This window comes from Pollachius pollachius, assembly GCF_949987615.1.
Source record: "Pollachius pollachius genome assembly, chromosome: 10".
Taxonomy (NCBI): domain Eukaryota; kingdom Metazoa; phylum Chordata; class Actinopteri; order Gadiformes; family Gadidae; genus Pollachius; species Pollachius pollachius.
Genome location: NC_136943.1, coordinates 12,058,763 through 12,344,915, shown reverse-complemented (window position 1 = coordinate 12,344,915; position 286,153 = coordinate 12,058,763). Strand labels below are relative to the sequence as shown.

At 44.0% G+C, this 286,153-nt stretch overlaps 9 protein-coding genes across 10 annotated transcripts in view; 3 read left to right on the top strand and 6 right to left on the bottom strand.

The window, feature by feature from the left end:
• il12ba (interleukin 12Ba) overlaps nucleotides 1–4,836 on the bottom strand; it is a gene marked incomplete at both ends in the record, with an annotated part of 5,388 nt that extends 552 nt beyond the window's left edge. The window contains 6 exons of the mRNA XM_079744908.1: nucleotides 2,699–2,817; nucleotides 3,116–3,282; nucleotides 3,575–3,813; nucleotides 3,995–4,097; nucleotides 4,356–4,616; nucleotides 4,740–4,836. Coding sequence (XP_079601034.1) covers nucleotides 2,699–2,817; nucleotides 3,116–3,282; nucleotides 3,575–3,813; nucleotides 3,995–4,097; nucleotides 4,356–4,616; nucleotides 4,740–4,836 — 986 coding nt within the window. The remainder of the gene's footprint in view (nucleotides 1–2,698; nucleotides 2,818–3,115; nucleotides 3,283–3,574; nucleotides 3,814–3,994; nucleotides 4,098–4,355; nucleotides 4,617–4,739) is intronic.
• Nucleotides 4,837–47,237: 42,401 nt separating this feature from the next.
• Nucleotides 47,238–51,943, top strand: adrb2a (adrenoceptor beta 2, surface a). The gene is made up of 2 exons (XM_079745145.1): nucleotides 47,238–47,362; nucleotides 47,777–51,943. Exon 2 carries the CDS (start codon nucleotides 47,780–47,782, stop codon nucleotides 49,007–49,009), a length of 1,230 nt encoding a protein of 409 aa, XP_079601271.1. The 5' UTR covers nucleotides 47,238–47,362; nucleotides 47,777–47,779; the 3' UTR covers nucleotides 49,010–51,943.
• Nucleotides 51,944–62,152: 10,209 nt separating this feature from the next.
• Nucleotides 62,153–84,037, bottom strand: sh3tc2 (SH3 domain and tetratricopeptide repeats 2). The gene is made up of 22 exons (XM_079744185.1): nucleotides 83,780–84,037; nucleotides 79,188–79,286; nucleotides 78,423–78,566; nucleotides 77,335–77,462; nucleotides 76,881–76,986; nucleotides 76,576–76,719; nucleotides 75,222–75,429; nucleotides 74,987–75,060; nucleotides 73,774–73,969; nucleotides 72,975–73,114; nucleotides 72,276–72,326; nucleotides 71,415–71,770; nucleotides 70,693–70,887; nucleotides 69,260–70,123; nucleotides 68,728–68,948; nucleotides 68,184–68,350; nucleotides 67,520–67,697; nucleotides 66,257–66,407; nucleotides 65,353–65,475; nucleotides 64,806–64,956; nucleotides 64,181–64,380; nucleotides 62,153–63,484 (listed from the first exon to the last, which is right to left on the bottom strand). Exons 1-22 carry the CDS (start codon nucleotides 83,820–83,822, stop codon nucleotides 62,408–62,410), a joined length of 5,016 nt encoding a protein of 1,671 aa, XP_079600311.1. The 5' UTR covers nucleotides 83,823–84,037; the 3' UTR covers nucleotides 62,153–62,407.
• A 7,005-nt stretch (nucleotides 84,038–91,042) lies between these two features.
• Nucleotides 91,043–134,649, top strand: ablim3 (actin binding LIM protein family, member 3; the record flags this gene model as incomplete). The annotated part of the gene is made up of 23 exons (XM_079744907.1): nucleotides 91,043–91,125; nucleotides 96,084–96,115; nucleotides 99,426–99,569; nucleotides 111,037–111,220; nucleotides 114,364–114,479; nucleotides 116,063–116,189; nucleotides 116,819–116,912; nucleotides 121,896–121,983; nucleotides 122,333–122,391; nucleotides 122,584–122,655; nucleotides 124,117–124,278; nucleotides 124,723–124,752; nucleotides 125,107–125,233; nucleotides 125,977–126,072; nucleotides 126,515–126,565; nucleotides 129,147–129,281; nucleotides 130,330–130,400; nucleotides 130,702–130,870; nucleotides 132,262–132,291; nucleotides 132,702–132,757; nucleotides 133,286–133,352; nucleotides 133,658–133,764; nucleotides 134,536–134,649. The coding sequence occupies 23 exons, from the start codon at nucleotides 91,043–91,045 to the stop codon at nucleotides 134,647–134,649; spliced, it is 2,214 nt and encodes a 737-aa protein (XP_079601033.1).
• A 1,832-nt stretch (nucleotides 134,650–136,481) lies between these two features.
• Nucleotides 136,482–165,427, top strand: afap1l1a (actin filament associated protein 1-like 1a). Of its 2 annotated transcripts, none has more exons than XM_079744700.1 (19): nucleotides 136,482–136,622; nucleotides 152,211–152,336; nucleotides 152,859–152,942; nucleotides 153,042–153,130; nucleotides 154,436–154,628; nucleotides 155,117–155,212; nucleotides 155,974–156,191; nucleotides 156,761–156,940; nucleotides 157,172–157,255; nucleotides 157,604–157,676; nucleotides 157,798–157,917; nucleotides 158,297–158,508; nucleotides 158,984–159,129; nucleotides 159,661–159,733; nucleotides 160,660–160,774; nucleotides 162,177–162,344; nucleotides 162,802–162,977; nucleotides 163,798–163,923; nucleotides 164,559–165,427. In XM_079744700.1, exons 1-19 carry the CDS (start codon nucleotides 136,604–136,606, stop codon nucleotides 164,583–164,585), a joined length of 2,325 nt encoding a protein of 774 aa, XP_079600826.1. In that variant the 5' UTR covers nucleotides 136,482–136,603; the 3' UTR covers nucleotides 164,586–165,427. The 2 variants fall into 2 exon arrangements, with proteins under 2 accessions (XP_079600826.1, XP_079600825.1); XM_079744699.1 differs by lacking the exon at nucleotides 136,482–136,622 and adding an exon at nucleotides 147,143–147,269.
• A 484-nt stretch (nucleotides 165,428–165,911) lies between these two features.
• On the bottom strand, nucleotides 165,912–168,880 carry gabrp (gamma-aminobutyric acid type A receptor subunit pi; the record flags this gene model as incomplete). The annotated part of the gene is made up of 8 exons (XM_079744326.1): nucleotides 165,912–166,286; nucleotides 166,542–166,735; nucleotides 166,935–167,087; nucleotides 167,246–167,383; nucleotides 167,707–167,789; nucleotides 168,140–168,363; nucleotides 168,572–168,639; nucleotides 168,775–168,880. The coding sequence occupies 8 exons, from the start codon at nucleotides 168,878–168,880 to the stop codon at nucleotides 165,912–165,914; spliced, it is 1,341 nt and encodes a 446-aa protein (XP_079600452.1).
• A 15,659-nt stretch (nucleotides 168,881–184,539) lies between these two features.
• On the bottom strand, nucleotides 184,540–186,933 carry foxi3b (forkhead box I3b). The gene is made up of 2 exons (XM_079745240.1): nucleotides 186,090–186,933; nucleotides 184,540–185,872 (listed from the first exon to the last, which is right to left on the bottom strand). Exons 1-2 carry the CDS (start codon nucleotides 186,688–186,690, stop codon nucleotides 185,307–185,309), a joined length of 1,167 nt encoding a protein of 388 aa, XP_079601366.1. The 5' UTR covers nucleotides 186,691–186,933; the 3' UTR covers nucleotides 184,540–185,306.
• Nucleotides 186,934–194,258: 7,325 nt separating this feature from the next.
• On the bottom strand, nucleotides 194,259–198,986 carry LOC307081655 (protein Wnt-8a-like; the record flags this gene model as incomplete). The annotated part of the gene is made up of 6 exons (XM_079744906.1): nucleotides 194,259–194,825; nucleotides 194,954–195,096; nucleotides 195,205–195,330; nucleotides 195,554–195,683; nucleotides 198,233–198,266; nucleotides 198,964–198,986. 6 exons carry the CDS (start codon nucleotides 198,984–198,986, stop codon nucleotides 194,259–194,261), a joined length of 1,023 nt encoding a protein of 340 aa, XP_079601032.1.
• Nucleotides 198,987–201,568: 2,582 nt separating this feature from the next.
• On the bottom strand, nucleotides 201,569–202,034 carry tmsb2 (thymosin beta 2; the record flags this gene model as incomplete). Its single annotated transcript, XM_079745212.1, has 2 exons — nucleotides 201,569–201,606; nucleotides 201,935–202,034. 2 exons carry the CDS (start codon nucleotides 202,032–202,034, stop codon nucleotides 201,569–201,571), a joined length of 138 nt encoding a protein of 45 aa, XP_079601338.1.
• Between the last annotated feature and the right edge of the window lie 84,119 nt (nucleotides 202,035–286,153).

Genomic DNA, 286,153 nt, shown 5'->3' with positions numbered 1-286,153 from the left:
GTGTGAGTGTGTGTGTGCTTGCGTGTTCGTGTCATTATATGTGTGTGCGTGTACGTGTGTGCGTGCGTGCGTGTTTGTGTCATTTTGTGTGTTTGTGTGTCCGTGCGTGCGTGCGCGCGCGTTAAGGTGTGTTCGTGTACGTGTGGAACCACCATTAGACAGTTTGGATTAATTGTGATCTGGAAAAGGCTAGTTGTAGGCGGGAAATCTTGGTCCTCTCCATAACCACCAGATGTTCTCGTAAATCAAGAGGTTGGCCTGATGATAATAATTGCCTGATTGAATTGAAGACTCGTAAAAACTGGCATATGCTTATGAGAATGAGCCTTATGTCTAACAATATGCTCTGTACATAAAAGCATAGAATTAAAAGCTGTCTTGGCATAACCGTCAGTGTAGGCCTAAGAGCGAATTTAAACGTGACTTTTTTTAAATTCCCATTATCCTGAATTCACGTTGGAAGAATTATAATTTGATGACTTGGCGTTTATGTGCCTATAGGCTCTATATAACATATTTATATTTTGGGAAAGAGTAGCCTAGGCAAAAAAAAAAACAAAGCCTAAAATGAGAGCATTGTGTAGGCTATGCTTTAAACAAAATAAATACAATTCAAACCAAACTATTCAAACCCTATTTATATTAGATATTTTTTTCATTCTTCGTCGTGAATATTTTACACGGGATGTCTTTTCCAACCATAACCTCGGTCGATGACATTGGAGGAACTGAAAGCGCGCTAATGGATGCAGCGGAACGTCACTCGGTATGATACTGCCCTCTAGTGCAACCTTTCTCCAACTTGTTTTAAGCCAAGACACAAGAGAGCCCCAGCAGAGCATGACCGTCGACGAGGACCTACATAAATAAATCAGAATATATACAAAACATGAATGACAAAATGGACATTAACGTTTATTTGAATAGGGACAAATACAGAAAAGTAGAGAAGAGATAAGATGGTCTTCCGATGTTTGCATCATAGTATTTCTAGCCAAAGCTAATTTACGACACTTGTCCCTAGTAGTCAGTATTTGATCAGTGACTGTGATTACTGTGACATGTAATATGTTCTGTTGATGTTATGTTATTAGTGAGTAATCACTCACGTATGTAAAGCGCTTGTTGAAACATTCAATGATGTATTATAGAAAACCTTTTCCTTTTGGGGTGCCGGCCAGCACCCACTGTTCAGTGGCCCGGACCTGTGTCCCGAGCCGTGGTTGGAGAAACACTGCTCTAATGGCACGAGTACGTTGATATGATCACCACGTTCATATATTAATGACGATCATGAAATCAAATAAATCCCTCAAATTATAAACCTGTATTAATTAGCACATACACTATGCATCATTTCTTGATGAGTCTAAAAAACGGATTATAAAGCTGAAGATTGTAAAGGTGAGGATCAACTAGAACTGTGCGACAGCACACTGTGAAGCTACGTTTAAATGGGACCTTAATGGTTTTAAGTAAATAGCATCAACTGTTCTTAACCCGGCGTAAATGCCAAAGGTCATAGATCACTGAAACAGAAAAATGAAACTTGTCATGTTTGAGAAAATAACTATGGAGGAAAACACATAAATCCTCTTTTTGGATGACAGGGGAAGTGGTGAAAGTGGGAGACAACTCAACAATTGTTTTTTGCACCTTGGAAATTTTTTTACAGACATGATGTCACAATTTGTTTCAAGGGAAACTCTTGTTTCTCTTTCTTGCTGGTCACAAGACGGGTTAATATGTAAACCCTGGTCCGTCAACCTGGAAGTGTCTATCTCACTATTCTTTGCAATTGGTGATTGGACATATAAATGCATCTTAACATTTTATTGCATTTCATCTATTGTCACATTTAGTTAATGATTGTTGTCTCAATGATCATATAATTATTGAAACATTGATTTGTTTGGATAAGAAAATCTTTATGTATTGATTAATTGATGATTATTAATTAATCATCAATACATCTTGGACTGAAAGCATTAAAGCATATGAAATATGATTATAGCTAATGTAGGTATTATAGAGTTGTAAAGGGAGAGCTGAAAAGATCAATATTTTTAAACGAAACAACCAAAATTAGGGTGATTGCTACTCTCTCCGCCAGTGAGAAGAGAATTCAAAGCCATGTGGTTGCCATGCAAGGTGGGATCGCTGAAATGAATGAACCAGGAGCCTTCTAATATGTACATTGACCTATACGGTGGTAGGCACAAGTCAAACCAAAATGGATAATCTCAGAGTGCATTTCAATCACTAATAGCTGACGGATGGCTCTACCATTTTTTTTTTCATTACACTCAAACAATAGCGCCTTAATCTTACCCAAAGCACCTTTAAAAAATTCTAAGTTTTACAGTGGACATTATAAAATGACTATAAAATGACGAATGAATTAAATTACATTTTATTTGCATAGCCCTTAATCCCAGGTACAGTCTCAAAGGGCTTAACAGGCCAAATATTGATGACATCTCCCTGACCCTAGCCCCCAAGAGATAAAGATATCTTACAAGTGTTGAAGTGTTGTTTGAATTCACATCTGAATTAAAAACCTATGATAGGATCCACAGGGTTTTTATTCTTCCTCGCCTTCTTCCCAACTCTGCAATAAAAGAGAAGTGCTTCCCATTATTCTTTGGCAAATGATTGAATTCAAGACCAACTTTTACTCCTTTGCATTGGAACTGACCTGCGACTGCTCCAGTCACTCCACTGAGAGGCATACAAGGGGTCCCGGATGCGCACACACAGGATGTTGGTCTTCCTTATCTCAAACTGAAACATTCCTGGAGCTTGGTTTGTCACAATCTGAACAGAAGGCAGAAGAATCAATGAGTGAACAACACAGACATGAAAGTCAAAGTAGTCAAAGTGCAAGCCATTATCATTTAGAACTGTGGTGTTCAATCAACCTTGATGGTCCCCAATAAGGAAAGTTGTTGAAATGAGCGTCATCACATCAGTGTAAGCAAATAAGAGGTATGAAAAACAAGAGACAAGATAAAAAAAGTTCCGGCCAAAATTCCAAAGAATTTTCCGTGGACCTCATCTTCAGAAAGTTCCAGTAGCAGCTAAGCAGTCTGGGTAAACATACGGGGTTGAGTACCTGTCCATTGTTGAGGTCTATGCAGTTTCCACACTTTTTGCAGTTCTTTCTGACAACCACCTGGGAGACCAGGGGGAAGTACGAGTGGGGGAGACTCCAGGAGCCTGGGTATCTCCACTCTGCCATGGTTGCATTCACCTTCTTGATCTTCACCTTGTCAGGTTTCACTGGAAAATAAATTACCCAAATAAATAATGAAAGTATGGCACAATAGTGCACTTTGTCTTCACACCACGGAAGGGGAAGTGATATTGATATGTCTTTTTCCCTTTTGCCAGATACTGGATTGGGCCATTGACCAAAGAATGAATTATAATTTTTATCAAATACAAAATGAAACATTATTTAGAATTTCGATCAAAGAAAGCACAGAGACATAAAGGAGAGCAGGTGTCTGTGAGTTTCCTATATCTGTCAGGAAAAAGGACAGAGCAGGCCTCCAGCAGGTGTGTGTCTCACCTATATCTGTCAGGTAAAAGTCCACAGAGTATTCCTCCAGCATGTAGTTCTCGGTGTAGATATACACCAAGACGTGCAGTAGCTGGATCTCCTCAGGTTGAGGGCAGGTTTCCCGGCAGGTGATCCCATTTCCACCGGTGTCCAGGTCACAGTGGATTTTGCCCTCACTGGAAAAGCTGGTCCAGCTCTTGCCACTGGCATCCGTAACGCACCGGGTGTCCTCAACACTGGGACGAACACTGGAAAAGCACATGACTTTAACTTATTTTTTAAGTCAAATGTACACTACATATTTTGTATGAGAAGTGTGTATCAGATGATGTAGTGAGACCTTATCCCGCAACAACAACAACAACAACAACATGATTTGAGGTTAGGATGAAATCAACAGAACCGGAAATGAGCAAATAGCAGGCAGACCGTTCAGCCTTAACCAAAGCTACCGTCCATCGGCTTTGTTTGGGATATTTCCAATAGCAATGGAAGCCTCCGTCGTAGTTCTGAGCGGTGCAATTCAGATCTGCTTAGAAGGACAGATGGAATATGAAATATTTAAGAATATGAGTAGTTCGATCGGCCACATGCAGATACAGAATAACACATTTTAGGAAAAATGTAAAGACAGAGATAAAATACATTTCTATTAAGTTTACATAGGTCATTTAGCAGACACTTTTATCCAAAGCGGCTGACAATAAGTACATTTGTCATAGGAAGGTGAAACAATACATCGCTGTCATTACAGTTAGACCTTATGCCTATATAATCTTAAAGAGTGCACCTCTTTTGGATCCCTCCTGTCGAAGCAACAACAGAGTGTGGTTGAGGAGTACTCTTTCCTCGCTGTAACAGGTGTAGTTACCCCCTCCCAAACTCTCCTCCAGTGATACAAGGAATGTGTTCCCCCTTTTGGGCGTGTCTGCTCCGTTCACCATCCAAACGATATTCTGAACCACAATGCCTTTCCTGGTCATCTCTGCCTTCGAATCCAAGCAAGGCAGAGGAAACGTTGCCTGCTGTCCAGTTACGTCCAAAACTAAAACTAGGGGAAAGAAACACACATTTTTTTGGCTCAGTGTAATGTAGTCGGTTTAAAACAATGTATTGTTTTTATTGTTGTTCTTTCTTTACACCAAATGATGGAGATAAATAAATATACAAATACCGTTTGGCAAGAGGGTCCATTGATGTTTTGGATTATTCCCATCAACCAGTAAATAGACTGAGAAGATTACCAATAACCTGACTGCCTTGGAAGACATTTCAAACAATCAAGACGGGCAGACTCCTGGATAGAAGATAAAATGTTGCGTTTAGGCTACAGATAAGGATTTGTACCCACATTCATCCATCAACAAGATTAGTCCTAGTCTGACTTTTATAGTCATAGAGACAGTATCGGCCTCCAAATATGTGACGCCTGGGTCGCTCGGCCAAAATACTTTCCAATGATGTAATCCCCATTTTCCACCTGCTCAGAAACTTACAAAATGCCATGACATTAGCCTACTATCTTCTGCTTTTTTCAGATGCACCATGTCAGGTTATGTGGTTCGAAACCAACTACTACAGAAACAAAAAATAAAACATGGACCTTGCTTCTGCTTTTTTTTTTTTTTTTACAGAAACTATTAGGTTTTGCAGTAAGGTCAGGGTCGAGGGGACTATCCCCTTTTGCCGGGGATAGTCCCAATGTCCCAGGTAAAAACATGATTTAAAAAAACGATTAATATCATTTTAAATGGCGGTTCTAGGTTGGAGAATTTCACCGGTGGAGACATGAATCTTTATTGAAAGTGGGTCATATATGCAGTCGAATATTAACATCAATTTCTAATTTAGTGCCTTCTTGACTGAGAAAAGGCAGACAGTCACTTTTTGGCGCTTGTGGATTGAAGACGAGCACTCCCACAATGCCAATCATCGTTCACTCCTTGAGGAACGTAACAACCTGCAGTCCAGAGGGAACTGCAGCATGGAGGAGAAGTGATTGTTGCCGTTTGCGGACTCCCGGAGCTCTATTTCTAAATAATATAATATAATATAATATAATATAATATATTATATTATAATATAATATAATATAATATAGTATAATATATAATATCACGGCCAAAAGCCCTAACCCTATCTATATAATATAATATAACATAATATAATATATAATATTACGGCCAAAAGCCCCAACCCTATCTATATAATATAATATAATATAATATAATATAATATAATATAATATAATATAATATAATATAATATATAATATCATGGCCAAAAGCTGTGTGCGCCTCAATCAATCCAAATTTGGATTTGGATTAAACGTGTGAAAAATAATGTACTGTGTCGGATACGGGTGCGGGTCGGGTCGGATGGCTGAACAGTCCGGGTCGGTCGCGGGTTTTGCGATTGCGAGCGAGACTTCTCCGGTGCTGGATATGTTATTCAGGAGCGGAGGAGTCAACTAAAACCGTCTACAGTGGATTACGTGCTTTTTTTTTGCACAGCAATCTAGAGCACAATGCCAAACACCAAATAGTGTAATTCCCAAGAGTTCCATCTAATGTGTCTAATTTTCCTTCGGGTGCGGGTCGGACGTCGGTATCAATTTCTAGCGGGTGTGGTCGGGTGCGGAATGTAATTCGCAGGTACGGGCGGGTGCGGGTTTGCAAAATAAGACCTGTGTATTATTCTCGCCATGGTGGAGAAGGAATTGTCTTTGACTCTCTGATGTCCAGATTGAACCGTGACTTCAGATTGATGTGGAAGGACCAGAGACGTCGGAGAACCCGACGCAGTCGTTTATTCATAATGTCATCCAGAGGCACACACAGCTTTTGGTCGTGAAATTTTATATTATATTATAGATGTCTATGTATCAGGGATGGAATTAACACCCGCCACACGCCATTTGCGGGTGGATTTGTATGGTGGCGGGTGAATTGTCACTTCACCCGCCACTGTGTCGGGTAATACTCTCCAGTCAGGTCCGTTCAAATTTGCATATTTAATGCATTCGTCATACGGCGCTGCACAGTTCCATAACCATTACTGTCAACATCCGGCCCCCTTCTTCTTCTACGCCTCTTTTGCTGAACTGCGACTGTCAACATCCGGGATAATATACCGGTAACCATAGAAATAATATGCCGGTATCAACATTCGGTATATTTTTAATAAGAGATTGCGAACATCGGACAGTGGGCAACACCGTGACCGGCTGGTGTTTGACGGGACGAGCCAGACAATGTTCTGTGCTCTCTGACGTAAACATGCTTCGGATGGCCACAGGTCCAATAGTTTTGTGAGTGGGACACAAAACCTTAACTTGGAAGCCGTGAAGGACCACGAGTCCTCAAAAAGTCACCTTCACGTTTTGAAAATTGCCAAGGGAAAATCAGCGCCCGAAACCACGACAGCGATGAGGACGCTCGTTATCCTCAAAACAGCGCAGCTTGTTATGCTACTATTTCGAAATGCACACGCAATTTCTAAAAAGGGAAGGCCATTTCAAGACTTCGAATGGCACTGCACGTAAGTTAATGTTTTATTTTCTATTAGGCCTAATGCAATAGTTTGTTGCTATTGCATTAGCAAGTTGCTGTTTGCCAAGACAGAGAGCAGCTGTTTGGCAAACAGCTGCTTTCTGTCAGTCTGGTCAAAACAGATGTCAAGTGTGTGTGCTACGACGTAGGGCTGTCCCGAATACCATTTTACAGGCTTCGAATACTCGTTGGATATTCCGAGCGGGTATTCCAATACTCGTTCAAAAACAACATTAATAATTGAACAGTAAAAAAAAGTCGGAGTTCCTTACTTTGCTGTTGTTCCGTTCCAAATCAGCTGTCATCTGTGCCATCGTAGCCCTTACAGGAGCTTATCAATTCATCCCGTAACGTGCATATAAATCCATACAAAGATTCAATGTTTAGTCGTTTGTGTCCATATTAAATCCATCATTGATCGGGTATTCCTTTGACAAAAGCCAGTCTGAATGCGCAATAGCAGGGCTGCATAGCGAACGTACTCAAACAGATACGCTAACGAGTTCCTATATATATATGTATAGTTTAATGTATTCTGACGTTTTTCAACGTGTCTTGCACTTATTAAGTCATTGTTTCTTGTTCTTGTTTCTTCATGGTCTGTTTTAAAATGTTTAATTTCGAATGCATAGGCAGAGTATGAGTCTTCCTATACCGAGAGGATACATCTGTTGCATTATAGGGGCAGAGAGGCAGGATCTCTCCCGTCTCAGGGGAAAATGAGGGAATGATGCAAGACCATTCAAAAATATGACTGGGTTTCTAACGATACAAAGCTTAAAAGGGGACATATTATACCACCAGGTGTGAGTGTGATTAGCCTTACAAGCCGTTTTCTGACCACCTAGATCTGTGCTGGATAGATCAGTCTTGTCTGTTTACTTTCGGCTGTTGGCGGTGTCACGCGACTGACAAGCGTAAGGACCAGGTAATGATTATCTTCGACAGGTTGAACTCGGACGCCAGCAGACGATCGACTTTGAACAGTTCTAAAGTGCTCGCTTGTATTCTGCTCTGCAACGATGTTAGCCACAGCTGATATCAAACTCGGTGTAGGATACCCAACTCGTGGGCTGAGTCTGAAACGAATCGAGAGTTAAAACTTTAAATGAAAAGCTTTTTCAAATTTCCCGCTGTAAATGCTGCGGATTTCTGCGCACTGCGTAATCCATCCGAGAGGTCCCTCGGTTAAAGGCTTCTAAATATGTTACATGTCAAATCACCCAAATATACAGCAATAAATTAAAAATGTTCATCTTTAGTACATAGCTCATTCAGTATTTAGTAATATTAAAGTCACCGGTTTCTATTATTTTATCTGGTCTCCATTCACCATTCACCCAACTATTTGTCCCTCTATATTTCAAATTAGGGAGGTTTCAATATCACTATTGAATTACACTGTCCTATGAGGGCTGAATGTACCACGTGTTGGCCTAAAGCCTATAGGCTACGTGAATCCCAGCGTATGGAACATAATAGATGCTAAGATGCAGCCATCAGGAGTTTTTTAATGTGTATGAGTTTGTATCCTGGCCACTTATAGGTAGGCAGCATAGTAAATGTATAAACGTCTTGTTTAGTTCCACTTTGAGAAGAACGCTCCTGGCCGGTGACCAAGCGGCTGGCCCAGACGGCAGCAGGAAGATCCGCCCTGCTGAGTTCCAGCCGTCTGGATTCCTCTTCAACCTGACCAAACGCACCCTGGCAGAGCTCTTTGATGGGTGCGACATCTCCCGAGATGAGGTACGTACGTAGGGGGTATTGCATGGGAAATAGGCCTGCTCACATGCTGAGGCCTTTAATTGAATAGTATTAGTAAACGTCAACAACAACTTTAACTTCTACATCCAACTGGCCATCATGCCCAAGCTATAACTTATAGGCTATTATTTAAAAATGATCAGAGTAGGGATATGTCATAGTATCTCAAATATTCAAAATCTGTGCCAATAGTGGTTCAGTATAGCCGACATTGGATGTGTAGTATTTGCACAAAGTTGTCCTGTATAAATCAATGTTACCTTCAGGACTGTCCTCCTCCTTCTGTCGCCTTAGAACCTCAACTACAAAGAGTTCAAGATGTTCACCATGGGCACAAATTTATACTCACACTGTAATGGATTGACGAGCAACAGGGGAAATAACACTCAATAGTATGACTTGGGAGGCAACAGTTTGGGTAGAAGGAATGGTTTATACTAGAAGATAGGTCAGTACACTAGAAATCAGTTAATAGGGTGAGGTGTGACACATGCTACACCGCAATTCATTATACAAGAGACCGGGATGGGCCTGCAGGATTAATAACTAGGGTAGGCAAACAGACTTTTCTATTGTTGCTAGAGAAACATTTATCTTTCAGTTTGCTACAATTTGTATCAATGTTTGCTCTACCATCATATAGCTACCAAAATCTCAGATATTAAAGTTGACACTAGATACAGTGAAATCCTTTAAAAATGCAATGGAAATATTAAGTTCACATATACAACTAGAGCCAAAGCACACTGTCCAATTAGGACCAGAACACTGTTCAGCTCATTGCCACCTACCCACTCAGTCCTAAAACCCCTTGAAAAAACAGTTAAAGCCGGGTCCACTCATTCTATTGAAGTTCTGTAGGAGTTTTTACCCAAGCACAGACTGGGAGAGCTTCCATGAGTCTGAACCGGAAACTCACCACATCTTAAAGGCCACACAAGGAATCAATTTAGATAGTAAAGGCAAAGCATTTGAACAACTTCTCCATTAGGTTTGATTCACGTGATTTCTATTTAAAACCTGACCCTGTCATTTACACCATAACACTGGATCATTGTGTTCCAAAGATTCACAGAAGTCGAATGACTTTTTATCAACAGGCCCTGACGGTGTCTCAGTTTCATTTTTGAAGATGTGCAGAGAAATGTACACCAGCCTGGTACTCTGTTGTTCCTAAAAAGGAGATGGGAGAGAGAAAGAACAAGGGAGAGGGAGAGGGTGAGAGAACGAGCAAGAGAGAGGGAGAAAAAGGGGGTGGGGGAGGGAGAGTCTGGTGAGTCTGTACAGTTCTATTTCTTTGGAAAACCACAGGGATTACTCTTCCAAAAAACATGTTGTTCAAGAGCCCAATAATTATAACCAGTACCTCATGCCTCTATTCGAATGAAGTCGCTGGAAAAGATGATGGTGTGGAAGGTGTACTCAGTTTGCCATTTCTACTATTGGTCCATAATGCTTGCATTACGCTTTTATTGTGATATTATTAACAAGGATCCAACAGTGTCTAGATCTCTTGTGAAGACTTAGGTATTTTGGGGTTGAACAGAGGGTGTTAATGTTGTTTTATCATGCTTTGATAGAGAGTACTATAAGTTACGGTATCTCAGCTTGGTTTGGTAACATATTTAAGTGATAATCACAAATAATGATTAAAACAATAACAATAGATAACCACAGATACACTGTGAATACCTAATGAATTGACACAGCAATGAAAGTGAAATTCAATGGCACATTACTGCTATCATCTCAAATGTCCTGTATTCAGAATACACACTTTAAAAGTATATAATTAAAAGTTAATAATCTTTCATCCCTCTATGTGTGAATCTCCTAAACTCAGGACATGAGGAGGTTATGAAATGAGGGGCTGTTAGTTAATGCTTGTCGCTGCATTAACTAATGTTAATTAATGCTTCATTATCCCCTTAGCTACCCTGATGTGTCATATGTGACTTCGTCAATTGTTAGTCTTTTTGAGCCAACGTTACACAGGCTAATGTGCATGCTTAACTTGGTCCGTTGTCCATTTAAATTTAATCTGAAATGCGTTTCAGATGCATTTAGGTGCACCTGTTAGATATTTTCAAAACGTGTCATGACGTGTTTTAACCACTAGATGTCACCAGAATGTTGGACAATGGAACAGACTCGCTCAGAATAATTTTGAAAAAAATGAATATTCACCCCCTCATCCTGTGTCTATGCGTATGTGTGCATGAGTGTGTACATGTTTGCGTGCATGTGTTTGTGTGTGTGTATGTATGTGTCTGTGTGTGTCTTTGTCTGTGTCTGTGTGTGTGTGTACGTGTGTATGTTTGTGTGTGTGTATGTCTTTGTCTGTGCATATGTGTGTCTGTGTGTACCTGTCTGTGTGTGTCTCTTTGTCTGTGTGTATGCGTCTGTGTATGTGTGTTTGTCTTTGTGAGTGTGTGTGTTTGTGTCTTTTTTTGTGTCTGTGCGTGTGTGTGTGTGTACGTGTGTGGGTGTGTCTTTGTCTGTGTGTGTGTGTGTGTGTGTGTGTGTGTGTGTGTGTGTGTGTGTGTGTGTGTGTGTGTGTGGAGCCTGTGTCCCCTGGTGATCAAGCGTGATATTTTAGATCCAGGGGATGAGCACGGGGCGTGGAGAAAGACCTCACTAAGTGGATCTGATCTCTGGCTTTGTACCACAATACTTCCCAGATGTCCAAAATCACGGGAACAGCTGGGCTGAAGTCACTGCACTGACCTCACCCTGCTGGGAAAAGACGGAGGAGAATAAAGGAGGTCTAGAAGGAGTGGGCAAACTGGGCATGGAAGAGGGAGAGACAGATATGGAGAAAAAAAATAGGAAAGTTGTGTGAGAACCAGACACAGAGAGAGAGAGAGAGAGAGAGAGAGAGAGAGAGAGAGAGAGAGAGAGAGTCTACAGATAGGATTTATTTTCCCTGATGTGTGTGTGTGTGTGTGTGTGTGTGTGTGTGTGTGTGTGTGTGTGCGTGTGCGAGCAGCTGTCTATGTAGAAACATCCACTCCAAGTGGCATCTCGTCTTCAGTCAAACGGTTTGAGTCAGGCCATTTGTCTCTGATTCCCCCCTTTGCTCTCCTGGTGCAGACTTCATTTCAGCATAAAATAAGAACAACACTTTAATCCCTGGCACATGGGGAAGTATTGTGCCTGTTTTGAATTTGCCATTATTCTTTAGCAGTCGAGTCTCTGTATGTCCATTTTTGCTTGCGGTATTCATTCAGGAGCGCTAGATAGAGGTGCTCTGAGCATATTGGATCACTGTGGTTTTCTAAAGTATTATTATAATCATATGCAAAACATTATGCGGTGGAATTGAAATTGTAAAATGTGATTTGACTGTGCTCAGGAAATGCGCACCTAACTGTCTAGATTAAGGAACGATTGTAGTTCACTCTGCAGGCTTGTCCACGTTTCTCGGCAAAAATAAAATGATTGTCACACATTGGCCTACAATGCTTTTATTATCAGGGCTTCAGTTATATAGCTTTAATCCAGAGCTTCTCATAGAGTTGTCGTTTCGAGCTGATGAGCCATTATGCTAGGGAGTCCTACAGTTAGAGCTTTTTATTTGGGCATCGAACCCAGAACATTTTTCCAGACATAATGTGTAGGCCATATTATACACAAAAAATGGAGCACAATATGCATCACCTTGATCAACTCTTTAAAGGTTTTTCAAGCCCCAATGTAAGTGTTATACCTGCATGGATACCAATCTAGCCCATACCTGTTACTTAATGACTTGTTTCTAAAAATAAAGTTGCTTTGGATAAAAAGTGCCATCAAAATGAGTAAATCTTAGCTATTTTGCTAAATTGTAGTTAGTGGTGAGGCGAAAATAACTCTTACGGCCCTTTGCTTTATTGATGGAAAAGCTAAGTAAGGTAAATAAAAGGATAGTTCCGAGACGTAAAAGTAAGTGCGTAAGAAAAAGAGTTGGAGAGTAACTTTTGGGAGTAGAAATGATCATTCGCTCCAGTGTCTCATGATGCCTCTAATACATTCTCCTGGAAGAGAGACCCACTCCCCCTCTCTCGTTCTCTGTTTATCATCGTCTCCCAGAGGAACCTGATCACTGGAGGGAGGGTGGGGGGGAGTTTGTGTGCATGCATGCTTATCTTAGAGGCTGTGTGTGTGTGTGTGTGTGTGTGTGTGTGTGTGTGTGTGTGTGTGTGTGTGTGTGTGTGTGTGTGTGTGTGTGTGTGTGTCCCTCTGGAGGGGTATCCTATATTAAATTATACAGGGTACATTCTTATATGAGACCAGAAAAGTTGTCTAACAGAAAACCTTGGCATACTATTAACGTTATATTAAATTATCCTAGCCCTTCCGAATGCTTCCAGCCAGTTCTCACTTTTGATTGATGAACATGAGCAATCTGCGACGGGGAGAACAAATGATGATAGCCTGTTATTGATTACAATTCTCAGATACTTGCTTCTATGGTTTTGCCATGGTTATGATGAATGGTTCATTGGAGAGAGGATGTTGACAGAGGGACAGTGATGGAGGGCAGATGTAATGTTTTGTTTGAATGGGTTAGACAGGAGTACTTACACGGGATATGACCCTAACCCTAACCCTAACCCATAGACCGACAGACAGTCATACAGACATAGAGATAGAAAGATGGATGGATCGAGGGACATGCACTTGCAGTGAATATTACCATAAATACCTGGCAGCTCTGTTTGTGTGTGTGTGTGCATTTGTGCGTGCATGGGCATTTAACATCAAACTAATCAACTGAGGCTACGTTTACATGACGGTCTGAACAGAAGATGCGTCTTCACTTTTTATTCTGCGTTTAGACGAGCGCTTTCGGAGGAAATCTGCGTGCATACGGTGAAGCAAAGTATGGATTTTCGATTGGGTATGCATGTCAGGCGGCTAGGTGGTGCTGTGATACACTATCACACAACACCGCCATGTCTGAGCGCATGCATAGAATCTTCCTCCTTCTCTTATCTGCGCCGCGAAAACCAAAACATAATTACAGATCCTTCTCTGTTCAGTAATACTATCATTACATATCCTGTACATTTCGTGGAAAGACTCCTGTAAGTTTATTAGAGCTGCCAGAGCAGCCTGACGTTCCGACGCATGTAATCCAACATTTTGTTTGTTTATTTCCTTGTACTGGGGCATGTATGTGACTTAAACGCGTACGCCATGTGAGCAGATCTGAGCAGAGTTTTGCGATTTGGCAGTGTAGACAGGAACGCTACGGCGGAGCGCATTCAAGTTTTCCACTCTGGAGGGTGGTTTCAGATTTTTGCGTTTTTAAGCCCCAAAACGCTGTCACCGTCTAAATGAAAGGCCCTTCCGATAAAATATTTTGTCGTTTTTACCCACAAGCGTTCTCATCTAAACGGGGCCTGAGACACAAATATCATCTCTCCCTCTAATTGCCCCCCCAGCCCATCCAGCTTCCCCTTCTCCCTGTTTGTAAATTGGATGGCGTCTGAGAAGGTGAAATGGCTACTATTATGACCCTAAATGGGTATCAGACATAGCAAGGAGATAACAAAGCAAAAAGGGATTGAAATGACACTTTTCCATCAAGGACTGTTCAAAACCAAAGGGTTTATCATTGTTTATCAGCTGTATACAAGACAGGAACAAAGAAATGAATGAAGCAATAGCCTCAGGGTAGCCAAGGCCACAAGACCCCCTAACTTTTAAACAAAACCAATGGTCTATGCTTCAACCAAAATACATTTTTATAAACTACCTCTCCAGACAATTACAGTTACCTTATCTAGGCTCTCTGCAAAAAGTTCCACAACCAGATCTCTCGAGAAAAAGCACAGCCCGTAGGCTAGAGAGAGAGAGAGAGAGAGAGAGAGAGAGAGAGAGAGAGAGAGAGAGAGCAAACAGAAGAGAGTGAGACAACAGACTCTTGTGCTGGCGTTCTTCTACCCCAACCCTTGGCCTAATTGCCGATCATGTACAGGTGGGCACCAATAGAAAGTTCCCCATCAACAGCCAGCCCCTGGCTGTAACAGCTACCTATAACACCGCCTCACTCTCCTGCACATACACTGGAGGCCATAGTGTACACGGGGGGGTCCTCTGTGAACTCTCTCTCTACCTCTCTGTGTTTTTTTTCCCTTTTCCTTTCTATTAATGAGTCTCTTCCTGTTGTGATATCCTCCCAGCGACACGGGGTCGGGTCTGGGTCCCTCCCTCTCCAACAGGCCTGGCAGCCCGCCAACAGGCCCACTTCACTGGAAACCAATGGGGGGGACGGGGACGGGGACGGGGGGGTGAGGGGTGAGCAACTGAGAGCTGTGATCCGGCGACCCACTGGCAGCCAAGTGGCCCACACCTTACAGCACAGATGACATCGGCAACCCCTGAACGCGAGTGTGATTGTGTTGCATTGAGTCGATTAAAGTGAGGGATTATTTTTCGCAGAGGCCTGTAGAGGGGTTAAGTATATTGTTTTGTTGTGGACGAAAGAGGTTATCTCAACTTGAGAATCGCTGGACCCAAGAATTGTCCCACACACACACACACACACAAACACACACACACACAAACACACACATGCACGGACACATACAAGCACTCATGCACCCATGCACGCACGCACACACACACACACACACACACACACACACACACACACACACACACACACACACACACACACACACACACACACACACACACACACACACAACACACAGCGATAAACATATGAGAAGGAGGAAAATAAGAAAGAAAAGGCCACAATTAGCCCAGTGTCTGCATTTTCCAGATGCCTTGATTAAAGTTAGCACTTCATATCTAAGCTGCATCAGGCGTCATTTCGGATCAAAGAGGGAGTTGTGTAGTTGGGCGCAGTGACGTGCAAACAGACAAACAAAAAAAAGGAAAAGAAAACCGGGCTAATGGACTATTCCAGTCCGGTTGCTTTGTATTATCTGTGTTGGGGAGATAGTGGACGGGTTATATACCTATGATGTCGTGCCAGAGGAATGGAAAATATACACCGAGGCACACATTGGGACATACTCAGCCGTGCCACAGGCATTGTTTGTTCCCTCCTGCTTGATGGATGGACGGAGCGAGTGTGTGGCAAAGAATGGCTGGTCACGAGAGGCGTCGGGGGAGAGCGACGTTCCAGGGGAGAGGGTTTGGAGAGAGGAAGTCAGAGCTTCAGAGTCAGGAGTGAGGTGGCTGTAGGTCTGCGTTTATATACAGTGGCATTGCTATTGTCGGTTGAAAATGGATGCATAGTTATCTTTTATTATTATTTATTATTACAAATAAAGTATTTTGCTGAACATACTCTGAGTGAAAACCATACATTTTTTCTCGGTATCCGTTCATGATTTTCTTTGTACTTAGTATGATTCATACCTTCTAACAGTACCTCCCCTCCTCTGGGCACGTGGAGCACTATAATTACCATTCCTCTGTGTTCTTCTAGCACAAGATGCTCTTTGTGTCTGGGTGTATTGTGGGTGTGTCAAAGGGACACATTCTCCAAAGGATCACCACTCTGCAGTCTGCACCCACAAACGGAGGCCAAATGAGGCTACAGGGGTGATAAACAGAAAAAATAGCTCACATCCTGATCTTGGCACGCTTAAGCAGAGATCGGCAGAGTTTCTGTAATTAAAAGGAAGTGTAGTAAAACAGTAGTAAAAACATGACATGTAAACACATAGGCTAACAGCATGCTCCTATATTCTAGTCAGAAACACAGCAATACTTACATTAATTACACTTTATCAGACTGTCTTTGCTTCTTTGGTAATATGTAGATGAGGCCTGGTTTGCTTGTAGTGACCTTTGAAGTTCACTTTATTTTCAAGGGTTATAAAATTGGACTTAACCTTGTTTTGACATGCCCTTGGAAGCCGTCCCTGTTGCCATAGCAATGGCTTACAGGAAGCAACAGTGCACAGATTAGAATTTAGGAAGAGAGAGAGAGAGAGTGAGAGAGAGAGAGAGTTTACATCTGAGATAGGGATGTAACGGTATGGAAATTTAACCTCACGGTTATTGTGAACAAAATTATCCCGGTTTTCGGTATTATCACAGTATTTTTAACTACCCAAAATGTGCCCATACTTCAGACTTAGTTCTCTTAGAAGTAAGGGATGGGCAACGATCGTCGAATAGTCGGAGTCACGTAGTATATCGAATAATGAATGTGACTATCGTTATTTATTACACGGCTCTTCTCAATGCTGTTGAACACTCCGTTCACTTGCATGGGCCTTCACAACTTCCGGTGGTGAATAATATTTTGATAACTCAAAATAATGACCGCTGTCAAGAAAAGTTGATTTTTTTTTTATATCGGATCACTCCGCAAGAAGTCTGGTAACTTTTCAACCCCACAATCTCGGTTGCTAAGTGACGTCAGCGTCTTTGGCGGACTATTTCTCTGCTGATCAACACTACGAATGCTGGTAACAAATACATTTTTAAAAAAATATTTTTTGACGTCTAGTTCATCGTCATGCAGGCTGTGTTCAGTAAAATAAATAAATAAATAGCGATCTGTTTTCGGCGCATGTAGGCCTATCTGCCTAAGCCCACGTTGAAATAATTTTGATGTTGAACGTTGATGGCACAGTTGGTGAAATGAACAGATTGATTTCAGATAAATCATAAAAGCCTCTCCCTGTGTCATTGTGTGTGTGTGCATCCGAGGTGCGTGCGTGTGTGCTCGGGGGGTTCTTGATTGACCGATTATCGCATATTATTTGAATACTTCTCAGCGAATATTAAATAGTATTTTTGCCAGAAATGCACATGCCTATTAGAAGGCTGATGGATGTCTTGAGCGCTGTCGTCTCCTCCTTCTGCCATGATTCCAACTTCAAGAAACTTAAAAACATTATGTTGTAGGCTAGGGCTGGGCGATATATCGAATATATGCGATGCATCGCGAGATGTTCTCCAGGCGATGTATAAAATGCCCCTGTCGCAAGAATCGAATACAAATTGGCACGTAATGTTTCTTTTTGCCGCCGCCGGCATACTCGTTGCGTTCCCTTCTCTCGCTCTTTCCTGTGGCTCTCTGCCTCACAGACTCATATGCATTAAACACACTCCTTCCCCCCGCGAGATTCTAGGATTCTACGCGCGTGTGTGACGGTCGCGTGTGTGACGTCACACACGTGACCGGTGAGTGAGAACAGCGACCGGTCACTCATCTCCTACCGTTGACTGAGAACAGCGAGAGAGGGAGAAAAGATGATGGAAACGGAGGATTTGGTTTCAAAAAAGAATAGTACAGGATCCGTCGTCTGGCAGTGGTTTGGCTACCGAAAGGAAGATGTGGAACAAAAAACGGCTTTGAGCTCTGTTTTTGCTCGAAAATAATTAACGGTTTGAATGAATGCTGTGTTGGTAAATCTAACTTGCTGTGATTTTCCTTTTCTTATGTGCAAGTTCTAAATTCTTCCAATAGAAAGCACTAATGAGTTTAAACAATATGTTGTTTCATGTAATCTACATGTAGACTTATGTTTCAGGAATACTCGAATTATTATAACATGTAGTAACATTATGCCAGACATGGTTGAATCGAGCATTTATGATGTGCTCTAGAGGAGATTCAAAATATATCGAGATATATATCGTGTATCGAGATATAGTAAAAAAATATCAAGATATTAATTTTGGCCCATATCGCCCATCCCTATTGTAGGCTACACAATGCGCCTGCGCGGCAAATTCAGAAGACTCGGATGAAGCGCTGGGAAGGATTTAAGCACACGGTTTCCACACCGCGGGCGCGGTTATCCACCGCGATAATAATTGAATTTGAAATGAAAACGGTAATTGTTATTAAAAACATTTTTATCGCGGTTTACCGTTACATCAGTAACCGTTACATCCCTAATCTGAGATCAACGGTTAGATACTGTTTTTTATTTATTTGCATGAAATAAATAAACAGATCCAATCAAAAACGTTTAATGAATTTATTTGAAGCCATAAGATTGATTGTATGACAGACAATATTAATAAAGCTGATCTAATAAATGATCAAAATGTTTAATTTAAACTGCATTATCATTTGCCAGTTACTTTATATGAAGAGATTACAGTGGGGCTAACACTTCATCAAAGATGTGGTCTATCTATTTTTACTTATTAAGAAGTTTAAGCAATTCACCTGAATTATACTGTGAAACAAACACACCTGCTGGATCAGGTTAGAAGTTGATCTAGTTAAAATTATTTGTTGCAATTTTTATCATGAATCTTAACTAACCACCAGACACCCTAATGGGAAGTTTGGGAAGTTTTAGGGAGCTCAAAAAAAAAAGATTAATGGCAGGTAAATGCCCTTAAATGATAGAACATTCCTCATACAGAGCCGCTTGGGGCAGTTCCACTCACACTAGTTTTCTGGGTTGTGCCAGGGGCCCTTAATAAATTTCACCATTTATATTCAAGTGATAAAACTGGCAGATGTGAATGATTAATTTCATTCATTTTTCATAAACAACACGTCACATTTGAAGTGAGCCTGGATAAGAATCAGCAAATTTGATTAAATCAGATGTCTTCCGGAACATTGCGGGAAGTAATTGCAGGGTCTTGCTAATGCATCTGCCTCCCTACTAGCCCAATTCAAGAATTAAAAAGCTGCATTATTTAAAAGCTAGGATCTCGGGGAAGAAGTGGATTTGGAAGTGAGGAGACATATGATTTGCTTCTCAATAGGACCCGTGAGAAACGACATGAGAGGGCTTCTTAAAATACTGACTCGCAATCTCAGCCCTCTTGGGTTTTTATTCTGTTCGTATTAACATTTCATTCACTCCTAATGACTCCAGCAGGTGAATCATACAGTGCAAGGAGGATGTGAGGAGCTTGAGATTATCTCTTGGCTGGACTCCACATAGTTCTAGTAAAAGTAACTAACTATGTGGCTTATGTTACACTCTTGTAAGCTAGATTTTATATCAGTGTAAAACCAGGCTGCTTCCCGTGTCACACGCTCTATGCATCTTCATATACATGTGTCTTGTATTGTCTTCTTTAAACCAAAGATATGACCAAAACAATTTGATGAGTGAAGATGTTTCCTTCCCACTTGATCAAAAAGACCATTTCAATTCTTGCTGATAAGCAATAATAGTAATATGTAATAAACTAACCAAAATGTTATGTTATTAGCCATAATACATGAAGGTTGCATACATTTATGTCATATATGTCACTCTTTATGTTGTAAAACTGCTCTATACAGTTATAATATTTGTAGTGGTTTTCGTAGTGGTAGTATTATAATTTTGATTACGTTGTGATTATAATATATGATATATGAATACCAGAAAATTATCAAACCATTCTTACAGAAAGGTGAACAGGTGTTTGTTGTTATATTTTTAATTTTAATGAATTGAAGTTACTGTTTTTTCGTCCTAAGTGAGTGTAGGAATGAACGTGGTGACCAAACCTGCATTCTTCCTTTTATGTCACCTCAACAATGGTCCCAATATTCGGACGTCATACTAAGTCACATGACTAAAGAGACAGACAGCACGCCATAAGAGACTACCAGGAACCCCATCAGATAGCAGCTGTTCAGCCGAAGGCCCCTCCTTCACATCCATCACTTAAAGTGTGAGGTACCAAAAAGGAGAGAGCGCTCCATTATCACCTTCTCCATCTCCTTCATGGACTACTCTCAATATCCCCTCTTTCAAAAATGTTGGGTGGTTTGGTGTCTCAGAGCTCACTCCAGCTGTGTTTATTCTCCTAATTCTTCCCCCCCCCGACCATTCTGTCTAGCTGAGATAATCTACGGCCCTACAGTCTTTATTAACATTGCTGTTTAAGATGAGGTGTTGGGGCTCCCTATGGCCACATATGGGAGGTTTTCCTCCCTGGTTATTTGTTTCTCTGCGAGTGGACCGAGCTGAAACATGGGACACTGTACGAGCCTAGTACCACCATGGGACTCATACACTTGTTCTTGGCATAATTGTGTGCCCTGGCATAAACCAGTGATGACCACCATTATAAGTTGTGTCTTTTTGTAAAAAGAAACAAGCCACACTATAAAGTAAAGCCTGCCTTGTTAAAGGCTTAGTTTTATGAACCATTTTCATAACCTAGGCACAGATCTGTTGAAAGGATATCTACTCTGCATCAGGGCATTGTACACTGTTTTTTTAAGCAGCATTCACATGCGGCCTCTTAAGGCATTGACGTGTTTATGTAAATGTATCAACTTGACCTTGCTATAGCTTATTTTCAACCAATTTAGCCTCCCCTCAAATTATATCTGATTTACTGTCTGTTTCTACTGTGTGTTGTGACACGTGCACACTTTCACACATATTAAGTTAGTTACTAAAACATACATGTATGCCTACTTCTAATAAATTTGAATTGAATTTGAATTGAACCAATCAGGAAGCAATCAGGCGGTTAATTTATGTGGTTTGCCTGGAAGTGTAACACGTGGCGTTTTAGGAGGTACCTGGAAAGGAAGTACGTCGTATTGCTGGCTCATCAATTTGTGCCAGAGCAAAGGATCCCTGCATGTCTCCATATCTCCAGTTAAGATCGCTCTATACAAAGGAGATACTCCAGAGAATGGTTAAAGGTTCAGAGAATGGTAGGAGACAAACATTTTTGCCAGAAAAGGTTTGGAGTTTGTGTTCTCAGGTCCATTCTGAAGGAATGAAATAGAGTCGTCCTGTAAATCTCCGGATTGGGATCTTTGTCTACCTTCCTAACCGTAACACTTCTCCTTTTACTGATGAGCTGGTTGATAAAGAATGCTTCCTTTGTTTCCGGCAAGGTGAAGCTAGACCGAAGCCTTGCACGCCGTTCTTGACAACTTTGGCTCACCATTTAATTTGAAGTAATTAAATCCATGCAGAAACAACGGTAGTGAGCTATTATAGAAGGCGTGTGTGTGGGTGTGGATGTGTGCACATTACCTTTGATGCCTGAGGTGATAAATCAAGTTCACATCTTGAAAGTCAACACAATATTTTAGCACATTGAAAAGGTGTCATTTTCTGAATGCAAAAATAAAAAGATTGAAATGTGCCCTTCTATGAATCTAAAATGTGAAACTAGCAAGTTTGAAGCTAAATAATTATAATTAAACAACCTTTTATGGAGTATTCTACACATTACATAGTCGTTTATCAATCAATTTCATGAAATTTACCAAGAAAGGGAAAACTATCACCACATTTGAGTGTATAGACTATGGCAGAGATGGATGGAAATTTGTGTTTATCTGTCATTGGATTACAACAAAAAGGGGTTTCTTCAATATATTGTGTGACTTCCACAATAAATTGCATCCATATTCTAGTCAAAAAATCCCAATGCCTTGAGGGAGTTACATAATTTGGCTACTAACCTGACTTTAAATACTATATTTTACGAGAAGGCCTTTTACTGTAAAAGTGCTTTTTTCATCCCACAGTAACAAGGAATTTGATGAGACAGACTTTCTTCAACGTGTAGATCTCAATCGTCAGCGCAACAAGGTCATTAAAAGAGGTGTGCGCAATGTTATGTGTTGACTTTTAAAGGTTCCATGTACGCAGAGGCAGGACATCTGTTGCGTATAGGGCCACGGCATGAAGTCCCTGGGAAGTGGGTGGAGAAGATTCCTCAATTCCTATCAGGTGACTCTATGAGGGCCAATAGGATATAAATAGCCTGACAGACTGTATGTGGGACAGTCTGTCCAAGATCTGAATTGTCCGGCTATCAGGAACACCACTGTATCATTTCAAGCTCAGTGCTAAACTTCTACTACCCCGTAAGGCACCTTTAAAGGTGTCACACGAGTGCATACTAACTAACAAATACATTGACAAACAAACTGTTCACATGGGTCTGTGCCACCTGTTTGCATTCATTGAAGAATAAAGCTGAAACCATGCAGTCCAAGCTTAATGGTAGCCTATGTTTGAACTTTGGCTCCGCCTTTATCTCGTAAAGCACTGTGTATTTTATCTCATCTGTTTGTTCAAAAGAAACATTTGAAATGGTGAGGCAGGGGGAATGGGTTGTGAGTCCACTTCCACAGCTTTTATCTGTTTGTGATACTGTCAATGCACACACACACACGCACTCACCTACAAGCAAACACACACACACAAACGCCCACAGACACAAACACACACAGACACACACACATAATCGCACACACACACACAAACACACTCACCTACATGTACACACAGACAAACACACACACACAAACACACACAAACGCACAAACACACACAAACGCACAAACACACACACACACACACACACACACACACACACACACCTGTTTTACGTTTCAGGCAATCAACATACTTATGTTTCCAGACCAAACAATCTATAATTAGATGCATGTTCGTTGACATTCCTGAGTTATTAAGTGGTAATGCACCCGGTTAAGCAGCAATCTCAAGCTGTTCTGCTTTTCTGTACAAACTATTATAATTACAATATTATCAGAAGAATCTGATGCATTTCATGAACCTGTTTTATTTTTAAGTCGCTATATCAAAGGGAGCGGGGATGATTTGTTTTGTAAGAGAGAACTATAGCTTTAAGAATCTATAGTAAAGGAACGCAACGGCTTCAGCCGGTACCAGTACAAAATCAATCAATTCTGACGCGGGAATATAATTATTTGTACATGGAAAACGATTTGGGGGCCACCAAATAGATTTTACAGACCACTTATTGAAACATCATCCTTCAGCAAAGGTCTAATTTGGAAAGAAGGCAATTCCATTACAAAGACATTTCTTCAACATCACCAGTCTCCAGCCAGCTGACATCTGTACCCGTTGGCTGCTCGTCCCTCCTCTTTAAATCTTTTTACTTTTACTGTGATGGCCAAATTCAACATACTGTTAGGTTTCGATAGCTGCTGGAACCAAGAGCAGAACACAGGGACAGAACTGGAGTCGGAGTATGAAAGGGTTTATTTGGTGTTGAGGTGATCCACAAAAATAGAGTCAAACGGAAACAAAGATTTTTACAGGAGAGTAACGACATAGTAAGTGTTTAGAAAATACTGGAGCCAGGTACAAATATCTACCACTGAAGTTCGATGGACGACTTCAGGGAAACCAGGTGTCCTTGAAGGGGAGTTGATGAGCTGATGCAGGCCAGGTGTGCCCACTTGAGGTGTGGCAGGCACAGCACAGAGATAGACAGGGGGTGTGGTAGACACAGTGGGAGAGCACACAGCATCACAGTTTTCGATTGGAAAGTACATACACTGTCCAAACTATCAATATATGAATCACTTAACCCTCGCTTTTGATTTTACTATTCATTTTATATTTTTTCTGTTAGGGTTTGTGTAATTGTGCTGTCAATGTACTCAAATAACTGTTAGATTGCATGTTTCTTTCCTTGAAATAATGTACCGAAAACAGAAATAGTAGCGTGTTGAATGAATACGTTAATGTCAATTCATTCTTATTTTGCAATCATGGCATAGATGTTGAATCATTGTCATTCAAATGAAAATATTAAGATTTTTTTCATTATTATTTATTTATCCTTTCCTACAAAGAAGTTGACACATGATCAACCAGGCACGATGTGCAACTGGTGGTGCGGAACACTGGTTAAACTATACAATGAAGTCGGCGTCATGTGAAGATGACCTGATCCTCTCCCTCCTGGGTATAGTGACATGCGTGCGGACGGAGCGATCAATTCAGTGGTGGGTCTGCCATTATCAACAGCAGCCTGTTCATGAAAGCGCTGTTGAATTGTTGCTTTTTCTCCCAAACCAGATGGTTTCACGCTGTAGTCAGTCAATGCTAGATATAGAAATTGATTTCTCCTGAAATTGATTTTAGCTTAAATCTTTCAAAGCTGCACGGTAGTTCCTCGGGGACAAGAGTTAGCACACCCACTGACCTGTGCTTTAAGGGAAACATTATTATGTAAGCATGTGAGTGCATGGACTCTCTGTGGTAACCTGTTTTACCCTAAAGAGTCCAACAACTGTGTTTTTCTTTGTCCATGTACGAAGTTCTCTTCATCCTTTGTCAAGGGTTTGAATAAGGATGATGGGGGGGGGGGCACTTTCACCCACATCCAGAGAAGTTACAAAAACAACAACTGTTGAAATGGTTATACGGGCTCTGTGTGTTTGTGTTTGTTAGGGAGATAGAGAGATAGTTAGATAGGAAGATAGTACGAGTGAGAGTGAGAGAGAGTGGATAAGAGAGAGAGATTCTAAGTGCAGGGAGTGACACGCTGTGCCGGAGATAAGCCCCAACTATTTTCTCATCTTTGATCACCCTACACCGAGTGCCAGTTGAATGATTTATGTTTTGATCGCTGTAGTTGAAGGGATGGAAAAAATCGCTATTAGGAGCATGGTGGGAGCATCATCCATGCACTGTAGGAACGTACAGATCTGTAGGGACTATAAGGAATGAAGGTGGGCTATTTGTGTGAGAAAAGGTTTTTCTCAAAAGATATTTGATCGGAAAAATATGTATAATGTTAGACTCAGACAGACCATTTGTTCCTGCTGGTGAATCTCCTGACATTCCGAGTGTGATCGTTGGAAAGGTTAATGATCTAGCAGAGAGAGAACAGAAAGACGAGGAGACGCCACTTGTCTTTTGACCCGTCAAAATCATCTGGTAACACTCCAACCAATCACGATGATAAATGGTTGTTAAGAAGGACACAGTGTGAACACATACATGCAGGCATACATTCATTCATACATACATGCATAACTATTGTCACTACATACATGCTGTACACATGCTCATACACACACACACACACACACACACACGCACGTGTATGCATAGGTGCATGGATTATATGTGTGTATGTTTTTTAAACATGAAGTAAGGACCCGCTTCCCCTTCACATGGCCGGGGCCAGTCAGGAAGTATACTGCCCCAGCCTGGGGTGTGTGTGTGTGTGAGGACATTGCAGCCCAGCCTAGGGGTGCGGAGGAAGGCCAGACGACCAGAGAAAGGGGAGGTCGAGGTCTGGGCCCAGCCTAAAGGAAGCATGTTGGTGAGCACTTGATGAGACCATCATGGGGTTGATATCCGCCCACGCACCCTGTCTCCTCCTAACAAACTGAACACTCTCTGATGTGTAGGGACCAGAGGATTGCTTTACACCGGTTTCTCATCTGCAAAGCATTGGGAGAAGATAGTAACCAAACATGGTCTAATTTATGGTACCGTGTTGTTTCATAGAGCAAATTTGCACACACGCCATTGACAGATAGATACAGGTAGACAGACAATGGGTGGACAGACCAGCAGAGAGACATGTCAGACACATACATACATAAATACAGACAGACTTTGTTGTTGGCGCTTTCTTCATGTCATCTTTGAGGTGAACCCAGGTCAAGTTCAATGTGCAAACCTTAAGAAACGCTGCTTTATGGGAAGAAACATTGTCCTGAAGTCAGTCTCTCTCTCTCTCATATGATGCACATGGTGGTCAGGGAGGACCGCGCTTCTACCCAAGGCCCATTCACTTCTCATCTGTAGTTGAGTGGGAGTATTATGCCCCCTTGTCACCGAATATAGCAGAGTAGTAAAAGTCTCCCTCAAATGTAACCGAGAAGACCAGCCTCTGTGATAGTCTAGTGATCAGGGTGTTTGAGTCGATCTGTGTCCCCAGTTGACCTGTAAGCCTTTGGGAAATGACATCTTTTAAAAAGTTAAAGCCTATCTAAGTCTCTTTTACGGTCTCCTTGAAAGCTTACCGCTCTACGACTTAACAAAACACATGTAAATCGACGAAACTATAATGTCATGCGTCACAAACCATCGCAACAACAACCCAGTCCAGACTTTTAAGTGACTTTATAGCCTGTTAGGAGTCAATTATATTTGAATAATGCGATCACAATGTTATCGTGAATCAGAAACACTGATTCATGAACATGTAAATTGATTTCAACACCAATAATGTCATGGGTCATCAACGACTAGCATGTCTTGACGTGTTCATTACTTTGAAGTGCTCCGTGGAAACTATTTTGTTATCGTTCAGTGTCATTGCCCCATGTTTCTCTAATGTGTTTTTATTTCATTGTGTGGTCATGTCTGAACTTGCAGCATGTTTTCCAAGTGCTGTCCATGTGTAGTCAAATATATGACAGTGATGGTGTATTCCACATTTGCATGTGTTTCCTTAAGGTGCAGTCTGTTCAGGGTTAGGGCCTTGGCTCATGACCCCCGTACTCTCGCTTTCGGATAAAAGCTGAAGCTTTCCGCTAAATTGCTAGATAATAGTATTTCTACTAGAGCACCTATTATGCTTATTCGACTTTTATGACCTATAAACGTTGTTATAATGATTTATAGTCATGTTTAACCATACTAAAGTGTCAAATAATGATGTACATGCATTTAGACGTCTTCCCTGCTGACCGTCCGGGGTGGCTGTGCGGAGCGCTAAACACTAGGGACGCCGGTCGCCATTCACTTGTTCAAATTTCCAGGATATATCTACGTAGAACAATCCGGATTTTCCATGCATGGTAATGCTGCAACATGCTCTTCCGGAAGGTAACCAATCCCAACGGAGTGGGGTTGGCAGGAGGGGGGCGAGAGGGCAGAGAAGGACGAAGCCGAGTGTTGACAGAGAATGCTGAAAGCGCCCAGATGAGAGGAAGAGTTTCCTGAAAATCGACATAGTTTTTTGTGCTGTGATTTGTGTCAGGATGCTCTATAGGAGTCATTAATAAGAAATTAAGACCAGAAAAGTAGTATAATAGGAGATCTTTAAGAAATATCTGTTATATGTTTTACTCTTCATCCACTCTACGGGTATCTGTAATAATAGCACGTAAACAACGATATGTAAAGTAAACAACAAAATGGTCCAGCCTATCACTGCCAGCCGAAAAAAGTAATCTGTTCTGAGCAGGGTCTATCAAATCCGATCGATGACAGGTCCAAACCGATCATAGGCAAGCTGAAAATGAAGCCAGATGAGTTGTGTAGTGCAGACAGGGCAGGGAGAAGGTCAGCTGTGTGCTTGGTTAGTACCTGGATTCATTAATTATCTTGTCTCTAATAAAGCAATATTGGCCGCGTTCCGATAGGCATCAGTGTTAGTATGAACCGAAAGTAGTTTGCTCTGTATCCAGGTTTGGGTTTTGGCTGATCATCTTTAGGGTCTTGTTTTTAGGTACTCATATATCCATGATACTCCTATATTATTTGTTATTCACAAGGGAAGATGGTCAAGTAGTCGGTGGGCAATCCTTGAGCAAGATGCCTAACTCCTACCTGATCATTACTGACATGTAAGAAATCACTGGCTCACTTGAGATTAAAGTATGTGTTAAATGACTCAAAAGCAATTAAACTACAATTAATTTGTAGGCATTTTATGCACAGTACTTGAGTAGACACTTTTGTATTGTGGTTAATCTGGTATTGTGGTACTGTTAGTACTATGGTAGTGTTAGTATTAGTGTAGCATGCTAGTAGTACTGTGGTACTCATAGTATGTGACAGTGTACTCTGGATGTCCTCTCATATCCTTGGTTCTTGAAGCAGTGCGTTGAAGTGCCCTTCAGCAGGAAACTAGCAAACTGATGATGGACACTACCGTGGTTTTGCATGTATGTGTGGGTGTGTGCATGTTTGTGTTTGTGTGTGTGTGCGTATGTGTGTGTGTGCTTTGCATGTTTGTGTGTGTGTGTACATGTGCGCGTGTTTGTGTGGGTGCTGGAGTCACGCCATGGGGAAGTGCTATAGAAATTGTCAGTTTAGAATGCACACATGCTGAAATCCTGTTTCCCTCTCAGACGGTCTTGAACAAGATGAGCCTGCACACACGCTTCCTGCCTGTCTTTGGGACATAGTGTCTACAGGCTGCCTGCCTTGGTAGTGTCATGTTGGACAGCCGCTCCAGCCACAGCCAGACCACTGCATCATTCAGAGAGATACAGGAAGTTACCGCACTTCATTTCATTCACACATTCAATTCATTTGTTTATTCATAGAGGAGACACTTCTATACATATCCACAGTGTTTTTTTCTTTTAAGTTATTATAGATTGAGGCATCTTGCTAAGGGGTCTTTGTAGATGGCCGACAGAAGGGTTGGAACCCAGCACCGCTGTGAATGACACACACACACTCTCCTGAATGGTTTAGTGGGATACCCATTGTCACTCTCTATTAGTTACGCAACATAACTCAACACTATAAATTAAGATCTGTAGGGGTCAAAACAATGCCATTCCCACAGTGCTGTGTTTTCTCCAAATGTATATTCTGTGTTCTCCCTGAGGTGAGCGGAAGGAAAGAACAGGCAAAATGCAAATGAGTGACCACTAGTCAAAATAGGTAACAAGGTCACATGAAAATGCTGTTGCAAATATGTGCGCATGTGTATACGACTTGAGGAGGGAGCTGTTTCATAGCAACCCACTACCCTGGATTAAGGGCCATGTGAGTCATCCCAATCAGGACTTGATATCTCAGAGTGAGCCCCCTTGCACTAAGCGTGTCTGGATAGCAATGGTTAGAATGCTGCTTCATGTCCTGAATTTCTTAAGCTTTCGTTTTGGTTTGAGGTTTTTTAAATACTTCTAATGGAGAAGATAAGGACAGCTGTCCACTATATAGAGTCCTATGTCCTATGTATATATACAGTATATTGTAATGGAAATATCCATGAGAAATGTTATTTGCAAGACACTAAAATTGTGACCCATTAGTTATAAACTATAGCAGACATTCACTGTTTATACCACCCTTGTCACCCTTGTGGGAAAGTGAGACAGCTTCAGCCAACTCAGACGCAGCAATATCACAACTTACATCCTGAGATGGCCGAAAGGAGTAGTGTTATCCCTACCTGCAGCTGTGCCCTCAAGGTTCCCTGCTTGAACACTGGAGTGTGTTCTCTCGGAGGATTGACAAACACAGTTTCCTGTATTCACCTCACTGTCCCGTCACTTTGATGGGACGAAACTTAACGTGTTGATTCGGTATCTGTCTGGTATCAACACATGATGGATTAATCATCCAACGATACTTGATCGTTGGATGTACTTGATCGGCCAAAACACTAGCCTGGCTATTGCTAGACCAAGCTCAGTCGTAGATTGCACATTGGTCTGGGGAATCTGCTGTCATTTTCTTCAGCACAAGAGGCGTGATCAACGGGCCTACTTCAACTGACTCTGTATGCAATTGGCTGCTTGCCATCGCTTCCCTGTCGTCATTGTGTTGATCCAGCCAATAGCGGGCCAGGGGGAAAAGCCAGCTCGGCTCCCGCAAAAATGCATTGTAACTAGGAAGAAATGTATTGCTCTCCTCCAGACCCTTCTGCAGGGCGAATTCAAATCTCCGGCAGAATGGGGGGGCTACCCACCCGTCTACCAAAACACCATACTATGGTGAAACAAGGCCCCGGCACACCACTGTATATTTATCAATGGAACCTTGTCGCAACCACTGGCCCCTCAATCAACCAAACCTAAGTTGAAAAAGTATGCAAGCGCACTAAAGGTTCAGGCAATAACTACTTGTTAGAAACAGATTCATATTGCACACCACACACACACAAAGGGTCAGATGAGGAAATTCTAAAACGAGATAGTTTGAGAAGGAAGAATTTAATGAAAAACGTATGTTTGATAAGATGTATTGGACAGAGCAAAGGCATGCACTCTCTGTCCCGTTACAGGGACGGAGGGCGAGCATGGGTGCGCTGCATGGGTTGAACAGACAAGACCTTTGCTTTAGGGGGAGTATCCCAGGCCTTTCCCCTTCCATATCCCAAGTTTCATTCCCCACTTGTCACTCACCAAAGTTCACTGGGTTCAGTGGCTGGATCTCGGACCGTGGGTAAAGGAGTGCCAGAGGCACGTGAGCTGGGAAAGGAGGCCCACTCCAGGGGTAGAGGTACACCACTCACTGCATTGGCCCTATTTATAGACAATGTTATATGTAAGAGCAGGCCAACTAACGTACCAAACACGTACACTATCTTATCGTGTATTCCACCATCACGTAAACGGTTGTCAGTGGTAGATCTCAGCAGTGCCTTTTTAAGTGTGCCAGTGTACAAAGACAGTCAGTATTGCTTTGCATTCTCGTTCAACGGTAAACAGTTCATGCGGTTGTGCTGAGTCACCCAACATCAATCAATCAGGGCCTCCAGGTAAACAGTGATAAATTGACACTTTCGGATGGCTGTACAATATGTTGATGATCTAATGATCTCATATAATGAGGGTAAGAGGGTAAGACTCTTTGACAAGAGGGTAGAGGCCATAAGGACCATTCCCAAACCCATTACAAGCAAGCAGTTAAAGTCATTTTAAGGGGTCCACATCTTACTGCAGAACGTTCATCCATAATTACTCGGTAATCGAAGGAGCCCTGAGAGCAATCGCTCACGGGTCCCCTAGCTACAAGTTGGTTTGGACTCCAGAAGCAGAAGAAGCATTCTGTGGGCTGATAAGGTTCTTACAGCAGGCCTTAAATCTTGGTCTACCAGACCCCACCCAAACTTTTACATTTAGACTGTGACAAACTTAACTGCTACATGACATCAGCACTGCTCCAGGAGCATGGGGGCAAACAACAAACAGTAGTGTATGTCTCTACAAAATTAGATCCAGTGGCAGAAGGCTTACCTATGTGCTTTCGCACAGTGGCAGCTGCAGAGAAGGCAGTTCACTGCTCCAGGGAGCAGTCCTCGTTCCCCATGCTGTGTCCCTATTACAAATAGATCAGAAAACCAGTCACCTCTCTGCTTTGAACACGTATCCTCACTGCAACAACACTTTGCAAGGTGCTAAACCCTGCTACAATGCTTCTCCATCCCAGAAGGAGATGGTGAATAACACCTTGACTTTCCAACCTGGATGTGGAACTGTTCCTGGCAGCAAGGAACAGGTCTTAACCATGTTGGGTTTACCGTAATGACTCCCGTTGAGACACTAGCCTCTGACTTATTGCCATCTAATCTCTCAGTTCAGGCTGGCCGAGCTGGTAGCCGCTTGGGGCGGCAAACCACATGCATTGTCCGTGACCCAGATACTCCCACAGTGCCACTGGCAGACCTCCAACAACGCGCCTCGGACAAGGAGAGGGCGCAATGGAAGAAGGCTGAGTGTATCAAAATAGATGGTTTATAAGTGGGGACAGGCGTTAAGCCGTGCCTCCCCCGCTGGCTGCATCCCAATTATGAAAAGTTGGCCCACGGGAGGGACCGTGTGTCAAAAGGGGCAATGCAGGCAGCAATCGATCAACATTGGTCCACAAAGGGCTTGCCAATTATTCCAGTTTGTAAAACTCATGTTTTAACCACAGCTTTGGTCGCGGGATTTGAAACACGTCCAGACAGGTACCAGCACCGTCTCCAGGAACCATGACATCATCCAGTAACCGATACACCGGTCGGTGCAAGCCTAGCGCTGCCGAACATGGTTCCCCATAGAGGACAGCTGCCAGGACCATGCCATCCCTTCCCCATCGGCCTGAGGATCACCGTCCCCATCTACTTCCATCAGACAACTATTGTATCAGCTCTGAAAATGAGTACAGCAGCATAGAGAACAGGCATTCAACTCCTCTTCCAATCTTTGGTTACAACACTTCAGATACACAGCTATTACTTACATATTAGTATTATTAATTTTACTATTCAGTTTTTATTTTCCCTTTGCCTTTACAGTATATGATAATGTTTCTTAAACCATGAAGGAGTGAAGTGTCTGATGTTCTGACAGTAATGATTACATTACTTTTTAAGCATAATTTTGTATAGATTATATATATATATATATATATATATATATATATATATATATATATATATATATATATATATGTATAAATGACATCAATATATTTCTTCTGTTGTAATGCTTTAATATGTTAGTGATATTTCTATCTTCAGATGATTCAAATTGAAACAAGCTTGACATTACTTGTTTAGACTCAAAGTGTTAGTCTTTCACAAAGATAACTCATTATCTAATCTTTATTTGTTTACAGTTATTTACTCTTCAGTCAAAGATTCATCATATTTTAATCAGTGCGTTATATTAGGCTGTTTGTCTGATATGTGGCATAGTGAACTAGGATTATTTTTGATAGAAACACAAAATAATCCTATAATCAGTTTTTTCTATAAAAAACATTTTCTTTTTGGTTTTTCTTGCAATTTCTCGCCATTGGATGTATATCTTTGCTTCCGTTTCTCTCTTTCACACCGGATTTCTGCTTGAAATGTCTAAACAGTTGCATCTCCAATCTGTGGGTCTTCTGGGGAAATCTGAATTATTCTCTAGATTAATGGTGGATCCTTCCAGGGATTAGTAGAATAGCCAATTCATCAAACATATATAATAACTCATATAGATACTCTGAGGATAAGGGAGCTAGCCTTATCCTCCAACCAAATCTAAGTTATTTCCCTTTGCATTGTTTTCCTACTTTCACATTAACTTAGTTACATGTTTAATCCCTGCATCCATATCTGTAAATATTGAAAACAGGCCGACTCTACTGCAAGGAGAGTGGTCCTTCCTTAAGGGAAAAATACCCTCTCAGCTGATCAGCTCATGCATGAAAGGACAGAGAGACATTTATATTCAAGCCTCCTGAGAAGAGAAGGCATTGACTAATCAATTTGCAAAAACAATAGCTAGCTAGCTTGCTAGCTTGTAGCGGTGAGCGAGCGAATGTAATTCTACTCACTTGCTGTTGAGTGCGTGATGAGTAGTAATGAAAATCATAAAAAAATGTACAAATGGTGGCATTATGTGATGATTTACAAACCTGTGTGCCCTGGCAGATGTGTTCGACTTCTGTGAGTCTGTTTTCCCTCTGCAACACAAGTTTGTGGCAGTGCAAGTAACATCCCAACGCTATTACAGCCCTCGGTGGGATTTATGGTTACCAAGGGATGCTAGCACTAATCTGGTAAATGGGGCTTTAAAGGAAAACCAAACCTGAAAACAACTTATCTTCGATGAATAATGATTTAATGGGGTCCATAGCTGTGCTATGAATTGATCCTGAGGCGGATCTCGACTTAAATGCTTAATAAAGTTAACAAAACCTCAAGACTCAAATTGCCCTTCAGGGGTTCGATGAACGCACTCTCGGATTCTGATTGTAGTGAGGGGGAGTGGCATGTGCAAGAGAGCAAATGCCTGACAAGAAATAGCCCCTTTGGTGGGAACACATTATCATTAATGTGATAGTGGGTGAGGACTAACTTGAACCGGTTGGTTTGTTTCCCTTCAAAGAGAGTTTCTAGTGGCTCCTGCCAAACAGGTGTAGGGGGAGTGTGCACAGTTTACCTGTCGATAATATTAACATTTACATTGTACATTTTACTTGACATTTTTAATACTCATATTTTTGTATGAATATACGTTTCATATGTCTTTGCATATATTCTTATTTTAAATTATATTTTCTTCTTTTTAAATGTTACTGTCCTGTGCTTCTACCGTGACACCCTTCCCAAGCACATCTGTACTCATGAGGGAACATGTCTTTCTTAAGCCTACCAACGATAGGATTTCCCAAATATATTCTCAGGGACTTTTGTGTACTTTTTGGTGGGATCAAGTTTCATAGCGGAGTACGGAGTGTCCGTACCATTCAGTAACCAATCACAGGGCGTTCTGATGTTGTTTTTACTTGTCGCAAAATGTTAAGTGTTAAAAAAAGTGATATATTTGATAACGTAACAAAGTGCTTGGCTTAGCAGCTTTAACCTTAAATGGTGTTGAGGAGCACAATGTGATCCATCAAAGTCTCTTTCTCACAGTGTATTTGTGTTTGTTGCTCCTGTCATTTCTCTGTCTATTTTTTCCTTTTGTCATGTTTTCCTCTCCTTGTATCTGTTTTATATCACTCTGTCCATCTGTCTATTTCACACACACACGCGCACACACATATCATAACAATAAGTACAACCCACCCTAGGTCCTATTTTACTGTTAAATGTAGCAATTGACTTTGCCGCAGCTAAACTCTGTAAAAGGGTACACACATTTTCGGCGGGCTTGCAGCCTCGCAGATCCAGAACGCACTTTTGCTTTCCACGTTAGGGGCGTGGCCATGATCTCCATACAGCTGCTGAGTATTGGCCTTGTTAGAAGGGGAAACAGCATCTTAGTCACTGTTATCCCGGTAGATTTACTCTGTTGTGGCAGCGGGGAGACTAAATATGGCAGATGCATCTAGGTTTCGACATGCAGTCCTGAACCAGTCGGGCAGAAATTGATTGGATGGAGCATGAACTTACTAGCGTCAACGATAGCTGCATAACGAAAGGTACACCCAAGGCTTGGCTACCCCTCTCTGAAAGGTTTATCTTTTTCGGTTTGGATTTTTTTTTTTTCCCGACAGCGAGGGGTACATGAGTGAAATCCAGCACTGATAAAACTTCCATTCAGTGTTTTATATTGCCCCACTGGCAAAGCTTGAGTTTAGTCATGCTAGGCCCAACCATGACTCGCGTAAGAGATGCCAAGCTGGCTCTCCCAGTAACCAGTTCTCGATTTCCACGGGCGTTGTCACAAAGGGACCGGTTTCAATTTGATCTGTCGTGAGGCATAGCATATTGAACATGTCTAGCTAGCTCTCACAATTAATAATAAAGCCTGTTATGAATATCTTTATGATACATTTGATTTCAATTATTCAATTGGTAACGGCACAATTTAAAGATAGCTGCCTCCTGGTTTTGAGAGGAGGTTGCAAAGTAATTCTGGGCAATGTAGGAAATTGGCTCACGTCAGCCACTGACGAATTGCAAATAGTTATAAGCACAATATTAAACATATCGGAAAAATAAATACTAGAATGAACAGTAAAGGAATGTTAGACATTTTACGTCAAAGTGTTTTCTATTATTCCTTTAAGGCCCGAATGAATGTGTATCTCTAGCTGGCATCCATATAAATAATTTCTCTCAAGTATCCCATGACGCATTGTGACCATGATTTCAGTTTCACGTTTTATTGTAAATGGTTTATATAATATCGAGCCAAAAGTTACCCATTACGTCGTTTGCTTGGGTCACCATGTCGATTCGTAACACAGGCAAAGCAAACAGAGAAAACCGACGCTCTGTCAGGGCTTTGCAACATTCAGTGCACTTCCTCGTCTGGGCGGCTGCTGGCGCAACTTCTGGTCTCTCATAGAAACAAAGATGGAGCCTTATCATGACTTTTAGAGGAACCAAAAGTGGCAGTAAGCTGATCAAATACAACGCAACCCCACCCCCCCTCCACCAACGACTTATTTTAGGAAACTTAGCATACCACTTCCCTTATGAACTTCTTCTTCACAAGGCTGGTATATTTGTGTTTGTGTGTATAATCATAGGGACAGCAAAAATATCACATTGTTGTCATAAATTTTCAACAATAGAATAGCGTGTTTTATTCGGAAACTAGGCTGGACCTCACAAAACGCAACAGAGACTGCTCAAGTTCCTCCACTAATAGCCTCTTACTTAAAGTAAACACAAAAGAGGATACTGGCTAGTGTAATCGCAGTTTGAGGGGGAAATAAGAGCAGCAGATTTCTTTGTGTATCACAACAGCCAGCTATAACCGATGAGTAGTTGAGGGAACAGTTGAGCCAACAGTTTTCATACCATTACCATCTGAGTAAACTGAAGGAAATCGATTAGGAAGAAACACATCGCGCCACGGGCTGGGCTTCCTCTCTGTTGATGAACACTGCATGAATAAACCGTCTTTGTATCAGAGTCTACCCTGCTGCATTAAAAAGGGCCTCAAATTTGCGTTTTCAGATTCCCCAAAATGGGGGACAGGACTTAGACAGTGCAGATAGCAAGAAGAAAGACAATGGGCCCTATCTTGCATCCGGCGCAATTGACTGATTCACTAGCGCATGTGTCGTTGCTAGTTTGCAACTGGCGCAGAGCGTTCTTTTCCCTCCTGCGCCACGCGTTGGTAAATTAGGGAATGATCTTGCGCCCCAAGGGGCGGTTCGGCAAAAGGAGGAGGCGTGTTCTGGCGCAAACGTTCCCTGGTGCTATTTTGCAGTTTCAGAAACCACTTGCGCCACAAACCAGGAAATACCTGGTTTAAAGTCAGTGGTGCGTTGTTCGGATGCTATTTTAAGGGCGCATGCATAATGTTGCTTGTGCACCTCGCGCATACACTTTCCTTCTCTCATCTACCTAGCCACACATTCTTGGTAAATTATTTGGGAAAGAACAGCTGATACAGCGGTAATAAGTTGTACTTTTGAATCAATGCATCTGCAAACACCGTACAGCAAACACATATTTTCTTGACACAGACATCGTGTACATGCCCATAACTTTTAGGATTGATGAGTAGCCTATTTGATCGTGAGAAAACATTGTTTTACCGCGAGTGAGTGTTAAAAAGAATGATTGAATGCGGGCGCACGTGTGTGTGTGTCCATCTGTTTAAACACACGTAAACTAAACACGTAACGCATAATACAGTCCATGGCAATGTATATTAACGGGGGGAGACATGCATATTAGCAACACAAGTCGATAACGATAATGCATGCAATACTGATAAGAAACAATGTTTATAATGTATTGCGTATATCATTAAATAGAACCACAGTTACCGCATATCATATGTTATATCATATAAGTTTTCTTTGCCGAAATTTCTTTGAGGACTCAGTATTTCTGAAGTTGTGGAAGAAAACCTTATTCCATGTGCGAATTAGGCCATATCATTTGGCCATAAACTGAGCCATTAGAAGTTTGAAATTCATGTGCATCTGTCTCATCGGAGACTGCAGACGCGCTGTCAAAGTATCAACTCGTCAGATTCAAATGCACTCATAGTGTTAGTGTGTGAGTGTTCTGACCTGCCCAGTACAAGTGTGTTTTCCCCCACTTCCCTCATCCAGGGATAACGCTAGGTTTAGCTAATCTGACGTTTGCAATGGTCTCTTCAGACGGTTGACGGTGTTGTTTGACAGCTTGGTGATGTCATACTGTGTGTTGAGCTGTGTCTTAAGCATACAAAGTTTGACACCATTGTGTTTTCCACAGATGTCTGGATACATCACCCTACAGAGGAGGAACCACACACAAAGACACTGACAAGCAGACACACACATACAGACACACTCACACAAACACACAGCAGATGGGTTGTGATGACGTGAGGTTGCCTTGCTTGCATCCCAATTCAATTCAAATAACTTTATTTTTCCGTTAGGAACTTCAGATGTGGAGGAGCAGCAGGTTGTGTCCATACCCATCAGTACATACAATAAACCAGTACCTCCAGAAAAACGTGATTATGCGATCGCATAATACAACGCATAATCAGCACGCATAATAAGTCCGCATGTTCATGCAGGAGCCGCATATTTCAAATATGCCGCACTTTCACCGCATAAATTGCTGATTTCCGCGCAAAATATGCGGGGCTTGCATGATTTCATAATCCCCGCATTTTCGTAGCAAAAAAGTCACACATATCTTAGCAGAAAGTTGAAAAATGTTGCGTTTACTTCACACAAGAGCAGCCATTTCCCCCTGTTGCCATGGGAACGTTATGAAGTGACGCAATTACGCGACGTGAACGTCATCGAAAAGCTGCATTTTTCGCAAGTTCCCGCAATTTCACCGCATAAAATTGCATAAATATGCCGTATATTTCATCACATTTTTTAAGAAAACATGCCGCGTAATCAAGGATTTATGGCCGCAACAATCACAAAAAAACGCCACATTTTTCTGGAGGGACTGATAAACAAAAATGCGCACACACACCGTCAGCCCCGCAAAAAATAAGAAATCCTTGCCTAAGCCTAATGATTAAATAGTATTACCTCCATAGTGGAGGAGAAATAAATACATTTCCAACCCTGAAATGCATGCTAATATCGTGATCAGAGAGTTTGTGATTACAAGGATTTCAGTAGACACTTGCTCTCACCGCAGACAGCTCTCACCGTCTTACCGTGTGGGTGTCGGTAGAGGCTTGTGGGGCTGACTAGCTGACAGCCCTAGGCAGTTTGTGTTAACAGCTCTCAACCTGTAAAAAATGTAGAGCTGACAATTCATGCAAATCATGCTTCAGGATGCTATTTGTAGTATAAAGTAGGCTGTTCGGGATACAACCCAGTACCTGCTGTCACCTTCAAGGACAATGAGCATTTTGACCTTGAAGCACCCCAATTTCATGGACTACCCCTTGTCTGTCTGACCGTGTGTATGAATGCATTCTTCTACCCTTTAGCTGTCAACACAATAGGTTCAGGTTTCTGAGGATTTCATTGGAATGTATGTTCACAACTTTCCACTTTCACTCTGCACTGATTGTGTACTGTGTGTGTGTGTGTGTGTGTGTGTGTATGTATAGATGTGGGTGTTTGTGTTTTTATGTGTGTGTGTGCGCGTGTGTGTGTGTATGTATAGATGTGTGTGTTTGTTTAAAGGTGTGTGTGTGTATAGATGTGTGAGTGTGTTTGTATGTATAGATGTGTGTGTATGTATAGATGTGTGTGTATGTGTGTGTGTGTTTGTGAATGTAAAGATGTGTGATTGTGTCTTTATATGTATAGATGTGTCTGTGTGTATGTATAGATGTGTGTGTGTGTGTGAGTGTGTGTGTGTGTGTGTGTGTGAGTGAGAAGGAGGGTAGATGAAGTGTTATCACAATGTAATCCTTTTGAAAGAAGAACCTGTCTATGTTACACACACGTACATAAACATCCCCCATGTCTTCTGTAACTTTAGAATGACTAATGGGGCTTTTTTCTCCTGTTTTCTGTCTTCTTGCTAACAAACCCTGCCCCCCCCCCCCCCCCCCCCCCATGATTAAAAGGCGAGTCGTTATCTCGGGAACAGATCCCAGGCCATTTCCATTTACTCGGGCCTCCTCCACGTCATCAATACTTGTCACAGACAACCGTGTATTGTACAAGGTGCCTCCAAATACCGCCAGGCATTTATCCATCCGAGCTAAGCCACATCTGTGATTTCTTATCTTAGATAGAAGTCAGATAGGAACCAGACAGCATGTGTGGGAGCCTCCTGTTAAGTCGATGCATCTGTCTGGTCATATAAGGTAGGTGGTGGGTACAACCAAGGGCGTAAGAACCGGGGGGGATGGAGGGGACGTGTCCCCTCCAATATTGGAGACAGGCGCATTTGTCCCACCTAAAAATTATACTGGGGGAGAAAAATATTTTATTTTATTTTGAAAGCGCAACACAGCGTCTTGTCACCGCTTCTTATTCTAAAAAACTGGATGATTGAGCGTGCAATTAAATAATTGATTTGATATTTATCAGTTCATTACTGCCATTCAAAATGTGTTTTCCTTTACATTTACAAATGTATCTTTTTAGTAGAATAAAATATATTTGTGAATTTTTTCAGTGTAGTTAATTTATGACATATTTCTGTTCAAACCATTAACGGATCTGTCAGGTTTCAAATATGTGTCCCCCCCAATGTTAAACTCATTCCTACGCCCCTGGGTACAACTGTCTCTCTCGAATAGCAAGACACAAGTTAAGAAGATGTATGAATAAACACATTTATTTCCCAGTGTTAATCAAAGGTTGTTCGGAATGTGCCTTATAGTTTTATGCTTTTTCGTGTTTGCAGCCATCACTTTTTGTCAAATATTATTAGGAATGATATATCCTTCCAAAGCTTAATCCAATAAATAAATGCATCTCAACAACTACAGAGTCATGGCAGGAGAATCTTGAAACAGAAACTTTGTCTCAGAAAGAGTAAAAGTGGACGCAACCTGATGTGTAGACCAAGAACATTCATAATAAGAAAACTTGATTTTAAATTAACTAATTTCTAATAACTGAGAATCTGTGCCTTGAATTGGTTTCTATATTTGTATATTTAATCAAATTCAAGGTTGCAATGTTCATCCGACAACATTAAAAAACAATATTGGCCTTATCTGACTCCAGCAATTGCAAAACGGAGCTAAATGTGTAATGATTCCATGTTCACGAGCCGTAACTTCAACAATGAAGTCTTTAAAGCTAGGGTAGGCAATATATCTTTGCCATATTTGTCGAAATTCTCTTAACACCCCGATAGCAATCAATAAAAAAAATACTCAAAACTAACTAACTAACAAATAGGAATGGGGTGTCTGTGGCTGTCTAAGGCCTGCAATAAGCCTGTGCCATCATTTCATTCAAAGGCGGTCTAAAGGGAGGTGGGTGATTTTTACTTTTATATCCTACCTTATTCTGGGAGGTTTCTCACAAATAGCCTACCCTAGCTTTAAGGATAACAATACTGGTTTCCCATAAAGATAGCCATCTCCCTCGGCAGCGACAGGGTTATAGTTTCATATTCAGCCAGCGCAGTGGAGTGAATCAAGGCATTCATATTTGCCATGTTTAGATAGTTGCCATGAAACAAAATGACTGGTCGTAACGCTGTGAATGTTAAGAAGCAGGTTGTTCGAGTATTTTCCTAAACAAAATAAGTTAGGATCCTTTCTCAGCTCCATCGGGTGGGCTGTAAGCCTTTTCGTCAAAATAAAAACTCACTGTTGATGTTTTAATGGTGGCTGGTAGATTCACTCATCTGTCTGGAATCGTGTTGGCTTTGGCCTGCGCCCTGTATGTGTGTCATGAAGAGACATGGGTACAAACACACGTGCTTACACACACACACACACACACACACACACACACACACACACACACACATACATACACAAGCACACACACACACATACACAAGCACACACATTTACAAAAATATAGGAGGAATGCAGTGTAGCAGCTGTTGTCATTGTAAGACAAATCTGCTAAGGTGCATTACGATGGTACATTTTTCGGATGAGAATAACTAAGGCAAGCTATAGTCTACACGTTGCTTTGAAGTACAGTAACAACTAATTAGCATAAATGTATCCCATATCTAAAATAAAATAATTCCACTATTATTATTATTATCTCAAAGAAAACAACCATCAATTAAACACTCTCAATCTGTGGAATGTGAAAATATGTTTGGGTTCAATATTGCTGTATGACATATTTCATGTACTTTGATGTTGCTGATCCCTATGTTGAGTTGAATATAAGATAAGATAAATAACACTTTATCAATTCCGGAATCTCGGAAAGTATTAAACAATTTTGGGAGGTCTAGATAGATAGAAAGATAGATAGATAATTTATTGTCCCCTTGGGGAAATTGTTCTCAGTGAATAGACAGATACACATGACCGTCAACCACAACAACAACAACATAAAAACAAAACAACAAAAAATTCAATGACAGTCCAAGCTTTGGTAGACATTCCCAGAAAGGATCTTATGATCATTTCTGGGTGGTAACTTACATGGTTTGTGTTACCGATTGCGTATTATTTTGGTAGCATATCGGATATATCCGTGAACCTGTTTTTTTTGCCATTGCACATCAGTGACCGTAAACTATATTTAACTGTTTATGCAGTTATTTATAATTTTAACTGGGTGGCTGCCAAAGTTCACAAAGCAAAATCACACAGTGAGAGTTCGTCGGATTTCCCTGTTTCGTTCAGAGTGTTCGAGAGGAACAGGTCGAAAGTTGACTCGTATTGTGGTCAATTGGTTGTAGAAGATCATTCTGGAAGGTAATTTGGCAACGGTTGTAAATACAGGACTGAGTGAGGGCAGAACATATTATCTTTAAGACCACACACATTTAACGCAGACATGCATTGTCACTGTGACGAAAACAGACAAAGAAAATACTAAAGTAATGGAAACTGTTTCAAGGAAACTCTCCTCTTTTAATGAATTCAAGAGGACAGGAATAATTCCTATTGTTTCCTCACACCCCTGCAGTCTCACTTCCCGGAGTGATCCCAGACTGAAAAACATTCATGAAAGAAAGAACAATACATTAGAGAGTGAAATAGCAAGAGAGTGTTATTTTTACCGGGGGTTAAAAACTATAGTATCGTGGTCACAAAATCAGTTGGTATCAGGAAGATACAGGGCAGGCATTTGCATGACTGATGTATAGGAATGAATTAATCTATGAATGAATTAGTTGGAAGCTGTTGGAGGAACCACTCTCATGAATACAAAGCACAATTAATGTTATAGAAAAAAAGTGCATTTTATTCATGATCAACAGTCTGGATTGTGCTGCAAATGCAACCGGTCCAATTTGAGAGACGTGTAGTCAGCTCTGAATTTATTTATGTATTCATTCCTCAGGATTTGATCCTCATCCATCTCTCTCACACTTCAACCTGTTCTCCACATCAAATATCAATGGCACAAGTCACACTGGTCTTGGCACTCAGGAAATCTGGGTGACACCAGAGCTGGACCTACAACTGTAGACCTCTCACACACATATCGCTCCAACTATCGGAACACACTGTAAGGAGATCTATCCACACACGTGGACTGTTCTTCTTCAGCATGGTGGACATGACAGAGTTGCAGACCTTCAGATAGGTCACGTTCTGCTCTGAGTAATAGGGTCCAGTCAAACTGCATAACATCAAATTTTCTTGGATAAAGGTTTCATGAGGGGTTTCCTATGAAAGGTTTTGAATCCAAAGTTGTTGGGGTTGTTTTTACTTAGTAAATGGCACTGGCACTCATTCTAGTACCATGACAATCTAATTTACTTGAAGCATTGTTTCTGCTTTTGTTTTATGCAACCATTATATGTCCTCCCATTGCGCAGATGTTGCACTCCTAACCCTGGAAGGAGGGACCTCTCCTCTGTGTCCCTTATCAAGGTTTCTTCCCTCTGGATTCAGGATAGTTTTATAGTTTCCTTAAGCCCGTCAGGGGGCTTAGGGTGAGGGGGATTTCAAAAAGGGTGGGCCTCTCTCCCCTCTGTGATCTAAGGCTCTACAAATACAATTGACCTGACTCACCTTTAGCCCGATGTTCTTTGACCTCTGAGCAAACTCTGCTGCAACCCCACGCGTGCAAGCCTTGTGCTTCTACCTGAGGGTCAATAAAGCATCACATTATTACCCTATGTTTATGATTACAGGATAGACATTCACATTACAGCAGCACATTGGCTGTCGCCTTCAGCCAGACCTATGGCGATGCCAGTCCTTGTATAGAGAGTCCTTGAGTATGTCTAGGAGCGAGCAGCGCACACCGTCTTGCTCTGAGTCTGGAGCTGTGGTCGTGTAGACTCTGCCGCTGAGATACCAGAGAAAGACACAAGCCAGACTCACTAAACTGATTGCAATGTCGTGTTGACTCGCCGCTTTTACGACCGCTTCTTCAAGCTTGGCCTGGACTTTGGGGATGTTGTCTCCAGTTGTTTAGTCTTTCTGTATCTCTGTCTCCCCGGGATGTTTGGGTGAAGCCTGGCTGGGGCTCCCGGTAGGCCTTTAATTCCAGCGAGGCAATTAAAGGATTAAGACTTGGGACTGATCCTGAGGGGAATGTGTTCTGTTCAAGAGACATTAGATGGGGACGAGCGTTGATTGGGCACGAAAGTCATTCTTTGAATCAGTTGGAGCATGAAGGAATCAGACAGGATAGTACAGCCAGAGTTTGGAACAACATTCTTTTGACCTTTTCACGTTCGATGGCTGAAATAGTTTCTGATCGTTTCTTTCATCCTTAGTCCGTCTTGCGAGTTAAAGAGAGTTCAAGTAATAATTTTAAGAGGAAGACATTAATGAACTCTAAATACCTTAATCCAGGTGTCACTACTAGACTTGCAAACTGGCAGTTTAGTAGTATGGAGTGGATTCGCCCTTTGAAGGATCCAGTGCTGTTTAGCTCCAGCTCTTCAATATATATTCAAGATTGGGAGAGAGAGACAGAGAGAGAGGGAGACTTGCATTGGTTTCCTCTTCCACAACTGGTAAAGCAATATCCCCACCCCCACATCCACACATCCACACACATCCACACACACACACACAAACACAACACACACACACACACACACACACACACACACACACACACACACACACACACACACACACACACACAGCAAAAGCATCCCGGTATTGTTCAGACTGAGCCGAAATATAAGAGAGGGCTGCATGTGTCTGTGTGTGTGTTGGTGTGTGTGTGTGTGTGTGTGTGTGTGTATGAGAAGGTGTTTGTTGGATTGGACACATTGAATCTGTAGTAAGACTGAATAGTTGCATCGATCGCACTTGCTTGCTGCTTAAAGAAATAACAGCTGGGCGGACACAAGCCGCTGAGTTCCAAGTCCTCTGTTCTAATGTTGTGTTCATGGCAGGCATCTGGGCAGCAACTGAGAATGTGGACTAGAGCCAGGTTTTTCTGCAGGACTTTGAAAAATTTGGGATGGTCCTCCAGGATACAGGAAGAAAGATGTCACACTGAGGAAACACAAGTCCTGATAAATCGAGAACCCACACATGACTGCAAAACAGGACAACAAGTCGGGATTATCAATCGAACTTGCGTGTTCCACATTTCGCAAAGGCTAACAAGGACAACTGCAAAGCAGTAGAAGTTAGCTATTCTTTGTTTTCTGTGTACTATGCAAGGGGTGGACAGGGCAGGACATTCAAGCAATCAGATGGAGCCAATCGAGCCCGAGCCCTTAGGCGCCCACACAAAGCTTGATGAAAGGTAATATTTAATCATCAGGGATACCTGCTTGTGCCTGCGATGAGTCTTGATGTGTTAAGGGTGGGGTGTGTGCCTCGCCTGATGCAGCCATATTGCTTTAACACATAGCAAGCTGTTTTGTTGAGGTTAGATACACAAGGAAAGGGGAAAAGTGCCTTGTGCTTCTTAAGTCAATGGAAGACCAGAGCTTTGCAACACTCCAGGGATTATGCTATGATATAATATAATGGTTAATATAGCATGCCTCACTCCCCAGCCACACAAACCTGCACGGAATTGCGTACATGCACACAGAATCACACACACACACACAGGTATGAACACACACACAAACACGTACCCTTGAACACACACACACTGCCACACACACACATACACACACACACACACACACAGATTTCTTATTGTCCTTAGGCCTTAGTTGTGATCTTTTCACAAAGAATACATTATTCAATCTTTCTACTGCGGTTAACGTCATATGAGCATAATGTCCATGCCTATAATGAACTATGAAGAGGTTATACAACCGAAAAAATAGTTAAAACCCTTTTGTGTGGCTTTCTTCATTTAGTCTCTGATCTAGTGCGCACAATGAATTAAGCAACACAGCGGGACCACTGTTAGCTTCCACAGGGAATCATAGGTTTACAAAAACAACCAGCCCACCCACAAACACTCATGTGACAGACATACAGACGTACAGATGACTAACGGATCGAGAGACAGAGAGACAAATGGGCGAAAGGAGAGGCAGATAAACAGAATGACTACTAGAGGAGGGAAGGACATGCAGGATGGCGGATGGATGGACAGACGGACAGACAGGAACACAGACGGAAGGAGGATGGACACACGGACAGTCCAACAAACAAAGAGGCTGACAGACCGAAATATAGACAGATGTATACGGACGGACAAACAGGGAGACAGAGAAACAGACACAAATAAACCATGCACACACAAGTTTATATGTTATATTAGCAGTGAATAAGCGGCTAAACAACATATCTAAACAACTGCTACCAAATCACAATATGGCTATATCTCCATAAATTAATTTAATGGAAATGTCAATTCAATAAAGTCGATCGTGTTCTTTGCAGTCACCCTCATTCTTGTGTTAACCCCACCTGAACCACAAGCATGCTGCAAAATGTAACCCTCAAATCTGCCATAACCTTAAGGAAATGTTTGCATATTTTTGCATATGATAAGCACACTCGTCATAATTTTAGGTGTTGTTTAAAGTGTGTTAATGTTTTAGCTGAATAGGAAATCTATGCTTTCATTTTCTTAATCTCACAAAAAGTGGTAAGAAATAATGCAAACTGTGTAAGTTGGCACAATAAATCCATTTTAAGTATAAAAAAAATCTTTAACAATAATAATAATTTCAATCTAGTGCTTGTTCAAAACACCCCAAATGACATAAATAATAACTTTTGTCAAATATTATATTCTATTTATGCATCCCACTGCACCAGTGGAGACTTTCTGTTCAAACTTTCAGCAGTTACTCTGCTCGTTCCAAAGTCTGGTCATCTGATTGGCTGAGCCATGGCAATGATGTCACCACTGAATGTTATAAGGGCTTTGACAAATAGCCTGGCAGCCGCATAAGAAGGAACGGCTCAAGCGAAGCACTGACTGAGTGAGTGAGTGAGCGAGAGACAGAAAGAGAAAGAGAGAGGTTGTGGGAGTGTGTGTGGGAGAGAGAGACAGAGAGCGAGAGAGAGAGAGAGAGAGGGGGGGGGGGGCACAGCGAGGTGAGGGAAAGGAGAAAGTAATGTTAGAAGCGATGGCAGACGGAGCTGGCTGCTTTTAGACATTTCTGCTTTGTGTAGGAGCTTTGGAAGGGACAACTACCTGTGGAGGTTTGTACTTTTATTTCTGCTGAGGTTTGGTTTCTTAAACTCGCCAATGAGTTTTGCTTTTATGCTTATAATTACGAAACTGGTCAATGTATAGTTATATATGTAGCAGACATTCACTTAATGAAGCTTTGCTAATGTGTGTGTGTATGTGTGTGTACAACTGCCTTTGTGTTTGTCTCTGTATCTGCGTGTGTGTCTTTGGCTGTTTATATGTCTGTGTGTGCGTCATTGTGTGTGTCTGTGTGTGTGCGTGTGAATGTGTGTGTGTGTATGTATCTATGTGTGCATGTGTGTCTGTGCGTGTGTCTGTGTGTACGTGTACGTGTACATGTGCATGTGTTTTTGTGTGTGTGTGTTCATGTGTTTGTGTGTGTGCCGGGCGACTCCATGTGTTGTCCACATGTCTGTGCACAGATCATGGGAAGCGAGATCATGGGAGTCCTGGAGCGCCGCAACGCCTCGTCCAACGGGACGGGCGAGGAGGGCGGCTACACCGAGGTTCAGATGGTCCTGCTGGGCATCTTCATGTCCCTGCTGGTCCTGGCCATTGTCTTTGGCAACATCCTGGTGATCACGGCCATCGCCCGCTTCCAGCGCCTGCAGAACGTCACCAACTGCTTCATCACGTCGCTGGCGTGCGCCGACCTCATCATGGGCCTCGTCGTGGTGCCGTTCGGCGCCTGCTACATTATCTTCAACACGTGGCACTTTGGAAGCTTCTGGTGTGAGTTCTGGACGGCCACCGATGTACTCTGCGTGACCGCCAGCATCGAGACTCTGTGCGTCATAGCCCTTGACCGCTACTTGGCCATCACCTCCCCCTTCCGCTACCAGTCCATGCTGACCAAGTGCAAGGCCCGTATCGTGGTGCTGCTCGTGTGGGTGATAGCCGCCCTCATCTCCTATCTGCCCATTCACATGAAGTGGTGGGTTGAGAACAGCGACGTGGCCCGGGACTGCATGAACAAAAGCAGCTGCTGCGACTTCAACACCAACGCGGGCTACGCCATCACCTCGTCCATCGTCTCCTTCTACATCCCCCTCTTCATCATGGTGTTCGTGTACAGCCGCGTCTTCCAGGAGGCCAAGCGGCAACTGAGGAAGATCGACCAGAGCATGGGCCGCTTCCAGAACATGAGGAACAGCGACGCGGCCTCACTGGAGATCAACGTGGGCCGTGGCGGCAAGAAGACCAAGTTCTGCCTGAGGGACCATAAGGCTTTGAAGACTCTGGGCATCATCATGGGGATCTTCACGCTGAGCTGGCTGCCCTTCTTCCTCCTCAACGTGGTGGGGGCCATCTGGAAGGTGGACAACATCGACCAAACGTTCAAGGTGCTCAACTGGATCGGCTACGCAAACTCAGCGTTCAACCCGCTCATATATTGCCGCAGCCCCGAGTTCCGGTACGCCTTCCAGGAGCTCCTTTGCATGAAGAGCCGTTTCGCCCAACTGTCGAACAAAGGTGGATATATCTACACCGGACACAGCTGGCAGAGCGAGCAGCCACCCCGGAACAAGGGTAGCTCAGAGGAAAACAGCGATCCCGGGGACAGGAGCTCGGAGAAGGCAGAGGTCTGCGATGACACTGGGAAAGGGACGGACCCCAACGGGAATTGTGAGACAAACTCCCCCTCTGTCTTTTAAACCCCGTGATCTCACGAGGACCTCACACAGAAGTTTACACTTTAGCCATATTTTATTATTATTCTTTCAAATTGTCTGATGAAGGTAAGACCGGTCAACTTGGTTGATGTGTAGTGTTATCCCCTGGAGACTGGTCCAAGGAAATGGTTGTTTGAGATATTTCCAGACTTATGGGTTGAGTGTCATTGGTTTAGGACACCAAAGAATACAATTGAGATAGCTGAGATAGGGTTTTTTGAAAAACAATGTTGATTTTCCATCTACCTCACTTTTCCTTTCTTTTCTCTTGCATTATTTTTTTGCACAGCCATACTTTACATGGTCTCTAGCGTGGTGTTAGACTTGCGCAGTACCGTGGCAGTTTATTGACATTAAGTTGTTTTATGCATTCTATAAATCCTGAAAAAGCTGGCTCAATTGGGATCTGTAGACATTCCTTTTATCTCCCTTGGTGTTCGTGGCCAAACACACGTTAGAGGTGCAGTTTGTAGGATTTAGTGGCATCTAGCAGAAAGGATTTTGGCCACAATGGAAAATAATGTTCAAAAGTAAGATTTAATAAGTGTAGAATCCAATGAAATTAAGAATTGTGTTTTCATTACCTTAAAAGTAGACCTTTTTATCTACATTGGGAGCAGGTTCAACAGCTACCCAGAACAACATTCACAAAGCATTCACCTGTTTTTGATGAACAATCCCAATTGCCATCTTCCTTGTAAGCTATGACCTGTAATTTTACAGACGAAATAACACAATAACACAACTTATTTACTTATTTATTTATGATCCAGGGACCTTGTCACTTGACACTCGGCTAACTCAATGCTGTAGTCGACGATTTTATCATTTTGGAGGTACCTACTGGCACCTTACAGGCCATCGTAGCTTCTCATATATATCCCCTCACAAAGGGAGGGCTGGTGGAAAATTCCCTGCGTGGCAATCTGCAACCTCACTGCTAGAAGTCCCTAATTCCTATACACTGTACCTTTAACATGTGAACTGTTTCCTTTCTAGGAACAACAAATACCATCATGAATCAATCAATAATAATTGAGTTAGCCATTTAGCATTAGCACCACATTGTGGAGTAATTCCGTGTGAGGTCTCACTGGCGTTTCTGTTTTTTTCTCTTACTTGTAGATATACATTCCACAACTTATTTCAATTCAAAAATTTCCATATGCATGAAGAGCAATGTCTGGCCTAGAGCCAGACCTGCTCTTTTCCCCCCACCTTATTACAAGCATGCATGCCCAGAGACACACACATACATTCACACATGGCAAAGGCCTCAGAAATGGCCAGAGTGCTGGCTGTGTATGCTAATGTTTAACAGCATGTTGCAGAAGGGAGGTTTCTGAGACCAACAGATAGCACCGACGATTGGGGCATTCTCCAAAGCCTTATCAGTGTCTGCATGCTAAACACACACACACGCACACACACACACACACTGAGCATGAGCAACAAGTATGCCATCCGCACCACTTTTTGACAGGAGTTTTAATAATATAATCACAATGATCATTATGAATCTAATAGATTCAACTCCTGTCCTAGTAGGAACTGAGTGTGAGTGTGGTGTGCTGGGTCGTTTCTCTTTGCCACTTAAAGTGTGTGGCTTTTTATAGATGCGTATACAGCAATGCTCCACTTTCGTATCGTACAGTCCCATCTATCACATCTGCACTTAAACAGTCCCAGTTGGTAGGGGAAGGGGTATTTAATAGTAATTTATTTTACACTGATATTGTTGTGCCTTGGAGAAACCCATGAGTACAATTTAGTACTTTAAGTGCTTACCAACTTCATATTTTTATTTTACTACTACTGCTACTTTTTCTTGGGTTATCTACTGGGAGATACATAAAAAAGGCAACCTTTTTCCCCCTAAGCCTAAGCCTGGTTGTGTTACGTAAGTGTTTGTTGATTGGAGGATCTGGTTGCTGTGCTGTACCGTCCACTCTGTTTACAGAAACCAGAAGCCATTTCCTTAGTCATGGTACAATCTCCCGCACACACAACAATAATAAACAGCGCATAGAAATAGCTGAGGCTGATAGCGGGTAGATCTGCGGGTTCCAGAGGGGTGGAGGTGGCGAATGGTCTGCCCTGCAGGCCCCCGGTTGAGATGCGAGGACGGCTTGGCAGTGTCTTTACCCCGAAGTGCTCCCAACTGCTCGCTCACTGATGTTTCCCAGAGTCCCCTCCCCCCCATTTCCCCCCCGTCCCGTCCCTCATCCCCCCATCCGCAACACCACCACCACCACTCCCACTCCCGTCCCCCAAATGTAAACGGATATCCAGAACTTTGGGAAGTGTACCTTGCACCGGGTCTCGGAGGGAACTGCGAGACCGCTCCCGTGCTTTTCCAGCTGTGTCTGTCAGTTTCCCTTCCTCTGCTGAAAAAAACTGAAACCCCTCCCTTCCCATTCTCTCTCTCTCCCCCCCCCCCTCTCTCTCTCTCTCTCTTTCTCTCTCTCTCTCTCTCTCTCTCTCTATATATATATATATCTTTATCTCTCTCTCTCTCTCTCTCTCTCTCGCTCTTGCTCTCTCTCTTGTTTCTGTCTATGCTCTCTCGCTCCTTTCCCCTGTGTCATCTGAAGTCCCCATGAACTGCCTTGAGCCAGCCGAGCCCTTAGCCCAGTCAGCACCAGCCAACCCGTGATGATCTCCTCACGTCAGTGGAAGACTCGGATGACAACAATCTGTTGCCCTCCATGCATTGCAATCCGTGATCTTGCCACAGACAGAAGGCACGCACGCACACACACACACACAAACACACACACATATGCATGCACACATATGCACGCACACACACATGCACGCACACATTTATCACATGTTGTGATAAAGCACGCAGCATGCTAAATGCTGTGAACCTGGGGGGGGGGGGATCCAGGGGGCCACCACACAGTCTCAATCCCCTTTAGTGACCTTTGATATGTATATATCTAAATATCTTCAGGCTGTTTTTATAGAGATATATGTTGCATGTGGCATTGCCTGGTACCCTCAGATGACAGGGGGAAATGCTGTGAACTTTGTTCCTGTGAGGCGCTCTCTCTCTCTTCCTCTCTCCCTGTACTGTATCCCGGGCTCTACTTGGCACCGTGGCCACAGACCCGGGCAATAGACGCAAGCACAGCGTCATCCTGCGTCAGCCACGGCCGCTCGGAAAATAGGGAAAAAGAAAAACACAAGCGCCTCCATACGTTTGTGTATTCGTTTTTAGTTTTTAGTTCTTTTCACTTTTCACTCAAAGCAAAGTTAATGTTGTTGTTGTTGTTGTTGTTGTGCTGTACGGCCAAATTGAATGTTATAACTTATTTTTCGTTCCTGTCTGTATTTTCCAATGTGCAGAAAATTAGCACAAAACTAGTCCTGTCGAACCAGAAAAAATAACTCATGATTACTGTTGAAGTCATACTTTACTGTTGCAATATCATCAGATAATGGTGTAGCTAAATATTTCTAGATGTTATCACTGATGTTTTGCTCTCTTTGTGTATTGGTGGTGTGTTTCCGGGCCTTCTGTTGTACTATTCCTCACAAAAAAGTTTAAAAATATTAATTGAACTCCAAAGCCAAACCGGTTTGGGGCTAATTCCACACCTTTCCCTCCTGGCTGTGGCCCCTACTTGCACCTTGTACATGTCATGCGGCGGTTACCATCCATATGATGACTGCTCAATGGCCCGGAGGCACACAATGGATTTTCCCCCTACGATGAAGCTCTTCATGAAGTTATAACCAAGTGGGCACGGCCCCAGACACATTCCAAGACCCAGCTCTAGCTGTTGAAGGACTAGCCGGTACTAATGAGCCTGGCATCTCCACTGATTACTCCAGAGAACGTCACATACATGGGGACGTTATGAGCTGCAGAACCAACTCATTCACCTGTTTGCATTGGCTTTACTTGGATTGTGCCAATATAAATGTATAGATATGGTGTATTTATTGCCAGGGTATATTTGTTCCCAAATGGATGATTAGTTGTTATAAATTTAAGTTGGAGGTGTGGAGATGGAAAGTCATCATAATGTTCATGAATGCAGTGTTTTTGGAAAATATGTTCTGATCATTGTATGCAATTAAAAATTGTTGATGACCATTATTTGAAAAGTTACACTGCATGTAAATGGACATGCTATGAAAGTGAACTAATGCTCCAGTAGATTTGTTTTAAAAAAATAACCTACCAGTGTGTGAACACGCTTATTAGGACTAGTCATAGGTAAAACGCTGTCAAACTAATTGTTTACTAACTTTTCAAGCTCTGTACGCACAAGTTTCGTCATTGTTGTCGCCAAGCCGATGATGTGTGTTACAGTGTGTGTGGTGTCATGTGGTATTTATACAACGCAAATGTTCGGCATTTGTCGTGGAATAATAAATTATTTTCTTGCTGCATGGAATCTTAATATTTCTGGGGATTGTTTTGGAAGACAAATGTATTGTTTTAGCAAGGACAAAGTTCAAACTCAGATTTGGTTACACATTGTCATATATATTTCATTCACATTTTATACTCAAATTCAAATTTTAACAAAGCAAGTGTACAAGTGCTGCACGACAAAAAAAACAACAACTGCTGGACATCTATATTTAATATTCAGGGTTTTTTCCTTTTTATTATATGACATTTTTATTTTGATGCATAGCTTGTCGGTTAAATCTCAGATAAAGTTTAAAAGTGTGTTCAAGCTTCAATATCAAATAAAATTCCCCTACAACTAGCTAAAAACAAAAATCCTCTTCTTGATGATATATACGCCAACGTACCAAATTGATAAATGCTCAAACAACCACATATGTTGTTGAAACATATGTGGTTGCACTCTCAGGGTTGCGACCTGATTCGGTTGAGTCACTTCCTTCTTGTTTGTTTCTCATATTGCTCATGTTCAGAAAGCTAGAAACCAGAAACGGCCTCTGGTGGTTATTCTGATGTGTGCGTGCTAATCACTTTTGCTAATTTAACTGCACTGTGAAGATTAAACAAACACTTGAACATGTTTGAGTGTTGAGCCTCCAGTTATTTACGAATAGTGTAGAGAATGTTTAAACATTTAGACCGCCAACAATTTAACAATTTGCCCTCAACCGATGTTAGGGCCTACCATTTAGGCAACTTCTGAGTTTGGGATTTATATTTTTATAGTGTTTCATTTTATTGAATCAATTTTAATGTCAAAAGTGCATAAGGAGCATCTGCATGTGGACAGATAAAATAAATCAAACGTGTCTATACATATTCAGGGCGATTATTTGAATGCAGAATGCAGTCTGAATCCTACACAGTGCCCCTTCAAAGAAAACATTTATGATCCTGTCAGCTCTTCCACTAACACGCGTCAGATGTCGGCGGTGGTGATTGGTGGTAGGAACCAACCACAGGGCCATTCACTGGAGTGTCTGGCAATAGGTTTTCTCTCATTTAAATAAACACAGACGCCAACCACTTCTTCAAATCATTAGTCATGTCCAGTGCTGTTTCTAGTAATGAGCCACATGAGCGACGGCTTAGGGGCCCCAGGAGTTCAGGAACGGCCCTGGCTGTGCCTCTCCCTGGATTGGCGGACAATCCAGGTATGTAGCGCTGGGCTGAGCTGCGGTTTTAACTGCCTAATTTGGCAGGTTTACTGGCGCTGTGAAATGTGTGTGTCTAAGGTTAGCACACTGACTAAGACTTAGGGAGGTTTCTTTTGAGCTCTTTCCCTCTGAAGAGGGTCACAGTCTAAAATCTGATATATGACGTAAACCATTATGTCAAAACTCAAGAGGAAGGGATGTGGTTTCATCTTGTTCAAAGTTTTGTTTAGCCTATGAGATAGTGTACACAATTGGAAATATTTTGGCATCATTGAAATGTCAATCTTATCAGAAAATACTACACCCCAAAAAAAACATGTTGGTGAACAACAGTGCACTACTTCTTAATTAACCTAGTGACAACCACAGTTCATTGTGTCTTTACAGAAATAATGAAAAATGTCCATTTCTACAAATTTATTTGCAAACGGTCACTGGATCCCACACTGCGTTAGATCTGTTCAGTGGAGCTTACAAAGAGCAAAATGGATCAACTGTATGTACTTTAAATTCCACTGGTATGGAAACAGTTGGTGACGGCCGTCTGGACTGAGTCAGCTGTTTGCAGGATGATGAGAGACACCAGCCCCTTGTGTGTGTGTGTGTTTCTGCCCCCCCCCCCCCCCCCCCCCCACACACACACACACACACACTGTGTGTGTATAAAACATGGCTTTTGGTGTAACAGTGATCATATTAATAGCATGTGAAAAGCTTGATATTGCGCTCATACACGAGATTTAATGTTCCCCAGACTGCACCAGGACTATGCAGAGCTGGGCCCCTCGGAGTCTGGGGCCAAATGTACTCCAGGGAACCCATCTGTGTGTGTGTGTGTGGGTGTGCGTGTGCATGTGTGTGCATTCATGTGTGCGTGTACGCATGCGTGTGTGTGTGTGGCCGTGCGTGTGTGCATGCATATCCGTGTGTGTGTCTATGTACATGTATGGGGAATACCTCCTACTAGCCCTGCTGGGTGCATCCTAAAAAACAGTCTAGATCAGACCCGAAGGTTATGAACTGTGAACTATGATCCATGAACCTGAAAAAAAAAACGTCAAGTTGCCAAGAAAAATGCAATAAAACATAAAATGAACATGTAGGAAAACACACTGAAAAGAAGATAGTGTATTCCACAGTAACTTCTTCCTCACTAACCCAGTCCTGTTAATCCATGGTGCGGTTAAATCAATATCATTATTCTGTAGGGCTCATTCTTCATGGTGTCACACACTAATGAATTGTGTCCTTCCTTTACAGCCAGCCGAATATATAAAGTATAACGTTTTCCACCACTTTCGTTATGATTCATGCCTCCAGCTGAGCGCGAGTGGATACATCATTGAAGAGAGCAGTAAATAATTAAAATCATTTGTTGTTTTTTTTGGTAATGAGGAAAAGTACCAGCGTACCAAGAAACAAAACAAATGAATAACAACAACGTCAGTGAACGAGACCGAAACCATGAGAATAAGAAATGAAACTTGGGGATCAGCAAAGTTTCTATTCAAAGTTTTTCATAGTGAATCATATACCGTATGTGGATTCAAAAGGTGAAAAGGTTTATCAAATAATCATTCATGAAGGTGTCTCTATAGTAAACATTATAAACAGAAGTTTGTGCCTTGTTACACCATTCAATTATCTTTCTCGGATGAATATAGATGAACAAATTGTAAATCTGAACTTGATCTGTGTGTGTGTGTGTGTGAGTGTGTGTGTGTGTGTGTGTGTGTGTGTGTGTGTGTGCGTGTGTGTGTGAATGTGTGTGCATGGGCGTGTGTGTTCTAGCACAATTACTACAGGATACATAGAGTGTGTGTGCAACCTCAGGGCAGCCTGTGTCCGTCTGCAGGTGTAGCTGTCTGTCAGAAATTCCCCTGCCATTATGACACCTAAGCATTTTTTTGGCCTGTTAGCAAACGCTGTGGCCTTCGACTACAAGACTCAAGAAGACGTTTGTTTTCAACTTTTGGCTCGAGTTACACGGTCCTCTGAAACATCATGTGACTGTCAATGGAGTGGGTTGTTAGGGTTTTGGCCACGCAATAACATGCGGAGGGATATGAGCAATGGAGAGTAAACCCTTACTTACTACTTACACTTGCTAATTATTGTTGTTCCTGGGGTCGTGTCTCACTCCAATGGGGGAGCAAGGCATTAACGTTTGATTCCCAATGTGGCCGCCATTCTAAGAATGTATGCGCAGAAATATGTGTGGGCATGTATTTGCCAAACTATTTAGTGCTCGCTCGCTCTCTCGCTCTCTTTCTCTCTCGCTCTCTCTCTCTCTCTCGCTCTCTCTCTCTCTCTCTCCCTCTCTCTCTCTCTCTCTCTCTCTCTCTCTCTCTTTCTCTCTCTCTCTCTCTCCCTCTCTCTCTCTCTCTCTCGCTCTCTCTCTCTCCCTCTCTCTCTCGCTCTCTCTCTCTCTCCCTCTCTCTCCCTCTCTTTCTTCTCAGTGTCTATATTCTCACACTCTAGTCCCCCTCTTTCAGTCCATCCTAATGGCTCATTTATCTGACCACCCAAGAGCAACCATTTGCTGCCAGCAATCCATTTCTCCCCAACCGGCAGTGATGCCGCCCTGGGCCTAATATTGACTGGATTGTATTCTTAATAACTTTACTAAGCACTGCAATTTCATCCTCTGCTCACAGCCACCTCTTGTGTCAAATCGGCTGAGCCAGCACCAGGCCTGTTTGGATGGATTAAAAGGTACCATTCTGGGTGGTGCAGAGTTTGAGTTGGCACCAACTATTATCAATCCCAACCACTCTGGAACGTGTTCTCAGCACCCAGCCTATAAACACTCACAAAACCAGTTTTGGATTTTTTTATAGTCTCTAGCCCTTGTTGCCTTCTATGACTCAGCCAGTCACAACGCAGACAGTTTGGGAAGTTCTATTAAAGATGGTTACAGACTGTGTGGGCAGTGCCTGGAGCACAGTTCTCTTCTCTCTTTGGGATGACACCTGCGACTGCTGCTGTTGTACTCCAACGGAGGTTTATATAAAAGGAGTTTCAGGACTAATGGAGGCCATTTTGCCAGTCGGAAAGAGTTGCTGCAATACCTGTCATCCGGAGAACTTCAAATAAAAAAATATTCAGTCGCCCTCTATTTCCTCCTGTGCATCTGCGTTGCTATGGTAACTCAGAAGTTCCCCTCCACCGGAGTCCCTATAATATTTGGGAGGTGTTTGACGAAGATCAGGCCTACAGCCGCTATTTGAGCTGTGCAGCGTCAGTCTGTTGGGAAGGTGTTATTAAAGTTAGTTTTTAAAGGTTGGAGTTTCATCAGGGACACATAAGAGGATGTAAAAATAATAAAAAGGATACATTAAAATAGTGAAGGAGTGCTCTCGTCCCTGGCTTGTCACAGAACGGGACGGTGCAGCCCGGCCACCTCACTCCTAATCCACCCTTAAGCTCCCCTCAATCCTTCACATCGGACTGACCGTATCCACCCAGCCATCCTCCCCCTCAAACCCTAGCATTCCTTGACATGCTTACAAAGCTCAGCAGATGCAAGTCAGAGATCCCTGTCAGGCGAGTAAACACTGGCCTAATATGGTGGTGTGGTTTGACACATGTAGTGTAGTGAGAGAACCACCATCCCGGGACAACATCACAGCCACAGTCTTATACGTGCATTTTTTCCCGTGTGTGCATTTGTGTGTGTGTGTGTGTGCGTCTGTGTGTGACGATGGGTGTACATACATTTGTGTGTGCGTGCGTGTGCTTGGCTGGATGCTAATGTGAGTTTTAGGTGTCATAGTGTCTGTGCACGTGCATGTGGGAGTGTTAATGCTAGCTTGTTCGTATGCGGGCATGTGTGTGTGTGTGTCGGGATGGATGTATGCATTTCTGTGTGTGTATTTGGTTGTGCCGTTGTGTGTGCATACACTTGTGCACGTGTGGTTTGGCGTGGAGCATATGTCAGTAAGCGGCCCCACGCATATGCGTGGTAGAGACAGAGCATGAGGTGTGTGTGTGTGTGTGTCTTGAAGGGGGTGGGATAGGAGGGGGGGGGGGCTGGTTATGGATAATATCCAATGCAATAGATGCCGTCGAGTAAACTATGGCTGGCTGGTGGATATGGGGGGGGGGGGGGGGGGGGGTTATGTTGAATATCTAATGCAAGAGATGCCCTCCAGCAAACCATGGCTGGTGGTCAGGGGTTGGGGGGGGGGTGTGTTTTAACACACGACACTGAACGCCTATCGCATGCATTTCCTGTCACCATTTCGTCAAGCGGACACACACCCGGTCTGGTTACACACCGCGGCTTCCTCTGAGGTGAAGAGAGAATCATCTCGCCCATGCACACTTTAAGCTGACAAGCAACGTCTCTAAAATGCTGTGTGTGTCTGTATGTGTGTGTAAGTACGATCGAGGTGGCATGTCCAGGCTGCTGGCCAGTAGACGGTCTGTGTGTGTCTGGCATCGCCAAACACAGATGTCATAGAGTGACGCCGTGTGTGTGACGACCCCTCACACTGGCTGTGAATCACCCCTTCTTGGCTGTGAATGAGGATTATAGAAAAACCTTATTGGGAAAGTGGCATATGTGAGCTAGTTTTCTAATTAGTCATTTGGCAGATTCTATTATCCGCAGTGACAATGACAGGGCTGGGAGACAAACCGCCACAAAACAATCCTGACTATTCAGCCCCTGTTTTTGAATTCATCCCTGCCACATACAACCTCAGTGGCTTTGTTGGGTTCCTCTGACGACCAGGACACAGATAGATGTTGTTAAACCGGTTTATGGAACACTGGCAAGATGTTACAGTCAGAGCAGGAGGTAACTCCCCACCTGTCAGTGCTCTCCTGAGCGTGTTCCATCATGGCTGGTTTGACTGCTCAGTGCGCCACAGTTATGCATCTTCACCCAGCCACACGTCTGATCAGTCTGACTAAGATGAGGTGAGGCGAGGCTGCTCAAACCAGCCGTCAACCACAAACCCTCCCCGGAGAAAAATGCCATGAGAACGCGTGTGAGAGACGTACCTTTCGATATTACTGTTAGGGTACAGTTCAGATCATGATAGCCAAAACAAGAGATCTGTGCTGCCACGGCTGCCTTCGAAGCTGCTCAGGGCTCAGTGTGCCTTTTTACCATACTATCCCCCTTGTAAACAAAGTGTATGAGGTGGTCTTACAGCACATATTTGGGTAGGATATCCGTTGTTGTGTGATCATCTGAGTGGGAGCCGGTTTTGTCTGGCAGCCGGGACATGAATAGATTTTTGCCTGGGGATCAAACCTCAGCAATAACCTATGATGGAGTTCACTTGAAATATATGGTGTACGTGTGTGTCTGCTTGAATGTGTGTGTGTTTATATGTATAACTGTGTGTTTATGTGTGTGCCGTGATGAGAGTGTGTGTCTGTGATTGGTCTATGTATCTGTGCACTTGCATATAAATAAGTGTCTGGGTTTATATGTATGTAAGTATTTGCAAGTGTATCAAAGAGTGTGTGTCTGAGCGGATGCGCGTGTGTGCTTGTGGTGCGCGTGTGTGCTCGCGTTTCAGTCAGCTGATGTGTGCGTGCATTCGTTTTGCCGTGCATGTGTGCTTGTGTTTCAGTGTGTTGATGTGTGTGTTGCCGTGTGTAAGCGTAAATGTGTGTATGTGCAGTGTGTGGGCGGGAAAGTTCAAAGAAGATAGCAGAAGAACAGCCTACAGTCTCAGCGGAACGGAGAACCGAGAGGTGAAACAGAGAAGGACAGCCCAGAAGGGTAACCAGACTTGGCCCCCTAGTTGGCCAGTGGGCCCTTCCACTTACCAAAACATATGCTTGGCATCGGAATGTCCACAGTATGTTGGACTGTTGGTCTGTTTCCAGATGGTTTACACTTGTTCTCATGGCATGTTAAATTAGGTATGTACCTCATGTATGTTTTTCCACACACTACGCTTCTGCATAAGATAACTCAATACATAGGGTTACCTTATGAATATATACAATTATCCCAAAAATGTGTGAATAAACTCATTTTGTTGAGGGTTCACGGAAACCGGGTGTGTATGTGGTGGGGTATAACTTTGGGAAAATGATATGCACACCATAGCCTAATGTAATGTAAAGCGCACTAGCGCCCTAATGCGCTAGCGCTAAAACCATCCAATGTCTAGTTCAGGGCACAATAAGCCCATAGATTTAGCATCTACTGCACATTGCAGAAAAATGGGTATTTGGCAATCTACTTCAATACTTCAATACTTGAAACGGCAGGTCATGTAAAGAAAGCAACAGACAATGATGTCAATGGTAATAATTCGACGGGCATTAATAAGTATATTTGACTCAAAGGGGAAGTGTTCAGGGTTTGAAGAGCAAATGTCCTCTGCCTTACCTAAAGTCATCCTTGAGTGAGACGTCATATATTATCTCTGCTCATTATTTATATCTTGCTTTGGATAAAGCAAACCATAAATAATGAGCAGCGCCTAAGAGATTGTCATGCACATTATAACAAGCTCTTTCACCCGTATCGCAGATGACATCAAAGTTATGGCTTTAATATTTGACATTTTGCCCCGCAGACTGTATTGATTCATGAGGCGTTTGTGGTTCAGGGTTGTTAACCCACGAACACGGAACCTGCCCTCTGCCGCTCCTGCTGATAATGAGCCCTGGTGTGCGGTTAGTATTCATACGGTTGCCAGGCAGTAAACCTGCAAAGCCAAGATTCCATTTCCTACCAATGCTCGGTTGAACTTGTCAAACTCATTCCAAGTAAGCACTGCAAATCGAGGGCTGCATGCCAATTCTTTATCTATTGTCACTCAATGACTCACAATGTTTCGGGAGCCCTGTGGGTGGCGTACGGAAGAGGATTGGCCACACAAAACTTAGAACTCAGAGTTATGATTTTATTCTCAGAACTCCGACATTAACGTCAGAATTCTGAGATTAAAGCCAGAATTCTGATATTATTCTTAGAATTCCATAGTTAATAATTCTGTGAATAAAGTCAAAACATTTTTTTTTTCTTATGAGTGGCCCTAATCTTCTTTAAGAGTTGCGTGTATTGTAGGCCAACCGGTCTAGGAAAAATATTGCTATGATTTCGCTATTGCATTGCTCTGATGACACAAATGTTTCATCAGACCAATGACAAATCAACCGGTTATCTTAGTGTTAGTTAGACAACTAGTTGATTTGTCATTGGTCTGAACCACGGCTGACTGGTGGAGTGCCACAAACAACCTTGCAGTTTGGAAATGGAATGCGCTTCACAGATGGATACCATTATTCGACTCCTGGTTAAATTAAATGGATTTTATGTTTGAGTTCAATATGAAGTCAATACCATTGAATGCCAAATATGCTTAAATCCCGCTCTCTCTCTCTCTCCTCGTCCCTAAGTTTATCATCCACTTGTTGCCAGTGAACGTTATAACCGTAGTCTTCACGTCAGCAGCTGCACTCTGCTGCCCTCTCCCGGCTGACCTAGGAACAACATTGGCTGGCCTTTATTTTTTTAGTAGAAACACAGCTTGATGCGGAGCGATGTCATTCATACCTTAAGGCATTTTTTTACTGAGTTGAAAAATGTATTTACAAAAAACATACAACAGGCTTATGCTTTCTTCAACGGCCGGGTGGATATAAAGGGATCTCGGAAAATTCTACATTTACACAAGCATACATAATATCGTTTGTATTTGTGCAAAAGGGCAAATGTTTTGGATCATTACAAACGGACAAATCACAAACAGTTTTCTGTCAATCAACCACTTAGGAACCAGGCATAAAGCGTTTGACGTGCCACCTTACAGGCTATGTGTACACGTGGTCTAAGTCCACGTGTTTGTTCACATCATCCACGGCCTCGCTCACAGTCTCCATTGTGCGGATGCCAGCTGCTGCATTGCTGGCTGGGCTACTGCCGTTGTCCAAACTCTGTTTTTGGTCAACATTAGACGGACTGTCTCCAACACCACCGCCACCACTACCACCAACACCCTTTACAATCCCATTGACGTCGTCATCGGTCACTCGATGGCAGACATCCGCATCTTGATCCCAGCCGCTTCCTGTATCGTCCACATCCCGGCCCCTTCCGGCTCCATCCGGGGTTTCGGTGAAGGCCGGAAGGTCGACCGGTATGGAATCGATTTCCCCCGACGCTCCGTGGCTGATATTCCCGGTGTCCGCATCGCTGTGGGGGTTCGGATCGCTCCGACTCTCGGGGTCCGGTGGATTGTGCGTGTTGCTGCTCATCTCCTGGCCGTCGTCCGTGTGGTCCGGGTCGGCCTGGGGGCTCGAGCGGGCCGAGTCCGTCATGTGCTCCCTGGCCGTGGCGAAGGACTCGGTGTGCGTGCTGTCAGAGGCGGACTGCTGGAGGCGGAAGGCCGGGCACACAGTGCGGCCTTCGGAAAGTCCCTCCCTCCTCCTCCTCCTCTTCCTCCTCTCCTCCTCCTCCACGTCCTCCTCTCCGGTCACACAGTCGGCCCACTCCGTCTCCGTGTGAGTCCTCACCGAGTCTCCCCCCGTCTCTGACTCGCTGTTGCCGAAAACCTCGTCTTCCTTGGCGCACTCTGACTCTTGGTTCTCCGCCGCACAGCAGCAGGCGGTTTGGCGGGCAACGTCACCTTGCGTCCCCCCCGTCCCGCCCGACTCCTCCCCGGTGGTCCCTTCCCCTCTCCCACAACGGGGGGACTCCTCTCCCGCCAGCACCCGCCTCAGGCTGTGGGCCCTGTCTCTGTAGGTGTGGCACAGCTGGGGGTCCGGCAAGTGGTGGGCGTGGATCTCGGCCAACTTCATGTAGACCACGTACAGCGCCCGTGGCTGGGTCTGGTCCTCCAGGGCCGCGGCCAGGGCCAGGTGGAAGTAGCCTACCGCGTCGAAGGCGTCCTGGGGAAGGGAGGGGGGTAGAAGGAGGAGACAGGGATGAAGATGCAGTGGGAGGACATTGGGCTGTGCATCGCTTCATCGGGGGGAGATGGCATCAAGCAGTTTAGCTTAATAAATTTTTTGGGGAGTATACGTTACTACAGGAAAAAACGACAAGAGATATTCGCAGATTTCATCATGAATGGACAATAATGAAATCGAGAGCAACTTTCATTGAGAGCAACTTTCATTGAGAACAACGACAATCGATCAGTTAGAAGTATTGCCTTTTGACAAGGAACATATCGCAACCCTTTACACTCAGCCATTTTGCAGCCGCGTTTATTCAAAAGCAAATTTGTCAAAGGTACTTCCTAGGAAATATACTGGGTCATGTCACAGGGTCAGGTCACTGGATGGTGGTTTCAGTTGCTGGGGCTCAGTTTTGTTGGGGGGAAACGAGGGGGGGGGGGGGGTGGGGGGGTTGGTTGTGATCGGCTTACGCACGCAACAACAGATGCACATACAGCGGACACAAAGTAAGAAGTCTTAACTTAGCATTTACAAACCTCGCTGATGTTCTTAACCGCTGATTTGGTACACAGTTGTATTATTGTTATTATTATTTATCTGTCTGGACCTCTGTGATCTCTTGGCTGGCTATGGGGCATGGGTCAGGTATACCCGAGTGAAGGTGCACCCTCTCGGGGAGTATACCTCGAGCTGGTAGAGCGTGAGGTCCCCAAGGCGTGTGTACACCCGGGTGAAGTAGCGGGCCTGGATGGGGTGCGTCACCTCCGGGGAGGGGCAGAGCGACAGGGACTTGAGGTAGTAGTTCTCGGCCAGCTCGTACTGCTGCAGGCGGTAGTACACCGTAGCCAGGCGGTGGTAGGCAGTACGCTCGTTCACATTCACCCCTGGGGAGGAAAAGGATCAACCCAGGGTCATCACGACGGTAGGAAGACGGAAAAACGGTTGTAGTCTCATGTCGTGGCCGTGATCCAAAGCCTTGCTGTGTGTTGTCACAGTCCATACAGGCAGTATGAGACACAGTTATGTTAACACAAAAAGACCACAACCAGGGTGCACAATGTAGAGTCTGGCTAGTGACTCAAAGATCACGTTACATTAAGAATCTGCAGACATTTGGGATCAGACACAGTAACTTTTCATGGGAAACACGTAAAAGTACAGAGACAAGGAGCAAACGGCTGGTATTTATTATCATCAATAATAAAGTAATTGTGGTGGAGAGCCTCACAGATTAGGGTTTATTTCATTATCTCAATATTTAACCTTTATTTTAGGGTCGTGTGCTTTTGGAACAGATGTCGGCACAGACCTGTTTTGCTGGCGATCTGAACGGCCAGTGTGGCGTACTGCAGCGCCTCCTCCTGGTCGCCTTGGGTCATCAGCAGCTCGGTCAGCTTACTCAGCAGGCGGAACTCCGAGTGAACGTCCCGGATGCTGCGGGCGAACGGAAGGCTGCCGTCCTGCCGTGTCATCCAGAAAGGAAAATATAACGTAAGTAAATGGATAAAAAAAAAGACTGAACAATGATTCATGAATTATTGAACATATTTTAGATAAATAAATAATAACGTAAACATTGGATTGTTACGGTAAAACTTGTTAGATAGAAGCAAGCAAAGTCAGCTGCTTTCCATGAGCTCACAGTCTATAAAGGTATTGCTAAAATTGGTTATTCAAATCCTAAAAAAGGGCAGCGCAAAGCAATTCTCTGCCAGTATTATTATTAATCATCTAACCTGAAATGTTCTGTATTCTTAACCAGAGAAAGCTCCATGTTATCATCACTATATTGAGATCAAGTGTGCAGCACTAGAGGCCTGTAACATGAATCAAACGACAGTCAAACATCTCCTCACCCTGAAGAAGGGCAGTGAAGCCATGCGGCTCCTATGGCCCTTGAAGAACACGTCCCCAGCCTCCTCATAGATACTCATGGCAAAATGAGGGTCATTCATCCTAAGTGCAGTCTTCACCGCAGCCTGTGTTGGTGAAACAGGATTAGCATCATGGTGATTGGTGAAACGACGACACTCAATCAGGTTTAAACATCAAGAGACCATTATAGGATGTATTAGTGTAATTGTTTGATCACCATGCTGCTTTCCCGGAATTGAGTTTGCGTTTTTCTGAAGAAGCGCAACATGGGTGTAATTTGGTTTAAAGTGATAAAAGCAATGTAACTTGGTCACTGGCAGAATGCGGAGCATGTGATACGTCCCTGCCTTGTTTACCAGTGCAGGCCGCTGAGCTAAGATGTTTGGCAGTGTTTTGGGCTGTAAACACAGTTCACACAAGGAACTCAAAGGAATGGTGGCTGCAGCCAAAGCATGTTTACTGCCTCTCATTGTGTATACCTCATTAACTTCTAGACTTATCTTTATTAATACACTGCTTTATCCGCCAACAAAATCTATTTAGATCCCCATGTTTCCTTCACCGGGGCGTTTTTGCTCCAGGTTATTAACTCCCTATCCCAAACATGCCCCCATCACCCCCACCTACAACGACCCTTTTGAGTCATATTTCCTTCTGCTGTTCCTTGACTACACTCAACTTCACCATTCGGTTCGTGAACTACTTACCAATACCTTCCAGCTATACTTTTTTTCTGTTACCTGGAGGTAGACTAATTTGTCATACTCCCCGAAAAAAAGCATTTTTCGTCACAGTTCCTCCAGCTGTTCCTTAGTCTACCACTAGATGTCGCCCTTGCGTCCTGCCGAAGTTCATTATTTAGTCAATAGTTGTCTTCTCTCTCACCTGGAGGTACATGTCCGCCAGCTCGTCCTCGTGGATGAGGTAGTAGATGCGGCCCACCTGGAGCCAGGTCTCGGACTCCTCCTCTCTCTTGCCGAGGTCGATGGAGATCCTCAGGCTCTGCTTGGTGTAGTCTAGAGATTTACGAGATGACCTGCGCCACACAACGCACAGCTCAGTCAAGTGAGTGACAGATTAAATGTGTCGTCAAGTTTGACATGTTCAACACAACCAAATGGGTCAGTAATGTGATTATCCCTCCAATAGCTTAAAAGGAAAATGTCGCTCCCCGGCAACTTACCAAACACTTTTCGCAATGTGAGGATTGTGTATCGACAAAGTAAATCAAACACAAAAGACGCTTGCACAATGGCACCATCATGAAGCCCAAAACCAAGGTTATGATGGACACAGTCGGTCAGTGTTTGTCCTTTGCTGACAGCTCTTAAGAAATAGACTATAGAGCAAATGCCTAAGAAAATGGTTATGGGCAAGGTACGCTCACAAATCCCACTTTACCATGGCTGCCCTGGTAAGAGCTGGATACTAAGATACTTCCGGGTCATTTCAAACAGGAGTTAGGAACTCTCCTTAGTGTAAGAAAGACTGCTGGACTGCTGCCCGGGATTAGAAAGCCACACGACCATAACAGTAAATAACTGAGAATGTTAGACAAAGATAATGGACCAAAGGAGAATGAGGGATATAAAGATAGCATATAAGCATGACCCGTGCCCAACAACACATAGCACAGCTGTGAAAGATTAGATTGTATCGCATGGGCGCATTGCAGTTGAGTAACTTTTAGACAAAACAAACATTAGTGAGTAATTGAGGTTGTTGGGGAAGAACACAGTAAAAATAGATAATCTACCAAAGGAAATACAGGTTTTAAAGGTTAAGCAAACTCTAATTTTAGCAGCCTAACACCCGCCTACATTCGCATGTTGTGACGGTCATAAATGTTGTGGAAGAAACAGACACATTGGGTTCCATAGGATCAAGTGTGAGGGGTGTTCTCAAACGTTTTAAGAACTTATGTCACATTCACTTGAGCTACGGTGCGCAGGAAATAGAGAGAGGTTGGAGGGGAGGGAGCAAAAGAGTGAGAGAGAGTGAGAGAGAGTTTGGGAAAGAGGGGAGAGAGAGAGAGGAGATGGGAAAGGAGAGGAAGGGGGGGAGAGAGAGATAGTTGGGGCAAGGGGGGAGAGAGGGAGAGAGGGAGGGAGGAGAGGGGAAGAGTGAGGGAGGGGGGATGAGACTCACTTCTCTGTGTTTAATGAGAGGTAGAGGCTACTCAGGATCTCAAGATATTCCCCCTCCAGCCGCTTGTCCTTCAGCTGGCGCGACACGGACACACAGTGTTCGTAGTAGATGATGCTCTGGCCGTATAGCAGCATGTCTGCATAGAGACGGCTCAGCACCTTGGCAACTACCATCTGGCCTTTGGCAGAGAGAGGACAGGGATTCACAACTGTCACTCAACTGGGACCAACTGATAATTCTGTTATCAGTTAAGACAGTTAAGATGGTTGAACTTCGGGTCACCTGATCAGAGTATGAGGAGGATTAAATAGATATATAATAATAATAATAATAATAATAAAAATAATAATAATAATAATGATGATTTTACACTTTGATTTCATTTTTTACTCTATGATTTGGATTTGAGCCCTGAACCTTTCATCTAGGTTTAAAACACCCTAATTACTTCTTTATCCTGTTTAGAGTACTAGGAAATACCACAGTATCATTGAGATGACAGGACATCTACTTTAAGAACTGAATGCAAACATAAAGTTACCTGATCAGATTCTTCAAATCGCAAATTGGGTTACCTTACATCACTTCAAAAGAATGTTCCAATGAACAAAGGATCGGGAAAATCATTCTGCGTCACTAATGGAAAGTAAGCAATGCAACTCACCATGCAGGTTTTTGGCGTGTAAGGCGATCAGCAGCCCTAGCTCATAACAGGCCCTGGCATCTCGACTCCTCCCAGTGTCCTTGTAGCTCCGCCCCAACCACATGTACGTCTGCACATGCTCCTCCTCTGAAGGGCTCTCCGCAAGGTCCCAGAATAGACGTAAGGATCTGCAAAAAACAAACATGTTATGGTCCCAAAACTGAACTTGTGTGGGTGAAATTATCATCAGTCATGACAATAAAAACACATTTATGTACTATGAAATAATGAGATATATTGCATTAATCCATCCAAGTACAAAATAACAATTAGAAAGAGATAACATTTTAAAAGATTCAATAACAATTATATATATATCTATACACAATTCGATTTTCATCTTGGCAAAACATACTGAGAAAAAAATAAAAAAATGTCAAGATACATAATATCGCACAATATATTCTATATTATATTATACAATATATATAAAATATAGTTAATAACAGCAGTACAATGACAATTCAAAGACACACTAGGAGTAAAGCAGAGGCGTGGATCTAACCTGATCAGGTAGCGCTCAGCCAGGCAGGAGGCCCCTGTGTCGATGGCCAGGCAGCCCAGGTTGGCCAGCGCCAGGGCCTGGTTCCTATCGTTCCCGCTCTCCCGAGCAATGGCCAGGGCCGAGTGGAGGTGGCGGCCGGCCTCTGGGACCCCGGCCTGGCGCCTGAGACACAGGGCCAGCAGGTTGTGGATCACCCCTCGCTGCGTGGGACTGTCGGTCCCCTGGAAATGCCCGTGATTCAGAATGTCAACTTGAGGATGATGACGGTGAAGAATAATATAGTTCTATAGAAATAATATGTTAATTTATTTGTCATGATTTTTATTGTTTTATGAGTAAGACTATCATGACTACAATAATTAGTATTGGCAGTAGCTGTCATTTACTACTCTTATCAAGTAAACAATTTGATCTACACCACTACACTACCCTTGCCTGCAGTAGCATAATGAGCTAAATGATTGGCCGATGGCTTGAAATGTGAATAACAACAAACTCCCCCCGCCCGGATGGAAGTGGAAGGTGAGTCCACCTGTAGAGACGTGAGCAGCGGCTGCAGAGTGTCCCGGGCCCGGTCCGTCTGGCCCGTCAACACCAGCAGCCAGCCCAGCTGCACGGACGCCTGGAACCCCTCCTCCTCGTTGATAGACCCCCCCGTCTCCACCGCCTGCTGGGCGCAGCCCACCGCCTTCTCCAGCATGCCGTGCTGCTGGTAGACCGACGCCAGCCCCAGGCACAGGTCCCTTTGGGTCTTCCAGTCCCTCCCCTGCTCGGCCACGGCCAGAGCCTGCTGGAGGTACACCACGACGTGGGCGGGGAGCGGGGCCCTGCCCTCCCTCCAGCGGGGGTTCAGGCGGCCCGAGTTCCTGACGAAGAGGTCCACCCTGTGGAAGGCGTCCGGGAGGGAGTGGTCCTGCCTGGAGTCAAGGCTCAGCGCGGCCAGTGCCAGGAAGGGCACGTACTTGCGGTGGTAGAGCTGGCTGAGCAGCCAGTTCAGGTCCAAGGGAGCGATGGTGGGCCGGCCCTCGACGTCCGACAGGGTCAGCATGAGGAACTGCAGGCGCTCGATGAAGGGCAGCGCGTCGTCCGCCTTCCCCAGGTGCAGGAAGAGGCTGGAGGCCAGGTAGCAGACGCGGGCCTCCAGGTGTTTGTCGCCCTGCACCACGGACCTCCGCAGCAGCAGGTTGAGGAGCTCCACCTCGTCCAGGGAGGAGAAGGCGTGGCAGGGGGAACACAGGAGCATGGCGCAGGCCTTCTCCAGGGTCTGGGGCAGCTTGTCGGTCATGCGCTGCTTCAGGTACACGGCGGTGAGGTTGATGTAGAGAGCGTGGAGGAGCGGCGTGTCGGAGAAGCCGTCCACGCCGACGCTCATGGCCTCCTCGTAGTAGACGCGCGCCTGCACGGAATTTAATCTGTCGTAAGAACTAAATATATGACCTACTGGAGATAGAGGTTTCAGGGAGAAACATTCCACTTCTTTATATGGAAGAGAATTGGTATGCATGAACTCTGCTCCTGTTTGACTCAATTAGTAGAGCATGGTGTGAACATTGCTGGGGTTCCATTAAAATTCAAATGACAAAGGGCAAATGAACACGTAAAGACATAGCACGTTCAAAATGCACCCATAAGATACCTGATCCCTCAACGTAATGTAGCCATTATGGTGGAACATAGCCAGCTCAATTGGTACAGTGTAACACTGCCAGGGATGGGATTTATATCCCCTCCGAGGCCACTGATGTTACCAACATATACGCTCACAGTATTGTACGATTGGATAAAAGCGTTGCTCAAATGGCATCTCAAACTATATACATTTCTATAGGACTGTAGGTATAGCCATGGCCGCACATGCAAAGAAAGCAACTTCTTGCGGCCTCTCCTTCATTACAGGAAGTCCTGTCTTAGCATTATTGGCCTTGGCAGTAAACCGTCAGGCACGGGCAGAACGTCAGCACAAACCTGGGAGTATTTGTTCCTCCTGGCACAGAGCCTCCCCAGGAGGAAGCATGCTCTCCTGTGTGCCCAGTGCCTCCCGGTCCGCTTGGCCGCCTCACGGACGCTCTCCAGGTGGCTCAGAAGGTCCTCCTCGCTCCTCCCGCTGAAGGTCATCTCCAGGAAGGAATGCTGCAGGTCGTAAAGGGGAGTGAAGTCCTCCTATCCGGGGGAAGACAACGTGCGGAGGAACTCATTAACAAAGTGATTCAAATCACCCGCCAACCAATCAGTGTAGAGGTCGACTTATCAAACACTTACCTGGATCAGTGAATCAAATCACAAATTGAATCATCATATAAATCAAGGCACTAATCATGATGTAGTCATTTATATATTGTGTGTTACTTGTGTCGTTGTGCTTCGACATGACCCCTGAAACATTCCACCATCCTGAGGGTCGAGACAATGCTCTGCTACGCACACTGACATTCATGTCTTTGGATACCAGAGCATCCGATGACTAAACGCACGTGGACTCACACGGAAGCAGGCACAATCTGTGTGTTTGTTTATCTACCCTTCAGGCCATGCTGTGAGTCAGCAGTGCTGCAGAACCCTGCCGCCGTCAGGCTACTAAAACCATCCCTTTTCCACCAGACCAAAATACTCTTTGTGAATACACTTTTGTGTTAAGTGTGCGTGCACTTTTGACGCTGTCAGCCCCGGGCATCGCGGGCCAGCTGTACCTGGAACTCGTGGTGGTCCAGCAGGTTGAGGGTGGGGTCGCTGAGCTCAGCGGCCGCCTCCTCCCCCTCCCAGCTGTAGTCCTCCAGGTAGAGCGCCGGGTCCTCCTGGAGCTCGTCCAGCTCCCTGAAGGTGTCCTCCGGGGCGAAGGACAGCGGCTCGGCGGCGTCGGCGTGCCCGGGCCGCAGGGAGCTGAAGGCGGGGTGGTAGGAGGCGGGCCGTGGGGAGCGGGACAAGGGGGAGACGGGCGCCCGCGGGGAGGGCAGGGAGAAGGTGGAGCGGTGGTGGTGGAAGGACGGCGTTCCGGCGCTCCGCTCCGAGATGACGCTCTGCCGGGCGCTGGCGAGGGCTTTGTGGTCTGAGGGGAGGGGGGGGGGGGGGGGGAGACAGAGAGAGGGGGGGAGAGACAGAGACCAGGCGGAGGGCAGAGGGTGAGACAGAGAGACAGGGACCAGGTGGAGGGCAGAGGGTGAGACAGAGTAGCAGGGACCAGGTGGAGGGCAGAGGGTGAGACAGAGAGACAGGGACCAGGTGGAGGGCAGAGGGTGAGACAGAGAGACAGGGACCAGGTGGAGGGCAGAGGGTGAGACAGAGTAGCAGGGACCAGGTGGAGGGCAGAGGGTGAGACAGAGAGACAGGGACCAGGTGGAGGGCAGAGGGTGAGACAGAGAGCGCGAAAGGGGGGGAGAGGGAGAAAGAGTGAGGAAGGGAGAGAGAGAGTTAGAGAGAGAGAGATACAGACAGTCATGGGTTTGTCAGCAGTATATTATGTGTAATGGAATACATCATAAAACACAAAACAACTGAGAAGATTATGAACTCTAAAACAAATTTACTCTAAACAACAAGTCATGTAATGGTACCTTGTTTGGGTCGGTTTCTAATGTACATAAAGTCACAATCATCCAATCTGTCTGGAAGAGTAGACAAAAGAAAGGAAGAAGTAAATCATTTAGTAGAGATGAAATGCTTTGTTCTACATACAATGTTATGGTACTTTGCAGACTGCATCAATTTACATTTATTGAATTACAAAACACCCCCCAAGTTCTTTCTGCTAAACTACATTTCTTGGTTCATTTACAGTGCACTATTGTTGCATGTTGACACACTTGTTTTGACATTTGAGTCCATAAAGGTAAACAAAGTATTCCTACAGCCATCTTTGACTTGTATCAAATTTCCTTTGCAATCTAGGTGGTGCTGAGCTGCATTTCTTTCTCCGAAATTGAGTACTTTGCTTGCTCTCAGATAAGCTTATGAGTCACTTGGGATCTTGAGGATCAGCCAAATGTAAAACTAGACTGCAGCCCGATCTTGTTGACATTTTTCGCATTCAGTTTTGTTGGACGGAACATAACCGTTCTCACACACACACACACACACACACACACACACACACACACACACACACACACACCACACACACGGGCACACACACACACACACACACACACAGGCACACACAAACACACACACACACAGACACACACACACACACACACGGGCACACACACACACACACACAGGCACACACACACACGGACACACACATCCTTTACCTAGCCTGTAAACAGAGCTGATGTCGGAGGAGAACAGGCTCTCCAGCAGGCTGCTGGGTTCGCTGGGCTCCGAGCTGCAGGGGTTAACCTGGGCCAGGGCGGCCCTCTCCTCCTCCGTCAGAAAGACCAATTGTCCGTCTCTGTGAGGAGAAAGGAAAGACAAAGCAAGCATTGTCACATCTGCTCGCCCACTTCTCTGGCCCTGTCCTACAAGGCCTAACCTCCCTGATGCACGCACAGACACAAGATACTAAATGACTAACTGGGATCTGCTCAGGCTGATATTTGCATGTATTAGGTATGGGACTTTGTGAGCCTTTATGGGTGGTGAGGACAGACTGGAAAGTGGGTTGAAAGAGAGAGGGAATTACATGTAGTATAGGACCACAAGCTTGAATTGAACCCCGATCACTAATGGTGGATTGCCAACATAGTTGGCGTGCTGATTGAGCAACTGAGCCACGAGCTTAAGGTGATTTTACATTTGATACCTCGTCCCCTCAGACATTCAATTATCGCCTGTGCATGGGGACAGTCGACCACTCTGGGAGAAAAGCTAAGTGCCCTACTCAAGGACTTCAGGATACTTAAGACAAGAGGAGCCGATCTGGTCCAACTCCCGACCTAATGCAGTCCCGTATATATATATATGTATATATATATATGCATGTGAGTGCTTGCAGCACTCACATGTTAAAACAACAATGAAGCACCTGCATCTGACCCATGCTGTCAAACAATATCATGAATTAGAAAGTGAAATTAAAAGTGAAGGCAGCAGCCTTCAGTAGTATCTCACAGTGGGACAATGTCCAGAGGCCTAATGTGGGCCTTGCGTACGAAGCCAGTTTGTCCCGTGGATGTGTGTGTGCCGATGAACATGTCCAGGCCTCGGACCAGCAAGCCCTGGACCTCCACCACATCTCCTTTATTCAGCTGGAGCTCGTCCCGCCCCAGCGGACTGTGGTCCTCCATGGCCACACATGTACCGCTCACTAGAAGTTAACGATTCATGGATTAGTCAACAATATAAATATAGAGTTAAAACACTCTCATGACCTATTCTCCTGTAATTTGTTGAACCTCATAGGTTGATAGGTCTACCTGACCTAACTTGGGAGGTTCAGTAAGCAGCAGGTTTCCTTTTGCACAAACACATTGCTATCTATGCTTATGTTCAACATGTGAACCCAGCAAGAATATCTACCCAACTGAATTACGGAAGTCTCTCTTCTACAATTAATTTCCATAAACCTTGAGCCTGCAGTCTTTTCCCAGATCTCGGCATTACCTCTTCCAGAACAACCTTATGGCTCATCTGCGCAGCCGGTATTCAACCTTCCCAAGTGCTCCGACACTACAGATCTCCTCGGCACCCTGCGCTGACTACTGGTTGCTGTCGAATGTGATTCACTGGTACTTGTGTATCGTGTGTATGGAGTATGGCTCCGGTTGATCCTACAACCAGGGCGTAGTCAAACCATGCACCTAATCCCGTCCACTACGGTCCAAGAACGCCAAACGGCTTGCTACTCCCTCACTACTCGGGGACCCCATCTGCCTGCTGCTCAACAGAATCTTGATTGTTTGCTGTCCTGACTCTGCAATGGTGGAACGAGCCCCCCAGGACTGCTGGAACCCTACCCATCTTCCGCCGCAGACTGAAAACTCATCTGTTCCGACTGCATCTTGGCCGATAAATGGAAAAATAATCTGTTTTTTATAATGTAGCCGTAAGCGCAGTTGATTTGAGGAATTGTATGTACTACTTTTTTCAACGCTAAATGCTCTTATTGAAAGTTGCTTTGGACATTAGAATCAGCTAAATAAATGTACTATCATCTTATTTGCATTATGTATAGAGTGAGGGAGATGAACAGGTAAAAGCAACGCATTAGGACAGACTGTAAAACATGAACTATCTAAGTAAGACTGGGTAACATAGTAGAAATAGATGTTGGTTACAGCCTGTATGATGACAGTGTGAGCGGTAATATGTTTAAGAGCCTCACCAATAGGGTATTCAAAGTGTTCCTTGTCAGCCGGCGAGCATCCAGCCATCCCTGGGTACTTCCTCAGGAACCACCTGACCAAACAGGAAGCAGCGTGTACAAAGGGGTTGGCAACGGCACAAAAAGCCACCATCTTTTGAAGCGTTGTTTCAAAACAACTGAAGAAGAAGGCACATTCTTGATGCAGGTCAGAATGAAAAAGTGTTGAGAAGGCAAACTGGATGCAATGACTCACTGGTAGAAGGGGTACGGCAGGGGCTGCATGGATTCGACGGGCACCAGGCCGTGGAGCCCGGTGGAGAGCAGTGTTCCCTCCCACATTCCCTCCTGCCCAGTGTCCCTCACCATCAGCAGGTCATTCCTCTCGAAGGACAGCTCCTCTTCCACCTCATACTCCTCATCCTGATTACTGCTCCTGCACAGGGCCTTGGCGAAGAAGGAGCCTGGGAAGAGCGGAAAGATCGAAAAAAGTGATTCAGACAAGAAAGAAACAAATGTGTGCAAGTCAGCATACAACACAACAACTTATTTATTCTATAGTGGCTCATGTCACATTGGATTTCTTTATACAGGGATCCTAAATGCAGTATGAGCAAATCCTGCCCGAGCGTGCTTATTCAGCAGCTGGCCAAGGATGGATATTTCATTTACCGCTATTAGGTTAATGCAATACTTAGTGCTATTTGCCAGCAACGCACTCCAATAATGTTTTTCCCAGACGCCTTGCTGCCCAGCGAGAAACATTCAAGGTCCATACAGGAAAAAATATATAAATCAATAAAAGAGGCGTAGCAATATTGCCTCTGTGAAAATATGTTGTTATTTTGATGAACATGGAAAGAATCATATCCAGTAAATAGTGAGAGGTTGGAGCCTATTCCTGCCGATTCCTTTAGAACATAATCCAATTATAGGAATTCCAGGGAATACACTGGGGTTTTGTCATGGTAAACCGATATGGTCTGACGGAGCGGGAATGAGAACTGGAGGTGTATTGTAGCGTGTCTGTGTGCTGAATGCAACCGAGGACATGTGGTGGTATGTGCATGACCTACTGTTAATTGTCAGTAAAAAGAAAAAGGGACAATTAACTAACTATCCACCATCGTAGATAGTATTTACCCGAATAGAAGCAAAATCAAATGAGACAGGGGATATGCTGTTTTCTTCGCTCTTTTTTTTTTTTTACTGTTGGAGGTTTAGATCTAAGATGGTATTATTTTACAATCTTTAAGTAATTTGAAACAATTTTCGCCAGGATTAATTCAGGAATATGAATCTGGATTAATAGTAGCCTGATTTCAGATGACTGCATTGTTGAATTGGAAACATACATCTGGCAATAAACCACAGATCTAAATCTAATGAAAATGCATAACCCTCTTCAAAATATATGAATGTTTTACCACAAACAATTACTTAGTAGTAACAATGAATTACTTATCACTTATCAACCCACTGTTAGAATCTCATTGTCTGAACACAAAATGTGTGACCCAGTCAAGTTCGATTTTGGAGAGAGCGAGAGAAGGAAGCTTTGGGTCGGTTCATCTGAATATCAAAACACTGACGGTGGTGCCGTTGCTCACCTTCTTGGACCACCAGGCCAAGGTAGAGGGTGGCCAGGTGCTCCTCATCCACCGACACATTGATCTCCAGGTCACTGAGCAGCTCTGGGTCCAGCCAGAAGGTCTGGTCGAACAGGAAGTTCTCCAAACACCGTGCTACGTAACCTGGAACCAAACACACATAGATCCATAGACATTAATGAATGTGCATGCACATAAATGGCATACAGTGATAATATCATTAACATAATATTAACATGACAACAGCAGAAATATAACATGCTCTTTTAAGCCTCCCATGAAATGACTCTGATCAATCATCCTACCAAGTGCTAGGTAGGTTGAAAACTTCCAGACCTCTTCCACGGTCTTGAAGGTAAGCAGAAAGCTGTCTTTCTCAGCATGGACAGACACCAGACGGGCAGATAAGTCCTGAAGGTAAACATAATCATGTTCCACACCAATCAAATCTAACCTTATAATTTCCTGTTAGAAAACAAATAATGAATTATTATATATATATATATATATATATATATATACATATATATGATAGAATCCAAACATATTGATCATTTTTATTTCTTTGTTAAAAAAAAAGTTGTTAAACATTGTATATGCCATAACGTTATAGTGTATCATGGATTAAATACAATGTGTAGGTATAGATCTAATCCAATCTGCATCATAATTTTAGAGAAAATATAAGAGTTATTAATCATTAATATTTGACTAAGCTGTTGGCCATTAAAGGAGCATCGCCTCAGCAGTACAGCCAACCTTAAAGAGCTGGATAACATCCTGGCTGTTGCTCTCCACCACTCTGAGTCTAGTCCGAAGCGCTTCCTGGAGGGACGAGTCAGGAACCTCCGTGGACCGCCGCCGCCCGCTGAACACCAGCACGATTTCTGAGCAATAGAGTGTAATGAATCACCCAACCATCGGTAATTTTTCTTACTCTTTTTTTATACCTAGTTTGAAAGATCCAGAAAAGTTATTTGGGATGATACATGTTGCATGAAAAAGGTAGTAAATAATTTACAAGGGCTCCATTTTGCTTAATTATTTCCCATCGCATCGGTGGTTGCGAGATTTGATTTGTCGTGATAAATTTGTAGTGCATCATTTAGTTACAATTTATCCCCATAAGTTCAAAGTAAACATAATAAAAAATTTAAATAAACAGAATGAACAAACCAAAATGAAGCTTATCATCTAGTAAGGAGACAACGATCCAGAGATCGCTAGTTCGCTAGCTCATGTTTCACGGAGATGATCTCGGAGGCGCGACCATCACTCCCAGGAGAGGAAGCGGAAGAGCTTTTAGGGCCCTGAGTGGCCCATCTCTCTAAGTGGTAATTTACTATCTATTTAAGAGGAAGGCACTTAACCCTGGTCCAGACTAAGGGATGCAGCAGACGTGCTGAGTATGGAATAACCTTGATGTATAATCATCTCACACGCAACTGTCATACATTTAAAAAGAGTCCAGTTGGAAGGGCAGGATAGTCCTTACTATCCTAGTCTACTCTTGGGCATAGGCTGTTTTGACTGATGTACTGAATGTTGCATTGGCTACTACTGACTAATCTGTAACCAACCTTGTACTGTTCCCTTAGACTCGTTGGCTAAATGTGTCCCCTGTGTTCCTTGTTATGTTACCCAGTTATGCGCCCATGTTCCGGTTCCTTTGTGTGTATCTGTATCTCTGTATGCTCTGTTGTACCAAAGTTAGCAGAAGTTCATTTCTGTTGTGTTTTTACATTTGGTTTCACCACCTGCTCCTTTCCTAACATGCAGTTTTTACTTAACAACAGTAAATAGAGTCAGTATAAGAATGTCCACTGATTAAGTCTGAAAACAGTTACCTGAGAAGAATTTCTCCCCCACGCCCAGTGATACAGTACTGCTCCGGAGCAGGGCTTCCTTCCGCTTCCAGTAGCTGGCCGGCTCTAAGCCCCCTTCCTCTGAGTCACCCCCCGGACTCTCCTCACCGTCCCCCTCCTCTAACCCTGGGAGGGGAGGAAACACAGGTTTCAAAAGATGTCAGGTTCAACATAGTTCAGGTCAGGTTCTGACCACCTATCAGTCTAGGAATACACAGCTTGATCTTGTTAAACCGTTATGGGGTAAACAAACCATGGCTCCGCAGCGTTTGCTAGTCTAAGCGGATGTATTCAAAACAAAATCTGTTCTGGGTGAGGTGATGCTTTGTGTGATGTTGTTGGTTCACCGGGTTCTGATTGACAATGAGGAAGTGCATGATGAATATCAATTATAAATCATGCAATACTATAATAAACTTAGATGAAATACATTAAACACTTATTGGATGTACATTATATTAAATTAAGCACTTAGAAACCTCTCTTCAGAGGTTTCTAAGTAAGAGAATATTGACTAATCATATAACTACTTAGTGTACAAACATTGTAAAAAGTGTATTTAAAAAAGTATCTAATAGTAGTATTTAGTAGTATGTTACTGCCAGAGCATGAACGGTGTCTCCATCCTTTTCACAAATCAATACAGGTATACAGACATTGCACATCCTGAAGTCAATATCTAGTCAATCAATCAATCAATTCTCAACCAGCTCTCCTTCCACATTCACCCTCTTTCACTGCTCATACCTTTAGTCATGATGTAATTTCCTGGGAAGTGATCGTTGCTTCCTCCAAGGGCGTACGGTTGTTCCCTCCATAGAGCATCCAGCTCTGCCGGGGAGATGTCTGCAAAAGGGTCAGGGAGGAGTCAGTGGGACACACTGCTAGATCCATCAAACCATGCCATGGAAATTATCATGGAATGGTTCTTCGTACAATCATGAATCACCAATACAGCTTTGCAAATAAATATATAATGAGAGACAACATTTTCATGCATCGCAGGTGGTCCCATGCCAATATACTATAAACAATGACACAATACGAGTTTATAGGTGAAAATAGCTACAGGTTAGTCGGCCAATGACAGGGAATTTGGGCAATGGACAGGGGGTGCTGGTGGTGTTTAGGGGTACAATGGAACAACACATCAAACACACACACACACACGCACACACAGCCACAAAGACCAAACACAGAAACATAGTGGTGACATCAGCCATTCCATCACTGTCTGCCATATCATTTTGGGTGGGAGTAGCATAGCCAGACTAAGCAGAGCATTGATAAAGTACCACAAACAAACTTCAGACTCTGGAGGCTAGAAACCTTACATTGCTAATCTTTGCAGGTATAAGAACACGGCAGTTGGACAAAAAAACAACAACAGAAGACAACTTTGCAGCTAGGACGAGACGACACAAGGGGATCACATCACAGCTCTTCAACAGGACACCACACAACCAAATACTCTGTTAGGACAAAGGCCTATTCTCTCCCATTCCAGCAGAGCACAAACACAGAATGGTTAGCAACAAAACAAACAGCGCTAGGGTACGGATCTGACAGCCACGCGAGCTCCGTCAGCCCCGGCGTGTTGTTGTTAGCACAGCACTCCATGCCCCTTCTTTTACCTTCACGGCCCACGCCGTTACCCATGTTTCCTATGCACCTACAGTGCTGCCTATCTGAGTGTGTCAGTCCGTCTCACCACCGGGGGGCCGGTGGCGGGAGCTGGATGCCGGCTTTGGGGGACCGACCTGTGAAGGAGGAGAGGCAGGCCTGGATGAAGGCTCCGCAGCATGGAGAGAGCAGCAGCAGCGGTCGGCAGCAGCAGCAGCAGCAGTAGGACGCCATGCGGGCTGCCAGCCGGCTGCAGCTCCCAGGGATCAATGCCATTCGGTCTGCCCTTCGCCGGCCCCTTTAATGTCCCACGCTACCTCTGGCTCTCTCTGGCTCTCTTCTCTATCTCTCTCTCTCTCCCTCCCAAACCCACTATCCTCTCTCTTCTCCCTGTATCTCTTCGCTCTCCTTTACTCCCCGTTCCTCACGCCCTCTGTCGTCCAATCTCTCCCCCTCTCTCCTCCTGTGTCCCTCTTTATCTGTCTCCTTCTTTATCTATTTTGCTCCCTCTCTATCTCCCTTCTCTATACCACTCTCTTTTTTCTTTCCCTCTCCTTCTCTCCCTTCTCTCTCCCTCTCTTTTCCCCTCTGTCCTACTCGCTGGCATTGAGCCTCTGTGAACTTGCTTCTATATCAGACCCACTATATCATTCCTTCTTCCACCTGCGTATGCTAAGTGTGTGTCTCGCTTCCTGGTCTGCGTGCCTTACCTCTGTTTCTCTCTCACTCTCTCTCCCTCTCGCTGTCTGTCTCGGTCTCGTTCTCTCTTCATAATCCCTCTGTCTCTTGCATTCTCCATCACCCCCTCCCACCAGCCTCACTCTCTCTCCCTCTCCCTCCCCATCTCTCCCCTCTCACTCTCCCTCTCCCTATAACTCTCTCTCTTTCTCTCTCGGTCTTTTGCGCTATCTCTCTATCTCTCTAGCACTTTCTCTCTCTCTCTCTCTCTCCTCAGTAGCTGCCCAGTCTCTGAATGCACAAAGCACTCTCTGCTATTGGAGAGTGTGGGGGGCAGTTTTCTTAAGTATTCTTTGTTTGTGTGTGCGGGTGTGTATGTGTGTGTGTTTGTGCGCGTACATGTGCATGTATTTGTGTGTGTATGGGTTGGTTCAAATATTTCAAGTATGTATGTCACAAGCATAATGAGTTTGTGTTTGTTTGGCTGCCTTTGTTGTTTTTTTGTTTGTGTGTGTGTGTTTGCGTGTCTGCGTGTGTGTATGCATGTGTGTTTGTGTGTGTGTGTGTGTATGTGTGTGTCTCCATGAGGATGTAAATTAATTTTGATGAGTGTCAGTGTGTGTGTGTGTGTGTGTGTGTGTGTGTGTGTGTGTGTGTGTGTGTGTGTGAGTGTGTGAGTGTGCCTGCCTGCCACCCCAGGTTGTTGTGTTGCTGAGGTGATGTACTGCTGAGCCACTGTAAGGCAATGCCACATGGAGAGTGCTACATTGGCTGCAAGGTCGAGTCCCTTGCAGGACAGAGTGTAGTGTAGCCTATAGCATTAAGCATGAGCTCCTCCAGGAGCAACCAATACCACCTTGCCATCGATGAGGCTGCAGCCAGACCAAATGGGATTAGTGCACTCAGACAACTTGATCATGATCCATCAGGGCACTGTGGACATCGCCAAACAGCGGAGGTCGTGGACATTAGGGGTCTCTAGGGTCGTACAATGGGCTAGAATGCATTTTTCTATTGAATAAAAAAAGAAACACTTATATTGTCTGGGGGAAAATCCACAGCAGACTTACTGGTGGTATACTTTTTTACACTCATTATGCTGCTACAGTAAGTTTATTAATTGTCTGGAACGCCCAGTCAGGCACTTCCTCACCAGGTATATTATTGGCTCAAGCAATTTCAGTTAGACTGAGAGAAATAGCTTTTGCTTCTATCAATGGGTTACTCACCAAAAAACAAATCTATTGGGGCAGAACTAACTACAACTAACTGCTGTTTTGTTATAAACAATGTAGGCCTATAATCAGGGACTTTGTTAATCACTGACAAAGTACACTATGACACAGATTACAGCCTTGTAAACAACAATACACTCAAATAAAAGTGTGGGATTGGCATTCAAGAAACCGATATTCAGGAAGCTAGATAAGCCATTGGCAAGATTTCTCAAAGGAATTGCCAAGGCAGTGAAGCTATCTATTCAGCGATAACTGATAACAACATGTATGGGGTGACATCATGGAAAGGAATTATTTTGACTTTACAATGGGCAGGTATCTCACACTGAGCAATAACAAATAATTCAATCCTCATCAGAAGTTAACTCAATTTAGCTTGTTGTCAGTTTATTGTTTCATATGATGGGATATTGGCGGTATTGTCGTGAGTCAGAACGCTGTAAACAGCTGGGGGGAGTGTGCTGCGTGTTAGGGCAAAGATCCCTCTGACACAGTTTGCCCTCTTGCTGTTCAACAGATTTAACTCTAATCTAATAAACACAAACACACAGCTAGGGGCAGGCCTGTCGCCGGTCACAAGCTACATCTGTGATAGCATTCAATGCCGTGCTTAAGATAACAATGGCCTTCAAATTCCTCCAGACAAAGATTTAGAAACAAACAACTATTCTTTCACTGTCACTGGGAAACACTTAAAAACCTCAACACATTACTGTATCATTGTAAAAAGACGTGGTCATGAAAATATGTGAATGGTCTTGAAAGTCTACAGTTAAACCGCCCAGAAACCACCCAAAAACAGGGAAGTGCTATTGCTCCAAAGGACTCCCGCAGCACAGCAGAGAAATGTCCAGACTCCAACTGTGGCACTCAGCAGTTTGTGACAGCAACTGCCTAGAAAACAAGGTCGATCATGGGAAACATACAATGTTTGTTCCACACAATCCGTGTTGTGATGATTGATTGGACCGGGACTAGCGGCACAGCTGCATGACGGATGGTGTCTGTTTGTTTGTGTATGTGTGTGTGTGTGTGTGTGTGTGTGTGTGTGTGTGTGTGTGTGTGTGTGTGTGTGTGTGTGTGTGTGTGTGTGTGTCTGGTGTGTGTGTTGGCGGGGGGGGGCACTCATGACATGCGCTAAGGGGCATAAGAGCAGGAAGAAGATTGTAATATGAGACAGGGGTTAGGGGCTCTAAGTTTAGACTAACAGCCCCACCACCACCACCACCACCATTGGCTCACATAGAAGCCTGTGGTTTGTGTGGGACAGACAGTGCTGCAGGGACATTTCCACTGGATTGCATTCAGACATACAGCGAAACTGCTTAGGAAGCATAGGAAACATACTGGCTTCCAATGTTTTCTGGAACGGTCTACCCCCTTACAACCTCAGAGTCTTGTCATGTGATATTATCATTTGACAGAGACAGAAACACACAGTCTTGGTTCAGCCCAGTAAAGTACCACAATACTACAATGGAACAACAATAAGAGAAGAATAAACACCAAATGCCATGGCATCGTAACTTTAGACCCAGTGCAAGTCAAACAATATCATAGTATGTACATAATTACTTCTATACATGTGACAGCATGACCCGCGAGGTTCCCTATGGTGATGAAATGTATGCCCACAAAGTCACAGGGTTGTAAGGTTGACAACCAAAGACAGGTCTGTTGTAGAGAAAGAAGGTGATACAGACAGAGAGACATTGAGAGGGACTATAGGGAACAAAGACAGAGAGAGAGGGACAGGGATATAGTCAGAGAAGAAAGAAGAAAAGAAAAACTCACTCTTACCTCGCTTTTGCTGCCGACTCCCCCGTCCTTCTTCATTCCTCATGTGAGAGGCAGAGTGTGTGTGTTTAACCGTGTCTGTTTGTGTATGTATGTAGGTGTGTGAGTTACGGTTTAGTGGCTGAAGAGTGCCACACTATTGCCACTGTGGAGACCAACCACATTCTGCTACATCCCTCAAGAGCTTGTCATAAAACAATCATAATCATCTGAGGTGTGTTTGTGTGTGCATGAGTCCTGCGTGGCTGTGTTGGTGGTGTGTGTGAGGGTGAGGGAGTCTGTCCCTTGTCGGCATGTCTGTGACTGAGGAAGTATACTGTGACTCCTCCCCTTGCTTCTTACAGGACTGGAACTCTAATGTCTATTACTGTCCCCCCCTTTCCAGTATCTCTCTCACACACTCTCTCTCTTTCCCGCTCTCTCTCCTTCTCTCTCCCTCTCCCTTTCTCTCTCTCTTCCCCAACATGCTCGATCCATTGCTCACTCAAATTCCTTTCCAGATTTGAAAGGTAAATTGAGACAAATGGGACACAAGCAACAGAAGAAGATTGATCAAAGAAATACTTTTCTTGAATCCATGTCCATGTTCTGTGAAAAAGGAAATAGTTCATTAAAAGACGTCCATCTCTAATTAGCATCTGGAGAGTGGAACCATAGCAACCCAGGGCTGCTATTTCCTCATTCTTCTACACCAGTCCCACCAGTTTGGTGGGTCACTTCAGACAGGTCTAAATAAATCAAGACCAGTGACATTGCTAATACCTGTTCCAGTGTTAAGAGCTTCTTATGACAATGGGTCATAACCCACATTCACCCAATGCGCTGTTTAAGCATTGGGACCAAAGTGAAAACTTTAACTGAATCCATCCAGCTATTCATCTCTATTCTCTCTCTCTCTATCTCTCTCTCTCTCTCTCTCTCTCTCTCTCTCTCTCTCTCTCTCTCTCTCTCTCTCTCTCTCTCTCTCTCGCTCTCTCTCTCTCTCTGTCTATCTTTCTCTATAGCTCTCTCTCTTTTTATCAATATATCTATCTATCTCCCTATTTTTTTTCAATTCTATTCAAAAAAAGCTTTATTGGCATGAAATATATACCTTTGCATTGCGAAAGCAGTTGAACAATAAAATAAACAGCGTTATAAAAATAAAAAGTAAAAAGGTAAGGTATATATAATAATAATAATAATAATAATAATAATAATAATAATAATAGTAATAATAAGTATCTATACATATCAAATGTTAAACTATAAAAGTACTTTAAAAAGCAAAATGTGCGATATTATAAAAATTACAAAAATTACAGTATCTCTTATAAATAGATAAGATAAAGATACACTCTAAATACACAGTATTTACATTACGGAGGATTAGTGCAATTATTGTGTGCAGAGTGAGTCCAGGGGGATGAGTCTATGGGGAGTTTGAGATCCTTCTCTCATCACAACAGGTGACGAATCTTGCTGCTGCGTTCGCACATTGTTGTATTTCTCCCAACAAGTATGGCAGTTTGTGAGCATCTGGAGTGTCTTTGAAGTCCTTGCATGCCTTTGTAATCCGTGGGAAGTGTGTGTTCCTGATGTCTTCGTATGACTGGCAGGAAGTCAGGAAGTGCAGTTCTGTATCTAGTTGGTTGTGTGTGCAGTGGGAGCACAGTCTGTCTTCTCTTGGAAGCCAGGTCTGTCTGTGGCATCCCTTCTCGATGGCCAGGCTGTGTTCGCTGAGTCTGTATCTGGTCAAGGATTTCCTCAGTTTTCACAACGTCACGGTGGTCAGGTATTCTGCCACGGTGTAGTCTCTGTTAAAGGACAAATAGAATGCCAATTTACTTACTTACTTTTTGGTGGACTCTTTCCAATGTGCCAAATAGTTTTCCTTTCGTTTTCTTATAATTTGGTTATGCCTGATGTGTTGGTTGTTGTGTGTTGGACAGGTTCCCAGGACTAGTTGCCTAAGGGGACACGTTCCGGGTGTAACTCTCTGTAGGTAAGAGCCTTGTTGTGGAGTGTGTTGCTGTCGCTTTCCTTAAGGTGGCTATACAATTTTAGGGCTCTCTTCTGAATTTTAATAACGATTGGATATGTCCTAATTCAGCTCTACTATCTATCTCCCTATCTCTCTATATCTATATCTCTATCTCTCTGTCTGTCCGTTCTTTCGTCGGTTCGCTCTTAGTCTCTCTCTCTACCTGTTCATGGCTTCGTCTGCTGATCTGTCCGTCTTTCGTGCTGTCAGTCTATCATTACATAACATACAACTCAACATGTACACCACTTTCTACAACTATCTTGAGCTTACGTCAACCATCTGCCAATACTCCTGCTTATATGCTCTCCACTTCCAGGTAACCTTTGGATACCATTTGATCCCTCTTTCTTGGTCAGATGACCATCTATCACCAAACCAGATAGTAAGCCAAAGGCCCTGCGTGTTTCACTTTCTTGTGCTATTTCCCCCGCTGCTTGGTTAACCATAAACCCAGTAGCTGATTGTGTAGGATTCCATGCTTCCCCCGCACCACAACAAAGTCACCCTGACCATGCAATATTGGGCCTGCACATGTGATCGTAGATTGGCAATGGAGGACTGCATTAATTACTTGTGTGCATGTGAGTGTGTGTGTCGTCGTGTGTTAGTGTTTGTGCGTGTGTGTGTGTATGTATGTGTATGGGTTTGTGTGCATGTGTGCGATCAGCATGTGAGTTAGTTTGTGTGCGTGTGTGGCCTTAAGCATGTTGTGTGTGCCAACAGATATGTTGCAGGACAATGCGTAGGGACTGTGAGGCTCAGAGTGAAAGAATGCGAAAAAGTTGTGATCAGCTGTCATGATAATGGAGCAACGCCTAGTGTGACTGTCAGAGACAACAGACACACTCGCCTTTTTTAACAACAGGAACAGCGGATGACTACCAAACACATGGGGGTTATTTAGTAGAAAGTGAAAAAGTCTATTTGTAACCGTATTGTCGATATTTACATGACTCTAGGTCTGCCTCTCTTCCACACCATCATGAGTTGTGAACAAGTTTAAAGACAATGGTTAGCATTATGGTCTTTCGTGTGGCACTTAAAGGGTGGCAAGGAATGATGTCACTGCATTCTGCACCGCCCAACAAAAGCAGAGATCAGAGGATGTTTTTCTCCAGTGATGTTCAGGGGGCACGCAGGCTAGATTGAGGGGCCCACATTGGCAAACGAGAACGCATTCTCAGTTCCCCACTCCCACCCACTGTCCCCTCCCCCCATACCCTGGCCCAATAGGCCTTCAGTGTTCAGGAAGGACTGTTTCCTGTTTTTCTGCGCTGTCAGTCTGTCAGACAAAGCACAACGCCTGACTGAAGCATGTTCAGAATCCACGCACACACCAACCCGCCCTAACCCACACACACATGCGCACACACTAACACAACCTTCATAACACATAGACACACACAAACGCCCAAACCTCCACACAACCACGATAATTTATTCCAGTCCTGGAATTCCAAAGGCATTTGTTTTTCCATATACCTTCATTGATTTTAAAACCGATGTGTTTAACAACATTACATGACGTAATATGATTTGAAGTACCCTTTCCGGTTAAGCTTCATTTTGTAAGCTACTCACACACATTTTCATCCACTTTCCTGTCTATTTTTATTCTTCCCTATAAACTTTCCTCCATCCCGTCCCAGGGTAGGAAATGAACTTCTTTAAGAGGGCTTACTTGGCCCCCTTGTAATTTGTCTCGGGGCATTTTGGATCATTTCCAGGGCGATTTGATCGAATGTTGGGAAATGCTGTCTTTTTCTATACTGCCTGGCAATATTCAATGACTCTAATGTAAAAATATTTATTGTAAATAGAGAGGAGAATTTCTTTGCTCGATTATGTGGGCAATTATTAAGGTGCAAAATGTCCCAAGGCCACGTTTATTTCTGACCCTGTCTCCCCTATTGAGGAAAAAACCATCGTGTGATGGAACCTATGCTTTACCTATGCTTGGTAAAAGGAGAATGTCCTGCTGTGCCCACTGTGATTCTTTAATTGACCTCCATCATGGAGAGGTGGGCCACACTGTGGAGCTCCATCATGGGGGAGTGGGCCACACTGTGGAGCTCAATCATTGGGAAATGGGCCATGCGGTTGAGCTCTGCATGGAGAGCCCACAATGGAGCACAATCCGGGGGAGGGTGGGGCTCACTGTAGCGCTTCAACAAGATGCTATAGGGCCTACTGTGGAGCTCCATCGTGGAGAGGCGGAGATAATTGTGGAGCTCCATCTTGGAGAGGTGGGGCTCACTCTAGAGCTCCTTCAAGAAGCTGTTGGGCTCACTGTGGAGCTCCATCGTAGAGAGGTGGGGCTAACTGTGGAGCTCCATCAAGATGTTGTAGGGATGTTGATTTCCAGCGTGGAGAGGTGGGGCTCACTGTGGAGCTTCACCAGGTGGTGCAAACTGTGGAGCTCCATCAATAAGCTGTAGGGCTCACTGTGGAGCTCCCTCATGGAGATGCGGAGCTCACTGTGGAGCTCCATCGTGGAGAGGTAGGGCTCACTGTGGAGCTCCATCGTGGAGCGGTGGGGCTCACTGTGGAGCTCCATCGTGGAGAGGCAGAGCTCACTGTGGAGCTCCATCGTGGAGAGGTGGGGCTCACTGTGGAGCTCCATCAATAGGAGGTGGGCTTGTGGTTCTGTCATGGAGAGAAAGGGGAGGGAGGGGGGGGCTTGCAGTTTGCAGGGAGACCACTTGACCCTCAGATATCCCTCTATTGTCCAGCTTCCTCAACTCATAACCAGGGTTTCCTCTTATGACGGAACCACATCCTTAAATCACATAAATACATAAAGCACAAGTATATATTCTTAAAGGGGACATATTATGAAAACAACACTATTACTGGGATTTGGGGCGTTGTTTTGGGTCTCTGGTGCTCCCACACGCACACAAACTGTACATGATTTTTTGAGTGCGATATGCACTCATATCGCTCATTCTGAAAGTACCCCGCCTAAAGTTACCAAACGAGCGAGTCAGTTTCGGCGCCCCCTCCTACGTAGGAAGGGGGCACATTTGAATATTACCTCCCACTTCCCCACTCCCCTCCAATCAGAGCATAGCTAAGATTTTGTGGACCAGCGGACGAGCAGCTCCGGCGGGGGGAGCTCGGCAGCAGCTCAGCTCCGGGAGTACAATCCCTTTCTCTGCCGGAAGCTTTGGCGGCCCTCCGTAGGAGAAGACATGGAGGGATTGTACTCCTGGAGCTGAGCTGCGGGACTGCAGGCGGGCTCCCCCCGCCTGCAGCTCCGGCGGTGTACTCCGGGAGCTCCGGCACGGGGAGCTCGGCGGCAGTCTGGCAGCTCCCGGAGAACAATCCCTTTCTCCTCCATGTCGTGGCTCATGGCCGAGATAACCTAGCCTCGTGAGTCCATCCTGATCTTGCGAGCTCCATTGTATTTACTCGCAGATCAGTCTGGTAACCTTTGATTGAGAAAATTTGGAGCCGATTGCTAAATGACCGGCCAATCAGCGTGGTTTTGAGGCGGGTTTAGGTGTGACGCAACGAGAAGCGACTGTTCAGTCTAAAACAACACGGCGGCTTCCGTTGATCTGATTGGTTGATTTGGCCCGTCTATCACCAACAAACTTGGTGATAGACAGATGGTTTATCTAATCAGCTAACCAGTATTTTCGCCCCTTCCCAAAAGTACTCCAACGGAAGGTTCCCAGATGGATATGCTGAGCAAATGCGTATCAATCCATCTGGCGGAGTCAGGTTAGAGATAACCCCCACTACGAGTCTTTACTTGTTGTTGAAGTACCAGAGACGTCAGACGCAGTCTTCATGATTCATAATATCATTCGAGGCCCACATAGCTTTTGGCCGTGATATTAGATATAATATTATATAAATACCTATATATTATATTATATTATATTATATTATTATAATTATATTATATTATATTATATTATATTATATTATATTATATTATATTATATTATATTATATTGTGGCGACTCCTCCGGGGTCGCGCAAGGGATCCTGGGAATTGGGGTTGTCAGTTGACAAAAGGGGCTTTCATCAACTTGTTCTGTTGTTCGGTTAAGTGGGGTTAACGGGTTTGGGGTTTTTATTGGTTGTGTGTTAATTGTGTGTTGTTCCATTGTTGTACGGTGTGTAGTGTGATCGGGACCATTAGTGAGAGTGTTGGGTGTGTTGGAGAGGTGTGCCGTGTTTCTATTGCGTTCGGGGTTGTTCAATAAAGGCAACTATCGGAGTCGTGCGGTGTATGGGGCACGGGAGTTGCGTAACCTGTTAACCTGGGCTCCCGTCTTGTCCTCCCCGTGGTGCTCGCCATTATATTATATAGATATAGAGCTCCAGGAGTCCGCAAACTTCTCCTCCATGCTGTGGTCCAGTCTGACAGCTCATTGGTCAATGGGCAGCAGCTCATTTGCAGTAAAGCTACAAACACCAGAAACAGCGCATTCTGAAGGGACTGAAACAGAGGGGAACAGCGGTAGGTGAGAATTATTTTCCTAAAAGCTATTTCCAGCAAACAGCTTCAAAACATATGCTATGTCACTTGTTGGAAAAACACCATGATATGTCTCCTTTAACTAAAAATAACATTCTTCATTTAATATCTTTGAGGAAAATCAATTAAAAGCAAATACTAACTGATATGGTATGCCATATACTCAATAATTTATTAATTTACATAAAGAAAATAAATAAGTGAATGAATGCATACATCAATAATTACATACGTATACACAACAACATTAATTGTTATTAGCGTCTTGTAATGTGGTCGCTAGATGGCATCTCTTGTTATCATCTAAAACATGCAGTCATTGGGACAGCGTTCAGCTCATTTATGCATTTAGAAGTGAAGGAAAGTCCGAGGGTGGAGAGGAAATCACACACATTTACGATTATATGTAATTCATGAACATTTTAACACACTGTTTCCTTAACGTGTTGCTTGTTTCACAAACAAAAGCGCATTAAGCTCCGCTGTCTATACACAATCTCTAGTGGATAATCCAATTAACTAATTTGCTTATACATCAACTTTCCAGGAGAGGGCGACGTCATAACAGTTTTAGTCGTTGATGGAATTAAGGGGGGGAAAGAGCCCAACCCCAATTCAAGCCCATGCGCCTTGACACTTGTGTTAATCCACGCTCGGAACAATCGTCCGCTCCGTTATTTTCTGTCTCGTTTTGCACCGACCCTCGCGCGCCCACACTGGGAGTGACGTCGCCTATAAAGCCGGGATGGAAACCGGGAGTTTGATGAGAGCGCGCGAGCCCCCGTCGTCCGGCAGCAGCAGCAGCAGCAGCAGCAGCAAGAGCGCACAGTGACAGCACACCGCTAGGGAGAGAAGAACCAGTGGAGATCTAGAAACAGCCAGTAGCTAACGTGGAAGGTGGAATGCGACTGAACAGCATTGTATGGTCGTTTGCTGTCAGTTTCCTCTGACTAACATTGTTGGCTCGACCAGAACCGGTGGAAACTGTGGCTGGAAATTCATGAACATCGGGAACATTCTCGTTTGTCCAGAACACTATTTACCACCTGGCTTTTATTTTTCTTCTCCTTGTGTTGGCTCCTCGTGACAACATTGTATTTGGAAGCCTTGACTCAGTCCGGAGCATCATCTACGTTTCAGCGGAATTTTAATAAGCCTATCCATAACACGGAACAAAGTGTAAAGTGAAGCTTTTCCTTTGTGCTTTATGGGATTATTCCGGAGGAAGCGGCTTTGTTTTGGATAAGAACCGTTTGGCATCATGAGTTCCAGTGGTAAGTCCGTTGTGCGCGCACTACTTTCACAGCGCGAGCCCACTATTTAGTTTGGAATACAAAAACACACACCAACCATGTATATTATGTAGGGCTTTGTAAAAAAAAAAATACATCACAATAACAAAGTATCTACTCAATATTTGATGACACTAGCCTATTTATAGTTGCATATCTCACAACTGTAATCGTGTTAGCCTTTAATTGAATAACTGATAGGGACTGATGCAGAACGGTTCTTTTTAAGTTGTTGGCTCTGGTTTTAGAGGAATCTGAGAATTGTATCAGGTTAGAGAAGATAACTAAGTATATTTGGAGGTCAAAGCAGTGTTTACTGAAGTGATTTCAAGGGGCTTTTTGTGGAGTCTTTGTCCACCTACAATAGCTCTCAGCTGCTGTCCTTTTATGCTTCTACTTCTACTAATTTCTCTGCTGCTTTCTCTCACACATAAATCAATCGAGTCATTCTCCCCGACACCAGGTCCTAGGGTTGACCTACGACCTCTAGCACCGGTCAAGGGCTCATCTGTTGCACTTTCTCAAAGGACCACGTCTATTTTTAGATTTCTTCAAGAAGTGTCTGTTCAACTGATTGTGGAGGCATCTCTAGCCTGACAATAGGGCTTCTGTCTGTACTCATGCGCTCAGAGAGCTGTGATTTAGCACATGGGGACCAGAGCACAGCCCAAAGGGATGGCGCACATGCTCATCCCTGAACCAGCTGATTGAGTTGGATCCCAGCAGAGCCCTGAAGGGGGGCCTCTCTCCTTCTGAATGGACCCCAGATCAGCTGACTCTGACACTGATTCCTTGTCAGCTGAATCAGGCGGCTTTGCTGGTTAAGCGGGGGACCAGCTGTGTGTGTGTGTGTGTGTGTGTGTGTGTGTGTGGGAGTTTATGCGTGTGAGAGTTTGTGTGGTATATGTTTGTCTGTGTGTGGAGTGTGTGTGTACTTTTTTGTGTGTGTCTGTGTTTGTGTGTTGTAAGAGAGAGTTCATGTACCTATGACTGTCCCAACTCTGACGGTATCTTCATTGCTCTGTGTCTTTTGTCTTCTGCGCTGTGAGATGTGCCATCCCTCCGCATGTACTCAAAGGAACAGCATGGGTCATGAGATGGACGGCATGCCCCCCTCATGCAAGACAAGGCACAAGAGCACTTTGTATTCACTTCATGACCCTCAGCGCTTTCACACCATGCCCATGGAAACTGGCTCCAAACACAGTCAAACATTTCAGACAGGTTAGGGGTATTCACTGGGGTTTCTGTTGTCCACTAAATCGTACAGTTTGTTTGTTTGTGTGTTTCCTGCAAACCACGCCGCAGTATATATAACCTCATGCCTGGCAGGGGAACTTTGTAGATTCCCTCTCATCTCTTCTGCCTGAGGCTGACTCTCAGGCCAGTTCAGAAGATGTTTGCCACGCTCCTTCCAGCCTCCATGTGACACACACACACACACACACACACACACACACACACACACACACACACACACACACACACACACACACACACACACACACACACACACACACACACACACTGGAGTTCACCTTTCCCTCTCTACAAGAGGAACTGCATCTTTCATCATGTGGCATGTCATTATGTGGGGTCAGGAGGTGAATGCATAATTCAGTACCCTTAGTCCTCCAGCGCCACGTCTTGGCTTGCTATGTTTTGCTTCTTCTTCTGGCCCTGCACTATTTGCTTCTCCCATGCACTTGCTACGGAATAATTTTGAGAATCCCTTTGTTGAGCACTGAGAGTGTCTTCTCAGCTGTCACAGTGTGAGTGTGTAGTTGTGTCACACAAGCCTGTTGAGTGTCGGTTACCTGAGCGCAGGCACATGTACATACACACTCTCACACGTGCAAAAAACAGATGCACATGGATGATATCATACAATTGCTATGTCAGGATTATGAGTGGGTGTGTGTGTGGGTGTCTGTCTGTGTGTGTGTGTGTGTGTGACGTTGCAGACAGATGGTGGTGTGACAGGTGTCAGTACATCAGCTTCAGGCAAAAAACAAGTGCAAAAGTTAAAGAACATCTGTCAACTCTCCCCTCCTCCCATTTTCCTTAACGCCTTCTCTTACCTTACTCTACTTCTGCCTTTGTTATCACTCTATTCTTTCTCTTCTGCTCTCCCCTTTCGTCTCTTCTGCTCTCGTCCCCTCTCCTCACCATCAGTACCTCTACATTCTTATCAACTGTCCCCCCACCGCTCTTATTCTCCCCTCCCTCCCTTCCACTCCGCTCCTCTCCTTTCCGCTCCTTGGCTTGCCTCTCCTTGCAACTCCTCTCCCCTCATCCCCTCTCCTGTCCTCTCTGCTCCTTGCTTTGCCTCTCCTCTTCTTCCTCTCCTCTCAACTCCTTGCCTCTCCTGTCCTCTCTTAGCCTCTTCTCTCCTCTCCTTTCCTCTCCTCTTTGTTCCTTGCCTCTACTGTCCTCTTCTCTCCTTTCCTCTTCTCTGCCCTCCTTGCCTTGCCTTTCCTTTTTTCTCCTCGCCTCTCCTCTCCCGGCCTGTCTGATACTCTCCTCTCCTCTTGTCTGGTCTCCTCTCCTCGCATCACCTTGCCTCTCCTCACCGCTCCTTACCTCTCCTCTCTTCTGCTCTCCTTTACTCTACTCCCGTCTCCACTCATCTCACATGTCACCTCACCTTTCAACTGTCTATTTTCCTCTCTACCGCTCTTTTTCTCCACTTCTCTCCACCTCTCCTCTCATCTGTCCTCATTTGTTATCTCATCTCCTTACATTTCCTCTCCTCTCTACGCCAATCTACTCTCTTCCCTCCTCTCCTCTCCTGAAGCATATATTCATAGCATGGACATGAATATGCTAGTTTAGACTGAGCTGTGGGCTGTTTCCCACTACATTCACTGTGATCACACACAGACAGACAGACGGACGGACGGACGGACGGACGGACGGACGGACGGACGGACGGACAGACAGACAGACTAGATACAAATGGCATTTGATCTTTCTGGCGAGCGTCTCTCGTGGTCACTGAGGGTAGTTAGAAGAGTACTGTGTGTGTAGTATAAATATAGGTCATAAATAAAATATTTGAACATCTGGCCGCGACAATTATTTTTTCACATGTCACATCTCACATGACATACACTGAGACATGCATAAATACACCCAGCCACACACACAGCCATATTTTGCAAAACATTGCAAAAACGAAAAGGTAGAGGTTCTTCATGTGAGCACATTTCATAAAGTTTACTCACAGTTTCTGCTCTCCTCCAGCTTTGTTCTTCGTGTGTGTGTGTGTGTGTGTGTGTGTGTGTGTGTGTGTGTGTGTGTGTGTGTGTGTGCATGGGTGTTTGTGTGGTTGTTTCTGGGGACTGGTAAAACTTGTGTTGATCAATATACCGATCATTGTGCTCAGGGAATTGTGGGAACCTGCAGAGCCATTCATCACTGACAGTGCTGACTCCCTATTAGCCTCTCCCTCTCTGGCCTTCTCTCTCTCACCCCCCATCTCTCTGTCTTTCTTTTTCTCTGTGTAGCTCTCTCTGTCGCGCTCTCTCTTTGCCACTCTATTTTTCGATGTCCTTTGCCCATGTTTTCTATTTCTCATTCCCTCTTTCTCCTACTCTCTCACCCTCCCTCTTCCTCTATTTTATTCTATCTCTTTCTGTCCTGCTCTCTCTTGCTCTTACTCTATCTACCTCCCATTCTCTCTATCTTTCTTCCAGCAGTAAAATTGAAAATGTCAATAAAAAACATCTGGAGCTTAGGTATAAATATTGCATATTAGGATCAAAAATCAATGTTCCCTAGCTGGTGCTGTTACGTTTTAAAGCTTGACGCGCTGAACCTAAATGGTAAACAATCAATCTTCGCCAGTGACAGGTTTGATGTAAGCCATGAATCATTCGGATTCTTGGAACAAAGAAGGAATCTAAACCGGTGGCAGATACGATCGCTGTCCTCCCTCCTAATCTGTGGAGCGGCAAAACTGGAGCCAATCGAATGATCATGCAGATATAATAGACATTTAATAGACCTTTAACCCATGCAACCCATAGGGTGTGAGGGACATTTTACATTGAGAAAAATGAGTGCGAATGACCATGGCTAAATTTCAAAATCATGCCAATCATTCACGCTCCACATGATAATGAATGAATGAAGAGCACCGACATTTGAGAAATGGCGATGCTCACCGGTTGCCTCCTCCGTCCTCCACTTCTTCTGTGCGTGACCTTGGCTCTGGTGGGATCGCACATTCAGACCGTGGCCCCTCCCTTTCTCCGTAGACTGACAGAATACTATATGGGTGTTTGATGTCACTGGGATTAATTGGGATGATTAATTTTACTTCAATCCCAAAAAAATAATCTGAATGATTATGGTTCTCTACAATTCTGGTTCTCTATCATTTAATTCCGTACTATGGTTTCCCGCTCGTAGAGAGATTGGGAGGGGCTGGGGGAGGGCGGGGCCTGTCACGACCCATCTTCTCACACCCCCATGTGAATAATCTCCCAGCATGCTCTCCTCATCTCTTCAGGGGCCCTCAGGTCAGGGAAAGGGTGTGTGGGTGTGTGTGTGTGTGTGTGTGTGTGTGTGTTTGGAGGGCAGGGGGAATAGCAGGAGCAGCCGCTCTATGCATGAGGACATACTGTTATCAACCCACCAACACTCTCACACACACACATACTTTAGTGCCACAGGGGAGGGCCACCCACAGGTCTAGAGTCAGTGCTTAACACCTGTGGACCGGTCGGCTGACATTAGAACAGGGTGAGTCAACACCCTGACCGCAGGGGGGGTGGGGGGTGAGGCAGGATGCTAGTTTTAAGGGCTCGCTAATGGGCTCATACAGGGAAGAGCTTGGCGAGGTTTAGCGTGTTTTGAACACGCTGGCGCAATTAGGCGGTCACGTATTGCCTTCAGCGTCGTGCAATGTGGAGAATGGGGGTCTGTCGTTATTTGTGTGCGTCCCTGTCTGTTCTGTATTGAAGTTGTTGCAGAGAATGACTTGTTCTAATTCCTATATACGATTCTTTTGTGTGTAGGCTTATACCCCAATTACCAGATTTTGATCAATCAAATCTAAGGATTGCAAAAAAAATACTGCAAAGGCTGTGGCAGAGGGGGCAGGGTTAAAGGAAGTGGAGGAACAACGCTCCATCGCGTCCTAGGACCACTACAGGACTGTTGCCTTCTAATGGGGTTTTTCTTTACACGCAAGATACACACACACACTACACACATACCACACACACAAATGCTAAATATGCCACGCATTCACCACACACTACACAGTACACACAGCACACACGCCAAAGCCTGTGTTGTTACCCAGTGGCCACGTCAGTAAATGAGCAGATTACAGACCCTCATTAGATGAAATCCTCCTGGGCTGCCCTGCTCCAAATACAAGGCATTCAAAATAATTGGCTTTGTTTTTTGCTGCTGTAGTAACTGTGCATATATAACAAGGTCAGTGTGGTTAATATAGCATTGGACGACCAAGGGGATGTGTACCATGGGAAAGGTTTGAAAAGCGTTGTTTCGAGAAGGACTGTACCATTGTCTGGGTTGTGCTGTGTGTCTGCATAGGTGTTGACAGTCCACAAAGAGCTCTGCTGCTTCTCACCATTATTTTCGATTATCTTTCCTTCACACCTGATTGGTTCGTTGCTGCTCATTATTTACCTGACCTCACAGTTCAACACTGGGTCCCCTTCTTGTTGACTTTTATACACATGGACACGTCACTCACACATGCACAAACACACACACACACAGGCAAAGACCCACACATACACAAAGTTCTGTTATATGTGTATGTAAGGATGATGTGTGTGTGTGTGTGTTTACGAGCGAGGTATGTTTGAGTTGTGTTTATGTTTGTGTGTATGACAGTGAGGTGTGTGTGTGTGTGTGTGTGTGTTTGTTTATGCGTATAGCTGACCGTATATGAGTGTATGTGTGTGTGCTGCTGGGTTATGGCGACCCAGTGGCGCTGCCAGTGCCAGCATGTGTGTAAAACAGTGTGCTAATAGAAACCTGTGTGTGGGATGTTGGGAGTGTTGAAGCGAAGCAGGCGCACGCATCTCCCAGGGCCCACCACCATGCACTGGCGAGGACAATAACAGCTGGAGTCATGTGCACATTCTCTCCTGTGCCCACGGTGGATGGACGCACTGGTGCCCATGATGCACAATTGACGTTTTGTTTCAGCCCTCATGGGCACAGTGCAGCTAGATCATTCGAAAAACATGTCAGTTGTCCCTGATCTCGCCCGGGGCATGGAGAAGCTTCTAACTACGGACTCCATTATGAGTCAGTGGTTTTCAAGCTGTGGGTCAGGAACAATAAATGATTGCCGCACTTGGGATGGCAACAATTAACCCCTTTGTTGAGTGAAACAAATGTAAAATGTATGTATTTGCCACATCCATATTATCTGTATAGAAAATGAGATTATGGAAAATTGAGGATTATCTCCCTTTCTGTCACGGTAATGATTATGGCATAGCTTATTTTACTGCACAAAATATTGGGTGGGGGCAAAGCCACAGGTGGATCCTGGCATGGAAGGTTAGATCAAGCTAAGCAGGCTGGCTGCCCTCTGGCTGTATCTCCTTCAGCGGTGGGGGGAGCACTCTTGTGGGACGATGGAGCTCAATATTAAGAGGATGTGAATACAGCTGCTTCCATTATATTGGAAGGATGGCACTAATCTTCTGTAGTAGTTAATGGCTGTTAAATCAATCTATACAGTATTAAGCAGAGTATTAAGCTCATTTATCGAAATTAATATTTTATTTTCCATGAATGAATTACACTGAAAAACCTTTCAGATGGGAATCAAACACCTTAACGACGAGATTACCGTTACCCTCCTCTGTCCAAATCTTACAGAGGCTCCGATCCTCTTGTCTTGATGAAGTTCGCGATGTGAGCAATGATAATGTAACCGATATAGCAGACTATATTTTGTATCGTCAAACGACTACTCTATGTGGTGCTCCTGAATCCCTGTTAGGCAGAGCGATGTGTGTTCCCGACTGGCTGAGATTGCATTTCACGCCCGCGGGACGAGTCTGACAAGTTAGCTAATGTGTACAGAGAGAGTAGAGGAGACCCATCCTAACCTGACACAGCACTGTTGACTCGCATGAGTGGGCGCGTGAGTGCGAGAGAAAATAAAGTGAGCGGGCGAGCACACCGAAGGTTTATAGAGGTGTAAAGACTCACGCCTTGAGCGCCGCAGTTGACAGAGCTACAAGCATTTATCATATTGCCTCAAATCCAGAGAGAATATATCGTTTAATACACTTTTTACCTGCAAAATACCAGGGTGCGGCAGCACGCACAATGGCTGGTATTTCAAATATACACACTGTGTGTAAACACAATATACACACATCCGATAATTTGATGTTCGGTGCATGGTGTAAGTGACAGTTATGCGCACCTCTCTATGTCTCTATCGAGGCCGACAGATATTCAGATTAGTACTGAGGAGAGGAGCTGTGGAAGGTTGAAAGCTCTAAGAATATGATTATGTTCATTCCATGAGTTTCATCATGCTCAGGTGAAACAATAATAATGAAACTATTTGACAAAGTGATAATGTGATCTGAATAGTATCTTCTCTTAAGAAGTGAGCCATCTTGTGTCTATGTTATTGGAAATGGTTAACGAACAATCTAACAACATGGGAAATAAGTGCACAGATTCTCCGTTGCTTACTCCATTACGTTAAACGTAAGATGCTCAATGTCGCTCGGACGCAAACATTTCTCAATGGTCACTCTTTGAACATAGATTGCAATAATTACATGCACTTAATTGCATGCCTTCTCTCCTCTGCAGGAACCCATCAGCAAGGCACCGCTGCCGGGGGGCGCGGTGGCAGCTCTGGACCAATCAGGTGCCAGCGTTGCCGGGAGGTGTGCAAGGGGGAGGTGGTGCGAGTTCAGGACACCCACTTCCACGTCAAGTGCTTCACCTGCACAGGTAAGACAGGAGTACAAGGAATTGTTGGGAAACATGAAAGAGGATGCACGGTGCTATCTTGGGGGATGGTTGGTTGTTGTGTAAAGGTGCCCCAGGGCTGGGGTGGTCTTAGCTGAGCTGCCCAGTGTTTTTGTTCTGGGGGGGAAATAAAATGAATGGTAGCCAATGTCTTTCTGACGTCATTTTGCTCCAGTTTCACATGCTCTCTCTTTCTCTCACTTATTCTCTCTCCCTCACCATCTATCTCTTTGTTTCTCTATTCCTCTATGCTTGTTACACACACCGGCACACACACCGGCACACACACCAACACACACACACACACACACACACACACACACACACACACTTGTGAATGCGCAAAAACACACTCACACGCGGGAACACACAATCACGGTCCCCTTACACAAGCACACTAACAAACAAACGCACTCACTTAAAAACCCACTGGTTGAGGGAGCCAACACAGTATTGTGCCAGTGTTGGGGGGATTGTAGTGGATCAGAGGAGCTGTGCAGGGGGTCTCTGAACCACCAGCTGAGAGGATTGTGTCTCTCTTGTACTCTGTGGCCTAATGAGTCCATCAGGGCCAGCAGAGGACTGCTATAGCTGAGACAACCTGCAGAAACACACACACATCGCTGTGGCAATAGGTGCAATTATTGTAATGCATACATTATTTAATAAATACAGTCTGTTATCAGGCAAAGCGTAAATATGAACTTCAAAGGTTGCAGTTATTAAATATTTAATGAGTGCATGAGTGCAGTATAGAGCAGAGTAGAGGAAATCTATAATGCAGAGTGGCAGTTTTTTTTTAACAACTGTTTAATTCCAATGAATGCATTTTCATTTCAGTCCTATAGATATTTACAGTGCTACAATCTCTGCAGGGAGAACTTCTTTCAATGCTTACCTGTCTTGGAAATGTATTGATATTTCTATTTCTGTTTTTACCATTTGAAAACAAACAAATGTGTTCTTGCTGCCAGTCAATGCTGTTCAGTGCACAGCTGGTCCAAAATCCATGACATCATCCAAAGCCTGCTCATCAGAGACATATTACATGCTCTGTTAGCACATAACTGTAAGCACACACATGTTAAACATCGGTAAACAAACAATCACAAGCACATATGCAAAAGGAGAACAATGTACACACGTACACACACACATGCATGCACATGCACATACACATGCACATACACATGCACATACACTTGCACATACATGCACATACAAAGTGGTTATGAGAGGTTGCTGTGGCAACGGTGTGAAGGGGCACATGCCCTGGTTGGTGGTTATTCTCAGCATCACTATAGTTCCGCTAGCCAATAGGAAGGCTATATTCTGTGTCACAGAGGAAAAAGAGGGAGAGAACATGAAAAGAGAGAGAGGAATAGAGAGAGAAAGAGAAGAGGAAGGGAGGCGGCTGTTTGTATACCCTTACATTAAATTACGTGTTTAATTTGGTCCATGTAGCAAGGCTGCGTTTGCTTCCCCTGTCCATTCAAATATGAGTTTTGTCAAATCCCCACATCATCATCATCATCATCTAATCCATCCCTTACAGAGACAAAAGAAAATGAAGGTCTCTATAGTGCCCTCTTATTCCTCACCCTTTTGATTTGCAAGAGCACTGGTCCACCCTGACTCAAGCCATGGGACCAGCAACCTCCAGTATCTTGTTTCCGATGATGCCCTCTGGTTATATTGGCACTTACATGTAGTATATTTCACATGCTGGAAGCAGACACACAAACGATTAGCAGAGACCATGAGTTAAATCGTATGTGTTGCGCTATTGTTATTGTTGATTTACTATTGTAAGTGGTGAATCCTCTCTCACGGGGATGTGGGGAAATAGTGGTAATGTCTGTTTGAGGAATTACAGTATTTTCTGTTCTGGGGATTTGGCCAGGGCTAACTGCTAACATCCAGTTTACTGACCTTGACAGCTAATATTGTTTCTGAATCCTTCCTCCTTCGCTGTGAGGTATTCTATCAGTATTCTTTGTTCTTGTTTTTCTTGTTTGTTTCTTTCTTTATTTCACTCTTTTTTTCAAATGTGCCAGTTTATTTACATTTTACTTTGATAGGTCAGACTCTCCAAATGTTTGAGTCCAGTATTTAATACTAGTATTCATATGGCTGTAAGATATTGACAAGCAAGGCACAAATTTCACTTCCCGGCCAGCTGAAGCATCTACTGGCCTAAATTTATTTTTTGTGACCCTGGTAGCTGACAATAGTTCTACAATCAAAATAACTGATCACACACACACACACACACACACACACACACACACACACACACACACACACACACACACACACACACACACACACACACACACACACACACACACAGACACGCGCACACGCGCACTCACACAAGCACACCCATATCTGATCATGCTCCTCTCATTTTGTCCCTACTATTTATCAACTCCAAGTAGCTTCCTATTGTAGAAACGTTAGCCATTAGCATCACTTGTTTCCAATGCGTTGGTTTGAGGAATAACAGCATGCTAATCACTGGTCATTAACCTCTCATTTAAGACCATTATACAGCAGCAGCAGTGGCCAATTACAGCCTGTGGAAATAAGGGAGAGCTCATGAAGTCAGCCCTGGTTGGAAACAACAGAGAACCCAGCAGCCATCATTGACAGATTTCCATATCAAGTGGCGGGGGCACTGTTCAGAGTCCCCTGATGTAGCAGCTACAGTGCATGGTAGCAGCTCTGCTAACATGTGGTATATGTATGATATGGGGTGTTGTATTACACCAGAGGGGCTGAATCAGGCATATCTGGCTCCTGACACACTGACCACATTTCTGCTCCCCGCCGCAATAGCCTAAATTGCCCCCTTTACACTCCAACAGTAATAGTATAGCAGTCGACCCACATATACAGAAACGTATCCCTGTCATTTATCAAACCACCAATCTGCTCGCTGGGCTTGTTAATTATTGAAGAGTGAAAGCAGATTTTTTCATTGGGAAAAAAAAACGACACAAAGCAGAAATAGAAAGACAAATACGCTTCGCTTGCTTTGGTAAACTAATGGAGTCTGCTTTGGGGATGGAGTTGTGACCGGTTCTGACCAGAAAATTCAGTCTTTCGCTGCCGTTTCTGGCACTGATGACCTCCGTCTGCACAGCCATCAGCTCCCATCACTCTTGCAGTGAGTTGATGACCTCACCACTCCATTACACTTACACAAGTGAGAGATCAAGATAGAGTGATAGAGAGAGAGCAGGAAAGAAGGATATAGAGAGATGTAGAGATAAAGAGTGAAAGAGAGAGAGAGAGATATAGAGAGGTATAGAGATAGATAGAGACAGAGCGAGAGGGGGATAGAGAGAGTGAGATAGAGAGAGAGCAAAGACAAACAAAGGAAAGGAGAGGGAAAGTGACCTATCTAGGATGGAGAGAGAGGGAGAGCGGAAGAAAGAGGAAAGATAAAGAGAGAGGGACAAAGAGGGAAAGGTAGCATGGAAAAAAGGAAGGGGGTGGCAGGGAGGATAAGGAAGGGGGGGGGTTCAATGAAGCCGGGCTTCCTGTAGCTATGGCAACCACTGCCACGCTCGTCCAATCACCACGCCAAGAGCCCGGTTGCTAGGGAGACATTCCGGTGGAGGAAAGGGCTCCGGCGGGAGGCCCTCAGCAGCACTTTTCTCCCCCCGCGACACTCCCGGATGTGTGGGGTGGGACCCCCCTCCCCCCACACCCTGTTTGTCTGGATCCTGGATCCAGCATCCACATCCTTGGGGACTGGTACACATCAGCACTCTGCTTGTTATCTGGGAGCATGATTTTATGTTGGATTTGATGATGTGTGAGTATGAGAGTGTGTGTGTGTGTGTGTGTGTGTGTGTGTGTGTGTGTGTGTGTGTGTGTGTGTGTATGTGTTCAGGAGTTTAAGACATTAGCTCTGAGGTGATTACAAAAGAAGTGTGTGTGGCACTGGTATATACACACCCACCCGACCCCACAAACACACCAGCACTCTAGGTGAGCAGGATAATTAGTGGGGATATGCATTTCTGGCAAAAATACTGTTCAATATTCGCTGATGAGTATTCAAATAATATTCGAAAATCAGTCAATCAGGAAACCCCTACGCACGCACGCACGCACACACACACCTCGTATGCATGCACACACAATGACACAGGGAAAGGCTTTTATGATTTGTATGAAATCAATCTGTTTATTTCAACAACTGCGCCATCAACATTCAACATCAAAATGATTTCAACGTGGGCTTAGGCAGATAGGCCTACATGCGCCGAAAACAAATCGCTATTTATTTTACTGAACACAGCCTGCATGACGGTGAACTAGACACGTTTTCAGCGTGTGGTTGTGTGTGTATGCGTGTGTGTGCGTGTTTGTATGTGTGTGTGGTTGGTGGGTACACCCAGCCTGTCTGGCCCTGAGTGGACCTTGGCATCTGGTGTCCTCAGCCAGCCAGAGGGGCCCTACCAGGCCACCATATGTCCCACAGCAACCACCTACACACTGACTCACAGCTCCTACTTAAAGGGCCCCTTCCGTACCACCAGGTGTGATATTTATTGGCCATTAAAAGCCATTCCAAAACCCTTCCCTATAGTGACATCCCACGAGGGAGTGTCCACCAAGACTTATGATGGATAGCTCAGCCTGCCAGTTGGTGCCATCCACTGGGTAGGCTGGGAGGTTCATCTATCATACATCTGGTTAATAGACATCACACCTGCAGGAAAAATAGGAGCTCTTTGAAGAGCCACATACAGATTCATTTGGTTGATTCATTCAGAATTGTGTGCCCATAGACCCTTAAAGGCACTGGTACTCTTTGTTCTGTTTACAATTTGCTCCATACTTTCCACACACACAAATAAACTTTTTAATCTTATAGATACCCGTATCAATGTTCCATGTATCTCGGTGCGTATCAAAATGGGTTTTTATCTGTATGAACTGTGTCTGAAGACCCAGCTACTGTACTTTGGGCCGGTGGAGGAAGCTCTTTATTTTCTCTGACAGGTCCTCGCTGAGTGATGAAGTAGAAGGAGATCCATCCTACCTGGTTTTTTAGGCTCATGGAGCGCGAAAGTAACAAAAGTTATATTCTGGGACAAATTGTATACAACCGTGATATACCATTCTATCCGAAAAACGCAGATCACGACTGGGAATATACACAGTATAGCTTGGTTTTTAGTCTCGGTGTGTGCGAGTGTGTGTGTGTGTGTGTGTGTGTGTTTCCCGGCAACATACACATAGCTTCTGAGCTAACGAGATTGGCATTAGCAGCATAGTGTTGACAGCGGCATAGAAAGGATTACAGGGGACAGGCAGGCTCCTGCGCCCGGCTGTACAGAGACGGCTAATTCACCTAATTGCTCGTTATGATGAGCTAACAGCTATATAATAGGCAGTGTGGTGGGGGAGGAACATGTGACAGTGAAGGAATGACTGATGTTAATCAGATTAATATGTCAAATTTAACCTGTTGTGACTCATTTTGTTCTATTTTCTTAGTGTTGCGATAGAAAGTCCTCAATCCGAAAAATCAACACTTTATTGTTGTCACAATGTGATACATACGCTTATAAAGTCTCCTGCTGTTTTTCGGTCTTCCGCGCTGAAGAAATTTTTGGATAATGATTAAGTTTCGCTGGAAACCAAGCCACCTGCAAAGTAAAAACAAACTAAGGCACATCCAATTATCCAATCCAATCCACTTTAATAACAAAGCCTGTGTACGAATTATTTTCTAGGTTTCAGGAGAGGAGAAGATGAACAGAGGAGAGGAAGAAGCCAACAGAAAAAAAGGGCGTGGCTTGAGATCAAGTCGGATGCAGGGTGGATGAATTTACGGCGGGACAGCGAATGAAAGAATATTATTTATGATTTATGTTTTATTTAATAGGGACAGATACAGTGTACATAGACAAACTGAGAATACTGAGAACACTGAGAATAGTGCTTATAGCGGAGGCTGATTTGCAACACCCAACCCTAGAATGGCTTTTGTGAAAAAAAAAAACAGCGAGATGCAATGAAGCACAAGGAAAAAAGAAAATAAGTACCACAATATACAATAAAACACATTAGTAGTAACATAGCTACAGACAACTAGACATTAGTACATGGCCCGATTGTAGAGCCACTCTATGGATTTAATTACTTACTGCTTGTCCTGGGACCAGGTGGTTAAACCATAGGACTGATGTGAAAGCATCATGGAATTTAAGTACAGCAAGGCACATTCAAATGTCAAGCAATTTCTTATCATCTTGAAACAGCTGAGGTTAGCCTTAATCATTTTTAAAATCTTTTAGCATGACTTTTTCAAAATATAACTGAATATCTAAAATCATCCCTCAATACTTCACCTCTGTTACTTGTTCATGGGATCATCGGGGTACTGGTATTTTAGGGACGCAAGCCCTGGCCGGCACTGAGCAGAGAATTTTAATTGCATCTGCTTGCTGAAGATAAATACCAAATCATTCAGCACCCCCTGTGGAGGGCTAATCAGTACATTTATAATGACCACAGCTGCACAGATGCCAGCCTACATGCTAACCTCTAATCAGCAAAAAGAAACTCATGCAGCAAAGGAGGGACAGGAACGTCATCTTCCCACCGACTCCTAATTAGTCTCCAACACTGGAAGTGATTCAAATAAAGATAAAGATCCCTCAATTAGCAGATATGATGTTTAGTCCAGTTCAGCAAACGTAAGTGGATGAATCCATCAGCAGGGTTCGAATCATGTGATCTGAAGTCCAATCAAATAAGCTGTCCCTGGTTCTTCTCGACTAAATATTCTAGAATAACCAAGCAACCAGTCATTACTGTTTGAATGAGTGAGTGTGGTGGCATTGAATTTTCGTTACATCATGTGAAACCCTCCCAATAGGTGACATTTACATTAAAGTTGGCGTTTGAGAATTTTGCCTTGCTGGAAGTTTTTTCCAGCAAGAAGCTGAAGTAAGCGACTTAGAAGTGAATGGACTGTTTATGCACAGGGTTATAGAACAGGCTTGACTAGTCCTGCAGGAGTAGCATGGGTTCATTCCCACACCATATGTTACCGGTTGTGTGTTGGCAATCTGTGCCAAGCCAAGTCATGTCTCTCACATGTACCCGCAGTCTGAGCGTCTGTCCCCGCCCAAACCCTTGCTGTGCAGGTGACTGCAGTGCTAAAGGGTGGAGCAGCTGAGAACGGATTCATGGTTAGCTTACCAAGGAAAACGTTGATGTTGTTTGTTGTGCTAACAAACCAGCAGGATTTCTTTTAAATAAATATTTCAGGAGATGTTTTTTCGATATTGTACAAATGTACTCTAACCCTAACCCTAACCCTGAGTCTAACATCCAGCAATACAAACTTAAAATGGCAAAATTGTGGTTGCTAATTTAGTATATCACAGTTTCAGTTTAAATTGATCTACATATTCTTGTGTGAAACTTCTGGGTTGCGATGTGTACTGGTAGGAATTTAAGGGTTGGCATCAATGATTTCACTTGTTGAGTTTTTCTGAATTACAGAAAACAGTTTTCAGCATCTTTCCCGACCCATGTGATTCATCCAATGTTGTTCATCTCATCTTATTCATCCCGTGTTATTCAAGAGCACACATTCAACTCACCTCTGGCATTATTACAGAGGAAGAGAGAATTAAACTAACTAAGTAACACCAGAAGCTGCTCACCAGCGAGATTTGGGGGCTCTGCTGTCTCTAGGGCAACTGGGGAAGGTTTAAATCGCCTGGCAACCGGGAAAAGGGGGCCGTCCTTCAAAATGGAGTCAGCCAATCATCCGGTCCGAACACACACAATGTGATTAGCTGGAACAGGTGAAACATTCCGACTGCCCATCCAATCCGGCCGCACGATACCACTTGGCTGGCTGTGCTCTGGCCTTATGCTAATGAGATGCATTAGGATAATTGAGCTTATTCCAGATATCTGCCAATCAACCTGGGTAGAGCTTGAAAGCAAGTCATTTCGGGAGCGAAAACGAGTGCAGACCGGAGACATCGATCGGAAAAAAACAAAGGAAGGAAGGACAAAAAATGAAAGAACAACACAAAGCAGTAAGAACTAAGAAATGAAAGAAAGATAACAAATGCATTCAGTTTTTAAGAGACTTTATAAACAGAATGTTTTCCACTCTTCAGAGACGGAAGGTTTTCTGCTTGGTAAATCTCTTTATAGACTTGTGCCTATTTCCTTGCCCTTGGCCTGCTCCTCAGTGACAGCGTCAGATAGCATGTGATTTGAGGGTTCCGGCTCCTGCGCTCCCTCCTCCCAGTCGCTCAGAACTGGCTCATTTTGAAGTCAGCGCCATTGTTCCTTTGCTTAGAAAATGTGTTTATTCCTCAAATACGAGCACACACACACACACACACACACACACACACACACACACACACACACACACACACACACACACACACACACAAGCCCAAATACAAACCAACCCCGGACACACATCTGCACAATTTCTACATCCCCACTAAAATCACAACCAAAATTCACGAGGCTTTTTTGCTTCCTCTGCACCCAACAGCCATTAACCCCCCACTGCCCGAACACACCCCTCCAATCAGACCTCTCACATCCCCCTCCCACTTCCCTGTTCTGTTGGTTTGCCAATGGCCCGTCACTGTGATAAAGATCCGTCATTACCCGGCACCACACACCCTGTCACATTTCATCATCCTATCCCTCCACACACACACACACACACACACACACACACACACACACACACACACACACACACATACTGGACACACACATAGGGACCGGACACACACACACAGAATGGACACACGCACGCACGCACGCACGCACGCACGCACGCGCGCGCACACACGCACGCGCGCACCAGGCACACGCAGCAGCAGTGTCCAACACTCACCAAGCGGAGTGATGCTGCCCTCCCCCTCCCTTTCCTTTTTGTGCAGCTGAGATCGTTTAGTTTGTTTAGTTAGTTGGTTTGTTTTTTTAAAACCATTGATCTTTTATTACACCATTAAATCCATACGCTTTGGCTCATAAACACACAGCCATTAAATTAGCCTTTTTTGAAGGCTGGCCCGTTTGTGTGTGTGTGTGTGTGTGTGTGTGTGTGTGTGTGTGTGTGTGGTCAGTGTGTGACTTGGTCTGTGTCAGGGAGTTGAATTATGTTTAATTGTGGAAAGTTAGAAAACTAAGTGTAGTCTGGTACAGTTCTTCTCCATAAATGCTGTTATGGGTCTATTTTTTACACAAAACACATTGGGTTTAATAGGTGTTATACTGAATAAAAGAAAGAAAGTCTTATATCAAAATACATATATCAATGGGTTTCTTAATGAAATAAACCTACCTTACCCAGCATTTGAGGCATGAATGACAACTTATTAACTGGGTTAGAAGCTACATCATGATATTTCTGTTTTTATCACTTGCCGGTGTTTGGCATTGTCGTTACTCAATCTGATTTAGTAGAGGATTGGGTCTTGTTTTGTATCTACTGCAACCATTAGAGTCCTGATGCCCAGCTTCCGGATTTGCCCCTGTCGTCATAAAGTCTTAATTGCAGCGATAAAGACAATTTTCAAATAATAAATGCATGCAGCAAATTGACAGACATTTATTGCTTTTCCGGTTATGACAGGAATGCAGGATCAATGCAGGGCTACATGTCTACCTGCATACCTACTCTGAAGAAGACAGAGTCCTCACCTTCCAGCCAGTTTGATTTTGATGTGCAGACATCATATACCCGACACTGATCTGTCTCCATGGTAGAGCTCCCCCTGGCTGTGCATGATGGTTTAACAGCTGGAGGGATTAATGTGGTCAGTGTAGTCGGTCTGGATGACAAAAATAAAGGAGCAGTGGGAGTCAGCAGACGTAGGTAATCAATGAATGTCTTTAAATTAGACTGCCAGACAACACAGCTTACTCATTCTCTAAATGCCTCCCCTGCTCCCACTCCTCCTCCTCCTTACCTTCCACCTCCTCCTCCCCCACTTGCTCTGCTAAAAGTGTGTTTTATCTGTCTATCAGCCCCCCAGTGTTTCTCTCTTTCCTTATTCCTTCTTCCTCCCACGCTTATGGTCTGCTGGTCTGGTGTGTGTGTGGCTGTGTGTGGGTGCGTTTTTTTGTGTGTGTGTTTCAATGTGTGTAAAGAGGACTTGACCTTCACATGATGCTATCAGGCCTAAGGTCATGGCTCCTGTGCCGCTAGCCTCATCCCTCCAGAGGTCATAAAATCCTCCAGCTCCTCCCTTTCTTCCCCATACAGTCATGAGGGGAAACAAGCCCTGCCACACAGTCTGCTGATCCATTACATCAGACCTAGTGATCTGCACCCACTGGGATTGACTTCCGCTTGCAGGGGCAGAATGCGCTTGCGGTTGGGCCGTGTTGGCGTAAAGTAGCCTGTAGTTGCACACAGACGCAGACGCACACACACATGCACCCTCAGACAATATCCATGGACACACACACGTCTGTGTCACAAACACAAACACACGCACACACATAAACACCCACACACACCATCGGTGGACAACACCCACACCCACACAGATAATCCAGTTGTCTGTAAACGCCTCAAACGCCTCACCATTGATATTTAATGAGTCAGTAGTCTGCCTGTAAAACGTGTTTAACGGCTGATATTGCCATATCTCCCTGAAAACCAATGCAGTGTGTTGGCTCACTGCCATGCCAAGTCAATCTGCTATGGGCCTGCAAATTTCGGCCGATACAGCAAACTGACACTCGACACTCAAACACACATTTCTCAACCTGTAATGGGGAACGGGTGTGTTGTTTGACAAGGCAAGAAGATGGAAATCTTATGAGCAATGTCCTCCTTTGAAAACTGTTAGCAGATTTTCTGAATAGCATGAGACAGTGAAGGGTAACAGGATAAATGGGCGGCATGTTCAAGTAATGGCCATCTTAATGGAATTAACTGTAGTGCTGACTTCTGTTTTTCATCCACATCTGGAGCCAAGCAAACACACGATACTAAACACTTTTCTACTCCCTTTGCCCTTTATCTCTTTTTTTCTCTTGCTCGCTCTATTTTTGGCTCTCTCTTTCTCTGTCTCTTTTACTTTATCTCTCTCTTTCATTCTGTTTCTCACTCTCTTTCTCTTTCTCTCTTTATCTCTTACTCTTCCTCAAGAGAATGAGGGATGCTCCGCTGAGCAGATTGACCTTCTGTAGACAGCGTTAAATCTAATTACGTTAGAAAAATATTTAGGATTGACAATTTCTATTGTATTCACTGTGGCCTAATCTGGCGTCGTCTGTATTATCATTTTGACATTTTTGACTTCTGTGCACTGCTGAAACAGCTTAATTTCACACACACACACATCACACAATATCAATCAATCTGTTTTATTGACCAATCTCCCGCTCTCTTTTCTCTCTTTTCTATCTCTAGTGTGCAACTGCGACCTGGCCCGCTCTGGATTCTTCCAAAAGAAGGGCGAGTATGTGTGCACGGCGGACTACCAGAGGCTGTACGGCACCCGCTGCGACCGCTGCGACGGCTTCATCAGCGGGGAGGTGGTGTCCGCACTGGGCCGCACCTACCATCCCCGCTGCTTCGTCTGCAGCCTCTGCAGGTACAAAGCCTGCCCGCACGCATGCACACACGGGCATGCACGGGTCCATGCGGTGGTGCGTTGTGGGGGGATGTCGCCAATGCACTAAATCATGCTCGTTTGCACTTTTCACTTTCGTTTGCATCTACACGCCTGCGAAAAAGATATGGGGGCAGTGCATATCTTAAAACCCACTTGCTTAAACATGCACTTTACTCTTAACAGAAGAGGTACTGTCCACACTTTTGAAAGTTAAGTATTTATGGCCAGAAGACACAATTTGAGCCACGTGTGACAAAAACCAATGATGCCTTTACAGATAAAACATAATTCACATTTGTATTTTTATATCTATGTTGAGATCAAACTTGACCTTGCAACATTTGTGTGTGTGTGTGTGTGTGTGTGTGTGTGTGTGTGTGTGTGTGTGTGTGTGTGTGTGTGTGTGTGTGTGTGTGTGTGAGAAAGACGTGTGCATTCCTGGGTACTGTAGAAGCGGCTTATTTATGTTTATATGGTAATGAGGCACAGAATTGGCCAGTCATTAAGGAAAGTGGCTCCTTAGAGATTAGAAAGGGGAAGTGGGGTGCAGGAGAAGGAGAGAGGAGATGAGGTGTCAAAGGAAGTGATTTATGAAAAGGGTGACTAGTAGAGGCTGAGCGTGCAGTGTTTTGTCAGAAATACACAGTTGATTTTGGACCACTGCGGAGGTCAAGACTATGAATTTAATATTCATACAGCTTTCAATAATTGTTTTGTCTGATTTGACATGTTAGATATATACGTAAGGTGTTTACTATTTGACATTGTGATCTCAGCTATCTGTATATTTAGTTGAAGCAATAATGGATGGTATAAAGCAGTTTATTCACCCCATCTTCATCATTCTTCTGTTTGTCATTGAACTCCACCAACAATGACAAATCTTTCAGGGTCACTATCACCTACGTTTGTTTCTGTTTTGTTTATAGTTAGAATAAGGGTAGCATAGTAGCAGCTTGTGTAAGCGCTTGCAGCAAACTTTCATGTTTCGCATTGAGCACTGGTGTTTCTCTAAAACCATCTGCCCAAACAGAACCACATGGGCGTGCCTCTGAGGCCCAAAATAACCCCACTCCTGTGGCTGGGACAGGGCTTGGGCGGGGTAGGGACGTAGAACTACGACAGTCACATTAAATATGTAAACCGACTGAATTTTTTAAGTACTGAGGAAGGCTGACAAGGCAAGATGTATCAAGAAAGGGCAAGAGCTACACACATTGACCCAAAATTCAATCAAGTACACAACCACACACAGCGACACACACAGACACACACAAACAAACACTGTTTTCTCTGTAGCATAACAACTGCTAATGCAACATCTGTGTCATCTCTGGTCACATGCAACAAATAAATGAATAATCAAATTAAAGTCATGTGTAATGATTATTGTGATCCTAGATAACAGTTGAACGCAGACCTTTCCAAAGAGACCTGAAAACCTTTTCAATGAATGTCCAGGGAAGCACTCGAGTGAAACATGGACACTGATATATAATGATGGCTCAGTTAAACAAAAACAGAGGTCTTCTGCTGACATCAGTTTAGGGACTTAGAAGAAAACAATATTTAGTTAAACAATGAGGGGCTTTCTGTCAAGTAATAACCAGGGACCATAAATATTACAGTTGAAAGGTCAGAGACAGAGACACAATTTAAATGGGATCTCTTAGTCTTTGTCTTTGTGTTATTTTTGAGGTATACATGTAACATACAACAAACACACATACAAAACACACACACACACACACACACACACACACACACACACGCACACACACAGAATACAATTGTTATTTATACTGTTTCTGTGGCCAGTTGAGAATGGCTGAGCAAATACCGAACAAATTAATATAATGAATTGCATTTTTTAATAGATTTGGAAAAAAAAGGAATTAGCACATATTTAAGCCCTAACTTGTTCATGTATACACTTCTAACACTTGTTAATCATTCAATACTCATAAGGTATGTATATGCATGCATCTGTGCATGTGCATGTACGTGCACAGTGCACACACACCTACTAGCTTCCACGCGCCACCACCGTGCGCTGAGTGTGTGCTCCGCTAGAGTCTCTCTCCAACTCCCTCGGGGGCTTGGCAGTGGAGCGGTGGGACTAACAGGATTACAGCCTGCTAGGTCCCCTTAAACAGCCCTGCCTAAGCCTTTTAGCTTCCCCATTCACGCTGTTAACCTCCACACTCAAAAAGGAAAATCAATCCAGCCTCCTCACAAAAAAACACCATGGAAGAATCACTCCAAAACAGACAGACCATTCAATCGTAATGTGCTTGATCTAATCCCATAGAAGCTGTTTGACTGTCAACAATCTGGAGAGAGAGACAGAGAGGGAGGGAGAATGAATGAGGACGAGAGGGAGACTTTGTGTGTGTGTGTGTGTGTGTGTCTAAGCATATGTGTGTGCAATTTCTGACATGCATGTTTGTTTGTGTGCATGCATGTGTGTGTGTGTGTTTGAGTGTGTTTGTGTGTTTGTTTGTGTTTGTATGTGATTAGCTCTTACGCCGGGTAATGTCGGCCATGACCAGGGGATGCAAGCCATGTTCTGAACCCAGGGGGTGATGTGTATAAAGCCTTATCCAAGGGGAGGTCATTCAAACACAGAGCCTGTTTTTTAGCAGAGCCATACAGGGACTACCTCAGGTCTATGGCTCAGTACCCCGCCTCCACTGCCTCCCTAATAAACTAGCACTGAAGCTAGTGGGCAGGCACCTGCCCCATTATCACCTCTTTAACCAGGCTCCTACGCTGAAGGATACATCCATTAACCCTCCTATCCCCCTTGTCTGAGCAGGCCTGTTGTTTAGTTTGGGTCCATACACACTGTCTGGCCGCGTTAGCGAATAGCCACGGGTGTGACCTGTCTCCCAGTTTTGTTTCAGTCCCAACCAACCTTTGTAATTACTGTAAGCACTCTGAATTACCACAGTCTTTATTATACTGCTTTGGGCTGGTTCACTGGTGTGTGTGTGTGTGAGAGTTAGGGTTTGGCTATGTGTATAGGTGTGTGTGTGTGTGTGTGTGTGTGTGTGTGTGTGTGCGCGTGCGCGTGTGTGTGAGTGGGTGTCTTTTGACATTTTTTCTCTCTATGTTACCAGGAAACCCTTTCCCATTGGAGACAGAGTGACCTTCAGCGGAAAAGACTGTGTGTGCCAACAGTGCTCACACACCCTGGTCAAACCAAATGAACCAATCAGGATCCATGGACCCAGTCGTAAGTCCCATCTTTAAATATATAAGTAGCCACAATATAGGATTCAACAATATAACAAAAATAATTTAGCAATTAACAATATAGGAATCACCAATATTTTTCAACAATTGTCACAGTAATGAATTTACTTTTTTCTTCAAACAAACGTCCTTAATTAGCATAAGTGCAAGGTAGTTGCTGTTAAGAAGTATGCCTTGTAGTGGCTGCTGGTTGATTGCAGACAGACGCCAGACTACTGTACAGTAGCAGTGCAGAGCAGTTCCCCTTACGTTTAGCATATTTAACCTCAACTGCTCCCATCGGCCTTATTCACCTAGCGGTCATCTTGGTTCCATCTTGGTTCTGAACACTAGATGGGCGGGGAACTGAATGCATAATTCTGCTTTGTTGGCATTTGCTTTAGCATTTACGGTACAATTGCTCCCTGCCAGTTCACTCATGCGTTTCAAAACAATCTCAGATGCAGTAGAGCCAACCGTTTACCTTTTCCAAGTGGAAAATAATGATTATAAATCAACGTCTTTCCAACCGTTTGAATTGATCATTCAAAGGCGGAAAAGTGGGGTAATTCAAACGATTTATGTGTTCAGGGTTAGGGTTTAGGTTGAAGGGTTGGTCAAAATGGAGACGTGACTGTGGACCTATTCTGTTCATGGAAGAGAAGAATGTGTGGTGTGTGTTTGTGTGTGTGTGCGTGTGTGTGTATATGTGGTAGAGTGGGCGAGAGAGAGAAAAAAAGACAGTGAGTGCATGGTACACATTGAGAGAATCAAAAGGGTGTCAATGTATGTGACGAGGTGTTTCAATCAATGCTCCGGCTCCATTGCCGTTCACCAGATATTTCCCCCCCCCCCATCCCCTAGCTCCTCCAGTCCATCACGTCTGGCAGCACTTTAGGTTTAGCGAGCGACTGCTACGTGTCTGCATTACGTAGGCTATTGATTAGGACTACTGGACTGTCAGAGGAGGAGGAGGAGGACGACTGAAATCTGCAACACAGTAGCTGTTTAACAGCTGCACGGGTCACCAAGTCTTCCCCTGTCTCATCCCCATCTCTTTGTTATATTTTAATTGGCCTCCTCTCCATCTTCTCAATTCAATTTAATTAAATGTGTCTTATTGGCACGTGAAAAATCGATATATTGCTGAGGCTGATGAGCAAAGCTGAAATAAGAATGTATAGGTTGGTCGACTCTATCTGTGCTCCAGAGGCCATGTATCTGAATTCACTGTAAATTACTTTTGATTAAAGTGTCTACTGAATCTAAAATCGATGTCAACAAGATTAAATGTGACGTGCTCTCGCTCTCTCGCTCCCCCCATACTTCTCTCTCTCCCTTTCCCCCCCTATTTCTCTCTCTCTCTCTCTCTCTCTCTCTCTCTCTCTCTCTCTCTCTCTCTCTCTCTCTCTCTCTCTCTCTCTCTCTCTCTCTCTCTCTCTCTCTCTCTCTCTCTCTCTCTCTCTCTCTCTCTCTCTCTCTCTCTCTCTCTCTCTCTCTCTCTCTCTCTCTCTCTCTCTCTCTCTCTCTCTCTCTCTCTCTCTCTCTCTCTCTCTCTCCCCCCCCCCCCCCCCATCCTCCCAGACTGTGCGGGGTGTGGGGATGAGATCAAGCAGGGCCAGTCCCTCCTGGCGCTAGAGAAGCAGTGGCACGTCAGCTGCTTCAGGTGCCATACCTGCAGCATCGCTCTCACTGGGGAGTACATCAGCAAGTCAGTCTGCACGCACACACACACACACACACACACACACACACACACACACACACACACACAGATAGTCACAAATTTGTGTGCACAATGCAAGCACGCATGCACACATACACGAACACGAAGACACACAGTTATCCACCCTCACACACACTCAGTAACACACATACACATACACTCGAAAATACACTCTCACACACACCCACACACTCACACACGAACACACACACATGAGCACCTTACCCAACAGCAGCAGACACGCTGCAATAATGCATGCATAGAAACAAGCAAAGACACAAGTGCGTATACACATACAAATGGGTATACAACTTTGTTGTTGCACATACACACACAGAGGCCTGGACACTTGACCTGAAGAAATTCATTGCCTTATATACCAACATATAGGACAACTTGTTTTCCCTCTTGCAGTAAATTTGAATATATTGCTGTAAATGTATTTACATGATACAGCCAACTATGCAAGCATCAGCAGTTTAATCACAATAAATCAGTACTTATATCCCACAGAATGAAACACGACCTGCCTTCACGGCCCAGCATCTTCAGACAGGCCGTGTGTTCGATACTCTGACCCTCAATATGTGTCTCTGTGCTATACCTTGTTCCAGGGATGGAGTGCCGTACTGCGAGACCCACTACCACGCCCAGTTCGGGGTGAAATGTGAGACGTGTTGCAGATACATCAGTGGCCGGGTTCTGGAGGTAAGGATGGACATGCAGGACTGGCAGGGGAAACAGAAGATCTCTGGACGGATCGCCTGGAGTTACAAACAGGAAGGGAGGATGGATCTAATGGAGCGCAGAGCATACAGTAGAACAGCTTGTAGGGAGATGGCGTTCATTAAATAATGACTGGTTTATCGTTTTGTGTCAAAGCAGATGGTCCGTTTATCCAAAATGATAACAGTGAATTTGTTATTTGAGTGCCAGTCAAGCCAAAATCAGTTTTAATCAGGTTTTAAACTTTTTTTGTTTTTAAAAATAGTAATCAAACGTCAGAAGACGTCAACATTTGATCACTATTAATATTTAAAAACAACAAAAGCGACAGCGACCAAAAAATATTTTGTCACTGCCACTAAAATAATAGCGTAATTCACAATGAAATCCTTCCAAGGAGCCTCAAGTGTTAAAAAATCAGGCTGAAACTGGGGTTTCACCTGCACCTTAAGGGCCCCTTCACACCCTACGGTAAAGACGAAATACCCTTTCGTCCGGTCCCGGAGGTCGTTTCGTCCGTCAGTGGGTCCATCGCCTCTGAGCTTACGAATCCAGAGTGCTCCAGGAGAAACAGAGCAATACCAACGGAAATCGAGGCAGCAATATAGAGTCAGAAGTACAACCTTTCGCAAAATAGAGAGTAGTATAATATCTGAGATGTATATATATATATATTGTATTGAACGTTTTATACTTATATTATACTATAAATATACCTGACCTTTTTATTTTATTGTTCACCTGCTTTGGCAATGAGTTATAACTGGTCATTTAAAAATGGCGCGCAACATTTTGAGGAGAGAATGTTGAGGGATGTCACATGCCACCGCCGCGTAGGCCTACACTTTGTGAGCCTTTTTTTTGCCGATTTCGGATGATACAAAGCAAAATCATCTCCTCTACAGATGCCATGTTTGCGATTGTCAATGCCGGTAATTTGTGACACAAGTCACTGCCCTCTAGAGGATGTATTGCGTAACATCCATAACAACGCTGAAACCGGACGGAGGTATGAAGGGTAGTCCCGGAGACAACGTTTGGTACAGACGGACAGATTTCGTCCGGATCCAGAGGTATGAATCGGCCTTTAGTTCTTCTAAGGTTGAGGCATCTTGCTCTAGGATAGCTGTAAGTAGTCCACTGACATGGAGCCTCACACTCAAGTCCCCACATAGTAATGGTCTGAACACCATGGTTTACACCCTGCCGTGCTTTAGGGGCAGTGAGAGTCGAGTTACGATCAACAAGATGATACAAAGGTTGCTTGTCTTTCAACTACTTTCCACCAAACATAACTAAACATCTTCAAGCCGTGTCAAATATCGACCAATTATCATGATGCGTCTCGGTTCTGTGCAGTTGCTACAGGGAATTGTAAGGTTTGTTAATGCTGTCAAGGCCGTAATTAACTTACTGTGAAAGAAGTTTTGCCTCTACAGGCCAGTACAGACAAGGCCACATCTTGGAGCACACGGGAAGGGGTTGGGAGGTGTTGGGGGGGGGGGGGGGACACCGACCTGCATGGGCAAAAATGAAGACACAAGAATTGAATCATCCCCACCACTGAAGGAAGGAGAGAGGCTGTCTGACATAGATCAAAGTGGAAGGGTGAGGGATTAGGGAGAGCTAGATGGAGTGAGAGCTATGAAAGAGAAGGAGAGAGAGAGAGAGAGAGAGAGAGAGAGAGAGAGAGAGAGACAGAGACAGAGACAGAGAGAGAGAGACAGAGACAGAGAGAGAGAGACAGAGAGAGAGAGACAGAGAGAGAGAGAGTGAGAGCGAGGAGCTGTCAAGAGAAGTATAAAAGCACACTTTTGAGGGGATTTGCTTTATGTTACGCTGAAGCATCTGTGAAAAGAGATAGAAGTTTGTGTGTGTGTGTGTGTGTGTGTGTGTGTGTGTTTGCGTGTGCGCCTGTCTGTGCGCCTGTGTGTGTGTTTGCCTGTTTGTGTGTTTATGTGTGTGTGTATGTGTATGGGTGGCATTTTTTATGGATATAGGAAGAAAATAGGGGATAACTACTGGACAGGTGTACGCTAAGAAGCCAGAGAGGTTCTCCGATTACTCAGTGGTAATGGTAGCAGCTGACAGGAGGCCGTAATGGTAGTGCTGTGCTTTTTGAAGCCCAGCAAGGGACCAGAACTCCACCCTCTGGGAACCAAGACACGAAAGGGGAGGACAGAAATGGTAGCAAAACATCATGATTTGCCTCTTGTGAACAACTTGATGATCCCTTTACTTCCCACACAAAGACACACACGCACACACACACACACATACACACACACATGCACACATACAGACACATAGACACACACTTGCATACACGTGCACTCCTCGCAGTGAGTCTATGCGAGTCCCTGATGTGATTGTGTTGCCTGTGCTGAGTGATGTTGTTCATGACTGTCAGGGTTCCTTATGAAAACAAACAAGCAGTCTTCACTGTGGTTCAACGAAGAGGAAAATGAAGAACAGAGGAAGGATTCAGAACGGAAACAAAACTGAAATGCCGTGGATATCTCTTTTTGAACACCGAAATGACAAGTGGTCGGGTCAGACATGGACAAGGGGATCAATGCAAATATCAAAACAAACAAGCTTCTTCAGAGAATTTTTTAACTGTCGCAGAGAACATCATGCTCTCTTCTTAAGCAACCCTCTCTCTGCAGACGGCTTGGACGTGAATCAGGTCCCATGTTGAGGCTCCTGTTGACAGGGAGGGTTATCATGGCAACGTCAGTGACGAGTATCCAGTACAGACACGGTACGATGAGACCAGGGCCCGTGGAGGAATGCTGTCAGGGTTTAAGAAGCAAATCAAGAGGAGGCAGAACACAAATCCAGACAATTAGATATAATAATGGCCTGAGGAAATAACTCTTTCTATGCTCATCCAAAGGACTTTTGCTGTGTGTGTGTGTGTGTGTGTGTGTGTGTGTGTGTGTGTGTGTGTGTGTGTGTTAGCCATCCATACTAATCTGTAACTCATGGAGTTTACAAAACAATTATAATGGTTTTATGCCATTTTGCGAGCGTAAGAGTGTGTGTGTGTGTGCGCACACATGTCTAAAACATATGTTACTCATGAAGTTTTGAAAGGAAAATACAAATAGTTGTGTGTGTGTATGTGATCTTGTGAAAGTGTGTCTCATCATTAGGCTCTCCAGCGACACAGATTCCAGTCCCTATACCATCCAGTGTGCCAGACAATACCACTGGAGCCTCTGTCAAAACTCTTTAAACTCAGAGGTGGTCACTTTAATGAGAAGAGCAGAGGGAGACGGAGACATGAAAGCGGGAGAAGGAAGACAGGAGATGGAAGACGGAGAGCCAGTAAAGAGTATAGGGGAGACATTCCTCTTGTATTCCATAGCTTTAATTTCCGGCCTATATCGTTTACACGGTAACTGAGGCTGCCTATTTATACAGACCAAGAAAGTGGGGTCCATTTTAGCGGAATCGAACCACAGTTGTAACCCGACCATGGATGAGAAAAAAGAGATGGTTTGCAGCTGATTAACCTACAATGTGAAGCGAAGCCATCAATGGTTAGCCAAAAAAATCTTGCACAACAGTACTACAATTTACAAACATGGGTCAACAGATAGTGAATAATCTTTGAGAAAAAGCCTTAAATTCCAGCCAATCCCATAATCCCTCCATAATCGCAAAGGTTTTGTGTTACCTAATGATACCCTATCAATGTACAAATCAAGGTGAAATATTATGCATACAGCAATAAGTTAACACATTGACCCTCTGCCCCACCATCTGTTTTTCACACACACATACACACACACGCACACGCACACAGGAATGGTCAGATTGACCACACATAAAATCACGCCCCCCACCTATGTCACCTTGACACAGGTCACATGTCACTGGAGCTTCTATAAATAGAGGTCTCCAAAAGGTGCGCACACACACACACACACACACACACACACACACACACACACACACACACACACACACACACACACACACACACACACACACACACACACACACACACACTACCGTGTATAAGTAAACCTATGCAGCCTCTAGTTGGTGGATGGGTATTGCCCATTCCCCAAGACATGTATCCCAATTTGGTGCCCTTCCCTCTCGCATCGACGCACAAACGCTCTCTCTCTCTCACACTTTTTATTAAGCTCTGGTTTTCACTTTCTCAGTGTCTTTCTCCCTCCCTCTCTTTTGTTTCATCACTCTGTTGATTCTGTTGTGTTTTTCTCCCACCTTTCCGCGTAGTCTGTTTCTGACCTTCACACAGACACACTTACTCACACACACACACACACACACACACACACACACACACACACACACACACGCCTAATGTGATGTCAATGTTACTTACAAAGGAGCTCTCTCTTTCTCCCTCTTCTCCGCTCCTCTCTCTCCTGTCTCCTCTCCTATCCTCTCCCCACTCTCTCGCCTTTCTTCTCTCCTCTCATTTCTCCTCCTCTCCTCCCCTCCTTTACTGCTTTCCTCCCCTCTTCTCTCATCCCCTCTCCTATACTCTGCTCCGCTCTCCTCTCCCCTCCTCTCCTCCCCTCTGCTCTACTCTGCTCCCCTCTCCCCTCCTCTCCTCCCCTCTGCTCTACTCTCCTCACCTCTCCTCCCCTCTCCCCTCCTCTCCTCCCCTCTGCTCCCCTCTGCTCTACTCTCCTCACCTCTGCTCTACTCTCCTCCCCTCTCCTCTCCTCTAATCTGCTCTCCTCCTCTACTCTGCTCCACTCTCCCCTCCTCTCCTCTCCTCTCCTCCCCCCTCCCCTCCTCTCCTCCCCTCTGCTCTACTCTCCTCACCTCTGCTCTACTCTCCTCCCCCTCCTCCCCTCTCCTCTCCTCTAATCTGCTCTCCTCTACTCTGCTCCACTCTCCCCTCCTCTCCTCTCCTCCCCTACCCTCTCCCCTCCGCTCCTCCCCTCTCCTCCCCCTCTCTTTTAAATCTGTTAGGCTGGAGGGAAGCACTACCACCCAACCTGCGCTCGTTGCTCTCGCTGCAACCTGATGTTCAAAGAGGGCGAGGAGATGTATCTGACAGGTATTAGCCCTCTCATCCACATGCATGTCTCTATCACTATCGATCTCTCTCTCTCTCTCTCTCTCTCTCTCTCTCTCTCTCTCTTTTCCCTCATCTTTTTAGTTTGATCCTTTGCTCTATCACTCTCCATCTTTCTTTTCTTTTTAATTTTTCCTCTCACTCTCCCCCTCCCTTCCCTTCGCTATCTCGCCTTCTGTACATCTCTCTTTCTCTTGCTCACTTGCTCTCACTCTATCCTTTCCCACTTTATTTTCCGCCCTCCTGCTTGCTCTCTCTGGCTCTCTCACCCTTTCTTATTCTCTCTATCTCTTTTTCTTTGACTCCGGCTCATGTCCCTCTACTGTTTCAGGAAACGAGGTGTGGCACCCGTTGTGTAAGCAGGCTGCAAGGGCCGAGCGGAGACTCAGGGTGAGAGAGAGAGAGAGAGAGAGAGAGGATGTCAATCAAATCAAATCTTGGATGTTATTATGAGTGATTCCCCCTGTGTGCTTTATTTCCGTCTCTCTCACATTATTTCCTTCTTTCTCCTTCTCCCTCTCTCTCCCTCTCTCCTCTTTCTGAATCTCTTTCGCTCTTTCTGTATCTTGTTCCCTCTTGCAGCACAGACGTCTATCAGAGGCCTCCATCTCTCCACCGGGCTCCTCCATTGGCTCACCCAGTAGGGTTATATGTGTGAGTTGGATTGGATGTATTGCAAGCTTCGTTCACGTGATCCATGCTGGAGCATAGACAAGCACTTTGCCAAGGAATGATTGGTTAACAACCAAGACGCTGGTATTTTGGCCTGACTCATATGTATCATAGGTACCTGACTCATATGTATCATAGGTACCTGACTCATATGTATCATAGGCCAACTACGGTGTACTGTTATCAACAACTCACACACACATTATATAAATGGAAGCTTATTAAAATATTTCAATATTCCTTCCTAGAATTGGAAGGACAATTAATCATAATCATCTATTTTCTTCAAACAATGTAAAGGGTGAAGAGATATTGCCTTCCACAAAGCCAGGAAGGATCGTCTCCTGATTTGTGGTTATTTTCTCCCTGCGCCAAAGAGTCCTGATTATTTATACCAGTTGTTGAGCTATCGATTAGGGCTCAATAACAAGAGCCACCGTGCATTACAGGGACAATAGATCTCGCTTCGGGGCACGTCTTCTGCCTATGTCACTAGCTTTTCACTGCAGAGCTGGACGGGTTCCACGAGACCACAGTGCACTGCCGAGACATGCTGATGTTGAGCCTTGCTGTTGCTGCTACTTGGACATATTATTAGCATGTATGGAGCTGTCTGTATAGCCGTCTGCCCTGACCTGGTCCGGTCCGGCCAGGCCCACATCACGTTACTCTGTTCACATTACATAATCAATGACCTTTCTGTTCGAGATGATGGATGAGTAGAAAACGCTGTGGAAGCAAGTATGTCTTCCACACTAATCTCTGCCCTCGGTGGGGCCCACCTCTATCTATAACTCTCTCTACCTGTCTCTCTCAGTTTTCTGTCTACTGCTAGCTCTTTACCTCTCTCTGTCTCTCTCTGTCTCTCGCTCTATCTCTCTACCCCTATATCTTTCTACATCTGCAACTTTCTTTCTATATATATATATCTTCTAGCTCTCCCTCTTCCTCTTTCTACTCTCTCTCTGTTTTACACATGCAACACACGCCTGCTTGCACTTACACCCCCCCCCCGCAGACAAACACACACACACACACACACACACACACACACACACACACACACACACACACACACACACACACACACACACACACACACACACATACTGACAAGCAGCTGAAGGTCAACCACTGATAATGCAGTGTGAACATGGGGTTTGGATGTGGGTGCACGTGTCACGCCTGCGTGTGTGTGCCCGAGTGTGCGCACGATTGTGCACGTTCAGCTTTTTCCGGTCTCTCACTGTGCTCACCCCTGCACGCTCCACCGGTTGTTGCAGTGTGCACGCCTATGCACCCCCCACCCTACATACTGTCTGGCCAAACCATTCCTCAATACAGTTCATGTTCAGTGTTGTTGTCTCTGTCTGCTGTGTGTGCGGTGGTTGTTGTGGTTGTGTGTGCGCGTGTGTGTGTATGTGAATGTGTCCCCCTCTCTAGGCCAGATTGGAGAGTCAGATTCTAAATTATAAGGACTTGGCTGCCCTGCCCAGGGTCAAGGCCATATACGAGATGCAGCCGGATCTCATAGCCTCCGCTCAGCAGCCGTACCACAGATACATGTCAGAGGATGACAGGCTAGACACTTACAGCTATGGGGAGGTACTGCTGCCCACACACCCCACTGCTTCCCGTCGCTGGACGGCAGACTCATGTTGTTGTTGTTATTGCTGCTGGCTAGAAGTGGTGGGAGTCGCTTTTAGAGGCGGGAAAACCACCAGGAACCCATTAACTCATCTTGGTGTTTGGCTATCGTGGCGTGTTCCCTTATGGTTCGTCCTGGGTGTAATGTTATTTGTAAATCTTTCACTGTGCTTTTTTGCAATGCCATATTTTGGTGAAGGTAAAGCCAACAAATATGATCCTAACCTTTTGTATTTGTGTAATGTTTGTAAAAAAAACTAAATTACTGTCATATTTACAAATACTCCCAGGATGTTGTGTGGTGTAAAATTCACGTTTCATTTTACTAACCCTAACACAGATTATAATTTTATATAAACCACAATCAATTTAACAACACCTCTTCTCTCTTTGTTCCACTAGTCACTTGGGACTCTGTCTCCCTGTTCCCAGGTAAGAATCTCAATATAATTGTATTTGAATGGGGTGGTTATAAAACCAAGCAGGTCTTTCATAGTTTCACCATCCATGTCACTATCCGGGCTGTTGTTTATGTGCCTCTTGCAAGTCCCAGTTGTGGTATGAAAACCAAATTGCAACGCTATTCCTCCCGGTTTCCTATGGGGATAAACATTGGCACCGACACAGCGAGCAGAAGTGTCGCGCTAGTTTTGATGTGCTCACTGGGGGTCGTAAATGTGACATTGAGTGTTTACTGGTCCCCATAAGTCATCCGCCACTGTTGCGTGTGTGTGTGTGTGTGTGTGTGTGTGTGTGTTCGGCGTTTGTTCGTGTGTGCGTCATCAGGACTATGACAGCCTGGATATGAAGCAGAGGAGGTGCTCCAGTCCAGGATACATCGACTCGCCAACGTTCAGCCGCCAGGGAATTTCCCCCAGCATGCCTCGCTCCCCACTGCACTACGGCTACCCCGGTGCGTCAAACCTGGTCACGGGACACCAGAAACCTATGGATTATCATGGGCCGCGTTCCAGAGCAGCTCGCTTAACAATTGGAACACACCCATGATTGCTTGAGATCGCTAGTGCTGGCAGTGCATGTAGTGCACCCTTTTTGAGATGTCCGTAACTATTGCATCTGGGATAAGGCTCTGATACTTATTTATTATATATAACTATTTGTTATTCTTATAAATTTGTTATCCAGCTTAACTTATTCATATCTCATTCCAAGAGTTTCCTCATTAAAATGCTCCAAAAAACATTAAAAGAGAAAAGAAAATGTCCACGTCATCGTTTGGATTCGGAACATGAAGCAAAGCACAAAACAAGTATTTATTTCGATAATAGTGGCCGTACAGCATTTGTACTTTTCCTGCTGATTCCGCCATTATTTTGATTGGTTGAGTTTCCCACAGATTTCTAGTGCAGCAGCCTTCCATGCTGCTATAGCATACAATCTTTCAACATCCCAATTTCTATTCTTTATGATATATTTCACACGTTTGTTTAAGCATTACATTAAAGATTTCTGTTTATTGCTATAAATACTCTATTTGGATCAATATTGTTGATATTTCTTACATGTAATGTAATACTGTAAAGGTATTGTGTATTTTGGTATGAGATGTAGTTGTAGCAGTAGCTGTTTTCGTACCACTATTCTTTTCTTTATTACCATTGTTCTTTGGCTCTGATTGGCTGTGGCTGGACACAGGTTCTGAAAGTGGGAGGAGCTCCCCTTACTACGGACAGGATGGGCGGTCCATCACCCCTACCATGTATCAGCCCCCAAAACACTTCCACGTTCCAGGTAGAACACTCTGTCGCACCCTAAGACTGCCAAACAATCTCTTTTGTCTTAGCATTGTCTTAACCATATCACACAAGCTAATCGTTGAGAGATTATTTTTGCCTGACAATTGTATTCAAATGTTTAGGGTTAGGAAGAGTGGTGGGCTGATATGAAGCCATTAAGTTAAACAAACCATGGTCCCAACTCCATTCATTCTTCACTTTAACCTACAGTCCTCCCCCATTTGCCCTTTTCCTGCTCAAACCTCCTTCCCCCCAACCCCCGAGTCAACACACCCAAGACACACATCTTCCTGCTTCACTTTCCTCCACCCTCCATGTTTCACCAATCCACCCTCCTCTCTTTCTCTCTCTCTCTCTCTCTCTCTGTCTCTCTCTCTCTCTCTCTCTGTCTCTGTCTCTGTCTCTCTCTCTCTTTCTCTTTCCCTCTCTCTCCTCAGCAACAGGGGAGCCCAACATCTACAGGAAGCCGCCCATCTATAAGAAAACGGGTACAGTGCAGTTAGCCCCGCCTTAGCCTGCCCCTCGTCGTCCATCAGTGTAGCCGTGCTGTGTTTGAATATTTGATAGATGCTTCAAGTGACCTATTGATGTTTCCCTTACCCGGCTCATAGTGTAATGAACTAGAATCGATGCTCGGTTTATTGGCCAAATAAAACCTTAATTAAATAAGATAAATAGATATTGATATGCTAAGAGTAGCCTAGATACCATAGATGCAATGTAATTGGCTTAGAGCTTGGCTGGTTAGAAATTGTAGTAATAACGTTACGTTCAAAGTATGTGCGTGTGCTGGAATGAGATCAGTGGGTGTGTGAGTGTGTGTGTGCAGTACAAGAATGCGCAGACATGGGCTTGTATTTGCCATTTAATAATATTAATAATGTAGTAAGCTCTTGGATGGTCAGATTCAAGAGGTTGGTTGTGAAGTGAAGTTTACACACTGGGCGGATCAGTCCCTGAAGAAACACTGATTACTAAGAACTCAGGACTTCGTTATTTCAATGGCTTAACTTTTTGCGATGATTTTCTAGGGAATATAAAAAAAAGGGCTATTAGGCTTACAATGTACTATATGGGATTTAAGCGTTTCATTTTTTTTTGCAAGAACCTCAATAGCCAATGGCTTTTGAATAATTGGGATTAGCGAGATTTGCTAAGTGGACAGTTTTGAGGGTAATTGAGGTTGCTACCACACCTTCATGGATTAATAAGGAAGGATTTAAGGATTTTAAGGATTTTAGGAATAAAGTTTGTGCTTAAACTCATCCTCCTGACGAGGGCTTTAGGCAGAAATGTTATTACTAAAATAAGATGGTCAGGTAGTATCTTATTAAATGTTTTGAAATATGTTATCCAATTGGCTAATCTTTCTTTTGACCTCATATTAGGAACTACAGCAAATAGATAGATGGTTGGATGTTTCTGTCTCAGATGTTACCCTGCATGCTATTGCTATTGTGTCACTCTTGATGGTAATGTTAGTGGTCAGTGTAAAGTCTATGAACCTGTGTTAACGTTGTAATTCATGTTTACATTGCAAGCCTTTGGTTTGGACTAAATCCTACTCTATCGTATGTGTATTGTATGTGTGTGTGTGTGTGTGTGTTTGCGTGTGTTTATATGTCTGTGTGTGTGTGTGTGTAAGTGGTAGCAAGGACCCGATGATTAAGTTCATGATTCTGAATAAAAATAAGGAAGAACAGACCATTAATGGAACCGACCAATAGGAGGATCAGGAACTGACCACAATGTTGTCTCATGACAAGGTCGCGTGGCCTGTAATAATTGGTTTTATTACGACATTGGCATTCACCACACATCTTGGCATCCGTATTATTGATCCCTGCGCTTCTCAGAAGCTAAACCATTCAACTGATGTTGATCATCACTCTCTTGTCTTAAAGCTTCGGACGACACATGTATACAGACAGACACACACTCACACACACAAACATAGCTGAATCCTATCAAATGTAAAACGTACCAAAGGCTTGAAATGTACTAATAAGTAAAGACATGTTTGCTGCCTCGGTGGAAAATATATTCATTTTTCATAACGTTCGATTGCACATTTTTGTTGAAGCGTTTCTGTCTGTCTCTTGGTGTACCATATGGGTCTTAACTCTCCCACTAACCGTCTTTCGACAGTTGCTCCAATAACATTTCCCTTTTATTCCACCCCTTCTTTCTTTTTTGAATGCTTCCAATCCCTTTAAAATCCTCCCTCCATCCTCTGCTCCACACACTACCCTGTAAGTACCCACCTCCTGCTTCCCTGCTACCTGTCTGTCCATTTGTCTGTGTCTTTCTGTCTGTGTGTCTACATATTTTTTGTTTGTTAGTTCCGATGTGGCCGGTCCCCTTGGCAGTGTGTGTTTGTGTGTGTGTGTGCGTGTGTGCGTGTGTGTGTGTGTGTGAATGAATGTGTGTGTGTGTGTGTGTGTGTGTGTGTGTGTGTGTGTGTGTGAATGGGTGTGTGCGTGCATTTGTGCGTGCGTGCATGCATGCTGTGCGTGTGTGCTGTGTAGTGTTTGGGTGACTGGTCTTCTGTAGTGCCAGCCTCGTGGGAACGTCTGGCATCAGTGTCACACGCATCGTGCTTATAGGAATTCAATGGCTGCTGGGTTGGGTTTAGCATGGCTAATAGAGCTAGCCAAATGGGAAGCAGTTAGCCTCCCATTACACTGCATGTCTCCCCGCTCCATTGACTTCCTCTGGCTGTGAAAAATATCAATACTCCCTCCTTTGACTACACGCTGTACCCAACATGGTATTTTAAAAACCGCATTTTCTTGACTTACCAGAACTTCATTCCTGTACATACACAGTGCTCCTATGTACACATATACACGTGTTTCTATTGTTTGTTACTAATAGAGATCAATGATGTAATCCAATTTATCTTTGAATAAATAACCAGCCTTTTCCTTCCTAAGCACGCAACACTACCTCATCCTGGAAGAACCGAAGCTCAGACCGACCTCTGGTCCTCACTCATCCATCTCCTCTCCCCTCCCTCCGTCACCAGCCTCCTCCCTCACCAGCCTCTTTCCCTCCACTTCTCCCCAGACAATCACCCGGACGCAGCCACTAAAAGCAGGACCAGCGAGGACATCCTCAGATCTTCCAGGCTCTCCACCTGTTCTCCAGAGTCCTACGCCCAGTCCGAGTCCGACTACTACCCCTACACCAGTTCACCTCGAAGTAGGTCAACTCAATTGTGTCTGGATAAGCCCCTGTAGAGCCGCGGAGACGGTCTCAAAGGGGGGCTTCACAGGCCCACTTTGTAGGATAACCCCTAGCTCTTAAGCCCTCTGAAGGGCTTGACCAAACTCTCCCCCAAAATCCCAAAAAGGGGAGAAACATTGAGAAGGAACACACAAGAGGGAAAGCTCCTTTCAGGGAGGGAGGGAGGGTTAAAACAGGGACTAAAGCCGATGCTCATTGGTTATGTCTCTTCTGAAAATGTGTCTTGCTGCCCTTTGACCTTACGAGGCTGGAGACCATCCTGATCTTGTGACCTCACCTTCTGTCTCCCTACACGGTTCAGCCTGGACCTGCTGGACTCCCTCAGCCTAACAGCATAACTAAACATGTGAAGGCATCAGGGTGTGCTCTTCTGAACAGCGCACCGTGCACAGTGCAACCCCCTAGTGCACACTCGTGTTCTAGTTGAATAGTTGTTATGGAGTCTATTTCTGCTATGACCGCACCCATGGCTGGGTTTCTCTACTAATGTTGAAGTGACCTACCTTATGTCGCATCAGGAGACGCCATTAAGGTTGTGCAAGTAGTGGCCTGTGTTAACGTCCTCGACTACAACGCGGTCCCTCATCTTCATCTGCCCCGATCACTTCGTTACTAGAGGGAAATCAATGCGGGCGGGTGGAGCTCCAGACTGATCTGCGGAGCGAAACAGAATGTGATGTCATGTGATGTCCAGGCTAATTTGACCTCATTATATCAGCACCTACTTTGTTAGATTTTTCACTGACCAAGTAGGGAGGTTGCTTCGTGGAAAATGTGACTATTTTGGTTTGGCTTCGTACAGTTGTGTAGTCATCTTTTTTCTTTTCAAATGTCTTTCTGGATTTATTCTCAGTTATTTATTTTTGCATGTGTTACTTTACTATTCATCCCGAAGCCTTGTTTTACATCCAATGAATGCAATGCATTTATATGAGCCAATTATTTGATGAAACTGTGCTTTTCTTGTGAATATGACATGACGATGTTCTCTCTTGGCTGTCAGCGTACCGAGCTCCTCGGAGACGCTTCTCCACCGGAGGAGATGAGGAGACCTGGAATCACGGCCTTCAAAGAGTACGCTCCTCATTATGCACACAATCTCCGCCCTTTAGTTCACTACACTAAGGCCTCCCTCATAAAGGTCCATGCGTAACATCACAGTGCTCTCCTTGTCTCTCTCTTCTTTGTTAACTGATTATTTAAATTCTTTATGCTTATTTTTATTTTTCTTCTCTTTCTTATTGTCCTTCCTCTTCCTCTTCTTCTCTCTCTTTCTGTTTGCACTTATTCTCTCTCCTATTTGTTCTCTCTCACCCACTCTCTCTCGCTCTATCTCTTGCTCTCTCTCCCTCTCTCTCCCTCCCCAATCTCTCAGATTGGGAGTGGCATCGGCAGGTTGATCCTAAAGGAGGAGATGAAAGCCAGATCCGGTTCCTATGACAACGACCCCTGGGGCAGTGCAAGGAATTCTCGCAGTGGGAGCAAGGAAACACTCAACACCATGGGCTACGGCTCCACGGCTTACAACAACACTGTCAACGGATGTGAGTATCTCTCTCTCTCTCTCTCTCTCTCTCTCTCTCTCTCTCTCTCTCTCTCTCTCTCTCTCTCTCCCCCCCCCTCCCCAGTATGTTCTCAGTATATTCTTCCTGTGTGTGGGACCGATCTCACCATGGTCTGTGTGTGTTGGTGTGCGTGTGTGTGTGTCTGTGATTGCATATGCCCAGCTGTATTCTGCGGTTAGGTTTTTTTGTTTTTTTAATGATCTTCCTTTATATCTTATCTTTTGTCCGTTGCAAGGCAGTCGGTCGGTATACGTTAAGGGGTCAGTGGTCAGGGCCGCCTCAGGCACCGAAGGGTTTTGGCCTGTGTGTGTGTGTGTGTGTGTGTGTGTCTGTCTGTGTGTGTGAGTGTGTGTGTGTGTGGGAGAGGGGTAACCTCAAAGGTGCAGTTTGCTGAGCCTGTAACAGCCTGTCAGCCACCAAACGTCTGGTCTGTCATTCAGCTGATCATAGTGTTTGCTTTTTAAGAGTCCAATCAACTGTAATACCATATTATAGTGATAAATTCATCCATATAGTTTATCGATGTTCATTTGTTTGTTGATTTATTTACCTCTGTTTCCTGCTAAACATCAAGCAAGGCGTATTTTGAATTAATAATATTCAGGACCTACAGGTGTTTTTCTGTATTGGTATAGGTCTGCCATTATGGGATTTTGCTATGCAGAAATATGCCATTTTTTTGTCCATTTTTATTTTAGGCTTTACGTTTTTCCCGCCCCCAATTTCATTCTTCCCCCATCAATCTCTCTCTCTCTCTCTCTCTCTCTCTCTCTCTCTCTCTCTCTCTCTCTCTCTCTCTCTCTCTCTCTCTCTCTCCACCTGTCTGTCTGTCTGTCCTGCTCTCTCTTTCTATGTGTATCTATGCATCTGTCAATCTCTATTAGCTGGTGCACCATTCTTTGGTTTATATATGACTAGTAAAATGGCTTATTAAATCTGAGTTCAGAGGGGAAGATTTCTGCCACAGAGTTACATGCAGTTAGGTTGGTCCACCACGGTGCGTGTGTGTGTGTGTGTGTGTGTTTATGTTTGGGTGTGAGAGAGACATAGCCCATTTATGTATGTGTCCGTGTGTGTGTTTTGATATTTTTGTGCTGCGAATTCCTTCTCTTCTTTTCCATCGTCTGTTTTGAAGTTGCTGCTTCACCACCCCTTTGATGTTCTGTCTTCCTAGTGCATGATGGGTAATTACCCAGCCTGCCCATTTTCTTGAAGCTTTTCAGGCTCTCCCTTAATGAGTAGACTTGACCACACATTATCGTGTTCAATGTTATCATAGCCCAACAGGAATAAAGTTTACTCTCGAGACTAGACACTAACAAAGATTTTTGTTTTTTGAGTTTGATGAATCCTCTGTCCTCTCTTTGCAGCTCCCCAAACTCAGTACTCCACCAACAGCGGTGAGTTATCCTTATTATTGCATAAATGTTCAGACAATTGCTTAAAGAAAAGCATCAGTTGAGTTTTTTTTTTTAAAAAGGCTTTTAAATTAAAGACCAGCGATGAAGATTCATTGTATATTAGGTTTTATAATGATGTGGTTGTTGAGCTTTTTCGCTGCTAATGATGAGGCAATTTTCTACTGGTGGACATCGCCATCTTGTGGACAGATAATGTTCCTTCAATCCCTTTAACCTAAACGATAGGACCTCAGCCTTAAAGAAATACATTACCATACATTATAGAAACTTTTTGTAATGTTTTTACACACATAGACCTTGCCATCCAACAAGACATGTTCCTGTGGAAGATCTAAACATCAGTTGTGATCTGTTATCATGAATATATATTTATCTATTCTATTTTCTAGACTATGGCTGTAAGTCAGCCTCTCTTCCTGGATACGGACGCAACGGAATTCAAAGGGTGAGACTGTGTTGCTTGAGTAGAACATCGTTAGATGAATTTATCTCATACAATGTTACGTTATTTATCTCATATAACATACAAAAAACAAATACAGGTGCTTTCTTCACCTGGAAATGATAAATTATTTAAGAATATTAGTCACGGTGCTGTACTTGAACTATTGATTTGAAGGCAAGCATTTTTTAATCATTTGCTCTACCTTGAAATTCCACTGAGGTTTAAAAATAATGACTTGTAACCTTGGCTTTTTAACTTAAACGTAAATGAATATGGAATTACCCTGCAGTGTTTTTAATTCAAACCGGGCTTCATCAGTGACGTTGGTATGAATTAAACCCTCATTAATACCATGCTTAACTCTTTTTCCAGGACATGAGCTTATTAAGTCTTAACATTCAAGCAATCTCCACAAAAAGCACCATAATAATAGCTATACAACGGGGCAGGCTATTTTTTGTTATGTCCTACCTTGGTTTAGATGAGGCATTGTGGTGTTTAATTATGGTCTGTCGCTGTGTGTTCCAGCCTCAGAGTGCCGACTGCTACCAGTACCAGTATGACTCTAGCAGTGAGGTTAACTGGGGAAGCAGAGGTAATATCTCTCTACAAAACATTGATTTGCGGACAATGTCTTAATTGAATGCTTGGAACATTAATCTCCCTCTCTTTTCTTTATTTCTATGCTGGGTCCCCCCCTATATCTCTCTCTCTCTCTCTCTCTCTCTCTCTCTCTCTCTCTCTCTCTCTCTCTCTCTCTCTCTCTCTCTTTCAATGCCCCTGACTCTTCTATCATTCCTGAACAGAATACCAGGTAAGATTATCATGTCTCAATGACAGTCTATGTCTCAAATCTATCATAAATATAAATATTTTTACTTAAGTTATTTTATATTGCAGTCAGTGATACATATTCTTTCCTACAGATTTATCCATATGAAGCACTCATTGTCACCACTAGAGGGCGGAATAAGCTCCCAAAAGACGTAAACAGAGCAAGACTGGAGGTAAGTGACTCAAGGGCTCTTTATGGTTTCACGTTCACGCAACGCAAGGGGGTTACGGACCCCTTACATACTTGTAGACCCTCTTTATGGCTACCCCAGGGGCCACACTTTACGTCCACCGCAAGGGCCGGCGCAGAACCATAAACGTTTACGACTGCGTTGAAGCGTCTGCGTGGTCATTGCGTTGCGGGAACGTGGGACCATGAAAAGGCCTTTATGATGTACACTGAAAAAGACACAAAGGGAAGGTTTTGAGAAATTCGAATGGGTTCCTTTATGAATTATTTCATGATATATGTTTTATAATACAACTTAAAGAAGAGAGTTTTAAAGTGATTAGCTGAGATTCTGTATTTGAAAAATAGGCTATCGTTGAGGACATTTTTTGAACGTTATGTCATTTAACCTAAATGTTATTAGGATTTGAAACTCATTCCAGACACATTTTCTACCACCTGTTGCTAACAACATTGTTCAATATTAGAACTCAAACATCTAACATCTTGATGTCATCAGATGTCACACATATCAAAGTCATGTACAATGTAGTTATAGTTATGGCGATTAGTTTAGGAACTTTTACATCCCCCAGGCCGCTACTAACTCTACTATTGTGGGTATGCATGCCTGCATGCTTGCGTGCGTGCGGGCGTGCGTGTGTTTTGTGCATGCATGAGTGTGTGTGTATGTGCGTGTGTGTGGTATTTTTGCGTGCGTGCCTGCGTGTGTGCGTGCGTGCATGCATGTGTTTGTGCGTGTGGCGTCTCCCAGCGCCACCTGTCTGGGGAGGAGTTTGTCCAGGTGTTCGGGATGACGGTGGAGGACTTCGACCGGCTGGCTCTGTGGAAGAGGAACGAGCTGAAGAAGCAGGCTCGCCTCTTCTAACCGCGGGCTGCCCCCCAGACCAGAGACCGGCCTTATTGGGGGGGGGGGAGGTCTCCCCCCCCCCCCCCCCCCCCCCCCCCCACCCCCCCCCCCCCCCCCCCCCCCCCCCCCCCCCCCCCCCCCCCATCTCCTCTCCTGGTCCTGGTCCCCCCCTCTCCTGGGAGAGACCGGGAGGGGAGAGAAAGAAGAGAGGAGAAAGTGTGCTACAGCCCTATTACACTGCCATGGCTGAAAATCTGTTCAATCTTATGGAACCAAATTCTGCCAAGCCCAGTCAGGATGGCTGAGACACGGACACACTACAAGAGCCACACACACACACACACACACACACACACACACACACACACACACACACACACACACACACACACACACACACACACACACACTGATATACATACAGGCAAGAGGATGGCCACACACACACACACATCATGTACGGACAGATAGATAGGAGTACATGGTGTGCGTACCTGACTGCGGGGGTGTGTTCCTGTGCTTCGTTTGGGTCGCCGCTCACCACTATAACCACCTTCACTGGCTGAGATCTCATGAGCAGTAGTCTGTAGGCTGTTGTCGCCCTGTATAAGAGGTGTCGCATCTGTTTTGATAGGGAAGGAGGCGGGGCCTGTGGCATCATGTGACATGTCATGTGACCACGGAGAGCGACAGAAACAGAGAGACAGAGGCAGAGGACCTGTGTCATGAGCACAGCAGCCACTCCGCAGTCCCTCCTTATTAATATTATTATAAACGAAAAGAAAAAGTTTTTGGCTTTGCCTTATTAAACCTGTTTTAACACTCCCTTTTGTTCTGAGTGTGCAGAACCAGCAAGCTGTATGAATGAATGTATGTATTTGGGTTATTTGAGATGCTGGATTGATGAATGGACAGATGCATGAAGAGTAATGGGAGGACGGTTAGATAGATGAATGATCAGACGGATGGAATGCTGGATGCATGGATGGATGACTGTACGAAAGGTTGGCTTGATGAATGGATGGATTTGCTTTTCGTTGGATTTGAGTGTGTGTGTGTGTGTGTGTGTGTGTGTGTGTGTGTGTGTGTGTGTGTGTGTGTGCGCGCGTGTGCGTGTGTGCATGACATTAGATGATTTGTGTGAAAAATGAAAAAAACCAAATGCACTTATGCACAATTTAGCAAATTACTTCCTTGTTGGTCTCTGGTGAAAATGGAGGGTTTGTTTGTAGATACAGTCGACAACATAACTGATAAGCTAAAATAATTTATAATGGAGTAAAATAACGTCATGAAAAATACTTGCAACACTGTTCCCCTTCAGCCTACCATGTTTTTTAACTCTGACATTGCAATAGCATCACGACACGATAGATAAATAAAGTGCAGGTCTTAGAAAGTTTTATTCAGAGCAATTTAAACAGTAGCCATATGTATAACACAGCTGTTAATTGTTTAAAATGTTTACCGAATCATTTTGTAGCTTCCGATTGTTTTTCCTTTCAACTTCAGATTACAATAAATACCCAGGGGTTTGGACTATTTTACTTTATTTTGCTATAAGTTTGACTTTATCACAAAAAATAATAAACTTTGAAACAGATAATCAATTCTTTCTTGTATTGCAATCTTTTGGATGGTGCCTTCTTCCTCTTGTCGCGAGCACCGTTTAAGAATGCGTGTACACTGCGCAACTCGTGTGATTGAGCGTGTAGGTTGTGCTCCAAACACACACACACACACACACACTAACACTGACACGCACACACTCTAGGACCCGGGAGTCGAGGACAGTGTCTACAATTTCAGTTCCAATGCTACGCCTGTCAGCCAAGTGGGATAGTTGAGGGCAGCATTGCGACTTCTGCCTGCTTTGTGGGCATGCCCATATAGGCCATGCCAGGTGGTTATGTGTTCCAGTTCCTGAATTAACCGAATTCCAATCACTGCTTCGACACCGCAAACCAGTTAAATGGACAAGGGCAAGAAATGTAAGTTATATTCTTGTTGCTAAACATGTTATCGTGTTCATTGTGATTAATATAGTTACGAGAGTATAGTTCAACAACGCTGGCTTTTCTTCCCTCTTTTGTCATCATTAGTAAAGCTGCAAAACATGAATTTTTGTAACTTTCGAAATACATTTTTTAGTGCGTCTAATTGAAGTCTGCGCACCGACCGCTGCACCCTCTCTGCAGCTGCCTGCACCCTCCGGAACTCCCTGCACCCCCCGCAACTCCGTGCATACCCTCTTCAGCCCCTGCCCCTCGACCTCACAGCTGTACCTCCTGTAGGAGCTTTATGCCTGTTTTGAATGGGAAATATTGCAACCACCACAATTTTGAGCCACGGTGATTTATCTCCATAACAGATGCATCTGCAATATCAGAACCACCGCACCCACCTCACCCTCTCCTCACATGTCCTGCATTCTGCCATGTCTTCATCCCGGATAATAGCAGAATATGAATTATAGGGCGTAGGCCTACATCTTTTTCTTTTTTTTACTTTCATGTTTCCAACATGTTCTCACTTCTCAACTTGAGAGATAACAATATTCAACTTGGTCCTGGTACCGATCTTCAGGTCCTCCCGTGTGGCGTCTGAGACGCAGAAAACTAAATGTTGACGCATAGTTCGATTGTTATTCCTGGAAGTGAATCTCACTTATCCCTAGTCAAGGAAAATACACAGCTAGGGAGGGATTAAATCAGTTCACAGCACTGAAGCCGGTAATTGTTGTTTTATACCAGAGTACCACCGGCAGTTGATTATTTTGTTAACATCTGTGCTGATTTACCTCCGTGTTAGGGATGGGTGGGTGGGGGTTGTGGGGAGGGGGTTGCTCATAAAACAAAGCTTCACTCTACCAGACAGACACAATGACCTCATGGGAAGAACATGAACTCGGGTTTAAGGTGAATTGGAGGATGAAATGAAGTATGCAACTGAGAAAGTTAACGTCCAACTGACTAAACACAATGCATTGACTGCATGCGAAAATAGTCTCAAATCCGACTGTCAAAATCGTAGCGGTTGCCATATGTCATGGTGTGCTTTTAAAAGAGCTATTAAAGCTGTTCCACTGCCCCCGCTGACAGCCCGGCGGGCAGGTACACACATGAAAGCGATTTGGAGGCCAATGTTTATGGACAGTATTTTACTGTTTAAGACTAGAATGACTTGAGGTGAGGAGGGGAAACGGATACACTGCCTTTATGACCTGCTGATGATGATCATGATGATGTTTGCCCCTTCACTCTCTATCTCTGGAAAAAAAGACTAGCAGGACATCTGGAGGAATTGCCGGTCAGTTGGAAAGGGAAAGGGTTGTCAGGGATACTCCTGCTGACTACTATGGGCCAGTGTTGAGGTGTCAAGATTATTTGCTTGCTTGTTTGTTAGTTTGGCTTGCATTCAAGCACTGTCGTTGTGTGTTTGTGTGAATGGGTGAAACACATGGCATTATTTGTCAAAGCGGCTTCCAGGGGGTCACTATTGGTTTTAAGGGGGTCCCACAGTAGATGTATACAGACCAAACTTTTTGTTTTCCAAACCTATTTTCCCCCAATGTGTGTGTGTGTGTGTGTGTGTGTGCGTGTGCGTGTGCGTGAGTAATTGCATGCGTGTGTGTGACATCCTAGACGTGTCAGAGAACAGCTCTCTCAGGAAGTGTGTTGAACGGGATGTTTCCCCACTCGACGAGAGGTCTGGAACTATCTGTAGCTCCGTGCCGCTCGTTGAGGGATAACTTCCTCTCCCGTTCCCTTCTTCTAAGCCCTCCCTCCCTCCCGCCCACTCCCCAACAACTCATACACACATACACACACTGACACACACAGAAAGTTTTGTTTGGCGCAACTTCTTGTTGCTAGCTTTTGGTTTGAGCAAGCGGCCAGCAACGGGTGACTTTCCTCCCCGGGGGGAGCGTCTTGGCTGCTCTTGTATCTATATTTTGAGCCCCCTGATTGGCTGTCGTATAATCACTTTTTTGAGGTTAGTTTTCAGGTTATTTGGGCGCCCTTTGTCCTCGTTGGGTTCCTGAAATGTTTGTTGTTGTTGTGTCGGTGGTCATCTCAGTCTTCGGAACAAAAAAAACAAATCCCTAGAGCCAGTTGCCAAACACCAACTTGCTCCTTAATTGCATATATCGGTGTTCACTGTGTGTCGTGTTGGTTAAATCTGCATCCGTAAATGTATAGGAGTATTGAGAAGTCGACCATCCGCTGGGTTATAATTGAATAACACGCATTAATACAATATCTATTTTTTGGGTAATACATTCCATATGATTGGACATTGTGTGTCTAGGCTTACCACAGTGCTACAGATTGCTCCTATTCTTTGCCTATTGGTTTCCCATTGGAGCGCACGGATGTGCGAATTGTAACTGCCAAAGCCATAGTGGGCGGGAGAGGGGAGAGGTTTTCCCCTCAGATGAGCATTACAGTGCAGGGATTGTCCCATACTGACTGTGATGAATCATGTATTTCCTGTGTCTGCTTGTCATACAGCCTATGTATAAACGTGGCATACAAGATTGGCCTATTATGGGTTCGTCACAGCACAGCAATCCATGAACAACACACACACACACACACACTTTGGTCATGCTGGTACAAGTCTACTGAATAAACATAAACGGTACCCTCTCTGTGATAGGACGGCTTAGAATACTCCACATTCCACAGTTTGTGTGTTTGTGAGTGTTTGTTTGTGTGTGTGTGTGTGTGTGTGTGTGTGTGTGTATGTGTGTGTGTGCGTGTGTGCCACATATGTGCAGTTAAATTCATGAAAAATAACATTTGATTGGGTTGTAGTGTGTGTGTGTGTGTGTGTGTGCGTGCGCGTGTGCGTGTGTGCATATGTGACCTGAAAGTGGATGGCTTTTTTATGTGTAAGAAAAAAGCATCTGTATATGTGTGTATTCATATGCAAAGTAAGTTACATCTCTGCTTTAAGGCATTCATTGATTACTATTGCTGAAATGCCTTAAAGGGCTGCCAGAAGCTCTTTAATGAGTATGTATTGTTGCTCCACCTATAGGCTTTCTTCTCCTCCACCGACGCAAAGCAGAATGTATGAATAGAAATGTAGTCCTATTTTAGTTGTATTACCAGCACCAGGATAACCACACGTTGTTGACAAAGGTATAGAGCTTGCAAACGGCCAAATCAGTTTACATTTTAATACATACCCACCGACCCTTTGGTTGGGGTTTGAACAGACACCGGCGAATTGAACTGAGATTGATGAGGTATCACAGCTCGCTTTGTATGTTGGTGAGTCTGTAATAAGTGAGATTAACTGGACCACTCTGGAAAACGACAGGCTGAATCGTATTCTTTAAACACAGGTATGAAAAGATTTACTCTGCAGAACAGCGGAACAAGAACTCCCGCGAGGCATGACCAATCATACAATCATCCCTGTGAACCGTTCTCCCCGAGATCCCCCCAGGGGCTTCGCTATTAGGGGGTTTTGAGACGTACAGGTGATAACAAAGGGCTAGGGGACCAGGCCGTCTGGGGAGCAGCTAGGACAGGGCTTCCAGACAGTGACGGCCAGAGAGCAGCACAGGAATTTGAGAATTCCTCGAATTGCTATTTTCTACTACAATGACACAAAGGACACATATTTCATACTTAATGCAAAAAGGCTTGAGGCTTTGTTCCTGTTTAACCATTCACACTGTGCTTTATTTAATTTGGATTTAGCCTAATTAATTTGCTGAATTAGGCCTCTCTACCTCGGGGTGGAGATAAGGGAATACTGTGGTGTGTGTGTGTGTGTGTGTGTGTGTGTGTGTGTGTGTGTGTGTGTGTGTGTGTGTGTGTGTGTGGAATGGTGACAGATTTATGTATAACTTGGTGTACGTTGGATTGCTTGTTGGGACAGGAGTTATCGAACCAGTAATTTGGATGTATAACGTTATCAGTCCATGAGATGTGATTTATGAGCTGTACAAACTGACTGCACGGCAGCTGCAAGTGGCGCTGAAATATTATCATGAGTAAAAATAACTGAATTAAGACACGCACAGTAAGATGTATGTATTACTGGTCTCTTTCTCCAGAACTTAAATTTTGTTTGGATGATTATGTTTCCTTTTTTAAAAATGCCTTTTTGAAATTTGATTACATTTGATTAACATAAAATAAGTTATTGCATCGTAACATTGCTTGACGCGGTTCTCAACAATGTCGGTTGGCATAAGTTGAAATGAAGCGCGGTATAAAATGATGTTTTGAGGGTGGTTCATCGTGCTCCTGAACTATATAGTATGTTGATGATAGTATGATAGCACTGTTATCTTTGGCCCATTTGGTTTGTCATTGATCCAAGTTTGCCTCAGTGCTAGTGGCTCTGGTCTGTTCCATGGTCCTGTACTGTAACTTTTGTGATTGCGGTCCCGGTTCTTGCTTAATTTACTCCTCATGCACCTCCTCAATATGTTATTTTTCCCAACCATTGACTGACCTTTAAACAAAGTGGTCCTTCCTGAGCATCCAAAGCTGTAACGTCTGCATGCATCATCGCGTCATTAAAAGGCAATCACCGTGACCCAACTGTGGGAAAAAGGTGGTGCATCGATGTCCCACTCGGAAAACACTACAATAGAAACTAAAATCCCCCTCCTAGCATTGAATTAACCATTCAAGGCAATATTATTCTTTCCAGGCCTGTATCTGTGTGTATGTGTGTGTGTGTGTGTGTGTGTGCGTGTGTGTGTGTGTGCGTGTGTGTGTGTGTGTGTGTGGGGGGGGGGGGGGGGGGGGGGGTGTATGTGTGTGTGTGTACAGATGGTCTGCATCACTCAAACAGCAGACAGCAATGGACAGAGTTGAGAGTAAATCACCATTAACAGTATGCTTTGGAAAACTGCCCAAAACAGCCAGTAAACATGCTCTTGAGTTCATTGCATTTGCAAAAGGTTGTAGCTTGACGCTGTTCAGTTGGTAAGTCAATGTGTCCTCCCTTTCACTTCCCTCAGGCTTTACGCGTCCATAATAAACATTGTACTAATGAACATTGTAATGTTAACATGAAACACTTAGAAAAGGAGACATGTGTAATCTGTCACTCGTTTAGCAGTGCTGCATCACCCTTGATGAAATGTTAAAATGATAAAAACTGTACATTGTGTCAAACGGTCTGCAAGCCTGTATAGTGCTCTCTGCAAATGTAACATTAATCGGAAAAATGGGACTCTGCATGCACGGACAATGCAGCCACTTTTTCCTTTCAAGAGAGAGAGCAAGACATAGTGTGTGTGTGTGTCTATCTGTGCCTGTGTCTTTGTGTGTGTGTGTGTGTGTGTTTCTGTGCACACATTTTGTGTGTGTGTGTGTGTGTGTGTGTGTGTGTGTGTATGTGTGCCTTTGTCTGGGGTGGACCAGTGAAACAGTGTGTGTCGGATTGCAGAATAGCATCTCTTTCTCCGTCCCTGGGAGGGAAGCATAGCAGGGTGGTGATCTCATAGGACTTGGGGCAGAAGGAGAGCGAACAACGGCGGCCGGAGCTGTATGGTATCTTTGTCCGGCACCAGGCTCAGTCAAGCCGCACTCTCTGGCCTAGCGGGACATGAAGGACAGGGAGAAGACAGACGGTCATCCCCACAAGACAAGACTGATGTTCACACTCTGCTTAGGGTCCGCTTCTTAGAACCAGCGGTGAACTCTGCCCCCTGCATCCATGAATCATGGGAGCTGACAGCAGCATGTGAGGCTGGGCTGTATTATTTTGATGATATGATAAACAATGGCATGCTGCCATGGTAACCCTGTGTTAAAGCCAGTGCAATGCATCAGTGGCAGGGAGTAGGGATTGAAGAATCCGACTTGAGATCATGCATTGCGTTTGCGTACGTTCATTTTAGTGAGTAATGACACAACACAAAAACAAACTCAACTATTTCCACCCTCCTATTGAGAACGTTGTTGCCCTCCAATCAAAATGTCTCTGTCGAGACATGAATGAATGAATGTTTATTCGGTTCGACACGATAACATTCATTAGAGCAGGGCCTAGATTGAATGATCTCACCAGCTTGTGGAGGAAGACTCGGCAGCCTGGGTTCAGACATGCAGAGCGTCCTGACCCAATAGGAATAAAACACCCTTGATGATGGGCCTTTGCTGCAATGTTATCACCGCTGCCTCCTACAAGTGAGAGAGGCCAATCATTGAAGTGCATCGAAGCCCTGTAGTTATGGTTATCTGGAGGGAGGGTTTGAGGTGAGGGGGAGCTTCTATGTGTGTGTGTGTGTGTGTGTGTGTGTGTGTGTGTGACTGCGTGTGTTTGACTGTGTTTGTGTGGGTGTGTGCGTGTGTGTGCGTACCCGCATGCACGTGCTCAGTCAATTGTGAACATCAAAGCCTGTTGCACATCCTCCTCGCTCTGTGGCCCTGACTTCAAACACAGCCTCTATTCTTAAAACAGGTGAGCTGGAGTTGGAACCCAACTGCAATTTCTCTCCCCTAACCCCCTGAAAACGCCTCAACAATTTAGCAGACCCTAATGACCTCGACCTGGAGTGCTTTAAACCGGCGGACCTCCTTATTAGGGTCCTTCAGGATATCAGCAGAGCACTGAGGCAGCCAGGGGCTGCCCATGGAAGCAGGAACAACACAACATAATGGGATTTATGTGTTGGTCCATATCAATCGACTGGTGGGTTTGAAGTGAGACGCGGACTAGGTAGTTGTGTGACAAAAGGAAACACACTTTTCCGGTGACCTCGGTCTCGGTGAACAAACACGAAGGAGGAGGTAAAAGTCAATAAGCTGCTTCCTTTTCTCCTTTGTTTTTGTTTGCTTCTGCTGAACAAGCAACATCTTTATTGGACGTCACGTGCATTCAAATCAACCCCAGCAGTGTTCCGTGTGGACTGGTTGTAGATGGAGAAGGTATAAGGCTACAGCCTCGTGGGAAACAACATAGTATATTAGTTCTGATCCAGGTCGGTGCATTCAAGGTCTTTGACTGCCATGACCTCAAATACAATGACCTTGGCTGAGCAAAGGCCATTGCTTTACTTGGTCCTTAGTCCTTCCTTATTTTGTTGCATTCATCCAACAATACACTACGTTGCAGAGTGACCATTCAATTCCCCCCCCTATTGTACAAAACGTATATAGCTGTGACGGGGTCGTTAGAGAGAGAGTGGAGCGGCAGGGTGGAAAGGGTCCACTGACAGGAAGAGGATACAGAAGGCCGGAGGTGATATGTGATGTCATTCTGCCAAGACAGGAAGTCCATCTTCGTACGGGGGAGTGAGAGGGGCATCCCCCTGCAGTTAGCCAGGCCATTCACTTTGCAGGACAGGAAAAGCATTCTGTAGGCCGGGACATTGTCTGCAGAATCCAAACCAGAATCTGAGCTCCAATCTGCAAACTGCCTTTCAACAGCTCAGATGTGAAATGACGAAACGCCAGCCAATCGCCGTGACTTTTTACGAATGGTCTACATTTTCTTGTCAATAGCAGATTAGAGTGGCGGAGGAGTTGAGTCACAAATCCCCTGTGTTTTTATCAGCTTACCTACCAGTCAATATTTACAGTTTGATGGCTCCAGTGAGCTCCCAGATATTGAATGCCCAGACACAGCGGAAGAGGGCGAGAGAGACAGAGAGAGAGAGTCACCACTCTGGAAATGCCTGGAATCCGAGGCTTCAGGGAGGGTAATTGAATCATGATAGGGCACAGGGTGCTGCTAAGGGGCATGCATTGTTTCTGCCGTTGCTTCACTGTGTGAAAAAACACAAGTACATCTGCTTTCACGGTCATCTGGTTTACCTCAGGTTGGCACAATTACACACCAAAACAAACACTAAATACAAACTGGAATGCACTCAGAACCCGACGGGAAAACCGACCGAACGTTCCTATTGTCTATAGGATATTTTAGACCACAGCGCTGCGTTTGCCAAAGATAATAGATCTTTTTTGAGATAATGTTCATGCTTTCTGACAAGTCTCCGACATGTCTCTTGCCTCTGGCATGCATTTGCCAACCGGTATAGATTTAATCTGATTCTATTTGGGTTTCATGTTTTCTGACAAAGCTCAGGTTTTCTTCCTTTGACTCAGCGGAACTGCAGTTTTCTGGATTTTCCGATATTGCGGTTTTAGATCGGCAATAGCATTCACGTTGTGATGCGTCAAGGCCACACATCACCCATGGCTTGTGCAATCGTGGTATATTCCTACATCCTGTACAGCATCATTTGATGAGAGCGAGACAGAGACAGACAGAGGGACAGAGCGACTCCCGTGACAGGTCTAGGGAACAGATTTCGTCTTGACACATGGTCTGGATAAATTTGTTTCCTTTGCCCCTCTTGCCTCTCCATGTCTGTTCAGGTTGAGCGGCCTCTGCCATCCAAGAGCAATAAGGAAGAGAGGTAGATTTCCAAGCCACCAGTTGTGGCTTGGAAGAGAAACCCGCGATAGGGATCTCTTTTGTTGAATCATTCAGAAGTCTCTGTTTCTCTCCTCTGTGTCTTGGTTAGCGAGAGAACATTCCTCTGGACTGGGTGAATGTTATGAGGATGTTGCAGTACCACCAGTAATGGGAATGGTAGCATTGAATATGTCATATAGCCCCTTAATGTGTAAGTGTTCCAACAGTTTTTGGAAACTATTGCGCAATATTGTTCATCATTTTTCACTTTCTGGGTATACATTGTCTGTTATTTGGTTTTTAAAGGTAGGGTGGGCAATTTATTTAAGCAGGATTTTTGGTCGATTTTGAGCATTTAATAGGTCGAATTCTCTGCCAAAAAAGAAATTACTAGATGGCTTACGTGTCTGTCAATCTACCTACCCAGCTACCTGTGCGCTCTATGCCCATGCATTCTTTGTTCATCTCCACAAGGCTAGGTAGACCAATTGCTAAACCTAGCGAGCTAATCACATCTTTATGGTGAGAGTCTTTGCAGAGAGGCCTTAAGGAAGATTGGGTTGTTTTTTCTATCTTTCTCTGGCGTGTGTCTCCAAATTCCCTCCCCTAGCTTTATGCCTGCCCCCAGCTGTAACCAAGATCCGGCTGTACTACAAGTAAGTTCAAAAGAATTCAGCTGTAATCAGGCTAACCCTTGTGTTTGATTGGCGTACTTACTAACCAGCAACCAGCAGGGGAAAATAATGAAAAACACATCAATACTATATAGTTTCTCTGTATCTGGATGATTCACCTATGAAGCAATTGTGTTCTCTTTGTTGGTGATGTGTGATGACAGGGAGAGGGAGAGAGAGGGGGAGGGGGGGATCAGACTGGATGCAACATGTTGCTTTGTGTGGAGGGCCTGTGGGGTGCACAGCCCCGGGCTAGGGATCCACGTGCGGGGGAACTGTCTCAACTTGTTCCCTCCAGTCCCCCGCCCCCCCACTCAGTGTTCAATATGCCCCCACACTCTGCCTTACCTCTTCACACACACAAACTCACACGCACATACACACACACACACACACACGCGCAGATTCAAACACATGCACACATTCACACACACACACACACACACACACACACACACACACACACACACACACACACAGACACACACATGCACACACACAAACACACACATAAAAACACACACACACATCTCACACACACATGTATTTGTTTCTCACGCAAGCACACACACACACACGTTTCACACACACACATGTACAAGCTTCTCTCTCACACGCACACACACACACACACTTTTCTCACACACACCCACACAAATACTCACCCACTCACTAACTCACTCAAACACACATATGCACAGTTATCTACTCTACTAAGTTATTGAATGACGTCAGACTTGGGCAATATTCGTTTTTTATACAAAGGATCATTCAACTCCATGGACAAAGTTAAACATTTATAACCAGGTAGGGACCACAGAGGTGAAGAATGTGAGTTACCTATTACAGTTACACACACTGTGTGTGTGTGTGTGTGTGTGTGTGTGTGTGTGTGTGTTTACACAGTATAGCCATTCCCAGGTGCTACACAATCTCTAGGATTGAAGGAGTGGGGGGCCTTTAGTGGGGAGGGGGTACACACACACACACAGACACAGACACAGACACAGACACAGACACAGACACAGACACACACACACACACACACACACACACACACACACACACACACACACACACACACACACAGACAACCAGAAGGCAAACCATTCCCCACTTATAGAGAGAGGGAGAAGGACAGAACGAATGAGATATAGAAAGAGAGAAAGATAAATGTTTTGGAGAAAGAGAGAAAGAAAAGTTGAGAGAGAGAGAGAGAGAGAGGGAGAAAAAAAAGAGTCCAACAGGAGGGGATGTATAGAAAGATAACAGATCAGAAAAGGGGGGAGGGAGTGAAGCACCCACCTTCCCTCCCTCCCTCCCTCCCTCCCTCCCTATCGCCCTCCCTCCCTCCCCCCATCCCTCCCTCCCTTCCCCAGAGAAACAGCAGACAGAGCAAAGCTCACCTCCCAAACACAAAGGCACAGTGGGACGAGGCAGTTCTCGGGGTCTGTTGGCTGGAATACCTCTGCTGTGAGGTGTATGCATGACCCGGCGGGCTCCGCTCTCTCTCTCTCCAACGCTAGACTATGGTCGGACTATCATCCACTACTCCAGAGGGTGAGTGCCAAAAAGGAGGAGAAGTTAATACTCTATTTACCTGCCGCTGGTGTCATCCCAGCAGTTGTATGGCAAGTCGAATGTGCGGTGAAGTAATTCATGTCTTAAAACATGTAAATGCAGACTTAAGGTATGTACATGTTTGCTGGGATGTGCAGCGCTGAAAGGTTTGGTGAAGGCATTTTTGAAGGAGACAATTTGGCCGAGAGCTGCTTCATGTTTTCTTTTGTCTCTGTGGCTGTTTTTGTATCAAGTGGCATTTTGTGTTTACTAAAGCCTCATGTGTGGTTCTTGAAGTATGGTAGTGGTTGTAGGTTGGCAGTAGCAGCCAAATAGGGGCATTGCAATCTGATAACCTTCTGTGTGGGGGCCGTTGTGGGATCCGGGAGCTGTGAAGCGATAAATAAAAATAGAGAAGTTGGTTTTGTGGTTGGGGTTGTTTGTGTATATAGATAGATGTATTGGAGGGGAAGGTAAAGTGTGCAGTCAGCACTTAGGGAGCTGAAGGCGTGAAGGTACGGAGTGGAAATCCTCCTCTCCTCCACCTTATTGAGGTCACTAGGTTGTTCCTACCAGCGATCACAAGGCATGTTAGCACAGGTGCCCAGTGGGCTGACATGGCTCTCTTTCTCTCTCTCTCTCTCTCTCTCTCTCTCTCTCTCTCTCTCTCTCTCTCTCTCTCTCTCTCTCTCTCTCTTCTGTCAAGTCTCTCTTTCTCTCTCTCTCTCTCTCTCTCTCGCTCTCGCTCTCGCTCTCGCTCTCTCTCTCTCTCTCTCTTCTGTCAAGTCTCTCTCTCTCTCCCTCTCTCTCTCTCCCTCTCGCTCTCTCTCTCTCTCTCTCTCCCTCTCGCTCTCGCTCTCTCTCTCTCTCTTCTGTCAAGTCTCTCTCTCTCTCTCTCCCTCTCGCTCTCGCTCTCTCGCTCTCTCTCTCTCTCTCTCTCTCTCTCTCTCTTCTGTTAAGTATCTCTTTCTCACGATCCCTCTCAAAGAGCCCTCATAATGCAGAGTAGGTGAAAAGTTTTTCATGGGCCAAAGTTAAACAAACTCCTCCATTGGCACACATACCCCCAACACTATAACACACACACACACACACACACACACACACACACACACACACACACACACACACACACACACACACACACACACACACACACACACACACACACACACACACAGACACACACACACACACACATATTTGCTTTGGCACTCTTTAAACCAAAGCAAATAAAGTCTCCTAAGATTTTTTCAGGGATTGTCAAACAAGTGTGAGACTATATCATTGACAGCAAAACAGTCCTTCTACCCCGTGGCGTTGATGCGGTGGTACCTGCTCTCTTCAGGGGAATCTCCTGGTCTTCATCTTGTTTATGTCTTAAGGTCTTCTCATCTCCCCTGCTGTGATTAGGAAGAGCCTTTTGATTAGGTTCTCTAACGAGGTTACTTATATTGTTCGGTTTGATCCTCCATATGATCCAAGCTTTGGATGTCTACTTTGAGTTTCTTGTTTTTTGTGTGCATGTGGGTCTAAGTGTGTGTGTGTAAACGCGGGAAAATCCCTCAGGGCCGTAGGGCTGCACAGCTTAAATGTGGTTTATCTTACTTGAAACGTCTACATCTTACACGCACACACACGCACACACACACACACACACACACACACACACACACACACACACACACACACACACACACACACACACACACACACACACACACACACACACACACACACACACACACACGCACACACACACACATGCAGTCCTTAGTTTGGTAACTTTCAAAAGGAAGATCCCAGGAGATTTTAGAGATTGAGGGTTCTTGTGTTGTCAGTGTGGGGGAAGCCGGTCGCGGTTTGGCTGTGGCCGTATGGACTTCATTATGTGGCTCAGTACTCCTGACGATGGGATTTAACAGCAAGTTGTGTGGGCGAACTATTTGGACTCCAGTCATTTGACTGACACTTTAATCCAAAGGGATTTACAGAGGAAGACGAGGAGCAGGTAGGGGTCAGGGCATCTTGCTCAAGGATGCCTACAGGTAGACTCCAGATATCGCCCCCCCCCCCCCCCCCCCCCGCCCCCCCCCCCACCCACACCATGGAAAGTGCTGCAGCATCGTCTTGTTCCCAGGCCTCCCCCCACTCCTCTGCCTCTCCCTTCCCCTGCCCCTGCCTCTCCATTCCCATTCCCCCTGCCACTGGGCTCTCCGTCTGGGCTGGAGCTGCGGTGCTTCACCTGTCCTCTCAGCGTCTCACTCTGTCGATGACGGCCCTCTGGCTGCACCCTCCACATTTCAAGGGGGAAACCCGGCTTGGAGTCTGAAACAGCTGGCCTGCCTGGCCCCGAGTTCCAGCAGCGGTGGACGCCGGCCAACACGTCCTCCCCCCCGACCTTCTCTCTCCCAGCCTGCCTCTGTGATGTGAACCGGGGACGTCATAAACAGTCCTGCCGGGGCTCCGCTGCCTGGGCCTGTGTCCTTGCTGCCAGCGGCCCGGTGCGAACGAGCATGCTGCTTCCATTACAATGGGAGGAAGTCTCAGCCGTTAAAGGGTGGAAGGGGCTGGATGCACGCTGAGCATCGTGCGCCTAGGTGCAACCACCGCCGTCGCTGCCAAATTGGTGTTTCTCTGCGGGGCATTGTAAACGCTCAGAGGAAGACCCACCTCAGGAAAGTATGTCTCAGGGAGTGGAACCAGATCTTTGTGGGAATTGCAATTTCTCTGTTTTTTCCTTCTGTTTTTAGTTTATTTCTGTCTGGCTTTCTTTCTCTTTTTTCGAGAAGTCTCTCTGTATTTCGGTGTCCTTCTCGTTTTAGTTTTATCTCTGTATTTCTCTCTAAAGGGGGGGGGAGCGATGCTTCTCTCTCTCTCTCTCTCTCTCTCTCTCTCTATCTCCAGGCAAAGAGAGCAGCACGCCCTTTTACATATGCTAAGGAGTACCAGATACATCCTCTGTGTAGCTTATCAGGAATGCCTGCCTGTCAGTAGAAATTAAATATGAGATTACTTTCATATCCCACTGGCCAACAACACACCTACAGACGCAAAGGGGACCTTATTTAACCACACACACGCGCGCACACACACACACACACACACACACACACTCAGACAACAAAGAACCGCTTTGGTGATGCATGTCAAAAGGTAAACGTTGCATTTGAGCCTTTGAGTGCCCTTTGCATTCAGGTGTGTGTGTATGTGTGTGTGTATGTTTGTGTATGTGTGTGTGTGTGTGTGTGTGTGTGTGTGTGTGTGTAATGTGCATTCCCCCCCCTCCCACCTCCAGCCAGGGGTCCGTCCTGTGGCTGACCTCTGAAGCAGCCATGGTTGAGCAGTTCTAATGGGGCTGTGCTGTGACCATGGGACAGTGGAGGGGGTGAGGGAGGGGGGAGGGGGTGAGAGAGGGGGGAGGGGGTGAGGGAGGTAGGGGGGAGGGGGTGAGGGAGGGGGGAGGGAGGGCAAGTGTGCCGATGGTGACTCAGTTATCAGACTTAAAGGAGGGAACGGAATTCTACAAAGATTGAAATAAGGACAAAAAGGCTTTTCTAAATCGAAAGATACCATTTCTAGGAAGAAAGAATGAAAGAGCATCTGGAATTTTTTCATTATTATTTTATTATTTTTATGAAGAAATAAATGGCAGGATGGAAGGGAAATGGGATGATTGCAGCAAGAAAAAAAAGCAAAAGAGAAAATAAACAACGTGACTGAGAGTCAAGAACGATTAGACACGATGGTGTTTTGGTTTGTGAGAAAAGCTAGCATTTCAATCAGGTTACTTACACCCTGCACTCAAATAATGAAAATACCACACCCACCCACGCACACACGCACACACACACACACACACACACACACACACACACACACACACACACACACACACACACACACACACACACACGCACACACACACACACACACACATACGTCCATCCCACTCTAAGCTCTCCAGTGTTTATACATGCGTGCACACATGAAGCTCCCACACACACACACCCTTTTACTCACACAAACACCAATATAACACCCGGTCCTCCCTGGCAGGTCCCAGAGCTGTCTCGTGCCCCGTGTTGTTCTGCTGCTCCGGGAGTGCCACACGTTTATTTGAGTTACTCCCAGATCAGGGAGTGTCCCTATGACCGCCTCTCACATCCATCCCCTACATACGTCAACCCTATATTCCTTCACGCAAAGTGTGCGTTTTGCGTGGTTTACGGAGCCTTAGTGAGTTGTAGTCTGCACGTTAACATGTGTTGGCCGATAAAGATGTCCTCCTTCGTGTGAATCATCCTGCGGCCGCTACAGTGTGTGTTTTGGCCTACATCATGTTCTGCATGTGGTCCTAGACTCCCCTTTTCCTGCCAAAATCAGTAGTGTTGTGTTTAACCCTAACCCTCAATACAACACTAGGGATTATTATAGAAAGCTCTTGGCTTTTAAAAGTATCGTGGGTGCCAGTTGATTCGAACGTTGAGCGAGTTACCAAGTGAGCAGTGTGGACTTGGTTCATGAGGAGAATTGAGCTGCTCCAGAAGAGCTTATTATGTTGATTGGCGTGTTATGTTCCCGCCTAAAGACAAAACATTTGGTGAGCTAGACGCTTGTTGAGAACCGCTAACCTAGCACGCTAATTTCTAATCAGTAAAGCTGTTTGGTGTAAGTGTGGCCTTTAGAAATGACCTTCCTGGTCGTGTTTAGTCTGGTTATTAGAGAGGGGGTGTTGTCAGGGGGGCTGGAGGATGCTGACATGCTGTGAAATGTTGTGACACGGGCACTGAAAGTCAGATCCGGGGAGCGCTTGAAAAGGAGAAGTTTTGATACTGATCTGGTGTTTGTTTAAACTAGGCCGGGTCGACTGTGACCCGTACCCTAACGCACTGACCTTCCCTCTCCGACCTTTAACCTCCCCCCTCCCTGTGGGTTTAGCAATGGAGGTGCTGGTGAGCGAGCTGTCCGCCCTGCTGAAGCTGCTGGACGAGGAGACGCTGAGCTCCTCCACCCAGGAGAAGAAGAGCTCCGTCCGCAAGCTGCTGCAGCAGATCAGCCCGGCAGGTCAGCTGGGGGAAGGACTGACTGCCTGACTGACTGACTGACTGACTGACTGACTGACTGACTGACTGCCTGACTGACTGACTGACTGACTGACTGACTGACTGACTGACTGACTGACTGCCTGACTGACTGACTGACTGACTGACTGACTGACTGACTGACTGACTGACTGACTGACTGCCTGACTGACTGACTGACTGACTTGTTCACTGGCCTACTGATGGTCCTGTCTAGTTGGCTGATTAACTGACTGAATGATTGCTTGGCTGGCTGGCCTCGCAGTCTGACTAATATTAACTATAGTCATTTCTTACCATGCATATAACACAGCTACATTGGGGACTGTATAAAGATAAAATCCTAAAGGGAAGTGAACACCTACACACACAGATCCAAGTTACCTTTTTACCCGGTGCTGTGACCAAGCAGCCCTGAGTGGTGTACCCCAAGCCTCAGAGGTAAAGACTGTCGATGGTGTTTCAAACTTTGTTCACGTTACATATTTCTTGCGTCTTCTTCCAGGGACGGGAACAGACTACATATACATGAACATGCCGGTGTATGGGAACGGCACCAGCTTTGTAGAGTCCCTCTTCGAGACGTTTGGTAAGTGTGTGTGCGCGCGCTGTGGTTGATCAGCTGTAAAATACGCGCTCCCTTGTGAATGAGAATGAGATTTAAGCTTTTTTAACCTCCTCTCCGCAGACTGTGACCTGGCGGCCCTCAGAGAAGCCTCAGAGGACACCAAGCAAGACCAGCACTCGCTAATCAACGAGACAGACGCTCCACAACAGGCATGTGACAGCCATCTATCCATCCCTCCATCCGCCCATCCTTCTATCCATCCACCCATCCATCTATCCATCCCTCCATCCGTCCATCCTTCTATACATCCACCCATTCACTCATCCATCCATCCCTCTATCCTTCCCGACATCCATCCCTCTATCCATCCATGCCTCTATCCATCCATCCATCCATACCACCATCGATCAACCCATCCATACCTCCATCCAACTATCCATACATCCTTCCATCCATCCATCTATTTTCTTGATCTCTGCATCGCTGGTCAGTGTTTCAGGAGGCAGGAGCCATGAGTTCACGGCAGGGACTCATCCGCCCTGATTGGCATGTATTTGGAGGTTTAGGGGGACATCTGAATACCAAGAGAAAACCCCTGTTAATACTTGTTGGAGGACTTCACACAATAGAGAATCAAACCTGTGTCTCCACGGCTTTGTTGGTGTTGTCCATTGATTTACCCCTCCAGCTATACGTAACCCTTCATCTGTTTTCTGTAGTATTATGGATGCTGCGCTTTGCACTGCTGGATGAGACGGTTGTGGTTCCGTCGGATAGGAGTTATAGCACAGATAATACAGATGTATGTTTGACCGTCGGCCCAGGAGTCAAGGCCACCTGTCCAGCCGCAAGACAGTTAGAGTTACGAAGTCCTCCATCTTCCTGTCTCCCCTCCCCACCCGTTTGTGCACTAACTCCCAGTGGAGAATGAATAATAGAGTGGAGACTGTGCTGTAACCAAGAAACAAAAGGATGGGGCGAGAGAGAGACAAAGAAAAACAACCAAACCGCCGGAGAGAGAGAGAGAGAGAGAGAGAGAAATGGAGAGAGATAAGGGGAGAAATGGAGAGAGAAGGGACAAAAAAAGAAAAGAGAGAGTGGGAGAAAGGAGAGAGAGAGAGAAGGGGAGAAAAGGAGAGTGAGCGAAGGGGCGCAAAAGGAGAGAGAGAGCTAGAGAGGGAGATAGAGAGCTAGAGCGTGAGAGAGAGAGAAAGAGGGAGGTTTTCCCCTAGCATGTCACGTCGTGCACCGTCCAAGGATATTTATTAAGACCCTTGCCATTTTAACGAGCACCCTCCCTGATCCGAGCCGTAAACCTCGTCCACGCTACATGAATAACTCCCACCGCTGTGGGCCTGTGCAATCCCCCCTGGAGACGCACATGACGTATTTATCGCAATCTGCTCAGCCTTTTATTCTACCAGGGTTGTTTGCTTTGGGGGACGATGGAGGAATCATCAAGACAAAGAGTGCATGAGGTTGACGGTCTGTATCCTCCTGTCTGCTCTCCCTAGAGCGCCACGAGCCCCACCACTCCTCGCCCCACGGCAGCCCCTCGCTCGGCTCCGCCTCTTCTCTCGGCTCCGCCTCTTCTCTCGGCTCCTCCCTCGGCTCCTCCCCTTCCGACCACGCCTCCTCCAGAGGATTACTACGAAGTGGCGCTTCCCCTCAGTCCCGGAGCCACGCCAGAGTACATCGTCACCCGAGGTCAGCGGCTCCGTCGTCCTCCTGGGGAGGGGGTATGAAGTCTTGTGGTGCAGGGTGTTTGGCTTCCAATGCCAAAGGTTCTGGGTCTGCAATCCCCATCCCTGTAGTCTGCCTGTAGGCATCCTAGATTCATATTTGATTGATTCCTATTTATATCCTCTGAGTCTACCCTCTACCTATAGGCCTACAGGCCTGCTAGAGTATTACTTCTATCCTCCGCCTGCTCCCGATTTATTATGTATCCGAAAAAATTATGCTCTGGATAATAGCGTCTGCTAAATTAACAAATCCTACTATAATTCTGCCAAAAAAGTTTGTCTGTTTCTATACTATACTATGTATACTATGTAAACAGCGTAGGGGCTCTGTAGCATTTTTTCACTTATCAATGAAGTCGTTAATGACCTATTTTTCCGTATGTTTCAGGGGTTCACTTTAACTAATGAGGGGTTAATTTTGTTGTTGTTGTTGTCTTGCAACATTTCCAGGCAGCTGCAGCCCTCCTAACTCCATAGAGGACGGCTACGAGGACGCCGACAGCAACTACCCCCCGTCCTGTGTGACCCCGGGCCGCAAGAACTCCTGTGAGTCAGCACTCAAGTCAACAGCACTCTGACCACAAGTCAACAGCACTCTGACCACAAGTCAACAGCACTCTGGCCACAAGTTAACAGCACTCCGACCACAAGTTAACAGCACTCTGACCACAAGTCAACAGCACTCTGGCCACAAGTTAACAGCACTCCGACCACAAGTTAACAGCACTCTGACCACAAGTCAACAGCACTCTGGCCACAAGTTAACAGCACTCCGACCACAAGTCAACAGCACTCTGACCACAAGTTAACAGCACTCTGGCCACAAGTTAACGAGGTTATAGCACAGTGTGGGGGGGGTTCCTGGAAGACCTGTTTGTGCATGTACGTGTAGACCTGTTTGTGGACGTAGTCATGGAGGATCCTCGTTCTCAAAACACACACACAAACGCACCCAAAAACATGCACACAAGCATGAACAAATGTAAACACGCACACAGATTCACACACAAGCACACAGTCATGTGCATGAGCACACACACAAACACAATTCACACCTACAGAACCGTTCCAGACATTTTTCAGAGTCACAAACACACTCACACACACACACACACACGCACGCACGCACGCACGCACGCACGCACGCACGCACGCACGCACGCACGCACGCACGCACGCACGCACACACACACACACACACACACACACACACACACACACACACACACACACACACACACACACACACACGTACCCACAGACAATAAGAACCAGAATCCCCTTCCTTCCTTCCGTTGCCCCGGCAGACAACGACTCGGACCCGCTGAGCAGCTCCTACGAGTCCTACGAGGAGGAGGAGGAGGACCGGGGGCCCGGGGCCCCGCCCCTCACCCACCAGTGGCCCTCAGACGAGAGCTCCATGCCCCCCGCCCGGGACTGCCGCATCTGCGCCTTCCTGCTGCGCAAGAAGCGCTTCGGCCAGTGGGCCAAACAGCTCACCGTCATACGGGACAACAGGCTGCAGGTGGGCAGAGGGGGCGGTGACACACACGCTCACACGCACACGCGCGCACACACAACACAGCACAACACAAATAGACCACGACAACACATCCACACTCGCACGGGTCCCGAAGCGGGGCTCTGCTGCGGTCGCTGCTGGATGCTTGAACGCCACATGGGGTGACACAGCTCGATTCTCTAGAGGTATAGTGTCACAGAAAGTTTGCGTTTTCAGTTAGAAGGACGGAGTCGTTCTTGGGATCACGCCAACCACGTCACGGAGAAATCCCAACAGGCATGACCAAACGTGTCACCTGCTGACACACAAGTGAACTGCTCTCCTGAGGATACGTAGTAAACCACAGGTACTGTGGTTTACGCTAGACATAAAAGTGCATTGCCGTTGTTTCAACGCGGCTGGTATCAGGGTTAAGCATCTGGGAGCGTTTCCTCTGAACGTGAGCCGTTAGCCTTGCCCGCCGACCCCACACCCAGCACCAGAGCCCGCCCCCCCCCCTCATCCAGAACGCCTCTTCCCAGGCTCCACAGCCCTTCATTAAGCCTGTGTTTGAATGTGCCCCGCCCCTGCAGTGCTACAAGAGCTCCAAGGACGTGGTCCCCTACGTGGACCTGCTGCTGCCCATGTGCACCGTGGTCTACGCCCCCAAGGACAGCAAGCGCAAGAGGCACGAGCTGCGCTTCACCCTGCCCAACGGGGAAGGCCTGGTCCTGGCCGTGCAGAGCAAAGAGCAGGCCCACCGATGGCTCCGGGTGAGTTGTGTGTGTGTGTGTGTGTGTGTGTGTGTGTGTGTGTGTGTGTGTGTGTTTAGTTGTGTGTGTGCATCAGCGTGACATCCCCTCAATCCATTTGCTTTACAAATGGATGAGCTCCTTGTGTAAGCACATAGTAAATGAGTACATTTTATTTATAAAGCACATTTACACACAGCATAACTGACTCTCGGAGAATGAAGCCAGCATGACTTTTTGTGGGTCCTTCAGGTCGTGAGGGAGGTGAGCGGGCCTGGGGTTGGTGCAGAGGAGACCTCCTCCCCCGTCATCCAGAGGAAGGCAGAGCTCGACAAGGTAATGAAAGGCTCCCGTCCGCCCTGTCATCACCCAGCCAGTGAAACTTAGACTGCTACTTGCGTGTGGGCACTTTTTGTGAATGATTGCCGAGGTTGACTTATCTCAGCTGTGACTATGTTTACCTTTAATTAACAGCGCATGCATTATTTGTGAGTTGAAGTCAGTCAGCCCTACAGTCAGACAGTCAGTCATCATTAAAGTCAGTCGGTCAGACAGCCACTCAGTCCGACGGACAACAATGTGAATGACGCATCTGTAGTGATTGATTGATTGTGTGTGTGTGTGTGTGTGTGTGTGTGTGTGTGTGTGTGTGTGTGTGTGTGCGTGTGTGTGTGTGTGCTTCAGAGGTTGTCTGCTGAGAAGAACACCTCTGATTCCGACAGTGTCGGGCTCTCTACAGTGGACAGTCGAGACAATGGTAAGACTCTAAACTCTCTTGACCTCTTTAACTTCACCCTTATCCAGAACACATGTGACAATAAATATAATAACAGTTATAAGAGTAATGAACATAGTTATGTTCTCATTTCTAACTAAAGGTAAAGTAAAGCGTGGGCCGTTCGCTGCGGGCAGGAAGATCACACGCATCATCAGCTTCTCAAAGAAAAAGCCCCCGCGACCAGGGGACCCCCAAACTTCTTTCACCAACCCTCGACAAGGTAGCGCTCTCATTCTCTGCTGCGTTGTCCATCCACTCTTAACTACAAAAAAACATGCATTCTCTCACTGCAGCTTGTCGTGGACGGTAAACTGTGAATTATACATCATTGTTTTGAGAAATACAATCTTTATTCATTCCAATCTGCACAGCACTGTGAGACCTGTGCATTCATTTTGGACCCTGTTTCAAAAAAGCCGTTCATGTTTGGTAATTGACAACCCGGACTCGGTTTGGGCAATTCTATATAGTCAGCCTCCGTAGCATCGTCATCCCCATACCCTCGGCCTATCGTCACCCTGGACCCGTCTCCCTTCCCATCCCCTCTGTCTCCTCCGGTATCTCTCCACGTGCCCTGACATGAGCCTCCCCCGCCCCAGGCACCCTGCTGGTCCTGGTGAACCAGGTGTGGAGGGAGCAGTGGTGCTGCGTGTGCAGGGGCGCCCTGCACTTCTACCAGGACCGAGGGGACCCCCGGACCAGCCTGGCCCCCGTCCTGCTGCACGGCTGCGACGTGCTCCCCGGGCTGGGGCCCAAGCACCCCTTCGCCTTCCGCATCCTGCGCTCCAGCACGGAGCTGGCGGCTCTGGAGGTACGGCCAGGGGTTGTGTGGAGCTGGGATCTACCGCTACACAAGCCCTATAAATAGAGGCGTCATTGTGGGACAAACCCACTCATTACCCTTAGAATGGGTCTGCTAGATTAATGCCTAGAACCCAATTATCTGCATTGAGACAAGAAACCTAGCTGCATCAAACACATGTAGTACCTTTTCCTGCCCTCACCCCGATCTGCTCCTTAAAGACATGTATCTGAGTGTGCAATAAGTCTTAGGGTTGACGTGACTGCTAAATCAATCAATATTAAATTAATGCTCAATAGTGTTTGTCATGGCCTTCACTGTGCTTCCATTTTTTTTTTCATCATCATAAATATCGATCAAGAAACAATCTTTAGCTTGACAACCACAACAACCATATAAACAATATTGCTGCAGAGAATTTAATAATTATTTCTGTATATATATATATGATGTACTCTCTCCCCCTCCCTCCCCCTCCCTCCAGGCCGGCAGCAGCGAGGAGCTCGGCCGGTGGCTGGGGGTCCTCCTGGCTGAGACGGGGTCCTCGGTGGACCCTGAGTCCCTGTACTACGACTACGTGGACCTGGACACCATCGCCAACATCCGCGACGCCGTACGCCACTCCTTCCTGTGAGTGACGCAGAGAAGGGCGTGGCAGAGATCGGGGGTTTCCTTTCAAAGTTTATCGGCAGGCGGATCAGTCTAGCCCATCGGGTGTCAGAACAGAAGGGTCCTGGGCTCTGTACCCCCGTGTCCGCAGCCTTACCCGTTGCCAGCACCTTTTCTCCAGTGTCTCCTGGTAGGAGAGCAATTTGAAAAGGGTATTTTGGCAAAGAGGCGACACACACCCAGAGGTCCGGATGTACGGATCAGAGAGTACAGGACTAGCCGCCTGAAACAGTTTGGGACATTACAGGAGGTATCTTAATACACCAACACACCAGCTACCCTCCAGTGAGCAGGTGGGGGATAGGGAGGGGAAGATGGCCAGGAGAGGCTTGTGTGTGTGTGTGTGTGTGTGTGTGTGTGTGTGTGTGTGTGTGTGTGTGTGTGTGTGTGTGTGTGTGTGTGTGTGTGTGTGTGTGTGTGTGTGTGTGTGTGTGTGTGTGTGTGTGTGTGTGTGTGCACTCCATGTGACCTTGCTCCTGTGTGGTGTGCTAGGTGGGCCACTTCCTCCAGCAGCACTTCCACAGACTCCCGGACCTACGACGAGGTCCCCCAGGAGACGACGCAGGTGCCAGCGACCACACACACACACACACACGCACACAAACACACACACACACACACACTCTCTCTTGCTCTCTCTCTTTATCTGTTTCTTTTTATCTCTCCCTCACACACGCAGGCACACAAACACACAAAAGAACACACTGTCTCCCTCTCTACCTCTTTTTTTTCTTTATCTCTCCCTCACACACACACACACACACACACACACACACACACACACACACACACACACACACACACACACACACACACACATTCAGGTCCATACATGATTTTGTGTCTGTGTGGTATACAAACTCATCAACCTACTAAGGGTCTCAGCCCTTAGTTAAGGGGTGTTTTTCCTTTGATGGTCAGAGATTAGCAGCAGTTTGAGTTTGGGGCGGGGGGAAGACGTGTGTGTGCAGCTGTCGGGGGAAGGGGAGGTGGGGTGTAGGGGGAGGGCATCTTAATACGACACCACTGATCAGTCATCCATACAGAATGGGCTCTGTTACAGGCTTCTCAATGACTGCTCTTCATAGGCCTGTGTGTGTGTGTGTGCATCTATGTGTGTGTGTGTGTGTGTGTGTGTGTGAGAAAGAGATTGGAAAAAAGCTGTACGTCATATGACAGAAAGGAGGGGGGGTCGAAGGTCACTCTGGTTTTACTACCTATAAACCCCTTCCTCAACCCAGTCTGACACCGCCCCTCAAAGCTCCTCTGGCTAACCACACATCCCCCCAAAAAAACACAAACACGCCCCGCCCAGACACATCCATCCCAAACTGACCAGCTACGTCTCCAGCCATTTCTCCACGACATTCCCCCTCCCCCCGCCCTTGATCTGTATCTCTTCTTCATGTTCTTTCTCTTCCGTCCCATCCCCTGGTGGTCTCCTCGTTCTCCCTCGCTCCTCTCTTCCCGCCTCCCCTCCGTCCGCTGCAGCTGGATTCCTCCGCGCGGCAGACGCCCTGTCACCCGGCCAAGCGGCGCTCCAGCCTCTCTGGCAGCGATCCAGGGCGGAGCAAGCCGGCGGTCTCCCTGAAACGCACTGGCTCAAGTAAGGCAGACCCCCCCCCCCCCCCCCCCCCCCCCTCCCACCCCACCCAGATCCCCATGAATATTGAATCACATGAATGATGGGTTTGTGACACATCGAAGTGTCCCTTCACTGCCGTGGTCGAAATCGCTGGCACCGCATGTGAGGTGACATTGTTCTATTAGACATTTATTACATCTGGAATATTCTGTGTCCCTCTGGCAAATCTGGGTCAGAGTGTTGACTGCCGTCTGTCAAGAAAGGAAGAGGTTGCGCGCACGTGCGTTCACAAACACACAGCACGCGCTTGCGCACGTGCACACGCACACACCAACACATATCGTGAGGTTTCCAATATGAGGACACAATGGTCGAGTCAGTTGTACTTTTTAAAAGCAAAAAATCTGCATTAGTTTCATTTGGATGCGTCGTACCTCCTATAGCAACATTGCGCTGTGTGAACGTGTTTGTTTCTGTGTACACTGTGAACACTGTAAAACGAAGGAAATATGCATGATATTCTTTTGGGCAAAACTAAATATATAGTTTTCCCTTATAAATAATTTGGCTTAAAGCTAAAGCTATATAGGTCTGAAAGGAGGATGTGAGCCACCAAAAGGATCAAAAGAAAAAACAGTCGACTGGAACCATGAGGACCAATAAGAACTACACTACATAGATTTAAATTCTTCACGCTCTCTTCAAGCTGTTCATTCTCCTTTAGATGTATTCACCCACCGGCCTCACCTGTACCACCCCCTATAAGCATGGTGTTCTCAGCTGTGACTGGGAACCTTCCTCTGGGTCAATATTACCCTTCTGCCTCCCTACCCCTCTCCATCATCTCCTGTCCTTTCATGTGTAATCTCCTCCTTCTCTGCTCGTCGTTTTCAGAGCTATCCTCTCCTGTCCCCCTCCTCTCTTATTGAAATAGTTCAGCTTAGCTCTGTGGATCCTGGAGGGAGCCCCTTTGCTTGGCTGTTTCTCAGGGTTGGGTGTTGTGGTTCAGACACATCAAAGGCCCTTCTCCCTCTCTCTCTCCCTCCCCCTCTCTCTCTCCCTCTCTCTCTCTCTCTCTCTCTCTCTCTCTCTCAAGGGTAGACCCCAGATGTTACCTGATATTTATGAGACACTCGCATTGGATCCACCCCGACCCCCTGCTTTGTGACCCCGGTGTTCCCAGTGTGTATGCATGTGCGTGTGCACATCTGTGTATGTGTGTGTGCTTGCGTGTGTGTGTTCCCATGCATGAACATTAAGCTAATATGAAGTAGAGCCACATCCCGTGCTCCTGGTTTCATCAAATCATCATCCAGTCTGAGAGAGACAGACCGTGAGATGGAAGCGTCTACTTCCCATGACCCCTGTGTAGCTTTGACCCCCGTGACCTCTAACCCACGGCCTGTCTCGGTACCGTCCCCAGATGCCAACCAGTACGGAAAGTATGGGAAAACCAGGGCCGAGGAGGACGCCAAACGGTACCTCAGGGAGAAGGAGGAGATGGAGAAGGAGAAGGAGGGTATCCGCACCGCGCTGGTCGCCCTCCGTCAGGAGAGGAGGGACGTGAAGGAGGAGCTCAAGATGGCCGCCGGTAAGGAGGCGCCAGACTCCTCACCGAAGGGGAAAAACATACAGGTTGATCAGGAACTATACTATAACGTGTGGTCCCTGGTCATCGTGTGTCATCGTTCATTCGCGTTGATTACTTTTGAATCCCATCCTAAAGGAAAGGAACTGAGGAACGGCTGTTATCTTTTTTTTAACGATTGGTTGCGTGAAAGCTATTATTTTCTGCTATCCCTACATTTTACTAGAAAGAATCAAGAACTTTTAGTGCCAATATAATACTTTCTACTCTCCATGAATTTCGATTTTATGCATTCAGTGCATTTTCTGCTCAAATTGTCCCAAGCGGATTAGACCCTTAAGTCCTTCAGAACCAATCCGCAATTAACGGCGTGGATAGAAAATATGGATTGTCCATAATCCGACCGATGTTTGCTCCTCTCCATGCGGACGCGTCTTCCTTGTGACCTTGTGTGGAGCAGAGAAGCAGAGGCCCTCTCTCTCGGAGCTCCTGACCCAGCTGGAGGAGGCCTGTCGGGCCAAGGAGGCGGACCGGGTGGACCTGGAGCTCCGGCTGACCCAGGTGAAGGAGAACCTGAAGAAGAGCCAGGCGGGCGGGGCGCTCGGAGCCCCCGTGGAGGGGAAACTGCCAGCTAAGGTGTGTGTGTGTGTGTGTGTGTGTGTGTGTAGGACTTTAAAGTATGAATCCTGAGCTCACCTGCCGTCATTGGTAGATTAAGCCATACCCAAGTAAAGAATACCAAGGTTGAACTAGTGAGTCTGAATGGATTAAGGAGTGGTAGAGGGCAATACCTTCATCATTTATAAAGGCTTGCAAAAGAAGGACGCCTCTCCCAAACCTGCTTCTAAATGACATTGATGTACAAACCCTATGTGGATTGCAGTGGGTCCTTTGAAGGAGGTTTTCCTCCTAACCAACAACACTGTGGTTGCATGCATACTAAGAATGAGCGTACATTCTGAGACCGGTCACACTGAGGACTAAACACCCGTATTGTCCCTTTGCAACAAGTGTCAAACGTTTTATCCTGCAGTGATGAAATCGTCATGATGTTCAACCATCTTTTATGCACCAGCATCGTACCGGTATAAGCAGACTCCAGAAAATGGCGGCCTTTGCAATCGTACAGCCCTAGAGAGAGGAATACCTTGATGGCGTGAATGAATTGCATGGGCATTGGACGGAAGATGGGAACAGTGGGAAATGTGTCAAATCTGTAGAGAAGTCTTCAGGATTATCATACAAATATACACATAACCCTCATAATAGTGGGAGTGTATCAAATTTGAACGTAGAAGTCTTCAGGATTAGCATACAAATCGACACACAACCCTCAAAACAACAGTGGGAAATATATCACACTTTGATGTAGAAGTCTTCAAGATGAGCATACGAATCTGCACACAACCTTGATCTCACCCCTTCTCTGCTCTTCATCTACACATCTTGGTTCCAGGCGGGCAACAGTAAAATCCAGAATATCTACAGTGAGGCTTTGCCCGTCAACTGTGCCACAGAGATGCGCAAAAGACCGCCGTCTGTCTACGCCTCCACTAAAGGAACTGTCATGCAGAAGGCCAAGGTAGCTCTCTCTATCGCTCTCTCTTGCTCGCTCTTTTTCATTGGCTGTCTCTCTTTTCTAGCTCATTCTCTCTTCTTCCTTTCGATTTCTCTCTCTCACATTCACTCTTCCAGAGGAAAAATATTAATGATGGTAAAATGATGAATTATGAATAGAAATATGGAAATATTTAGAAATGTTAAAATGATGAAAAAAAAGCAAAATAGAAAATGTGGAAACGGCCTATGTAAACGTTGCTGTATCCCTCTCAAACCGTTCTCCTGTGAATAGTTTTCGGCATTTTAATCAACAATAAAAAACGAAGATTAAAGCTTAAAACAAATATCTTACCCAGTGGTGGTCTTACCCAGTGGATGCAACACTAGCTGAGATGTTCTTTGAACCGGCCAATAATTTTGTGTGTGCGTTTGCGTGTGCTTGTGTGTGCGTTTGCGTGCGTGCGTGTGTGTGCATGTGCGTGTGTGTGTACCTCCATGCATCTCTTTTCATATGTATCTAGTGTGTGCGAGGGTCCCTGCTTTTAAATCCGTCCTATAACAATACGTTCCAGTGAACTCCCAGCTAATCTGTGTTTCAGTACGATGGAAGATGGAGGGGAAATTGATCACCCTTTCGTTTGTGCGGTTTTCTTTAAGGAATGGGAATCCAAGAAAGGAACTTAAGGCGGAATCAAGTGGAACGTGAACGCCATCAAGGTTCATGTTCCTGCCTGAAGAAGATTAAAAAACATTAGGAGCCAGCCGGAGTGGATCGATGGGCAGGACAACGCTACGGTATCAGCCAGGCCAGACGCCGGCCTTCCAAGATATCATCCTTTACGTTGCAGGCTTTCTTTACATTAACGTCTCCATTGATATGGGGGACAAGGGGGAGATGAAAAAGAAAGCAGAAAGAGGGAATGTGCAAGTTCACTGACTGTGCAGAGCACAGCAGAGCAGGAGAGGCGAGGAGTCTGTGAGGCCAGAATCACTGGTGAGATTGGAAGACGTAAGAGAGAGGTACAAGTGTCCACGTGTATGGTTTTTGTGTTTGATATCCAATGCGCAGAGGGAGAGGCCAAATCGTTGTTCGTTTGCAAGTGATTATGTGAATCTCCTCCCGCCACACTGCATTTTTATATCATGAGGTAAACTACTGTGTCTGTGGTGTATATGTTGTATAGGGTAATGAAAAGGGGTGGTTTGATTTCTCTCGGATGGAAATGTCAGTGTAGATACAAATACAATACAAACTACTAACGCAATGGTGCTTAATAGCCATTCAAAGAAAGCCAAAGGTCACCCCAATGACTACAATTAACTCACTTCTTCTCTTAAACATGTTGACTTATTGCACTTTACCATTTTCCTTCTCTGGATATGAGGAAAATACAACTTAATTTCATATATCTCTTACCGTTTTGTCTTTAAGCCTAAATAAATATGTTATGTTAATTGCTGGTGCACGATCATCGGCAGTGAACCTGTTATGATGTCTGTGCCTTTTGTGGAATCATTAAAAATGCAAGAGCACATTTAAATTCTCTTTATTCCATTTACTCTCACATGGCTTGAATAATGAAATAGAAATTATAAAATAAATTAAATGTACAAAAATGATAAATATGTATTTTGAGAATTATATAAGCAAGTTCATTTGAGGCAATATAATGCCGTTTAAACAAGTGGAGAGTGGATGTAGACATGCCGTTGCTCCAGCGCACCTTGAGTGTGTGAACCTTCATGCCATAAACAACGAATGAACATTAACTTAAAATACGTGAAAAATAGAAAAAGAATTGGCAAATTCCCGATAGACCAAACTTCGCTACCATCACATATGTACAGATGAGACAGATAAATAACTAAAAAGTAATCTCAAAGCAGATCTGTATATGGAGAAAGTGAGTCTTAAACCAGTTATGAACGACAGAGCTTCCTTGTTTTCCTGGCTCACGCCTCCAGCCCAGACCCTGATGGGAGGAAGAGGAAGAGCGCTGACCTCCGCTCTCAGAGGAAGAGATAGTAAAGCCAGTACAGCACGTTGACGAACAGGAAAGCCAGGGGGAAAACTGAGCGCGAGTGGCAGTCGATATTGTGCGGGTTCTCCACGCTGAAGACGTGCGCTACCGTGCGCGAGGCCTGCCTCACCGACGACATGCAGCAACCGTCCACGCAACCGCCGGACCTCCTGACCCTTATCCCTGTTTCGTGGGAGGCGACATCAGGGCTCTTTGCTTTAGGATGGCAAGTTCGCCCCCTGTCCTCCCTCTCGTCTTCCTCATCAGCGCATGAGGCGACCTCCACCGGCTGTTTGGGATGGATGCAGCGGGCCGGGAGGATGGATCCGTTCCCGTTCGATTCTTTAAAGTCTCTCAGGAGATCCTGACAGACAGAGGGACAGGGAGAGAGTGGTGCTGAGATAACAAGTGTGATGCTAGCACCATCAACCATGCAATTCCAAGCATTAAGCTTACACTTAATGGAATTAAATATTCCATTAAGGCGATTAGCTAAAACAAAAGCTAAGAAAATTGGCAAATATTTACTCCCAGTTTGTACTGAATGGCCACCTTTCATCACTCGTTCTGGGATGGTGGGCGATGGGGAAAGGCAGCCCGGCTCTGCGTTAGGACTCACCCGTTGCAGTTCCTCCAGGGTCTGGTGCTGCATGGTGCAGAAGTGGGCGCAGGCGTACTCCAGTAGAGCCCCGAAGATGAAGGTGAAGCAGATGCCCAGGTACACGTCGATGGCCTTGATGAAGCAGTTGGCGTTGGGGAGAGAGGTGCGAGCGCCCATCATCAGCGTGGTCATGGTCAGGACGGTGGTCACGCCTGGAGATACAGACCGATCAACGGTTCATAGGGCGATCATTTCTGATGGGACGCACATGTCGACAGAGTTTTTTTTTGGTTTGGTTTGTTTCTTCATGGTAGTTAAGACATTGATCGCTTTCTTATGGTTGACCTGGATCTATTAACGAACACAGTACCAAAAAATAAGCAGTACAAGAACGGGAGTAGCTATACAGACCGATGCAGGTTCTGGCCGGAACCGAGGACTGGCTGATCCAGAAGGATACCCAGGAGAGAACCACCAGCAGGGTGGAGGGAACGTAGGTCTCCAGGATGAAGAACAAGACGTTCCTACGGAGAGCAAAGTGCAGAACCAGCTTGGGGTAATTTCCTAGAAAAGAAGTAACACAGAAAAAAATTAATTATGGTTTGTTCAACACCACTGCAAAACTATAAAAAATGAATGGCATTAGTTTCAAGTTCATAAGGTCGTTCATGATGTGGTGATGAAGAGTTTATATTGTTTGAGAAGGGAGGGGGGGATCTTACCCGTCTCGTATACAGCCTCAGACACTGAAGTATAGTAGCTCTCTATGCTGTACTGAGCCAACCTCAGCGTGTCCAGGCCTTTGACCGAATCATTGCCCCGGGTCCAGTAGAACACCACGTCCTGCAGGTTGTATCCCCCTGAGGACATGCAGCGAAACGAACGCACCCAGGAAGAAACCAAAATACAGTCACAGAAAGACACAGCACAGGTACAAATACATCTCCCGCACCTCCCCCGCCGGAAGACATACGCAACACATACAAACAAACACACACACTCTTGGTTAATTCATTACATTTCACCTACCCCACGCTAACTCCCTTAACCCCGTTCAATACTTACACTAACCAGTTGATGCCAGGATGGTAATGACTGATGGTGGTAGGGATGATGGTGATGGAGGGTTTGTTTCCATCAGCAGAATGAGGGGTTGTGGGTATGAAACCCCCAGGCTACTCACAGCTCTCCAGCTGCAGGGTGCACACCTGTCTGTCCATGGGGTACTTGGTCAGGTCCATGTTACAGGCTATGGTGGCCGTGATGCTGTGAAGGGTTCAAATATTGAACTCAACATAGTGATGATAGGGTTACAGTGTTGTAAGAGTGTAAGAGAATACGAGTACTGTGGCGGTCGGAGTAATTACGCTTAGATGTGTGACTCTTGTCTTACAGACAGAAAAAAGCCTACTATCTCAAAAATGTCAACTAATTTGACATAAATACTTTAATATTTATTTTCCTTTCAGCACTCACAACGTTTTGGTTTTCATTCTCCTTTCAAACGTACTTACTCTCTGTATAAGAGAAAGGCTCTTAAATACAACAACAGGGGGAAACCCGTGATGCACCTCCCATACCCCTCTGAGTCAAACGGGCCCGGGGCCGCGGCCTACCGGAGTGCGTAGAGGACGGTGCCGTTGCTGAAGATGCGGATCAGCCGGTTCTCCACAGTGACGTCGTGCAGGAACGAGCGCTTGGAGTCCGGGATGAAGGTGTCCGGGATCCACAGCAGGGTCACCAGCCGCCCGTCCACGCTCACGCTCTCGTTCCCGTTCCCGGGGAACACCAGCCGGCTATCCCGCCACCGCTGCCGCAGGAAGATGGTGGCGGTGTAGTCCTGCGTGGGTAAGGCGGTGGAAATGAAAACATCCCCTGTTCACTTCGTCTGTTTACATTCATTCATTCATTCATTCATTTTTCTGGTAATACACACATTCCTTTTCACTTTTACGCCTATTAACTGTTTTATTAATTTTTCTTTAGGATGGGCCTATTCAATTAAGTTATTCAGTTTTCATTAAGAGTTATTTGGGAAGTAGGCCTACCATATTGATCTCTGAGATGGCATCTATGCTGGCGATGTCCAGGCTCATTCCGATTTCCACAGGCCCCTCTATCAAAAACGGAGATATAAGTTCCAGGTTTCTTAATATGGCAAGCTAGATTGCTCTTCAAGAAGACAAGACAAGCCCAGATAGGCCATGCTGTATGTATCATTTTGCTGATGACTCGTCAGGTTTGGTCTCACCATTAAAGTTGGGTCTGAGGTATTTATTATATCCCTTCATCAGCTTCTGGATGGTCGGATGGAGCTGGGAGTCGTTCCATTCTCCCCAGTGTTGCCCAGGAAACATGCACCCACTGGTCAGTGAAAGAGGGTGAAAGAGCATTGAATAGGCCTATGTTGGGCCATGTGTGCTACAACTGCCTTGTTCAGCAGGCGTTAAATATGGCATGACTGTCACGGCCATTGTCTTCTTAGAAAACAGATAAAAAGTCAAAAGGTAAAGTAAAGTATCATTTTTACTATGCTTATTTTGGGGGAGGTTTGAAGTGACAATTCCAAAACTAGTATTTCAAGTGAAATATGACGTAGGCCTACAGCATTCATTCTTCTAGGCGCTGGAATGACCTACCTTCATTTGATAATGCCTGGAGGGAGTGGGCGTGAACATATGACGTCTGGGAAGGAACGCAGTTCTTGAGTGGTATCTAATCAATTATTGCAGTTGTCTAGACGCTCCAAGATAATAAATTATTGAGTCTTTGTTATATGTGAGCATCTGGTGAGCACTTACACCTCGGATGCTAGACTAATACCGTCTTTGCCCCACCATTTGGCAACAGCTAGCAATACAATGTATGACAATTTAGAGCCTACCATGCTTACGCATTATGAGAGGAACAATATCAGGGGTGTGCCTGCCCACACATTGATGGAGAGGAGACTGCAGAACATCTGCAGGTAGCGCCATACAACGAACGTCGGCAAGCTCTAGTCTGAATGTTCCGACTGTGACTTGACTTTTGGGCAGATACTGCAAAGCATTCTGAGGAATCTCGCTCCTTGCAATTTGGTCCACGCAGCAAAACAATTAGGTTAAGTTGCTGGCTAGAGTAGAGATTTATAACCCAACATTGTAGGGTTATAAATGATAAAGTGCTACAGCGTCGTGGCAGTAGCACTGTGACTTTAAGTCTTCCTAGTTTCCCGATCGGTCCACAGTAGTTATGGACGATAAATAACGCGGGCCTCGTCAATTGCCTTTAATCGTCATCAAATTTGACAAGTTCACAGGGGTGTTAATAGGTTATGGACCTGGACCTTATTTTCCGATCATTTTGGAGATAAGGTAGCCTACTTATGAGGAGAACACTTTTAGAAATTGGTCTAGCATTGAGTGAGAAGGCTGCATCGGTAATCCAGACGGTCAGGCTCCCTTGGGACAAAGCGCCGCGTCAATGTCACAGATTAATTTGACTCGTTGTGACTAGCCCCATTTAAAAAAAAAAAAAAATCGACATAAATCCCTTAGACAAAAACATTTTAAAAAATGGCAATGTTTTCCTTTAAGGGTCCTGGTGCAATAATCTATATTTCCCCCCTCCCCTTTCAAACTGGGACCCAATAAAATACATATAAAAAAAACGGTAGGCCTATGAGTCCAATTTCAACTTTAACCAATAGTGAATGTGGGTTACTTGAACATAACCTTCATTCGATTCACATTCATAATTTATATATTTTTATTTATTAAGTCCTGTGGGACAGCGGCCTCTTTAGGTCCGGTCATTGTGGCCTCTGGTGGCCTTAAACATGTATTTTTGTGTTCCTTTTTGTATGTTGTTGAGGATTAGAAGTTATGAACCTTGAGAAACGGCTGTAAATATTCATGTTTATTGCTGAAGGAATGTCTTCAGCATACTGTTGCTACCCGAAAGAGCCCCAAACAATGCTCTCCTCGAATCTCACTCCCAAGTTTTCTAAAAATGTGGCAGCCCTGATCCGCAGTCTCTCATAATCTGTATGTCTGTGCTTGACCTTTACTTTCATAAACATAATGCATAATAACAATTATATATATATATATATATATGAACCTCTTACCTTTGTACTGTCAGATACAGGACCACTAGAGTCAATGGCTGGACAGACATCACGGTAGCGGTGCAAGCTGGGAGACAAAGGACATGGTCAGTGAATGTACCTCTATAATCTATAGTAGCAGCAATTTGGGTATTACCAGAGTGTCCACAAGGTGGCGACATGTAACAATTTTGCATTACGTATGGCTATAGCATACAATTATATATAAAGCATCAAATCCCCGTTGTATTACACATAGCTTGATGTGTACACCAGTTGATATCTGCCATTAAATTCTACTAATCTTATACTCCCTGCTTCCGTAAACATCTCGTTAGCTGCATGGTGTGTGTGTGTGTGTGTGTGTGTGTGTGTGTGTGTGTGTGTGTGTGTGTGTGTGTGTGTGTGTGGGTGTGTGTGTGTGTGTGTGTGTGTGTGTGTGTGTGTGTGTGTGTGTGTGTGTGCGTATTCCAATCATTTCTCCATGTCCACATCCTCTCCTACACCCCCTGCTAAAAAAATCTGCTAAACGATTAATTGTAAATGTAAAATGTAACCTAATCCATGTCACACATATAGTGCATTGACCATTTCTGGAAGCCATAATCCCAATAACAACTCTATCATAATGACATGCTTGCGCTCCAGAACTGGCTGAACCTTATGGAAGACCAATTCTCCAGCTCACAGCTCTGCAATTGATTGCCAAGCTCATGCATTATTTAAACACTTTCCCACATAACATGTGATGGATTGTCACACTGCTGGTGTTTTACCCTCCCATGGGATATCATTGAGAAACTAATAGGAGGTTTATTCAGTTCCAGTTGTATAATCATGATATATTTCAACAAGCAGCACCCATTTTAACTAGGCTGCTCGTTGCTATGTTTGTGTTGTTGTTTGTTGAGGATTGACAAATAATCTGTTGCTCCCTTTACAAGCCACTTGCCTTTCATTCTTAGCTTATTATCCAAGGTGGTTATCGTGTATAACCATCTCTATTCACCAATCCTCCTTTTGATCACCCCCCTCCCTTCTTCCCCTTGCTCTATCCTACCTGATTACAGGAGTAATACGTAAAACACTTTGACGTGCTTATAAAACTTTGAATATGTTTAATTCCCATATGACAACAACTCAGGGTTTCTGTCTCAGAATAATTACATGTTAAATGATAACAATCTTCCAATGGAGAGAAATCACTGATTTAGTGAGAGGACACACACTGGTTCTACATTCCCAATATACATTTTATAATAAGGGTTTAAAGCTTTAATTCATCTTAAAGTAATTGTTTTATCCTACCTGATTAATTCATTTTTAATCCTACCTGCTGTTAAATATGACTGTATCTATCTTCTGGTTTCCCGTTCCCTCTTAGGTCCTCCCTTGAGGAGTTCTTCTGCTTTTCTTTGTATCCACTGTTCTCCTCTTTTCTCTCCTCTCTTGCTCTCCAGGTCTTTTCCAGTGGCTCAAGTTGTTGCTGCTGTTCTCACCAATCAATGCAATGCCTGTAGGTTTTACCACCTGCAAAGCAAACTGATGCTATTTGGTCATGGTGGGCGAGGTAAATGGCTTTTCTGCTTAAAGTACCAAGCACCTCTCACATTCTCCTGCCACTGAATGAATCTCTATTCAGCGCAGCTCCCTCTCTCTCTCTCCCCCTCTCCCCCCCCTCTCTCTCTCTCCCCCCCTCTCTCCCCCCCTCTCTCTCTCTCTCTCTTACTGTCACGGTCACTCTCGCTCTCACTCTCTCTGTCTTTCTCTCCCCGTCTCTCTCTTCCATCCACACCCTCCCCCCACATTCTCCTTCTCTCTTACCCATCTCCCCCTCTCTCTGTATTGCTTTATAATTGTTCCTTTTTAATCAGACACCTTCTCTCATAATCCTACCTATCTTAACTCCTACCCTTATGATTGCCGTCTCTAATTAAAAAATACAAACACGCACGCACACAAAAACACCTAAATCACAGTTATTCAGGTCTTCAGGGAGCCTTCTTCCACCATCTCATTGTATCCCTTTCATCCTCTCACTTCTTAGCTCTGTTCCCCCGGTTCATATATTGCTGTCTCTTTCTCTCTTTCTATGTTTCTCTCTCTGCTTCTCTCTCTATCTCTCTCTGTCTATCTGTCTCTCGCTCTCCTTTTTTCAATCTCTTTCTCTCCTTTGCTCTCCTTCTTGCTCTCTCTGTCTCTGTCTCTCTCTCTGTCTCTCTGTCTCTGTCTCTCTCTCTGTCTCTCTGTCTCTCTCTCTCTCTCTCTGTATCCCTCTCCCTCTCTCTCACACTCTCCCTCTGTATCTCCTTCTTTCTTTGTGTTACTCTGACTCTGTCTCTCTCAAAATGTCCCACGGTTCCTCTGCATTACAGAGGCTAGATAAGGACCACAGCAATCCTATTATATCGGTAGCCCTTTTTTTCCCCCCTGCTTTTATTTATTCATGCGTATGTTGGTCTCCTAAAGAAAAGGCAATTTCACACTCCTTCCTCCACACTCAATCAACTGCAATCCCCACAGCCATGGTTTGTTTGTGTCGTGAATCCAGTCCCAATAAGAGCAGGGGGGATAATGCATCTCAATTTCCCCTGTGCACACTTGGAACCGCAACTACCCCCGTGCTGGACCTGATGTCCCCTTGTCAACCCCTTGTCAATAGCATGCATCGTCTTGATGATGTTGATGCGGGGCATCATCATTTTGGGCATGTAACAAAAATGAGCATCATTGGCTGACAGGTGGCATCGCTGAAAGCTCAAATGTCTCAAGCTCAAGACGTTTTCAATTGCTGTTCGTTTCTTTTAATCTTCAGGTGGATGAGACATGCAGTCGTGCAGGAGTAAACCTTTCGCCCCGTGTTTCAATAGCAAGGTCACATGGCATCTGAATCACCGTTCGCCTGCCGCTGGCCATTCAGCCGCGTTTCCCCTCCAGTTGTAGGATCTCACCTCCCCGTCCCTGGGACCTGTGACGCACACTTGCTAGAACCCAAGCAGGTGTGATAAATAGACAAGTCAAGGACAACCACGCCGCCGGATAACATCTGATGAGGGTGTTGAACAGACTCTCTTTCGACGGGTAGAGAGGAAAGGAGAGGAAAGATAAAAAACATTACAGGTGGGAGCCCCTTGTGTAGGCGGTCTAGTTCAACCCAGTTCTGAAGCTTCAAATATTTCTTTTCAAGATTTCTTTGCTAAAGTAATGGGTGGTCCGTTGAATCATAAAAACACTTTTCTGAATCTAGGTATTTTTGGACTTTTATCTTAAGTCAAGATCCACTGACATACGGTCACAATGCATTAGGTTCCAGTTCCTCTAAAGGGCCAGTGTCACTCTGATGTTCCTGGCTGTCATCAGCACTGTTCACGGAGATGATTTCTGAGGCCCCCTCCGGGGGGAGGAGGTGTGGTCCGATGTAGGGTGGGATGACAGGAGGTGACCCAGGATGCTCCATTGTATGGAACTGTTGAGGAATAGTAATAACACATGGGTGATTTTGATAACATAACTAGCTGCAGTGGACACGGGGTGGATCTCTCACACATGTCTCCATTCGGCTCAGTCTAAACCAGTGAGTCGCGGTCCATAATCGGGTTAGGTTTGTTGTGAAGACTGAAAAGAGGTTTACTGTAGTGAAGAATATATATGTAGAAATAATGACACTTTTGGGAAATGGTCATCTTTCACTTTTCCTCAAATAGTGTTTTGCATAGTGAACAGGGGGATGTATCACACCTTATCCACTATAGCGCCAACCTGGTGCTCGCTGCACTAAATATTCCGTTTTTCTTTGGCCAAAAATACCTCAACAGGTGGGTCAGGCCAGGGAAACACTATGAACCCCGATCGGATTTTTAAACACCTTCTGGCCAGCAAGCATTTGCACATTCTGGCTGTGGCCGTATGTTAATTCACATTTTCTCCCCAGTCCACTTTGTTTCCCATTAGCATTTCAACTGCGCTCTTGAGTTATCTTGCCAGTTTCTTTCTCTAGTCCATTCAGGTTCTCTTTAAACCTGTTTCAATCTACCTTTCAAATTAATGTATTTTATTTAGATCATCAGTTCATGTGTTTCGCTGTTTTGCACAAAAGGTGCTATGTGAACAGTATGTATATATATAAATATATATATAAAATATAAAATTTTTATATATTGCTGAAGTGTGTGTGTGTATGTTAGCTGGTGTGAAACATAAGCTCAAAAGGCTTAGATGTCTGAGATTGTGTAAATGTCAAACTGGAGCAAATCAATAGTGCCCCAAACCAATTTTAAAACGCTTGTCAATTCAGTGTGTGCATGTGTCAGTGGGATGATCTTCGTAGCTCTTATAGAAAACAGGCTCTGGCCCCCATTAAAAATAATTGTCTCTCCTAAACCCGGGGGGGGGGGGGGGGGTAACTAGTTCTATCCATTAGTTCTACTTCTTCATTAGACTGCTTTTCTTTCTGAGCCTTTCTGTACCCCCCCCCCCCCCACACACACACACACACACACAAACACACATACAATTTAAACAGGATATCTGCTTCCTATTTATATACTGTCTATATCCATCTATTCATAGCATATAGTATCCAGACAACTGCCCGTCCATCTGTCCACCAGTTATTTAAGCTTCCATCCATCTCTGTCTATTGCATCCATCCATCTAAAAAATGTCTTGTTTCCATCTGCATTTGTTTTTCCATTACAAACCAATCTAAAGCTATATCTAAACTAGACAGGTCTCTCTCTCTCTCTCTCTCTCTCTCTCTCTCTCTCTCTCTCTCTCTCTCTCTCTCTCTCTCTCTCTCTCTGCTGTTTAATTTAAATATAACTTGTTGTATGTTGTACGTCCTGGCACTTGATGTACGCACTTAATTTTTTGCACTTATTGTATGTTGTATTTAGTTATCGTACTTCAGCATATTTATTAATAGTAAATCTGGTTAATATTCTGTATTCTTTATTTTAATGGATGGATGTAGTGGGAACTGATAATAAAAACAAACTGATCCAACATTTAACATGTCTAATGTCAGTTTAGTTGGTTTCTCCTGTATTTTGGACGAGACACACACATAACGTAAGTGATCGACAAAAAATACAGATTTAAGATACAGCCGTTTCTATCAGTCAGAACTGAATGAAAATAAATAGAACAAGCAAAAAGCACTGGCTGCAGTAGGGTCAAATGAGACACTGAATTTTGCACCTAACCTTTGGGAATATCTAGAGGGCTGTTAGCTGCTTTTCCCCTTTTAGTTTCTCTCACCCTCTCTCACCCCCATCTCTCTCCTTCACTAACTCAGTTTTCTTGTAGCTATCATCCATCTGGTTCAGAGCCTTTTAAGCCCCCCAACCAAATTATTTTCTTACTAAAAATGTTAAAACGCTTGCTTCCGTTGATAGAGACAACCGATTGTAAATATGCTCCTGCTTCTAATAGTGCTGTGATAAGGGTTCACTGGACAGTGCGTTGTACTGCGGCTTGGAGGGAGCCAATGCTTTGCAGACAGAGCTGTGAGATTGCCGTTTGCAATGTTTAATTGAATGCTACAGATAATCCTACATAACGCCTCAACTCCATGGCTATTAGACTGGAATTGTTAAAGAAGATGTAGGGCACAAATTTGCATGACATTTCCATGGTTATCTCACCATACAATCATGCCTCATTACTCATCCACGTCACATTAAACCCTATTCCCCTTGGGGAGTTAAACGAATGGCATACGCAGCTAAACGCAGTACTGATGTGTGGGAAACAACTTAGAATTGGATTTTAATAAGCATGCCATTAATCTTTTCTGTGGATGTCAGTCCAGAAGCGCAAAAGGGGGAAAACTACCTCTCCAGTGGGAAAGCAAACCGATCGTTTTGCTTGGTAAACTACAGGGCCGTGCACACGTAATTTTGGGTGGCAAGGGCCTTGCCGCCCAAAAAAAGGGACCCGCAACCACCGGCAGAATGGGCTGGGGGTACCCAGTCTAGTGGCCATCAATAGTTCAACGTCAAAACTGTGGCTGGTATGAACTGGTTTTGTAAAACAATTGATGTCTTCATTGGAACAAAGGGCCTACTCGTTAGGTGGGTGGATACATGTGTTATTACAGGCTCCTTGTATCTCCCAACCTAAGAGTGATTGATTCTCATGATTGCAAATGTCAGTCAGGCAATCTCGGATCCCTTCAGCGCTACCCCAATGCACCCTAAAAATGAGGAAGTCATGAATTGCTTCATAAATTCCTGTATTCTGTGCAAAATCAAACAAAACAGAGATGAAAAAAAACCTGTAGTCCATTGTCTCCAGTATTTCAAAATCATATGGTCCAAAAAGACTAGAAAAGCTTGGATATGAAAAATAGATATTCTTTATTTTGCCTTTTCTTAATTCTTTACCGTTATTATTAAATGTAACACACACACACACACACACACACACACACACACACACACACACACACACACACACACACACACACACACACACACACAGACATACACACACACACATACACATACTGCTCAGACATTAAGGCACTTAGCAGCAGACTGCTGCATAGAGAAATTAGACCATCTCCCTGTATCTTCCTCTGTCAATGTCTATGTCTCTCTCTATTTCTGTCTGTCTATCTGTCTCTCTCTCTCTCTCTCTCTCTCTCATATATATATCTTAATAATATACATTATACACACATATATATGTATATATATATATGTATATATATATATATATATATATATATATATATATATATATATATATATATATATATATATATATATATATATTGTATATGCAGATATTTCTCTCTCATCCTCACTTGCATAGCTCTCCATCTTTGCTTTATTAAATAAAAGCCAGACTTAATTTGGGGCTTCTATTTTCATCAGACCCGATGGATACGTGTTACTGCTCTTTGTTTACCTCCTACATCCCATGGGACTGTCGTGGAAACCAGCAGTACCCTGGCAACCGCTTCCAGGGTAGAAAAGTATTCTACCCTGTGAAGGGTGAAAGTATTTTAAACACCCCACCGGCGTCGCACACATCCATGCACAAATAAGCACATGCACACGTACATGCACGCATGAATGCTCACACAAACACACACACACACACACGCACACACACACAAATGCACTTCACCATGACCACTTCCTGGGCATGTCGAGGTCCATTACTTTTAGTCCCTGTCGGAGGCTGTGTTTCAACAACCTTTCTAACCAGTTCCCCCAGTCGATATCCCACAATATGTTGGGAGGGACCCTCACAGCTCTGCTCTGCAGTGTTATCTCTCACTAAGGAAATGCAATCGCGACTAGTTTATTTGGTGATTGATGAACATATACCCTGTCACATACACTGTGTACACAGGTCTCTCTCCACACAGCATTAGTCTCGGTGTTGATCACACAGCTCCCCTCTCTCTGTCTCCCTCTCTGTCTCTGTCTCTCTCCTCAAACTCTCTATCTTCACCACTCAGCACAGTGTTTCTTGCCAGAATGACCTCCTATCCCCGGAGGTTGTCCAGTCTCCTCTGGCCCTTACCTGGTCCCACTTGAAATTCATGATGATGTGATGTGTCAGGGCTGCTTATCGTCTTGGCCACTGGGCTCCAACCCCAGCTGAGATGTTCAGCAGCAGTCCTAGGATGTTGTGTATATATATATATATATATAAAAATTCCATGAAAACTTTTATTCGACAGTTTTCAGCTGTGCTAACATAATTGCGCAAGGGTTTTCTAATCATCATTTAGCCTTTTAAAACAATTAGCCAAACAATGTACCATTAGAACACAGGAGTGATGATGGCTGGAAATGGGCCTCTGTACACTTCATCATTTCATCATTTACCACATTAACAATGTATGGCTGATTAACAACTGTATGGCTGATTAATTTAATGATATCTTCTATGAAAAAAAACGGACATTTCTAAGTGGCCACAAACTTTTGAACGGTAGTGTGTATATATATATATATATATATATATATATATATAAATATATATATGTGTGTCATGGTCCGCTCCTGATTTTCCCGTTCACCTGCCTGCCAAGCTGATCTCACCTAATTAGCTCAACCACCTTCACCTGTGCTCCCTCTATATAAGTCCTCTCTCTCAACTCAATCTCTGCCAGATTGTCTCTCGATACTCACAGAGCTTTCCCGCAACTCCTGAACTGTTTCTCCAACGCTGATCCTGCCTGTTCCAGAACCCTTGCCTGTCTGACCACCAGCCTGTTGTCGAGTCCCTGCCGGCCTGTCTGCCCTCCTGATACCGACCCCTCGCCTGCCCGACTACCTGCCCTCCAACGGTACCCCCAGTCTACCTGATTGCCTGCCGGTCCCCGAACTCTTGCCTGTCCCCGTTTACTCTGCCCTGTCACCATTGTCAGTCTGTGCACTTGGGTTCTTCCTAACCCCCCTGTTACACACATAGATATATATATAGATAGATAGATAGATAGATAGATAGATAGATAGATAGATAGATAGATAGATATAGATCAAACCTTAACAATTATTTTTTTTATTAAAACTTACTCTCTGGCTCAATTAATCATTCAAACAATCATTCACCAATGACAGATCGATACACTCCATCCACATGGAGAGGGGATCTTTGGAGTGAATGTGCCAATAAGAGTCCAGTCATTTAAGTCTGATAAGGTATACAGTGCCTTAAATTGTGTAATGTAACATTTCTCGCCACATAAAAAATGTACTCTCCTTCTAATTCTCATCCCTTTGGCAAAAAATGTTGAATATAATGTTTTTCTATTTTAATTAGGAAACAATGCACATATCATAGCAATTCTGCCTTGCCAATTGGCGTTACCCAAATCTTACGTTTGGGTAAGGCTGCTCAAGACAGAAATAAAAGACATAATCATTAATAGATATTTGATGTTTAATGCCACATATCACCACTAGGTGGGCCCATTTACCTTGGCAGCCCTGCCTTGCCCTCCCGTTGCACCTGGTGGAATTTCCACAAACTGAAAGATTAACACTGTTCTGTCTCATTGGTCTGTCTTATTTGTTTAACAGTCAAAGCACACGTGCAGTAATAACCTATTATTAGTTGAGTTGTCATTGAAAAGGTTTTTAAGGTAATACAACATTGTGGTTTTGTAACTTGTCTGAAGCGTTGATGAAGGTTAAAAAGATTGATAGATAAGTAGATTGATTGTTGCAATACAAATAGGCCTAATACTTCAAAGGTTAAGGAATATTATTCATTTAAAGATTTTATTATACAATATTTACATTATGGCCATCTCTCTCCCTATCACCCTCCCTCTCCCTGGCCCTGCTGAAATGGCCATGTTTACTTCATGTTGACATGGCAAATATTTTAGGGTGCAATAGTCGTGATTCATATGTACACAAGGTCTCCCAACGTTGTGTTTGTCTTTAAACTTCTTCCAAATCGTGTATATAAGCCATGCTCGGTACAAGCAGATCAGTCACTGCCTTATTCCTTTTGTATGAGTTTGACAAGAGGAAATTCGGGAGATGAAGGGACTTTTGTTTTATACTGGAGAGATCCCTTGACGGATTCAAAGGAAATTTGGACAGAGGGCGATTTTCCCTGATTTAATTTAGCTGGATTGTTCAACAATCCAGCTGACTGAATGTCTAAGTGACCTGAAGAAAACAGGGCTGCTTGTTCCTTCTGCTGCTTTTGATTTTATGCGGTGAATCGATTTTTGTTCCTTTACCAAAAAGGGGATCTGATCTGAACTGGTGTGCGTTAAATATGAATTCCATGTGAGGAGACGTTGAATTAAAGTCTTTACACTTTCGTGAAAAATGGCAGGATTTACCTTATTATTCTTCTGACCTCTAAAACCAGAAGGACACTGAAGAGAATTACGACGTTGGGAGTGATGGGTGTACGGGGCTGCTGATTTGAGGACATCAGCTCATCCTGTCCATCAGCTGTGTGCGTGTGTCGGGAGTGTGTCAGCGTGTTTACCCATAACAGAGGGGACGGCTGCGTGGGCCCAGGTTTTACCTGGAGCATGGGGCTGTGGCGACCCTTTTCCTACCGTTTACTAAACAGCCCAGGAGCACTCTGTTTTGGTCAATACAGGACGTTTGCGTCCGTCTTGTGTGCGTGCGTGCGTGTGTGTCTGTCCTTGAGCTTACGTGTCATTGTGCAATTGTGTCCTATTCTGGGTATATGGACCCTTTCTCTTCTGTGTGTGTGTTTTGGGGTAATTTACATTTTTTTTTCCCAATTAAACATTCTTAAAAACGAAAGGTTGGCACTTTAGTCTGCTGTCACACACACACTCTCACATATTCCTTCCATAACAAATCAAGCAAGGTTCATTATTATTTCAGGACTCATCCCCTCCCCCCTACATGAACACCCACACAAACACACCCCAGACACAACACTTGAGTATGAGTTTACATTATCAACACATGCACAGGCATACCCTGTGTTGAACAAATTTCTGCCCATAGACACACCTGTCTGTGTGTGCGTGTGTGTACTTACAGGCAGGTGTGTGGAGCCACGAGGAAGGTGGAGGATTTATAGATTTTAATTTCATCATTCTGTTTTGTGATAATGCTCCATTCTGACTGATCATTTTGGGCTCTGTTTAAATACAGCAAAGCTAATGCATTCATGAATTTATGCAGCACATAATTTGCTCTTGACTCTATGAAAACCTTGTACTGACAAAAAATGTTAAAGAAATGACGCATCAACTTCTTATTCAAATACCCAGTATTAAAAACAAAGAACAAGGGGGAAAATGAGGGAGAATCCCATGAAAGAAATGTTGGGACGATGACAGTATCACATTATTTGTGTAGACTTTACCTGAGTAATTTCCCTCCATTTCACCGTTAGCTATCTCCATCGGACCCCATCTTTCCCTTCCCCAGAGTGATTAACGGTCACACATTTGCATCAATTTGAAAGTGACTGAATAGATGGTAGCAGGTTATCTGTGATGTTCATGCGGTGTTAGAGACCTCAGACCAGCCGTGTTTCTCTTGGCAGATTCTTCTTTGGTGGGGATCCAACCTCAATAAAAAACAAAGTGTAAGGAAATCTTTCTGAACAATCTTCATTCATGAATGTATATCAATATCTTCCCTGATCTTTGTTTACTTCTCACTCTTATAAAGAAAAACTTCTGTTTTTTCTTCTTGCCTCATCTCTTTCTTTCTTTCTTTCTATCTTTGCTCACCTTGTGCTCTGGTACTATTTCTGCCTTAATGAGATTATCTTTTAGAGATAACATCCTTGATGCCACTTGTGCGGGAACCCACAACTGATACATTTTGCGAGGGTAAAGTCAGTAAAGAGAAAAGTTATTTGCATGGACATTTGGCACCACCTCAATTTGTTGATTGATTTGACTTCTAAGGTTTACAATATGACCAGAAGGCAAGGCCTTTCACACAGTTAAATTAGAAAGCAAGACAGCAGGATCTTAGGAATATAATTTGCAAAATCATCAACGATTTGGATAATTCAGTTATGCAAATGTTGAAAGGTTGCCCTCTTTCCCTCCAACCCCCAAGTAATTCCACAGATTATCAAGAATGTTAAATTCAACTTAAACTAATTTCATGCATCAGACAAATATTGGTGTGTGTGTGTGTGTGTGTCTGTGTGTTGTGTGTGTCTCATGTGTGTATGTGTGTATAGTCACTGGTTTTCAGTGCACATTACTGTTTTTGTGTGTATGTGTGTCTATGGCAGCTAGGTGGATTAGTGTGGTCTTTCCACCTTGTTTTCAGTAAACTTCTGTCATGCTGCCTCTGTTTCAGGGTAAATAAAGGCCTAAGGGTATCGACATCTATCAAAGGTTTAGGTTTACTCTCTTCAGAGAGCAAAAATAACAACCGATATACAATTTATATCTGAAACCAAATTAAAGTAAACTACACAAATCCACTTTACATGCTATGGACTGAAGTGGTGACTTCACTCTTTGTGAAAAAAAAATCTTCTAACTGGTAACTGTTGGCAAAAAAAGACAAACATGAGGTGCACCACCATTGAACGATAGTTCTTGAACTCGTTCATATTTTGGGCGAACGTGATCTGAACGTACTGTATTACTGCCTGCTGAACGTTACCGTGAACTCGTTCATTCTGGTGTCGGTGAACGGCACGCTCACTTGGTTTAACTTCGTTCAATATGGGGGTTATTTGTTTATCAACACAGCGGATGATCACGCAGATTGCCGTGTTGTTTGACCTGTTGCCATGGTAATCTGTGTGGTTAATTTGCAGTTGCGGTGTTGCCAGCTTACTGTTACATTAAACTGTAATCAGAAAAGGCGGTTATATGCTATAGACCCTATAGTATCTGTCGTATAAAGGCTGGGACGAATTTCAAATTATAAATGTGTACACTTTATTTTAAAAGTATAGACCGGCGCGATTCCCATCGAAACGAATGGCGCGGTGATTATTCTTCAAAACGAGACCTGTTAAATTGTGGAAAATTAATTAAACTGTAATCAGAGAACGCGGTTATATGCTATAGACGCTAGAGTATCTGTGGTATAAAGGCTGAGACGAATTTCGAATTATAAATATGTACAATCCATAATGTTAGCTCTCTGGCTCATAGTTCAGCGGACTAGAATACCTCATAGTATCATTGCTTGTTGGCCGGAAACGGAAAGGGGGGCTGTTCACGTTTGGTTGTAGTCTTTTCGCTCGGTTCTCCGTCTCATCAGTAGGGCTAGAACCAAGCGAAAAGACTACAACCAAACGTGAACACACCCCCTTTCCGTTTCCGACCAACGAGCAATGAGTCTTCCAACAGAAATCAATGGGATTTACAAAATGCGCTAAATGTAAAATAAAACACGATAGAAACTGTATTTCGCTACGATACTTGATTCAACCACTCTACTTCATTCTAGACAAACCACAAAGGGGGCTCAATGTTCAAAATACCGGAAAAAACGAATAGCTCACAGCAACATATTGAAAAAAAGAACTATGAACTAGTTCATTTTTGGGAATTGTGAACTTAGTTCAAAATTTTGAATTATGAACGTTTAATTGAAGTAGTTCATTTTAAAATTTGTGAACTGAACTTTGAACTAGTTCACGTAGAAAGTGAACTTTCCCAACACTGGTTACAACATACTTTGCTTTTGGCTGTTTCAAAGCACTTGAGGGTACGGAAAACCAAAAGTGACTTACAGGCTTACTTTCACGGCTCTTTTGATACTAGGAAGAAAAACATTCAGCATACAAATAATAATATTATGCAATAGTGATTTTAGTATGTATACTGAATGCATTTGTGTAATTATGAAAGGATTTAATATAGAATATAACGTTTTTCCAAGGAATTGACAATTCAGTTTGTTAACAAAAAAATAACAATTAAGACATGTATTGATGTTGGTTGAAGAAGGTATATGTATAGGCAACCAAGCATGCAATGTTAATCACAGTCAATCATTCCTTTGCCCATTTATTTGAAAGTAGTCATGGATGGCAATCAACACCATTTAACAATACAGTATTCACAGCAACACCTTCCCTTTTCCCTATGTATTGAGGTTTTCCATCTTACAGTTGTCTCTCTTTATTCAATGTCTTATCTGAGTTAGCAATATGAGTATAGAGGTGGTGGTGGCATAGTCTTGGTGAAAGGACTTGTTGGGAGCCAGTTTGAGAATGGGGATCCTCATCGTTTAGCAGAAGCAGTTAACCATCGATCACAGAAGGCTCGGGTTACTCGGACTGTTATACAGGTTCTACCCATTCTCCACAGTTTTCTTGTCAATTAAATTTCTTTAATTGTTTGTGTGAGTGGGGGTGTGTGTTTTTCACGTATGTCTGTGTATAAATGTAGCTGAGTTCCATCTATCAGTCCTTAAATGATATTGATACTATGCAAAATAAAAATGAAATCAAAGCTTTCGAGTTCCAATTTTGTTTTTAATAATATCAAAAACACAGTGTATACAATACTTTGCCATTTTGTGCAAGTAAATCACCCCCAAATCCAACAATATAAATGTGTAGTCAATGTTACAAAACACATATTTACAGACAAAATCCATCAGGTTTTTCAATAACATCGTTAGATTGTATATCATGTATTGATTGCATATCAAATTAGTGATTGGTAGCCATGACATGTTTTCCTTGTTGGTCGTATCATGTTAACTACCTTGCAATCATGCCTACATTTTTCCATAGGTGTTGAATAAGATCTTCATGCTAGATCAAAAGCAGAGAGCAGGAACGTTGGAATGGTACAAGGTCAGCAAGAGCACTGATCGAAGATCGGGTTAATTATGAGTCAGATCTGATAGCAAACAAGCTTGTGTCAGAATAAAAAAGCTGATTCAAGACCAGATAATGAGGTTGCCTGGGATTTTTGAGTGTGTCCTTTGTATGGTTGAGAAGCTGATTCAGCCTTTCCTATGGGAAACACAAGGTTCACACCCTGCTGTCTCACGCTATAGTGAACTCAACTGTCTCAGTCAGCGCAAAAAAACACAACCTGACACACAAACAAGACAAAAATGTTTGCCCAATGTGTGCGTTTTTTTCATCTGCTAAACATGCATTTGTTTCTCCTGGTTAAATGCCTACAACACAATTTACCTAAAGGTGAATAATCAAGAGAGTCAATGGTTAATCGAAGTCGCTCCAATAACCCGATATTCCTGCTCCATGTCTTCTCAAACCTCTGTGCCCTCGCGTGGGTAGAGGATTCCCGCTGAACCCAGCCCCGGGTAGAAATGCCCATTGAACTGACTGAGGATGGGACTGCTGTACCCGAGGGAAGAGTGAGTGGGTGAGGACGATAGTGCAGGGGGCACTGGCAGCGCGGATGCCCACTCCGATGGCCCTGAGCCGGGAGAGTAGCTACCAAAGACCCCGGACGACGTTGCCCTATGAGGCACCTCCATGGACAGGTTGAGCTGCAGCGGCCGGGGGAGACCGTCCCCCCCCAGCTCATTGACCGCCATGGCGGAGACCCCCGACATCTCTGACAGGAAGCTGCTCAAACACGGTGTGGGGCCTGAGGACGAAGGGGAAGGGATTCTGTCTGGGCTGTCGGACATATCAAGAGAAGAGTTTCCGGAATGTTTGGGGCTGTCTCGCCCGCTGTCAACCGACTCAGACACCCCTGAGCCCCCCTCGGCTGAGAGAGTGTCTGATTTCCTCTTCCTCTTGCGACGGAAATTTCCATTGTCAAACATCTTTTCACAGTTGGGGTCCAGTGTCCAGTAGTTGCCTTTGCCTGTGATATCAGAAGAGCATCAACATTGGATTAGATCAAACAAACATGGCACATCTGATGTAAAATAACAGACATGTACCGGAGAAGGACATACATGGACACTTATTGGGAATACACATGTGAATTGCATTGTCAATTAAAAGACATTTGTTGAATAAAAATGAATATAAATATTAATTGTAATAAACCATCTTTATTGAGTTTAAAGAGTTATTACCTGGATCATCCTCATCTCTCGGCACCTTCTTGAAGCAGTCGTTGAGGGACAGGTTGTGTCTGATTGAGTTCTGCCAGCCTGCCTTGCTCTTGTTGTAGAAGGGGAAGTTGTCAGCCACGTACTGGTAGATCTGACTCAGCGTCAGCCTCCTGTCCGGCGCGCCGTGGATGGCCATGGCGATCAGAGCAGAGTAGGAGTACGGCGGTCGGACCAGCTTCATCAGGTCCTCTTGAGAAGGCAGGGAGAACCAGCTCAGCTCCCCTCCCGGGCCTCCAGCCCCGTTGGGGCCCAGGTAGGGCCGCTGCATGCCGTAGTGTTGAGGCACAAACGGGGGCCCGGGGTTCCCCGGCGGGCCAGTGGCGGCCAGGTAAGGCGTTGTGTTGATCCCGGGGCCGTTGAACCAAAGGTAAGGGTTTGGGGAAGACGTGGCATAGTCGCCGAGGTCGTAGGAGGAAGGGGTGGTGCGCTGAGGGCTCGGCAGTGAGGGAGGAGGGTAGTAGCAGTCACTGTACATGCTGAGTTCTGGAGGCTCCTGGCCCAGGTTTGGGAACTGGGGGCCACAACGCGGGGGAGATTGTCCCTGGGTCTCGAATGAAGACATCAAGATAGAGTTTGCACCCGCCACTTCTTTTTTTTTTACTTTACCCTTGGTGGTCCTGTGTTTGTGTTTCAATCTCTAATGCCTTGAATTATAGAAGTCTCCTTTTTTTCTGATCCAAAAGGAAGGTCTGAGAAAGTCTTCTGTGCAATGTTTAAAAGTAGCCTATCTTCTCGGCTACGGCGTTTACAGAGCTCACTAATCTCCTCAAGCTCTCTGGCTCCCTTGAAATGTGTTGCCTCTTTGTCGTTGCTTTATGTCTGAAAGGTCACCTGTCACACCTGCTTTATCTCTTTCCCATGAAACACCCCCTGACTCATTTGATTGGTTGTTTCCTCAGGTTAGCAAGTCTTTTTTTTTCTTTCTTTTTTTTCTTTGTCAGCAAGTTCCTCATTTTAGTCACTTTTAATTACGAAATTTTCCATTATTACTCTTACCCTTTCTGAAGTAAATATTGAGGTGGAAATAGTTTGATAATACACTAACATCATGTACCTACATACAATTATAAATATAGACGAGGATTCCATACTCCTAGATATCCATTGTCCATGACTATCATGTGAACTATTGTGGTCACACTAAAATAAAAGAATTGAGCCTAAATAAAAAGGGACATAAATAAATACATTCAATTTGTTTTCTGTCAAGTGCTGCCTCACTCACGCGACGCTGAAATGTCTGACTGGCGCGAAAATTTGCATACGCTATTTACTCAATACGTCATTTATTTCAAGTGACGACTTCACGTTTGCATTGCAAAGAAGCCTTTTCGTCGGTTATTAATGGTAAGTAATATCTATATCTATATATCTATACTACTTTGAGTGCTGTTAGGCGGTTAACCTAGTCATGAACTAAATGTAAGCCAGTTAGTCATCATAATTCGACCATGATACTTTAAAGAAAGCATTTAATAAACGGCCCACTGCCAGTAGAAAGTTAGCTGAAGTTAGCACTTCCAAAAGGTGTCTTCACCCCTGGCGTCGATTGCAGGTACGTTTAAAGATTAGTTTATTAGTTAGTTTGCGTTTATTAGACCTTTCGGTTTGTAGATGTGCGATTCACCTTCCTCCACCGAGCGGCATCAGGGTTACTACAAAGACATGCTGGAGCTGAACAAGAATTCAGAGAGAATGATTGAAGACGTGGAGAACATATCAGGTTAGAAACTTGTCAACTGTCACGGAGGACGTTAATGTAACGTCTGCTTATATTATATTTGTATTGTTTTTATATATGTGTGTGTGTGTGTGTGTATGTATGTATGTATGTATGTATGCATACATATACATTTTTAATGACACATTTATCCCTGCATACTGACGATGCAGATATATAATGCATGCAATCAATGTATATCCATGTAGGCTATACAACACATTAACCTTGGCTGTTCTTTGTGAACATGCAGTGCAGTTAACCTGGATGGCCTATGACATGGTGGTCCAGCGGACCAGCCCAGAACAAGGGGACATGATGCTGAGGCTCCAAGACGCTTATAAGAGATGCAAAGCTTTTATCTGTAGGGAAGAAGATGACTCAGAGTTGAACAAGGAGCCCCGAGAAGACAAGTGAACCCATCTGAAACCACATTGCCCTAAAAGGGATGATCCATTAGTTATATTTTGTTTGGGATTTCAGAAGGGAACATAGTTTTGGCTAAATAAAGATATTCATTGTTACACTGTGTTATGTTGTTGACCAGTAATGTTCTATGTTAAGCTTAACCAGTAATGTTGTCCAGTCATGGGGACCAATGTTCTTCATTTAAAATATCTTACTTGGTGGTGCATATTGTGTTGCCAAGCCCGAAAGTCGACAGTGTTGATAGCATAAACAGCGGTTTACGGCTGCTGCTGCGACTGCACTATGTTTTTGTGAAATAAATAATAACATTAAAAAAAAATGTACTCCTATGGCTTCAGATAATTACTTTCACTCTTTGGGCAACATAGCAGATAGTACACACCATTTTATATATGACATTTGTGGTTGTATATGCAGTGCAAAGATCTATACTGATTGAGCACAAGCAATTATTGTTGGAGATAAAGTCAATTGGGCTATTACAAGGGAATTCCATGTTGTAATATTAGTTTTTTTTCCCAGATGGAAACCTCCGAGATGAGCAAAGAGGATAATTGCTTTCCTGATTCCACCGATTTTGAGGACCTCCTTGGTAGACTCGACTCCCTACACAGGGACATGACCGGACTGGCATGTATGTGAGTGATCATCCTGGACCCTAGTCCTAACCCTTCAACCGACCCCATAGTTTCTGTTGCGTATGCTACTGAAGTTACTTTGATAAAGTGCAATTTGCATACATGCAAAGCCCAAAGTACCTTTTGATGCCAACGCAATATTTGTAATCGTGCATTGCTTTGTTAATGATACTGTTGGGCTCATTTGAAAATTTGGATACATGGGGATTTCACATACAGTTCCGCCATCCAGCAAATATTTCTAACCAAGATGATCGCTTGGTGAACAACGACAATGGATTTTGCCAAGTGTGTCAATTAAGGTTAAAGAATCATCTTTGTACTTGGTTTCAATTAGCTTGGGTTCCGCTGAAGGCTGTATTTCAGAATAGTTTGTCCATCAAAAACACATAAGATATGAAAGGCATGTAGTGACACAGGTTATCTAAACTTCATACCGATTCATGATAAAATATTTCAGTTTAATGAGCTGCAATTTACAAATGTTATATTATTAGGCTACATACTTTATAACAAAGACAAAACAACAAAAATCACTGCTTATTAACTTTCACTCTTTCCTGCTAGCAGGAATGCACCTGAGTGCATTTTGAAAGTGAACGCTCTTCTTTTTGTTTCTGCAGTGCAGACGGAGCTCAGGCAGTGTGATTTGATTGTGCATTTTGGCCACCCAGACAAGATGGCAACTCTGAAAAGATTAGATGCAGGACAGATTCCACCGAGTCCAGCCCTCACACTTGAAGAATAATAATAAATGGTGTGTATCAACAAAGAATAATTGAGTTTTGTGTTGGTTTTGGTCAGAATTCCAATAAGACAATAATGGTAGAATGACAAAGATTGTATAATAGAAAAGAAATGTCTGTTGTTGTTGCTTGGCGTTTAGAAAGAAATCCACTTGAAATCCACCATTTAACCATTTCCACCATTTAAACATTATATAACCTTTACACATGTAAATTAGCTCAGATTCATGACTGATCTGTCGAAGAGTGTGACCGTTCATTCAGATTTAATTAAACAGGAAAACCGAGGCATAAAAAATCAGGGAAAGACCGTTTTGATCTCTAATGCCATGTTTAATTAACCCGAGGCACAAGATGTCATTTTTGGATATGATCTCATGAACTATACAAAACAAAATTAAAGGGAGAAAGGAAACATCTGCATTGTTATGAGATTGCCTCACTGACTCTTTGATCATGAAGTAACGTTTGCCTTTGCTACTGATAATACAATTGTAGACATTGTATTAATCAGGGCAATAGGTGCACGGCTGCTCACACAATTCGTGTAATGTAAAACCTAATTAAAAGGCGCAAACCAAAGATGACGCCATCAAGGCCCTTGTCCACGGTTAACTGACTATGTGTCTTTCATCGCTTAAAGTTTGGAGCTCCACACAGAGCGTGGACTGTGTCCAAATCATGGATGTGATCAGATGATTTCAGATGACGTTACGCAAGCTGTTTCTACTACCTAGGTTCCTGTTGTTTTTTCTCATCACATTTGATGAGGTTGTGTGTGAGCTTTTTCGCCTGTACTAACAAGTTTACGGATCCTTCTCAAAGAGTCACGCATGACGCAACACATAGACAATAATGGAGACTTCGAGCACCTCAGAAATGTTAACCCTCTGCAAGCAAGATGCCAAAAATTGAGGAGTGGGATCTCACATGAAACAACAATCCATGCGGCCCTTGTTAACCACGCTAAGATCAGCTTTGTGTACACAGTAGGCCTACTGAACTTTACTAATTTGTATCCATATCACCACCTAACGAACGTGTCAAAACCAATATAACTGGTTGCAGCTGTCCTCTGTTACTATTTAAAATTAAATAACAATGTTTTATTAACTGCCCAACGGTTTTGCAAATATACCTGGAAAAAATATGAGGTATCGAAATGTACACAATTTGTTATACAACACTGCCACCTTCTGCCACAGGAAAGCAGTAGCCTATTATACGGCGAATAGCGCCTAGTGCCTAGTGGCCGCAGAAATGACATCTTATAGCCTACCCTTAAGTTTTGACTTTTATGACACGCGAGTCAAATCAAACCACATCACTAAAACATGTTGATAGCAAATTACTCGGATCTTGTTGGTTTTGTACACGATGTTTCATACAAGCGTCTCTGTCTATCTGTGAGTGGTTGTTGACACATTCACATGTGAGGTTTTTTTTTTTGTTATGTGCGTGGGTATGTCTCTGTAACTTACATAGCCTATATTACAATGTTATAGCTCTTGAATGCTTCTTTGGCAAAATGTGATTAATACTTTGCATCTATACTCCTACGCTTGAAATGCTCAACACTTGGCCAATATCATTGTAAAGCAGATATTTATTGTTTTACATCGTTTCTCCATTGTCATTGGCCAGCCCTACTGGACTGTAGCCTACACTAAATGTGTAGCCTACCTATACTTTACCTTTTTCACACTGAAATCACCTTTGTAGAGACGCTAACCATGCAAAAACAGTACAAAACTTTCACTCATGTAAAAACAAAAGAAAAACAAAGTCTCACACTTTTACGCACAAAAATAATTTTAAATGTTACGGACCTATATAAATGTTTACATATTTCAATAAAACAGCATACATAGGAACTAGTAGGCTATATAGAAAATGCACGTGTGATCTGCTTTATAAATGGCTTAATAGGATTAAGTTCTGAATCGTTTACCTTCCATGGTAAGAAACGGGGAGAACCGGGGAATATTAAAAAAGTGCCGCCCTCTTCTGGACGTGCCCGAAAGTGCAAGGAGCATTGTTTTCTACATGAACTTTATTTTTTTATATTTTATGTTTATATTTTAACTGATTTTTTGTATGTAACTGTTCATTGGTTGGGTTAATAGTTATGACTTGCTAAACCAACATGAAATATTGTGTTTTTGACATGATCTGACAAGTTATATAGCAATATAACATGTATAATATTTTCATACAGGAAGTCAGACCAGGATGAATAGCACTTCATGTTGATGACATTAAAATTAATGTTTTTGTAATCATAAAGGCAAATTGTGTCACATGACGGAGTATCTGCTTAGTTTATAACCAGTGAGTGAGCTCCCTCCAACTATGGGCTGTTATCGACTTTCCACTGTGACTGGGATCAATTTGTATATTATGTGTAGGATCGTCCTAATACTATGGTTGCTGTATCACTTAGCTGCTCTATATTGACTTCATGGTTTGATTCTTCTCAACTCAGAAGTCCCCTTAAAAAGCAGTCATCCTATTACGGGGGCCTATTAGTGGCATATATTTATGTTTTCCTAAATATTACATGATTGCCTATCATAAGGATGGGAGGTGTACTTGGAGTCTGATCATTTATTAGGATTCTTTCCCATGTGTGGCTGATCTAAACATAACATAAATATCTTCCCTACCCAGTGCAAGGAGGACTCTGGTATCTCACACCCGAGTGATAGTGGGAGGGTAAGAAGGACCATCACACCAATCTCCCACAGAGACCCCCAGGCCTGTCTGCGTGAATACAGGGGTCCTCTTGGGGGGTCCTGGTGGTCGTCCTCTCCCATGCATGCCTCTTTCCTGGGAAAAAAAACGCAAAGAAAGCTATGGATAGTGCTGGTGGTGTTTTAAGGTGTCATGGAAATATAACTTAACAGGAGGTGCGCTTAGGTAATACTGAAACTGTACATTTGAATGAAAAGCTTATATTCTGCGAGAAATTTGAAAATCAATACAAAAAACCTGATATGAAACTTTTACAAAATGTTTTCAACTTATCAAATATGATGTAATGTGTGTGTGTGTGTGTGTGTGTGTGTGTGTGTGTTTTGGTGGGAAAGATGTTGGAGTTCAATTAAGAAACAATATGGCTCCAATATGGTGCTGTAGTTTGTGACCATTAGTCAAAGACAGAGACAAAGAGGTTACCAGCTTTCTGCTATCTCTGGGCCTTAATTAGAGCACAGCAGGTACGCATGGGAAACATTCGCTGCTAACTTCACGCACTCGCGCACTCTTCGGCCTTTGTGTGCGTCTGCGCGCGTGTGTGTGTGTGTGCGTGCGTGTGTGTGTGTGTTGTATTGGTACCTTTCCTTTTAAATCACATGGAGCTCTTTCTTTGGCTGTTTGAACAGATTATCACAATTAAAATATATTTTTGTGTGCTGTCTCGCTTGATTTAACATTTAATTTAAGATTAAATACAGTTTAATTTGCATTTTTTTTGTGCAGTTTATATGTCGAAGCACCTGACAGCAGTTGCATTGCTTATTTACTAAATCAGTGTGCCCTTGAATTATTCTTCCATTTTTCGACGTAGGACTATATCTCTTTTCTTTAATGCACTTTCTGCATGTCGCTTTAGACAAACGCGTCTGCGTAATGTAATGTTGATAATACAAAAAGTTCGACCCACCAGCCCCCACTTTAGTCAGATCTCCGCCTCGTCCGCCGCAGGCATGGACCCCCTGATGAAGCCCACTCATTTAGTTGGAATCCTGGCAGATTTATGACGTGTCAAGCTGAGAGGGAGATTCTAGACGTGGGCAAGCAATGGGAAAAGTGGTGGGAAACAAATGATCCCCCAGAGAAGTGTCTCGTTGCGTTACCGTCTTCCCGCCTAAATGGGGAGGTTATTTGACATCAGGGTAAATGCATAGCATTTCGTTTGACGTTTTCGTTCATTATCCAGTCATTTTATATTCCGAATGGATGCGATCCCCCGCTATCTCGAATCGATAACCGGGGGTTAGTTAGCTGTTAGGGTCTGTCAAAGGTTCGCCCCTTTACTTTGAGACATTGTTGTTATGTAGGCCTATGTCCTTTGTCCTATATGGTGTTATAAAAAAAATGGTAGCTTGGAGTCACTCATCGCGGATTACTGTGTTACTAAATGCGTAATTAAGCAGTGCTATGCTTTTCTAATTTGTCCTTCACAGGTTGGTTATACGCTATTAGAATGGGATTGACGTTGGTTATCATCAAAGTGTTAGCAACAGGAACATGGCTGGATAAACACTTGAGTTAGGTGTGAACTTCACCGCGTTGCCTACCTAATCCCCTTGTGTGTATTCAAAGGGGAATGCACCACCTGGGATGTGGTGGTTGCACCGTCTGGAATGTTCTGACCCCAGCCTGGGGAATAGTTTTCAACCCCTAAAGTGAGGAATACTCTTAAAAGACGAGTAAACATAATAGAATAAAGTACAATTTATTATATAATGAAGGACACAATACATAAATAGCATGGCATTAAAGACACACATTGAAGACGAAATGAAAGTGCGGTATAATATAAATGAAGATGCAATCTTTTGGCCTACTCGGGTCATAACAAAGAAAACCTTATTCATTGTCTCTCCTTGGGTGCACGGTGTCTCTTCCTGAAGCCCTGGGCGGGTGCGCCCTCTCTCTTGGCGCACACGTGTTTGACGATGACCTGAGAGCAGTCCTCGCAGTTCACCTTACAACACCACTGGAATTTACAGTTACAGCTGCTGGCGACCTCCGTGCGCCGCTCTTCCACTCTCAGCCCGCAGTCGTGGCACAGTCTGCGGCAGCTCCTGCGCTCCCACTGGGTAAGGCCGTTCCCGTGCTGCAGACACTCGCGGCCCTCGGTGCCGTGGAGCCCCAGGGTGACGTTCTTCTTGCAGTAGTCTGGCGAGTCCTCCAGGTAGATGAGCTCGGTCTGGGCGATGTCCTTGAACGCGTCCGCGATGGCCCCTCGGTTGTCCGCGTTGTTGGCCGCGCGCATGCGCCTTTTGTCCATCTCTAGTTTCTGAGCACGGTCGTGTTTCTCTTTGAGGTAGAGGCCCACGTCCCTGAAGTCGGACAGCTGCGTCCAGCACGTTTTGACGCTGCAGCTCTCGGACATGCCATGGCATCTGCAGATCCGCTTCATCGTGGCCTTCACTGCCTGTTATGATGAAAGGCATTCAGTGGGTCTAAGAAATATTGAATACAAACTCGTAACCCGACTGGTCAATCAACGTTGTCAGAATAACAATTGTGAAGGCCCTTATTACGAACGGAGCCAAGTCTCACCTTCCGTCCGGCTTCGTTGTTGTGGAGGTTGACGGCGGCCCTGGAGTCTTGTCCGGTCTCTTGAGCATCCACATATTGTTTGGAAATCCTCTCTCCGAAGTCCACGTTATCGCTACAACCACCCCACAGCCAGCCACGACCACCTGCAAAACCAGAAAGAAGTAAGGGCGTTTAGTAAGGGCACATGTATGCGCAAAGTAGTCACGCCACCAGGGTTAATATCTCCATCAAATACTGTGTCCGATTCTTACCAATTTTTCCATTCTTGGAGACGTCGCAGCCACAATTCCCGAGGTCGCCCAGACTACAGTTTCGCGTTAGTGTGTACATGACACCTGCTGCACTGATGGCATGGACGAAAGATGTCTCTCTCGTCGCTGTTAAAAAATAACCAGAAGACCTTCAGAATTGGGAATGTCCTACATCACACGCACAGAATGTTTGTGCAAATTTGCAATATAATGTTATAATTGATCTCATAGACTACGTGATTATATTTGAACACATTTGGATGATTATTGTTCCAAAGGCTTCATTTACAGCACACTGAGATAAATTGGGTTAAAGTGTCCCATTACAGGAGTTGTTTAAGAGGCTTACCGCTTCGCATTCCCCTGAGCTGGACGGCGCTGTCAGGGCAGTTCCATCGTTCCCAGGCGAACTGATGTTTGCACTCCTCAATTCCGTCCCGTGTGCCCATCTGCACGCTCGTGGCATAGTTCAGAAATGCCTACATAAAAAGGCAACAGTTAAGTGTGTCCCTTAATCGGCTTAATCCAAAATTGTAATGTGAGATTTCCGAAAAAAAAAAAAAATATATATATATATATATATTACCTTAGGTCCCGTCATGAGTAAGCTATTTGCGACCCTTATGGGAGGAACATGTTGAAAAACAGTTAGACAATATCAAACAAAGATGTACCCACATTAATTTCCAAATGTATGATAGTGAAGATGTATTCAACTTACCAAGCATTGGCTGCAAAACCTTTGAAGTGGATAATAACCAGTAGCCAAAGCAATGAATAAACCATTTTGTATCCTCAGTGCTTGCCGCAAAAACGAGGACTGGCCTTACTTGCGCCTGCGTTCGGACGCTTTCTTCTTTTATTTTGAATGGGAGGACAAATGATGACTCTGTTCTGTGTTTCCGTCTACCGATGAGGCTGATTGGGCCCTGGGATCAGGAAACGCCTTTTGCGATCTTCAAAGGCTGGCATTACGCGACAGTTTACTTTTGACCCCGAGGCTGGGTGACACCAGCCATACGATTAATGACTTAATCCCGCGACGTCCCGCAGAGGCTAAGAACCATGACACCCGCTCACAATATACAAACGGAGTCACACATGCAAAGTCCCCGTCCTTCCCCTGCCGATCAAGTAGCCTTGAACACAGGCGAATAAATTATTAGAATATTTATTTTGGGATACAGAATACTATGCGTTTTACAATAAAAATAGATGATTGTTTAACTCGTCATTGTCAACAATAGAAGAAACCTCAAACTAAAAACTAAAACAGGACCTCATGTTGCAAGTGGAAGAGTTGAGTCTATAACAAGTTTGGGTCCTCGATCAAGTGGAAACGAGCTCAAATGGGTTTTGCCCCATTCTGAATAAGTGCATGAAAAATATTTACAGATATGTATAAAGTAGTTACGGTAACACAGTGTTCATTATAAACGAATTGCATTTGATTCTTGAACTGCAGTAAACTATACTTATACAGGTATAGCCACTAATGCCTGCGCCCATGGTGTCTCCGTTTGGTTTTATTGTGGGGCTTGCGTCCTCTTTCTCTGCGCGCGCAGTAATATTTGGTGACAGTCTGTGTGCATCTCTCACACTTTACAGTGCAGCACCAGTGAAATTTACAGTTGCAGCTGCTGACCATCTCCACGCGCTTTTCCACCACTCGTAGGCCGCACTCGTTGCACAGTCGGCGGCAGCTCCGTCGTTCCCACCGCGTCATGTTCTTGTCTCCCTTGACGCACTCGCGGCCCTCGGTGCCCTGCAGGCCCAGGCTCAGGTTCTTGGAGCAGTAGTTCGGAGAGTCCTCCAGATAAATCAGTTCTGTGCGGCGGATGCCGCTGAAGGCGTCGTTGAGGGCGCCCCGGTTGTCCGCGCTGTTACCCGCTCTCATGCGCCTCTTGTCCATCTGTAGTTTTTTGGCCTGCTCGTGCTTCTCCTTCAGGTAGCTGCCGACGCTCCTGAAGTCGGGCAGCTGCATCCAGCAGGTCTGGATACTGCAGCTCCCCGACACGCCATGGCACTTACAAGCTCTCCTCATGGTGGCTTTGACGGCCTGCAACAATATTACAAAAGTCAATATCTCTAATATTCTTATTTGTAGTGTCATGCAATGCAGGATAATCAATATGTATATATTTTTTAGATTATTGATTTGTATTATTTATAACCATACCAATCTTCCAGCTTCGTTGTTATGCAGGTTGACAGCTGCTCGTGAATCGTGGCCATTTTCCAGTGCGTCAACAAATTGTTTGGAAATCTTCTCTCCAAACATAACGTTGTCACTGCAACCTCCCCAAATCCATCCCCTCCCACCTGGCAAGAAAAAGTAAAAATAAAGTTAAAGCTGCTATTCCAGAGCCGTTGCATGGGTCAAAATTGGGCATTTGTAATAATAATTAATTAATTGTAATAATTGTGTTTTATAAACAGGCTCGTCCAATCTTCATTGACTTACCCATTTGCCCTATTTTGGAATCGTCACAACCACAGTTGTCAAAGTCCCCCATGCTGCAGTTCTTCGTCAATGTGTACATGACTCCTGCTGCGCTGATGGCGTGGACATAAGACGTCTCCCTCGTTGCTATATTGAAGAAGCCAAATACATTTGTCATTTTCACTTAGATCAACTCTGTAAGACTCTGTAAGACCAAAACTATGCGCATCCCGTGTGCGTAACCAGTGCGTAAAAACACAAACCCAATCCTATCCACTGATTCGTCGTAGATTATATTATGTTTAAAAAAACTGTATTGGGCGCATTATCTTACCACTGCGAAGGCCGGTATGCGTTGACAACTGCAAGGCGCTCTCTGGGCAATTCCACCTGTCCCATCCAAACTGATGTTTGCACTCCTGTATTCCACTCTGTGCACCCATTTGCACGCTGCTGGCATATGTCAGAAAAGCCTTAACAAACAAAGCATGATATTAGTTGTTGACCAACAAACAAAGGATACAAATGTTTTGTTGACCATCTGTTCGGTCAGTAGATGTAGCTGCATGTATGTATATAATTCACCTTTGGCCCCGTCATGAGGAAGTTGTTCGCTGACCTGGATAATAATCATAAAAAATACGTTAAGTCAAACATTTCCACATCCAAAAAGTGTATGTGTTCAAAGTTGTTATTTTTTTTACATACCATGCGGAGGCAAACAGAACGTGATAGCATATGGATATAATTAAGGTTTTTATCAGATAAGATCCCATCGTTCCAAGAAGTCCTGGTATAGTATCCTAAGTGGGCCCGATCAGAGTTGACGACTGTTGTGGTGAAGACTAGGGCAGGATGATATTTATACCGTCTGCCGCGTCGATTGACAGATTTCTTCCCCCTGCTGGTCACGTTGCTTTGTTAAAATGGCCCACGGTGATGGCCTTGTCCTGCTAACAAACAAGAGACGTCTGGGCATGAATGCACTTCAAAGAGTGGCTACAGACAGCTAAACAGCCTTGCATGTGTTCACCTGTCATTCCCAGGCTTCCCCCCCTCCTTTATTCACTTTCCCACGAATTCCAAAACTAACAATACAGTAAATGAACTAAATCAAATGTTTTTAAACACTTTTCATCAAGTTTGCAAGCAGATCATTATTCTAAACGTTTATGACCATTCATGTCGGCCTATGTATTCAATATTCCGTTTAGATGAGCAGCGGTATGGGAAGCGGCCCTCGGGGCCCCACGGGGACTACAAAGCCAGGCTCTTTCAGCAGCTCAATATATAGTCATGTTAATACTGTATCACACGTCGGCGACATTGACATGGCCATGGCAATAGAGGATAATAGATGTTTCCTCTGGAAACAACTAGGTGCGAAACCAGTCGGGAATTTACGACAGTGAAACAAAACAATACAATATGATACGTGGGAAATATTCAATGTTAGAATGCGCTCTTCTTTGGGATTACTCGCTCAGCAATGGTAACGTGACGGTAAGGGATCGCCTCTCACTCATTTAATATTAAAGTAGCCTTGGCTTTACATATTCATTTGAGCAATGTGATACCACTGCCAAATTGCTAAGATGATTCATCATAATCAGCACATCACGTTGAATTAAACGGAACATGTAAAATCCCAAATAAACTACTCAAAACTCTTAATAGACAATTTGACAAATTCTGTATAGGCCATCGAGCGAACTCCTTAACACAACAGCGCTTAATGTGAGGATGATCCCGATTTATAAATGAATCCCATTCATTCGACAATTTGCCTGAAACCCATAGGCCCAACGCCTAAATCTACCTGGGAAATAATAAAGAGTGATCACATTCAAATCCTAATCCCACAGAACTGCTGGAAGAACTATTCAATGGGGACCTTAACTCTTTAGGGGACAGTTAGGGGCCAGTGACATGTGAACAATGATCTGCCGATGGGGCGTGATTCCTCATGATTGTTAGAGATCCCATAAACATCGAAACTGCCGTGATCCAAATGATTCACGTGCAGTAGCTAATTCATTGCTAAAGCCTGTATTACTATTATTATCGATACGTTACAAATCATTCACCATAAGTGCATAATGCATAGGCTTATATTAATAAAAACATAAACGATAGGCTATAGCCTACTGCTCGTCCTCGTGACTATCCCATAACCAATAATACAATTTATTATACTACTACTACTACTACTACTACTACTACTACTACTACTACTACTACTACTACTACTACTACTACTACTACTACTAATAATAATAATAATAATAATAATAATAATAATAATAATAATAATAATAATAATAATAATAATCAGGCTTTTAATAATTTCAGTTGGGCCTCACTCAGTGATCGTATGAATGAGTTTTTGGAAATTATTCTTTCACAATTTGACCGTAGGACTCACATATATTGTCTGCATGAAAATATCTAATTTTTAGTAATAGGTTCTTCCAACAATGTTATAGGGCTTTACGAACTTATTGGATTTATATGAAATATCCAATGCAATGCCAAACGCATGGACTCCGTCAGCCTACTTTGGTAACAAGTCAGGTCCGTACGTTCATTCTGACAGTTTATTATGGTCGACACATGTGTATTCAACTGCAGCCGTCGACGTAAAATCGACTTCAAACGCGCATAGACCTAACATCCTATCTACTTAAAATACCATGGAGTAAAATGCGCGTTCAAGGAATTTGGGAGACATTAAGCCGTGCACGGTGGGGGGAGTGGTGATTTAGGGCTTCTCGAGGTGTGATAAATAAAGCAATAAAAGGAGAGAAGGTGGAAAAAGTCACAGTCTGCCGACGGGTGACAGGATTGGCGACGCCAGCCCTTTGTTTCGTTCTACGTGTATAAGCGTAGGGTTTTTATCCTGGTAGACTGGGCCCAGGATATGATTTTAAGGGCTATTTAAGCAACCATCCCATTACGATTTGGAACAAGACCTGTACATTGTGTCTATCATTTATAAACCGCAGCGCCCGTTCAAATGATTACCCTACATAGAAGCCTACATGAAGAGGTGAGGAGAGTTAGCTGTTATATCTGCTTTAAACATCCCCTCTCTGTCCCTCTTTCTGCCCAAATCGGCATGTTTTTTAAATGTTATAATCAGCCTAATAACATAAGACTGATTATAACATGAGGTTTATTATATTGTGGTTGTTTTTTTCTTGTATTTATACTATGTCAAGTAAAAGTGCTATGAAAATGAAATGGATTATTATTATAATGTAAGTTATTGTTTTATATAAGGGGAAGGAGGGTTGGACATTGAGACAAAAAATAATTTATGATCATTCTTATTGGAGGCTAGCTATGTATAATCAAACATTAAAGGATATTTAAATGATTTATGGTAGACATTGTTACACACAATATGGACGCCAGTCACTGGTAATTCCAATCATTTACATTTATTTCATAAATAAAATCAAAGTAAAAAGTTGATTATGAAAACACCCCGCATGATTAGCATCAGATTGTTTCCCCCCAACCCCTGCCCCCATCCTGCATGCATGCCTGCCTGGCTCTGTACACTACATCACCACACCCCTTCCTACTTTGGCCACATCACTTCCTGGTCTGGCTGCATTACTTCCTGGTTTGGCTGCAACACTTCCCGGTTTGGCAATATAGGATACATGTTAGCAAAAGGCTAACCTAGAACAGAAGACAGGCACCCAGGCGCTTAGGTCCTCCCCCCACCCCCCCTCGATGAAAATAGGGGCCCTCCGAAGATGCTGAGCACCATTACAGCACCCCGGGCCCCATAGCACGCTTATCAGAAGATTACATGAGGGAATTATTTTTGTAATACTAAATAATCAAAGGAAAGTGCATTTTTTTTTTGCTTCGTCATCTCTGCCTCAGGCCGGAACTTGTGCTTCCAGGTCAGGGTGTTGCGTCTCCTTTTCGCTCCTGCTCGATGGCTGGGGTAGAGGAGAGGGAGAGAGAGAGGAGGGAGGGAGGGAGAGAGGAAGGGAGGGAGAGGAATAGGGAGAGCGATTAGTTTGTGCATGCTCTTTGGGTGTGTGCAGTGCAGCTGTCGGGGGTATGCTACTTTCTGATCTGTAAGGGATGCCTAGATGATCTGGTGTATTGCGGGGGGGGGGGGGGGGGGGGGGGGGGGGTGCACTGCAGTTGTGTGCATACGTTTTGACGTTGCTGAATTGCAGTGTGCTCTGCCAACGGCAGTGGATGTGACATACACACTAACACACGCACCAACGCACACCTGCATACATAATAGCAACTCACTCTCTTTGGTGGGCAGAGGGTTTTTCTCTTTTGTCTCCGTCTTCTTCAGCTTTGTCTTGTCAAAGCTGGAGATCTCAGTCATATCGGGCTTATCGGACATCTTGGCTTTAGGGAAGAGAGCATAAGGACCGTTTAGCGCTGGGCTTGCCTCTCAGAGACATGCTGCAAATACAAAATGTCCGGAGCGTTCCTCTCACCTACGCCCCTGTTAGATGAAGGGTTATTGTACAAATGTAGAATACAAAATCGAAAGAAAAAATATCTGAAATCATGATTGGCCAATTGTGACCATATGTATTGCATATATATTTACATATACATATACATGAATATGTTGTATTTGATGACACATTTATCCCTGCATACTGACTAAGGGAGTGGCTGACAGAATGGGGTAGCTCCCTCCCTCCCCGCTAGAGGATATATATATATATATATATATATATATATATATATATATATATATATATATATATATATATATATATATATCTATCTCCTTAACGTGTGCACAAACCATGCATCCAGACATGTCTGGGTGCATGGTGCCATGCTGCCACCCCCCTTTGTTATCCCCCCCCCCCCCCCCCCCCCCCCCCCCCCCCCCCCCTCCTGAGGCGAGGCTGGCTCAGGCTTTGTTCTCCTGCTCAGCTCAGCCTCTCCTTCTGCATCCAGCCCTGCAGCCCCCTGGACCCGTACAGCACCACTACCCCATCTGGAGTCACTGCAGTCCTTTTCCTTTTTTTTCAGATGGTACCATCCCCAGCCCCAGCCCCAAGCCCATCCCCAGCCCCAAGCCCCAAGCCCCAGCCCCAAGCCCCAAGCCCCAAGCCCAGCCCCAGCCCCAAGCCCCAAGCCCCAAGCCCAGCCTTTTGTCCACCAACTGTTCTGTTGTGAGCAGCCCCATGCAGTATGTTATTAACAAATTGTCATCTTGACGCGGATGAATGAAAATCTTTCGCTGTAAATTTACTCCAGCCTGCAGTTACTTTCTTTGTGAACGGTTACAATGTAAGCATATATGAATATGCTGAGCTCATGACTCATATATTCTAGTAACATCCCCCCAAGGAGAGGAATTCTGCCACACAAAGATACATTTATCAAGATAGAAATGAGCTGGCCTGACAACGAGCCACGCCAAGATGTCTCAAATACATCCCATGGTTCATTACACTGACTCATTAAACCGACCGATATTAGACCATAATCCTTCTCATCTTCATCACTACCTCCATCATGAGCGGTACATGTCATTTGCTAGTGTTGCTCCAGCCACACCCAACCCATCCTTTGTTGCTGAGCACCAGAGGGGAAGATAATCACACAGAAATGGAGGGAGAGGTAGACAGACTGACAAACAGATAGCTAGAGAGAAAGGCATACTATATATATATATTGTATATATATATATATATGCACAGGGAGAGAGAGAGACATAGAGACACAGAGAGAAGGAGCAAGAGAGAAATGTAGAAAACAAGGCAGATGGATCAGGTCTTACCGGTGATTTCCAAAGAGCTGAGGGTGAGCGTCTACACGTGTAGCGAGCCAGGCGGTGAGTGTGCAGGAGGAGGGAGGGCACCGCGTTATGGAGGAGAGTGGGAGAGAGAGAGAGAGACTGGTGGTGTGCGCGCACGCCTGCTTTTTGCACCAGGGTGTGGCCTTAAGAGGAGGAGGAGGAGGAGGGGGTGTCAGGAGAGAGAGAGAGAGAGAGAGAGAGAGAGAGAGAGAGAGAGAGAGAGAGAGAGAGAGAGAGAGAGAGAGAGAGAGAGAGAGAGAGAGAGAGAGAGAGAGAGAGAGGAAGGGAGAGAGAGAGAAAGCTTAGTCAGTGCTGCTTCCATTCCTGTTGTCAATATTCCTTGTTATTTCTGCTCCCCGGGGTTAATGGCTGGGGGGAAACCGTGACCAACAGACAACAGCTGTGCTTCTTGCTTGGTTGGGGATGAAATGATTTATGCCCTGCATTACTTAGGCCAGGATTCAGCATACTTTACTGTATTTGGTCAATAAAGTGTGCTGCAGAGCAGACACAATGTACCATGATACAGCTTGTACCTGCTATTGTCTATTATATGCTATCTTGTGTTGGCCTAGATACTTTATAAGAGTAATAATAATATCTATATTTTTTTAATTGATGTTCCATGAAGAATTATTACAAACATAATTTCAATTTGATCAAATAAAAGCATCGTGGTCATTTGTTTAATAGGCTATAACAGACCCCTAATCGTGACAAAGTACATTTGCTTTATTTCTGCAATGTTTCTGACATAGACTACTATTTAATCTCATCACAGTGCAATGTGATTATGAATTTCATACATGTTGTTAACAATTTATTTTAATAAATAGAGGTTGATCACATTAAGGGCATTATTTGTAGAACACATAGTCAGTTGTTGACATCATAAAACAAGCTGGTGCAGGGAAGGCCACGTCCGGTTAAAAAATAGCCCGTTTATATTGCAAGCAATGTAATAGTGACTCACGGTGACACTGACTCTTAATATGGTGCTAAGCATGTGGACCGACCTTTGAGTGCTCGTCGTTCAATTCTTGACATCATATTACGGAAGGAGAGATACAGTAACGTTAGGATGAGGTCATTCTTCAATAATTAGCGTTCCCTGCTCTCGCGGGACATTACAGTACCACCTACTGGTTAGTCTGTGGCACTGCAAAGTATTTGCTTCCGTTGAGTCATAGTCATTTGTCCGAAAGAAATATTATTTATAATGATAACTCACTTTTAATTCTGAGTCCTGGTTAACTATTATTAACTATTATTAATTACTTTCGCTAATCACTTTTGGGTCAAATGCCTATGGACCTCCTAAATCTAACTAACAAATGGACATGATGACTCACACTGCGAAGCCCTATGACCGCCGGAAGGGCTCTCACTGATCTTGGAACAAAGGACGATGCAATCTCATTAGGGGTCGCTGTTGTAGGGTAGGTCTCGGAAGGCCAGCCAGTTTACAGACACGCAAAAATGTTATTCAAACACATTTGAAAACACATTACTGACTTTTACGCTATATTATATTTTAATTAATTGAATGGGATTATTTTTTATTGGTTTCGGAACCATGAACCATGTTTAATTTAGTTAATTTGTCTTATTGGTTAACAATAAGTTTGTTTTTTTTAAGATTTTCATTCAAATCTTGGGAACTCTCAAAGCTCCTCGTAAATAGTCCGGCCGAAATTTTCCATACAGCGAATTTCAATCTTCAATTTGTGTGATTGAGGTGAATCCCACTAGAGGTCGCCAAGTAGTCATCTCGTTAAATATTGTCGTAGGCCTACGTCGAAACACAATGACATTTGCTGTTTCATTTTGCTCCTCTGTAGGCCTTAGTGTGATAATTGATGAGGATAACATATACAATAAAAACATCCATATGTGTGTGTGTGTGTGTGTGTGTGTGTGTGTGTGTATTTTTGAGCAAGAAGGGGTCAGTCAATCCATGAAACATTTAGGAAGTGTTCCTTCTGAGAATTATCTGTAACCTCTGAATACAATCAGATCATTGACCTTCTGGAGATGTGTCAAACACCTCCTATTAACCTTTGCTTCTAATATGCAGAAGTGGACACTGCATGAGACTTGTGTAGAAGGTCATATTGATCAGTCTGCCAACCGTTGGCAGTCCACAACAACATAAGTATTGACTGGACCCCTTAGCGTGTATTTATTTATTTTCAACAGACTATTCAAACATTTTAAGTTTAAGTGTCAAGCAGATAGTAGAGAAAGCCTATTTTCTTGCATGCTAAATAAAGGGTTCTGTATACATACGTGTGTCTATTTTCTTAAAACTGGAACTAGTAAATTCTACAAAGTAGATTAGTGTTTTGGAGATGAAAGTGTATTTAATTTGAACTTTTTGCCAGTAAACTTTATAGACCTTTTGGCCTGTAAGGCACTAATACTATGTGTTAGTGTCTCACATGAAAAAAATGATGTATAAATGATGTTGATGATGTTACCCAGATGTGATTTTATTCAAAATCTTTACGATTAAATGCATCAAACCATTTGCGAGTAACAAATTATCACGGGAGGTGAATCATGCTTTAGTTTATTTAAATCTATTGGATGTGAATGCTGCTGTATACGCAGTATCACTCTATATGTAGTATCTTCCCCATGTCTGATGATGGCAGCAGAACTATTTGCATGTTTTGCAGTGTTATTGTTCACTGTCACTTGCACTGTGTATTTGCTCCACCAGGCTGCACTCAAACCTCTTGTACATTTGTACAACAATGTGAAAAATAAAAAGGAAACAAACGTTATCTTTTTTTTTTTTCGGCAACGTGGAAAGAATCTCAACAGACAGAGCATTAGCAATGCTACAGGAGTCCTCCGTGATGTCACTAGGTTCCAATAATTCTAAGCTGACTTCAGAAATATCATTTGACACAAGCCACCTGTGGTCTAGTGAATCACCAGGTGTGGAGTGTACTAACAAGAAGCCTTTGAAAGAAGTGATGTTGTGACTGAGCTAGATAAGGCAGTATGCCAATCAGTATGCCATATGTCTCAACAAAACAGATTGATAGTTCATGCTGATGCACATATATTAAAGAGCATACTTGATTCATAAATCGGCTATGTGGAAAACAGCAGTATTTAATAATGAAATTATTCTTTTAAAATCATTTCTTGATTCATTCCGACCGTAGCATTCAAACACAGGCACGCACGCACACACGCACACACACACACACACCCACACACACACACACACACACACACACACACACACACACACACACACACGAACACACAAAGAATACAGCAGTTCAAGAATGATTTTGTTAATTTGTTTATAGCTGGACAATTGATAATACATTATTATTTCAGTCCATATTTAAATCTCAATTGGCAATTCTCCCATGAAAACATCCCCAATAAGTGGTCTCTCGGTAGTTTGAGTTTTCTATGTAGTACTTTTTAAAAGTTTAAGGATAAGGAGGTATGGAGGAGAGCTTCCCAAGGGAGCAGGTAGTGTAAGATGTGTAGGGTTGAAAGGAAGGAGTCTCGGTGAGAATAGATAAGGGCAATGCTAAAGCCACTGGCCTGCACAATTAATGATTCCACAGCCGATTGGTGCCGTGGTGTTCCAACACTTGACCAATGGGCTGAGCGTATCTCAGTTCTGGAGGAGTTATCTCATCCAGGCAGCTGGAGGGCCGAGAGACAGGGGCGAGCGAAGGCGAAGCAAATCAGTATAGAGAGAGGGAGAAGAAAGAGAGAGAGAGAGAGAGAAAGAGAGAGAGTGTGTTAGAGGAGAGGGAGATATGTAAGAGGGGGATACTACCGTAAACAAAAACGAACCACATTAAAATGTCCCCATATCAGGTATCAACGTGTAAAGCCCTAATTAACTGTAATTATTTTCCTTGTATGTGTGTGTATGTTTGTGCGTGTGTGTGTATCTTTTCATGTGTCCCTGTTTGTATTTAGTGGGCGACCACAGGGGGCATTTCGGTTGTTCTGCAGGCCTGTGGCAGTGACGCGTATATTCTGCTGAAATCTGTCCTCCATGCTCTGTTTCTCCCAGAGAAACACACACAAGCACTCACACCAACACTCACAACCAGAGGCTCGATTGAATTAAGCAAATGAGTTAAACCCACGTATCCGTGAATGAGATGATCAACGGGGATGGTGTGACAGTGCTCACACACTCACACGCACACAAACACACACACACACACACACACACACACACACACACACACTCACACGTGTTGTGATGCCAACTGAACAGCGACTGAATACAAATCGATGCTGTGAGTCTGCGATGATGTTCATCATTGCTGGTTAGATCATTAACACTGGTCCACTGTAGAGTGACCCTGTGTTAATGTGATGCCTAACTGATCCATGAAACAAAGGATATTTCACAGACTAAAATGTCAAGGTCAGGTTTTTGTCAGTAGGTCCCAAGAAGAGAGGAGTGTTCACAAAACAGATCTATTTATAAGTCATGAAATAATATAATGAACTTGAGTGTTGCAAGTCAAAATCCCAACAATGCCTGGGAAAGCGTAGGTAAACATGGACATTAATCATTTCTCTGTGAAAATACAGGTTAAGTCACAGTTGGTTATGAAGGCATACATCTTAATTTGAGAACTTTAAGTGGTAATTTAAATGCATGTTCAGGTAATAGTCCTGAGACTTTCAAAGCTGACATTCCCCTTGCTGTTTCCCCTAGCTCTGAGAAGAGTGAATAAGTTCAACTGCACCTTGTGGTTTCTTCTAAAAACAAAACTCCTTTCGGTACTGGTTCAAGAGATCATCCTAAAAAGAAAACTATCAAATTAACACCTCAAAGTGAATTTATTTTCTAATATCAGTGTTTTTCAATATGCTTGCTGTTCTAGAGAGCATATTGTATGTTATTGTGTTTGCAGATAATGTTAGTGCATCAACCAAAACACCAGCAGGGAAAATAATATCAAAAGAACATTAGATATTCTTCTATAGGACACTTCATGAAGTAAATAGTAATTATACTACTGTTTGTCAATGTCTAGTTGTTGTTCCAATCCGATCAACATTGTCAGAATCTGTATGTGCCTCACATTATTTGTTTTTCCGTTTCCAAATCCAATTTCTGTCCACAATCCGTTTGTGTAAAAGTCTTAAAGGGGCTGTGTTTAGCTGCACCGGGATCAATTCACACACAGTAACTCATCCGAAAAAGTGAAAACAAACCCAACAAACAAACAAATAGCACAAGGCTACGCAACAACAATGTTCAATAAACGCTACACTAAGCCCTGATCCCCCCTGAAACCCTCGCTTTCCATTCACCCCTGACACTACACGCCTCCCCCCTCTCCCCCCCATCCCCCCCGTCGGTGGAGGGCACACGGGCAGAGCCATCAACTGTGGCAGCCCCCGGTGGAGGGCTTAGGCTAGGATCTGCGGGTTGGCTCAGCCGTCTAAGCGCTACAAATGACCCGCAATATGCTCGAGTGGCCACCGGGGAAATGAGGCTTCCAGACATGCGGCTACATCACCATGGCACTCAAGAGGGAGAGAGAGCGAGAGAGATGGAAAGAGAGAGGGAGAAGGAGAGACGGAGAGGAAACTGAGGGGGGGAAAGCGTTTAACCATTCCGGCTCCACTGGGAACCTCCCACTTCTCGTTAAAAAGCCGATGGCCACTTATGACAGGAAGGATGGAGAAGATGATGAAATCTAATAGGCTGGCGGGGCTGCAGAGGCTTATCGGAAAGAGGGAGAGAGATGTCTTGGAAAGTGCAGTGTATGTTGTGGATGTGACCTGAGTGTATGTTTGTGTATCTGTGTTTGTGTGTGGGTATGTGTCTGGGTGTGCGTGTGTGTGTGTGTGTATATTTGTTGGTATGTGTGTGTGTGTGTGTGTGTGTGTGTTTGAGTGTATGTGTGGTGTGTTTGTGTGTGTGTCTGTGTGTGTGTGTGTGTATGCGCGCATATGCTTGTGTGTGTGTGTGTGTGTGTGCGCGCATGTGTTTGTGTGTGTGTGTGTGTGTGTGTGTGTGTGTGTGTGGAGAGTGGGATGTACCTGTAGGACTACGATTGGAAAGTCCAAAAGATAGATGGTGAGAAGGAGAACGAAAGAGAGAGGTGAGACAAGGTGGAAAGGACGGGGAAAAGGATCTCTTCAGAGATGGATTTGGAGCCAAAGTTGAGTCCATTAGTGTATCTGAGTGAATCTTGAACCATCTTGTTGTCTTCTGCTGTTATTGCGAGGAGAGAATTTCTGCCTTGCTTGGGTTTGAGGAGCCATCCGGGGACTCCTAATCTGTACTCAGCTGTAATAGTGATTTATTCCACCTGCCAGAGACATATGGATGTTCTGTGTGTGTGTCTGTGTGTGTGTGTGTGTGTGTGTGTGTGTCTGTGTGTGTGTGTGTGTGTTTGCGTGTCCGGGTACGTGTGTGTGTGTGTGTGTGTGTGTGTGTATGTGTGTGTGTGTGTGTGTGTGCATGTGTGCGTGTGTGTAAGTGCGTAGTGTATTGCCGCTGCACGTGTCGCTGTATATGCAGAGCGTATGTGCAGAAATCCGCATGGAACTCGCGCGTGAAATGCAGGGGACAACAGGCAGACGGCCCGTCAGAGGAGGGCTCGTGGAAGTGCTCTCCCTAAACATTTTCCCTTCAAACTCGCCTGATTATAATTTCAAGCCTCTCAGCCAGTCGTCATGTGTTGCATTGACTGAGGCGAGATAGCAAACGGAAAGACTGTGTTTGTGTGTGAGTGTGTCCTATGTCCACGTACAGCAAAGCAACTGATGTGTTGCTCTGAAATGTGTGCGTATGTTTTCTGTTTGTGCGTGTGTCCCCAAAAATATATTTTTAAATGAGAGAGCAGAGCAGAAGAAAGTAGAGGAGCAAAGAAATCTCAAGGCGATGAGAAGTAGGAAGAGGAAAGGAAAATAGGGGAGGGAAGGAAGAGAGGAGAGGAAAGGAAGAGAAGGGAGGAAAGGAAGAGAGGAGTGAAAAAGGAGATGAGAAGAGAGTGAAGGAAAGGAAGAGAGGAGAAAGAAGGAAGAGAGGAGAGGAGAGGAAGAGAGGGGTGGAGAAGGAGAGGAGAAGATAGGGGAGGAAATGAAGAGAGGACTGAACTAGGATGAGAAGAGAGAGGAGAGGAAAAGACGAGAGGGGTGGAGTAGGAGATGAGTGGAGAGTAGGGGAGGGGAGGGTTTTTGCATTCAAATGTTATAAAAATGACTCGTAAATAAATGGTTTTGTATCTCTACCCTGGTAGATACCTGCTGTCGCATCTTCAGTGGGTGTGCATGCAAGATATCTCCAATCCCACAGCAAAGCCAGCTTAGGCAGGTGCCCTTGCTCTCTGAGATAAGCAAGAAGCTTGAATGACATATTAAAGCGTTGAGACCGCACACAAACACATACAAACACACACACACACACACACATCTAGGCTTCTTAAGCCGGAAGTGCGGTCAAGCATTTCAGCCCATCAAGTCGAATCTAAATCCTGCTATTTTTATCCTCACATTAAGCAGCATGAATTGCTTGCAGATAAAGAATGTATACAAAACATATTTGACCCTTTACTGAGGTGAAATTTTGTGTTAAGGTAAACAAAGGTGTTTATGTTTGTACGTATGTATGCAGGTATATATGTCATTACGTACAGTAGGTATGCTATGCATGTCTGTACCGTATGTGTACATTCTTGTACGTTTGTATGCATGTGCGGACAGTATACACGCACAGAACGCATGCATGCACACTACGTACGTACATGATGGGTGAATCGATGTCTTGCAGGTGCTCGCTATGAAGCCTTAGGCTGTGGTTGGGCTATGGTGGAAGGGGTAAAAGGCGCAGTGCTTTGCCTCAAGCCAAATACAATGTCGGGAGATAACACAAGAGAGATACAAGGGGAACATCTGAGTTGAGATAACCAAGACTCGTAGTGGGGTTTCAGGGAAAGGCAAAGAGGGTGGATGGATACAATCATTCTAACCTGCATTTAACCTGGGAGGGAAAATATAGACTGTGTTTACCCTAAAGCATCATCCACCTGTTTATGGTGCTGTAGCTAACACACACAGGGGTGTGAGTGACCTGCGTTCTTGCTGTTGAAAGCACCATCTGACGATCTCCCCGTTCAGACATTTCTGTACTAATTACTGGTAGAGCAGACATGTCTGGCTGATGTGTCCGGACAGTGAGAAGAACATGGTTGTGACAGATTGGGCACGCGTTACTGGCTAGACCTCCAGGGATTGTGATACTGAGGCAATGTGAGAAAACTTCTTTGTCAATGTCAGAGAGAGCTCGAGTGAAGTTTCAGCTTTACAAAGATAACAGAATGATTTGGTTGGTCTAGACTAGAGCAAAAAAAGATGTAACAAAACTAAAAACTAAAACAAACCATGTCATGTTTTAGTTCAGTGAAAAAATGAAGGAAAAGTGATCACTTATCGGGATTAAAATAGCACAATTAAAATATTAAAGTAATAATAATAATTAGGTTAACCATAATGGAAAATTGGTGTCAGGCCTGGATGATCTTTTTGTTATACTACATAATATTTCCTACAGTTACAACACAAAAGTCAATCTGAAATTGAATGGTTACAAACATGTCTGAATAGCCCTCGATCCTAACAGGCTAATAGGGATTTGGGTATTTTTAGGCTTTGTGTACCACTACAGCTTGAGCCACCACCTCGAGGATTCGCACACATTGCTCTTGTGATTGGGAGGATGTTAGCGAGTAGGGGATGTTGAGCAGAAGAACCACATCATAACGGTTCTGCGTGTGTGTGTTTGTGTGTGTGTGTTTGTGTGTGTGTGTGTGTGTGTGTGTGTGTGTGTGTGTGTGTGTGTGTGTGTGTGTGTGTGTGTATGTGTGTGTGTTTGTGTCCAGGAAGCCATTGTGAGCTAAGCATTGAGGGGAGGGGTTGAGGTGGTCCATGCCATCGGTCAAGAGCGGACTCACACCCCTGTAGCGCTGTCAGCGGAGAACATGCCTCATGTGATGACTAATGTGAAGACTCACAACTCACAGGGTCACTTACATTACATTTAAACACACACAAACACACACACACAAACGCATTATTCACAAAAACATGCGCACAACACACACACACACACACACACACACACACACAGACATACACACATTTGTACGCCCACAGAGAGCTTACTCACAACATTGGCAATGCAGCGTAGTCTTCTCACAGCCACGGCAAAGTGACATGTTCAGAAACGAAAGAGAGAGAGAGGGCGTCAGAGAGGGAGAGAGAGAGAGTCAAGGAGAGATATGGTACAGTGAGTACTAAGAGCGAGAGGGAGAGAGATGCGTGAGCGAGACGGAAAATAAATGGCTTGTATGCATAGCATTGTGAGGTTTCATCAGATCATTTAGCAACATCTGGGTCCACATCAGTATCTCCCTCCCTTCCATTAACTCTGTGTTCCTTCCTCATTTTACCTCTGTGCTGCACCATCCATTACTCTACCTCTCCACTGATTCTTTTCTTTCATTCTCCCCATTCTCCAAATGCACACAAATGCATGCACACACACACACACACACACACACACACGTACACACACACATAGACACACACATTCAAACCCATTTGAATGACACTAACGCACACACAAGGTTTTATGCATTGGTAGTTTCTAATGCCATCGTCATGGTAACACTCCCTCGCTGCGAGCTCAGACCAACAAACGGAAAACAGATCCTAGGAATCAGCTTAGAATCTTACATAACAGATGATAGATGGACGGACGGACAGACAGACACATTCTTACCAGAGATATATAGACAGACAGACAAGCCCGATAGATACACGGAAGGATAGGTGGAAGTCAATGCATAAAGCATGCAACAGTTATTCTTGTATTACCTTGCGGGAGACACACTCACACTGACATACACGTGCACACTGGGGACATCCACAGTAGTCATGTATCGCTGCTCTCCCCACATAACGAGGTGCGGAAATAGCTGTTTAACTAGCCTTGGCAACAGTACTTGCTAATGTATTAGCATACTAATTACGGCTTCCTCTCTCTGTGGAGCCAACCAGAGCAGAGGGGAAGACGGGGAAGCGGTGCGGAGCGGGTGAGACAGAACCCCCGGGCCGTGCATAACAAGAACGGGGTCAGGGGGGGCATTCTAGATGGACACTTTCACCACAGCGCGAGGCGGGAAAAAACACAGGCCGACAGAGAGGCATCGTACAATACCCGCACGAGTTGCTCTTGTGATGTAATTTCCTGGCTTGTAGCACTTCTAGCGTTCCCGTTTGTCTTTGCTGGCATCGTTACACGACGAGTCGGGGAAGAACAGTCGTTGGCTAGTCATTGTTATTGTTGCTTCATTAGCCTCTTAAGCCAACCAGCTCGAAAACAACCAACCAAACTTTAGATTGTATTGCACGCACAGAAAGGCCGTGCAATGCATAAATTGGATTCTGGATTAAAGCAGCAATGTAATCAAGTGTGTAAGTGCATTTAAAATTGACATTAAAATGACCCACGTGGTACAAATACAAATAAAATACATCGCATTATGGGCACCGCCATTTTTGTTTGTCGAGTTGTACGGTTAACCTCGCTGAACCCGGTGGTCCTGAGTGGATACGACCAAAAGGTGGCGCGCCTCTGTGAAATGCCACAAGAAAGCTGGGAGATTTTCTACTTTGCAACTCTTGCGGTTGGTGTACGAATCATCTCGAACACACCATCAGACAGAGATGTCTCAGACATCGTGTTAGACGGACCCAGAGGAAAGGGATGACATTGTGGTGAAGGGCGCCGTGTGGCTGTGTTTTCACCCTGACTTATTTCTGAGCAGTGTGGTCCACGGGAACAGAGTGGATGGAGTGGAGATGAGGGGGTGGTAAGACAAGAGAGAACAGCGCGTACTTTGGGTTTCTATGTATGTGTAGGGCAGCAGCCTCGAGTGAGAAATAATCAACAAGTGCCGGTGTGAAGGCACTGGACTGCACGAGATTCGTCTCTTAAGAATACCAACTGAACAGACTTCACCCTCAGCTCCCACCACACTGCCTCCTCACTTTCCAAAACACATTAAAACTGTTTACTTGTAGCTCAGATGGTACCGCCGAACATTCAGCGCATGCTGCTTGGAGACATTCATCTATATATCTATACATCTATTTATATATCCCAATATTTTTCTATCAATCTATCTATCAGTCTATCAGTATCTATCTATCTATCTATCTGTCTGTCTGTCTGTCTGTCTGTCTGTCTGTCTGTCTGTCTGTCTGCCTGCCTGCCTGCCTGCCTGCCTGTCTGTCTGTCTGTCTGTCTGTCTGTCTGTCTGTCTGTCTGTCTATCTATCTATCTATCTATCTATCTATCTATCTATCTATCTATCTATCTATCTATCTATCTATCTATCTATCTATCTATCTATCTATCTATCTATCTATCTATCTATCTATCTATCTATCTATCTATCTATCTATCTATCTATCTATCTATCTATCTATCTATCTATCCTTTTATCCATCTATCTATCTATCTATCTATCTATCTATCTATCTATCTATCTATCTATCTATCTATCTATCTATCTATCTATCTATCTATCTATCTATCTATCTATCTATCTATCTATCTATCTATCTATCTATCCTATTAGGCAAAAAGTAAAGCAATAAGCTGATTTGATTTAGACTGTGTTATTCAGAACACCATCACAGGCTGGTGTCCTGAATAATCACCACAGCCTGAATATTCATTAATTACTCGCTACATTTGTAATGCCAGATTACTTTCCCTTCTCCACTCCCTTTAGCTGCGTTCACCTGTATGTCCCAACAAGCTCCAAGCAAGCCATTTTGTATAAGGTTGCAATGTGGGAGCTAATAAAAGTCTGTTTGCTGTGGGCGGACTTACAACCGGCTACGGGTCAATTCTGAATGTTTGTGGAAGTGGTTCAGGGAGGGTGGCATACACTCGTCGGTGGAAGATCCTCACTATCTATTCCCTGGAGCCATATATCTGACCGAGGAGGTGGACTGACACACCTGGCAGCACACACACACATGCAACCCCACAGGTGGCAATGTCAATTTAGAGTGATTTTGTGTTGAATTTTTGCTTTACTTTTCCCTTCTATTAATGTTGATGTGGACTTTATGTGAGTGCATTTGCTATGCTTGTGAGTTGATCTTCACTGTCAGGAAATGTTTTGTTTAAATTTTAGCTCAAGTATTTTCTCAAACAATGAAGGCTTTGGATTTGATGGGTTTTAGTAATCCAAAAAACAATATCGGTGTCAAACAAACAGTGAGGGAATTAAGTGTCTAATTTTCTTGTAATGGTGAAAACCTCTTTTCCTGTCCTACTCCTATATTCATAAGTAATACAAGCAATATTTCTTCATACACCGTGAGTCTATGCAAATCAGAACATTAAACAAACTTTATACTTGTCCCAACTCATTAGCATCACATTGAATGCTCCAAAAAGAAAAAAACGTCTGCATGCTGGAAGGCGTGAATTGGTTATGAGGCGGGGGAGAGAGACCATGCAAGTGAGAGAGAGAGAGAGAGATAATGGAGGGGAGGTGAGCCCCTGACCTTAATTAGTAGGCCTTGGCTCACGGTGTCAAGCGCAACCAAAAGGGGTGCCGTGCGATAGCGACCAGTGTCCGGGCGCGCGCGCGGGGGGGGGGACATTGACAAATGACGGCCAGAGAAAGGACATAAGGCTACTTTTAGCATACTCATCACAGAGAGAGAGAGAGAGAGAGAGAGAGAGAGAGAGAGAGAGAGAGAGAGAGAGAGAGAGAGCATGAGACATAATGAGAGCAAGTTAGAGACTGGGAGAGAGAATGGAGGGACAGACTTGGAGAGAGTGAATGAGAAACAGTGAGAGTGAGAGAGAGGAGATAAAATGTATTTACCTGAGAAAACATTAATTTAGATATATACTGTTTGAATGTCATCGGCTTGCTAATGTAAAACCAAACAATGAAATGTGCTAAAAGGTAGAAACAAAAGGTGCGTCTGTGTGTCTGTGTGTGGTGAAATCTAAGGGCAAACAGTCACTAGTAAAGTAATAAAACAAACAGTTGGCTTAAAGAGTTAGAGAGCCATTTTCAGGCAGTTGTGTTATCAGGGAAACGTGAGTAGCATTTATTTTCAGCAGCTTAACCATACGGCTTTATCTCAGGGATAATCTTGCATATGTGTGTGTATATATAAATGTGTCTGTGTGTATGGATGGCTGCTTTTCTGTGTGTGCCTGTGTGTGTGTATATTATGTCATGCAAACATGCATCTGTATTTTAATATAAGATGGTACTTAAGCGATTCCGTAAGGGAAATGAGTTGCATTTAGCAGACGCTTTTATCCAAAGCGAGAGATAGCCATTTATACACACACCGATGGCGGACACAACCATGCAACCACTCTCGGGAGCAGTTAGGGTTAGGTACCTTGTTCAGTGTAACCTCAAACACTCAGCCAGGATGAGCAGGGGATTGAACTAGCAACCTTTCGGTCACAAGTCAAACCGCTGTACCTCCTGAGACAAGCCGACCCCATTGTTAGACTTTATTGTGACTTTAATTTCCAAGAACCTTTACTCAGAAAAGTGACGAAAGCTTTAAAATTTGCTTTTGTCAATCTTTGTATTGTAAAGTGTGCATGTATAGGCACATTTCCACCGGCGGGTACGCTTCGGCCCAGCACACCACAGCCCAGTAGTGAAGGTGCGGTATAGCCCAGCTCAGTTACGGCTTGCGTTTCCACCGCCGACACTACCCTTATGGTAGGGCGGGGTTTAAGCCGGAAGGCGATAGCCATGGCAGCTACGTAGCCATCGTGACCTCATAGCAGCCCGACACGGTGTAGCCTGCTTATAAATCCAAGGAAAAAGAAGAACGCGACACAATAAAGAGCAACAATGTAGGACGTCTAAGAAGGACGTAAAAACCTTGCTCAACATTTTCTTCAATAAACAGTTTGTTTGTTATTATCCCCCTTTCGCACGGAAGTGACGATTCCGGCGATCAATCAACAGATGGCGTGTGTAGCTCGAACTTCTCCACTTTCAGACGTCTCAGTACCCCAACGGAGGTATACTGCGAGATGAGTACAGCTCAATACGGCTCAGTCTGGATCACGTCCACTTTTGGCGGTGAACATTACAATACAGCATCTACCAGCATTGTATTCTGGTTCAATTTGGTCACCTCATGTTGTGCCCCTTGAATATGTATTTGCTCCATTATACTTGTTTGATTTACTGTTGGAGCCTCGCTACAACATCAATCGTTGAACTGGAAGTGAACACATGGAACGTGTAAAGCTAAACCCTGGAAGGGTTAGTAGTGCAGCCCCCAAGGGCAATTCAATGGGTTGAACAACCGATGGGATCTGAATACAGCTCACATCTCTGGCCCGGATCAGACTCTTCCCATAGCCAGCACAGAGGTAATCTGTGCCTTTGAGCTCATGACCAAGAGACCCCCCCCCTACTGATTACACAGGAAACAGTATTTGATTTTATTCCCAAGTGTCAATTCATTGAGTTGAATCTTCCTCCTTGGTCGTTTGTGTTTTTTGTGGGCTGAATGGGGGGTTGTGTTGAGTTTCAGTGGTCATGCTGCTTTAAGTCTCTCTTGCCTTTATTCTCTGTGTTACAATTCTTAGGAATGCCCATTGATCATGGGTCTGTCATAAGGGCCAACATATCACACCAAGCCTTCTCCACTATTAAGAAACCATGAACCATCTGCCTACTCAGCTGAGGTTGTGTTCGATGCTTGGATGCCTACCATCTTCTGGTTAATTAATGAGACCCTTTCCACTTGCCAAGGAACTATACCATTAGAGAAAGGCTAATGCAATCCAAATTATCCCCATTGCGATGCAATGTAATGTCTCTGTTATTAAGTTTGTTAAAGAGCCCATTGCTCATGCGCTGGGGAAATGTAGGCTCTTTAATTTGATGTTTTTTTTTTTCCACTCTAATCTAATTGTTTGGTTTGGAAGGGTTTGATTGGTGAACTAGCTTGAATGGTGTTTTGACTGCTCATCAAAACCTCAATCAAAGCAAGGTCAGGTTGAGGATAACGGGAATGGGTTTTAATTTGTAGTACACCACACATTGCTCTTAAATAGCTTCCTTTCAGAAGGTTTTCTCTGGTGTCTGTTGAACTGGGCCAATCTGCGTCCTTTGGGGAATGTTTTTTGTTTGTATTGGTTAAATGCCGCCATGTGACTGGTTCAAGGCTAGTCCAATCACCAACCATGATTGAGAGGGAGGTTTTAAAAATAAATTAATACAATGAAGCAAAGTGAATGTGGCTAATCAGCCTGGATGCTGGGGCTTTGCTATAGCACAGTGGTGTACAAACAATTCGGACACACACACACACACATACATACTGTATATGCATACATACATACACACACTGACACTGATCATTTACAACTTTTAAAAAACACAGGAGCACGTTCTAAAAAATGTTGCACAGCTGTGGGTGCAGATGAAATATTCAACAAAGCACTTTTTTCTCCTCAACATTAGCGTCACAGGATATAACAGCATTTTAAGGGCAACTTCTTCAAGTCAACAGTTCCCCAGTGCCTCCCTCAGTACATAAGAGAGAATGCAATGACCAAATCAAATCATCCCTCACCCACCCACACACACAAACACACACACATACACACACACTCCCACACACATAAGTACACACCCCCACACACAGACACACACACATACGTTTGCCATGCGCATCGACACATACATCAAGCTTATGCAGACTTCAATGAGCCTTTCAAGGGAGAAATTGTCAGCCGGGTGGGAAGCGATTAGGGGTCCCTTCGGTTGCCACGGCATTCCCAATGATTGATGTGATTAATAAAGCTGTCGTTGTCATGGCACCCAACGTGTGGGTGAACGTTGGCTAAGAAGCAGGCAGACAGAGAGACAGTGAAAAAGAGAGATAGAGAGAGAGAGATAGAGGAAGAGAGAATAGAAAGATATTTGTGTGTCCGACACTGTAATTTATGCCTCTGTGACAAAACTAAGTCACGTTGAATAGTGCTCATAGAAGAGGCCACAGTGCCCTCCAGCCCAGGTGTACATAACTTGTGCTTTTACTGCAGATAAACTTCCCCGTTGTACCACATTGGCATTAAATTGAAGACGGTTTGGCTTGTCAATCGATTTAGCAGGATGTTTACTTATTAATTATTTGAAGTGCTTTGCCCGCAGACCAATTAAATGTCACTAATTTCCTACAATACTGAATGATTGTTGCAGATTTTTATTAGAGCCCTATGCTCAAAATATATGAACGAAATATATATATATATATATTTTTTTGATAATGACATGTTATATATTTCCTGCATTTATTTGCTGAATTAGCCGCTAGCATTAGACATATTCACTGCCATGATTGACTGTGGCAGTAGGGTAACGGTTGAGGGAGATTGATAAGGATAGATAAGGTCGTAGGGCAAGGGTTACGTTAACGATAAGTATAGGGGTTAGGATTAGGGTTTGGGCGCTTCTGTACCCAATTCAATAGGTGTAAGTCAAAGAACTACTGTTAAGAAGGCAAGGAATAGGTTTTGGAGCAACAACGTTTGAGTTTAAAGCTAAATTAAAATCTCCACTTGAATATCTCCCCCCAAATGTAATTATCTATACTACATTTTTCTTAAGTGCCGTACATTGTTCTCACTTACTGAACACGGAGTCAGAGATGAGTACAGATTAGAAAGCTGCTGTTTATGGCAGGTATTAAACTTTTCATAAAAACAATAATGGCACTCATTCAGACTCAATTCAATGCTCAAAGTTAATTAATTTCAATCTGCTTCTGTTTTCTCAGATATTTATGGAAAGCAGAAGTAGGCAGCCTTCGTGCCACATTCTAAGTGACCGTAGGGATAATTTTTCAGTGTTTCAGAAGAGATTTTCTGTATTATCATAATTATTTTTCATTTCCAATATTACGTTCGGTCCTATTCCTTCTGGCTTGTTTACTCACTGCTGGCTAATAGATGGATAGCTCCGTTCTCAGAGCTGTAGAGAGCAGAGGTTGAATCTGCAGGCAGGAAAATGAGCACAGTAGTGACTGCATCGTCTGCTCCAGACAGTGGGTGGACAGGATGGTCCTCTCTCTCTCTCTCTCTCTCTCTCTCTCTCTCTCTCTCTCTCTCTCTCTCTCTCTCTCTCTCTCTCTCTCTCTCTCTCTCTCTCTCTCTCTCTCTCTCTCTCTCTCTCTCTCTCTCTCTCTCTCTCTCTCAGGCTCACAGACCACAGAATCAGATGGAAAGTACACTTCAGTGTTTCACGGAGCGTGAAAACCTGCCCCGCCTGCCTGCCTTTACAACACACATCCATGCTGTAGATTTTTTGGTTAAAGAGAGGCTGCAAACAACAGATCTTTAAAGATAGCCAACCTCCCATATGGAACTACCACTAATGAATGAATCTCATTGATGTACTATTAACATCCATCCATTTAACAGCTGCAGCCACGAATCATTCAATAAAAGTGTCCTATCAAGTTTATAAAATGTACTACATATGAGTGTAGTGTAGATATCCAGTGTAGATATCCAAATCAAGGTTTTTGTTTAATTCCTCCTGATACCTAGCTAACTGGACTCCTCTTGTCTGGAACACCGTCGCAGTGACCTACCGACCAAAACATCCAGACAAATTCCTTGTCCTTCTTAAACTTGCGTGGCAATAATGTCTATTCTGATTCTGTATCTGTTTCTGATAAAGGAGGCCAAAAATACTTGGGACCGCCAGGGTACACATGGAGGCATGTGTGTGTTGGTCAATGGGTGAAAGTGAGAAGGAGGGGGAAAGTCTGAGATGCATGACCCCCACCGTGAGCTAATGTTGCTGGGTAACTTGATAAGCTGCACTGTGTCTTTTCTCACATGTTCGTTTTACATGAAACACTTAGGGAGGACAATCAGCCTGAAGCTATAGGAGAAGTCATAGAGGACCTTTTCTTTGTCTGTTTGCCTATTTCCGCCCCGCTAGATTCATTATAGTTACTCAAAATAACTCCCCGTGCCCTCATTATCAAAAAATCTGAATGCCAATGGATTCACATACACAGATTATAATTTATGCATATCTATTCCCTTCCATTCAATATTTTTTTGTATTCTATGGTACGCTTTTTCCAAACAATGCTCAAACATTTCAAATCTCAGAACATGCCGACATCAATGTGTCTACAAGATTGCAACACATATTGGCATGATTTTGGAAACCACGGATGTGGTCACAATAATTTCAAAATTCCTGATCGTCTGCCGAATGGGAAAAACGCATAATCTCTCTATATATGATATATTATTCATTTGATGTGCCGTCTTCTGGGCACGACCTTGTAGACTATTGTAAGATAACCTTGATCTGCTGCAGGAACCCCCACATCCCAGTGTCACTGTTGTTGTTGTTGTTGTTGTTGTTGTTGTTGCCTTCCTTTAGTTCCACCCAGGCTTCCCCCTCACCCCCTGGCTTAGTCTGTAATTTGCAGCTAAAAACTGGATTTTCAATATAGAGTTACCGTGCAATTATAACCGTGTTCTAATTGATTGTCAGTGAGGAAAATCAGTGGAGAACTGCCAATTGTAATCTCTTTTCTCTGACACTCTCAGACAACGGAGAGAACGGCATTATTACAGGAGGGCCTCTTCTCTCCTGTTCATCTCTGGAGGACGAGGGCTCCTGTCTCCCTCTCCACACCCACACACACACACAACGTGCCGCCGCCGCACAGATGGGATTCTCAAAAGCGGAAGATCCCCAGCAGATTTGTCTCTGACACGGGGACTTCTGTCCTTCCCGTAGTCTCCCTGTCTGTCTGACTTCCTCTTACACACCCACGCACACGCACACACACACACACATACACACACACACACATACGTAAATACACAAAACGCACGCACATACACACAAACAGCATCTCTTATTCCTTCCCTGTCCTACTTTCGCCTATCCCCTCCTTTTTTCTCTCCCTTTTCCTCGTCATGCCGTTCGAGTTTTATTATGCTAAATCTCTTGTCGTTTTCCCCGCCGTGTCTCCGTAAGAAGACCACATTTCCCTGGTAATAATCTTCTTAGCGCCGGGGCTGAGGCTGCGGTATATATTATGTTTACCTCTGAGAGAGAGAGCAGCCGGTAGTACAAAGGGAATAGAGGGATCCGGGCACGTGTTTTGAACACGTCTTCTGAACACAAGGACATCAACCTGTGATTATCAAAACCTCCCCTTAAAGTGGAGGACTTCCTGGTGTTGTTGTTTTTCGGATCATTATAGAAGAGGGATGCACTCACAGGAACAATCGACGCGCCCCATGCAGGGGGGCCTTTGTGTGTGTCTTTGTGGTGTGAGCCCACATGGGTGTCCCTCTGAGGAGTCACCAGGGTGCCCACCCCACACACTGTAGCCACGGCTCTGCCGTCAAAAAGAGACCCAGAGACAGTTGGAGAGAGAGAGAGAGAGAGAGAGAGAGAGCCAGAACAGAAAGCGTCAAGGAGGTGGAGGCTTGTGACACTGACACAAAAGGCTGGAGCGTTCCGTGTTTTTTTTTTTCAGAAGACAAGCTAGCGTTGTATCATCGACGCTGCTGCTTCTGCCGCATCAGCCCTGCCATCGTCGAGTGGAGGTCGCCATGGCAACAGGCTACATGGGAGAGGCGGGAGGGAGAGCCAGCAGGATGGAAGTCAGCAGGCCTTCAGCTTTGGGAAAAAAAAATACAAATAAAAAAACCGAGAGAGAGAGAGAGATCAGCTCACAGCAGCAATTTTTTTAAAAGCGGCGTTATGATGTTGGTGGAAACGGGGAAGCTGTGGAGCCAGGCGGAGCGCTGAACCTAAAGACATTAAAGGAGCATCACAGGAAGTGTGCAGTCAGATCCCGCTAAAACCCAGCACTTTAGGAAAAACAAACCACCACAGGATAGCAGGCATTTGATGATGCAAATTAGAAAAAATAAATGCACCGTGTTGTTCCGATGTTCCATCGTGCCCCGATATTTTGACTTGACACATTTCCTCAGGTAAACTTGTGAGGAAATGTACAACTTTGTCAAGCCATGCGGTGAGGTAGATGGCGGATTGCTGGGAGATGGTGGAATTGTGGTGGTTACATAACATCCAGCCGACAAGAGTGTTGTGGTGGAGGTAGGGTTGGAGAGACGGGGGTGTGAAAGAGAATGAACAAAAAGGCAGAAGATGAAGAGAAAAGGAATGATCGAGCGGGGATAAATCGTAAAGAGGCAATTTGGAAGGGAAAAAGACAAAGGAGGCGGAGACAGACGGAACAAGGGGGCCGACGTGTTTGGATGCGGATGATGAAAAGCAAAACCGCAGCCCGCGAGAATCTAATCTATTGGAGAGCTTTGAGCCTCACTCATTAGGTCACAAATCGATGGAAAGTGATGAGATCTTCAGAGTTAAAATTAGCGTGGCTGTAAACGAGCGCTGTTGCACCGGTAAACAGGAGGGGGGGAGATTATTTACTGAAGATTCGTGTCATGAAATATACATGAGACCTCATGAGAGGCTTTAACAGCCCCCTTTACTCCCCCCCGTAATCCACCTACTCAAGTATGACATACCTCACTCTCTCTTGCTGTCTATCTCTCCCTCCCTCCGTCTCCATCCCTCTCTTCCTATCTCTTTCTTTCTCGTGTACTCCATCACCCAATACCCATAACCCTCTCTCCATCTCTCGCTCTCTGCCTCCATCTTCCCTTCTCTCTATCTCTCACTCACTTTCCTCATTCCTATCTTTTCTTTCCTTTGATCCCATCTCTTCCTCTCTCTCTGCCTCCCCCTTTTCTTTACTTTCATATTACCTGCATCATTCCCTCCTCCCCCGCTTTCTCCATCTCTATCTTTCGCCTTACCTTTATCTAACTCTCACTCTCTCTCTATCCTTTTCTCCCTTAACATTCTCCACCCTTCCCCCCTCTCTCTCTCTCTCTCTCTCTCTCTCTCTCTCTCTCTCTCTCTCTCTCTCTCTCTCTCTCTCTCTCTCTCTCCCACCTATTCATTATCTCCATCATTTCCCACCATGTCTCTCACCCATTATGTATTTTTATAATCCGGTCACATTGCTCCGCTGTTTGCAATCTGTGCATCCTGAGCAGTTAAATCTTCACAAGGTTCATAGATACCCTTAAGAATTTGGCAGATTGCCACTGCTTTCCACACAAACACACAAACACACCTGTTTTTACAGTAGTGACATAGCTTTAAAAATACGGATGGATTTAACATTTTCTAAAAGGCACCATCTGGGTTACAACTGGATATACTTCAGTGCACCACCGCCAAAATGAGCATACATAAATGGAACACTTTTTAGTAAAGGGTTACACCTCTTTAAAAAAGTCATTGTTTGTATTCAAGTGCACTTGTAGTACTAATGTATTATATCACACGTTTGTTAGAAATATCTAAAACCATACCGATGGTTTTCATGTGATCATTAAGTGTGTTTCTACTGCATTTCCAAGACATATCATCAGAAATACACTTTTGCAGTGTATGTTATAATTATAACCAAACATTTTAGAAGTAGATTTTGCATTCACCTCAGCTATTATTCAGTAGACTCCAAGTGTAATTGTGCTCCATCATAAATGCACTCAGTATAATTAAAATGTGTTTTTTATCTATGGTTTTGACGAATAGCATACACCAACTATCGAATACTGTTTCCCAGACAATGTAAACATTGTTAAGCAGAGGACTTCCAGAACGAGGACATTATGATGGGCATTATCATACATTAGAAAACCATAAGCATACTCCTCTAAACAAACAAAATAAATTAAGTTTACCAGAAGTGCAACTTCACCCAGACAAGGTTGCAGCAATGTCTCAGTAGCTCACCATTCTTGGAAGACAAAACTGACCTGTTTGATGGACAACCAACCACATAGAGCAATAACTTGTTCAAGGCATACTTTATCTAACGGAATGGGCTGTATATATGTATATTAAAAAAAAAATGTCTTAAACTAGGAAACTATAAAATAACTTGAAACAGTAGGAAAATAAATCGTTTCCATCAAATAAAGTGCTTTGTCACCAATGTTCAATGTCAACTCACTTCACTGTATCACCGCCGTCAGAACAGCCCATTAAGGCTGAATGTACTCAAATAACATGAAAGGGTTGCGTGAAGTTTACAATGCTACATATCATGAGAAATAGTTTCTCAAAAATGTTAGCTTTGAAAATTTGATTGTCTGCTACATTTGGTATTGGAATCAAGTGCAAAGTAAAATTCTACCTAGCCTAGCTGTTAACACACGTGGCTAAGGTTTATGATAACTAACTCACCAAGATCTTGCTCTGTAGAGTGGTCCACTCTGCGGAAATTTCGGGATAGATAGATTGATAGATAGATATCCTACAACTTTCTGTTTGATTGTAGTTTTGTTCAACTTTGTAATTTTCTGTGTCTGTCTTCTGATCTGAAATAAAAGTAAATTTTAATATAAAACACAAATATGATATAGCACAGGGACAAAAATATACTTTTTACAAGTTCACTTAAACTTAAAATCTACTTAAAATATTTTGGATTGGGTATCCTTTTTTGGCACTCCAGACTACAGATAAATGCACAATTAAAGTACACTTGAATAAGTTGCACTTATAGAGTTCTATCTTTTAACTGATAATAGCACACCTTTGTTAATGAGAATTAAATACAATGCACAATACATACAGGAAAAAATATACTGAAAGGTAATTTTCATAGTATATTTGTGTTACACTGAAGTATAAAATAAATTAATCTTGGAGGGATTATTTGTGCCAATTTCAGACTTTGAGGACCAGTAATGCTATATAATTGGGAATCAGTTTATATTTGCGGGAAAAAGGGAAATGGTAAGTAAAAAAACCTATTTACTAGATACATTTATTCATAATTGTTGGGTGAGGAGTAGGTCTTCAAAATGTCATAATAATGTGATGGGTTTGACCCACATACACATTGCCAATGGACCTCATCTGTCAAAGTCATCAGCTCACACACATACGTTTAAACGCTAGCTAATGATCAAGACAAATAACATCTGGCGTCTGACCAGATTTAGTTGAGTCTATGTAACATCACTGGTCCTTCAGCTGAGACCACTTCTGAACGATAGCGTCTGTTATTGGTCGAAGGTTGCAGTTCACTGATTGATTGAAGGATTTTCTTCCGCAGTCAGTAAAACACTGTATACGTTATATCCAAGTGACCCTGGGCAAAATCAGAAACACTATTACACTATTACTCAGATGTAAACTTATTTTAGCACACACTGACACACTAACTATATACAGTGTTTCCCATTAATGAACTGTGCTATGGCAGCCCGCCATAGTCTACACTGTCCCGTAGTTTCATGATGTACCAAAAATATCTTTACAAATTGACCCAGAACTTTTAGTCCCAGGAACTACATTTAAAGGGAGTCAAAGGTTTCCTCACCCCTTGTTGTCATCATTTTCAATGCGGTATAAAGACCTGCAAATGAAGGTCCTTTTACCTCAGGCACATAACAAACCAATTCAGAACAAAAATCGAGCCAAGAAAGCCATCAGTTGTGACACGAATTGCAGCATTTTCCAAAAAGAATCGCTGCTGTGAAAAAGACTGATGGATTCAATCCTCATTACTGTGAAAATGAACGTTTGCATTGTACTTTCATAAAAAAGATCCTATGTATCTTCTAGGGGTTATAATTATAATGACGTTTGAGTTTTAATCAAAGTGTAAAATATTGTGGCGGTAGGGCAGTTTGCGGATGAGGGGGACTAGGATGGGTGTGCATTCTGTAATACATTGATGCTTTTCAAAGTTTGTTTTTTAGGTTAGGGTTTTGCACTTTCGCAAAAAGTTTGTGTCCAAAACGAGACTGTTGCAATACAACTTTACTCTGTCATGTTATCTAAAGAAACCTATATTCACTTCCTGCAGTGCACGTAAACATGGGCTTGTTCGCCGACTGCGATCGAGACCAATGGATACATACAACAGATAGAAATAAGTATAGTTCTATGATCTAGTTTACCCCTATGGATGCAATGAGAACACTGTGTGTGATTCACTGCATTTCAGTGATTTACAGCTACAGCTTTTGGAAAGGCTGAAATAAAATTGGTTGAGTACCAATTACTGATGCTCAGCGCTGGAAGCCCAACCTGAAAGTTAATTTACACTTGGAAAGCGCTGCCCAACAGTAGGGACCTTTTCAATAGCGTCCAGCTGCAGAACTCCAGCACTGGGATCCATCTTCATCGCCATGACCCATGGGAATAGTGTGTTATCACCTGTATGTTTAACTGGAAAACTCTATTGCGCTTTCTTATCAATAAATAACGCTTAAGTCACTGTATTACTTTGGGTAGGGTATTGCTTGACCACGCTTTAATAAATAAGTGTATTATGTGTACCAGTGGCAAGCCAACATAAATAATGAATTCTACTCTCTGAAATGGACGAAATTCTTAAAAGTAAAAGTCCCTGTGGCAATTAGAGAGTAGCGCTTTTCTGTGTAAAATTTGAATGACAAAACTTAAAAGAAATTACAAATCTATGGTCAATGCATAATATCAATACATATATTTATTTTATCGGCCTATAGGTCAAATCCATAGGTCTGATTAAAGGACCAAAAAAAAGACTTAACATTTCATAAACCAAATGATAAATCAAGGTCTCTTCTTGCATTTACAAGTAACTTTGTTTAGATTGTAATATATGCAGACGTGTGGAACTTGAGGCAAGCTATCGAATCCTGATCATGTCGTCCCTTCTGGAGTAAACAATTTCAGACGTCCCTTCCTTCTCCAAGCTGGGGACTGGAAGGAGTTTGACGGTGAAGGTGGGCATGAGGCTGGAGGTCTAGGCCTAGACCATTCTCAACCTTTTGGGGGGTCAAATAATGTACCCAGAACTTAATTTAGACTCTGTCTTGCAGTTGAAATGCACAGAGTTCCTCAAAAACCGACCTAGTTCCTTGGTAGAGTAACGGAGGAAGGCGTTCTAATGCAATCCAATCAGTGGTGCTGGGATTCGGTAGTTGTTTTTTGCCGGGTCAACACTATTCATATCTATACAATGTGTTTATGATTAAATAGTTTACTCAAGCACAAAATTGTTTTCACAAGCAAAGTTCTTGAAAACAATTAGTTTTGCTCTCAAATTTCACCAGATTGATGCATTTAACTTAAAAAAATACACAATTTCCATTGTGTACCCCCCCAGAGGGTCCGAGGTCCACCCACCAGTCACACAAAATCCTGTGGGAATCACTGCTATACGTTCATCCATAGACAGAGATAGACTGATAGTAAGGGTGCTTGGCAACGCGCACACTCACAAACAAAAGTACGCACATGGGTCCAACACAACAAAGTACCTTTGGTCCTGGCACCCATGGGGTCACCTGGGGCCTCGTCCTGGGCAAAAAAAGTTCCACCCAGGCAAGCATGATGAACTGGCCTTGAGGGGCTACCTTTTTCTGCATGCAGATCACACAGAATCTAAAGCACCACGCACCACTTCCGAAAATGCGTACCAGGTGAGCAATGTGTGTGTGAGTGTGAATAATTCCATTAAAAAATCTGACGTATGGTCTTCCCTTCCACACACTGGGTGTATTTACATTAACGGGGAGCGGAAAGTAATTACTTGAGAATAAATATAAGGGGGTTTTAAGAAATAAATGAATCCAATAACGACACCTCTATTACAACTATCAATATAAACAACATTCAGCCAGGTTATATACAGGCATCTTTATTGATTATAATTAACTTTTTAAACCCTTTTTTTAATTACCTCTCCAATAATTTATTTCTTAAATCTTAATGGCCAGTTGCTCATAATGTCCGTATCTATTACCTCAGCCCCCTGCCGCTTGCACCAGGTACCCGAAACTTGGTCCCCTGTTCCCAGGAGTCAAGCTTGCCCCGGCAAATATCAATCACTCGAATGAGATTGTCCCATTAAAAAATGCCTTAATGGGCCTAATCGCTGAGGCGGGAGATGACAAGTGAATCAATTAACCAGGTCTGTGCGAGATTAGACATTGACTTCGCAAGTGACATTTCATTTCCTGTTACTTTAAAGATGATTGACAGGGCAATTGTCTGTGTACTACTTGTTACCGTGTACCAACATTTTGGATATCCGGTGTCCCCGTGACACGACGGTTTGGCTTGCTTTTAAAATGATTTCATGTCAGCAACAAGTGAATCGACAACACCTATTTTTAGATGCAGAAGGTTTTGTCAAAAGGTGTCATAAAAAGGGGTCAATTGTTGAACGGGGTGAGAGCAGGACAATGTTGGGTGGCGTTTATTCATACATTTGGATTGGCCCTCTGAATAATGGCCTGTCAAGTTTCGGAGGTCCTTGTTAACCTGGCTGCTTTGTTAACGCTTGGACCATTAACTTGGCTCTCTGTCTCATTAAAAAGCCCATCACATGTCTTTATTGGAAGGGCCATGGCTCTGAAACCACTCACCCAGTAGGGCCCGACAAAGACAAAGGCTCTGATGCTTTAACTGGTGAAGACACTAATGCTACAGCCGTCTAATGCAAGATTTCAAACAGTTGTATTTATATTTCATGTTGTTTTTTTATATTATCTAATTTAATCACTAGCAGCACAGGCTGTTTACCTTCATCTTCATATATATATATATATATATATATATATATATATATATATATATATGTGTTTATTCATGGAGCCATCAGGCCTCAGGACAACAATGTCCTTTTTGCTTGCATTATACCAGCGGTAATGTTTTGTTGTGAGCACGATCTGGGGAAGAAAAAGAACATATGAGGGCAGAGGTCCAGAAAACTCTACCTTCAAGCTAAACGTCAGGTGAAAGAACAAAGGCATACGGTTCTTAAAGCATGCACAACCTTATTCGCTTCCTCATCATACATAAACCTCCTCGCTGCTGAGCATAAACGTCTATTTCTGTGTTGTTGTTGAAGCATACACCGCTAAAACATCCGCGGAGGAGGGAGATTACGCCAAACACAAGAGGGGCTGATTCACGGCCGTCAATTAAACAAGATAGAAAGGGTAATTAGGTAAGGAGGATCATTTAGTTGATTCCACAAGCGTAGGTAAGCAATCATAAAATGTAGGCCGGATAGAGATAGGCCTATACCGTTTTCCATCTATCACGGCTGTTGGTCCAGATAAACCCAAACCGAAAAGATTAGATCAAAAGAGAAAGAGATGTAGGACCTAAAATTAAAAAGGGTAGGCTAGGGGAGACACATTTGATTAAATATTTACATATTAATAGCACCTATACAGCAACTATATCGATTAAAATAAGTGCTGTTTCTCTACTACTTATATTAAAAAACAGAATATACAACTTTCCACTTGTTGAGGTAATTCCCCCCATCTTATTATAGTACGTCCTACGACCTTGGGTTTCTACACTGGTGCTTGCATTTATCGTTCAGAAGTATAAATTAAGCCTTGTGGTTATTTGGATACCAGTTATTTGGTCAGGGCTTAATCCACTTTGGGGACCACACAAAATGGAGTGGCGATTAGTGGATGGGCTCTGTTTCCAGTTCAGTGTTTGTTGTTCCCTTGCATGCTTGATCAGTGTTTCATTCAACAGAAGCCTCTACTACTATTTAGCATTAAGCATTTAGCTGATGCTTTATGCCGTTTTTTTTAGATACAAACAGGCTGTTCTATCCGGCCTAGTTCTACTGTCATAGTACAGCCATTGTGTCACGGTAAAAGACGCTCAGCGTTGCGTGAGCTAACACAACGTGGGTAACGCACAGTTGAAGGCAATGAGGCAAACATGGACCCAAGCGCTCCGGGGCTCATTAGTTTAACAAGGCTCTGTTCCCTTGTACTGATCTCATTTTCTGTGCAGGTGAGCCTCAATTTTGCTTTCATAGGTCAACACGCTCCCAGAGTTGACCGCTGGCCTTTTCCCGATGTCCAGCGTCATCAGCCTGCGGTACTGTAAGGGGCAGCAGCAAGGGTGCAACCGCGAGAGCGCCGTCGCGGTTCACATGCGCCCACGTCCCCGCTGGGATTACGATGGCTGTGCGAGATGTCAACAGGAGTTAATGAATAGCCCTCTCGCACCAAGCGGCGGTAATCCTGCCAACGGGAACGTGCTCTCCCCTCCCCCCCGCCCCGAGTCAACGGCCCGATACGATCTGCCACAATCCAGGGAGAAAGACCACCACCAGCGGCCGCCTCTAAACCCGCACGGGGGTGTTTTACGCTCCGCCGCCTAAAGCCTGCTAACATTATTTTCTTTAATTTTGCTGCACTCAGATGAAACAGCGAACGGCCATTATTGGAGGGATTTGTCGGTCGCGCTTGGAATGAAGTAATCTGCCCCGTGGTTCTGCAAACCAAGCTGTGCTCTCTCCTTTTCTACTTCTTCCTTATTTTTATGTGTGTGTTTTGGATTTCCTTTTGTGTCTTTGTCTCTTCTTCCTTTTAATTCTTGTTTTTGTTTAAAGTTATTCTTCTTCTTTCTTCTTTCTATCTATTTTCCTTCTCTCTTACTATCAGTCTTTCTTTCTTTAGCTAAATTTACTGTTTTGCCTTCCCATGCTTCCTCTTACCAACGGTTAACTTCTTCCTACTCCTGGAAGGTGTACCTCCATCACTTATTGGAGGCAGGTCAGCGACAGATTAATGCCTCTTTGGAAACCTTTATGAAAAAGCTTTTCCCCTGAAAAGCTAAATCAAAATAAGATGAAAGGGGACCTTTACAGAGACATATAGGCAACCCATAATGGCTAAACTTGTCACGGTTAAACCTTTGAGTCACATTCAAGTCAAAGACGACTTGAATGCTTCAAAAATAATTCAAGATGGGTCAGGATCAGCGCTGGGTATTTAAGGCATAAAGAATGAGACATGACCCCACTGCAGCGCAGATCATCAAATTGACATGTATCTACTTCACATTGGTATAAGTAAATCACGCTGCCCAGGGTATTGATTGGAGGCCTTTCTTTTTTACCTTCAGCTGTCTTTTCGTCAATGAAACGGCCGCATTACCAGTCACTTATGTTCAGTACTCCCAATCAATGGCGGTCATTGACATGCTGTATCAGTCTTCGCTAGCACAGTGAAAAACACATTTAGTCTGTGTTTAAAGTGAATCAAAGGGTCACATGTCCATCAGGACGGAGACCTGTGATTGGTTGCTTCCAAATGGAGAAATAATGCTTGTTCTGTATTTAATATAAGAAGTGATATGATAACACATTGTTAACTTATCAAATTCAAACTTTGGCAAAAGCAAACATAGCCTACATTTACAGTAAATAAATACTATAATTTTTTAACAGAATTAATATTACTTAAGGGTTTAATGTGCATACTTAACACATTAAGTGTATTCTACACCAATTCTAGCATAACATTTTACTTAAGGAATATGGCACAAATTGTGTTTGTTTCTATCAATAAAGTCTATCAATAAAGAAAAAAAAATCTTGACTTTTACTGTTGGTGTGACAAAAATGCAATACTTCTGCAGGTAATCAATGAGTTATCAATAATATCATAATAGATTAACTGGCAGGTCCACACATTGCCATGTTCCTATAGAATAATGCATTCTGTTATAACCTTGTTCTGCACTCTGACATTTGTGTTCAATGTGTGACTATCGCCTACTGCTATGCGTACATTAACCCTGTGGATAACCTCTGTTGTTGCTGTTGGAATGGCAAACGCACACATGCTGAAATGAATTGTCTTTTAAACGGTGCTCAGGAAAATCATTATTTATTAAAAATGATTCCCATAACAATTATTCTACTATTACTGTAAAACATATTTGCGAAAGCAAAAATATTACTTTATCTAACAAAAATACACCCACACACACACAAACACACACACACACACACACACACACACACACACACACACACACACACACACACACACACACACACACACACACACACACACAGACACACACACACACACCAGCACATAAACACACAAACACGCGTAAACACTAATTTCTAACAGACCTCCGGTGTGCTTTGCAAAGATACACCTGTACCCTGTGTTAATCTCACTTCTACCGCGCCCCTGCAACCCCCCGGCAGCTCTGCAGCATCAAACACAGCTTCATCTCCCCACCTTCTCTCCTTCCCTTCTGTTACCTCTGCGGGAAAACCTTCAGGGCCATGGCAGCCCAATGCAGGTAGGGCCAGCCCTACCTGCTTTTTTAAATGGAAATGCGACACCCTTATCTGACAGCGCGGAACGGCGAAAAAAAAAAGGCGATACTTCCATGATACGAGGAGAGAGGATTGCAACCAGTCCTTAGCAGGGGCTCCTCCTGGAGTTAGGCGTTGAGATCCAGGAGGGCCGGGGCCCCAGGGGCTCCGTCCCGTCAAGACAAGGGCCCCCCTCAGAGGGCTGCGCTCTGACACCTCAGGTCCACAGCTGTGGAAGTACAGAGCTCATTTTGCTTCCTCAATTCCAAATATGTGGGTATGTTTCAGTGTGTATGTGTTTGTGTGTGTGTGTGTGTGTGTGGGTGTGCTTGTTGTGGAATTGCAGCAGTCTTTTGCAGTCCATGCGTAGGTAGGAAAGGTGCAATGAATCACATTTAAAAGGAAGCGAAGAAAACCTTTGCATGTTGACTCACAACTTTGCATATTGACTCACAAAATTTCTGGCCAACTCCTAAAAGAGGTCTTATATACAAAACTAGCAGTGTCACACTGACCTTAGCTACCAATACTATCTATAGGTTCAAACAGGGCATAACATATCCAACTTCGATGTGACCCTCTGCTCAATAGAGTACAAATACAAATACAATTGAGTTGTATGTTGAAATCGATTTCAATTTTAGGCAGCATGAGAGATGAAATGCGCACTTTCCTCCACCGGCTGACCATTGACACTTTGATAAAATCGGTTCTTTAAAAAAGGAAAATTGCAAAAAATGACATTTACGGAACCACTACACGAAGGGCAAACACACTTTGAACGTGGCAGTGAGGCTAGTTTTAGCCGATGTCTGGGATCCGAATAAATAAAAGACAATAATTCACACCTCATGTTCCTCTGGCACTGAGGGTACTAAAATAGCACTCGGGGAAATTGGAGTGAGTGTGTGTTTAACTTTGATAGGTATGTCTTTTGCTCTTCCTTTTTTTTTTGCAGTTGAGGGAGCGCAGCGGTCTGTATTTCATTAGAACCTGGTTGTGTTTGAATAACCCCCTGAGTCGATGGCAGCGATGAAAACAAATATTGAGCTGATGGCTCTGAAGGAGAAGCAAGAACCAGCTGGGAGCATATTGATAATAATGAGCCGGGCCACCATCATTTATTAATTCAGACCTTTTCTATTCTACAGTCCACACTGAGTATGAGACCATCCAACATGGAGTGTAAGATGGAGGAGGGGGCTATACAGGGGGGAGGGGGAAATTATATTTCTTTGGAACTAGACCTCAATTAATTAAAACAATGAAGCGTATATAATCCATTGGAATATTTATACATGTTTCAGGGATAAATAAATTGATGTGGGGGTAAAAATGTGGGGGTATATAATGAGGACAATGGATTATATGTTCATTGTTAGGATTATCATAATTAAAAATTGCACATTTCAGTCTTTTACTTAGTTGAATTTCCTCTGGAATTTGCATTTTAAACACCTGCCTAACTTCATTGTTAATAATGACCATGCCAAGGTTGAGCTCTACCTGAAGGTATGCAGATGAGGACCAAGTTTACACAGAATTATTTTTTATAATTGTAGCTAGGAGTCAGAGCGTTTTGGCTGGTAACCGCAAGCTTGCTAGTTCGATCTCCCGCTCCTCCTAGTTTGAGTGTCGAGGTGTCCCTGAGCGAGACACCTAACCCTAACTGCGTTTCATTTACCATTCACACAAAAAACATCAATTGAAATATAGAAATACATATAAATGGTTAGTCAATGCTCAGCGGTCCCTTGTGATCAAATACATTATGAGGGTGTGCTGAATGATCATCAGGATTGCAGCTCACACACCATATAGTAAATTAAACCATATTCAACTCAAAATCCTAATCATCTGGGTGGCAGTAAATCAGGACATGGAGTCGGTCGTCTGGCTGTTGGAAGGTTTGTTCAGTCCCTGGCTGCTAGCTATGGGTCAAGGTGTCCCTGAGTATATCCCTAACCATAACTGCTCCAGATGAGCTTGCTGCTCCTTTGCATGGTTGACACTGCCTGTATGAAGAAGTGCATGAATGGGTTAATGGGAGGCAGCGTTGCAAAGTGCTTTGAGTGGCCCATGGTGAGGAAAAGCACTGTATAAATGCAATCCATTTATATCTGTTCTCATTTAAGACACTAGGATTAAACAATTTAGACATACCGCCGCAGAACTGTGTAGGACTAATCTTGGCTCACAGGGAAGGACTTTCTAAGAATACAGTTCCTATATATTAGACAGGCTTCTCCATCACTGAAAATACACTCGTACATCCACTCCCTATTCCTCTCCATGATCAGATAGTTTATCTCGCCAGATCCGGACTGTTGGCAGTGAGTCAGTCTCAGAAGTTTTAAATGACTGTACAGAGAGCTATTTTGCTTCACTTCTCCTCTACCTGATGTATCTCGCTGTCTTGCCCAATGCATCGTACCGCTCTCTCTCTCTTCCGCTCTCTCTCTACCTAAGTTCAGAATGAAACAGTTCCAGCATGATGTGATCAAAGCACAAAGCTTCACCGCTATTGTTATCATCTCTCCTGTCTTCCTTTCGACAGTACGCACACAAACACATACACACACACACACAAACACACAAACACACACACAAAACAACCACACGTTTCAAACAAAGTCTCCACTCTTCCTAACAAATAACCTCATCAGGAGACACAAGAACACACACACACGCGCACACACACATTCACAGAGATATTCGCACACACACACATACACACACACACACAAACACACACACACACATGCACAAACACACTAACATCCAAGCGTACAGAGACACATACACAGAGACATTCGCACACATACACCGAAACACAAATACACGCAGGGAAGTGATTGAGGTGAAGGTGAGTGAGAAAACCGACCAGAGAGAGAGAGAGAGAGAGAGAGAGTACACGTACCACCGCCACTTGTTTGCTCTCCATAGCAACCCTGGGCACCCCCCAATGCAGCTTTCAATTATCTCTATTCACTCACAGCCACCGACACACACAAAGCACGGGACGACTGACACCCAGAGAGTCGACCTGCTGCCTTGGGGGAACACGCGTACCGGGGGCTAGATATTTGCAGAAACCAAGCATCCGTGGAGGCTTGAAGCAGGGCTAAAAACAATACACACAAACGGAGCGGCGCGCTTGTGTTTCCGCCGGAAAACACAGCTTCCCTCATCAGACCTCACCCTTACAACCCTCACAGCCCCAACCCCCCGCCACCACCACTACCACTGATGGTGAGCCAACATCAGTATTGGCTCATTGTTTACTATTATTATTTATCCTACGTGAATGCCAAGCCGTGTCGTGGGTGGAGTTCCTCTTCGCTTCCCTTCCTCGCGTGGTGGAGTGGTGCAGAGCCTTGGGAGGATAAAGTGCATGGTGAGACTGGAGACAGGTTGTGGTGGCTGACCCTCTCTCGAAGGGCCCTTTGATGTGCTCATGTTGCACAACCGCCTAGGGTTCAATGTAAACACAAGCACAGACATGGCCGGAGTTCCTGTTTCTCTCTTGGCACTTTAACCTACGGCTGCACTTCCTGGTTTGATCTTCTTTACCTCAACCCTTTAAAAAAGTACATTGTACGATTCATGAATACAATTCTCTGCTGCCTAATTTAGAGCTTCAGAAAAGGTATTATATTTATGGGTCTGAGAATGACAAAATATGTTTTTTCATTGAGTTTTTCATTTGAAATTATTGAGAAATTGGTTCAAGCCTACCTTGCTTTGGAGCTTTTTGTTACAACTAGTTTGATGAATAATTACAAGCTTCTGAAACCTGATGTGTCTGAATTTGATACGACATTGATGTGAGTTGGTAGATGAGTGTCACGTATTTTCGAGGAAAAGTTGAACATAGAAACGTTGAACTACTCTAGAACATGATGAAAATTCTTCTAGTTGTAAGCCATAGAAAATAATGACAAAAACCTTAGCAGTCTTTGCCAAGGTACCATAGGAAAACCCGTATATCCTTCTGATTAAACCCTTCACAACCTTTCATGGTTAACGAAAGATCCACATGCTATGTTCGTCTCACCTCTTTCCTACCTCCTGGTACCATGCCAGGTATCACTGGGACTGTGAAGCTGCACAGTTGCACAGTTCCTTCCCTGTAGCTGATAGGCTGTGGTGGACCTGTAGCTCACTATACTCCAGTACGGTTGTGTGTGACTGTATCAGTGTGGAGGCAGCTCTGGGAGGTATAATGAGTGTGACTAGCATCACAGAGGAGAGACTGTACTAATGGGTTGGGGCTTACAGGCTTGGGCATACATGCTGGGTCTTACAGGCCGGGGCTAACAGAATGGGCCAACAGACTCTCACAGAGCAGGTGTTGCTCAACATCAGAGCACTCCATTCTGATGCTTCAGAGTGGGGCCACGGCATTGCACACGTACACCTATGTGGTATGTGTGCACATCCAGACACTCGCCCAGTGGCTACATACACAAACACTCCCACACACACACACACATACATGCTCATGAATACATTGAGACACGCACACACCCATATATGCACATATACACAAAATGAAAAAACATGCACCCACACACACGCAAACCTGTTTGAGATTGGTCCCCTCGTGTGGAGGCGTATATCTTTACCAACCCCCTGGTGAGCAGTGAGATGGAACCTCATCAGAAGCCTTCCATAGGTGAGGAGAAACATCCCTTTCTGCTGAGGCTGATGCTACCTGGCAGATTTTCCGCTTCCGCTCCTCTCATTCCTGGCAGTAATTACAATAGGAACCACAGGGATAGGGCGTTCCCCAACCAAACACTTTTGTCACATAATATTGCGATTACAAAGGCTTCAACCTACAGTACCTCCATCTTCATCTCTCTCTCCCTTTCCCTTTTCCCTCTCCCCTCTATCAACTCATCCTTCATCTCCCACTCAGTTCACACACAGCACCTCCTGTTTTGGTGGGAGACTGTTATGTTCTCTGCTTACAATCCAATTGTAATTGTTGACATTATCAGACCTTGTTAAGATCAGGGCACTTGTGATGCAGATTTATTCAAATCTCTGCATTCAGAATGTGGTAATGATGTGGATTTAATTTAAAACTTGTTTGGTTCATTCTGGCTGAGGAATTATACCATTTCACCCTTGATCACACTAAAAGTGAAGCGATTGAGATCACCGGATTGTTTAATATGTGCTTGTTGTTGAGCAGTACTCAAATCGGCTAATCTTTTGTCAGCTAGATAAGGCCATCTCCTGTGGCGTACCGTCACCATGGGCCGCTGCAACCAAAAGCTATTTGTTTTAGTCTTAGATAAAAAGCCTTGATTATTGACCCTGATGAGCAAAGCAGCTTGCCTAATACAAAATGTTCCTCAGGCACACTAGCATTTACTGTGTAAAGTTTCCCATTCATTTGCACCACCTTACTATATTATCCATTGACTTAACTTATTGTCCATTGACTTAACTTAGGGTTCCCCAGTAGGCACGATTGTTACCTGCAGGGTACCTCTCTCCAAGCCTTGTAGGGGACTATCAATATACTTAATATATATCTATATATATAAACCGGATGTGTACTCGTACACTCCACCTCATTCTGTCACCTCTTCTGAGTTTTTCCCTTGATTACTAAATACCTCGAAGTAGTAGTAGCCACCTTGAAGTTGGACCTACGGGCTTCCTGCTTGTAAACTAACAGAACTTTAACCTTGAGTTCATGATAGCGGATAATGAAACATAAGTAAGCCAGACGTGCAAATTGTTCGGGAGGTCAATGGGTTGTACAAGATGCAGGCATCTCATGGGGCAGGAATCGGAAGGCCCAGTCTAGCTGGTTTGGATGTTTGTATTTATGGATGAATAGTTCTTCTGACAACGTAGGACCATGCAGGCAGTCATATCAGTACCGTGTACACAGGGTATTCCCGGACGTAAAAGGCAGACGGAGCAGACTCAACCACACGCCTGGCTGTAATCAGATGATCCTAATGCATTTACAGAGGCTTAGATCTGCCGTAACCGCCGCAGTGTTCCACTAATTGGTAATGATGCAGATATGAGTGGAGATACACGCTGTAATGAGCTCTTTCATTGGGATAATGGCGTGTCACCACTGGTAACGTAACCATTCGCTGATTACAACCGGAACAGAGTGTATTCTCCTCGTTGCACACCAACCGACGTCTGACACACATTTGGTGAGCAAATAATAAAACAATTAAAAACGTCAAGAAGAAGAGAGGATGAAAATATATCTCTGGCAATCTCTTGTGCAAGAATTTCCTTTGGGAATAATAACATCTTATCTTATCTTATCTCAAAGTAATCGGTGCATACTTTTAATAATATCAAATTGTATGTTGTTTCTTTTGTAATTCAAGTTTTTTTTATTGAATTTTCGCTTTGGTGCATGACGGTACAGTGTTACACATACAGAGACATTTTTTATTACGATACAAATAAAGTCTTTGCAACAGAAAAAATAAAATTAATGAAGAAAAAAAAATACTTGTATCTGTAAAATCAAGAGAAAAGAAGAGAAGCTCCAGGGGCACATTCAAATTGGAGTGACTAGAATGGTTATACATGCAACAATCAAAAGCATCCGTACATTCCATCATCCTTGTTCACGTTACAGGTTTATCGGTCAGTGTGATATATGTCTAGAAACTATCCCATGCTGGTGCCTTATCCTTGTTTATAGTATTCAGCTTATTAAGCATATGTTCATATGAGGCTGTTTTTATCATGGCGTTAGTCCATTCTTTAAATCCTGGAGTTGTAGGTGTTTTCCAGTGTTTGAGAATCGTCCTTGCAGCCACTGTTATGCCAACCATGATGACAGAAAACTCTTTACTTGATATGTTATGTAGTTGACTTCTGTCGCCTAAAAGGCAAAGTCTTGGAGAGACTGGTAGTTTTCTTCCGGCCCATTTGCCAAGGTACAAAACAAATCTCCAAAAGGGCTGAATAGATGGCCATTGCCAAATACAGTGTAATAAAATGCCTGCTTCTTTCTGACATCTCCAACATAAATTGTTATTCAATACTCCCATTCTATATAGTCTTAGTGGTGTAAAGTAGTACCTGTGTATTATATTATATTGGGTGAATTTCCCTTTTGCTTCCCTTATGTACTTTCCATTGTCAGATATAATTTTCAACCATGTATTGTCCTCCATTATACATCCTAAATCTCTCTCCCATATTACTTTTAGGTTATGACAGTCATAGCTAAACAATTGGTTGGTTTTCCTATAAAATATAAGAGCATGTTTGCACTCCCCAGGTAGTTTGAAGTAATCCATGATGTGGTTCCCATCTCTGTACTGAATCTTGGAGGTAATACAGCTCCTGATTTGGAGGTACTTCCAAAAATGGTCTTTTCCCTTGAGCTTATATTTTCTCACCAAGTCTGAGTATGCTATAAACACATCATCTTCAAATAGATCAGCAATGTTACATATACCACTACTATGCTCCAATTGTATGTTTTATATTATATACATTGAACAAAGCTCATGTACATGTATTGTAATTTAGTTGATATTCTTCACCTATCAAACAAAGGGGGTCAACCTATCAACAACAGGTTGAACCCCTTTTAGGCCCTTATCCCATCACTTGATTGGGTGAACAGTAAGACCAGAAGAGTACGTTGATGGAGGCTGTAGCAAAAGACTTCCATTCAAGCATTTCCAGAAGGAGCATGTCTTCCAGTCACAAAGGCTGAATCAGCCCCGAGCTAAGACATGATAAGTGAGCTTGTCCGAGCGCTCACTGTGCCTAAAATAAAGGTTGTCTCAGGCCCCGAGGCGCTCGCTGCTTTACTTAAAGAGAGTTGATTGTCACTGGGCTGCTATCTGGAAATCACTTTTTGCACTACAACTCAAATAGCATTAACAGCAGTGGCTCCATGCCCTAATCCATCACTGTCTCTACACAGTCTCTCTCTCTCAAACTCTTATTCTCTTGCTCTTATTTTCTGTTTCTACTCTCTCTCTCTCTTCCTCTCAATCTCTCTGTATGTCTCTGTCTGTCTCTCTCTGTCTGCCTCTCTTAATGTCTTTCTCTGTCTCTGCCTTTCTCTCTCTCATGCTTCTTATAACCCATCTCTGGATGCCACTTAACAGACAAGGAGTACATTGATTATAAAAGATAACAAAATGTAGTTTGATTTGGGCTGGGTTGGTAAACACTATCAATCTGAATTGAAAATAAGAAGAGTAAGGTTTACAGACAATTTCCATTCTAAGTATGAAAGATTATGAGACTTAAGGAGTTAAAGGAGCCATTTTTTTTTCCCTTTTGTTTGATTGTCTGTACTGTCTGTATGTATTCCTTTCTTACTTGTAAAGCGTCTTTGAGTATTTAGAAAAGCGCTATAAAAAACTGATCAATTATTATTAATATTATTATTATTATTATTATTATTATTATTATTATCATCTTATACTTTGTTGTTATTTCTCTTTCCTTAAGTGTGTTATGTAGCATTTATTCATGTCCGAGGTCTGCTAAGCTGAAAAAGCTCAACTTCCCGCCAAAAGGGAGTATGCGCTCAAAAAAAGCTTGACAGGGTGGTGGCTGGTGGAGTTCTGTTCTGGTAACCCCTATCAAGAAGATTCTGTTCGTCAGCGAAATGGTAAATCCTCTTTGGAATCCTCCAAATAATATAATATAAGTGAAGAATCAGTTGATAAAAAATACCCCGCACAGCAAATAAAAAACGTCCTTGCCTTTACTTTGTAAAACATTGTTATCAAAGATAATACAAACAAACTGTGGGCACAATTGTGGGCACACTTAGGTAAGTACTTTCATACACAAAAATGACGACATGAATGTAATATTTACAGATTATGTGACTTACCTGACGAGGCTCATCTTTTGATGAGGTGTTTGAGGACCAAACGCCATTTGTTGAGGAGTTTAACACGTTCCTCAAACCCAAGCACCTGTCATCCCAGTATGTGGGACCCTCATAGCTGGTCCTAGTTTTCCACCATGTCACCCGCTTCAGTCAAGTGGTGGTCGGAAGCCCACATACTGACTAGAGTCTAGCCAGAGTCCAGTTAGACGGATCAGGAATCTCCTGCCTTACACAGAGCCCCACATCAGACGGGATGACAACCCTGGAATTCCTCCATTTACTAAAAATAACGTTATTTTGCGCAAAACATTATTCCCTGATTATTTTTGGGGTATAATAACACCTAACTGTTCAGATTTTATTTCAGACAGTTGTATCTCATTACATTTCATTCAAAATGAACCGGCTTCTTTTTCTATGCCTGAAATGTCCTTAGTCCGCTCTGTAAATGTTGTGGATGTTCTGCAGGGTGAAGGGATTCAAACAGTTGGCTCTAGCCCTGGATGTGGAGGTTGTACCATGCATGTAGTGGGGACTGGAAGCTGGTTCCTTCGTCTTGCAACCTAATAAGGAAAATAGGAATGATTTACAACAAACTAAGTCAGGAGGCAACATCAGCAAAGTCAACGTTTGACAGCAATGTGTGTTGCTGGAACTTGTAGTTCAATATAAAATGGTTTTGGAAAAGATAGATAATACAAAACAGTCACTTTTACATAAAGACAAATGGCATAACTACTAACTACGACAGATCAGTCTCAAGCCAAACAGAGTAAATACATTATATTACTATTTGTCACAGTGCATTCTGTTAAAGGGCAGGCTATGGCTCTGTTGTCTGATCATAGATCAAACCTTAACTGCACACCATCAGCACTATAACACAATGAAACATCGGAATAATTACACAACAGGAAATACTGCTATCACTCCCAGGCCACAGGCTCCGGAGTTTACTTTTGAGGAGACTTGTCTTGAAATCTCTCCTACCTCTGGCCATGGCTGAGAGTTTGTTTTTAAGAACGCCGTGAAGAAGGACCATTACAAGGCTTCTTCTGTGGTGGTGGTGGGGGGGGGGGGGGGGGGGGGAAATATATTTGCTAAACAAATCAATAGTGCATTAAGGCCTCGCGGCGCCATCCTAAAGAAGAGTGATGCTCAGAGTCAGTAAGCATACCGGCCACAGCCCACTGCGTCAATACACAAACACACACTCACAAGCATGCATGTTTCCCCGCACACACTCGCAGATGGACGCACACACATACATAAACACACACACACGAACACACACGCACCCACACACACACACACACACACACACACACACACACACACATTCATACTTGACTCAAAATAAAGAAGAGGAGTCTGCTGTTAAAGCAAATCTGAGGGTTTGTGTGTGTGTGTGAGTGTGTGTGTGTGTGTGTGTGTGTGTGTGTGTGTGTGTGTGTGTGTGTGTGTGTAGGACATAAAAGAGAGATAGGCAGGGTGTGTTGTGTTGCTTTCTGAAGGCAAGGAGAGGTAAGGATAATGGCTATATACTGTCTGTATCTCCGCCAGGACCGCGTCTCCGCCAGGAAAACAAACAATCTGTCTTTTAACATTTATTTATTCCATAAAAGTGGTTAGGAAAGGTTCTGCCCGGCTTTGCCTTTATTCAAATGCGAGCACAAAGTAAATATTCAACCAAACTAATTGGGCCCTCTGCTACGGCAATAAAGACAAAACAGCCTGCCTCGTCTGAAAGATGACACTACAAGATGCTCTCGATACCCAACGCCCCCAAAAACCGTTCCCACAGTGCATACAAAGTCTCTGCCATCCCTCTGATTAGAACTCATTTTGTTCGGGGCCTGCCTGCCTCCTGCAGTAGACAGACCACGTGATGGACCGTGGCCCCCCCCTGCTGTAAAGGGCCCCGCCCTCAACTCCCCCGACAGCCCTTCTCCACCCACCGCTAAACAGCCCCAGAGGGCCCCGGCAACCATCAAAGTTACTGATCGTGAAATCCATCCCATAATTCTAAATGGGGGTCGCACCTCAACAGCTGTAAATGCACACACCGCTGTACGGTGCACGGCAAAGTAATAGCGATACTGCAAAATAAAAAGAATGTGTTGACCTTTTCTAATATGTTTTATAGTCTCCGGTAGACTTTATACTCAGGACTTATGTGAGGGTGTTACAGTATATGTGTGTTTATATATGTATATATATATATATATATATATATTTATGTATTTATTTACCGCAGGCTGGTACTGCTGCGACGGTTGGGGAAATGTCTGGTAATTGGTTAAGTGTGTCTCCCTGGAGTAAACAAGCTCTATTGGAGTGTAGTTTTGTGTTACCTGGCGGGCTTCTACCTCTCCTCGCCATGCCACTTCCACTGCCCTGGGTCAGTAAGTACAATTTCATTACCCCTGGAGATACATTAGGGTGTTTGCTGAGTCCTGCTCTCTGTTCATGTCTGTAACGTCGCGGCACTAACCCCGGCATCTACTGGGAGCTGCTCCAATCACAGTATATTTGTTTCGGCACACCACTTCCACCTGGGGTCAGTTTTGTCCTCCATTAAAGCCAGATAATCCATGGCCACTGACATCCCCCCCCCCCGTCCCACTCTACAGAAAAGTGCTCCACACTTATGTAATTACCTTTTCCCCCTCTTTGTCCATTGTGGGTTTCTCTGGCTTTCCTGAACATTTCAGTTTCTAACTCCACCATTTGCCTGGTGGTCCTCTCTCTCTCTCTCTCTCTCTCTCTCTCTCTCTCTCTCTCTCTCTCTCTCTCTCTCTCTTCTCTCTCTCTCTCTCGCTCTCTCTCGTTCTGTCTCTCTACCTGTATTCTTATGTCCATCTCCAGGGCTTGCTGCCTCATCTGCGATCTGCGGCATGAAACTTACAATTAATTGGGGGGGGGTCACTGCTTTTGGAGGTACTTTGAGAAATTAAAACGATCTATCTCTCTGTTGGAATATCCCTGGTGAAATAAAACAGATTATTCCAGAGAAATTGTTCCCTGCCCCCCCCCTCCCCCTCTCTTTATCTTTCCTCTCTTTCTTCCGCTCTCCCTCTCTCTCTATGTTCGATCACTTTTCCTCTCCTTTCCTTTGTTTTTCTCTATCTCTCTCTCTCTCTCCCTTTCTCCCATTCCCCACCTAACCCTTACTAGGTCAGATTATGGAGGACCGTTTTGTTGTGGTTGCCTAATGTTGTTCCTTGGGACACCCTGTGTTCCATCACCTTGGCCTCGGGAAGCAGCATGTCTCTTTTCTCGCTTGCCTCTTGCCAATGGTTGTACCAGGAGTCATCGACTGCTGGGATAGGAGTTTAGGAGGTTTCTTTCACCTTTCACTTTGGTTAAATACATGTGTTTTTATGCAAATTCACTTAATTGGGGAATCATTTGTTGCACCTCAGCTCAGTGGATATAAAGTGGTGCATGGAAATGGAAATGATTTCCTTTTGAGAGGAACCCTTTTAGCAGATGGTGAGGGAGGTTATTACAAGATGGAGACACTTAAGACCAAATTACCACTTTGGTTTAAGTACAGTTAACGTCTTGCTCAGGGACAAAATGCGCTTACCTACATTTTTTGGCCAAAGCTATATGCAATTCTCCAAATCATTCCCTAACCTTCTTCCAATACGTCAAACAAAAAGTGTCCTTAAATGAAATAGCATTGGACGCATCCCCGGTAGATTGTGTAAGAGTGATCTGATTGCAGCGACACACTCTGACTTCCATTAACCTTGTCTGAGAAGGAAAACCCTACTCGAACTCCCTGATTAAATATTTGCTGCGGATATTTACTCTGGAGGGGTACCAGGCTTCAAGCAGTGGAGAAGGAGTGAGGAAGAACAGATGGAAATAAATGTTTGAGAGTGAGAGAAAGAGAGATATCAAGTTATAGAGCGAGAGATGGAGAGCGAGCAGGAGTGAGAGGGATCCTTTAAAAGAAATGGCCCCACTGGTGGTTATCATCTCATGTGTACTCGTGAATAATGCAGGAAGTGAATGAATAAATGAATAAACACAGCTCCATTACTCTGCTTTCCATGATAGCCGAGTGGGGTCAGGGAAAATATGACCAGGCGAGGGAGAGACACAGCCAGATAGCGTGAAGCTAACAGGCACGTTGAGCACATTGAAGTATTGGTGCAGCGTAAATTGGAATTCATTATTTTGGTAAGCCTATACCATCAGGGTTCATCAATCAAATATTAATTAGCATTAATTAATGTAGTTATAAGAAATAACTAACAATTACCTAACAGTTACTTAAGTGCAGTTAACTGTAGTTTGATAATGATGTTCATGTTTACTAATGATGTTTATGTTAACTAAAATAGTGGTGTTCATGTTATCGCCAGTATTATTTATACATTATTTTGTAGGTTTACTGTTAACCCTAACCAACTAACCTTAACGCTAACCATCACCACAATCCTGATCCTAAATAAGGCTTTGTGCCGTTATGGAAAACTGCACGAAGCCTTTAGTTTCTCTGTGTTGGCGGCAGTGTGCCTCTCTGAGCAGAGTATTAAAGAGCTGTCACGCGAGGTGAAATCTTGATGCGATGGCAGTTCTCCAGGCGGAGATAATGGAGTCGGAGCTGAAAGAGGAAAATGAAAAATACTGAGATAAGTATTCCAATTTTGTTATCATCCCTCTAATTAAAATTCGTTTTCCATTTTTTTGATCTTAAAGATGGATTTTTAGTTTAAATTAGAGTAGGAACAAGGTCATTCTCCACGTCAAAGACACGTTTGAAAAAAAAATCTCATTAAAAAGGCATTGTTATTTATGGATAAGGCACTTACCCAGCGGAGGTGAACTACATGTTCCGTCTGATGGTTGTAACACACTCTGGGAGAGGGGTGACTATAACACCCATAACTCTACCGAATGTTAAATATAAAAGTTAATATCCATGTCCTGAAAATATACTATTGCCAAAAATAGCTAATACCCAATTCTGGATATGCTCAGCGGAAAACATTTCATTATTCTTTTTTTTACCATCAATTTATATTTTATTATCCTCATCCTTTGTTTATTTTGCACCAGTTACAGTTCTTTACGATTGCATAAACAATAAAATCAAAAGTATCAGACAATTGTTAAACGATTACACTCAAGAAGCAAAACCTTGGACCCGATGTGCACCACTATAAGCACAATGTCAGCCTCACAATTTTTGCAAAAAGGCAAAAAGTGATTTGCAAAACACTAAACACACTTGTATACATTAGACACATTGGTATATCCGGATAACACTTCCTTGCAATTCCAAAGCAATTCCACATGCTTGCTTAATTGCAGACACACCAATCAGGTTCAAGCACCATACAAATCCAGCAGGTAAGTTCACCTGCCTTTACTGTAACCAAAATGGATGGAGTCAGAAGAAGAGTGAGGGTGAGAGGGGAAATCCAAAGAGGAGAAGAAGGAGGTTGAGGAAGAGGAAGAGGACCAAATTGCTCTCGCTCTCTCTCTCCCTCTCCCTCTCTCCCTCTCTCTCTCTCTCTCTCTCTCTCTCTCTCTCTCTGGCTGACCTTTGGAGGGAAGCAGGAAGGCAAGCTCATGCAAATTTTCTGTTTTACAGTCTTGCACACACACACATGTACACAGGTGCGCAAACACACATATTGTATGGAAACAATCACTTTGGAAATAGGTGTGTTGTGGGTTAACCCCAGCCATATAAATACCATACACACAGTACAGGGCAACCTGGTCTCACAGCAATCTGTGAAATGACCACGGACGCTTAACTCAAAATCCATGGAATCCTCACGGAAACACGCCAATTTCCGTGTTATGGCCACGGATTTTGCTCCAATGCAAGTTAATGACACTCATATTCCGTGGCACACACACAGATCCCCGTTTCAACGACCGAGTCTACCTGGTCTCACAGGGATCCGTGAAATTACCATATATATATATATATATATATATATATATATATATATTAGGGGTGTGAACGGTTACAAAAAATTGTAAATGGTTACAAAACCCCTTTTTTTTTCGTGTACACAGTTAACCGTTTTTTATTAATTAATGAATTTTTTTTTTTTTTAAAGTGGACCGCAGTCGCGCTATAGGGGGATTATTTGTTTATCAACACAGCGGATGCGCGAGCGGAATGATCGCAAAAAGAAAATTTGTTTGACCGGTTCCCATGGTTATCTCTGTGTGGTTAATTTGCAGTTGCGGTGTTAATTAGGATGTTGTCAGCTTACTGTTACATTAAACTGTAATCAGAAAACGTGGTTATATGCAATAGACCCTATAGTATGTGGTATAAAGGCTGGGACGAATTTCGAATTATAAATATGTATACTTTATGTTGATAGTATGGACCGTCGCGGTTCCCATTGAAACAATGGCGCGGTGATTTTCTTTTTTCCTAAACGGTTTTGATTTACTAACCGGGTACTGGTGTACAAGTGTACCCGTGCACACCCCTTATATATATATACACATATATATATTAGTGCTGTCAGTTTAACGCGTTATTAACGGCGTTAACGCAAACCAATTTTAACGACGTTAATTTTTTTATCGCGCGATTAACGCTCTTTTCGCTTGGCAAACATTGCAGTTTCTTCACCTGCTGTCTAGCAACAAATAGTCACGTTAGAAAATCTACAACACCATACCGGATCTACATCGGAAACAAAACAACAAGCACGCCGCACAAACTTGTTGGGGCAAGCAAGGATACAGAGAGGGTGAAAAACTCCTTAAAAGTGTGTGGGTGTTTGTGTGTCACTCTGTTCGAGCCTTATCCTCGGTGGGGATAAAAATTATCCCCCCCACCCAAAGTATTTTCACCATTACATCGTAATAATTAACAACCAAAATACACAGGGTCCGTCTTCATTTTGAAACATTTTAAAATGTTTCTCAAAATTATCCCCCCCTCTGGTTTTTTCACAAATCACACCCTGTATGTATATATGAATGAAATTCATATTGACGGTATGGCACTATATCCCTATTCTCACCAATGCACCCATATTGAATTTAATAGACCATTTTTGTTGCTTCGAGGAGGTCTGGTGGTCTCCGTACATAATAAATTAATAAATTAATTTAAAAAAACTAAATGAAATGAATAAATATATATAAATATGTATGTGTATTTACAGTTTTTCTCAATCGTTTAAACATGTTTTCTGAAACGATAGCTTAATTTTTTAAAACTAAATACAAACCTCGGAAGAGTTAATCATTTTGTCAAAACTATACAAATTCTTCTCAAACTGATTTTTTCCACCAAACAGTAAACACAGTTATCAAATGAATATCTCTTAGAGAGCATCAATTAAACACTGGTGTGATCAATTCAAAACACTTCCATAAAAATACTATTAACATATGTTTTGGCTTTATGAGGCCATGTTACATATTCCAATGTATAAAATTGTTTAGAAATAACTTTATTTTTTAAAGTTGCAATTAGGTGGTACATATAGTATAAAGACTGTTGCCATATTGTAATACAATACTGTGAATATATCATATAAATATTGCATTGACACAATCGTATTGTCTATTCAATGAGCTCCAATGGGCTAAACTCACAATCCCAGCTTCCCAGAGTCAGACTGTGCACCTATAGTGCAAGTACAAGTACAAAAAGGTATATATATTTTTTTACTGTATACAGTAAAATGTTCAGCTGAACTGACTAAAAATAAAAAATAAAAATAAGGATATAAATGAGGTGAAACAGATCTACATGTAAATCAATATGTATCCAACCTCCAATCCTGATCAGGCCAAAGGACCATATCTACAACACAGTAGAGCTCACCGAGTCCTCTTTTATGCTCTGACACATGATTGAAGTGTTTTGCCAGGTGAGTTTGAACAGGTGAGAAGTGAGTTAGACTTATTGGTAATTAGTTGTTGCGTTTTCAAGGCCAGTGTGATCCAGGTGAACCAGGTGTGCTAAATGATGAGATTTGTGCTTAGAGTTTAGCAAAAATGTGAAAACAGTGGAATTGTGCAGTTCAGCAGTCTGGAGTCTTGTAGTTGATGCATGAGCTTCAAGTTTTCAGAATTGTGTGCATAGTTCCATTTTTTGTGTGTATACAATCGAGAAAAACATACATGTTTATATTTATTTATTTACTATATACGGAGACCACCAGAACTCCTCGAAGCAACGAAAGTGGTCTATTCGATTCAAGATGGGTGGGCGAGAACAAGGATATAGTGCCATACCATCAATATGAATTTCATTCATAGACTTTCCGAGAGGATGGTCAGTGGTCTGATACAGATCTCGTTATAACAATAATTTGTATTGATGTAACGAGAAAGGATGTAATGATAGCGTCAAGAAAATAAAGGTTACATGGTTATAATAATTTAAATATAATTAACCTATTAAGCGTATAACGAGACAACGAGACAATCTAGTTGTGGGCCAGCAGACGCTGCATTTTAACCAAATTCATGGTTGCTATGGTGGTTGCTATCGACCGCCCCCCCATATCTTTCAATTTTCCACAGTTTAGACTTGTAGTTATTAAGTTACTTTTGTAATCAACGTGACTAATTTTAATCACTGTTTGGTGGCTAGTTACGTCACTCTGAGCGATGTGCACAGACATATTTGGTAATGACACAGCCTATAACCTATTTGTGAAAGCAAAACATCAAGCTCATTGATTTAACGAGGCAGGGTTATTTGAAATAATTCATTAAGATATCATGTGTGAGAGGTCATACCTCCCCCTGAGTGTGTATGGACTATTTCTTGTGATTGAAATGCTCATTGCAAGCTTCCTATTCATGTCTAGTGTACCCCTACTGTCCACAAGCACCCCCCCCTCCCCATATGGATATGGAGAATTGTTGCCACGTCCCAGTGGTGGTGGTATCATATATATGAAAGAGGGCATTCAAATATACTACAATGATCAATTAGGAAGCCAAAGCCCTAAAGGAAGTGATGCAATAGGTAACTTCTGAATCAAGGTAACAAGTAAGCTATGGACCCGGGGTCTCTTTTATATCAACGGGGGTCTCAAAGGACGCATACGATTATCAGCTTAGGGATTCCAGCCCTACAAGAAATAACTCAGCAAGTGCTCCATCTCGTTGCACCTCACCCAGCGGCTCGCTTTCAAGATTTTGACCTGAAGTTCTTCCCATACCTACACCCTGGCCATCAAACATGCATATTTGAGAATCAAGCCTCTCTTTAATAATGACAAAAAGTTATGAGAGAAATTCACATTAAGTTTTTAATGGCGTGTTGCCGGCTCCTTTTGACCTTTTGACCCCAGACTTCGGAAACTTGTCCTCAGGCCAGCTGTAGCTGGAGATGCCAAAATGTATATGCATATTTCCCAGGGTCCCGAGAACCACATATCTGAGATTTCGAGTTCTAGCCCTTACAGAAAATAGTTTTCCAAAATGGACTGTTTTTTGGACAAAGCCTCTCAGAAGTGTTGCCTGCAAGACCTAGTGGATCAGAATGTGGTGTAAAGACCGTTTTTGAGATAGGAAGGTCCTACCGCCCTGAAACTTGACTACCTTATTCTAGGGCCTAACTGGGACCCCCACACCGAAAGTTGGTCCTCTCTGACCCCGAGGGCAGGGAGGCGGGTTCTGAGGTTTTGGGTTAGGGTTAGGGTTAGGGCTGGCTTTTTTCCAGAGACCCTGCCTCGTTAAATCCCTGAGCTTGGTGTGGAAGGGGGCGGTCGATGGCAACCACCATAAGATCGTTGTTTTGACGAATCCCCTTCTGAAGTCGAAAATAATCTCCAGATTGAAATGCATTGGTTTAATATTGAATTCATTAAATATTAAAATATATATTATATACAATTATTTAGTTATAATATTATAAGTTGACCATGTAGCTATTATCGTTATGACAAGATCTGTATCTGACCATTGACAATCCACTTCCACCAATCTAATCAACGAAGAGGGTTGTAACAGCCACTAACATGGTGTACTTTTTCTATGGGGAATGTGGTTCAGGTATAACCAGACAATATTTAAATATTTATAATATAAAAAGATAGCCTATACGTAGGCCTACAGCATATCATACTTCTGACATGAAAATAGAGTTAGACTTTTACATGTTTAAGGTTATAGGCCGAATTTGGTTAAGATGCAGGCTCTGCTTGCCCACAACTAGATCCACTCGTTGTCTCGTTATACGCTTTATACGTTAATTATATTTAAATTATTATAACCATGTAGCCTTTATTTTCTTGGTGTTATCATTACATCCTTTCTTGTTTCATAAATATAAATTATTGTTACAACGAGATCTGTATCTGACCATTGACCATCCTCTCAGAAATTCTATGAATGAAATTCATATTGACGGTATGGCACTATATCCCTATTCTTGCCCACCCATCTTGAATTTAATAGACCACTTTCGTTGCTTTGAGGAGGTCTGGTGGTCTCCATATAAAATAAGTAAATATGCATGTATGTATATATATATGTATATATATCACACTATATTTAATTATTTATTTATTTTATATACGGAGACCACCAGACCTCCTCGAAGCAACAAAATAAATAAATAAATATATAGGCCTATATATGTATGAATATGTATGTGTATATATATATATATATATATATATATATATATATATATATAAATACACATACATATTTATATGTATTTATTTATTTTGTTATATATATTTATTTATTTATTTATTATACACGGAGACCACCAGACCTCCTCAAAGCAACGAAAATTGACAATTTAAGTGATTCCGTGAGGCCACCACGGATTTTGAGTTAAGCGCTCGTGGTCGACTCGGCCGTTGAGACAGGGATCTGTGTGTGTGCCACGGAATATGAGTGTCATTAACTTGCTTTGGAGCAAAATGGACTAAGAGTTCATCCAAATCTTAGAAGATGTACAGTGGCATCTGTCATAAGGACGTTTCGACGGCTGTGTACTTCATGAACTTTACTCTAATCACTGAGAAGTGGAATTACTTCATGAGGTTTTCTAACATTCCCCGTATGTCGTCATGCAGAGAAATGTTACCTCCCCTTCTCTGCTTTGCCTGCCCAGAGAATTTGGCCCTCCAATCAGACAATGAGCTACAACTGTTATACAAACGACATCGGATAACCCGACGTCGTTTGAGATTCATAACATCGTCTTGAGGTGCACACAGCTTTTGGCCGTGATAATATGTATTATATGATATATATATATATCGATGTATAATATGATATTATTTAGACATGCAGCTCCAGGACTGCCGCCTGAGCACCAAGAGTGTTCTAGTATATTTACAGAACACGGCCATAGGCTGTGTGCGCCTCACCATTGCGATACATCCACTGTAAACACGAGCGTATGGTACCGTGACCGGAAGCTGCTCAGGGCCACACCCCCACCCTCCTCCATGACCCGCTTCTAAAAAACGGCACGTTTGTGGAAAGCTCATTGTGGGACTGGCTCGTATACTCACTGTATTAATTAACTCAGTAATCAGCCATCAACTCCCACCCAACCTCAACAAGGAAATGCCACCGTCTTCATAAACAGATGATGTCACACTTAAACCGTAGAAAACCTCTATTTATTGTCTGTGTATGAATCTCGTAAAGGTCTACTGAGATTTACTTTGTGCACAACCTCTTCCCTGAGTGATTCTATGAGTATCAGCTGGCCTGTGATTGGCTCCCTTACCTACAACTCCTCCACACAACAATCAACTGCCAGCTGCTGACTATATAAGTTGATTAGAGCTGTAATTTAATGTCTTGATTTGTTCCCACCCTGCCATCAGTGCCGTAGCATGCAGTTAAGCTTGTTTGCCGCCGTTTCAGTGTTGTATTTTGATACTCTTTATAAGAGAGACCTTTTGTTTATGTTTGATTTTATGTTAAATTGTATCAGGTGAGCAGTTGGTGTCACAGTGTAATTTAGTTTGGTTTGATCAGTTAAAGTAGCAGTGTGTAGCATTGAGCCCCTCTCAATTAGTAGGCGGGAAACTTTCAGAACTCTGTAACATGTTCTGTCCTTTATTGGGTTTGCCACTGGCTGTGTGGATTTGTGGCTGTGTGATGCGAACTAGCATATCTCGAATGTGTGGTTGGACTGAGTGGGAGAGATTTGGGAGTGACGTGGTATTACTTTAGTTAACAAAGACAGGTGCGGGCTGGCCAGCATATTTTGTGCATAGAATTTAGTATTTATAGGATGGGTTTTGTTTATAACATAATGGAGATCGAACCGCATTAAATATAGGGTTAGTGTAATAGTCCACATTATGTTAGTTTTTCTCGATTGTATACACACAAGAAATGGAACTTTGCACACAATTCTGAAAACTTGAAGCTCATGTATCAACTACAAAACTCCAGACTGCTAAACTCTAAGCACAATTCCACTGTTTTCACATTTTTGCTAAACTCTAAGCACAAATCTCATCATTTAGCACATTTGTTTCAACTGGATCACACTGGCCTTGAAAACACAGCAACTAATTACCAATAAGTCTAACTCACTTCTCACCTGTTCAAACTCAACTGGCAAAACACTTCAATCATGTGTCAGAGCATAAAAGAGGACTCGGTGAGCTCTACTTTGTTGTAGATATGGTCCTTTGGCCTGATTAGGATTGGAGGTGGGATACATACTGATTTACATGTAGATCACCTCAATTATATTCTTATTATTTTTTGCTGGCCTACGAAAATCTTTTTTTGCAGTCAGTTCAGCTGAACATTTTGCTGTATTACAGTAAAAATATTTGCTTTGTTACCTTTTTCTACTTGTTCTAGCACTGATTTCATCCTTACATCCTCCGAAAGACAGTTTAAACATTTTCTTACTGTAGTGTTTTTCTTTTTACCTATCAGTGCAATGGCTGTACTGTAATTTACCAAAATAGGCAACATTGGTGTACTGTCAGAACAATGTTGCAGCATAGGTGTACAGTATGACTCTGTGAAGCTGGGATTGTGAGTTTAGCCCATTGGAGCTCATTGGATAGACTTATATGTATTGTATCCTATTCTGATACGATTGTGTCAATGCAATATTTATATGATATATTCATAGTATTGTATTACAATATGGCAACAGTCTTTATACTATATGTACCACCTAATTGCATTAAAAAAGAAAGCTATTTCTAAACAATTTTATACATTGGAGTATGTAACATGGACTCACAAAGCCACAACATATGTCAATAGTATTTTGATGGAAGTGTTTTGAATTGATCACACAAGTGTTTAATTGATGCTCTCTTAGAGATATTCATTTGATATATGTGTTTACTGTTTGGTGGGAAAAACCTGTTTTGAGAAGAATTTGTGTAGTTTTGACAAAATGATTTACTCTTCTCTGGTTTGGGTTTAGAGATTTGAGGAATTGAGCTATAGTTTCAGAAAACGTGTTTAAACGATTGAGAAAAACTGCAAGCTACACCCATTTGAAATGTTACACATTCCAACTTTAAGGTAGTCAGTAGTATATGTGTTCTAAGACTTGTCCTCAATAACAATGCAGTTAAGTTTCCGAGCAGGCTGTTTATGTGGACTCTTTCTTTTATTGATTTGCTCATATTTTCATTGATTTTCTCTACTTTTCTCAACGGGTTAAAACATCCATTCTCACCGTCTTTTGTGTTACAATAGACCAATTTATAGCCAACCACTCAATCTTTTGTATTCTTCTGTTGTCTGTTTTAATGGACTCCTTCTATCATCTTCACAATGAATTTGAACATCTTTTTATTGTCTGTGTTTTGTTGTTTTGCTGGCCACAGGAGATGCACTTTTGTGTGGCTTGGATTCAATAACAAACAATTTAAAAAGCAGTCTTTCAACTGTTGTGTTTTCGATGATCTTCCTCTTTTGTTGTAAGTGCCTTTGACTGATATAAATGTACTTATTTCTCGATATAATCCAAAAAAAAGTGTATATGCGAAAATATTTGTTGTTCAGAAGAGCTTCAATGAACTCAAGTACATTTTTCACACCCTTGTCAAATTCCTGGAAATATATATATATAATATATATTTAATATAATAATATATATATATATCTTTTCTGAGTTATTGTCCTTTCATTTAATTTTTTATGATAACTTTAATAATAGAATATATCTATAGTAATAGTTTACCTATTTTTTTAAATAGTCACAATAGAAAAGGTGAACAGACAACGGTTTCAATTGAAGGCTGATGCCTGCTCCGTGAAATAGGCTTTTACTTTGAAATCGAGAGCAATGGTTTGGAGACCAGGTAAACAAGTGCAGGCGGTAATTGTTCCGGAAGGTGTTTGTTGATGGACCTGAAGAAATGGTAAGCTGAAGAAATGGAGATCAATTTTTTGGGCGTATAAAGATAAGATCAAGGAGCATGGCGAAGATTGAAAATGAAATAAATACAATAAACACCACCTCTGTAGGTGTAGCATCATCTGGAATACGATATTGCCTCATCCAAAGAATCTCTTAAAATAATAAGAAAAAATTAAAGGCTGTGGTACTGCCACGTGTCCGTTGTCAGTTACCGGGTTTAATTCAGGGCTCTATGTGATGTCCAAACCCCCAAAGGAGGGGCAGCTGATGTACAAATTGCAGCTAACCTGCGAACTGCGCTAGGCTAGGATTAGCACCTGGGGTGGCGACCAGGCTTTCATCCCTCTCTCTGGGCTCCTGCCAACGTCACATCAATTATTTATCGCCGTACGGTCCAACCATTTGCAGCCAGTATCAGCGTTTATTCAAAGATACATTTGACAAATTTCCGCAACTTTTTTTTACCAGCTCACAAATTATCAGATGAGTTCTCACATTTATATTTATAAAAAATCTCTATAAAGATCACTCAATAGTTGGCTGATTATTCATAGTATTGTATCGCCTATACGTTTACATTAAGGGCATTTAGCAGACGCTTTTATCCAAAGCGATTTGCAATAGGTAGATTTGTCAGAAGAAAGGATAACAACAATATACCTCGCTTCTGGTACAGTCAGGGTGTTCATAGATTGTAAGTGCCAAACACTTACAACTGCAAGGTCAACCGATACCCCGCATACAACAAAGATAGCTAGGGGAAGATGCTACAAGATGCTGAGTACTATTTTTAAGTGCCAGGACGTACAATCATACAATAAGTGCCTAAGTAAGTCTTGAGTCTCTTGCGGAAGCTGGTGAGCGACTCTACAGTATACAATGATATGAAAGGAGAGTATATACAAATATTTTGATCTTCAATGATCTTTATAAACATAAAGAAGGTAAGGCTTATACAATGAAAATGATTAGCAAATCACATACACATAGAACCTTTCAATCCAAAGAGTACAAATAACAGGACCAACATGCAGTAGTGTATCGTTCCATCCAGGGTCACCCTGATTGGTTGATGGCAGAAGACAGGGACCAGTGTATTTGTCCTCATTACAGTGGGCTTCCTGTGGGTGTGCATTGGGGACGTGGAGCAGACTACACTCTGCCACCTGTACCAGGGGATACTCTGCCAGCCACAAGCACAATTCCAGATAAATCACCACTCAAATGTCAATACAGCCTTCAGAACTCCAGGCACACCTCTCATTTATTTATTTTGTCCCAGAATTGGCTTTTTTTGGCTTCCCTCTCAAAGCCTGCAGTGAGTAAATGAAAACAACAAAGTCTAGTTTGTACATTCCCTTGCAGTTCCCTGATAGCCACAACTCAACTAGTGTGTTCTTGTGTTTGTGTGTGTGTATGCTTGTTTGTGTGCATAAGAGTGCGTGTTAGTCTATGTGTATATCTGTATCTGTGTTTGAGTGTATGTGTGTGTGTGTGTGCATGTGTGTGCGTGTGGGTCTATGTTTGTGTCTGTGTGTGTGTGTGTGTGTGGGCGCGTTGGGCATGCACATCCCATGAGTGTATGTGTCTCCATACTGTGTTTGTGTCTGCATCATGTTTATATGTGAGCATATATATATATATATATATATATATATATATATATTTCTGTGTGTGCGTGCGCCTGTGTGTGCATGTGAGTGCACCATTATCTGCCTCTTATGTGCTTCTTGACAGGCCTAAGGCAAGACTTCCACAGACGGCGAACCGTGCAGTATCAAGCTTGTGCGTCACCTGGCAACACAGTGCAGCGGCCAATAGAGACACATTGAAAGCAAACCAGGTGGGAGGATAGGCAATAGACATCATTACTGCATCTGGAGGCAGCGGGTAGGGTAGCCAATGACTCATTCCGATTCCAGCACCCCACTCAACCCAAACTCACGCACGCTCACGCACACACACACACACACACGCATGCACGCGCACACACATGCACAGAAATACCCTCATACACATACACCCCCACACATACACATACACAATACACACACACTTCACACACACAGAAATATTCTCGTACACAAACGCACACATACACACACACACACACACACACACACTACACACCATGCACATATATTCTCATTCCCTTGTTTTCCTTCTAAATTTGTCTCTCTTTTGTCTCTCTCCCTCTCTTCTTTATTTGTGTGTTAAATATGATTATTTTTTTTTTAATTGTTTACTTTCTTCAAAGGAAATCAGGAAGGATAAACAACTTGTAACTGAACGGTAAAACACGAAAGATAAAACATGCCATGTTACAATTTGGAATTAATTATTCAAACCGTGGGCTGGTTTTCCAGTGAGCCCTGTCTGTTGCTCATAATGCGCTGGATGCGTGTGAATGTGAGCGATGGCGTTTGTGTGCTCAGGCAGGCTATGACCTTTCCTCAGATATATGAGTCTCTTCCCAAATGGTTGAGAATTGTTGAGGCTCTCGATATAAATAGTGCTTGAAAGTCATAGTATTTGTTGTGAAAGACCCTTTTTTTCTCATAACAATTGCACACCCAAGACTTATTTTGCACAATATATTTTCCTCAAAGAAAGACACTTACAAGTAACCACTACAGGTGCAACGTTTACCTCGAGATCTTTCCGGAGTCATGCCGTCGTTCAGATCGCTGTCAGAACTCTAGTTGGACGGCTGGTTATTATCAAGGATGAGCTGCTGCTATTTAACACTTGCCCTTAAACGGATCGACCCGATGCTTTCGATCCCAGCCTCCCAGTGGATGTAAAAGGTTAATAAAGGTCAGGGTCAGGAGGACTCAGGCTGTATAATGGATGATATTCTGCCTAGCTTCTTTCTAGAGTCCAAATCCCTGCTTCCGTTCTGTTACGGTAAACTTGACGAACAGTGCGCATATAGGCGGGGCTGCGTGGGTTGAGCCAGGTCATATTTGAGTCGGTTGGTCACATTCAGCCAAAGTCTGTCTGTTATTTCCATAGGAGGGCCAAATCAAATAGATATCAATTGTTCCTTTAGCTGATGAACTCTTAGTGCTTTACATCTCATTGCAACTTTATTAGGAGCACATCAACTGTATGTTATATGTATTTATGTTTTTTTTGTTTTCGTTTATTTGTTTTATGATGTGTATTGGCTGTGGGGACTACTGTTTGCAAACCAAATTGCCCCTCTGGGACAACAAAGACTATCCTATCCTATCCAAACTTGGCTTTTCTGTCCCACATGTTTCTAGAAATGTTGTCATCGTCCTTTAATTTTTACCATTTGCTCCAACATCCATCTCATGCTTTAGTTGTTGTACCAAAATCTGTAAGTTGATACATGGCCGAGAAGCATGGGTAGCATGGAAAACAGCAGAAATACACAGTGGTAGAGGCTAACATATCATGGTACAGCAACCTGCAGTGAACACACGTACAGGTGATGAAGTAGCAGCTAGGGGCTGAGCATCTAGTCAGGTTTTCCATTGATGTTTGCTTAATAAGCAAACTGGGAGCAGAAACAGCGCTGCTGACTTTTTCTTTCCCCTGGTTCCCACCGGCCTGCTCCCAAACTACATGGCCTTCTTGCAGTAATAATTGTGTATAAATGGGGAGCTGGTACCCTTTGATCGGCGGCTGCATGTGTATTTATACATTTTTTACCGTTTGCTTATGAGGTGGTCCGTGAAGGGTGACAATTTAGTGGTACACCGTCAACGTCAAAGGTTTGGAACAAATGACAGTCTTTCCCCGTGACCTACAGAAATATCTCATCTGCAGTTGGAGCCCCTAAAACACATAATGAACTCTGCGTTCCTTGCTTTGATTAAAGGACAGATCTTTAAAAAAAAGAATGGCAGAGATTCCCAACGGAAAGATCAAAAGGGGTTACGCCTTTTATCCTGTGCAAAGAATATCCTCTGGATTGCGGACAGCCAACAGATGATGGCTTTTTGATGTAGCAGGGTTTCATTACCGTCCAGATCGCCCGGCACGAAGGGCCCCCTGCGACCGTGTGATTAAAACCAGAAACTGTACGCCATTGAGGCTCTGCCTGTCGGGAGAAAAAAAACAAATGTGATGTGTTTGTTGTGCTGTGAGGCAATCACGAGCCGCTGTCGGAGACAACCGCTTTGATGATCTCACCAACATGGCTAATGTGTTGTTTTAAACACACAATATATTGTTATTTCCTGTTCACCAACGAATCTGTGAACTTCTGAAATGTGATTATTGTTCATGTTGGCGGTCGCAGCTGCCTGTGGATCAGGGCAAAGAAGAATATTAATAGTGCAAAGTATAATCATCAGGAGTTGAGCCCGTTTAGGCCGTAGGCCGATGTAGAATAATTAATGGTTTCAGTTGAAATTGAATGCAAGTAAATTCAACAATGTGCTATTAATAAGTCAAGAATGGCCTGTTTTCTGTCCTTTCTTTATTTTTTTTAATCAGACATTCAACAAATGAGTTAAATGAGGCAACAACACATGACAAAAGTAAAGTCGACAAAGGGGTTGACATGCAAGCTGTCCCTGAATAACAATGTGCCAAAGCCTTTGCCAACTCTGTATACAAACGTGGACAGAATGTGTGTGTGTGTGTGTGTGTGTGTGTGTGTGTGTCTGTGTGTGTGTGTGTGTGTGTGTGTGTGTGTGTGTGTGCATGCATGATGGCCCCTCTCTCTCTCTCTCTGGCCTGCCCCAGTGCACTAGGGGAAAGGGAGGCCTGTCCAATCCAACCGGGGGCCGAGGGGCCAACAGAAGTGCCCCCAGATGGGGTGCCCGGAGGCTGGGGTAGCAAAGCGGGAAAACGTGGGCCAAGCAGCGTGGAACTAGCAGAGAATATTCATCATTGTGTATGTGATCCACATGATAAGCAGGAGGGTGATTAACTCTTCTCTGTATCAGTTCTCTGCTTGCTCTCACTACTCGGTATGTTGTCTTTTACTTTAATTCACGGATGCATATGACGCGCAAGGAATTTGACTCCACTACTCAATGTACAGACATACAATATGAAGAATAAGTTCCATAAAACATGAGCCTTTGTGCTCAAGTCTCTCAGTTGCTCTCTTTCTCTTTTTTTACGACCTTCTCTTCGACTGACGCTTTCTCTCCATCTTCCTGGTCCCTCTACATGGGGTAATATTTAGTCGCTGTTATAAATCCCATTGACTTCCTGCCTCATATCTAAATCAGATGAAACATGATCTGCTCGTACATTTGTGTATGTATTGATAGATGTGTAAATCAAGCACATGTCTCTTACAGACAGTAAAGCTAAAGGTGATTTAACACTTGATATGACATAATCGCCACATCGTGACACTGACCTCCGCCCGGGGATATAATGAAAGAGGAGACAGAACGCGTACAACATTGGTGGCTTCAATGTGCACCAGAATTGTGATTCAGTGCCGAAGCAGACACCCAACAGCGGAAATGATGACCTCAATAACACACTTCATTCAGGGTGTCTCAATACTAAACACGTGACATGAACACTCTCTCAGAGAGAGAGAGAGAGAGAGAGAGAGAGAGAGATAGAGAGAGAGACAGAGAGAGAGACAGAGAGACAGAGAGAGAGACCCACAAAGGAATCACATTAAAAACATAATCAGATGGCTGAAATTGCTTGTCAGCGACCACAGTTTGATATTATTAGGCGAGGGAAGGGTAGGGTTGTGGGTGAGGTGTTCTGTCCCTCAGTGCTCCAAGTTATGAGATAAACCGCCTTCACTCACACCATCAGTATTCACTTGAGTCAAAGAGAGCTCGGGTGGGAAGAGGCTTTTTTCCACTGCCGAGCGCTGCATTATTAATATTCATATCAGTATGTAGTACGACGCCGGGGCACTTCCATATGGCTGTGTGTGTGACGTGGAGAATGGCATATACAGTATGTATTCTGAATATATCAGTATTGCGTAACGTGCTGACAGCCTCCCCAGATAACTTGCTGGACGTATAATGAGATGTGGGTTTTTATGCAAGACTTTATGATGATGGTGTCTTTCTGAACTGGAAGACATTCCCCTGTGATGGACCAACATATGTTACGTGATATATGACTGCATTTTGTGTTCCGTGTATCTCCTGGATATTTGGTGGGTTGATTGACCTCTACATTCCCTACGTTGTTATTTATGTGTTTTAATAGTTGGCTGAAGGACGTAAGGACGTATGGGCGTAGCATCTGTGACGTCACCCATTAGTTCACGTAGGACCGATTTGAGGTTGTAGATTAGTATTCTAGCAAGCAGTGATATTGTTTTGATATTTTTGCCTCCAGCGGTGGAAGCGATCCATTTAAGGCGGGACTTGAAAGGCTGCCTAGCTCTCGTAGTCTATGGCCAGAACTAATTCATATTCAATCCTTAATAACTTTTTAATGAGCTATAACTGTCAAGCAGCACCTAGCAAAATACTAAATATGAATATAAAGACCTAGCCAATGACTTTCTTTTGCTTCGGATTTATGGTTCGGCTGATTATTCGACACAAACTCGGCCAGCATTAGTAAAATGGGTTACACCATTTGAAATCCACTCCATGTAGACTGGCCATTGAAGAGATACACAAAACAATCGCCTTCTGAAAGCCATCCACTTGCGCGAATGACAGGAAACATCAACATCAAACAGGAAACAAGGCCTATCTTGCGGCCCTGGTTTCCGGGCCCATGCTCTGAGCCATCTCCCCCCAGGTGTACTGCTATAACACTGCAGGACTGCTGGATCCCAGGATATCAAGATCCTAACCAAAGGGAGGAAAGATGGATTGGCTCTGTATTACGACAATATCGTCCCATTTCCACCTGTTGAATGGAGGTAGGTGATTCTGCATCCACCTACCACGAACCGAGTCAAGGCCGGAAATATTTGACCCAAAATTCACCCCACTACATCTTAGAAAGGAAAGATGCAACCATTTTCAGAAGAGAACTTTTCGACAACAAACATTTATTTTCTCCCCGCAGGTTACTGTGTCTCCCTGAACTCTTCCCTGCTCTTTTTCCCCCCTCCTGGCCATCATTTCGACATCATCGCAACAGTTTGGCAATTCCTCTCCTGTAATCAAACACACAGATTCATTTCTGTCACCGCCAGACACCAGAGGAATCAATTTCCCCCCAAACACGTCACAGAGAAATTCTTTACCGTCGGGCAGAGTAAGGTTTCATCGCATGCACACTGACACACCGACACACGCCCACACACACGGACAAACATACAAACACATGCACAAACCTGCATGCAGGCACTCCTTACAAACATCACAAAAATCGCACATCACAAAGGTGAAACCTCAATAACACACACACACATGCTCATAAGCACATGCACACACACACAAACACACACACACACACACACATACACAAACACACACACAAAAACGCACTCACACAGACACACACACAAACGCCAACATGCATGTAGGCACTTGTTACAAAAGTTGCACAAATTGCACGTGTCACAAAGGAGCAATGGCAGCAGTGAAACACACACACACACACACACACACACACACACAGGGCATTTGGCCACATCACTGTTCCCTAATGTCTTACTTGTTTCGTGTGTGACATTCATTTGTCACCCTTGACAGGACCTGGCACCACGCACATACATCTAGCCTTCACTCTGTCTTCCCCGCCTTCCATATCTCCCTCCCCCCTATCATCTCGCCCTCCCAGTTGCAATCTTGCTGAGCGGGAAAAAAGATGGCACTGCTCCAGTGGTAGCCAGGTTAGCATGCAAGCGATTAAATAAACATGCACGGCCGAGCTTCTATGGATCCTCTTGGAGGCCTCGGAAAGCAATGGCTATACGTTTGTTTTGTGATTCACTTGTTTTCATTGTTTTCCATTGATTGATATTCATCAAAAGGTATTTATTTGACACATTTGGTAAGACCAGCAGATGTTTTGTTTAGTATGTATCTTTGCATTATGGGAATTTTATTAATCATGATTTATTTAATCAAGCTCTATGTCTGATTATAGTATTTCCTTCTTTCTTACAGATTTACCATAATATAAACAGTTAAGGAGTCATGTGAAACATTGGTTTGTTTCCTATATTGACGGAGCGAGGCGCTCATTTCCTGGCTCATGAATGGAGCTTTGGCTGATTGTTGATCCATGTTAACACTGAGTCAATACAGAATGACAACAGTACAGACAGGTGATGCACAGGGAATCCTAGATGCTTTACCTGCCAATGTATGAACCATCCCAGATTTAGCTAAGTGATCATGCTACCAGTCATAAACATGCACAGGCCTGATGGAGCTCAACTTCAATGCCTGAATAAGGTGTCCATCAAGAATATTCTGGGCTCAGATCTATTCATGCATGCATTCATCATCCATCATTCATTCATCTTGATAGCCAGCCAGCCTGCAAGACTGTCTTTTTGTGTGTGTGTGTGTATGTGTTTGTGTATGTGTGTGTGTGTGTGTATGTGTGTGTGTGTGTGTGTTTGTTTGTGCGTGCGTGCGTGTGTGCGTGTGTGTGGGTGTGTGTGTGTGTGTGTGTGTGTGTGTGTGCGTGTGTGTGTGTGTGTGTGTGTGGTTGTCAGTGTCAGAGAGCCACACAGACAAAGATAGAAAGCGAGAGGCAAAAACCCAATGAGAGAGAGCTGTAGAGAGACAGGCAGATAGACCCGGAGAGAGAGTGAGTGAGAGAGAAAGAGAGAGGGTCTTTTAATCAATTATTGATTTGGTGATCTCAAACCGGAGTGGGGTAGGAGTTTCTGCTACCATCTCATAAATCAACATATTACTTAAACAATTATTAGCCATTTTACTGCTCTCTCCTACCCTCCATCATGTTTAAAATATTGTCTAACATTAATGAGAATTAAATTAATCTTGCGTTGCTGCATTATTTACCCACCTCATTGTTTTCTGAGACGAATCTATGAATTTTGAAACTTTGTTGAGGAAAACAGCCTTTGCTGTGCCAACAAAGAGTTGCTAGCATTAAATCCATATTTGATGCCAGGATTTGATGTTGTATTTACTCACGTATAGAGCATAGAGCCTTTACCTGAAAGACGTTCCGTCTTTCAGGTAAAGGCTCTATGCCTGTGCAGTGATTACTCATGATTGATATTGAATATGTTGTGCCTTCTTTCTTTTTCTTAAAGATTATGTTTGTTTTGATTAAATGCAGCTAAATGAGAAGGTTATATAATCATAAGATCATAAACCGGTAAAATAATTGTATATCAATAACAGTGTGGGCAGAATGTACACATTTAATTCGCCCATGCTAATATATTTATTTATTCTTGGAAAAACATTGCAACATATGGTGTGTATCAGTTCAGGATGACCTGGTACATATCACATGGTCTTAGTACGTTCTACTACATTGGGTATTGATAGTAGATAATTATATATATATTTATCTCAGCTGTGAGAGGATTGGATAAGTTATAAAAATGATGATAGTTATGCTATTCAATCATTATTATAAGCATAGTTGTACTAGTAGTATGTAACTATATAATTATAATTATTGGTAGAATCGGGAGTTTATTATTATAAAATGATAATTATTATTAGAATCAGCATTTGAAAAGCCTCTCTCTGTAGCCATGTTGTTCCTGTTTATCTTTGAGAAGATTGTATGTCTGTTTGCTTTCCACCCCCAGCCCTTGAGCAATATATACGCAGAGACACATCCACACGCATTTCAAGGCAGTGGTCAGTAAGTGACTTGACAGTGATCGATAGCGATGTGTTGCGGCAAAAGCAGTCGTACATCAAATGTGACAGCCTCCATGAAGCGTAGCTATACAAACACACACACACCAAACACACACACATCCTGACAGGAGTGCACATGAAGTGCAATACGGACAAAGCTGTATGACTTAATATACCATGGGGGGAGAGGTGGGCGAGGGTCCGGCTTGTGAACAGCCTGACACGGAGCAGTACAACATAACGGCGCAATTAAAAGATCTGCAAATCGTAAAATGTATTCTTCCCCCAGCTACCCCCCAAGATAATTCATTAAATCCTGAGTATTCACCACAGTAGCCAGTCAAACTCTCTAACAGGGGAGAGGGGGGTGGGCTAGGGCTAGTCGTGGACATGCCTGTTACCCCAAGCACGTAAACAGGTTAGACATGTTAGACATGAGAGGAGACATGAGAATCTGTTGCACATAGGCCTCTGTGATGGATGTCTGTGCTCGTCTATTTATGATGTTGGTCATGAATCAGTGAGCATATTTCTGCAGGGATTGAATTTTTAGGGCGTTTAACTCAGCCATTGTCCACAGTCTACCTGTATAGGCATCCTTGGGCAAGATGCCTAGCTGCTGTCTGCTCTACAGTGACAGAAGGAACATAACCGTAAGTCACTTGGAAGGAAAGCGCCTGCTAAGTAGTGTAATAGGAGTAAAACACCGGGGAGCTACTTTCAAGATCACAATGACACGATATGTGGAGAAGTTGTGCCTCTGCCATATATTTCTGGTTATCAAGGAACATTGTCGTCGTGAGGGTCGTGAGCTTTTCATGGTGTAGATCAATTCTCCCTCTCCTGTGTGCCTTTCAGATAGATTCCCTCACCCCCCTCTGTGACGATGAGCTGTCCTCATCTCCTCTCTGCTTTAATCCCCAAACTGCTTTCTCATTTTGCGGCAACACGTTTTCCAGAATGTATTCTGCGGGTCCCTGGGCGGCCCTCACCTCCGATGGGTTCTTCTCGCTTCTCTGATTTGATCTTTTATTTGAAAAGAACAAACTTCCATTCAAATACCATTATTGTTTCCCTATTTGGAGAGTGAATGGAGGTTTTTTCTTCATTTGAGTTAACATAAGAGGCCGTGGTCCATGTGAGAGGAAAACGTAGCACTCGGAGAGGTGAGAGAACACGACAATAGCAGAAAGCCGCGGTTATCTGAATTGGTAATTTCGCAATTCGGCTGGTAGGCGGACATTGGGTTTTGCTTTTACATTCAGTAAGGCAAGATGGAATAGATGAGGAGTGACACATTCTTTTAAATAGAGCGTTTCACACGACTACGACTGAAGTTTCCAGTGTTATAAGTCTGCAGATTGAGTCTCCCATTAGACCCTACGCCTCAGAGCTCCACATAATGGGAATTTACGTTTTACAGCCGAAGCCTTCTGGCTTTGTTCTCCCCCTCACGCCCTCGGTGGTCACATCCATGAAACAGGGCCACGGCTGCCATTTTGTATCGCGTGGTAATAGACGTTCACGGGTAATTTCCCACTGTCATAAAAATGTTCATAAAAATATCGTAAATACTTCCAATGAAATTCCGCCGCCATCTTTACCTGGCAACACTCTTGCTGTTTTCTTTCTTTCTTTCTCTCTCTCTCTCCCTCTCTCTCTTTTCCGCTCACTCTGCCCTCCGTCCCGGTCACCCTGTCCCCTCACAGGTGAGCCCTTCCGTAACTGCAGCTGCGACAACGTCTGCGGTGCATGAAATTGCATTAGCCCTAGCTCCGGCTGCCTGGCTGGGCGGCGGCTGCTGCTGCGGTGAGCCTAAATGTAGGCCCCTGTGGGCAGAATAACATTTAGATTAGCGTTCCAGGTCATGGAGCGCCCCCGTCTTTCCGGATCGCCTGCTGGTAGAGAGCCCCCCCCCCCCCCCCCCCCCCGTCTGGGTGGGAGGGGGGGCAGCGGGATACGACTGCCCAGATTTTGCCGCTGGACTGGTATGACGGGTATGGAGGGTGGAGGGTATGGAGTCTGGAGGGTGGAGGGTATGGAGGGTGGAGGCTGTGGAGGGTATGGAGGGTGGAGGCTGTGGAGGGTGTGGAGGGTGGAGGCTGTGGAGGGTGGAGGGTATGGAGGGTATGGAGGGTGGAGGCTGTGAGGGTATGGAGGGTGGAGGCTGTGGAGGGTATGGAGGGTGGAGGGTGTGGAGGGTGGAGGGTGTGGAGGGTATGGAGGGTGTGGAGGGTGGAGGGTGTGGAGGGTATGGAGGGTGGAGGGGGTGGCGGGTGGAGGGTATGGAGGGTGTGGAGGGTGGAGGGTATGGAGGGTGGAGGGTATGGAGGGTGGAGGGTGTGGAGGCTGTGAGGGTATGGAGGGTGGAGGGTGTGGAGGGTATGGAGGGTGGAGGCTGTGAGGGTATGGAGGGTGGAGGGTGGAGGGTGTGGAGGGTATGGAGGGTGGAGGGTGTGGAGGGTATGGAGGGTGGAGGCTGTGGAGGGTATTCCGCGGCCTGTCGGACGCAGGGGAGGTGGGGTGGCAGCTGTCGCCGCCTGGTGGTGTGTGTGACATCCCATCAGGTTATTGGTTTTGCTTAGGGTGCTGGGATCCTCCTCCAATGTGCCCTGGGAGCAAAATTCCTAAAAGCCTTCCCACCCCGTAAATCACCTGTAGCCTTAAAGGGAAATTCCGGTGTAAAATGGATTTTGGATATGTTTTGTATGATAATGAGTTGAAACGTTCGCTTTGGAGCACAAAAATTGTATATAGACGCTTTCTTCAGTTGGCTGTTTTTAGCCGATTCTATCAAAACGCTATAAACTTGGAACGATGGGGGCATTTGTTATGGTAAAAACTTAATCGCTATTTTAAACCACTTAAAAGGCTAAAAGTAGCCCGACACTTCTGTTAGTATAATAAGGGTCTTAACATATAAAACGAGGCATTGAGAACTTTGTAAGTGTACAGATTGTTTATTAAAAATGACATTTTATACACACAATACCGTCAGTAGATCACCCGTCGACGCCATTTTGTTTTTAAGACTCGATAAGTAGATTGGCGAACACAGAGCTTGCGTGTTGCTGACGGATGTCACAATCTCTGTGTTCGTCAATCTACCTATCGAGTCTTAAAAACAAAATGGCGTCGACGGGTGATCTACTGACGGTATGGTGTGTATAAAATGTCATTTTTAATAAACAATCTGTACACTTACAAAGTTCTCAATGCCTCGTTTTATATGTTAAGACCCTTATTATACTACCAAAGAAGTGTCGGGCTACTTTTAGCCTTTTAAGTGGTTTAAAATAGCGATTAAGTTTTTACCATAACAAATGCCCCCATCGTTCCAAGTTTATAGCGTTTTGATAGAATCGGCTAAAAACAGCCAACTGAAGAAAGCGTCTATATACAATTTTTGTGCTCCAAAACGAACGTTTCAACTCATTATCATACAAAACATATCCAAAATCCATTTTACACCGGAATTACCCTTTAATAACTATCGCATCAAAAAGCAAACAGAGAATAGTAATGGTGCATCGGGAGTACAGCTTTTCACTCATGATTCAGAAAACGCGTTTGAACGCATGCAAGGCCGGGCATTAGGAACATGGTGTGGCCTTATGGGGATATGTGATATTTGGTGCCATCACCTTTAATAGCTATTATCCAATCTTGTACACAAATACCCCACGCTAATGGGATTTCAGGCTTGAAAACGGAAATCAATTGTAAATCTATTGTTTGTGAACTGGCACAGGAGCGGCACAGAGCTTGTAGTAAGTGCCGGCTATTACTCTAATAGAAATAGAGGATGGGTTAGTCATTTATAATCGTTAGCTATCGCTATGATATGTACTGCTATGCTGCACCGTGTGTGTGTGTGTGTGTGTGTGTGTGTGTGTGTGTGTGTGTGTGTGTGTGGGTGTGTGTGTGCGCGAATGCGTCGATTAGAATGTTGAAGACGAAGTACAAAGAAATGCAGAGAAAGAGACAAAATAGCTCTTCCAGTGTCATCAAATAAATGTAACTTTGCCTTCTTTGGGGCCCTTTACTCCCAAAGGCGGGTGCCAGCGAAGAATTCCAATCGTAGTTCCTCCTCCTATTTTTACTCCTACTTCCTCCTTCTCCCCATTCCCATTCTTCAATCTGGTTTTCCCGCAGCAGCAGATTCATTATCCTAATGACATCCCTGGAGTAACCCCACCATGCTCCACCGTCTGCCCACAAGCTAGAAATTGCATTGTGTTCCTGCACGTAACAAACGGCCGAGGTAACGTAGATTGAGTTATCCCGTAGATGGACGGAGGAATTTGGCAGGGAGGTGCATCATGGGAAATATTGGAATTTGTGGTACATGAGAATCACTCATGCACCACTGATGTATGAATATGTTTGAGGAGTATACCTGTACTAATATTTTAACTTCTGCTGGCTACACTAGAATTTAAGACCAGATAAGTTATACACAGCTGTGTAAGGCAGGTGAATTACCATTACCTGTAGCTTGGCTTGCATTATTATGTGTTTACATGGTGTCAATGTTATGCCGTTTGCAGGCTAAATACTTTAATTCGTGTTGCGTTCCCCTGTTCGCCACCCTGCGGGCAGAGGCGTGCCTGAGAGGTGTGTGTGTGTGTGTGTGTGTGTGTGTGTGTGTGTGGGGGGGGGGGGGGGGGGGGGGGGGGGCGCGTGCGTGTGTGTGTGGAGATCTGTAACGACTTCAACACTGGCAGGTCTTTTAAGTATCGGCTCACGAGACAGGAGGTGCAGGCAGGGACACATTGACTCATTATTTTGGGATTCTGAGGGCCACCGGCGGACTGCTTAACTTATTCATCGTAATCACTTTCACAAGGAGATGAGAGGAGAGATGAGAGGAGAGAGGGGAGAGGAGAGGGGAAAGGTGTGGGGATCCACGAGAGGAGGGGAAAACGAAGAGGAGACAAAACGAGAGGACGGCTGAGGAGGCTAGGCCGGGGAGAGACGCGGAGAATCGACATGCTCGAGGCCCGAAGAGGGCTGAGGAGGGGGGAAAGCAAGCGAAGGGGAAGACGGGAGGAGGACAGGTCGAGAGGAGGAACTCTAGGAAGTAGAGAGGAGGGGGGGGGGGGGGGAGGAGTAGAAGATAAGTGGAGTAGAATGAAGGAGAAAAGGAAAAGGACGTTTGTCATTATGCGAGTCGCTGAGCGCTCAAATGCTCGAGGGAGCCTGAGACCTTGCGAGGGGACTCGAGACCTAGCTTGGGCAGAGCAGCAAGGTGTGTGTGTGTGTGTGTGGGGGTGCAGGGGTGGAACAGTCTGCTGTTATGACAGCAGCCCGGGCCTTTGTCACGCGGCGGCCATGGATATTAAATGGAGTTATTCCTGCCATCCATGGCTGGCTGCTGGAGATAAGGGCTGTTTGGTTGAGGCCTGGGAACGTCAGCGCACCGCTCACGGCCTGACGGCGTCTCATTAATTGAAGCGCGCACCTTCAGGTGCTGCGGCGGCGGCTATGACAACGTCGTCTCGGGGATGTGACAGAAGCAGGGCGGCCCGCTGGGCTGAGTGGGACGGGGCTGGGAGCGGCGCCGTGGCGTTATCAGGAGGAGTGTTGGGGAAGACGATGCCCCGCGGATGAGCGTGGGAACAGACGGTAAAATAATAGGAGGCTCAGATGGTTTTTTTCTACTTAGGATTTTTTGTCCTTTATTTGGTTTGACAAAAACAAGAGCGGCACACACAGCCTTACATCTGTTTCTCTCTCTCCCCCCTCATCTCCCTCTCTCTCTCTCTCTCTCTGAAAGAAAATTTCCTTTCATTCTTTCTTACGCGTGCACACACACACACACACACAATCATAAGCACACAGACACATAGTCATGCATTAACAGCCCCCTACACACACTCAAATATGCACACACATCCTCTCTTTCCCCTCCCTCCCTTCCTCTCTTGCTCTCTCTCTTCTCTCCCTTCATCGCTATCTCGCTCACTTTCTACCTCTCTCTCTCTCTCTCTCTCTCTCTCTCTCTCTCTCTGGTCAGTCTAATTGCAGGCCGCCCTGAATGGCCCAGTGCAATGTAAGATTTATGGGAGCTTTTAAAATATCATCATCCATGTCAGGGTGACATGAAGCAATGATGCTCCCTCCACTGAGGTGATTGGTGGGGGAGGAGGAACCACCAGGCTGCGTACAGCCAGATTCAACACACGCACAAGGAAGCACTCACACATACATGAACACAACCGAGGAATATACTTAAGTGCATACGCACAAACAAACACATATACATTCACACACACAGCCACACAAACCAACACTTGCATTCACACACACACACACACACACACACACCCACACACACATGCACACACACACACACACACACACACACACACACACACACACACACACACACAAACACACACACACACACACACAATCAACCCCCCCCCACACACACATACAAACACACATACACACACACCCACACACCCACGCACCCGTGCACAAACACACAAATACACACACACACATGTTTAAACAAACAAACCTACATTAATGGACACAAACAAACCCAAACGCGCATACACACATCTGCACAAACTTACACACAGTAATGAAATGCAAATTCACAAGAGAAAGAAGAAGGCATTGATTGTAGAGCAAACAGCACAAAGAACACAGCGTGCAGAGCACCTTATTTTGCAATCCCATCTCTGTTTTGAATGAGGGTGCTTATTCCAATGTTTGGAATGGCCTAGAGGCTGTTAGGAGTCCTTTCAATGTCCATTAACCTTCATTCCCTGCTGTCACGCTCCAAAGGTACACCTCAAAGGGTTCCCGTTTCTTTTTTAATTACATGAACAACCTTAAAAATTACCACTGAGCCACAGTTACAGACGTTCACTGATTCTTGCCCGGGAACATGAATAAACATGTTTTTTTTATTCCTTACCGCCATGGAAACGCTGCTTTGGGATTTTCATAAGAGAAAAAAAAGGAAGGATCAGCAGTGTTTTTGCATATGAAGAATCTCATGTAATGAGGTGTGTGTCCCAAGCATGTGAGAGAGTTGTTATTTTTTTGTCCTGATTTAAATCCAGGGTTATAGCTTATAGCCTTGAAATAGGTATATAGAAAAACCGTTGACATTGTAGGAAATATCGCGCCAAGGTTGTGTATTTGCTTGGGGAGTGGAAGAAGTGGGTTTGTAGGTGGGGGGGTAATGCGTAGCTGGAAGGTGAGCCGGGCAAGGTTCATCAACCACCCCCAAAACAATAGGGTTTAGAGGCTAAATAACTGAGCTGTGTTGATTTTCTTTCGTTGTGTGGTAACGGCTCCTCACCTCGTAGCTATAGCCATCCAAAACTCTGTTGAGTTTATTAAGGCCCCGTTAATGCATTCGGGCCACGTTTTCTACATCTTTCCCTGTGCTTAAGCGACAATAAGAGGCTGTGAGTGTAGTGATGTGCTTTCCCCGACCCCAATGAGGCCCTCCGCCTTCAGCCATGATGGGGGAATAAAAGAGGGGAATTGGAACCGCATCAGCTTATCTAAACAGCAGGTCCGACAGCCCAGGTACACAGGGAGGGAGAGCAAGGCAGAGCGAGTATTGGAGAGATTCTGCATTCCTTTTTTAAAAAGCTTATAGAAGCTATTATCTTTACCTCCGATTTCGATAGCTTAATTTATAATGTGTCCTTGTAATATTCAGTACTGTTGATGTGTTGGTGTTCGTGTCATCGGTTTGGTGCTCAGAGAAATTAAATGGAATAACCTGCAGCCTATTTATGATCTTTATAACACGGCTCTTCTCATGGAGCGTGGAACGCTCCTTTCACTTGCATGAGCCCTTCACAACTTCCGGTGGTGAATTATATTTGTTAATTTACCGTTGCTAAGTATAATTGACCGCTGTCAAGGAAAGTGGATTTTTTTGCCTTCTTTCTTATCACTCCGCAAGTAGTCCGGTAATTTATCAACCCCAGCGTACTCGGTTGCTAAGCGACGTCAATGTCTTTGGCGGATTATTTCTCTGCTGATCAACACTACGAATGCTGGTAACAAATAAATTGTAAAAAGACACTCCGTATGAAGTTATTTTTTCGTTTTGGCAAGTAGCTGTGAAATAATAATAATAATATAATGTATAGAACGTCTCCGTTGATTATGGAAAATAAGCCCCTTCAGGGAAAAGCAAGACACCTCTGCTTCACGTTTGTGTCCGGTTTGCCCTGTCTGGGCTTATTTTCCCGATAATGACCGGCGTTCTATACATTATCCCTTGCATAATATCTATTTGCAAAAAAAAAAATTGAAACAACTTGTTTAAATGTATAAGAAAAAATGTGAACAATTCATAAGGTTTCCTGAATGATTCAGCATTAGTTCATACTACTTAAGATTTACCAGACTTTTCAAATGTATCTTCAAAGCAAGCCGCACTTTGAGTAGTTTGACATAATAGGAAAATGTAATATATGTAATATCTAAAAGAGACAGCATGGAGCTGTGATAAATCTGAAGGGTGTGCGCAGGTTGTCTTTGATATATCAGACTTGTTATTTCCACTGCTGTTTTGGCTACTATATAATCTCTGTGGGAACCCCAAAACTGCAGTCAAAGCTTTATGCCTTCGATCAAAGTCAGGCTTTCCAACAGAATTCAACTCTCAGAGGCTGATTTGAAATGAAGACCAATATCCAATTTCAGATTACGACTTATATATTTTGTTCATCACTCTTCTTCAACAATTATTTCTTTTTCTTTGCCATTTTGGTCAAACATGTTTTATTTCTGTAAAAATGCCAATCTCCCTTTTCCTGATTGATTATGCATTCCAATAAGACTGACCTTAATTCAATCCATCATAGCTCATGAGATTCATAAATTCATCAATCAGATTCATCAATAATCTGCAGTCACCCTTCATATTGACCTCATATAAGAGTTTTGATTTAGGGTGGCACATGTAGACCTGAGCCTCGACCATGTGGCTCGACCCTTTGTCTCTCTAGTGAGTTGGGATTGGCCGTGAGAATACGCCGTCGCCATATGTAACTTGGTCTAACTGTGATGTAAACACAGAATGTTTACCAGTGAAACTCATCCATATTCATGAGTTGGGCAGATGTATGTGTTTGCGTTGGCTTCCATATGCCCCGCTTGCCACGGCGTTCAGCCGTTGCCATGTAAACAAAACGGAACTTACCCCGAGGATCCTCATAGACGTCGGTGATCTCACGATTTGCAAGACGCTCAACGTTTTATTGACGATTCCTCGGAAATCTTCAAATGTTTTATCAAGGCTTGTCAACACGTCCGCGGGTCGAATAAGGTAGCCACCATGGGGGATTGATATTTAGAAATGTATTGTTGTGTGTATGGTCCTCATTACTCCCTGTCATATAGCAAATGATTCAGCTGGATATCCATTATTCCTGAGGCATATCCAGCCCAGGAGAGGACACCGAACGCTTGGTAGAACCGCTGTGTTTACCGACAAAAGTCCAAATGATCCTCTTCATCTTTGTGAAGATAACCTCAATCTTGGATATCCCAATTTCAGAAAATGTGATTTGTTTTCAAATGGCAAGGACAAGAATTCTGGATGTGAATGAAGTTTTGATTGGAATGCATTCCATGTAGGGATACATTTAGGGAAAAAACACACAGTAATCAAAACCATTAATCTAAGTTAAAATTAACGTGTTTTTTTTTAAATAAACATTTGCTTTTATGAATCACTTGCATAAACAGCTTCTGTTCCCTTGTGCTTTTAGTTACTTGGTCTGCCCCCCCCCCACCACCACCACCACTCTCCTGCTAGGTGCATAAATTGTAGAGGAGTGACTTCCGGCCTTTCGGGGAGTTGGGAGTTGTTGTGTAATTAAACCTGAATAATTTACCGTAAAGTATAATAGGTGGTGAGGATATGGCAAAAGGACATGGCAAGGACATAGTTGAATGTTCAGTTGGGAGACAAACAGAAGATTTGAAAAAGTGAAGGATTGGGCTGATATATTTCTGTATAGGTGATTGTATTGTTCTCATCTGGAAGGCTTTCGAAATCTTTATTTTTCAGCCATACCGAATCCAATTTTCTCTGGAAACCCAGTGAATATCAAACCATCTCATCTTCCCGGTAGTGATGACTTGTAAACGATTGTCATCACTACCGGGAGGGGGGGGGGCGGGGAATAGGCAGAGGCTGATGCCTTAAGACCATAACAATAAAAGCTATTTGGAAGCAACATGATGATGATTATTAGGATGGGCTAAAGAACAAAATATTCATAAATGATCGTGTTTGTGATGAGAAAACAGTGCAAGTTCCCATTCCTACGCTCACTTTAGTGATCATCCTCTACGCTGTAATAGCAGCAGAAGCAATGAAAACTCTCATTGTGTTGGTTGAAATATTGCATTGTGGTAAGGTATGATCAGCTAAACATCATTGTTTTCACACACACACACACACACACACACACACACACACACACACACACACCTACAATGTACATTGTCAGTGGTCTGCGGGACTTGCAGCTTAATGTATTTTAAATGTCTTTGATGATTGTTTGTTTGCTTGGATGAGTCTACCAACATGTATGTGCTTGTGTGTGTGTGTGTGTGTGTGTGTGTGTGTGTGTGTGTGTGTGTGTGTGTGTGTGTGCGCCAATCTAAACCCCATTCACTTTTTGTGTTGTGCTGCTGTCTGCTGATGACATTGATTTATGCATTAAATATTCCCAAGGATAGGAAATGCATTGAGTCTATCGCTCTCTCCGCCCCCCCACTCTCCCCCCATCTGCCGTGCCCCCCACCCGTTGTCAGTCCTCCCAGGCCCGCAGAGCTCATCCCATCCGTCGTTAACACCGATCATCCCGGGCATTGCGATGACACAAACCCCCGAGGGGAAACACACGGCCCAACCCCTCCATCCCCTGCCTCTCAACCAGCAGCAGCAGGCGCCCCCACCAGCCCCACCAGCCCCCACCTCCATCCATACATCCACCCGATCAACCAGCCAATGAACCAACAAGCCCCGACCAGCTTCAACGAGAACCACCGTTTCCATAGGAACAGATAAAAAGCAATTGGATGTGACGCGCAGTGTGGAGAGAAGTGGTGCTTGATGAACCGTCATTATGGAGCTCCCCTGTTGGCGGTCGCGGCTCAGATCTGTGCTGCTGCTGCGGCTGCTGGTGATGATGCCGATGCTGCTGCTATGGAAAACGTGTATAAAACAGACCCGCCAGCGTCAGTCGGGTGTCATCTCTAAAGGGTTTGGCCGCCACTCTTTTTCCTGATCATGTGACATTGAAGATGGATGGCCGGGGGTTATAGGCTGAACCCCGAGGCGAGGGGTGCAAAGTGGAGTGTGGTGGTGGTGCTGGTGGGTTGGTGAAGATTGGAAGATTAGGAGAGAGTAAATGTAAAATGTGGACGGAGAGAAGATCACAGAGCAGGAGCTGGCAAATGGGAAAGACGAGATTGTGATCAGGCGAAGGTGGGCGAGGTACGGAGAACAGGATGATAAGGGGGAGAAAAGTACGAAGGGTTAGGGGCCGAGGGGGACTGAGACATCCAAATGGCCGGGAGGATAAATAGCAGACCAGGAACGTGTACGCGGAGCTCTGGTTTAAAAGAGGCCGCTGCTTTGGGGATGTGAGAACACACTCCGTAACGACACATCTGCATAATGTTCCTCTTGGCCTCATTAACAGGAAGAATGGTTCCTACTCTCCCAGCTAGCGTCTCCATCTGGGAGGCATCCCCTACTGTCTCCCCATGCCATTATTCCATCACTCTCTGTTCTCTTTTCCCTCCCTCCCTTTCACCCTCCCTCAATCTATACATCAACCCTGCCCACCATCCCTCCGTCTCTCTTTTGCTTCCACTTTCCCTCCCTCCCTCGGTCCCTCGCTCGCTCTCTTCCAATCTCCCTCGCCCCCGCCTTCCCTCCCTGCCTCCCTCCCTCCCTCCCTCCTTCCCTCCCTCCCATGCTCCCTCCCTCCCTCCCTCCCTCCCTCCCAGGCTCCCTCCCTCCCTCTTTACTTCAACTCCACCTACCATCCCTCCATCTCTCCTTTCCTTCCACTTTCCCTCCCTCACTCACTCCCTCCCTCCCTCCTGCCCTCCATCTCTTCCAATCTCCCTCCCTCCCTCCCCGCCTCCATCTCTCCCTCTCTCCCTCCCTCAGTCTCCCCCTGACCTTCCCCAGCTCTGTGCATCACATAAGAGAATGGGAGATAAAGTTTAACGGGTGAGAATTTGAGAACCCCTCAACCTCTAATCCATCAAGGATATTCTTACTACGCCCCCTCCCCTCCATTTTCATCAGCCCCCTCTCCCCCCGGTATCTGTCCACTCCCTATTCCATCCCTCTCCTCCTCCTCCACCTCCTACCCCTTTTTCTATTGCTAGAAGCTAAAGCATATAGCCATGTCACCCACAGTTTAGCAGAGGATAAATCCTGCTAGCAGGAGAAAGAAAAACAAAACACGGGGGCTGTGACGGGCCGTGACATTAAAATGGATGCCTTTGAAATGTTTGAACTGTCACTGTAATTTCAGTGTGGGCCATTTAAATAGTTTCAACTGTCAATGTGGTGGACGGTTAAAACATTCCCTTGGAATCCATTTTCCATCCACCTACGTGTGCGCTGTCAAGCAGCACGTCGCAAATTGTGATCCGAGCGAGCGTTCGCCCCGATAGAAACACGTTGTCCTCAACTTCCATGCAGGCGCCATTCATCATTCACCACTTGCTGTACTACTGTTTTATGTCTTTCTTTCTCTCTTGCTCTGGAATACCAGAAAAAATACTTAGTGTAGCGAATCAATACGCCACACGTGTACCTCCCTGCTTGACTCCACACACCCACGCCACACACACACACACACACACATACACACACACACACACACACACACACACACACACACACACACACACACACACACACACACACACACACACACACACTTACACACCCAAACACACACACCACAAACACACACTCACCCACGCCAAGGATACTTTACACAGATTCTACTAGTTTCGTCCTCTTTCTCTCACACTCGGTTAACTTCTCTTCCTCAGCGTCTCGCTTTGTGTCTGTTCTCTCCTACCCTCCCCCCCCCCCCCACGCCCAACCCTAACCCACTCATCATTCTCTTGTTATTGATGATTTGCTGTGTTCTCGCAGCCTACGCTGTATAAGTTCGTTTATAGCTGACATGAGCAGCCTTACCCGGAGCTCTTCCCTGCGCAGGGAGCCCATTTAAAGCAGCATAATTCATGAGCGCGAGTGGCAGCACTACACACAGAGGGCTAATGTGCTTTAATCCTGACAACTGTGAATGGACACATGGACCATCGCTAACAACCCTATCAATGTATGGAGTAGTTTTAATAATTCAACTAGAAACAGGATTATCTAGTTGGCAAGCTTTTTTTTCACCTTTGATGAATGTAGCCTCGCTGCAAAGGATTGGTTTTCAAATTCATATGTATAGTTTTTTGCCCCCCTGCCAACATATCTCAACTTTTCAAACCTTTCCTTCAACTTGCTTGGCTTGTAGCTATTAGCTTGTAGCTCTTTAACTGTCATCTCACCAGCTCAATGTGTCATGTAATTTCTTGGCCTCATTAAATCCAACCACTCAGTTCTTCATATCTTCAACTCCCTCCCCTCCACCCTCCCTTCCTCCAGCCCTCTCTTCTAGCCTCCCTCCCTCCCTCCCTCCTTCCCTTACCCCGCCCCTCTCTTCCAAGCTCCCTCCCTCCAATAGTTCCTTACTACCATCCTTCCCTCCCTCCCTCCCTCCCTCCCTTCCTCCCTCCATCCCTCCCTCCTTCCATTAGTTCCTTCATACCCTCCCTCCCTCCCTCCCTCCCTTCCTCCCTCCATTCCTCCCTCCTTCCATTAGTTCCTTCATACCCTCCCTCCCTCCCTCCCTCCCTTCCTCCCTCCATTCCTCCCTCCTTCCATTAGTTCCTTCATACCCTCCCTCCCTCCCTCCCTCCCTCCCTTCCTCCCTCCATTCCTCCCTCCTTCCATTAGTTCCTTCATACCCTCCCTCCCTCCATCCCTCCCTCTCTCTCTCTCTCTCCCTCCCTCCATTCTTTCCTCAGTAACCTCCCTCAGTTCTTTCCTTAGTACCATCTCCCATCCTTTCTCCCTTCCGTAGAACTGTTGTTTCCTTCCCTCCTTCTCCTTTCTACCCAACTAGCATCTTGTCTGGATGTTTTCTTGGATGACCGCTAACGGCATTTATAACGTAACTTAACACTGGTAAGGTCTTCACATCATCCATTTTTTGACGTCCATCGACTCATATATATTAATAGGACATCAAACTGAGGAAGTGAAACCCAGGGCTGCCTCATTTCTCCAGAAGTATTAATAGAAAACCATTTACCTGTTAACGACCGGCCTATGCTGTTCACCCAATTAGCTCGCGTTTCCACTTGTGTTTATTCCATTTCAACCCCACAGAGCGAACGTTACCTATAATGTGTGCCAAACGCAGGGCCTTCTCGAGAAACTCCCATTCAGCTTCTTAAATGTCTCAATTATATAAATGATACAGTATAATCTTTTATAATAACAGCCCCCAAAACATTCTCTCCCACCAATTATACACATGTCTGTGCGCTTGTGTGACTGTCACAGTGAATATATGCACTTGCGTATTCGTGCACACATGTAAATCCACTCTGTGCTGCAGGGAAGATGGATGGGAGGGGACAGAAGTTCAGTTTTTCCATCTGTTATCACTCCCCCTCCCCCAAACTGGGTTGGCGGTTTTTATAACACTACAAACAGTCTCCCTTTAAGCCTAATGTTTTTCGACTTTACTCTAATGTGTGACTGTGCAATCTGTCCCTGTGGGGTTGAGACATGGGACAACAACAACCCTGCATAAAAGTAATGCTAATTTGATTCTCGGCAATTAAGGCGAAAATTAAAAGCTCCTCACAATGTTTCCTTTTTGTGTTTCCTTTAAGCGTATCACGTGTGGTGTTTCAGGGTTTATTTGCTCATTACAGTGAACGGAGTGAAGCAATAGGGCTGAAGATACACAAGACGGAAAACCCAATGCTGCTTGTTTGGTTATCCTTACTTCGTTCTTTCCCACTGTCTTCCTTCCTCGATCCCGCTATCTCTCCCTTCCATCTCTCGCTCTCTTTCTCTCTCCCTTTCTCTTCCTCCCTCACTTTCTTTTTTCCTCCAGTCTATGTGCTGTATTTAACAAGCTATGCATATTTAACATGGCTACATCTTCAAAGCGCTGAACTTGTTCATTAGCATTTGGAGTGCTAATGAAATCACACAAGTGCTAGCAGCCTCGCTTTCCCCCATCCCCCCGTTCCCCCTCTCTTCCCACCCTCTCCCTCTCTGCCCCTAAGACCTCCCACCTAACTGTTCTACCTACTCCCTCTCCATTTCTTCCTCCTCCATCTCCTCCTCCTCTTCTTCCTGCCTAGCTTGAACAACCTCAACCCAGCCTCCTCCCTATCCCAAATCCTGCTTTATTTAGCATAGAATGATGTTACGAGAGAATCCAAAGAAAATATATCATTAATCTTATTTTAATATTTTGTTTGTCTGTGTCAATATGAACAACTCTGAAAAAAATCTCCCTGTACATTTCCAGTAAATGTGATATATTTACAGGTAACCTATAGCCTTTTAGTGGAGTTTGTTTTTGTGACATACGACCTTAGTGTCATCCCTATTTCACTGTTGGATCACAGTCTCCCCCCCTCCTTCCGTCTCCCACACCTTCTCGGTTCCCCGCACACTTTCATCGTTAAGTGTGAGGAAGTCCCATAAGTGTCAGATATGTTCTGTTCCTCCTCTGTACATCCTCTCACTCACTCACACACACACACACACACACACACACACACACACACACACACACACACACACACACACATACATACGCACAGGCACATTCACGTGAGTGCACACTAACAAACACACACACACACACACACACACACACACACACACACACACACACACACAAACACACACACACACCTTGTACATATTCACACACACCTCTCTTCTCACTTACCATCCCTTTTACTCTCTCCCTTATCCTTTTCATCACTTTTCAACCTTGAACTTTTTCAAACACACACACACACACACACGCACACACACACACACACACACACACACACACACACACACACACACACACACACACAGAGGCACTCTGTGTTGAGAAGAAGGCCATATAACTTGCTCAACATCAAGTTGTTTGTTTTTCTTTCTGAGTGTGGCTGCGGTGTCAATGAAGACTCAATAAAGCAGAGCCCCCAGCAGCTGCTCCCCTCTCAGCCTGCAGTGAGCCCCGAGGCCCCCTGATCCCCCCCCAGCACTCACACTGTTCCTTCTTGCACTCCAGCCCTCCCGTGATGACACTGAGATTATATGAGGTCCTATCTCCACTACCACAGCCTGGTTTGTTGTGTTCTTGCCTGGTGTTTCTTGAGTCTTTTATTGGCGGTTGATGGGTGTTGGTTGGTAGTTTGCCGTGTGCCCGTTGTTGGATGTGTGTTGGGTTGTTTGCCTTTTTTTTTGTGTGTTTGCAGGGCGTTGTGTATTTGTTGATTATGCGGTGGGTGTTGGTTGCGATATGTAAGGTGCTTTCTTTGTGCTTTTGGGGGTCTATGTTGTGTGTTTGCTGGGTGTTTTGGAGTAAGGAGTGGGTTGGGATGACAGAGTTAATCTCCAGGAGAACAGATTAGCTCTGCTCCTTCCCAATCCTTCAAAGCAAGCCTCAGCTTCATCTGCCACAGCACACCGCTTCTAAGGCTCTTTACACACACACACACACACACACACACATACACACACACACACACACACACACACACACACACACACTAATGCCTACACACACACACACACAAATGCATACACACACATACATACAGACACTAATGTAGACAGACACATACAAAATACACACACACATACAGACACACATGCACACACACACATTCAAACAAACAAACACACACAAAGGCACACACACAGACGCAAACATACGCAAAGACATACCCTGACACACTAATATTTTTATACATATCCCATGTTTGCATACGCACACACACGTCTCCACAAATAACAACAACCGTGGCAATAATGTGCACATATTCTGCTGCGGTGGTTTCTTTAAATGCAGAGAGCGAGACACTCAGGGTGACCACAGAATAGGGTTGGTGACTTGAAAGATATGGGTCAATAAAACACAAGGGACTTTTTTTTAGCACAGGAGGAAATTGATTTCTAAGGGCCTCTCATGCAGTGTGACCTTCCCTCTTTCCCAGAATCTTTTCTGGGACCTTTCTTACTTTGTTCCTCACAAAATGCCAGCATACCTGGAACCCGTACATCCCAAGCCTCCCCTAAAAAATATGCTTACACACACACACACACATGAACACGCACACATTTACACACACGCACACACACACACGCACACACACACACACACACACACACACCTGCATTCCACTGAGCCTATTTGAAAACGTTTTGGAAATGGTCTGTACTTTATCTTGCTAAGCCTTTGCCTTGTTCAATAATCTTGGAGTGGTTTGGCTCATATTGGGACTGGATTCCATGTCAAGAAAGTAACGGTTGTTTTTATCATCAATCACATTTATATATAATAATAACTTTAGGGTGATTTTATAGCCACTTCTCTCTTTCACTTACACATTTGGGCTAGCACAAACACTGTACCTGCCAAGTTCAGACAGGTTAAGAGAGAAATGGATGGTCGATCCCCATCCAGGCTTTTTGTGGATGCATTTGTCTGACCCGGTTTGTTGACCCACTAACAATATGATCGCTCACCTTCCACTACAAACTCTCCCAGGTGGTTTGCGGCTCAAAGCATCACCAATCGCATCAATAACAAGAGTGCAGTCAGCTACTGCGCCCTCTGTCAAATAAAAACAGCCCAGCCACACCAGTCCTGACCACAACACACAACATCGCAGAGGGAAGGTGTTTAGTTGTTTACACCATGATGTGCTCAAGGTATTGAAGTAGGTGTGCCCAAAAGAGAAGTTGAAATAAACAAGCAACAAATGGATAAATTCTATTCATCTATGTGTGTATATGTGTGTGTGTGTGTGTGTGTGTGTGTGTGTGTGTGTGTGTGTGTGTGTGTGTCTGTGTGCTTGTTTTGGGTTCTGTGTGTGTCTGTGTGTTTGTGTGTTTGTGTGTGTGTGTGTTTGTTTTGGGTTCTGTGTATGTGTGTGTGTCTGTGTGTGTTTGTGTGTGTGTGTGCGTATGTGTTTGTGTGTTTGTGTGTTCTTGTGTGTGTGTTTGTGCCTGTAAATGTCTGTTTTTATGTCTGCGTTTGAGTGAGTTTGACTCAAATGTGTGAACAAAACTGCTGAGAGAGAGAGAGAGAGAGAGAGAGAAAGCAGAGGAGTGAACAAGAGTGCAGTTGTGAAATTCCTAGCTAATAAAAGCCATCCTACCTCTTCTTCTTCCTTTAAAACCATCTAAACACACCGCGCCTCCTCCTCTCCATCAGCCCTTCTCGCCTGACCTTTCCGCCCCCCCAAACTCCGTTCCTGCCCTCCTCCTACACTTCCTCCCCCCTGCCCTTCATGTCTCGGGCCGGTCGTATGGAGCGGTCCAGATTACATCAGAGAGCGACTGCGCCCATTAGAGCTGTAGACTTAATGAGCAGGAAGGACCCGGCGCCGCCCGGAGGCAGAGGCGCTTTACAGAAACACATACATCAATATACTATCACCCACACACAGACGCACGCACACACATTGAAACAAACACACACAACCAGACGGCCACATGCACATAAACATAGACACACCCGGACACACCCGGACACACGCACACACACACACACACACACACAGGCACACCTGGGCATGCAGACACACACAGTTGCAAAGACAAACACCCTGCAACAAAGTATCACATTCAGATTTACACACACACACACAAACACACACACAAACACACACACACACACGCACACACACACACACACACACACACACACACACATGCAACAACAAACTCACAACACAAAGGATAATTTCAAACTTACTTAGACATGCACAAATACACAGACATACACACACCAATGCCAACACGTACACACACATACTGACACACCTACACGCAAAGACCAAATTGATTGGGCTAGTGTTGATTTCCCTGGGCGGACATGGCAGGTTTCAGAGGAGGGGAGCTGTCAACTACCTGGCTTATAAACTCCACCGTATCCTGTGAGCCGTGATATTGAACTCCACGCGGTTGTATGCATGGCAACATGAGTCTAATGGCCATATCTATATTTATAATTAGTGGAGCCATAGCTGTTTTCACCTGCCATGATCAGGCCTGTGGTACAGCAGATACAGGTCCCTCGGGTCA

Excerpts from the sequence above, each read along its gene's own strand:
- adrb2a (XM_079745145.1), top strand. The coding sequence starts at position 47,780 with ATGGGAAGCGAGATCATGGGAGTCCTGGAGCGCCGCAACGCCTCGTCC.
- sh3tc2 (XM_079744185.1), bottom strand. The coding sequence starts at position 83,822 with ATGAGGAATGAAGAAGGACGGGGGAGTCGGCAGCAAAAGCGAG. Across the intron at positions 66,408-67,519 it reads CTCTCATTAAACACAGAGAA|GTCATCTCGTAAATCTCTAG; the intron begins GTGAGTCTCATC and ends TGTGTGGCGCAG. Across the intron at positions 64,957-65,352 it reads CTTCACTGCCCTTCTTCAGG|GACGGCAGCCTTCCGTTCGC; the intron begins GTGAGGAGATGT and ends ATGACACGGCAG.
- afap1l1a (XM_079744699.1), top strand. The coding sequence starts at position 147,239 with ATGGTCGGACTATCATCCACTACTCCAGAGG. Across the intron at positions 147,270-152,210 it reads ATCATCCACTACTCCAGAGG|CAATGGAGGTGCTGGTGAGC; the intron begins GTGAGTGCCAAA and ends CTGTGGGTTTAG. Across the intron at positions 153,131-154,435 it reads AGACAGACGCTCCACAACAG|AGCGCCACGAGCCCCACCAC; the intron begins GCATGTGACAGC and ends TGCTCTCCCTAG.
- foxi3b (XM_079745240.1), bottom strand. The coding sequence starts at position 186,690 with ATGTCTTCATTCGAGACCCAGGGACAATCTCCCCCGCGTTGTGGCCCC. Across the intron at positions 185,873-186,089 it reads GAGAGATGAGGATGATCCAG|GCAAAGGCAACTACTGGACA; the intron begins GTAATAACTCTT and ends CTGATATCACAG.